Source organism: Prionailurus bengalensis, chromosome A1 (assembly GCF_016509475.1).
Source record: "Prionailurus bengalensis isolate Pbe53 chromosome A1, Fcat_Pben_1.1_paternal_pri, whole genome shotgun sequence".
In the NCBI taxonomy this organism is placed as follows: Eukaryota; Metazoa; Chordata; class Mammalia; order Carnivora; family Felidae; genus Prionailurus; species Prionailurus bengalensis.
The window spans coordinates 229,495,207-229,783,564 of NC_057343.1; the positions used below are offsets into that span (position 1 = coordinate 229,495,207).

The following is a 288,358-nucleotide window of genomic DNA, read 5'->3' on the forward strand; positions in this document are numbered from 1 at the left end:
GCTTACATTTCTTCAGTCACCTAGTCTCCAAAATATACTCTTTCTCCAGATCCCCCTGTTCCTGTTTGAATTATTATGGTTCTTCACTTTACCCAAGCTTGACAAAATGGAACCTATCTTTGACCCCTGGGTTTTCTTTCTTCCATCACGGATGGTCAAATTCCATCTGTGTTTTTTTCCCCATTCCTTCGTCAACCAGGATTTCTATAAAAAAAAAAAATAGCTTAGGGGTAGCAAAATGGAGGCTGGGAGAAGAGGATTTGCCTCTTTTTATTTAGCTCGTTTGTTTCCTTTTTAAAAAAATTTTAAGGGGCGCCTGGGTGGCTCAGTCGGTTGAGCGTCCGACTTCAGCTCAGGTCACGATCTCACGGTCCATGAGTTCGAGCCCCGCATCAGGCTCTGGGCTGATGGCTCAGAGCCTGGAGCCTGCTTCCGATTCTGTGTCTCCTTCTCTCTCTGCCCCTCCCCCATTCATGCTCTGTCTCTCTCTCTCTCAAAAATAAATAAAAATGTTAAAAAAAAATTAAAAAAAAATTAAAAAATATCTATTTATTTTTGGGAGAGGGAGACAGAGTGCAAGCACGGGCGGGGCAGAGAGAGAGGGAGACACAGAATCCGAAGCAGGCTCCAGGCTCTGGGCTGTCAGCACAGAGCCCGACACGGGGCTTGAACCCACGAAGCATGGGGTCATGATGCATTGAGGCACCATGATCGTATACATTGCTTTTCCAGAATTTTAATTTAATTGAAAAAAGCTTGTTGAGACTTACTTGACCACAGATCAAAAAAATCACCTGTCACCCTGGTGTATCCATACAAATGTAAGTGCGATGAATTGGCTAAGAAATTTCTAAAGCTTCTTCATGTCAGGGTGTGACCCTTCTGGGATTCTTTCCATCCACTGCCATTCATTCTGTAAGTTGTGATGCTGGTGTTTTCCTGATCTTCCCAGAAGGTGTCAGTGGAAGATTTTCAGAAAACAACCAGGACGCATCTTCCTTCTTCAAATGCATCTTCAGTGGTTTGTTAACTAACATCAGGTGCAGCTGTGGCCTTGTCATGCCACCTGGAGTGACTACTAAGTCTGCATAAACTCTGATAATGACAACCATGTCACGATGGTTGCCGAGCAACAGCCGTCATAAGGGTCCCTATCAGATACACCTAATTTCAATACAATAAAAAGCTCAAAAAAGATGCAACTCACAGTTGATGAAATATGGTACTTTCTCATCCCACTGAACTTGTTTGCCATTTTTATACGCTGCCCACTGTATCATTGTTTAGAAGGTCATTAAACTGATAAATGCATTTGATCCTGCTGGCCTCAGGAACGCGTTTCTTAGAGACGGAAATCTAGGATAAATGTGTAGATGGTAACTGATAAAACTTGGATCCAATACTTTTTGGGACATAGAAATCAAGACCAAAATTTCCAAATAGCTCTAGACTGGAGTTTGTGGGGCAGGCTAAATCCCTTGAGAATTTGCCCCCTACCTTGCTGTTGCCACTAATTGTAGTGATAACATTTTTGCCAAGAAAAAATACGGTCACATTTTTCATTTCTTACGTGCCTATGAGGATCCAGGAGTTTTACATACATTTCAATTATCACCTGTTTCTTAGGCAGGTGGATTTATTTCTAATGTACAATTTAGGAAACAAAAGCTCCCTCTGATGTCCTCTTGCTACAAGAGAACAGAGCTGGGATTTAAGTCCAGGTCTGTCTGACCTCAGTGGTTGTACTTTTCTATATTGCCACATGGCATAGGTTGCACACATAGGGCTGCGAGGCCCAAGGTAGGTGAGTCTCCATAATTCAGGGATGGAGAGTTCAGCAATGTAAGCCTGACATGGTAATTATTCAGAATACAGATCCAGGTGAAGCTTGCACCTTATTTTCTTTCTTAAGGGCACGTTTCACAATTTGTAATGACATCCTATTTATAATTATGTATTTATTACTATGTGGTTTATTTAATATCTTCCTCCAACGAAGGCAGGAATGACGGCTTGTCACCGGTTCTGAGATATACAGTTTTCACATTTTAACATCTGTGGATCCAGAATGCATCTTAACATTGAGGTTGTGTTCAGGTTTACTTGGCAGCATTTTATCTTTCTCTTTAAGTGTTCCATAAAATAATTACGCATATCACAGTTCAGTTTTTACTGTTTGATTAAGTGTGTTTTTTAATTAGCTGTTGTATGCTTCGTATGTAGCACAGTTGCCCGGCCCCATAAAAAGGCTCTCACAGACATTTGTTGAATGAATGAATGAATGAATGAATGAATGAATGGAAGTAGAACTTCAAACCTTGCCTGAAGGTACTTGGATTTCTGGATGAAGTCCTTTCCCTCCATGAGGCCCATTGTCCACCCTTGTTTCCTCATTAAGTCTGATGTAAGATTTGTTTATGGCCAGTACTCGTAGGCTGGAAGAGTGCGCTGTCCACACAGACAGGGCTGGGGTGTCCCTGGCATAACTGTTCCTGTAGGAGGAGTCTTGCCCACTGTCGCCTGGTGGAAACTACTCATATGAAAACCCTCCTGAGACTCCCTCCAAGTAATGATTGATAACTCCTCTCCAGCAACCAGAAATCAATTTTATTTCAGGCCGACAGTGAGGGGCGGATGGTCAGATGTAGATTCAGGCTTGTGCTTTGCCTTGGTTGTGCTGCTAACGACAATTCTCGGTTAGCTTCCTTCGTTTGAGGGGATCCCTGAAGGCACCTGCCTCTGCCTTGCCCAAAGGGGGTTGATTTCAGCGACAGGGGTTGGAAGACTTTGCAGTTTAACCGCGGAGCCTCGAGAGAGTCATGGTTATGCCTGCCAAACACAAAATGAATACCATCAGCCATCTGCGGGAATTTTTCCAGAAAGTAACTCTTCCCAAGAGATAATGTTGTAAATGGGCTGCTGGCACAAAGATAGTGCCTGACACACCATTAGGGAAGCGCCATCGAAGGTAACTAATGAAAGATAAGCACACATATAATGAAGCGTAACCTCTGTCCAGAGGTCATGCGTTGACGGAGGGTTCTTGGGACTGACACTAAGAGGCTGAACAAAGAGGATGAGAAAACGCTGCTATTTGCTGGTGACCTTTCAACCCCGCACAGAGGAGAATGACTTCTAGTCTAGACACCTTCTTCATTCACAATTAGAACAGGAAACAGCCGCTCACCAATACCCAGAGGTTGATTTAAAAAATGTTCCATAAACAAAGTCTAACTTTCTATGCTCCAGTTCTTTGCTTACCAAATAAGATTCAGGTCTAAGTGTTCTCTCTTGTATTAACCCTACATGTGGAGGCCACACCCTAGTAGCAGGTCAGACTTCCAAGTTCAGATACCAAATTAGCATCCAAATCAGCAGTAGGTGTTTCTTTTTTTTCTTTTTTCTTTTTTCTTTTTTTTCATGAGTTGGGGGAAGGAGCAGAGAGAGAGGGAGACACAGAATCGGAAGCAGGCTCCGGGCTCTGAGCTGTCAGCACAGAGCCCGACGTGGGGCTTGAACCCATGAACCGTGAGATCAGGCCCTGAGCCGATGTTGGATGTCGGACACTTAACCGACTGAGCCACCCAGGTGCCCCAGCAGTAGGTGTTTCAAACCAAATTAGCATCTTGGTTTTCCAGTCAGTCTTGTAAGGTTAGTTAGTAGAATATTAGTAAGATGAGTCCCCTATTTCCTGATTATCCTTGGGATTTGAGTTCCTGAGACTTGAACTCCAAGGACCAAATCCTGGATTTAACAATGACCTACCTCTGTTTTTTGTTTTTAATTTATTTTTGAAGGAGAGAGAGAGAGACAGAGCATGAGCAGGGGAGGAGCAGAGAGAGAGAGGGAGACATGGAATCCGAAGCAGGCTCCAGGCTCTGAGCTGTCAGCACAGAGCCCGATGTGGGGCTTGAACTCACAAACTGTGAGATCATGATCTGAGCCAAAGTCGGACGCTTAACTGACTGAGCCACGCAGGCGCCCCAACAATGGCCTACCTTAAATGTCCTGCTCTCTATTCGTCTTGACGAGAGAAATTGGATCTCTCAAATCACGTTGGCCATGGTTTCCCATTCATGTCTTCACAGTAAGGACGATCAAGATATTTAGTCACATAGAAAAATTATGTTGGTTTATTTGTATGTACAACTGGGTGAGCAAAAGTAATTTATGGACATCATTTTCCATTTGCATATGAAATAGGCTTCCCTTTATGGGAGGAAACGGCTCCTTTGGGGCACAATCAGCCCATCTGACAATTAGTCACAATTAGTCACAATGCTGGCAGTTAATCGTGCACATCAAGTTGTTCAGTCCAAGTAATACTGAATTTCTTGACTTGAGCAATTCATTCAGAGTGGCTTTCTCTGCTTTCTATTTTGATGTGGTTTAAAGTTTCTCACTGTTCAAGGAAATCAGTCAAATACCTCTGTTGACTCCAAGCGTACTGTTGGGCAGTGTATGGAATTCAACGAACATCAGAAGTGACGCAACCGAGCAGTTCAAATGCTTTGATTGGTTGATAAACACAAGTGAGGGACACAGTGCACTGTAGGGATGTAAACGGTATTGCCCTAACAACACAGGCTTTGGAGCAGAGGAGAGGCCGAGGGGGGAGACTCTAGAAGGAAAACTTGAATAGTACAGGTGCACTTTTAATTTTTATCCTGTGCATATGGTGAGTAATGCGTGCAGAGTGGACATGTGAAGGTGAAGTTCTGGTCCTCCAGAGCAGGGTTCACTTGAAAGCCTGTTGGATGAGGGGCAGGCCTCCAGGAGTTACAGGATCATTTAGGAAGACCTCTTGCCACTTGCTGACCAGACTGCTGTGATGTTTCGGATCGGTAGGAGACAGCTCTGGAAGCAGAGCGTCACCCGCATTCTAACGGTAAGGGGCTGTTGTCCGTAAACTTGCACGTGGGTCTTGGATTATCATCGTTCACACCATGTGGCAAAATACCTAAAAACATGTCAAAGTTATATCGTGATGAACTTGTGAGCAACATGTTTGCTTACTAATTTGGGGTCGTTCATAATGTTACGCGTTGATATTTCAAATACAAAAAAAAAGGGGAGGGAAGGGGACCGTATCTTTTGGCTTTTCTGCACGTTGCTGCCTGAACTATAACTACCTGTAGACATACATGCCTGCATTTTTGTGGGGGGGGGACAATGCTTGTCTGAGGGGGAAAAAGCACATTCAGGGTGCTTTGGTGACTTTGCATTCTTTCAGCCCTGGGTGCTTGTGTTGGTGATGGGAGAGAGTTAAGGCAGATTCTAGGGTGCAAGTTTTCTCTGCTCTTTGGAATCAATCCCCGGTTCTATAGGCCTGGAAATGAGGTCACACAAGGATGTGCCTTTGGAGTCACATTGAAGAATGAGCTTCCCTGGCATAGGGCTCAGCTCAGCAGTTTTTTATTATGCAAATGCAGAGAGGGATTTGGAACCTCTTCCGCTGCCAATTAATGTCAGAAGAAAATGGTGGTTGCTCTAGGACCCCATTCTCCACATTAACCCGTGCTTCCTCAGGGCTGGATCACTATCTGTCATGCATCCCCAGCAGCCCAGATGATTCTATCTAGCCTTGCAACCTGCCGTTTCACCACAAAACGGCAGGGATGCTGTCTCTGCATTTCTCAGCACTCTGCCACCAGTCACCTTCCCTTCCCCAGCCCCACAATTCCGATGCATCCGTTCCAAGGTCAACATCTTCCAGCCAAGCCCTGGGACTTATTTGCCTGTAAACACTCATTTTTAAAGACCAAATGCCAGCAGCGCCTCCTCTGAGAAGCCCTCCCAGCACTTTGCTTCTGCATCTGCTAGCACCCTTGTCACATCACTGCAGTGAAATGACATTTGTCTACCTATCCCCTTCCCTCACTAGATTGTGAGTCCCTGGAGGACAGGGATGATGGGCTCTCCACTTGTAGATAGATTTCTCCTAGCACGGAGCCTGGTGCTGATCCACCTTGATTTTGTGCTTGGTGAATAAAGTGAATGAATTAAACTTCTCACTGAATATCTTACTGCTGAGTCTTTAATGTTAAAATCAATGATAAAAATCTTGACTAATTGACTAAAAATCTTGATTAATTAATTATATTCTTCTTTGGCATGAGCTACCGTTTGGGGCTAAGCTTTTTGGGGGGTTCATTTATATATTTCGGGTGCTGGTTCTGTTTGCCCCTCTGAAGAATGAGATTAAGAGAATTACCTCAAGCTCTTTCTGCCACCTTGGAACCTGTGGAGGCCTGCTGGGAACAGGACTCCTAAAACAACAAATATGTCCGGAGGCTGTGGTCCAAAGCCATTTTTGCTGGCTGTTAAGTGGGGTCTCCCCAGAGGGAGCACATAGCTCTTCTTAAAATTGAAGATGTTTATGCTCAAGATGAAGCTGAATTCTATCTAGGTAAGAGATGTGCTTATGTGTACAAAGCAAAGGACAACACAGTGACTCCTGGTGGTGAACCGAATAAAACCAGAGCAACCTGGGGAAAAGTAACTCGTGCTCATGGGAACAGTGGCATGGTTCGAGTCAAATTCCAAAGCAACCTTTCTGCTAAAGACACGCAGAATCCGTGTGATGCTGTACCCCCCAAGGATTTAAACTAACTGCAAAGTAAGTAAATAAAGGTGTAGATTAAAAAAAAGAGAATTACCTCAATAATGTTGCAGTGTATTATGAAAATAATTACACATTTTCTCTATAGTGCACTGGTATGATGGTTTATTAAATTATAACTTTGTGACCTAAAATAATCAATGGCAAAGATTCCAAAGCTACGTGACATAAAAACTATAATTCTCTATGTCCATAACGTTGGTCTGGAAATATTACTACAATGATGCTGTATTTGAACTAGATTATTGTAATATAATAGTTGACTTTATCCGGCTTATACCTAAAATTAAAACCAAAAGTACCATAGCTCCTGGGTTTAGAAAGGTGAAGCCATACCTCCTTTCTGTTGTCTGATGAACATAAATGCTTTTCAGTGAAAAAACATGAAATAATTCTGTGTCTATTCACTCACTTATTTACAAAAATGTGGCCCAGATGTGTCTGCCTTCTCTCTGCTTTTGTCATGGATGAACACTGCTTAGCACCAACTTACAAGTATACAACAGACATGAGTTCCAGACTTAGAGATTCTGTTTTCCTTTCCGTCCCTCAAATTAAACTGAACTATATTTACTTACTAATTTAAGTAAATTAGGACTTAAATTTACCTAATTGCAAAGCTGATTTTCACACGGAGAACAGTTCTCTTCCTCGCCCCAGGGATATATATTGTTCGTGGTTTTCACTGTATGTACTTAAGTTGGGGAATATCATTGCTCGTTGCATTTCAGATGGCTAGGCTTCTCTCAACAGTGATTCTCGAGGGCATAGAGACTGTGGGGGAAGGGAGGGTGCAGGCTCCTCTGGGGATGCACTATGCCTTCCCCGCTGAGAAACTCTGCTGGGAGGCCGCCGTTGTTCCCTTGGGAGTGCGTGGGTAGAAACCGAGACAGAAAAGAACCTTTGCTCTCAGATATCTTTTGAAAGCTTTTATAAAGGGTGTGGGTTTCGTTATCCTCGGGCAAAACAGCCAAACAGGTTTTGGTGTCCTCTGTTCATCAGGCCCAGGCATGTTTGGCCAGTGAACACGTTTCATATATACAATACAGCAGACAAAATGAAAACAATTCCCTTGCAGATGGGGAGGTGAATGGCTCTAGGATTTAGCTGGTGGGGGAGGAAGGGACCAGTGCTGCTTGTTAATACCCAGGTGAGTGTTGCTGAGCTTGAGCAAGTGAATGCTCCAGATGCCCACATCATAATCACGCCCTAGCTAGACCCTGGGAGAGTGTGGCCAAGTGCAAAATGCATCCAGTCCACAAATAATCTGTTGAATGTCTACTTTGTGCCAGGCGCTGCTGTGCTCTGTGATCAGGCATGCAACAGCACTTCTGGGCCTCATGGAGTTGAGAGCTGAAACCTAGTGACAACTATCGGTTTTTGTACAACGCCAGTAACGAGATGGACAAAAGAGGTCTAGGGTTGGGAGGATCCCAGATTTATGCCCTTGGACTTCCTCTGTTAAGTTCCTGCCTCAAGTGAGAACCTGGTCCTACTCATCAGTCATGATCAATCCATAAAATCATTTCCTTTGGGGCAGTGTTCTGAGGCTGGGCTGCATGTTAGAATTGCCAAGGGAACTCTTGAGAAATACCAGTGCTCAGGCCTCCTTGGGAGAAGATAAGTTAGAGTGTTGGGGAAGGGGCAGGCATCAGTATTTTAAAACTCCCCATGATTTAAAAAAAATGTTTATTTGTTTTGAGAGAGAGAGAGACAGGGAGAGAACATGTGCACACGCAAGTAGGGGAAAGGCAGAGAGAGGGAGAGAGAGAGTCCCAAGCAGAGTCCATGCTGTCAGCATAGAGCCCGACAACATGGGACTCAATCTCATGAACCATGAGATCATGACCTGGGCCCAAACCAAGAGTAGGACATCTAACTGATAGAGTCATCCAGGCGCCCCGAAAGTCCCCATGATTCTAGTGAGCAGCCAGCTTTAAGTGTTCTAGTTTATTGTGATGAATAAGGGCATTTTTGAATTTCATCCCTGTGTCCTATGTAACGTGAATGGTGACATTATATATATCTTAGTTTGGGAGTGAAATTATATGACCCCTGCTGCCAGAGGTAACTCTTGGAATTCTGCAAGAGAGGTATTCCTGATTTGGAGAAAAACCGCTGTGGGGTGGGAAGGAAGATAGAATATGGAGTCATGTGAAGGTCCACTAAGGACCTTCAATCAGATCCCCAAATTTGGTGTGCAGAAAACTGACTGTAAGTCTGGATGGTTGAAATGTTTGGGGCAGAGAAGGCTGTGGCGATGAGGACATCCCTACAGCAGGTTTTGGGTCGATTTGGGTGACAAACCCACATGGAGTAAAAAGTCAAGAGGGTATCTTTTATTGGCTTGGGAAGAATGACAGACAAGAGAGCCAGTAAATGGGGAGATTTGAGGGTCCTAAGAACTCCATTGAAAAATAGACAAGGTTCCAGAGCTTACTGTTAGGACAAGAAGATTGATGGGAACTTCTCAGTTTAAGCGCTGTCTCTTTGCAATGGAGGGGAGTGTAGCTCCTGTTGAATAAAGGAGGACTTCACTGTAGCACCTGCTGTGAGTGGGATTAGCCATCGTGGAGTGTCTTTCCCTTCCAGAAAACCACTTTGCTGAAGTGCTCTTTATGTGGGAAGGAGTGCATCCTCTGCATCTGTGATGCTTCACTGGGAGACACGAAAGGGAAAAGGGGATAAGAAAGGGCAAGACGTGAAAAGTACAGTTAAAAGTGGGGAGTTGCTAGGTTGTGGGTCTCCCAGCCGGTTAAAGAGCAGGGTTGGATGCTCCAGGAAGCACCACAGAGTAGCCTGTCTCAGAGGAATGGGGGTCCTGTGGGGTAAAACGAAAATGCTGGAAGACAAAGGAGGAGGCTCTGCTTTGTTGGAAGACATGGAAAGGAAGTTGACTTTGTAGAGAGGGCTCTACATGGAAGTGAACAGGAGAACCGCTCCCCTCAGTTTTTGTGATTCAACACGTTTAAGTAGGATGTAGGCTAAGGGAGCTTAGTCATATTTGCTGTACAATGAGAGAGGGCTATAGTCCATACTAGTGGTAGAATTTTGTGCCATGGTTTATACTCGAGACACAACAGCATTGGAGACCCAGGAGCTTATTGACTGAATTCTGAGTCTGTGATCATGGACTCAGACTGAGCTAGAATACTTTGTTCCAGCCCTTTGTTATTTGAAAGTGACTTGTAAATGATTAATTTGGTTACTTTATACGCTCACTAGGTATCAGCTGAGGCTCTCTATGTCCCAGGTACTGTTCTAGGCCCTAGGGATATTGCAAAAATTAGAATAGAAAACTTCCCTTTGGGTGGAGCTGATTGTCTTGCAGGAATGATGAGACTCAGTTGATTTTTATTTTATTTTAACCTGCAAGAGATAAGAAGGATCAGGTTATACGTATGGCAGGTTACCAATGATGAGGCATTTCAGAAAGCTGGGCATACACTTTGAGTAATTTCTCCTTCTGCTCGTGGATTTGCCCTCATTCATCCGTGGTTGAGGAAGATGGTGAAAGTGAAGCCAACTGGCCTGAGATGATCAAATCCATGTCCTTGGCCTCGTTGGTACTGTGTTTCATCAGATGCTTAATTATGTGTGGACTTGAGATTGATATGGAGAGCCAAAGCAGAATCAGTCTTAGACAAATTTACTTTGGTGATCTAAGATAAGGAGTTTCACCCGTAATTCATAGACTCAGGATATTTCCAGTATCTCCAGTGGGATGTAAATCTAGATTATACTCTCCTCTACCACACTTGATACATTGTGCTATGCATCTCTATACATAAAAGAACAAAACACCCAAATGAAGAAAATAGAAAGATGTTCATCCAAACATATGCAACAGACCCTCATTAAAACAGATCTCTTCCTCTTTCTCACATTCAGACCTGCAACAAGGCTAATCATGTCACCTAGGAAAACTTTTTTTTTTTAAACAAAGAAATACATTTTTGGCTGCAGAACCCATTCCTTTCCCCATACACTTGGCCGTGCAAAGGCATCATATGAGGATGACATAGATGAAAGTGAAGTTGTTCAGGCAGAAGCAGCAACAGGTGGGGAAAGCATGGAGCCCAGCCTCCTGGCTGCCCAAGCAGGGAGGCCACCTTCTAGGCACTTTTAGGAGTTGAGGATGGCAGGTTACCTTTTGCTGAGACACAGGAGCGTCATGAGAGAGCTGGACACAAGGCATGCCAACTGGAAGCCAAGTGGGCACCAGTGCATCCTGGTACTAAAATGTCACTGGTGTAACTCAGAAAATGGTGCCAGTTAACCCCAGTTTCTACCCGCCGCTCCTTATATAACTCACGCAATGTACATGGGGACACCCTCCAAGAGGGCCCTAGATAATTCTTGGGTGGGAATGTAAAGAGACCATGTTTATGGAATACCAGTTTGAATAGGTGCAAAACTCTTAGTTGCCTGGGGCAACCGTGTCATGGCCTTGCAGCCCAGCTCTTAGCTTACTTACTTAGCTGTGTGCTCTTGGGAAATTATTAATGGTCCATAGTCTCAACTTCCTGGTGTGGAGGTAATACTGCTGCTTCATAAGGCTTTTGTGACAATTAAACGTAAGCACGGTAAGGAAATGATGACTATCAGAGCCATGGCTAACAATGCCACCAGGGCGAACAGAGCAAAGTGTCCTGTGACACCTTCAGAGAGTTGGGGGAAAGGGTGTCCCTGTGCACAAAGGGGCTCCTGGACCTGACATTCACTTCTGGCCGTCATGGCGTCTGTGGCATGGACCTGGGTCTGAGACAAACCTGCTAATGGGGCTGGGCTTTCTAAGGGTAGAGGGAATATAAACATTTGTAGAATTAAAAAAAATATATGATTGAAAAGTTTGGCTTCTCCTGAGTTTTGATGCCCAGGGTCAGTGCCTTGATCATGCCATTTTAATTCAAGTGCTGCTTGACGGTATTGTCTGAAGACTGCTCCCATTTTAATCTTCACAAATGCCCTTCAGGTTTGGACTTGTATTTTCATTTTTCAGATGAGAGTAAGGTCTCTCACATACTCAGGGATTACCAGTCCGGAGCCAAAAGGAAGTTGCACGGTCTCACGTGAACAAGCACGCAGACTCGCACTTAACCATAGTTAAAGGCAGAAGTTGGTATACTGTGTTAAAAAAAGTTGGACGGGTAGGCTCATCATGAGAAAACATCACAGAGCTTATTATGAAAGCTCATGCATTGGGTCTTTGTTGGGATTTGTATTTTAAAATCTCAAGTCTCTCGTCTGTGTTAACTTTTGAACCAGCAAGAAGCTCCGACCGCAGAGAAGGTAACGGTGCTTAGCTGTCATCTAGTCCAATGCTTTTATTTTAAATGTTTATTTTTGAGAGAGCGCGCGCGAGAGAGAGAGAGAGAGAGAGAGAGAGCAAGCACATGAGTGGAGGAGGGTCAGAGAGAGAGAGAGGGAGACAGAGCTCCTGAAGCAGGCTCTGCACTGTGAGCGGGACTCGAACTCACAAACCGTGAGATCATGACCTGAGCTGAAGTCAGCTGCTTAACCCACTGAGCCACCCAGGCATCCCTAGTCTAACACTTCGAGTCTGCAGTTCTGGAAACTGAAGCCTGGGCAGGTTGACTGACAGATGCAAGTGACAGAGCTGGGACAGGAACCTAAGATCGGGACCAGGGCTCATTTGTCCACGCAGAATTGTCCAGCCTTGAAAGCAGCACTTGTTTCTTGTGAGTTAGCACATTAGTGACTCTTCTCCAAGGATGGCAGCGACATAGCTTGCCACCACATTGCAGAAGTGTTTTACTACTTTCGAGATTTCTGTGGACGTTGAATAGGTTTCCCGGCCCCCTCCTCCCATCCCCCCCCCCGCCCCCTTCCCTCGGTGCTTGTTCATGCAACAGGAAACAATTTTAATGTGACTCCAAAAAAAGCCATTCCGTTGTCTGCCTGTTGCCATCTTAATCCCTCCCCAGTTGCCCTCCATGTTTCAAAGGCCAACAGGACAGCCACCTCCAGACAGCTTGTCACCTGACTGCTTGTTGCTGCCATTCCCTAGCAGCCAGAAAGCTCTGGGTTTAAGTTTATGGGCTGACAGTGCCCTGGTCTGGTCACTAAATGTTTGTTTGCTGTTACTGACTTCTTGTGGTAGTTAAAAAACAATTCCCTCGTTGTTCAGCAAAGATAGAACCAACGATCAGTTTATGCAAGAACACATTCGTTGCTTAACATGCTTTTTCCTGCAGCTCGGAAAACATTGACTTTAAAAACACATTGATAATTCGCTGTGTACACATGACGCTTCTTTGGAATTTTTCTTCCTCTGTGATATTTAAGTAAAAATAGAATCATTAGTGTTCTGTTTTAGGGACCAATCACTCCTTTCCTCCACTAGAACATATATATATATATATACACACACACACACACACACATACACACACACACACATACATATATATATTTTTTTCCCCTTTGGAGTCTCATAAAATCAGGTCATAGAGAATGTGTTGCCATGGCAGAGTCTTATTTAAGTTTCTCTATTCTTCGGAAGGCTTCAGTGGCTTTACATCCTGACTTTCCTGGTTTTCTAGTTCTTTTCTTTCTTTGTCACTCCCCAGCATTTGCCGCAAGATGGTTGTTTTTTTGTTTTTTGTTTTTTAATTTTTTTTAATGTTTATTTATTTTTGAGACAGAGACAGAGCATGAGCAGGGAAGGGTCAGAGAGAGAGGGAGACACAGAATGTGAAGCAGGCTCCAGGCTCTGAGCTGTCAGCACAGAGCCCGACGCGGGGCTCGAACTCACGGACTGTGAGATCATGACCTGAGCCGAAGTCGGATGCTTAACCGACTGAGCCACCTGGGCGCCCCAAGATGGTTGTTTTGATGCCTGATTTCTGGCTCCCCTGGTTGCCCACCATGTCCTCAGGCTGCTGAAGCCATTTAGTACAAACCCAGAGAGTTCGCTTTGAGAAGCACTTTACTCCTCCCTGCCAAGCAAGAAGAAAACAGTCTAAACAACAGGACATCATCCTTGTTGTAGCCACGTCTAAAAAGAGATGTAAATTTGCTTCGGTTTGATGTTTATGGAATGTATACTTTGTGTCAGGACCTGTGTTAGTTCCTATAGAGAGAAATGGCAAGAAAATAGGTATATTACAAATTTTAAAAATCCCTAATCCCTCCTCCTTCCACCTCCAATTCTTTCCAGCCAGGCACCTCAGGTTCTGGAAAACAAATGTTAATTGCATGGGTCCAGAGATGGCCTTTCAAGCCCTCTGAAATCCCCCACCTTTTCCTCTTCACTGTTTTTGAAGGTGTTTGTTTGTTTTGTGTGTGTGTGTGTGTGTGTGTGTCTTAAAAAATTCTTCCTTGACTGTAAGTTCCCCTCTATCTACTACTACCACACCTCTTTCCTTTATAGTCAAGTTTCTGGAAAGAATAGTTTATATTCAGTATCTTTCTATTTCTCTTTTCTCACTCCCCTTTTTCTCAAGCCTACATCCATTTGCTTTCTGTCCAACCAGTGAAATTATTCTACAAGGATTACCTTGTTATCTACTGCTGCATAACAGACCGCACGAGATCATAATGGCTTATAGCAGAGACAGCAGTCCCTTATTATCTGTCTTGAGTATATCGGCGATTGGGCTCAACTGGGTGGTTCTGCTTTGAGTGGCATTGGGCTGGGTTGCAATCCTCTGCAGGCTTGATTAGGTTGGAATGTCTGAGATAGCTTACTCACCTGGAGGGAAGTTGGTTCTGGGGTGTTGGCTGGGTTGGCTGGGGCTATTGACCAGAATGCCTTGGTTTTTCTTCCATGTGGTCTCCCCATGTGGCTTGGACTTGTCACAGCATGGTAGCTGGGTTCCCAGGGAGCATTTCCAAGGGCAAAGGCAGAAGCTGAAGCTCTCCTAAGGATTAGCTTAGGCAGGTTTACAGTCTTACTTTTCCCCACGTTCTTTTGGTGAAAACTGGTCACAGGGCCAGCCACCTTCAAGAGGAGGAGAGGTGAATGGCATGATCCTTTTGCCAAGGGGCTGTGGGATGCCATAGCCCCTTTTGTAAACACAATTAGTTACTAAGGAAACCCTAACTGACCCCACCGCTCCGCTATAGCATCAGCACTATTGGCTCTGTGGTGTGTTGGAGGTGCGGCCTGCTCGTTCCCTTTCTGTCTGTCTGCCCACTATCCTCACTTGTGTCCGTGGGCTATTCTTTCCCTCCTTGCTCCTGGCATATTGGTGCATCCCGAGGCTCTTCACCTCGCTTTTCATTCTCCATTTCTTTCTTAGAAAATCATATCTGCACTCATGGTTTAAAGTTCGATTTATTCATTTGACAAGTGTTTACTGAATATCTAGTATGCACATGCCCCCTACTGGATGAAAGGACTGATAACCTAATCGTGCAGGTTGTGCACTGCGTAACCCCAAAAGATACCGGCTTGACTGTCTCTGTGTCTATTGTATCAGTGATTCTCAGCAGGAAGTGATTTTGTCACACACGGGATGTTTGGCAGTCTGGAGACATTTTTCATTCTTACAGCTCAGTAGTAGGGAGTTCCTGGCATCCAGAAGGAAGAGACCAAGAACACCCTACAATGTGCAGGACTACCCTTCACAACAAGAAAGATCTGGCCTGTAATATCAATTGCGCTGCGTTGAGAACCCGTATCTACATCTGGATCTACAGTGCAGCTTCCCCTTGAGTTCCAGAGCCACATTCCCAATGGTCTGTGCATCCTGGGCTCTGGGAATGCCACCATAAGCCACTTGACTGGCTTTCCTGTCTCCAGGCTTGCGTCGCTCCAATCCACATTCCACACGCCTGACAGAATGACTAATTTTTAAAAATATAATTTATTGTCATATTGGTTTCCATACAGCACCCAGTGTTCATCCCAACAAGTGCCCTCTTCAATGCCCATCACCCACTTTCCCCTCCCCCCACCCCCATCAACCCTCAGTTTGTTCCCAGTATTTAAGAGTCTCTTATGGTTTGCCTCCCACCCTCTCTGTAACTTTTTTTTCCCCTTCACCTCCCCCATGGTCTTCTGTTAAGTCTCTCAAGATCCACATACGAGTGAAAACATATGGTATCTGTCTTTCTCTGCCTGACGTATTTCACTTAGCATAATACCCTTCAGTTCCATCCACGTTGCTGCAAATGGCATGATTTCATTCTTTCTCAATGCCAAGTACCATTCCATTGTATATATAAACCACATCTTCTTTATCCATTCGAGAATGACTGATTTTTTTGTTGCAGCATGGACAGCTAACATCTCCCCTGATCTGAAACCCATCAGTGATTCTCCATGGACTTCAGATAACGCTTAAACTCCCTAATGTGGCCCACAAGATATTTTATGATCGGACTGCTTTCTCATTTCCCATTATGTCTTTCTAGTCCTTTTTAGTTCAGTCAACCTGGCTACCTTGTGGTTTCCAAAGTGTGCTCTGCTTTCCTACGCCACTTGGCCTTTGCACGTGCAGAAATGCCTCCCTTCTGGGACTGTGGCCAACTGCCCTTCCACTCTAGGTTCAACCCACCTCTTCCCAAAATGTTCTCTGTCATCGCTACCTCAGCCCCAAGCTGGAGTGGGGGACCCTCCTTTTTGCAACTTCTCTGAAGACCCGTAAAGGTCCCTGCCTTGATCTGATGCCCTGGTGGCAACCATAATAGCATCCTGTCATACTTGTACTTTCCGCTCAGATCCTGCCAAACAGGCTATGAGATTTTTTGACGTCATTGGGTAGCATTTGCCTCTATAGCACAGGTACATAATTGGGGTTTAATAACTGTATGTTGGACAAAAGAGGGGCCACCTTTTCTCTTCCTAGTGTTGCTCATTGGCATTTCAGGCGATGTACTTAATTCAAGAAATGAATTGGAAGCTGAATATCCACCAGTGGCAGAATGGTTGAATCAATTACGGTACACCCACATTGTTGAATAGTTTGCAGCTATCACACAGGTAGGAATAGCCTGTATTAAAGTAGAAAAGGGTCTGTGGTGTATTGTTAAGGGGATATGTATGAAAATTTTATAGTATAATATACAGATGTGTGTATACATTTGCATACGTTTGTATGAGCATAGTGCATATGGAAGGATATGCTTCAAACTGCCCACATTGGTCACATGCCTTAGTATTGTAATTAACAATCAGTTTAAAGGTAAGCACTAGTATTCAGAAATCAATTTCAAGACAAGATATGAATCTGTAGACAAACAATACAGGTAGGAGATGATGTGGAACAATATTACTTTAAAGGCTTGGGGAATGTTTACAAAAATGGGGATCTCTTTTTTTGTGTGTCTTTTGAATGTTTATATATGCATAGAAATAAATCTAAAGGCTTAGAACAAAATAATTGCAGTAATAATTTCTGGATGGCAGATGATTTTTATTTTTTTTTCTTTTAGCTTATCTGTATTACACAATTTCAAAACGATGAGCACATCTTATTTTCATAACAGAATAACATTATTTCTAGAAATGGAAGATTAAAACTGGTACCATTAAGGTGTCTGTTATGTGAGTACTCAAGACCTGAAAAAAGCAACAGTCTCATGCAGTTATTACAAAATGAATACATCTGAGAACAGTAGTTGTCACATACCATTTTTGTTCCTTTCTTACAGCAAAGACTGAAGGAAGAGAAGGAAGCCAAACGGGCACGCTTGGATGGCAGACATGACTACTTATTTGCAATCGTAGCTTCCTGCGTGGACCTGGACAAAACTGAAGTGGAAGATGCCATTCTTGAGGGGAATCAGGTGAGATGCACTTGAGTGTTCCCAGACTTGATTATGGAGGGCACAGAGAACCTATTGACCTCCGTCCTATGGCAGGATCTGTGCTGGGCTGCAGAGGAGGGTGTCTGTTCTAACATGGACAGGATTCCATTCTGACCATACAGGTGGTGGCAGATTGACATTAGGGCTCTCCAGCTCTTCATGTTGAATGGGGGTACTTATAACTGTCACTTAAGTTCCATGGTTCTGACAGCAATGTCTGCATGTTTCTGAATCCAGTGAAGCTGGGTTCGGGTGCCATCTTGGAACTTGAGGTCGGAGAATAGAATCTTCTCTCAGCTTCTGATATATCTTGTCTTGCGTTTATCCTATTCTAACCTGGGAGATTGAATTTTGGCAGCTGAATCTGGTTTCTGTTGTTCCTGAGCTTGACTTCCATTTCCTGCCGTGATTTCTTTCCAAAATCTGGGGTGTGATTAGAGAGGGAAGATCAAAATATGGGAGCATATAATTTCATGAGCATTGAGGAAGGCGTATCAGGAGCCCTATGATGGTTCCTGAAGGTTTTTTTGTTTTTGTTTGCTTGTTTGTTTTGGTTTATTAGCATAAAAAAAGAGAAAGAGAGGGAGAGGGAGAGAGAATTCTTTCTGTTGATGGGGGTGGCACACTCTTGATAATGCTTTTTAGTGGTATACCTGTAAATGTTTAACAACCAGCTTTGAGCAAGAGGGTAGAGGGGGGCGCTATTTTGAGTGTTGATTTCTGTGGTGTTAATACTGCCACAATGGCTGATTCCAGACTATGAACATGATGCTACTGAAGGCTTAGTTGGAAAGGGTTGTGATCAATTGGCTGTCATGAACCAGTATGAGTTGGCTCCAGTTCTCCGGTGGCTTTGTTCCTGCCTGCCATGTCAGTCTGGTGGGATCAGTAGGAGTCAGTGGAACAGTGAGGGGTGGACAACACTAAAATGGCTAGACTGCAGGATGAGTTAATTAGAGGTTGAGGAAATGCCCTTCTCCTTTTCCTTCCAGCTAACATTTGTTGAATATTTACCAGGTGTCAGTCTCATCTAAGTGGTTTTCATCTGTTATCTCATTTAATTTTCATGATGCCAGGAGGTAGATAATATTGTTCCTCCAAAACGGAGGCACAGAATGAGACAGTCACTTAACTGATTCAGTCTTGGAGAGGTGAAATGCTTAACTCTACCCCTCTTCCTAATTCAGACATCTGGATTTGGGATCATGCGAGGGGAATAAACAAGTACAAGTTCTGCACTATAAGAAGCCCAGGTCAAACTGTTGTGTCGTATTCAGGACCAGGAATGTCAAAACCTGGAGGCTGAAAGAAAACGTCCTGGCTCAGTCTTCCAAGCAAAGTAGAGGGGCAGGAGTTTCAGTACTGGCCTTTTGGAAGTATCTCCTTCAGATTCTTGGCCTGGAAGTTAATCTTAACGAGGGCGTCCCACTCAGCCCGACAGCATTCTCAATCAAAGAAGAGTCATGAAGGAACCAGGGCAACTTGCTTTCCCTTATATATAATAGTTTTATCTATAATATGGTGGAAATTGGAGGGGGCTTATTTTTTTCACACTTAAAATTTCAGGCTAGGTTTTGTTGTTTGAAAACATTTTATTAAAAAAATTTTTTTTTAACGTTTATTCATTTTTGAGAGACAGAGAGAGACAGAGCATGAGTGGGGAAGAGGCAGAGAGGGAGACACAGAATGTGAAACAGGCTCCAGGCTCTGAGCGGTCAGCACAGAGCCCGACGCGGGGCTCGAACTCACAAACTGCGAGATCCTGACCTGAGCCGAAGTCGGACGCTCAACCGACTGAGCCACCCAGGCACCCCGCAAATGTTTTATTTTAAATTGTGGTAGTAACGTAGAATGTAAAGTTTATCATCTTAATCGTTTTTAAGTGAACAGTTCAGTAGTGTGAAGTTTATTCACGCTGTTGTGTAACCCATCTTGAGATCTCTTCATCTTGTAAGACTGAAAATCGATACCATTAAACAACAACCCCCCCCTGCCTCTCCCAGCCCCTGGAATCCACCATCCCACATTCTGTCTCTAAGAACTTGACTACTTTAGATGCCTTATATAAGTGGAATCCTACAGTATTTGTCTTTTTGTGGCTGGCTTATTTTATTTAGCAAAATGTCCTTAAGGTTCACCCGTGTTGTAGCCTGTGTCACAGTTTCCCTTTTTAAGACTGAATGATATTACATCGTATGTCTGTGCCACATCTTGTTTATGCGTTCATCTGTTAATGAACAGTTGCGTTGTGTCCATCTTTTCACTACTGTGGTTAATGCTGCTGTGAGGAGAGGTGTGCAAATATCTTTGCACGACCCTCCTTTCAATTCTTTTGGGTATATACCTGGAGTGGAATTTCTGGATCATGGAGGAATATATTAATATTATGAGAAATTCCCATACTGTTTTCATAGGGGCTGCACCATTTTACATTCTCACCAAGGGTATACAAGTGTTTCAATTTCACCGCATCCTTGACATTTATCTTTTTCTTTCTTTTTTTTTTTTTTTTGTTTTTTGACAGTAGCCATGCTAATGGGCATGTAGATTTTATCCTTTTTTCCTCCAATATGGATTTAAAACAGTGCTAGTGACTCTAAGAAAATTGCTTCTGGGGCTCTTGGGTGGCTCAGTCGGTTAAGCATCTGACTCTTGGTTTCGGTTCAGGTCACGATCTCGCGGTTCATGAGTTCGAGTCCTATGTTGGGCTCTACACGGGCATGGAGCCTGCTTGGGGTTCTCTCTCTCCCTCTCTATCAGCCCTTACCCAGCTCGCATGCACACACTTTCTCTCAAAATAAATAAATAAATAAACATTTAAAAAGATTTTAAAAAGTGCTTCCACTGGTAGTAGGCCGGTTGGCAGACCTCTGGTTGTGTAGTGAACCTCATGGATGGGACTGAGTTCTGGACTACTGTTGGATGGAATGTTCCATGATCATATGTGTTCTCATGGCATTTTCCAGTGATTACTCCAATTTACTATTAATTACCTCTAGTGTGTTAGATTAGGTTTTGAAAGGTTTGTTCTCCCTTCTGATCTGCAATTGAGTGAAAATGAAACACTGTATTTATATCTGCTTTCAACAGCTCAACACTTTAGGAAATTAGCAAAAATGGAAGAACAGTCTTTTCAAACATGTATGTAGCAAATATTTTGATGACTGATTGGATTCCTTCTTTGAACTACATTTTTATTATGGTGAGGCATTTACTCTCTCGTGGTTTTATTGCTTGAAAAATACATGACGCCTTCTGTATGCTTTGCATTAGATGCAGTTTTATATGAAGAAGAAAGCTGATAGTAAATGCTGACTGAAATATGGTTTCTAATTCAGAACGGAGTTGTGACCTTGCCTTTTCTTTTTTCACAGATTGAAAGAATAGATCAGCTTTTTGTTGCTGGAGGTTTTCGTCACCTTATATTCTATTATCAGGACGTGGAGGTAGCAGATACAGGTATCCGAATTTGATGCGACGTAAGCCAGAAACGTGTTGCCAGATTCATCTGAGGACGGCTTGAAGCCGAAAGCCACTCTCAGAGCTGACCAGGCCCCTTACATCCACGCTGGGAGATGGGACAAATGGGCAGCGGTGAGGTGTGGTGGGTGAGGCCAAGGTGCCGTTTTGTTCTCAAGGAAAAGGGACGGATGATGATGGCTGTCTAGCCTGGTTGTTCTAACTTCATTTGAGATATTTTGCTTTCCTTTTCAGGCTGTGCTGGTAATTGAGGAATAATAAAGTAGTTTACATTTTGAGACTTCTTTTCCTTACATCCTAGTTCATTCTATGCAGTGATGTTCTAGAACTTTTTATGGGCATCTGTTTCTTTTCTATATAGGCACCATTTATTTTTAACAGAGGAATTGTTGCCAATAAGCATAATGAGTTGTCTAGTTAAATATCACATTATGTTTATTTTCTACCGACTATGATTCAAACGAGTAATGTGGAATGACAAGTTTAGTTATTTTCACTTAAGAAAATTTGCAAATCTTTGTGTGGATTCCACTGGCATCTCCCATTCTACGTTTATGTGGATTCATATAATTTTAAAGCCAAGCTAGGGGCACAAACAAATATATTATGATTATATTAAAATATTACATTCATCTTTTATAACCTTTTTGAAGGGAAAATAGTTATTGCTGTTGGCATATAGTATGACTATGCTCTTTTGTTTAAAAACTGGGAAAATTATGCATGCATACTCTAAGTGATTGGGATTTTCCTAGAATTATTCTTCTGATATTTTGTGGTCAGAAAGTCCATTACACTTTAAAAAAAATTTGTTTTAGTGTTTATTTATGTTTGAGAGCGAGCGAGCGAGAGAGAGACAGAGTGTGAGCGGGGCAGGGGCTGAAAAAGAGGGAGATACAGAATCCAAAGCAGGCTCCAGGCTCTGAGCTGTCAGCACAGAACCCAACACGGGGCTTGAACCCACAAACCGTGAGATAGATCATTAGCTGAGCCAAAGTCAGATGCTTCACCAACTGAGCCACTGAGGCACCCAGAAAGTCCATTATACTTTGAACGAAAAATCAAAATAATACAGAAATTCCTAATTCTATCCCAGTCTGACAAACATAAAGTCAAATGGGATGTTGAGTTATCTACAAAATGTGCACTGGGTGCAGTTCAGGGTTCGTGTGTAAATGTGACCGTGAACGAGGAAGGTTCACGGGATGTCAACATAATTTAATTTCGCTCCCCGCTCTCCCTTTAGACCTTTACCGTGGGACTGGCTTTAACCTTTTGACCTTGGATCAACACTGAGACCATTCCATGACTTTCCTGGATAGTCTTAGATAGGAAATGTTCCTATGGTTGCTTCACATTACAAATACTATCTCAGTGCAGAAACTAAAACTATCCAGTTGATCAAAATGAATTGATCTCAAGTTAAATCTTCTTCACTGCTGGCTCGCCCACTTCCTTCCACCATCCCCCAAGGTTCCAAGCAGGGACCGCTGAGGGTCAGTATTCACAGGAGGAGAGAAGCATATGGTCCTCCTCTGCTCCTTCAAGTTAACCTTCTGCTCCTGTCCACGTTGTGTAAACCACGGCTCTGGCTTGAGGTAGGGCAGGCACAAGAGGGACGAGGTGGCAGGAAAGCTTTTACTCGAGCAGCACTGGCACTGTCACAAGTTGGTGGACCTTGATTCCCCAGGCCCTTGCTCTTGTGGGCACTGGGTGGGCACTGGGAGCGTTCGCTGCACATCCCGCAGTGACGTGTTGTCCTCCCAGTGAGGAGTATCTGCTGGTTATCTTTATTGGGCGGGTTTGCTGCCAAAGCCCCAGCATCAGTCTCTAGCCCGGCACCGTGGGGGCAGAACTTGGTTGCATGGGGGGAGGTTCCTCCAAGAGGTTCTAATTGCAGGGTTTCAGGATTCAGCTTGCAGTCCACGTTCTTCCCCAGGTCCTTCCCTTGGCACTGTGCTCCCGCCCCTGATAACCTTGCTTGAGCTACCGATCTGCTTGGAGAGCTCCAACTTCCGTGGGCGGACAAGGGCACTGGCTCCCTCTGTGTGTGTAAATGGTCCACTCAATGAGCTACATGCTTCGACGACCGAAAATACAATTTTCAAATAATAATAATGGTAATGCTTAGTGGCCTAGTGTTTTTATGTGCTTTCCTAAGGGCTTCACATGTATTAACTCATTTAATCCTCACAACAATTGCAGATGCTAGCTTCTAGGGATATTATTCAAATTTTTCAGATGAGAAGACTGAGGCACAGAAAGACTAGGTATCTTTCCCAAGGTCACATGGCCATGAAGTGCAGCGGAGGAGACTCGCGCCTTGGGGGTCTGACTCTAGAGCCCACGCCCTTCATCCCGTTGCTCTCCTGGCTCTACAGTGTCCTGACTCTAGCACGATACTGAGGGGGCTGCAGGGGTCTGGAGTTCTATAGTCAAAGCTAGTTTTTTGATCTCAACTCTTACCACCTGTTGGCTGTGACATGGGACAGGCCACCGCTGCCTTTAAGGTTGTAGTGACTTTAATAATGTAGACAAGGTACCAAGCAGAGGAGCTGACACCCAGCACATGCAATAGGTACTGTCTCCCTCTTTGCCCCTCCCCCTTGCCTCTATTGTGGCCTGTTGTGGATGAAAATGACTATTGTAGCTTCAGCAAGAATCTGCTTTGGACCAAACTCTCTCATTCCTGTGCCTCTCATTCGTGTGTGTGTGTGTGTGTGTGTGTGTGTGTGTGTGCGTTTAATGTTTATTTATTTTTGAGAGAGAGAGAGAGAGAGAGAGAGAGACAGAGTGTGAGCAGGGAAGGGGCAGAGAGAGACACACACAGAATCCGAAGCAGGCTCCAGGCTCCAAGCTATAAGCACACAGCCCGACACGGGGCTCAAACTCACAAACTGGGAGATCTTGACCTGAGTTGAAGTCTGAGACTTAACTGACTGAGCTCCCCAGCCACCCCTCATTCCTGTTTTTTGCTGGAGCAACACTTTTTTGAAATGCACCTGTGATCTGGAAACAGTCACCTCCTTTTAGATCCATTCAGGGCTCAGGCTAGAGATTGTCCAGGCAGCAGACCTTCCAGGGCACATGGATGAGTCAATGCGACACTATTTTAACAAGGAAACTCATTCCAAGAGACAACCATATGGACCGTAAGTAGCATTTGTGAAACTAAAATTCTTTTGCATTTGTAGGACAACTTGGCTCTCCAGGGGGAGTGACTTCTCTTTCTGAAAAGATTAAAAAACCTAAGGTGTTTGTGACCGAGGGAAAAGATGTGGCTCTTACTGGAGTATGTGTGTTCTTCATCAGGACTGACCCTTCCAGAGCCATCACCCCTGAGAACATCCATAGGGTAAGGGGCCGGAGTAATCCTTTACCCCAAATGACCCAAAATCATGTAAATTCTACAAAAAAAAAATCCTTCCCTATAGAGGTAACCACTGTTTTCATTAACTATCTAAAACTACTTTCAAAGAAGTATTTCTAAAAGCATTCATAGCAAACAAGACATTTCCTTTAAATCTGTTGAGTTATAGGACTTAATATTCAGTTTGTTAACAAAAATTGATATAACATTATGTATATGTATTTGCGTGCATGTGTGTGTGTGTGTGTGTGTGTGTGTGTGTGTGATACAGTGAAGTCTTTCCTTTAAAAAATAATGGCCCGTACATTATTTACTTAATGGCAAATTTCATACATTTAAAATAAGGTTTGTAATAATGGATATATAATTTTTTTGTGTATGTGCAAAATAAAGTGCATGTCTCCTCTGCCCTCGATGGGGGCATTATCTGCTTGGAGCAAATAAACCGGTAGATGTGTCGTGTTCTGTTTATTTCAGGTCTTTATTTTGATGATTGCGATTTGGAATAGTATAAAGCTTAGGTCTTAACCAGGGCATCAAAAAATAATTTACTGGATTGAGAGACTGAACATACAAACAAAGGCCAGACCGCACGTAAAGCAGAATTTTGACCTGTAACTGGCAGCAACCTGTCCAGGGAGCCAACCCCCTTATCTAGGAAACAATCCAGGGAGCCAGCCTGCACTGTCAGAGTCGCAGGAAGCCTGCAGGGCAGCCACACAAGAGTTGTTGTGACAAATTGGCCAGTAGTGACAGCATTTGGTTCGTGACTGTCGGCCTCCCTAATTTTTGTCCGTACCCCCAGCCTATTTCCCTGGGGCTGGAGAAAGCCAAATATGCACCCCTCGCGGATCACACAGGATGCCCCACTTCTAGGGGCCGCCTCCAGGCCCCCCACACCAGCAGCCTCCAATCAGGACATGCCTGAAAGCTTCTCTTTCCTCCACTAGAAGGCTTTCCCGCTCCCCTGCCTGCTTTTAAGTGTCTTCCGAAATGCGGGTGATGGTGGCCGACTTGCTATAGCAAGTTCCGAGTAAGCAGTTTTGCTTTTCTCATTTGGTTGGTCTTCATTGACCGACGCGGGATATTTGGTTAATGAGCAGCATTCAGAAATGACTTAGTAGCTATGTTGCAATTGCAGATAATTTTTAAACAGCAGGGGATCTCCTGTGTTCCAGGAGGTGAGCTTTAATATGTTAGATACCGCGGATGGGGGCCTGCTCAACAGCGTGAGGCATTTGCTGTCGGACATCTTCATTCCCGCTCTCAGGGCCACGAGCCATGGCTGGGGCGAGCTCGAGGGTCTTCAGGAAGCATCCAGCATTCGGCAGGAGTTCTTGAGCTCTCTGGAAGGCTTTGTGGGCGTCCTGTCAGGCGCACAGGAGAGTTTGAAGGAGAAGGTAAGAATGAATAAGTTCTTCCTTCAAAAGTTATCAGATGGTGAACAAATCAACATGTAAGTGTGTAATGCTTCTGTTGGATGGTCTTAATTCCTCTGCCTGGCAAATCTTGAAAAAATTTTATGGGCATTTTTATTGCCCCTCCCAGAGGTGGTGGTGGCAGCTAGATGTAGATTCTTACGGTTTGGAGTGATTAATGCATCGGAAGTGTCGGCCACGATGGAGGGTTTATTCAGTCACATCGCATGCTTGACTGCAAAGAGAAGTGAATGAAATGCTTGTGGCATCACTGTTTGTCCTAGAAGGAAAGGAATCTGGACCCAGAGAGTGTGGAGAGTGTGTGCCCATGCGTGTGTGTGTGTGGGGGGGGCGGGGCTGGGTGGTGGGTGGTGGGTGATGGGTAGGGATGGAGGAAATCCTGAAGATGAGAGAGAGGGAGAGAGCAGTTGACGTATCTGGAGGGAGTGGGTTGGGTCCTGCGGTTAAGCCTGTGACCAAAAGGGCCTTTAAGAATAAGTTTGGCAAATGTGAGATTTAGCTTCCTTAAAATGTGTGCAATCTACTGGAAGCCCGTGTTACACATTACTTGGGGCAGACGGTGGTGGATGCAAGACCGTGATGGCGATAGCCCCGATCAGGCACGAATGGGAGACAGAAATGTAGCCTGTGATACCAATGACGGTGTGTTACTCACTCCTCTCCAGAGGAGATGGAGAAGCATTGGGACCTATTGGGATATTGGGAGAGAGACATCAGGCTTTCTAGAGGATATGGAATAGGGGAGTGGAGTAAATTTCATCCAGATGGGAGCGGGTTGATTCCGCCTAATATCTGAGTTCTATGTGTAGTGAACTCTGATGTAGGCCTATACACTAAACCGCAAGCTGAAGCAAGTTAGATTGTTGTTCTACTTGAAAAAGCAGTGCTTTCGTATGGTCCCACGTCATATTGTGGTCTAGGTATTAAAAAAAAAGTGGATGGATCTCCACACAGAAGGGAGGTAGTGCCGCTTCATGGAGAGCAGAGACCTCCCCTGTAAAACCAAAGATGGCTCCAGAAGTGGCAGGTGGAAGATGCAGTGTGGCGGGGGGAGGGGTGGCGGCATGCTGGGAGGTTCCTCCAGGCTGGGGGCAGCGTGAGCAAGGGCACACGGGAGCAGAGGCACGTGCCTGCCCTGGTGGGTTTTCAGAGCCCCGTCGGAGGGCAGCAAAGTGAAAAACAGAGTGGGGAGGCTAGGTTCTTGGAGGACGGAGAGGTGTCTCTGAGCTCCATGTAGATGGGACATAGCCCCATAGAGCAGCGGTGGACATGGGAGCCATCAGGTAAGGTTAGAGGCCATCAGGGCCAGAGGCCATCAGGTAAGGTTAGAGCTGGCAGGGCTTTATTAGGAAGCCAAGTGAAGGAAACGAGAAGCCTTGAGGGGGCCATCCAGGGGTTACAGGGTCCCCTTGCAGCAGGCCCTCGTAGCAGGTGCTCTGACTCGCCCTATAGGCTTCTCTCTGCTGGTCTGAACTCAGCATCTGGTGCCCTTCGCTCCCAGCCTGTACCATTCACCTGCCACATCTCCTAGTGAACTCTTTGGTTTTATCTCAGTTACCAAGAAGCCCTTAGGGCCTGGGCCTTGTGTTGTGGCTCCTTGACCGTATGGGCATTTGAGGATGACAAATAACCATGCCCCTTCCTGCTGGTTCTGAACCAGTTGAGAGAAACGTACTAGCTCTGTTGTTGCTAAAGTGGGATTGGCCTGAAACCTGAATTTAGGCATTCACAATGCCGGGTGCACTTTCCCAGGAGAAAATGTCCTGAGCAAATATTGAGGTCCATTTATCTGTGTGCAAAAATGTGCTGAGTTTCTTTGTCAAGTCAAAATCCAACACGTCTCCTTCTCTATCCTCTTCCTCCTTCCTCCCCTGAAATGAATCCATGTGTTTGCCATTAAACTTGCAAACTATATGGATGCTATTGGTTAAGGACAGGAGAATCTTTTCATCTGGTTAGTTTCAAAAAAGAATGTAATGCATTAGAAATTACCCTTCCCCCAATCAATTACCTTGAAGCTCCCCCATGTTCTTTGGTTTCGTGAGTTGACTCTTTAATATCTAAATTCCCTATTAATTCCCCAAATTTGTGATATTATGACTCTCTCTCTTTAGTTCACTCTTTCTGTTTTATGACCCCAAATCTTCCCTCAGTCATCTCTAGATCACAGGGAGGACTAAGCATTATGTATCACACTGCTTTCAGAGATCTTTCTTCAGGGAACAGGGTAGTTTAGAGAAAATTTTAAGATCCTTCTGACCCCGGGGATGAACCAGAAGTGCGTGTTTACGTGTGTGTGTGTGTGTGTGTGTGTGTTTTAAAATTATCATCATGGGATGCCTGGGTGGCTCAGTTGGTTAAGCATCCAACTCTTGATTTCAGCTCAGGTCATGATCTCACAGTTCATGGGTTGGAGCCCTGTGTTGGGCTCTATGCTGGCAGTGCGGAGCCTGCTTGGGATTCTCTCTCCCTCTCTCTCTGTCCCTTCCTCTCTCTCTCTTTCAAAATAAATAAATCAACATTAAAAAATAAAATTAGCATCATCTTAATTGTTTAACTTGCATTTTAATTAGGTGAGCCTTCAAAAGTGTGACGTATTTGAACTGAAAACCCTGAAGGAGCCGATAGACTACTTGAGTCTAGCTCATAACCCTGAGACTGTGGAGAAAATAGAAGCTTGTATGAGAGTATGGATCAAACAGACAGAACAGGTAATTTTCAGAAAGCAAACATCAGCTTCAGATGCTACGTTACTGAACTAGTCAATGGAAGACGGTATATCTTTTGCCATTCCCATTTGCCTAAGTATTTGACGAGTCCCTAAAAAGGTGAGGAGTTCAGTGTGGTTTTCATTTATCGTCATTAGTTAAGAAGAGATAGTAAAAAATTTGAAGAGAGGAAAGCAAGTAACTTTGAATACTTAATGTAACAAGAAGACTGCACTTTGTCAATTTTTTTTTTCTCAAGGTGTATTTTACAGAGAATCTCTGTAGAAGTACAAGGAGTTTTCTAGTCAGTGTGCCTTCTAAAAGGGAGCTCGAATTCTGTGTCTCCCTCTCTCTCTGCCCCTCCCCCGTTCATGCTCTGTCTCTCTCTGTCCCAAAAATAAATGTTGAAAAAAAAAAAAAAAAAAAAAAAGGGAGCTCGAGACTTTAAAAAAAAAAAAGTTTAAAAAAACATTTTCAGAAAAATCCAAAGTGTCGGCAGACATTTAATCAAAAAGTAATGAAAATTAACCAACAGTTAATGAAAGTTAACCAACTTAAGGCATGCAGACTTTCCAAGGTTATATTGCTCTAAGGGTATACGGTAAGTGAAGAGTCAAGGAAATGTTCTGAGGTCAGGTCCTCCAAAAGTTCATTAGAACTTTCTAAATAAGTAGTTTTCAATTTGAGCATGTTCACTAAATTTTTGTTGAAGTTTTAAAAATGGATGCAAGTAAAAGGCTGTCCCTTGAAGCATGCAAATGAATACAAATATATCATGATTCAGAAAGCTTAATTGATTTATTTCCCAGTGTATAACTTTCATACCGCCAGCCCTATTCAGAGGTTCACAGTTCTGCCGTGCATTATCAGGTCCTTGCTGAAAACAACCAGCTGCGTAAGGAAGCGGATGACCTCGGGCCCCGAGCAGAGTTGGAGCACTGGAAGAAAAGACTGTCCAAATTTAACTACCTTTTGGATCAATTAAAAGGCCCGGATGTGAAGGCTGTCTTGGCAATGCTTGCTGCTGCTAGGTCTAAACTTCTGAAGGTTGTCAGCCATCTCTTTCTGCTTTATGAAACGGGAATGGAAATTCTCTGTGTGTATTTTCATGTCATAGAGTAACTAGGAACAGAAAAATGTTGTTATACCTTTATGAAAAAACTTGAAGGCTGGATAATCTTGCCCTTTTATAATTCTGGGTACTGTGGACATTGCCTTTGAATTAAGAGTATTTGTTGGCTGGTGTGCATGTATGTATATGTATTATTAGAGAGCATTGTATGTAATTAAGATATAGCTTCGCATCACGATTATGTATATATTTTGAATTCAGACTAACCAGGAGTTGTAATAACAAAAACTTACTTTGATATATATATATAAACTTACTTATATATAAACATATATATATATATATATATATATTAGCCCTAGTATATTCGTTTTATATCCCCCTGTAACAAATTACCCTAACACTTAGCAACGTAACACAGCAAACATATATTACATCCCAGTCTGTGTGCTGTGTGTCAGGAATTTAGGGGCAACTCACCTGGGTGCCTCTGACTCAGGATCTCTCCTGAGGTCACAGTCAGGGTGTTGGTTCATCTGAGGCTCACCTGGGGGGAGGATCTGCCTCCAGGTTGCTCATGAGGTCATTGCAGGATTCAGTTTCTTGCTCGCTGTGGGCTGGAGGCTTCCTTCGGTTCTTACCATACAAAGTATGGGAGTGAGGTGCACGATGGATCCAGGAGCCAGTGGAGGAGAGAAAGTGTGGGTTCAAATGGAGGTGCTGCCCTCTTGATGCTCTGTCCTAGTTAGCGAGTAGATTTTATAAGGGAAGGCCTTAAAGAGATACCTTTAACCATTCGGCCCCAAAATTTAAATTGCTCCCCAACGTGGCCATACCCCTCACTCCTGTGGATTCAGTTTTCTGTGAGATGCACAGGATAAACTGGAAGTCTGACACAACGGACCTGTGGTGGCTGTTAGGAGCTGTTATATTGGAAGTTCCTTTATAATAATTGCATAAAAATTGCTTTCCTGTCTTGTGCTTAGACTTGGCGGGAGCTGGATATTCGAATCACTGATGCAGCTAATGAAGCGAAGGACAATGTCAAATATTTGTACACACTTGAAAAATGCTGTGACCCCTTGTACAGTAGTGACCCTGTGAGTTGAAGAAACCTACTTGCTTAGTCTGCTGGTAAACCTTTTGCACTGGCGGAATCGAGCATGGAGTTTGGTTCATTAATATTAAAGTTTGTTGGAAAAGTCTTAGAAACCTCCTTTTAGTCTCAAGAAAATTTTATATGTATACAGTTGGCCCTTGAGCAACATGGGTTTGGACGGCGTACGTCCACTTACACATGAGGTTTTTTTTCCAAAAAATACAGTATATTGCTGAAAGTATATTTTATCTTTCTTACCATTTTTTTTCCCTAGCTTACTTTATTGTAAAAACATAGTATATAATACATAAAACATACAAAATATGTATTAATCAACTGTTTATATTATCGGTAAGACTTCCAGTCAACAGTAGGCTATTAGTAGTTAAGTTTTGGGGGGCAGTCAAAAGTTGTGCATGAATTTTCAACTACATGGGGATTGGTGTGCCTGACCCCTCATTGTTCAAGGGTCAACTGTACATATGTATATATCTATCTGTATCTATCTGTCTGTCTGTCTATCTCTCTGAGATGGATATGCAATATTATATTTTAGAATCTTTTTTGAGTATTCCGGTTTCCATTGAGTATTGTAATTGACATTCTGGATGATACTCAAAGAGGTGTTGGAAAAGTTATCGATTGGTGTTTTATCTTTTAACTTTAGGGAGTGCCTGCTTTTATTGATTACAAAATTAATGTTAACCTTGTCATTAACAGTTAATGTTTCTTGCATTGAAACAAATTTGATTAACTGCATATGACTAATAAAAATGAAATTACCTTTAAATACATCTATGTGGAGTGTTAGATAATATTTTAAAAATTTAACTAAAAATCTCTTGGCTAATTTTATTCTAATGAAGATTGAATGGTTATACTATCAGGATTTTGCTGAATTTGGTATTTGTTTCTCTGAAAACTTTTGTGGTGTCTTCTAGATATCCATGGTTGATGCTATCCCTACACTTATAAATGCAATTAAAATGATCTATAGTATTTCCCATTACTATAACACCTCTGAGAAGATCACGTCTCTGTTTGTAAAGGTAAGTTCGTAGCATAGATCCCATGGTCACTTGTATTTTTGTGCAATGTTGATTTTTTGATAATTAGAAATTACCATATGGGCACAATTCAATGTCTGTGTATCCTACAATTAAAAAAAATTTTAATCTGTAAAATAGATATAGAATTAAGTGTATTCGTGAGGCTGATTCTTGCAAATCATAAAGCATTATTTCCCAAAATAATTATTATAATAAATAATTGGGCTATTTTTTTAATTAAAAAATTTTTAAAAATGTTTATTCATTTTTGAGAGACGGGAGAGACAGAGCATGAGTGGGGGAGGGGCAGAGAGAGAGGGACACACAGAATCTGAAGCAGGCTCCAGGCTCTGAGCGGTCAGCCGAGAGCCCGACGCGGGGCTCGAACTCATGGACCGCGAGATCGTGACCTGAGCCGAAGTTGGACGCTTACCCGATTGAGCCACCCAGGCACCCCAATAATTGTGTTATTTATATAATAAAATTTTAACAAAGAGTCTTTTTGGGATTTCTTTCCCTATGTTATTTAGCACATTATTTATTCCTTTTGGGTAAATTTTAATTAAGAAAAACTATATTTAACTGGCTTTCTCCTGTTTTATATTTTATGTGCCACTTTTCCAAATTTATTTGATGCCACAGTTGTTTACTTGGTGTTATTAGAACAGTTATCATGGTCATAAAAGCCACTTGCAACATTTCAGCAATCCTAAAGCAATTATAATGATTCTGCCAAAAAACGTAACGATGTTTAAACCGTATGTCCTAACTCATAAGCGTTTATGGTGAGCACCGTTGCTTTTCCCATTTTGAACAGTCTCTAAGAAGTAAATGCCTTTCATCACCAAGGTGAAAATTTTCAGTGTTGTGCTAAAATAGAGGCATTTCTGCCTCATCAGGACTTGTGTTGTGAATGCTCGCATAGTAGGAGGCATGGTTCTTCTTGGGAAGGGGTACGTCCAGCCTGAGAACTGGACAGGAGGCTCCCTTTTCTCTGCTCTCAGTCAGGCAGTTCAGGTAGAGAAAGGAGGGAAATCCATGAGATTCTTGCTCCACTTCTTCCCATGTTAAAAGGACATGTGAGGGTCGCGAGGGATATTCCCTGAGAAGGAGCCTCCAAAGCCAATTTGTATCACCGCTCCAGACTTCATGCATATTATCCGCAAGGCTTGTTTTTGCACAAAATTGTGAAACCATCATTTATCTAATTTTGGAGAAGCTTTCATTATGGAAATTTTGAGATGGGTACAAAGGACAGAGAATTATACACCAGACCCCCAAGTCCCTGTCGCCCAGGTTCTGTCTGCACGACACCCATCTTGTTCCACACTCCCCTCCAGCCTTTGCACTGCCCGTCCCAGACATCTTGCCATTCCATGCGTGCATAGTCATCTGATTTTCCTTTTACATTATAAAAAAGTCATAAGAAAATTCTGAAGTTTTTTTTTGCAGTTTGGAGGAATGGATAAAATATTAGTGGTTACGGATGTCAGCTTGACTCTATTCTCTTCTTCTCCTTTTTGACATTTCTGCTACAGCTCCTGGTGTCATGAAATGGTCAGGTGGACAGTCCTTTCCATGGCACTTGGAGACTGTGAGTTGCATGTTGGAGCAGCCTACCGAAGGAGACTGGGGGGACTCTCAACAGCTTTCAGACAGGGAAGTGAATTCTCTCCTGGTTGGTCGAGATGTTGATCCTGCATAAACCAGGGGGCCTGAATTGTTGATTGGCCACAGCGCTTCCAACTCTGTGATTTCACAAATGGTTTTGACAGTACATATTAGAATCGAAAAAAGACGAACAAATGGGAGTAGAGAGTAGAGGGGTGGTTGCCAGAGGCTGGGGAGGGTGGGCAGCAGGGAGATGCTACAACTCTCAGTTATAAGATGAATAAATTCTGGGGAATCTAACGCACAGCATAGCTACCATAGTTAATAATACTTGTATTGTGTACTCAAAAGTTGGTGAGAGAGCAGATCTGACGTCTTTTCAACACACACACACGCACACACCCCACACACACACAGTGGTAAACTGTGAGGTGGTACGTGTGTTTATCATGGTGATCATTTCACTCTGCATATGAATATAAAGGATCGTGTTGTACACCTGAAACAGAAATAATTTTTGTTTGTCTTTTGTATAAACGAGCTGGGGCAAAAAAAGAGCTGGGGCAAAAAAAAGCGTTAGTGCTGGATCATGGCTGTGATGGAAAAAAAGAAACCTAGTGTCAAGGTCACAGATTGCACACCCTGAGAGGTAGAGGAGTCAGGGACCCTCCAGTTCAGTTTATGAGTGATGGCTGTTTTATGTACTTAGCACCATTTTATTGGGAAATTCCAGGTGACGAATCAGATGATATCTGCATGTAAAGCCTACATTACCAACAATGGAACTGCGTCCATCTGGAGCCAGCCGCAAGATGTTGTTGTGGAAAAGATATTGTCTGCAATTAAACTCAAGCAGGTAACGGTCAGCTTAATAACACGTTTAGATAATATTTTATTATTTTTATGTGGTTTTTGCTGATGCATCTTTAATCATTTAGCAATTATCGTTGTTGATTGCTGAAAATTAATTCTTTTTGTAAAAGAGTAATCCTTTATTGTGAAGAAAATTGAATGTTAATAAATCTCCTCTCAAAATTTATGCACTTATTCTGCTGTTTTGGGGCCCTGTGATGTCCTGATGCCACACTCAGTCCCAGAAATGCAAAGATGAGGTAGTTTCTTTAGTTTCTTGAGGATGAATTGGGAGTTAGACACCGAGTTAGGCTAATGCTAACACAGTGGGATCAAGTGGAAAGGCTGTGCCTTTGAGTTGCCTCGTGAATAATTAGTAATTTGCTAGATTGGGAGTTAGGAGATGATGACATTGCCAGCTGAAGAATGGGCACGTGCAAAGGCATGACACTGGCAGGGTTTGAAGTTCCACCCTGACTTTACAGCTTCTTCCACGTGAGAGAATAAGGTTGATAACCTGGGTTATGTTCCCTTTCTAATATTTTGGTTTTTAATTTTAAGGAATACCAGCGCTGCTTTCACAAGACAAAACAAAAGCTTAAACAAGATCCAAATGGGAAACAATTTGAATTTAGTGAGATGTATATTTTTGGAAAATTTGAAACTTTCCACCGACGTCTTGCCAAGATAATAGACATCTTTACAACCTTCAGGACATACTCAGTCCTGCAAGATTCTAAAATTGAGGGGCTGGAAGACATGGTCACTAAATACCAGGTCTGTACTTTATTTTTGTTTAAAGATTTTATTTTTTTTTAAGTAACGTCTATACCCAACGTGGGACTTGAACTCATAACCCCAAGATCAAGAGTTGCACGCTCCACTGACTGAGCCAGCTAGGCGCCCCCGAGGTTCTGCCCTTTAAAACTAAATTTCCTACCTTTTCTGTAACTAAAACTTTAATATCTCGTACAAGTATTTATATTTAGAATGATTCAAATAATCTGTAATGTTAGATGTAAGCTCATGACCCTTGAACAATAAAGAAATTAAATCTATTTGACAATTGTGTAAGGGTGCTAATATGTTCTTCTCAGGTATGTGATTATGAGAATGACTTACCAATAGTCTAAAATTAATCATCATTAGTAAGAGCATTTTCATTAGCACAAGAAAAATGTTTAAATATAACTTATTATTTCATTTATTTGTGCAAAAAATATTTAATGAAACATATACTATGCTTCAGGCACTAACTGATGCTGAGTTCTGGGTGCATCTGATTATGGCTGCATTTAATCTTTTTATTTGGACCTATGTTAGCAAAATAAAAGGGACGTATTTTAGCGAAATAAAAGATTTTAATTTAGCCCAACAGTTTTTTTTAAATTTTTTTTAATGTTTATTTATTTTTGAGACAGAGAGAGACAGAGCATGAATGGGGGAGGGTCAGAGAGAGGGAGACACAGAATCCGAAACAGGCTCCAGGCTCTGAGCAGTCAGCACAGAGCCCGACGCGGGGCTCGAACTCACGGACCGCGAGATCATGACCTGAGCTGAAGTCGGACGCTTAACCGACTGAGCCACCCAGGCGCCCCTAGCCCAACAGTTTCTAATTATTTTGATTTTTAACTGCTTTATCTTGTAAGGATAGGTGTGTAACTAATCTTAGTTTTTAAAGCAGGCACAATGATCTAATAATGTTTTGAAGAGTTTTGAAAAACAATTTCCGAACAAAATGGGTTTTGAATTCTTAGTCTTGATATACTTAAGTTTTTCTTGTTTGGGGACAGTGATATTAAAAGCTAATTTTTTTTTTTTTGCACTCGAATTTGAAAAGAATCGCAAAATCTACTGCCACACGTTAGTTTTTGTACTCCAACAGTTTAGTCTAATATAAGGAATCTTTTTCATTTCCTGAGTAGACCAGATTTTAGGAGAGTAAGAGAAAAGACCTTTTTTATATAGCAGGAAACATTTTAGGTGGGTTGGGTGTTATCTGCAGGGTGGATAATCTATATCTGAAACCGACAGTTTTGCAAGACAAAGACCGAATATATTCATTTACTTTTCAGCTTGGAATTTATTTATTTTCTATTCCTAATGAAAAAATAACTTTGGAGCATATGTCAAAGTTTATTTTTGAAGGAGAAGTTGAGCTATACATCTAAATGCAGATAAAGACTGTTCTAACCTGATAAAAATACTGGGAAGAGAAATAGTTCTGAAAATCTAACGTGAAATACTGATTAAAATGGACGTACCAGAGGACAGTGAGATAAAATGTAGACGGTGCGTGAAAGCATCTAGTGAGGTTTTCGTGTGTTAGTACCAGTGTTAGAAGCTCAAAATGGTGACCATGGAAGTGACACTGAGGTTCCTTGTGTAGCTATCAAGGTCCCGTCCACCCCTCCTGTCTCCTCATCTGCTTCTCTTCTCCTTTGATGTTCTCTGGACACAGGTCATTTCAGTTCAGTCCACCTTGGGGCTTCTAGAGCTTTTTTTCCTGGAAAGTTCTGCCTCTGGACCATCACATGGCTACTCTTTCTTGGCCTGTAGGTCTTCATTTAAATGACCCTTTTGGTTAGGTTTTCCTTGATCTCTGTTCTTCTCAAGCACTCAATGTCACATTACTCATTTTATCACTGTGTGAAATTATCCTGTCCATTTACTTGTGCTTTACATAGATTCTGACCCTGTCCCGCACCGAGGCTGGACGTTCTTTGAGGGCAGGGACATTTGTTTTTTCAGCTCCTTCCTGTGTTTTCAGAGTTCACTAGCATGTAATAGGTGCACAATAAATACCTATCAAGTAAATGGTTTACTAGGTTGAGTTGGATTAGTTGGTTGAAGGTCATGATTAATGTTTGTGAGCTTAATACTCTTAAGTGACCATTGAATCCAAACATAGAAAAGAATTTTCTAAGGACCCCAAATCTTTGTTTCTTTCTTTGTTTCTTTCTTTTTTCTTTCCCTTTCTTTCTTTCTTTCTTGCCACATTAAAATGTAGTAATGCAGCTTTTCAATGCTCATAACATGATGGATGGCACCATATGTATATAGTGTCTACATAGAGCTAATTTTGTAGTTATACAGCATGAAAGAGTAGGTTGTTTTAGTTAGTAAACTTGATTCAAGGAGTTCTGCATTTTATACACTTGTCTATTGAGAGATGTGAATTGATGTTTAAATGGAAATGACTTTGAAGAGGAGGTGATGGAAGGAGGCCCAACTTTCTTCATAAAAATTATATGCCTGTGTCAACAATGTGGGCACCTGAGTTTGAGAATGGCTTAGTACCTGGTTAAGAATGATCATAGAGCATTATAGCTCATTATTCTGAGCAAACAAAACTTAGGATAATAGTATTCTCAAGGAGACGAGTTGCTTGATTTGTACTTTCATAGTCACAGACTGTAGCTTTGCAGGGTAGGAGGAAGCAGTTAATTCTGGAGATTCTTGAGACGGCAGATTGCGGTTTGATGTTTTATTTAAGACATGTGAGGCTTAGAAGGTAGTTTTTCATCTGTAAATGCTACAACTATTTTCTTCCTAGGTTGGTTATGTTCTGTTATTGCTATTTATTTTCTGAGAAGACTTGAACTTTTCAGTGAAAAATGTTTTAATAATTCTACTCTGGACTTTTTAAAAAAATTCAGATATCATTAGTAAGAAATTAAAAAGGAATTTTCTTTAATGTTTTTACTGATTTTTGAGAGAGAGAGAGAGAGAGAGCGAGCGCACAAGCGGGGGAGGGGCAGAGAGAGAGAGAGAGAGAGACAGAATTTAAAGCAGGCTCCAGGCTCTGAGCTCTCAGCACAGAGCCAGACATGGGGCTCGAACTTACAAGCCATGAGATCATGACCTGAACTGAAGTCAGACGCTCAACTGACTGAGCCACCCAGGCACCCCAGAGAAATTTTTAGAGAAAACACCTCTCCTGCTTTTCAGCTATGGTTTTATTTTATATTTTTCTTCAGGAATATGTAAAATCTCATGAAAATGCTTTCTAAATGATTTCTCTGAATGCACCTGGCAAGATTCTATTGCCCCTGATAAGCATTAAGCCATGTGAATAATTAAAGAAATAAGGCTCCTTTTAAGTTGATTTTTGAAAGATGATTATATAGGTTCTACATTTAAAGGTCCTATTTAATTGAGTGTTGCGAGAATGTTGAGACAATGTCTTATTTCTTTCATAACATTTCAGAGTATTGTTGCTACCATAAAGAAAAAGGAATATAATTTCTTAGACCAGAGGAAAATGGATTTTGACCAGGATTATGAAGAGTTTTGCAAGCAGACTAATGACCTTCATGTAAGTTGTATAATAAAATTCCTGTTGACAGCCGTGTGTTTATTTTTTCCCTTCTGTATGATGCTGTTGCTAATCATTAACCATTCAGAAGGGAGAGGCGGCTTCATCATAGAGGTGACCGATGGCAACCTCAGCCTGTATTTTGTGATTTCACATTAATAATTGAAGGCTCTTTTTCATGGATTAAAGGGTCATAAATATAGCTTTGGATAATGATCTGTAATCATACTTTTTCATGCCTTCCATCTTAGTTCTTAGAGAATTAACTTTCATCTCCTGTTGAAATGTGGAGTTATTAGAATATAGAAATTTGTTTCTGTTTGTTTGTTACTTTATAGCAATGATTACGACCGACTGTCTGCCAGATTGCAAAGCCAGGGTTGCAGCTGGCTTTAGAAACAGTGGTGCCAGGACCCACTCAGCACCTGGACCCCTCTTGGTCTGCAGCCCACTTCTCTCTTCCTTTCCCCTCCCCCCCCCCCCCCGCACTGACCAGCCATCTTGACTTCCAGCCCATATGGGGGGGGGGTCTGGGTCTCTTGGAGGGGGGGAGCGGGCTGTGAGTGTTATCAGAGAAGAATCAAGGAGGGTGAGGGGGAGATGACCCCATCGGTGTCTACTGAAGTTCCATATTCAGACTTCTTTTCATCCTAGTGAAGTCCGAAGTGTATGCCTTTCTGATTTGAAAAGGAAAATGACCATTCTGTTACTTCTTTCCCACAAGTTCTGTTTTGAAGTCAATTCGTACATTTCAAGGAAAAAGAGCTCTGAAGGGTGGGTCCAATGGTAAAAAGGAATCATAACAAAATGAGCTAATTCTATATGTTAGGTACTGTCCTGAGCACTTTATGGGTGTTAATCGTCTGATCATCACAGAGATAACAACTGGGAGAGTCGGGATTAAATCCAGGCATTCTGGCTCCAGCATTCAAGTTTTTAACTATTATGCTAGAATAAATGTTTCGGTTGATGGGAAGATATAGTGCCTATGGTAATTTATGCAATGACCTTGTTTGGGGGCCAATTAGACATGAGGACGATGGGAAGCTATGGGCAGTGGTGATGCTGATTCTCTGCTCCAGCTTCCCTTCCCAGCAGTTTCAGATCACACGGCACTTTAGTAGCTTGTGTGGGGGTGGATAGAAGTGGACGGTGAACACCCTGAGGGCAGGGCTTGTGTTCATTCCTCTTTGTGTCTCCAGGGTGCCTTACCTAACTGGAAAGAGCGGAAGGAATGTTTGCCAAATTAGTGTGTGAGTAAGGAATTTGATTTATTGCAATTAAACAAGCATCTACTGTACATCAATTAACAACTATGCTTCTTTGCTGTGGGTTATAAAAACAGAAGTAAATCAAGTAGATTTGCCCTCAGAGCTCACAGCCAGAGGCAGACATGCGATATGGTTAAAATATAAGCACATAGGGGTGCCTGGGTGGCGCAGTTGGTTAAGCGTCCGACTTCAGCCAGGTCACGATCTCGCGGTCCGTGAGTTCGAGCCCCGCGTCAGGCTCTGGGCTGATGGCTCAGAGCCTGGAGCCTGTTGCCGATTCTGTGTCTCCCTCTCTCTCATGCTCTGCCTCTCTCTGTCCCAAAAATAAATAAACGTCAAAAATTAAAAAAAAAATATAAGCACATATATGTTAGAATAATGAGTACCTTATTTAAGGAAGGGCAAATAGTGGCTAAAATGACCAACTCTAAAAGTGTAATATTCTGATACCATGCCCAGAAGTGAGGATTCAAAGATAAAAAGACATATTCTAAAGAAGTCCCAGGGCAACTTACAGGACAGGCCTGGAACACAGGTAGGATTTGATAGTTGCGGCGACCCGTGAGGGTGGGACGTGAGCCTAGGAGAATAACCCTGTCTTCTGCTTGGCTGGGACTGGTGGAGCTTCAGAGAGGAGGCTTTGGAGAGGAGGCTGATGCTAGAACAGACATGGGTGGGGGACACCCGAGGAGTGGGGAAACCTTTTCAAGACTGCGCTTACTTTATGTAATACCAAGAAGATAATTTTATAAATGCCCTACAGCCTGGCTTTAAAGCATTAGTTGTAGATTACTAGTGCCTATTCTCATAATTTTTTTTTAATTCAACACTATTGTTTATCTTATCTTACGCCTCAGACGTGGTCTACTTGTTTCTTTGGTTGAATGACCAATGTTTCCTTTGACTTGTCTCTTTCTATTGTTTTAAAAGATTTATTTATTTATTATTTATTTTTATAATTGCTCGTGTATTTGCCTTTATTGAGATCTTTATTTCTCCATATGGTTTCAAGGTACATATATTTTTTTAACGTGCCAAGATTAAGATTTTTTAAAAAAATATAATTTATTGTCAAGTTAGCTAACATACAGTATATACAGTGTGTTCTTGGCTTCGGGAATAGATTCCTATGATTCGCCACTTACAACACCCAGTGCTCATCCCAACAAGTTCCCTCCTCAGTGCCCATCACCCATTTCCACTCCCCACCCCCACCATCAACCCTCAGTTTGTTCTCTTATGGTTTGCCAAGATTTTTATTTTTAAGTAATCTCTACACCCAATGTGGGGCTCGAACTCACAGCTCTGAGATCAAGAGTCACATGCTCTACTGACTGAGCCAGCCAGGTGCCCCTCCATTCTCTTTTTCTTAACCAGCCCCTTTCTTCTTAATTTATTATTATTATTTTTTAATTTTAATTTTTTTATTTGAGAGAGAGAGAGAGAGAGAGAGAATGTGAGCAGGGGAGAGGGGCAGAGGGAGAGAGAGAGAATCTCAAGCAGACTCCATGCTCAGTGTGGAGCCTGATGAGGGGCTTGATCCCATGATCCTGGGATCATGACTGGAGCCAAAATCAAGAGTCAGACACTCAACTGACTGAAGCACTCAGGAGACCCCTGCCTTTCTCCTTTAAATTACTCACCCACTCTCACTGAATTCAGCTCTTGTCTCTATAAAATCAGGATGAAAATACTGACTTTCCTACAGCTCTGGTTAGAGTTGGGGACAGAGGTGATGAGCCTTGGAGATAAGAGATAGAGAGGACCAGTAACTGGTATCTCCAAGATAAAGACTGGAGGGCATGGGTGGTGGGGGGGGGGGGTGGCAGTACATGAGTGATTTTGATCAGGGTTGTGTCCAGGGGATCAGAGCCTGGAATCCTGGGTTCATGCTGGTGCTAACAGGTCAGAGAGCAAATGCCTTGGAACCAGGTGAGCCATTAGAAGTCTGGCAGGCAGAGCCTAGCAGGCAGAGGAAGGCAGTATTTAGCAAAGGACCAGCTGTTGAGATGTTAAGCTGAGGCAAGAGAAGACTGAGAAGGACCTGAGAGCCCAGAACTTGTAAGAGGACTAGTGTGAAGATTCCATGGCCAGATTCCATAAGACTCTCAGAATGGACCTAAGGAAGAGGGAAAAGAAGACTAATTCAAGGTCTTAAATATTCATACAGAGCTTAGCATAGGCCTTTGTGAAGCCACAGGGTAGGAAAGCAAGGAAAACCAGGTGCAAATGTTAGGGCTCAGTAAAGCTGCTGTCTGTAGTTCTAGGGAGGTAATGGAGGCATTGCAAATATTCTAGTCGTGCATGGTTTATACACAGTTGTTCTTTTTTTTTTTTTAATGTAGTGACAACATTTGAATGTTTATTTAGTAGGCTAACTGTACTATTTAGTGCAGGACAGTTTCTCAATCCTAAGATGTGGTTTTTGCAGAAGAAATAGCGTCATTTAATATATGTATAATATATAACATATGTAAAATGGTATATGTGTGTGTGTATATATATATATATGTATATATAGTTTTAGCAGGAGTAGTGAAAAGTATTGAGAGCAAGAATATATTGTGATAGGTGTAGTGATCCTTCAGCTTTGGGGCTTTGCTGAATGGGGCCGGGAGTCCCCAGGTAGCAATGTTTCTTCAAGTGTTAAGTGTTTCCAGTGGTGTCCTGGATATTTCCAACTGGTCTTGCCAAATGATTTGTGTACAATCAAGCTCATCTTGGCACTAATTCTCACTGCATATGCAACTGGCTTCCCAGTTGTGTGTAATTTAATGATCCCTTTAGAATTATAGAGGCTCAAAATTTTCGTCTGGTAAAATTGAGAAGAATTGGTTGTACCTTTACCTTGAAGCATGAGATAGAAAATAATGAAATATTTTTTTTTGTCTTTAATGAATTAATTTAGATTTTAATGACAACTGTACTAAATCTTAGAATGACCAAGAATAAATCACGTACTTCATTTTTTGGTGCGATTTTTTTTTTTTTTTTTTTTTTTTTACATAAAATTGTACGATAGTGTAAGATATGTGAGGTTCTCAGGACAACTCATAATGAAAATCATTTTGGAAAATCGATCTGAGGGCTTAATGAAAGAGGTATTTCTTAAAAGTTTGGTATTTAAGTCATTCCTTTTGAAATTCTTAGGAATTACTTACTAATCTCTTTTTCTGTAGTGGTTTTATGTTCCTGGGCTCTGGAAGTGTTTCTACAGAGTAGTTTTGCATTTCTTCTGCTGGGGCCCCAGTGGTTTCGCTATTCTAGACTAGCTGTTATATTAATTTCTTGGGTTAGACACTGCCCCTCCCCCACCCCCCATCTCGTGTGTAGTTTAAACTCAGACCCCTCTTTTAGGTGTGGTGCAGACATAGGATTTCATTTGCTCTAGGGCAGGGATCAGCAAACTATGCCCAGGGGTCAAACCCTCCATGCATCTTTGCTTATGGATTGTCTATGGCTGCCTCTGCATATGGTGATAGGTGAGTGGTTGTGAAAGGGACCTATGCCCCACAAAGCTGAAAATAGTTACTGTCTGGCCCTTTACAGAGGAGGTGCGGGATCCCGATTCAGGGGGCCTGGTTCATCCATTCATGACTCTGGGCAGATGGCAAGCCCCCATGCTGCTTTCCCTACCTTGTGGACAGAATTATTGCTTGGGCCGGGCTGCATTTCAAGGGCTGTGGCTTTCTACAGCGATCTGTTGAGAGTGTTAGGACCCCACCGCTTCTCTACCCACATTGAGATAAAACCCCACTTCCTGCCCCCCAGGCCCTGTATCTGACCCAAGCCCATGGAGCCTGACTTCGTGCCAGGTCCTGTGATTGCCCTGGCTTTCAAGACCCTCTCTGTTATGGCTTCTGGGCATTTATCTTTCAAGCTCAGGGGAGGACTAAATTTTCTGTTATGCTTTTTCCTATATTATATGTGCTCATAGAGAATGGGGAACTCTTCTGTCTTGTTGCTAAATAGGACTTTTTAAAATCAATAATATTGTAATAACTTATGGTGACAGCCGGTGGCCCACACCTATGTGGTGAGTGCTGGTTCAATCAACATGTTGTACATCTGAAACTAAAGAATGTGTACTCTAAAAAAATTAAAGGAAAGAGGACTTTTCCAATGAGAATTCACTGTTTACAATCAGACCTTATTCTATTTCAGAACGACTTGCAGAAGTTCATGGATGTTACGTTTGAAAAGATTCAGAACACAAATCAAGCTCTAAGTATGTTAAAGAAATTTGAAAGGTAAAAATTTGAAACAGATTCTATTCTGTCTTCTAAAACTGGGGCCATATGAACACAGTTTAGCTTATTTTGTTATTATTAATTAAAATCCTTTCTCGACAATCTGCATAACAAGGTCAGAGTTTTTAAGTTCTTCAGATGTTAAGAGTTTGTTTTATTTCCTGTTAGCTTTGAACTACTGTGTGATTGTCTATCATAATATTACTTAATGTTTAAGTAATTAAAAAAAAATTCTTACCAGGTTAATGGTTTTGCTTAGATTTTAAGGATTTATACTATTTTTTTTTTCAAGCCCAATGTGGGGCTTGAACTCGTGACCCTGAGATCAAGAGTCACATGCTCTACTGAGCCAGCCAGGCATCCCAATACTATTATTTAAAGCCACTTTATTGAGATAATGGATGGATTGATACCATTCTGATTTTTTAAATATGCCAACCAAATATCTCATTTTTTTTCCATTACTGTATGTTTTAAAAAAATGTTTATTTATTTATTTTGAGAGAGAGCGAGAGAGAGAGAGAGAGAGAAATGAGTGAGCAGGGGAGGGGCAGAGAGAGAGAGAGATAGAGAATCCCAAGCAGGCTCTGCAGTATCATTACAGAGCCTGATGTGGGGCTCGATCCCATGACCCTGGGATCATGGCCTGAGCTAAAATCAAGAATCAGATGCTCAACTGACTGAGTCAGCTAGGGACCCCTCCATTGCCATAGGTTTTAAAATGAATCTTTTTTTTTTTTTAAAGTTTATTTATTTATTTTGAGGGAGAGAGACAGAGAGAGTGTGCAAGTGGGGGAAGGGCCGAGAGAGCAAGAATCCCAAGCAGGCTCTGCACTGTCAATGCAGACAGAGCCTGATGTGGGGGGTCAAACTCATGAACCATGAGATCATGACCTGAGCTGAGTTCCAGAGATGCTCAACTGACTGAGCCACCCAGGTGCCCCTAAAATAAATCTTAATAAAGGAGATTGCTAGGTATCTTCCCATTCATTCAAACCATTCACTTTTTGTTTTTTTTCAGGTTGAATATACCTAATCTCGGTATTGATGACAAATATCGGCGTATTCTTGAAAACTATGGGGCTGACGTCGATATGATCTCCAAGCTGTATACGAAGCAGAAATGCGATCCTCCTTTGGGTCGAGATCAGCCTCCCATTGCTGGGAAGATTTTGTGGGCCCGACAGCTCTTCCAGAGGATTCAGCAACCAATGCAGCTTTTCCAGGAGCACCCGGCTGTGCTACAGACAGCTGAAGCCAAGCCTGTGATTCGCAGTTACAACAGGGTGGCCAAAGTCCTCCTGGAGTTTGAAGTTCTCTACCACAGGGCATGGCTTCAACAAGTGAGTCTCTACATGTGTGCCCTTCAAAGACGTCTTCATTGCCAGGTCAAGAGGAAACCCTCTGCTAGCATTTTATTCCTGTAGAAAGTTGGATTTGTGGGTATTTCATAAGACAGGTTTGGTTGAATGTAGGTAATCAGTCAAAGAGTATAATATGTCCATGAAGAAAAATAATGATTGATTTTGAAAAAAATTATAAGGCAGGTAACAGAAACTCATTTTTATTTAATTTACAAACTCCTAAGAGAGAAAGAAGATCCTGTTTATTGGTTCTTTTACCTAGTGGATTGGGATTTCTGACTTTTTTCTAATCCATTAACTTCCTTGATGTGTTGCTAAACATTAGTGTGTCTCTGTAAAGCGAAATCTTAAATTTTCTTTGGTTATCCTAGGTTCATCAGATTATATTTCATACCCTACCCACTCTTGTATGTCTTTGTAGATTGATGGGAAGTATCTCAGAGGATGAAATTCAGCCTTACAGGCCCCCTAAAATGCTATCCCATTTTCCTGGTTTAGCTCTTGGGGCCTGAGCCAATAACAGAGAGGTCTCCATGGTGGTATTCATTGTTTCTCTCGATAACTAAAACCAAATTTAGTGGGTTGAATAAAACTTTTATTAGGAAGAATAATGAGTTGGGCACGATGGTATCAGGGAGCTAAACGGGTTTTGAGAAGCCTCTGCAGTGTTCACTTACCTGTTGGGTGTGAGAGGGTCATGACCCAGGCATTTTGTCAGACTGACTGCATAGCATCACTACCAAGAGCTCGAAGGCACTTTTCTGAAAGTGACCTTGGAAGAAGAGTGTCGTCTTTAGTTTGAGAAGCTCAAATCCAAGGAAGAACACTTACTGGTCATCATTCCCAGAAATGACTGAGCTAGACCCCCTGTGGAGGTGCTGAACTTTCTAATAGTAAAAATGTTGATCTCTTGACACAGATTGAAGAAATTCACATAGGACTTGAGGCATCTTTATTGGTGAAGGCTCCAGGCACGGGGGAATTGTTTGTAAACTTTGACCCACAGATATTAACCTTATTTAGAGAGACAGAGTGCATGTCACAGATGGGTCTGGAAGTGTCACCATTTGCAGCTGCCCTGTTCCAGAAACGGGATGTATACAAAAAGAACTTCAGTAACATGAAGGTATGGTACTTTAATTTTTTCCTCTTTCTGGCTAGGCCCAGTTTGCATTAAAAAAAAAATCTGGTGGTATGTCACTACTGAGGGATAGCAAGTGCTCAGGATGACTGAGGTGGAGATTGAGAGGGAATGTGACTATAGGGAAGGTGGAGGCCAGCTCATCACCGATCATGTAAACCCAGGTTATAAGTTTGAATGCACCAGGAAGACATTGCAAGAATTCAAGTGGGAGCAAAAGGCATGATAGTTTTTACGATAAAACTATCATAAAAACTAACTACAGGAGGAAATCAATAATGTCCATCTGAAGTAGAAGATGATTTTGAGAGATCTAAGTGGAAATATTATCCATGCAGATAGATATGTAAGTCTGGAGTAGAGTGGAGGAGTCAAAGTGGAAGGCATAGTTTTGAGAGTTTTATTTTTATTAAATTTATTAAAAATTTTTTTTTCTTTTTGAGAATTTTAAGAATATAGTTGGCATTTAGGGGCACCTGGCTGGCTCAGTGGGAAGAGCACGCAACTCTTGATCTTGGGGTCATGAGTTCAAGCCCCACACTTGGTGTAGAGATTAATAAAAAAAATAGATAAACTTAAAATATAGTTGGTATTTAATGTTATTGTCTTGGATGAGATCTCCAAGGAAGAGAATGTAGATAAAGTGGAGTAGAAGGCTACGGGTTGCCCCAATGTCAATGGGTCTGACAGAAGAGGACAAGTGTGCAACATGAGTAACTGGTAAGAGCAGATATTTTGGTAGGTTGGAGGACCATCTCAGATGTTGCAGAGTTATTGTGCTGAATATTTCACAGAGCTCCCAGGTTCCCACAGTTATGCTGAGAACTTGTTTTCTTCATCTGTTCCTTGGAGTGTAGTTCAAACAGGAAAGAAATGAGCCCACATAGACTAATAGTTATGAGAATGGATTCTAAAACCAGTTTGATCTGGATACAAATCATTATCTTTGGGCAAATTGTTTTACCCTTTGAAGCCTCAGTTTGTCATCATAAAATGAATAATATCTCATGGGGTTAAAGGATTAAGGTGAGAGGTAGAAGGTCTGCTGATTTGCTTTCCAGGTAGAATAAGTGATGGGCATTGAAAATAGATAAGCCGTGGATAATTGATTGAGGAAATGTAGAAGTAGCTGCTAATAGAACCATCCAACATAGGCTTTTTCAAAGTGGTTTTCATGGAAATTGAAAGGATATAGAGAAATTGCAGAAAAGTATTGTATGAAGAAAGGATTATGTGGTCCATTCGGAAAATGTTGGGTTTAACAAAATTCACAAAGTCCGTTGGGTTTCTTCTTTCTTGTGGTTTTTGCAGAATTATTAATTTTAATTGCGACTTTCCAAGAAGGAGGATCATGTATACAGTGGTTTCCAAGCTTATTCATCCAGGGACCACACTTTTCCTTATAGAATCTCTTAGGGCTAGTGGTTCAGGGAAAACATTTGGGTAAACGTTGATCTAATGACAAACTAATGTCAACATGCACATTACAAATAAGAACTTAAAAACAATTGTATTTAAGAAGTACATTAAATTTACTTTCTTATAATTAATTATTATTAATACTAACATTATGAAAAAAGGTAGGCTGCAAGTACTTTTAGTCTTATTTAAAATGGTAATGTATGGGGCACCTGGGGGGCTTACTCAGGTAAGTGTCCAACTTCGGCTCAGGTCATGATCTTACGGACTGGTCCGTGAGTTCAAGCCAAACATTGGGGTCTGTGCTGACAGCTCAGAGCCTGGAGCCTGCCTCAAGTTCTGTGTCTCCCTCTCTCTCTGTCCCTCCCCTGCACTCTCTCTCTCTCTCAAAAATAAAAGATAAACATTAAAAAAATTTTATCAAATGGTAATATATGAACAGAATACTGACACAGTTCAATATTATACAACAGGTAAATTTCATTGTAGGACAGAATTCATGAGTTTGTAATCACAAGCACTCCTTCTGATAACAACTAATTAATAAATTAGGGAAATATTGATGGATCACCTCCTATATGCACCTCTTTAAGGTGCATTGGACAAAGCAGACAAAATTCTTGAAGAGAATTTTCTATAGAAACTCTTGTCCTTATATTCTAGTTGGGTAAGACTGAAAATAAGCAATGAACATTCTAAATAGATAAATTACATAGTTTATTAGAATGTGATAGGCACTATGGGAAAAAATGGAGCAGGACACAGGATAAAATGTTTGGGTGGTTTTTGGTGATGGTTTACAATATGAAGTAGGTATTCAGGACAGGCCTAATTGAGAAGATGGCATTCGAGTAATTATGTGAAGGGGATACAAAGGACCTGAGGCTAGGGACCAGCAAGGATGACAGTAGGGCAAGAGTAGGGAAGGGATGAGAAGAATGATTAGAGATGAGATCAAAGAAGTAATGGGGACCAGATTGGGTAGATCTTTGTAGACCAACATAAGAACTTGTGTCCCTGAATGAGATGGGAAGGCATGTGGCTATGTAAGCAGAGGTATTACCCAGGCTGATTTACATTTTGAAAGGGTCATTCTTGTGGCTAAATTGAGCACAGACTGTACGGGGCATTAGTGGAAGCAGGGGGACAACGGTAGACCGTTACAGTAATTTAGAGGAGAGTCAGCGATAGTGGTAGCACTGTATATGGTAAACAGGTCAGATATAGGATCTCTTGAATATGGAACAAACAAGATATCCTGATGGATTGCCTGTGGGCAGGAGAGACAGACAGAAGCCACCGTCAGCTGAGATGGAGAATGCTGTGGGCAGAGAAGGTTTTGGGGAAGAACAAACTTCCAGTTTTGGACATGTTAAATCGAAATGTCTTTTATATATTCAATTGGAGATACTGAATAGGCTTAGGCCTTGTTTGCTTCTGGATTTGAGGAGTGAGATCTGGGCTGAGATGTGAATTTAGTTGTCTTTGGCATACAGATGATACCTAAAGCCATGACATTTGTTGGCATCAATGCTGGTTCCTGACTCCTTATATGCTTTGGGTCTTACATCAAGACTTGGCGTGGGGCTCCTGGGTGGCTTAGTTGGTTACGTGTCTGACTCTTGGTTTCAGCCCAGGTCACAGTCTCATGGTTTTGTGAGTTTGAGCCCTGCATCAGGCTCTGCGCTGAGCGTGGAACCTGCTTGGGATTCTGTCTCCTCCCTCTTTCTCTGCCCTCCCCCTCTTACACTGTCTCTGTCTCTCTCAAAAATATATAGATACCTTAAAACAAAAAAAAAGATTTGGCTTACAATTCCAGCAATGGGCTGAGGCAGATTTCTTTTCTTTTTTCTTTTTTTCTTTTTTAGAGTTTACATCCAAGTTAGTTAGCATATGGCGCAATAATGATTTCAGAAGTAGAAGCCAGTGATTCATCCCCTACATATAACTCCCAAGTGCTCATTCCAACAAGTGTCTTCTTAATGCCCCTTAACTTACCCATTTAGCCCATCCCCCCCACCCACAACCCCGCCAGCAACCCTCAGTTTGTTCTCTATATTTAGGAGTCTCTTATGGTTTGTCCCCTTCCCTGTTTTTATATTATTTTTGCCTCCCTTCCCTTATGTTGATCTGTTTTGTATCTTAAATTTCACATGAGGGAAGTCGTATGATATTTGTCTTTCTCTGATTGACTAATTTCGCTTAGCATAATATATTCTAGTTCCATCCATGTTGTTGCAAATGGCAAGATTTCACTCTTTTTGGTTGCCAAGTAATATTCCATTGTATATATATACCACATCTTCTTTATCCATTCATCTGTCGATGGACATTTGGGCTCTTTCCATACTTCCACTATTGTCGATAATGCTGCTATGAACATTGGGGTGCCTCTGCCCCTTCGAAACAGCACACCTGTATCCTTTGGATAAATACCTAGTAGTGCAACTGCTGGGTCGTAGGGTAGTTCTATTTTTAACTTTTTGAGGAACCTTCATACTGTTTTCCAGAGTGGCTGTACCAGTTTGCATTCCCCCCAGCAGGGCAAAAGAGATCCTCTTTCCACATCCTCATCGACATCTATTGTTATCTGAGTTGTTAATTAAGCCATTCTGATTGGCGTGAGGTGGTATCTCATTGTGGTTTTGATTTGTATTTCCCTGATGATGAGTGATGTTGAGCATTTTTTCATGTGTCTGTTAGCCATCTGGATGCCTTCTTTGGAAAAGTGTCTCTTCATGTCTTTTGCCCATTTCTTCACTGGATTATTTGTTTTTTGGGTGTTGAGTTTGATAAGTTCTTTATAGCTTTTGGATACTAACTCTTTATCTGATATGTCATTTGCAAGTATCTTTTCCCATCCTGTTGTTTGCCTTTTAGTTTTGCTGATTGTTTCCTTCACTGTGCAGAAACTTCTTATTTTGATGAGGTCCCAATAGTTCATTTTTGCTTTTGTTTCCTTTGGGCTGAGGCAGATTTCTGGTGACCCCAGCATTTTGGGTGATGAGTATGGTCCACAGGAATTGCCCAGAGGAGCAGGAAGCGTGTGGTGCCAGCATACAAAGTTGAATGAATGAGCTTAGTGATGCACAGACTAAGTCATTGGTAACCTGGTCTAGAAAGTCACTTGACCTTAGAACTTTTCTCCCCTTTTTGGACAGGGGAAGGGGTGAGAAACTCCTACTCTTAATTTCTCTCAGCTGTATTTTATTGGATTAGGAATTTGTATTTAGGGAGAGATTTTGCCTCTCCCATTCTTGTGTTGTTTTGGCCACTCTACCTGCCGGGCTACTGTTGGAGCCCTACAGCTGGACTTTAACTAAAAGCCATCCTTTTGGATAAGAAAAAAAATGAGATAGTAGAAGTGTGGTATTCATTGATCATTTAACCTCCATTTCATTGCAGATGATGCTGGCCGAATACCAGAGAGTGAAGTCAAAAATGCCTCCCACCATAGAGCAACTGATGGTCCCTCATTTGGCTAAAGTGGACGAAGCTCTCCAGCCTGGCTTGGCTGCACTGACCTGGACATCACTGAACATTGAGACGTACTTAAAAAACACTTTTGCGAAGATCAGTAAGTCTGTCTGAATAGTTATTATTTCTCATTTTTGAAAGGCTGCGTTCTTAACGTCTATTGTATAATTTCTTCTAGATACTGGGATATAAATAATGAAATGAGACCGTTATTCTTAAGCTGTTCCTTAGGGAATTTTACCAAAATACACGAACTCATTAATTTCCTGGAAACTATACGTATTCACTATTTAATTTTATCTCCCAGAGATTAACTGCATTTAAAAATCATACTTACTATTGGACATTCGACTTTCAATAAGATGGTCAATTTAAAGTTGGAAAACTGTGATCCAGAGATGCTGGGTGACTGCTAATGTGATATAGATGTAAGCAGTAAGGGTGAGTTTAGAACCCAGTTTCCTTGCCTCCAAAACAGTATTCTTTCCAAAATACAGCTCCCTGGGAACTAAAACAGGAGGAAATAGGCTAACATTCTAGAAGGAGATATTTAATAAAAGGTATAAAAACTTCATAATAAGAGTTATCACAACCAAGTTAGAACAGGCTCTACAAGCTATACTTTAGTACTCTTCTCCCTAGAGAATATTAGGATTAGAATGTTTGCATTTGGATGTCTTATTATTATGTTACCTGGGACAGGAGCTAGCTTCTAAAGAAGCTCTCCTTAGTTCTCGTATTCTGTTTTCTTTTTGCGATTTACATGAAGGATCTGAGATGGATGTCAGAAGTCCAAGATGACTCTTAGGGAGTTAAAAATCAAGGTATCAGCACAGATAGTTCCTTCTGGAGGCTTTGGGGGAGAGAATCCTTTCCAGTTTCCAGAGGTCACCTACATCCTTTGGCTCATGGTCACTCCATCTTCAAAGCCAGTAACATAGTATTCTTAAATCTCCTTCTCTCTGTTTCTCTGTTTCCATGGACTTTGACTCTCCTTCTTTCCTCTTATAAGGACTCTTAGGGCTACACTGCTCCCACCTAGAGTCGATAATTCCCACCTAGATAATTTAGGGCAGTTTCTACATCTCAAGATACTTAACTTGATCACATCTGCAAAGTCCCCTTTGCCATATCAGGTAGCATTTGAAGGGGATTAGGATGTGGACATCTTGGGGGATGGGGTGGGTCACAGATGTCCTCGAAGCAGCTTTATAGAATCAGAAACAGTAAAGAATTTTATTGAGCATTCATGCTTACCTAAAAGTGTTAGCTCTCTTCTAGTTGGAAATAAGCTTACCAGGCAAAACTTTTTGGTATCTTGATATTAACTTAGAAATGGCTGAAAACTTTTAAGGCCTTATTCTATAGGAAGTAAAGGTATTTATTTAAGGGAACATTTTACATCTTTGATACCTCATGAGTATATAACATGGACTTTCCTGTATTCAATTTTAACTTCATTTCCTAGATGAAAACCGTATCAGAAGAAAAGAGAATTGACTCTGTGGTATCCGTTGAAAACCATATTATCCCTTAGATAGAGCTTTATTAACCATCGTTCCTACTTTTGATGTAAAAGTGTTAATTTCCTCTGGAATTGACCTTTCTGTCTATGGAACTTAGTGTTCAATATTACTTCAGCACAACTTAAAAAAAGTGAACCTTATGATACTAACAGTAAAAGAAAAACCGAGGGAATTGTTTCACTTCAGTAATATCTGTTGGGGCGCCTGGCTGGCTCAGTTGGTGGAGCATGTGACTCTTGATCTTGGGGTTGTGAGTTCAAGCCCTATGTTGGGTGTAGAGATTACTTAAAAACAAAATCTTCACAGAGAATTATCTGTTGAATACCTCCTGAGGAATAGGTACAGAGCTGTGTTGAACAAGCAAGGATGACAAAGAGGAATTCTAGAAGAAGAAAAGACACATGAGTAGATGAGTAGGCAATATGGCGCACGTAGAGCTAGAAGGATGCTCAGGGGTCAGTGCCAGCGCAGGAGGAGGGGGCAATTCGAATATGTGGAGAGTCACAGGAAGCCTCCTGAGGGAGACGCATTCGAGCCAGTCCTTGACGTCTTGAGTCAGAGAGAGGCAGGTGGAGAGAGCCAGAGCCGGGAAACCAGTTAGAGGAAGGACAGTGTGAGAAAACCAAGCGAGACACAGCGGTCCCCAGCGACCATAATCCTGATTTCACCACTGCGGTTTGGCCGTGTACATTTTAATTTTTTTATTTTTTTTTGAAAAAAGAAAAGTGCTTCATCCCTTGTATTCACTTCTATTTTTTCCAAAGAGGACCTGGAATTGCTGCTTGACAGAGTCAACGATCTGATGGAGTTTCGCATTGATGCCATTCTGGAAGAAATGAGCAGCACGCCGCTTTGCCGGCTTCCCCAGGAGGAGCCACTGACCTGCGCCGAGTTCCTCCAGATGACAAAGGTTATTAGGAGATTGATGTTTTTATTAAAAATTTTAAAATAAAGGGCATGTTCCGAAGCATAAGTTACATATTTTTCTTCTGTCTGTAATTGGTCTGTGATAGGTGCGATCAAACGCAGAGCTTTCTGGCAGTAATTTGAAAACGAAGAGGAACGTATCTAAGGAGTCACTTAGACACGAAGAGCAGATCATTTCTTTTCAGACCAGTAGGAGGGGAAATTGCCATGGGACGCATTTCTCGTTTTTTCCATATTTTTTGAAAAATAGAGCTATTGTGTTGAAGAGCTTCCAGTATGCTAGTGCTAATTAATAAGGCGATTGTTTTAAATATCTTCAGGGCAGAATTTCTTCCTTAAACATTTCTGTGGAGCACTGCTCCCCAAACAGGTGTCCAGTGGTACACAGTTCCAGAGTCACTGCCAGGAAACCGGGAAAGCTGGGTCTGGGTGCAGATTGCTCAGGGTAAGGACCGTTCCCCCAGTTACCCTGGCAGCTTCTTCACTCATTAACATATTCAAATAACAGCTTTCAGAAGGTCTCCTGGGAGAGCCTTTGTAACTTGCTTTGCCCCATTATTTCTTACACTTTTTTTTTTTTTTTTCCCAAATGGAACACTTTCTTCCTTATACCAGGATTAAGATCCTACAAACAGTGTTCCATGAATTGGCCCTTTGGAAATGAGACTTTGGCATCACTGCAGTGTTCTCTATGGGCATCCTGATTATGAGAATTCATCAGTGATGATTTTGATATGGTATGTCAGTAGTCCTCAAGACCACCTCCACTAGAAGGATGATTTATAAGAATGGCCGATTAAGGGATGTCTGAATGGTTCAGTCGGTTGAGTGTCAGACTTCGGCTCGGGTCACGATCTCACAGTTCTTGGGTTTGAGCCCTCCATTGGGCTCGCTGCTGTCAGCACGGAGCACACTTCAGATCCTCTGTCCCCTGCTCTTTCTCTCTGCCCCTCCCCCCCCCGTCTCTCTCAAAATAAATAAACTTAAAAAAACAAAAAAGAATGGAAGATTGGTAAGAAAGACTCCTGGGAGTCAGCACCTACTTGCACTAAAGACTGAGACTTACTAGAGTGATATAGTAAAGACACCCAGGCCATAGGGAAACGAGGTGGTGGGGGGTTGGAGGAATGCATGTGTGCATTCCTTATGCTCTCTCACTCTCATGAGGGGCCACACAGAGCTTACTCTCTCTCTAGCAACAAAAATGCAGCAACCTCTTTGCAACATTTCTGCTCAGGGAAGTCCATGAGAAACTCAGTGCCCAAGCTTTTTATTGGGTGTGGTCACATAGGCACCGTCTGCCTAGCATGGACCAAAATCCCAGGTATCTAGAAGGAAAACAGGTATGCAGCATAAACCACACTGTTTGCACAGGCTGTGTAGGCACAGTGAGGCAGTCTTACCAGCTGGGGAGCCGTGGGAACTTTCCCCAAATCCAGGCCCCCAGACACCAGCCAAAGACCAACGTCCCAAGCAGAATAGTAGTCTCAGTCCCGTCCCGGTAACACGTTACCTTTTCTGCATATGTGGTAATCTTCAGTTTACATTAAATTACTACTAGATAACCAAAATTAAATGTCAGCATTTTAGAAATTCCTATTTCTTCCTTCTCTCAGACTCACCAGCTGTGTCTAGACCCCAAACTCCCCCTGCCCGTGCGCCCCTGCTCATTTGTCTGCTCTTGCCCTCTGAGAAATCACTTAGCTTCATGGTTTTAATGTTACCCCCTATTCTTAGGATTATTCTATAAAAATACATTTCTTTTAAATTTAAGCACAGGCTTTTAAAAATGGGAAAAATACTATTTATTATTATTATTTTTTTTATCATTTAGACCGTGCTTGTTACAGTTTGGGGTACGGGCTATTTTATATGCCTCTCAGTAAAGTTGTGATCCCCTGCCACACGTGCAGCAGATTTTGATTTGTTTTTTATTATCTATTTATTTATTTTTTAAAAATTTATTTAGACAGAGAGAGCACACAAGCAGGGGAGAGGCAGAAAGAGAATCCCAAGCAGACTCCACATTGTTAGTGCAGAGCCTGACACAGGGCTCGAACTCGCAAAGTGTGATTCATTTTCTGAGCTGAAATCAAGGGTCAGACACTTAACCAACTGAGCCACCCAGGTGCCTCATATTTTGATTAAAAAAAATAGTTTTTTAAAGTAATCTTTATACCCAACATGGGGCTCGAACTCACAACCCTGAGATCAAGAGTCGCATGACTGAGCCAGCCAGGTGCCCCTCCGGCAGATTTTGAATAGTGTTTTTCTCTCCCACTTAACATTTTTTCAAGAACTATTTTTCATGTTGCTATGTGGCTTTTATAGCCACCTTTTTAATGATGCCTTCAAAATATTCTATTGAGTTCCTGTACCTGAATTTACTTACTCATTCCCTGTTGCTGGACATTTGGGTGGTTTCCAAAGTTTTGCTATTTTGCCAAGAGCTGCAATGAATATATTTATATGTATCATGTTTTCCCCTTTAGGACTATTTCTTTCTTCAAAGCAAAATTATTGCATCAAAGAATGTGGCTTCATTTAACAGCTCTTAATATTTGTAGCCAACTTGCTTTTCAAAAGGATGGCATCAGCTTCCAATGCCATCGGCAATGTAATGGTACCAATTTCACTATCTTTCAACAGATACTGTTTTATAATAATAGTAATAAATTATAACAGAGATTTTATTATAAGTTATATAATAAAACAACACATTTATTATAAATAAAATATAATAAATTTATTGAAATAAATAATTTGAAGTTATTATAACTTATTCATTTCAGTTTAAGTAGCAAAATCATAGAACCTAATCTTAATTTGCATTTTGCTTACCAAAATGAGTGATTACCGATGAAGTGAATGCTTTCTCTTGAATTTGTTTGCTTTTTTAAAAAAGTTTATTTATTTTGAGAGAGAGTGAGAGAGAGAGAATGCGTGCATGCTCACGAGTGAGGGAGGGACAGAGAGACGGGGAGAGAGAGAATCCCAAGCAGGCTCCATGCTGTCAGCGCAGAGCCCAACACACGGCTCGATTCCAAAAACTGTAAGATCATGACCTGAGCCGAAACCAAGAGTCGGAGGCTTAACCAGCTGAACCACCCAGACGCCCCAGAATTTATTTACTTGGGGATACAGTAATGAGCAAGACAGATGAAATCCCTGCCTTCATGGAGCCCGTTTTCTTTTTTTTTTTTTTTTTTTAATTTTTTTTTTCAACGTTTATTTATTTTTGGGACAGAGAGAGACAGAGCATGAACGGGGGAGGGGCAGAGAGAGAGGGAGACACAGAATGGAAACAGGCTCCAGGCTCTGAGCCATCAGCCCAGAGCCCGACGCGGGGCTCGAACCCACGGACTGCGAGATCGTGACCTGGCTGAAGTCGGACGCTTAACCGACTGCGCCACCCAGGCGCCCCAATGGAGCCCGTTTTCAAGTTCAGGATTCAGAAGAGCAAATAAACAAAAAAGCCAGTAACCCAACAAGTTAGGAGGTGATAAGCTCAGTGGAAAAAAACTAAAAGGGTAATGAAGAAAAGGAGTATCTGATAGACAGTTGTGATTTATGTTGATGGACAGGGATGACTTCTGCTATTACATTTGAGCAGAGGAAATGAGGGAGAAAGCCTTGGGAATAACTTTGGGGAAGACAATTCCAGGCACAGGGAACAATAAGTGCCCTGAGGCAGAAACTTGTTATGGTAGCTGGAGGAAGATGTTGCGTTAAAGTTCACCGAGTATGTTCTTATGCTGAGGGGGAAGGAGGAAGGGAACGGCTAGTAAGTATGGTGTCTGGGAAGCAGGGGAGTCTGTGATTTAGAACTCACGTTGTGTGATTATTCTTAAACAGAAGGGGACATACCGCATTCACTGAAAAAGGATAAGGGGTTAATGATAGAGGCCAGTTTATCTTCTGGGTGAGGGCATGGGGTCAGGGATTTGGGTCAGTCCCCACCTCTTGGCCTTTATTTGCTTTGTGCTGTAAAAATCAAGGTCACTGGCTGAGTATATGGAAGAGGACAGTGTAAAGATTTGAGGATACAGCTATTATGGGGCCTGGTAGAAGAATGTGACTGTAGTCCTGTAGAATGATTCTGGGTGGCATTAGGGGCCTGACTGAATTTGGGGACCACATTCCCAGTGCCAAGTACGTGCGTTGCCTTGACTTGTCTATGCAAGTGGAAAGGGTTGGTTACCTGGTTCATGTGGGCTGGGCTTCTCCGGGCTGCGGCAGTGGAAGGCTGAGGGAGTGATGGAGGTAAGGATATTGCTGAAAGAATGGTTGAAGTGAGAAAGCAAGTCATTAGGAAAGGGTGTGTACAGTGAAAGGATTTAGGATACAGACTCTAAAAAATATTAGTGCTCTCAGAAAATAAGGAGCTCATTTATATGGAATGAGATTAGCAAGTTTGGCAAATGTAGGTCCTGTGGTTATGTGTGCTTTGCTGACCAGTAATAAAAACAAACACTTCCTGAGTACTTACTTTGTGCCAGGCACTATTCTAGTATTTTACATACATTAGCTTATGGAATATTCCCAATAACATAAGGTAGGTTCTATGATAATCACCACTTAATTTTCAGATTGGGAGTCAAAGATTTCCCAGAACTAGGATCTGAACCCAGGAATTTTGGTGCTGGAGTCTCTACTTGTTACTAGATGGTACTAACTCTATCTCATCCCTTACCCAATCTCCGACCTGCCTCTTTTTCATAATTGTCTCAAGGCTAGGGATAGAGATTGGTAGTTGGGTGAAGTTATGAGTTGGGAGTGAAGTTCTTATTTTATGCTTTATTTGGTGATAAAGAAGTTTAATAGTTTATTTCAGGACACATCAGAATGTTCCTATGTAAATGGTATCAAAATGCCATGTGCCCTGCAGCAGCAGAGTGGAGGTGAAGGTCATTGGTGATGAGGAGGTAAATGAGCCGTGAAGCTGACGTTTGGAGTAGATGGTCCATGAGCACATTAGAAGAGTTTCAAGATGAGTAATGGTGGGCCTTGGAAAGGAACCAGAGACTGTGACCAACTAACAGGGTCTATTATTGCATGGACTTATTGTCCAACTAGGTGGTAAATTGCTGACTGTCTACATCATCTGTCTCTATCTATCTATCTATCTATCTATCTATCTATCTATCTATCTATCAATCATCTATCTATCTGTATCTATCACCCTACAGAACTGATCATAGTGCCCCAATCATTATTAGTTTACATTTGTTAAATCTCATTCTTGAGAAACATGGAATCTCACGAGAGGGGAGTGGAATATCTGAAATTAATTAGGAGCTGACTATGGCTTATTGTCAAAGGTGAGGAGAGAAAGAAGGCTGACTAGAGCAGACTGATGTGAAATAAAGGAAGCTTCATGGACAGAGAGGCTGATGATAAGCATTTGGAGGTGTTTTCTTTACTGTTGGAGAAGTAAGTATAATTTTGGTCTACCTGAGCTGATCAAGTTGGCTTCTTATCTTTAATGCATTCTTTTACATGCCTGCCGGGATTAATGTGAGGGGTGTGGCCCTGCATTATTGGAGGCCAAAATCCAATCTAGAGGCTAAATCTATGGCATTACTACTGGTACTGATATGGTCTTAAGAGTTAGATAAACAGGGGTGCCTGGGTGGCTCAGTTGGTTTAGTGTCCAACTTCAGCTCAGATCATGATCTCATGGTTTGTGAGTTTGAGCCCCGTGTTGGGCTCTGTGCTGACAGCTCAGAACCTGGAGCCTACTTTGGAGTCTGTCTCTGCTCGTCTCCTGCTCACACTCTGTCTCTCTTTCTCAAAAAACAAAAAATAAATAAACATTAGAAGAAAAAGAACTAGATAAACAAATATGACACTGTTTTTCTTCTTCTTCTTTTTTTTTTTTTTTTTTGGTAGGACCTTTGTGTAAATGGTGCTCAGGTACTAAATTTTAAAAGCTCATTAGTGGAGGAAGCAGTGAATGAACTAATAAATATGTTGCTGGATGTGGAAGTTCTGTCCAAAGAAGAAAGTGACAAAGTATCTAATGTAAATAGCGCTGATTCAAAAAACGAAAGTTCAGGTAAGAGATGGGGTAATGGAAGGGTCTTACTTGTCCAAGGGCATTACTGAAAACTAAAATTTCATTTGCTATATGTCAGTTACTTTCACACTTCTGTAAACGCTCTCCCAATTTTATAAGGACATTTATAAATCTGAAGTTATGATTCTGAGCCTATTGTCATTAGTCCCATTATTTTTTTTGTGAAATTCTACAAGCATGTACCTTGTCAGTAGAGTAGGATGGATGACGGATTGGAATTCCCATTAGAGGATCTCTGTCTATCCTAAAGCAAACCTTTCGTGGGGATGAGGACACTGACAGGCAGAGAAGGAAAGTGATTCCTCCGAGGCTTTATGGCTGTTGATAGAGAGCATCAGAACCCAGGTCCCTGAGGCCCCGTCTTGCTTTTTCAGCCATAGCTCAGGCCTCTCCTCCTGTTTCCTCACACTGTGGAGCAGAGAGGCCTCCAATAACCCATGTGGTGCCCCAGTTTCCTCTTCCTCACTTTCTAGGAAATCTGACGTCTAAGTATGATTAAACTTGCACGTAATTTATCTTATCTCTTCAATTGCGATAGATGGTTCTCTTTCTTTCCATCTCCCTCCATCTTCTCATCTTGTAACAGCAAAGAGAGAAGGAAATTCCGACACCTTGACGTCATCCCTCAAGGCCCCGGCAGGCCTCTTGCCTTTGGCGACAATCCTGAGAAAGAAGAAGGAGACTGAGATATTAGAAGAGGAAGCCTGCGGGTTACTCTCCCATTTTAACCATCTAAACACGGATGCGCTTCTGAAAGTTACAAGAAACGCACTGGAGGCCATCCGCAAGCGCATTCATTCCTGCAACATGGTGAACTTCCGGGGTAATAATTCTGCACAGCTTGCCTACTGGCGGGTCAGGCATGGTTGCTGCTTGTGTGTGTGTATATTCCTGCTATTTGTAAATAATTTAAAAAAATCCACCATTTACTAACAGCCTCCGTGTAAGTTTATACTTTATGAACTTTGATTATGCCAATAATTCTGTGAAGTAGGTCTTATTAATCCATACTTTCCAAAACAGAAAATGTTTTTACTATTTGTGGGTCAATTTGCTACTTTCCAGCTAGTTTGCTCATTCTTAATACAATCATCCTGTCCTCAGCACAGTTCAGAAACACATGTTGTATTCCCAGATGAGCCACAAAAATCCATCAAATCTAGAGACATTCTGCAATTACATTTTAAATTAAAAATTAAAATAAAATATTAATTAGAATAGAAAAATAATAGGGCAATAAACCCTTTTTTTTTTTTTTAAATTTTTTTTTTTCAACGTTTATTTATTTTTGGGACAGAGAGAGACAGAGCATGAACGGGGGAGGGGCAGAGAGAGAGGGAGACACAGAATCGGAAACAGGCTCCAGGCTCTGAGCCATCAGCCCAGAGCCCGATGCGGGGCTCGAACTCCCGGACCGCGAGATCGTGACCTGGCTGAAGTCGGACGCTTAACCGACTGCGCCACCCAGGCGCCCCATAAACCCTTTTTATTTATTTTGAATATTGGCGTTTAAGGGGAAGCGTCTTTAATAATTAAAAGTAGATGAGTAACAGTGGATACATTGAAGGGATTTTTTGATTGGTAGCATGGTTTATTATGCTTTATTTCACTTTGGAAGGGAAGATAATCCTTTTATTTAACACCAGGGTATTATTAGAACTTATCAAGCGTTGGTTGATATGCTGAATATTAAATCACATGTGTTTCCAACTGTATACATTGCAGGTATTTCCAACTGTATAAGGTTACAGACACATATGCACACACACCCCCCCACATTTATATATCTATGCTATACTGATACTTATACCTACATGCAACTTTAAAAGCCCCTTAGTTATAAATGGTGAGTTACACCTTATTTCTTCTCCACTCCTTCACTGCTCCCAGTTTGGATTATACACACTGTGGTAGAAAGGTGTTTTATTTGAAATTTTCCCAACTGGTTATGTGCTCTGACTTTGCCTTATTCTGATAGTTATTCTTGTTCTTCATGCCTTGCTTCCTTATTCTCCATTTAACATTTAATTTGGTGGCATGGTGGTATGTGAACAGCATCCTTCTCAGTATTTTGGCTAACAGTTTACATATTTAAGCCTGATCCCACATAGTGGGTGTCCGTTATGGAGGGGGCACCAGTGGCTTGCATCAGTAGAAAATGCGTCGGTCCCACTGAACTGTTGTTATGTTGGATAAAACGAGTTAGTTTTCATTCATCTACCAAATATTTGTCTGATTATATATATCAATTATGTATTGTTCCAGGTGCTTTAATTTTTCCAGCTTAAAATGAAATAAAACCCATTTTAAATAAAAAATAGTAAGGCTTCCCTCTTTTGTGTTAACTCAGACAGTAACAGTACATCGAAGAGGAAGCAGAACAGTCTGCCCATTTTCCGGGCGGACATCACTCTGGCCATTCCCAACATTGCCATGGCCCCTGCCCTGGAAGACATACAGCAGACGCTGAACAAAGCTGTGGAGTGCATCGTCAATGTCACCAAGGGCATTAGACAGTGGAGCAGCGAGCTGTTGTCTAAGGTGGGTGTGGGTGAAGGAATCATTTCATATGGAAGATTCTTCTGTTATGGATGGGGCTGAGCTGAAGAATATCCTTTCACTTTGTAGAAAAAGATGCAGGAAAGAACGATGGCTGCTTTGCAGAATAATGAAGACAGTGATTCTGATGCTGAAATTGGAGAAAATGAACCTCAAGGTAAATGTTCCTTTAGTCCTTTTTAACCAGTCATTGAAAACCAACATTGATGGAGCTAAAATGTATTTTCCCTCCGTGCAATTCTTAAATCAGTGTTGATTGGAATATAAATCTATGAGCCAGTTTTAAGTTAATATAATATGAAGGTCCACGTATTTTAATATCGCCATTATAAATGGTATATATTTAGTGTATACATCACAGATATGGCTGCCTCACTGATTTCTGGTCCCTGGTAATGAAAAGAACAGGGGGACAAGGAAGACTTTAGTCTCACAGTTTAAAGAGAAACTTGTCATCATTGCGATGAATATTTTCTGACATTTAAGAGATAGTTTGTATTTTAACCCAGTATGTGTCCTGTTGTGCTAATGTGTTGTGATTTTTGCCGTATGTCTCATGGTTTTCATTTATAGTCTGTAAAATTAGAGAACATATGATATCCAGTTGCTAACGATATTAAATGTTGTCTTTAGTCCTGCAAACTCTTTCTACAGCAACCCTGCAAAAGGGAGATGCCATGTAATTTTCAATTATTATTTATATTCCTGCATGGTAAATCAGCTAACCATCACAAGAAACCGAAACAGGTACCTCTTTGGGATAGTCTGTCACTGAGAAAGAGAAAGATAGCTCAGAACAGTGTTGCCCACAACTTACAATAGTATTTATTGAAGCTAAAAAAAAGCGTATGTTATTGTGTTAACTTCAATTTTTATATTATTTGGAAACACTGCTTTACTTCCTAAAATAGTCTAAAATGCAGAATTTTCTAAACTCAGAATATGCTCAGTCATGAATTATGTCTAAAATGGAGAAGAAAAAATGTTTAATGAAAAGTTGCCTGTATGTGTTTGTCATGACAAATGAATTAAAAAAATAAGCTGCATTAGAAAAAAATAACAGTTTTGAGATATAACTTACATAAAATGTGTCCTTTATTTAAGAATTTATCCTTTTAACGTGTACAATTTGGTGGTTTTAGTATATTCACAGAGTTGTATGCCCATCACCCACTATTTAATTTTAGACCATTTTTATCACTCCCCATCCCCCTCCCCCCAGCCCCTGGGAACCACCGACCTACTTTGTCTTTATGGATTTGCTTGCTCTGGACATTTGATATAAATGGAATCATACTGTACATGGTCTTTTGTGACTTCCTTTATTTAGCATAACACTTTCTTTTTCTTAAAATTTTTTTTTAATGTTTATTTATTATTTTGAGAGAGAGAAAGACAGAGCAAAAGCAGGGGGGATGAACAGAGAGAGAGGGTCAGACACAGAATCCGAAGCAGGCTCCAGGCTCTGAGCTGTCAGCATAGAGCCCGACGCGGGGCTCGAACCCACAAACCTTGAGATCATGACCTGAGCCGAAGTCAGACACTTAACTGACTGAGCCACCCCGGCACCCCTCGCATGGTATTTTCAAGGTTCATGTGGTAGCAAAATGTTAGTACTTCATTTCTTTTTATTGCTGAGTCATATTCCATTGTATGGACATGCCACATTTTCCTGATGCATCCGTTAGTTGAGCATTTGCGTTATTTCTGCTTTTGGACACTTATGCATAATACTGCTGTGAACATCTGCGTAGAGTTTTTGTACAGACATGTTTTGTTTTCCTTTCCGTTGGGTCTGTACCGAGGAGTGGCATGGCTGAGTCCGCAGGGTAACTTTATGCGTAACATTCTGAGGACGTGCCAAACTGTTTTCCAGAGCAGTCGTGCCATTTTCCACCCCCACCAGCGGTGTGTCAGGCTTCCGCAAAAGCCCCCTGCACCCTCACCAGCCCTTGTCTGCTTTGGTTGTAGCCATTCTCGCAGGGGTAAAGTGGCACCTCAGTGGGGGTTAGATTTGCCCTCCCCTAATGACTAATGATGTTGAGCATCTTACGTGGTTTTTGGCCATTTGTATATCTTGTTTGGAGAAATGTCTATTCAGATTTTTTGCCCATGTTTTAAAATATTGGATTATTTGTCTTTTCATTGGTGAGCTGTAACAGTTATTTACCTCAATACAAGATCAGATAATTTGCAAATATTTTCTCCATTCTGTGGGTTGTCTTTCACTTTCTTAATGGTATTTTGAAAGTATAGATGTTTTAATTTTGATTAAGTCCAATTTAGCTGCTTTTTTTTTTTTTGTGGTGCTTTTGATTTTATATTTAAAAAAGGGTTGTGGGGGGTGGGGTGCCTGGGTGGCTCAGTCTGTTAAGCATCCAATGCCCTGTTTTGGGCTCCCCGCTGACAGAGGTTGGGATTCTCTCTCTCCTTCTCTCTCTCTGCCCCTCCCTCACTCGTACTCTCTCTCTCTCTCTCAAAATAAATAAACTTAAGAGAAAAAAAGAAACAGGGGCGCCTAGTTGGCTCAGTCAGTGAAGCCTCCTACTTTAGCTCAGGTCATGATCTTGCAGTCTGTGGGTTCGAGCCCCACGTTGGGCTCTGTGCTGACAGCTCAAAGCCTGGAGCCTGCTTCAGATTCTATGTCTCCCTCTCTCTCTGCGCCTCCTCTGCTTACACTCTCACTCTCTCTCAAAAATAAATAAAAACATTAAAAAAAAAAAAAGAAGAAGCAGTTGTGGGGCACCTGCCTGGTTCAGTTGGCGGAGCATGTGATTCTTGATCTCTGGGGTAATGAGTTCGAGCCCCATGTTGGGTACAGAGATTGGTTAAAAATAAAATCTTAAAAAAAAAGAAAAAAAAAAAAAGAAAAAAAGAAACTGTTGCTTCACCTAAGGTCATGAAGGTTTACTGCTATGTTTTTTATTTTTTTAACATATTTTATAGTTTTAACTGTTATATTTTGGCCTGTGATCCATTTTGAGTGAAATAGGATTTCAAATTCATTTTTTGCCTGTGGATATTCACTTGTGACAGTACCATTTATTGCAAAGACTGTTTTTTCCCAGCTGCATTTTCTTGGGATCTTTGTTAAGAATCAATTGACCATAAATGTAAAAGTAAGCATTTATTTTTGCACCCTTGGTTTTATTTCATTGATCTTCTGCACCACCCTGTCTTGGTTACCGTAGCTTTGAAGTAAGTTTTGAAGTTGGAAAATGAATCTTCCAACATTTTCCTTTTTCAAGGTTGTTGATGACTATTCTGGGTCCCTAGTATTTCCATATGAATTTTAGAATCAGCTTGTGAATTTCTACAGAAAAAGGCAGCTGTGATTTTTATAGGCATTGTGCTGAATTACAGAGTATTGAAATGAAATTTGAAAGGATTCAAATAATGCAAAGTACATTCTCCCACCGTATTGTAAAAATCAGTTACAGGAGATTTGGGAAATTCCCAAATACATAAAAATTAAATAACACACTCTGAAATAACCAATGAGCCAAAGAAGAAATCACAAAGGAAATTGGGAAGTACTTTTAGGACGAAAGCAAAGGAAAACACAAAATACCAGAACTTATGAAATGTAGTTATAAGTTCCAAGTTATAAGCACTTGGAAGGAAATTTATAATCTTAAACATGGACATTAAAAAAGAAGAAATACCTTAAATCCATAACCTAGTCTTCTGTCTTAAGAAAACTCTTTTCAAGGTCACTATTTTTTTCTTCTAGAGACTGTAATCTGTTGAGCCCCTCTTGTGAATTCTCATTTCATATATGTTCTCCTCGATCTCAGAATTTGCATTCAACTCTTTTGTATTTCTATTTCATTATTGCTATTCTTTATTTTGTGAGACATGATTCTCACACTTTCTTTTTTTTTTTTAAAGTTTATTTATTTTGAGAGAGAGAGAAGCAGAGAGAGAGAGAGAGAGAGAGAGAGAGAGAGAGAGAGAGAGAGAATTCCAAGCAGGCTCCACCCTGTCAATGCAGAGCCCAATATGGGACTCAAACTCAGGAACCTTTTGTAAGATCATGACCTGAGTCGAGATCAAGAACTGAAGGCTTAACTGACTGAGCCACCCAGGTGCCCCTTCTTTAATTCTTTAGTTAGGGTTTTCTATCATTCCCTGAACACATTTATAACAGCTGATATACACATTTTTGTCTAGTAATTCCAATAGTTGGGTTTTCTCATGTAGAGTTTCTATTCACTGCTGTTGTTCCTGTGTGTGGGGACTGCTATTTTGTATCTTTGCATGGCTGACCATTCTTATTTTTGTTAAAAACTTGATATTTTAAAGAATAGAATGTGGCACCTTTGAAAATCTGGCTGTCTTGTCCCCAGTCTGTTGTTGTTGTCACTGTTTGTCTTTTATTGACTTTATGGACTCTCCTGGACTAATTCTGTAGAATTTGCCTTTCCTGTGGTGTGCACAGCTGGAGTTTCTGGTTAGTTTCATGGTCAGCTAACGATTGCCTAGAGATTTCCTTAATCCTCTGAACCAGTAAGTCTTACACCCTTCGCCTAGGGGATGGTATGTTGGCTGGAGCACCTGACGGCTCAGGAAGTTTTCAGGACTGCCTTAGCCTTTGTTTACTGATTGTGCGAGGCCCTGAGTTCAGACAAAGTAAAAGATCAGGGCATTTTAGGTCTTTCCTGGGCATGTGCACAGCTCTGTACATATGCATGACTTTTAGAGCCCCAGGGGATCACGACTTTACAACACCCTCTGTGGATATCTATCTCATTCCTCAGATCTTTAATTTTTTTGGCCAACCTCTTATCTCAACGAGTACCATTGTCTCAGGCGTCTGTGAAGTTAATTGTTACTGCTCATTTTTTTCTTTTTTTTTTTTTAAATTTTTTTTTTCAACGTTTATTTATTTTTGGGACAGAGAGAGAACATGAACGGGGGAGGGTTAGAGAGAGAGGGAGACACAGAATCAGAAACAGGCTCCGAGCCATCAGCCCAGAGCCCGACACGGGGCTCGAACTCACGGGCTGTGAGATCGTGACCTGGCTGAAGTCGGACGCTTAACCGACTGCGCCACCCAGGCGCCCCACTGCTCATTTTTTTCTAATAAATGCTTTGGTGATAGGGTTTTTGTTTGTTTGTTTGTTTTTTTGTTTTTTTACTCAGTGAATTCTGAGTCAAGTCAAATAAAGACAAACTCTGGATGGGGCTTTTCTAGAGAACATCACGATGAATCAAATAGTCACAATTCTCTGGGGCTTCTTGAGGGGCTCCAAAGCCAGTCTGGCTCCTGGGTGATGCTAAGCTGTGGCTGTGTTTCTCAAGGCAAACACATTGCCAAGGAGGGGGCAATGGACCTAGGGAAGTTAAAACACCTCGAAATTCACTATGGTTGCCAAGATTTTAGCATTTTTTCTTTTTTTATAATTAAAAATTTTTTAAATATTTATTTTTGAGAGAGAGGCAGAGCATCGTGGGGAAGGGGCAGAGAGAGAGGGAGACACAGTATGCGAAGCAGGCTCCAGGCTCTGAGCTGTCAGCACAGAGCCCAACATGGGGCTTGAACTCACGGACTGCGAGATCATGACCTGAGCTGAAGTTGGATGCTCAACTGACTGAGCCACTCAGACGCCCCTTAGCATTTCTTCTTAAATAAAGAAACACTATTTGGATTCTTGCAAGCTTTGGGTAATGTCCAGAGTCCTGAAAAATTGATATTGACAAGTTTTCAATTGCTTTTTACAAAGAAGCAGATTGTCAGAGGTCCTTACTTTATAGAAATTTCTTCCTTATAGAAATCCCTTCGTCTTTTTATTTTATTTATTTTCAAAAATTTTTTAATTAAAAAATTTTTTTATTTAATTTTTTTAATTTAATTTTTTATTTTTTTAAATTTACATCCAAATTAGTTAGCATATAGTGCAACAATGATTTCAGGAGTAGATTCCTTAGTGCCCCTTACGCATTTAGCCCATCCCCCCTCCCCCAAACTCTCCAGCAACCCTCAGTTTGTTCTCCATATTTATGAGTCTCTTCTGTTTTGTCCCCCTCCCTGTTTTCATATTCTTTTTGTTTCCCTTCCCTTATGTTCATCTGTTTTGTCTCTTAAAGTCCTCATGTGAGTGAAGTCATATGATTTTTGTCTTTCTCTGACTAATTTCACTTAGCATAATACCCTCCAGTTCCATCCACATAGTTGCAAATGGCAAGATTTCATTCTTTTTGATTGCTGAGTAATACTCCATTGTGTGTGTGTGTGTGTGTGTGTGTGTGTGTGTGCATATATATATATATATATATATATATATATACCACATCTTCTTTATCCATTCATCCATCGATGGACATTTGGGCTCTTTCCATACTTTGGCTGTTGTTGACAGTGCGGCTATAAACATGGGGGTGCATGTGTCCCTTCGAAACAGCACACCTGTATCCCGTGGATAAATGCCTAGTAGTGCAATTGCTGGGTCGTAGGGTAGTTCTATTTTTAGTTTTGTGAGGAACCTCCATACTGTCTTCCAGAGTGGCTGCACCAGCTTGCATTTCTATCCCTTCATCTTTTTAAAGCATGTTCCCTATGCTGTTGATATAAATTTCTCTCTCTCTCTCTCTCTTTTTGGTTTTAGATACCTTTGAAATAGCATCTGTAAACTTACCCATTCCTGTGCAAACCAGGAACTATTATAAGAATGTGTCTGATAACAAAGAGATTGTGAAATTAGTCTCTGTGCTTAGCACAATCATCAACTCCACCAAAAAGGTATGTCAAAAGGATTTGCCACCAGAACCCTTTGCTTTACAATATGTACTTGTGTGAATGTCACAAGCTTGTGTCCTACACGTAGCCTGGGTCTCACCCACGGTGCCTTTGGTGAGGAGCTGTGGAATCTTGGATGTGCTCAGCAAATGTTTATTTACCTAAAACTTTTTCTTTCTAGGTTGCGAGGTGAAAAAGGACCATTATTCCTATGTTTTATGTTGTGTTCTGTTTAATGCTTTAAGTCTATGTATTTACTGATTTAGTACAAATAAACCTGTTAAAAAATTTTAAGGGGTGCCGGGTGGCTCAGTCAGTTAAGTGTCTGATTCTTGGTTTCGGCTCAGGTCATGATCTCACAGTTCGTGGCTTCGAGCCCCACATCGGGCTCTGCAGCCGACAGCGTGGAGGCTGCTTGGCATTCTCTTTCTCTCCCTCTCTCTCTGGCCCTCCCGCACTTTCACTGTCTCTCTCAAAATAAGTATATAAACCTAAAAAATTCAAAGCACAAGTGAGTACTAGTCAGTACTGACTAGTATCATCTGAAGCAGAATAAGGCTTATACTTAATTTTTCCTATTTGTGTAGTGAGGTAAATCTCATAAGCTATCAGATGAAAACGTATGTGTATTACCACACGGAGACGAGGTCATAGGGAAAATAAAGCAAATAGGTGTTATCAATTCAAACTTGTACTCGAAAGGGGTGTACATTAGGATTAAGTTGTCTTCCAACCTGTTCCTCTCTCAGCTCCCCCCTTTCTGTTCAGGCAAGCCTGTTTTTGTCAAAAGGATTCAGAACCCTGAAGTCAGCTTCTACTTACACACAATTTATATTCACACTGCCGCCAATACCTGTTGACTCTTTAAAAATGTCTCTTTGTGTTGAGGGAATAGTTGTCACTCAGCAAATATATCTTTTCTATTACTCGGTTCTGATAGAATGAGCTTCATTTGTTTGAAAACATTTTGAGAGCTGCCGTTGCTGTAACCATGTGAAGAAATATTATTAAGTTTAATTTTAATGTGTTCCTGAGGGAACTGGAAGCTTTTGCATTTATGCATTTTCAATATTCCTTTCTTAAGATATTGAAGGTCCTGTATTTAATTTTGCCTTAGGGACAGTGTTCACATAATTCAATTTAACAAATATTTATCTAGTGCTTAGTTTATCAAGCTCTGTAGGCATGATAAAGGTAAGTATTTTATGGCGATGATAAACATTCAGATATATTTCCAAATGTTGCAGTAATCATGGAACATACAATGAAATAAATCAATAATGAAGCTCATTACTTTCTCTGAATATAAGCAGCCACTATTATGAAAATCTAAGGGTAAGCATAGTCGTTGAAATTAGCATACTGCTGACAACAAAATGCTTATCTCCGTGTTATTTCTGTCGCATTTGCTTTTATATTACACGAAGGAAGGGTGCAAATCTTAGGCACTTAGAATAACTTGGACTTTTTCCAGACTGACGAGATGGACATAGTGTTTCTGGAAGAATAACTACACACTTCGTCATCATACTAGACATGATCAGCTCTCTATAGCCAAAGACCCTTCTGGGTGATTCTGGCTCAACTATGGAAAATCCTCTGATCCCAGCCCTTTTCTTCTTGCCATCGCTGACTGGATCAGATTGTAAACCTGACCTACATTCAGCAGATCCGTAGGCTAGCCACCAACTTCCAACACTGCCTGGCTTGGAAAGATGAGCTGGACCAAACAATTTAAATAACCTTGGCAATAAAAATAGCTTCAGCTCTACACCCGCAGTTCGTGCAATTTTTCCTTTAAGCCCTAGGTTACCTCCACTTTAAAAATTTCCAACTTGATAAAGAGTGACACCGTCAGAAAAGATAAATGAGAGTCTCAACGTATTTAGGTAGGGTATGTTCTTAATATTATAAAGTCTAGGATGTTTAAAGAGCTCAGGATTCTGGAATTTCTACCCATATTTTGGCATCTTTGGTAATCTGTAATTCATTCTCCACGTCATCCTACACTTGTGAATGTCTACATACTGTTGCAATTCATTCTGGGTGTGCATGTCAACATCTCAGTCCATGCAAGGGGGTCACTTTGGCTGGGATAAGTCGTGGCGGGCTTAGCTTTCCAATTTTAATTGAAGTCTGGGATGTCTCAACGGCTATTACACCCGAGGCATGTGGGACACTTTCGGTGCATTTGGGGATTGGAGTGAAGCCATTTGGTTTAGTGCAGGTTGGTAAGCTTTACTTAAGTGACTGGGCCATTTAGAATGCTGTTGGTATGCTATATTTTTTCAAATAATGGCATTTTAAATTCTATCCCAGTTAAAACATTTTTTTCTCACGCAGATGTATCTCTGAAATTATAATATAAGCCAATAGAAAAAGTTGATTCCCAAGAGGTAGACGCATAAGAAATGAGGAGCCAAATCTTTAATTATTTATAGGTGATATGATTATCTATTATATAAATCCAAGAGGCTGATCTAAAAAAAAATATGGCCCAATGAGAGGTTAGAGTTCGTTGAAAGGTAATTATAGGCATTTCTGCTGTCATACAATAAACATTCCTGAAAACACTGTTTTGCAAAGTTGCACATCAAATACAATACGGATTATGAGAAAAACAGAATTGAGGCAGAAACACAAAACCTAGGAAAGTTTGTAACCGAGTAGTTACAAAAACAAGGGCAATCATAGTAAAATTTTAACCCATTTAAAAATGGTATCGTAAATAAAGAGCTTTACTATTAAAAGGTGACAGAACTTGGTAGAAGGTGGTGTGAGAAACAGTTGAAACAAGGATTAGATGTCCAAAGATCGGGCTGAACTGTGCAGAGAACAGCCTCAAAACAAAGCAGGACCAAACTGGCCCCAAAGGAAAAAGTGCTGGAAGGGGCGTGCACACACAATTGCGCCCCTCCGCGGCCGGCTGCTTTAGCTGGTACAGAACAGCATGCTGGGAAAAATAGCATTTGATAATGTCACCTCCCCATTATGTTGACATCATTCTCTCGTTACCAAACATGAATGAGCCAGTTCATCTTACAGAAGCACACTTTGTAGCAAACAGGACTGTTGATTAAAAAATCAATTTTTAAAACTTATATGCCGTCCATAGCCAGTTGTAAAAATAGTGGAAAAGAGATCCTGTTTACAATAATCACATCGCTGAAAAATACCTAGGAATATGCGTGATAAAGAGTGTCTGGAGTCTCTATGAAGATTCCCATAACACTTAACATGTAATTAAAAAAAAAAATTGGAAGATTTGGAAACACATACTGTGTTCCTGGATGGGAAGATTTAATATTGCACAGGCGTCACTTCTAATCCAGTGAGTTTATACATTTTACGTGGTTTCATGCAATCTGCCAGGTGGGGTTTGATACAGGATGTATTCTGTTTGCCCCTCCAGATCTTATCTCCACCCTCTGACCTTATGGAACAAATTAATAGTTTGCCATTGAGGCTTCCAATAGATTTTACCAACGACAGAGTCGTGGCAGAGGTCTGGGGCTGGGGGTGGGGGGTGTGGGACAGGGGAAAGAGAGTGACCTTAGCATAATTTTTTCCATAGCACCCCTGTTGTGGCATGATTTTGAACTGTGGGTTTTTAAAAAATTTTTGAAATTTAGTTTTGAAAGAGAGAGAGAGAACATGAGCAGGGGTAGGGCAGAGAGAGAAGGAGACACAGAATCTGAAGCAGGCTCCAGGCTCTGAGCTGTCAGCACAGAGCCCCACACAAGGCTCTCTAACTTACGAACCGTGAGATCATGACCTGAGCCAAAGTCGGACACTTAACCGACTGAGCCACCCAGGCACCCCTGAACTGTGGTTTTTGAATGAAGACCCAACTCCAATCAAGAGGGTCTTGTCCACAAAAGTCTTCATGGACTCTCTTTTTCTAGTTTCTAGAAATTGTCCCCTTCTCCTTTTGGCTAGGAAGGCTAACAATTTCATTGTTACTACTCCTGAGTTACTATGCCCATATTGTATCTAGTACCAATCCTATGGCATTTTTAAATAATTAAACAGCTCACTAATTAAACATTTTATTATTTTATTTTATTTTATTTTATTTTATTTTATTTTATTTTATTTTATTTTATATTTACTTTGAGAGAGAGGGGAAGAGTGAGCAGGGAGGTGCAGAGAGAGAGGTAGAGAGAATCTCAAGCAGGCTCTGCACTGCCATCACAGAGCCCAATGCAGGACTTGAACTCATGAACCGTGAGATCATGACCTGAGCTGAAATCAAGAGGCGGACGCTTAACTAACTGAGCCACCCAGGTGCCTCACTAATTAAACATTTAATAAATCCATGGGAACCACCAGCAGTTGAGCAACATTCACTTATACCGTGATGCCATTTCCACATCTTCCCTCTGAACACAAATCTGTTATTTGTATTCTAGGAAGTTATTACATCTATGGATTGCTTCAAGCGCTACAATCATATTTGGCAAAAAGAGAAAGAAGAAACAATTATGATGGTTGTTACAAAAAACCCCTTGCTTTCTGAATTTGAATCTCAGATTGTCTATTTTCAAAAGCTGGAGCAGGAAATTAACGCCGAGCCGGAGTACATCTGTGTGGGCGCCATTGCTCTGTACACAGGTTGGTTCGTTTTCTTTCATACAGTCATCAGAATTCAACTGTATTGTTCTGTCTCTTTACGTAGATTAGTATGCCAGAGAGTTCTAGCTGTCTTAAAGTTTTTATGGGCTTCAAGTTTTCAGACCAAGTTGTAGATTTGTTTTTAATTCCCTTCTGCATAATTCTATATTCTGGACTATTTTGAACACTTTGCTGCTAAACCTTGAAAATAAATGCTATTTCAGAGAAAGAGAATGAGTGTGTTGTATTTGCAATTAAAATGTACCCTTCCTTTAATAAATAATTGTAAACATTTGAGGCTAATCTTCAATGGTTTTGATATGTACTTTTTTTTTTTAATTTTTTTTTCAACGTTTTTTATTTATTTTTGGGACAGAGAGAGACAGAGCATGAACGGGGGAGGGGCAGAGAGAGAGGGAGACACAGAATCGGAAACAGGCTCCAGGCTCCGAGCCATCAGCCCAGAGCCCGACGCGGGGCTCGAACTCATGGACCGCGAGATCGTGACCTGGCTGAAGTCGGACGCTTAACCGACTGCGCCACCCAGGCGCCCCTGATATGTACTTTTTAAAGCATTTTTGAAATATGTTTCGCGTTGTTTTAAGACCAGCTTTATAAAATAAATGAATAAAAGATGAGTAGGAAATCTAACTTTTTCCAGTTTAATTTTTTTTATGCACCACAAAGCTGTAAGTTGCAAAGTGTTTATTATTGGTGAACAGCAGTGCTCTGTTTTTTCATACTGGTTCAAGTTTTTCAAACTGAACTGTGGACATTTGGGTTTTACAGCTGACTTGAAGTTCACTCTGGCTGCTGAGACAAAGGCCTGGATGGTCGTCATCGGTCGTCACTGTAACAAAAAGTACAGGAGTGAGATGGAAAACATTTTTACACTTGTTGAAGAATTCAATAAAAAACTGAATCGTCAGATTAAAGACCTAGATGATATTCGGATTGCTATGGCAGCACTGAAAGAAATCCGGGAGCAGCAAATCTCCATTGACTTTCAAGTAGGACCTATTGAGGTAACTGATAATCATTGGTTCATTATGGGAATAGCTCATCATGTTGAGTGATATTAGCTGAACTATTGACTAGCTGTGGACTGTAGGGATGGTGGTTACAGATGGAAGCTTAACCTAAGAATAATTTCAGTAATGATGATACCTTAATGATGGTACCTTCTATGGGCCAGTTCTAGACCTTTGCATGGCATCTAAAGTCCCTAACTGCAGAACCTGAGATGAGGATTTCTGTACAAGTGATCTACTGATAAGTGCTCATAGGAGAAGGGAGTGTGAGGGAAATAGGAATGATGAGGTCAGATCGGGGGTGGGGGAGCTAAGGGAGAGTGTGAGCTTAGCTGTAGACAGATTTCCCACAGGGTGCTCTGGAGCATGAATTCCACACAGTTGCTTCCACTTTGAGGGAAGGGAGACTGCCCTTTGTACCCCTGAGACAGTTGGTTATTGACCATCGTCTCCCCAAGAGGAGACTCCCATTTAGCTGAGGATAGTTTTCCAGGGAAAGAGGCAGCTGCCATTACCCCAGACAGTACTCCTAGCAGTCAGGATGGGAATACCAGCTGGAAAACAGAACCTGGATGCAACTGTAGGGGAGGAAAAATTCTTCCTCTACCCTTCAAGATTCTCCAGCTGGTTTAAAACTTAAATTGACATGAGACCTACTAATAGGAGTAAAACCAAAGTTTTACTATGTGTGCACAGAGGCCCAATAATGAAATTGAGACCTAAAGAAATGACCAAGGCAGGCCATTTTTATGCTTTTCAGACAAAGAGACAATAAATCCGTGAGGAATTGACAGGATAAAGAAAACTGAACTTTGGGAGCTTCAATTAGTAAGGAATTCTGAATAAGTTTTGGGCTGTGGTAGTAAATTAGTAAAAAGAAACAAGGGTTGTTATATAGCTTTCTCAGCTCTAAATGTCCTATCCCTGGTGATAAGGATGTTTCTTTACCTCCTGGTTCTGAGAGGCTGCCTTTCACACAGGAGATTTGTTTCCTGGTTTCTGGAGAAAAAGTCGGGCAGCATGTCAGAGAGTTCTTTTTGGATTGGCTATTTCTTAAGTGACTTTTATTCAAAATAATGTGGCAAAGTGGCACATTTTGGTCCCTATAGGTACTAACAGTGTCCATTCATGTATTAATTCTGTATTAACACATTTAATCCTTACTCAACACCTCATTTAACATAAGGAAACCAAGGGTCAAAGAAATTATTCAGCTTGATTAGTGTTACACATTTCTTTTATAATTACACTGTATCATATTTTCTCTCCTGTATGAAATTGTTTGCACAGGAATGGATCACTGTATTATTCTTTTGAATGAAACCAGTATGATTATAGCATTAAAATGATTCTGGAAAAAAAAAATGCCATTTTAGCACTTCATAACTTAAATGTCTGGACTTAAATTCTTAAAAATTTTTTTTTTATTAAGTTTATTTATTTATTTTGAGAGAAAGACAGAGAGAGTGAGCAGGAGAAGGGCAAAGAGAGGGAGAGAGAGAGAATTCCAAGCAGGCTCCATGCTGTCAGCGTGGAGCCCCATGCAGGGGTCAAACTCACGAACCGTGAGATCATGACCTGAGCCGAAACCAAGAGTTGGACGCCTAACTGACTGAACCACCCAGGTACCCCTGGACTTAAATTCTGATGGTGAGGATTGTACACCAGTCTCACATTTTCTGTGCCCCTCTTTGAATTTTGGAAAGTTTCAAATAACCATGAAAATGGTTCAGATAATTAAATGCTTGCACCTTTGCCGTATTGGGTCAGGAAAATCACGTGGCCCACCGTGCCCTTCTTGGGAATTGAAACATAAAGAGTCCCTGCTTTGTGTAGAACCAGGAGCGTCCCTGGGCATTTGAAGGGAAGGCCCAGTAACCGACACCCCTGTTTCCCCCTGTCTGAGCATTCAGACAAAACTGTAGTCAAATAGTCAAGGTAAAAATACAACCTTTTGTTCCCGATAGAACTTATTTGGAAGACATGGCTTAGTGTACAACTCCCATATTCCCATTACCACCCAAATCCATGCACACACACTACTTGCGACGACTACATCCCAGAATTGTTGAACTTATTCGTGCGTCAGAGGCAGAATTGAAAAGCTGCAAGGCCCCTCTATTACCCTGCTTCACTCCATTTAAAAAAAAAAAATTAATGCTTTATTTTTGAGAGAGAGAGACAGAGAGAGAGCGAGCATGCATGAGTGGTAGAGGGGCAGAGAGAGAGGGACACACAGAATGGAAGCAGGCGCCGGGCTCTGAGCTGTCAGCACAGAGCCCGACATGGGGCTTGAACTCACGAGCCGTGAGATCGTGATATGAGCCGAAGTCGGACGCTTCACTGAGCCATACAGGCATCCCACCCTGCTTCACTCTTTTGACACTTGGAGGGCAGACCAGTGGGTTGCCTTCAAGGAGGAAGAAGAAAGAGGGAGAAAGGCACTGGGCTAGGCTTGCCCACATCAAGTCTTTTACCCAAATTAATGATCAGGTATTCGTTCCACTTGTATGTAGAGAACTAATGCCGGGAGAGGAGGGCAGAGATATTTAGGGAAAATCCTTTCTCATGAAAACTAAACTCTTTTAGCCAAGAGAGTAGTCGAGGATTTTGCATCTTGAGGTCAATGACTGGGCTCAGGCTTTGATGCAGCAGTACCCTTGTGTGTCTTACTATTGGAACCTCTTACCAACAAAATGAAATGGGATAGAGTTAAAACCCTGATTTATTTTATTATGCTAATATTAGCAGTTAGATTATCTTATGTTTTTCATCTCGAAGTCTTGAAATACAACTTAGGGGCCTAAATAAAAATACCTTTTATTTGCATAATGGTTTATAGTTTTTGAAATTCATTTAAAATGATATTTGTGGATATTCACAAAAATCCTGTGAAGCAGCCAGGAATTTTCTCATTTTATCGTAGAGGAAACTGAAGCTTAGGGGCCCGGTTGCTCATTTAAGCTTTTATGGTTTGCAAGAAGGAAAGAACTCTTGGGGTAGTTTCCCTATCATACTGATCTTTTCCATTCTATCACTTTAATAAGTGAGTGAGTAGATTTACGCATCTGACCAGCAGAAATTACATTTTCCTTCTTTTGTGTAGGAATCCTATGCCCTGCTTAACAAATACGGTCTTCTCATAACGAAGGAAGAGATGGACAAAGTTGATACTCTGCGCTATTCTTGGGAGAAGCTTCTGACACGTGCCAGTGAAGTTCAGAACGAATTAGTCTCACTGCAGCCGCGTTTCAGGAAGGAGCTAATTAGTACCGTGGAGGTCTTCCTCCGAGACTGTCACCACTTCTACTTGGACTATGATTTGGTACAACTCTGGTTTTTCCTGTTTGTATTTTTGGGAAGAGTCAATAGAGCCGGCAAAGTGCATAAAGATTCTATGCCAAGTTTCATGACTCTCCCTAGAGAGTTTCATGAATGAAATGGGAGTTTCATTTTCATGAGAGCAATCCAGGAAATGAGGAATCTAAAAGTGCAATCCTAATTATATCATTGGTCTGTTCCTGAAGTTGTTTGGTAGCTTTGTAACTTTGTGTGGCCAAATCCTGTTCACATGTGGTTAAATGTCATCCTTCTGCAGCTTTCCCTAGTTCCACAAACACTGTAGAGCACCCAGCGTGTGGCAGGCACTGCCCTTGGTGCGGAACACACCAACGTGGACGAGACAGATGCCGTTCCTGTTTTAGTCCTTCATTTATGAGTTTTAGTGCAGACTCTTCTGCACTAGGAGTATGTGCACTAAGACCCACTTCTAACCGATCCTAATACACTAGAGAAAGGAAATATGCGAAGGGTACAGTTTGTACCTGTTAAGTAGGAACACACAAGACCACAAAGTTAACGAAGTTATGAGGTTGGATCCATGCACTAACATGGATGAAGCAGCACAGAAGTCCACGTATTGAAGGCGTTCTAATGTAGGAAAGCCCGACTGGAATGTTAAGATTCTATGTCACTCTGCAAATAAATATTAGAATGCTAAAAGCTGTGAGTTCCGTGGCATTGGTGTTTTAGTTCAAAACCAGGCATGATACATGCTTCCTATAGACTGCTTACGGACCCTTCCTCGCCTGGTCGCCTAAGAAATGAGAAGTACTCATTTTTAATTTTAAGAATTTCCTGAAATTAGAAGGTGTGGTATTAACTGGGCTTTTTTTACTTGAAAATATTTCCAAATGAGTCACTTTCCTGAGTCCTTTTCTACAATCAAAGAACGACGTTTCCTAACATTGATGTGACGTGAATGAAAACTAGCTTTGATGTGCATATACTTTGAGCTCATGAAATTTGAATACAACACTTTCTTTTATTTTGTGTTTAACTTTTTGTTTCAGAATGGTCCAATGGCTAGTGGCTTAAAACCCCAGGAAGCCAGTGATAGGCTTATCATATTTCAGGTAATCTTTTTGGTTTCTATGACCTTCTACACAACCAAAACCTTAACATGTTTTAGACACATACATTTTTTCCCCTTAATATAGAAAAGCCTATTGTGGAATATTTTTAAAAATTGTGATTTGGGATAATTATATTTGGAGATGGTGTCTATTTAATCAACTATAGTTATTTACTATTCTTATTTACATGTGCTCTGAAATCATACGTTTGCTTATTTGCCAGTTTTTAAGTTTACCTGTTTATTCATGTGCAAATCATCTCGCTGAGTTTTCACTGGTGTTTTCTTTAGAATCAATTTGATAATATCTATCGGAAATACATCACCTATACTGGAGGAGAGGCGCTCTTTGGACTGCCAGTTACTCCGTATCCTCAGCTTCTTGAAATAAAGAAGCAATTAAATCTTCTACAGAAAATATACTCTCTATACAACAGCGTCATAGAAACTGTAAATAGCTATCATGAGATGCTTTGGTCGGAAGTGAATATTGAAAAAATCAACAATGAACTTTCAGAGTTCCAGAACAGGTGAGAAATTAAATGTTTAGCATGCCCCGAGCTATTGAATCTTAAATGCTTTCTTCTTTGATAGACTGTCAAGTTCTCTTTTCACTCCCAGATGTTTTGAAAGCACATCAGGCTGCATTGCTGTTGTCCGTTGACGTCACCCTTGTCAGACGCTATTTATTAATTACCCCTGTGTGTACGTGGTAAGACAAATGCGTCCTTTAAACCTGGATGAATTTTGTCAGGGGTTCTTCTGCATCCTGGAGGGAGCTGATCTCTCTTTATATTACACTTATCAAACATTTGAAGTTTATGTGAGATGACTTCCTGTAATAAAAGCAAGAGCCCTATGATTTAAGTGTTGAACCCAAAGAAAATACAGGGTCATTTGTTGTGTTTTTTGGTTGTCAGCCTGATACACTCCGCTGTGCTTTGTACTTAGGAGGATCTCAATACATGTTTGTAGAATTGAATTGAATTGGGAGGCACCTCCGTCATTTAAAATAATGCCTTTTTACCTAGCTAAGTGTTACGAGGGAATTGAAAAAACAAAACAAAACACCAAACTTTCCCAATTGGGAGGAGCAGTTTTCTCTAATGTAAAAATATGTTAGATTAACAGATATCATTTGAATCATGAGATATGAAAGTGTGGTAGGTATTTGAAATGACTGTTTTTTGAGAGACTGCTAGTAGACAAGCTTGGAGTGGAGACACTCAGGCTCCTCTTTGAATGACCATTCACGGTGACTCCCTTTGCAGGTGTCGGAAGCTGCCCCGGGCCTTGAAGGACTGGCAGGCTTTCTTGGATCTGAAGAAGACCATTGATGATTTCAGTGAGTGTTGCCCACTCCTGGAGCACATGGCCAGTAAGGCCATGATGGACAGGCACTGGGAAAGGATAGCTGCTCTCACTGGCCATAATCTGGATGTGGGGAATGAAACTTTTAAGTTAAGAAATATCATGGAGGCACCTCTTCTGAAATACAAAGAAGAAATAGAGGTACAGTTCATAGGATTACCCGATGTGGTGGGAGATTGGAAGGTCTCATGGGGTTTATTTTGACAGTATTCCTACATTATGGAATGTTGGACCAGTAAACCATACCAGGACAATTAAAACTCTTCTGGGCATCCAGCTATTCATTCCTTCCACACATGTTTACGTGACAGGTTCTGTGTTGAGTGCTGGGGACATACTGATGCTTTCCTTCATTCATAGATCATTACATAACTTGCATAGTTAAATAATTACACAAATAAGGGTATAGTTACACAATGTGGTAAATACCATTGAAGTAAAAAGCATCTGTTCTATGACAGCCCATAGTAATGGGCTTGACCTGTTTGGGGTGATGGGGTGGTAAAGGTAGGGAAGTTGGGACACATGCCCATGACTGCTGGGGAGGGAATGTGCACGTGTGGTGAGGCTGAGGGACTTGGAAAGGGCAAAGAAGACAATGTCAGGCATGTGGAACAGCATGTGTGAAGGGTCTGAAGTGTGTTTGGGAACCAGAGGGAACACCAGGGTGGAGAGACCAATGGGGAGTCGTCTGGGAGATATATTTTGAGCAGAGATGACATGGTTAGATTTGCATTTTCTAAAGATCACTGTGGTAACTGTGTGGAGAAAGGATTGGGGGAGGGCAAGTGAGAATGATGGGAAAACCAACTAGGGGATTATAAGAATATCCCAGACAAGAGACAATGAATGGTGTGTTGGATGAGGGGGCAGGTAGTGAAGCTGGAGAAGGGGGAAAAGATCAACGAGATCATTAGAAGGTAGAGCCGGGTAGAATCTGGCAAGAGAGGGAACATGGTAGGAGAAACGATCTAGGGTAAACCTTAGATTTCCTGCTGAGAGATCAAGGTGGATGATGGTGCTCATCACGGAGATAGGGAATTATTGGAAGGGAATCAGTTGAGCGACAAATGCAAAGAGCTTAATTTGGGGCATGAGTTTGATATTTCACAGAATGTGTTTAGGATTCCCTTGGTTAGATCCAAACACAGAGGCCCAATAGGCAAATGGATGGGGGTCTTACCGGGAGATACAAGAGGTTACAGACTGGGTGGGCATAGATGAGCTCATGCAGAGAGGGAGTGCAGCATGAGACGAGAAGAGGCAAGGATGGGGCTTGACTAATGGTCCAGGAAAAAGTGTGGCTGCAGAGGAGACTGGGAAAGTGGAGGGAGACCTGGGAGAAGTCAGGTTTCTCTTCATTTTCTCCTCTCATACCGCATTGATTTGGCTCTAGAGTTAAATCAGAGACACATTAAATTTTGGGTCTTTGATTAGAGTTTCAAAATTTACAAGGTTATCACACATGTGTGTGTTTTTTAATCCAAATGGAGATATAATTGACATATAACATTGTGTAAGTTGAAGGTATATAACATATTGGTTTGACACATTTATATTGTGGCATGATTGCCATTGGAGTGTTAGCTAACACCTGGGTTATGTCACATACTGATCATTTCTTCTAGTGGTGGTAGCAATTAAGCTCTAGTCTATTAGGAAGTTTAATATTTATGATACAGTTTTGTTGTCTATTATCACTGTACTGTGTGTTAGATTTCCAACATCTCATCTCTTCCCCCATCCCTGGCCTCTGGTAACTATCACTCTACCCTCTGTGTTTTTGAGGGTTCCACATATAAGGGATTCCACATACAAGGGATAGCATATGGTATTTTTACTTGTCTGACTTATCTCAGCCTAATGCCCTCAAGGTCTACCCACGTTGTCACAAATGTCAGGATGTCCTTTCTCACGGTGTTCCGTTGTTGCGTACCTTTTCTGTCATCTTTCTCTCTGGAAGAGTTTGGTGGGGAATTTTACAAACTAAGGTTCTGTTATTTAGTAATACATCTTCATCTCTCTCCCTAAATCTCGATCTATATGCATATACACCATTTGTCATATTGCATTTTAGAGCTGGGCGGGAAAAGTATTTTTAGATACGTATGAAGCAAATAGGGAGGCTAGGACCTCTGCTGAATCTGGACTGTTCACGAAGGACGTGTGACTTTCATGTGGTAAAGCTAGAGCTTGCAATTTTAATAGGACATCTGTATCAGTGCGGTGAAAGAGAGAGACATCGAGCACAAGCTGAAGCAAGTGATGAACGAGTGGGACAGCAAAACATTCACATTTGGCAGCTTTAAAGCCCGTGGAGAGCTCCTCTTGCGGGGAGACAGCACCTCAGAAATCATCACCAGCATGGAGGACAGCTTGATGTTGCTAGGCTCTCTGCTGAGCAACAGGTAGGAAGTCCGTCCATCTTTCCCCTGAGATGTGGGAACCACCGCAACAAACGTTTTAAGGGAAATTAAAATTAAACAATGCAGCAATGGCCCCCATACAATTTATTTAACATTAAAAGTCCGTGTTTTAATTTTAGCCCTTGGCACAGCATGTGTAATGCTGTTTTTGTTTCATTATCCTCTACTGTGCGATGTGTCTGAGACCATCAACTGGACAAAATAATGCAACATGTAATTAGCCACTTGGATCTTGCGGAACATTTCAACTTTGCAGCTGACAAGCCTCACCGCACAGCTGACAGCTTGACAGGCTCCGGAGTCCAGGGGAAATTAGGCTGAGCTTCAGAATAATCGTTCTACTTGGGAAATCGTTGTGCCAACATCTGTGGACTAGAAACTCTTAGTTGTGTACATACTTTAATGAGATGACAGATTAAGATAGAGAGTGAATTTAATTCATAAAGAGAAATAAAACAGCACAGACCGATACGAGTCTAACACTTCTGTTTGACAGTTAACTGCAAAACCATCATGCTTTGGATGCACATGCCTTAGACTCATGAGCTTAACATTTCCTTGGTTCCTTGCTTCCCTTTGCTCCTCCTGAAATAATTTTTTGTTCACCAGGATCTTCTCAGATATATAATAATTGTGTAGCATGTGGGTATCATTGAGATACGAGTTTACTGCATTCTGTCTTTCGAACGTCAGTCTCTTCTGTGTGTATATGTATATGAATAAGTTTAATGTAGGGATTAATAACCACTTAATACTGTTTGATAAAAATTTCTCTTCTTCACTTTTGCTTGGTACACCCAAATGTTTGAAGTGAGTAATATGGGATATAAAATTCGGTCTTAGAGATTTAGACCATTGGTGACCTTGACTCTGAAGTACTTAGGATTTGGTGAGTTTGAATGAATTTGGTTGCTATTCATACCCAAATAAATGAAGGACAGATGGAAAATAACACATCCTAGGGAGGTAGAAAATGAACACATACAAATTAAGTAAAAATTACTATGTTAGGGATGGGGAAACTGTCCTTACCGATGGCAGTGAATCCACAGATGAGAGTTGTGTGAGGAACACGTATTCAGTACAAATGTATTGAACACCTACTATGTGCCATACACTTTTCTAGGTGCTATGGACAGAAGAGCAAATCAAACAGTGTTCTCTGTTGCTATGGAACCGCATTGTAGTGAAAATCATAAATTAAAAAAAAAAAAACCCAGAAAGATGTGGAATATTAAAACAGTCTGTTTCACAATTAGGACTGTGGGAATGAAAATTTTATTAATGAACATGACTAATATTTGAGAAAGATTTAAGTCCATAGTCTTTTGGAATGGAGGGATCCCTAAGGGCAAAGAAAAAGGAAAAACAGTGACAGGGAGTACAATTACTAGAATTTTGTCTGCAAATAATAGAAGCACCTCGTGAAACATTGCCTGCACAAAACTGAAGTTTATGCGGCTCCCACGTAAAAGAAGCTCCAAGGTTGATGGTTCAGGGTAGAGAACAGGCTCCACCTCATCATCAGGGACCTAAGCTTTATCAGGCTCACCCTTCTGTCTTTTCCAGGGGTGGCCCTTCCCCTTACTTCCCCTTCCATACAATGCTGCCACCCACTTCTTACCCAAGAGAGTGGTCCTCACTTGGCTGTTTACTGGACGCCTGGGGAACTTAAATCCCAGTGCCTGGGCCACATCTCACACTGATTCAATTGGAGTCTCTTGGGGGTGGGACCCAGGCAGTCCTGAGTAGGGTTTTTTTTTTTTTTTTAATGTTTATTTATTTTGGACAGAGAGAGTGACAGAGCATGAGTGGGGGAGGGTCAGAGAGAGAGGGAGACACAGAATCGGAAGCAGGCTCCAGGCTCCGAGCTGTCAGCACAGAGCTCCGCGTGGGGCTCGATCTCATAAACCGCGAGATCATGACCCGAGCCGAAGTCGGATGCTCAACCGACGGAGCCACCCCGGTGCCCAGGCCCAAGTAGTTTTTAATGTCTGCTGGATGTCCCCAAAGTACAGCCAAGGTTGGGAGCTACTGATGTGGAACTTAGTCCCGGCCCTGCCCGTTGCTGCAGAGGAGGCTGGGAAATTCAGTATTTTAACTGGGCACTTACGTTTCTAGGTAGAAATGGGGTCCTATATCTAAAGAGAAAAGGAAAAAAACACTGGAAGGCCATGATCCGTTTCTCTCTCAAGAATGAAAAAGGGAAGATAGATCAACTATAGGAGAGACTAAAGAGTGACTATCAGAGTATTACACGTAGACATGCATGATCCCTAACACATACACACACACAAGCACACGCACACGCGCGCGAGTGGGTGGTTTTGAGTGGCTGGGAAGTTGGAAAGAGACCCAGAAAGGGGGAGGCTAGAGAGAGATTGCAGGTATTAACATGTTTGAAAATTGAATTGGTTGTTTGATCCCCACCAGTGTCTCTGTAATTGCCCCATAGTATGTGAGAAACCAGAGAGAGTCCCTGGAGTAGACACCAAAGGTCAGCAGAGAGGCTATTACTCGCTTGGCTGTAGCAACAATGACCCCAATTTTATTACTCTAGCAGTTGTGTGGAATCAAGTCTAATGCCTGATCTGCTTCTCAGATGACCCATCTCCCTCCCACCTGTTTATGCTCTGGATCAAAACAGGAAAAGTCGAACAATGTCCAGTAAATGATGATGATTTAGTCACTTGGTAGCATCACTAAAAAAAATAAGTTTATTTATTTGAGAGAGAGAGAGAGAGAGAGAGAGAGAGAATGTGTGAGAAAGAATCGTGGAGGGGCAGAGAGAATCCCAAGCAGGCTCTGCACTGTTAGCCCAGAGCCCGACGCAGGGCTCGATCCCATGAACCGTGAGGTCATGACCTGAGCTAAAATTAAGGGCTAGATGCTGACCTGACTGAGCCTCCCGGGTGCCCCAAGTAGCATCATTTTCAAAACCAGCACAACATAATCCCAGTTGTAAAGAAACAGGTAAAAATTAGGATTAAATAAAATCTTTTAGTTTGAAAACAACAATAAAAAAGAAAACACCAAAAAAGCCTCCCAAATGCTGACTGTATTTTTCATTTTAGGTACAATATGCCGTTCAAGGCCCAGATCCAAAAATGGGTGCAGTACCTTTCCAACTCAACAGACATCATTGAGAGCTGGATGATGGTGCAGAACTTGTGGATTTACTTAGAAGCTGTCTTTGTGGGAGGAGATATTGCCAAGCAGCTTCCCAAGGTTTCAGAATTTTCCTTATGGTTTCATCAGGGTTTTAACTCAGAGAATTCTCTAATAACCAATAATTCCTTCAAAAATGCAATAATACTTCAATTTCTCTGGAGCCACACCCTCCCCAACGTTTTTGTTGTTGTTGTTGAACTGTTTTATAAGGAGAGAGCGATTGTGGAAAAGTAAGGGTGTGAAGTCTACAAAACCGTGTGGTTTTGTGGGAAACAGAGGGTTAAAAAAGAAAAGGAATGTCTGCATAATTGATACACTTTAGGTAATTTGAAGGTAGAATTTGGGAGGAGTGCGGAATTATGGCGTAGTTATCTCGACAATGGCAGGATAATTTGTTCTGTTACTACTGACAGTTTAAAACAACTCACGCTATATAATTCACCCAATTATATCTGTACTGGAAAACTGGGGGGGGGGGGGGGGTGGAAACAGGCAGAAAAAAGAAACTCCAGAACAAAAAGGCCCTCTTCTCAAGACTGTGGAACATGTTTTTATCTCATCAAATTTAATCATCTTATGGGGAATATGGAGTGTAGTATTTTGAAATTTTTATCAAAAACATTTTTCTTACCAAATCTCAAGGATTCTTATTCAACTACCTTACATCGTTTGCAGAATTATAATGTTTTAATGATATATTTGAGTTTCAGAAACACGGTTGTGTTGAGTGTTTTTTTTGCTCAGTCTTCCTAGCTGTCCCTGTGGTGAGTTTTCAGTTTCATTACAGAGGATGGGTCTGTTAGCCGATGTATTTTTCACCTACCGGTGGAATGTATCCACACACTGAAACTTTAAGTATTTATTTACTTATTTCTTTATTTCTGCTTTTACATTTGGGCATGTTTTTCTTCTTGCTGGGTGGTGGGGAATCTCAAATTGGATGTAATACTGGCAACTTTCACATTCAATATTCAAGGAACTCGGTGGGGTCTCTTGCTCTCATATTTGATAGTACATGCTTATTGGTAAACTACAGAAAGTTTTAGGGAAGAAGGAAAACCTTATTTCTATTCTCTCAAAGTCCTCTGCGCATTTTCAATTTTTTTTCTGAAAAAAAAAAATCTATGTTTAAAAATTTCACAGTATTAGGGTTATACCGTAATTAGTTTTGTATCTTATTTTTAAATGTTTTCATTTCTAAATATACAAACAATTCAGTGCTCAGTGTAGAAAACTTGAAAAACATAAAATTCACTTCATTTAGGGATAACTGGCAAAAACACTTGGGAGTGCTTTTCTCTTCCAAGCTGTCTCATATTGTATTTTCATTTCTGTGTCTGTCTTCTGCTTTCAGTTAACATAATGGGGGGACCTTATTTAAGAAAGGGGGTGGGATGGTGCAAAAGGAGAATCGAAATAGAACATGTGTGACATTTTAGGCATGTAAAGTTGGGATATCCAGACTGGGGAGAAATCTGGCCTCAGCAGAAGGTATGTGAGATGCGCTTTCCTTGAGATCACAGATGTGTCCAAGTGGGCTTTGTTACCTCGCTCTTGTAGGAAGCCAAGCGCTTTTCCAACATCGATAAATCTTGGGTGAAGATTATGACTCGGGCTCATGAAATGCCAAATGTGGTTCAGTGTTGTGTTGGAGATGAGACCATGGGGCAGCTGTTACCGCACTTGCTGGACCAGTTGGAAATGTGCCAGAAATCCCTCACTGGGTAAGTTTACTGGCTCTGTGAAGGCCCCCTTAGCGTCCTAGAGATGAAAGGGATCAGAGGGACTAGACAGCATTAGCCATATTGATTTTCTTTTGCTAAAACGTAATTCGTGTCTGATGTTGTTGCATAGATAAAACCGGTAGCTTGGAGTCTCATATTATCTCCAAGCCCTTGCTGGATTTGTTCTGATGTTGGAATAATAGGACTCAGGGCTTCTTCCATCCACTGGGACAAAGTCTTGCAAATTCTCATATAGTCCTTGCCTTTTAAAACGGATACAGCTACTTCCCTGATTTTCTTCTTGGATAAGCATCTGAAGAGTCAAAATATTTCATGAGGTGCAACCAAGAACAACATGAACAGTGTAATGGACACAAGTAGTCAAGATTATACAGAAACAAGAGCCTCATGTATCTATACACACACACACACACACACACACACACACACTTACGTGCACACACTCACGTGTATAGGAGGCGGGGTGAATTCCAAGAGTAACATATATTTTTCTTTTCTTTCCCTTTGGCTAATCAAGATAAATCATGTAAGCAGAAATATGTTGAATAGTAGTGAATATCCCAAAAAAAGTTAACTACACATGATTTTATGTATTTTTTATTTTTATTGAGATATAATTGACATACAGCATTACATTAGTTTCAGGTATGCAACATAGTGGTTTGAGATTTGTATATATTGCAAAATGATGACCACCATAAGTCTAGTTAACGTCCATCGTAACGTGCATAGTTACAAACTATTTTTCTTGTAATGAGAACTTTCAAGATCTACTTTCTTAGCAGCTTTCAAATATGAAATAGAGTATTTTCAACTATAGTCACCATGCTGTAAAATATATCCCCATGACTTATTTATATTATAGCTGGAATATACATGCTTTTAAATATCTCCTCTTTCTCTTTCACTCTTATGTGGATCCTGAGAAACTTAACAGAAGACCATGGGGAAGAGGAAGGGGGAAAAAAGTTACAGAGAGGGAAGGAGGCAAACCATAAGAGACTCTTAAAAACTGAGAATAAACTGAGGGTTGATGGGGGGTGGGGGGGAGGGGAAAGTGGGTGATGGGCATTGAGGGCACCTGTTGGGATGAGCACTGGGTGTTGTATGGAAGCCAATGTGACAATAAATTTCATATTAAAAAAATAATTATCTCCCCTTTAACCATTTTTTAAATTATTTTTTACTTTAGGGAAAGAGAGAGAGAGAGAGAGAGAGCGAGCGAGCACGAGCAGGGGAGAGGGGCAGAGGGGGGTGAGTGGGAATTCCAGCAAGCTCCACATTCAGCACAGATCCTGGCACAGGGCTCGATACCCTGACCCCGGGATCATGACCTGTGCTACAATCAAGAGTTGGACACTTAATTGGCTGAGCTACCCAGGTGTCCCTAAATATCCCCCCTTCAATCTTAGAATAGTCAGTATGTATGGAGAAATTTAGGATAAACTGTTGGTTATGTACTGGTAAGAGTTCTCCAGAGAAACAGAATCAGTAGGGTGTGTACACACATGGTTGGGGGTGGAGAGAGAGAGAGAGAGAGAGAGAGAGAGAGAGAGAGAAGAAGAAGAAGAAGAAGAAGAAGAAGAAGAAGAAGAAGAAGAAGAAGAGAGACTGAGGGAGAGAGATGTGATGGAGGAGACTGGCAAGTTCAAATCTACAGGGAAGGCTGGCAGCCTGGAGACACAGGGATGACCTGCTTCAGTTAAAGCCCAAAGGCAGTCTGCTGGCAGAATTCCTTCTTCTAGGGGCTGTCAGTCTTTTTTTCTTTAGTCTTTTGCCTGATTGGTTGAGGCCCACCCACATTATGAAGGATAATCTGCTTTATTCAAAGTCTTCTGATTAAGTGTTAATCTTAGCTAAAAATACCTTTACACTGGGGTGCCTGGTGGCTCAGTTGGTTAAGCATCTGACTCTTGGTTTCGGCTCAGGTCATGATCTCATGGTTTGTGGGTTCGAGCCTTGTGTCAGGCTCTGCAGCTGGCAGCATGGAGCCTGCTTGGACTTCTCTCTCTTCCTCTCTCTTTCTGCCCCTCCCCTGCTCACTCTCTCTCTGTCTCTCTCAAAATAAGTAAATAAACTTTAAAATGAAAACCTTCACAGAAACATCTGGAACCAAGTTTGACCAGATACGTGGGTACCGTGGCCCAGCCAAGTTGACCCATAAAAGTCCCTGTCACGATCATCTGTAGTCACGAGTGGGAGCAGCATCAGGGATGCTAATTGTGCTGAGATGTACATTGACACTGACATGCCACATATTCTGAGCTTTTAACTCCAACTAAGTGATGATGTCTCCTTGGCTAACTCTGGGAGATGGATGCCCCCTCCCCATACCAACGCCCCCATGTTCTCACGACCTACAACAGTACCTATAACACCACCTGTGACTAGGCAGCTGTCTTGTGCACTGAGCAACCCAGGGCACCTAAGCCAGGCTGTGCTCAGAGTCATGGGTGGTGGTTAAAATTCTGAGCCTCAAATGGCACTTTGGAAGGATCTCTGTGAAGTAAGTAGAGGTGTTGCTTAAACTTGAACCAAAAACGTGACTGAGCTGAAAATAGAAGAAACACCTGTATGGTAACATGTAAGGGAGGGGGCTTACTTACTTATGCTTGGCTGGTTAAGTGGCTTTTGAGGTGGCTGCTAGAAAAGAACAAAGTAATGAGAAAATTAAGGTGAAAGGAAAGGATAAAAACCAAAGATGGTAAACTTGTCTCAAAAAGAAGCTATAAATGGACCTCAGATTCAGAGGCCAAAGGCTTTTTTCCCAGGGACAAAGGAAAGAGTGATGTACGATTAGGTATAGCATTCATACGATGCATAAAATGAAAGGTTCCCGTTGCTCGGGAAAACAACATTTTTTTTGTTTGTTTGTTTTAAATTGACACCTTGGACGATACTCTATTGTGCATTCTCTATAATGGGAACACTCAGCACAATCCTCACCTACTTGCTTTACCCCAGGGTGAGTCAAGTGGGAGGCATTATGATCGAATGGCTTGATCCAGGGAAGTCGCGATGGGATGCCTGCACACTCTTCAGGAACTCCGTCATGAATATCACTGGTATATCCAAGTTAACAGAGGATCTGGGGCAGTGTGAAATGTGAGGGATGTTAAGCCCTGGCAAGAATCTAGGTGATAGACCACTGGCACTGCTGGTTAAAGACAAATCCATAGACTTTGGTGTTCAGCTGGGAGGGTGATGAAGTTGGCATGCTTTTAGGAAAGTTGAAGAGCCTAAACAAGACCATGCCTAGAGGGATGTCTCCCCCACTACGTGTGGAGGCAGGTTCAGTAGGAGGTGGAACTAGGGCCGAGATTTTCCTTGGCAAATATTTGCAAGTTTACTCTAATCTAGGTGATGGGCATCCCGACAGCTTATGCCATGGGCCTATGCTAATACTTTTCCTTTAGAAAATTGTCCTGTGAAGACATTATTAATCACGAAGATCATAGGCAATTAAAGCGTCGGTAAAGCACCCTTTAAATGTTAACTTAAAAATTTTTTTTTCAACGTTTATTTATCTTTGGGACAGAGAGAGACAGAGCATGAACGGGGGAGGGGCAGAGAGAGAGGGAGACACAGCATCGGAAGCAGGCTCCAGGCTTCGAGCCATCAGCCCAGAGCCCGACGCGGGGCTCGAACTCCCGGACCGCGAGATCGTGACCTGGCTGAAGTCGGACGCTCAACCGACTGCGCCACCCAGGCGCCCCTAAATGTTAACTTGAAAGCAAAACCATTTGCAAGCAAATCCTTCAAAATAACTTTTTAGAAAAATAGGTTTTCAGGTATCAATGATTTGATATGTTTCATAAAATTATTGAATCAAGTCAAGTAACTGTTGAAGGACATTTGACAAAAGAAGAATTTTTATAAAAAAGAAAGAAGAGAGAGGGAAATAAACCGTAAGAGATTCTTAAAGGTAGAGAACAAACTGAGGGTTGATGGAGGGAGGTGGATGGGGGATGGGCTAGATGGGTGATGGGTCCTGAGGAGGGCACTTGTTATAATGAGCCCTGGGTGTTGTATGTAAGTGATGAATCACTGAATTCTACTCCTGAAACCAATATTGCACTGCATGTTAGCTAACTAGAATTTAAAGAAAAATGTGAGGGGCGCCTGGGTGTCTCATTCGGTTAGGCGTCCAAATCTTGATTTCAAGTCAGGTCGTGATCTCACGGTTTGTGAGATCGAACCCTGTGTGCGGCTCTGTGCTGACACTTTGGAGCCTGCTTGGTGTTTTCTCTCTCCCTCTCTCTCTGCCCCTCCCCCGCTTGTGTTATCTCTTCTCAAAATAAATACATAAGCATTTCAAAAATTTGATCAGTCGATTAAGCGTTTGACTTCAGCTCAGCTTATGACCTTGTGGTTGGTGAGTTCAAGCCCTGTGTTGGGCTCTGTGCTGACAGCTCAGAGCCTGGAGCCTGCTTCAGATTCTGTGTGTCCCTCTCTCTGCCTCTCCCCTGATCACACCCTCTTTCTCTCTCAAAATAAATAAATACACATTAAAAAAAAGAACAAGGAATAAGGAATTCTTTTCTCAATAAAGAATAAAGATCAAGCTTCTACAAATAAGATGGATTGGGATATTTAAAATAAAACTAGCCTATTTAAAGTAAGGAAAATAAAAAGCTAAAAACAAACAACATAAAACACTATGAGCACAGGGGTGCATGGGCGGCTCAGTCGGTTAAGCATCCGACTTCGGCTCAGGTCGTGATCTCAAGGTGTGTGAGTTCGAGCCCTGCATCAGGCTCTGTGCTGACAGCTCGGAGCCCAGAGCCTGCTTCGGATTCTGTCTCCGTGTCTCTCTGCCCCTTTCCCAGTCATGCTGTGTCTCTCCCTCTCTCAAAAGTAAATAAATGTTCAAAAAACCCAAACAAACACGAGCATAAAAGCAAGAGTTTGAGAAAATGAGGGGGATGTAAACAGAGACTCTTCGGGCAGCGTCGTCCTGCCCCCTCTTTGAGGCCAGATTTTGTGCCTTTTCACGTGCCCAAAGTGAATAAACCCGAATTGCCAAAAGCAGTAGTTTGTAGTGTGTATTTTACTGATTGTTCCACGAGAGCTCAGGAGGAAGATTACACCACATACAGAAAGCTCGTCCGTCACCCGGAGCACCTCTTGTAGCATAGTCTGTCCTTCTGTTTCCTTCCTTTCTTTGCCTCTTTCAGCCTCTGAAAAAAGTCCTGTCTTCTGTCTCAAGGAATTTAGCTCTTGTCCTCATGCTGGGCATACCATTCACCAAAACAGAAGTCCAGCAGTTGACCAAGTATGGGCAGCCAAGTGTCCCCCTTGCATGCCCTCAAGGGCACCAGCTGGCTCCAGCTTCTGGTCCACAGTGTCCTTGGTCAAAATCCTACCTTCCTATGAAGAGAATCTGCTTCTGTGGACTAAGAATATTTCCCTCATGATTTTACACAGGAAACAAATAATAATACACATGGCGGGGAAGGAATAGAAATTTTTCAGACAGACCACACTTGAAAAGGATTTCTGGTAAGGTTTCAAAAACAAATTACAATGAAAACTACAGTAAGTATATCGAAGGATGCAAGAAAATGAAGGTACAGAGGTATTAATATGAAAATAACAGGGGTGCCTGGGTGACTCGGTTAAGCGTCCGACTTGGGCTCAGGTCATGCTCTCATAGTTCGTGAGTTCGAGCCCCGCATCGGGCGCTGTGCTGACAGCTCGGAGCCCGGAGCCTGCTTCGGATTCTGTGTCTCCTCCTCTCTCTGCCCCTCCCCTGTTCTCACTCTGTCTCTGTCTCTCTCAAAATTAAACGTTAAAAAAATAACAGGAAAAATATATCCGTCACACAAAGAAACACCATAAAGTAAAGCAAATATAGAAACAAAATATAGAAACAAAAGCACAGTTGAAAATTCTCTGGGTTTCAGTAATTCCTGGAGGCAGAGAATTGTGCCAGGGCCCCTTCACGCAGTTTATTCAGAGCTAGATTTTGCCTTCTGCTTCGGTAATGGAGTCATTGCATTCTTTAAGATACAATTCCAAGAATGAGGTGCACCCTTCAGCTGACACAGCACTGTGCTTGCAACAAGACCACCCCCCCCCCAACCCCCTCCAAAACTCCCTGAGTGTGATCGCTCCCGTCCTCCACCAAGAAAGTACAAGCTTTTCCAGATTACCTCAAGGGTATGCATTACACTCGTGAAAGATGAAGAAACTCTCCTATCAGTTCTGGAAAAAATATTTGTTTTTCATCCAAATACGGAATGCTACTAGGCAAGATTAGTAAGAACCACAGAACGAAAACATCGAACAGTGTGTGGGAAAATTTGGTTGTCTCACAATCCTTCCCCCTTCTCGCCGTCCCGATGAGTTTATTTCTAGAAAGGCCTGCTTTGTGTGTTTATGAAGCCTCTCTTTTCCTCTCCACTTAGGTACTTGGAGAAAAAACGTCTTTGCTTTCCTCGCTTCTTCTTTGTCTCGGACCCCGCCCTTCTGGAGATCCTGGGGCAGGCATCAGACACACACACGATACAAGCCCATTTGCTGAATGTGTTTGACAACATCAAAACTGTCAAGTTCCATGAAAAGGTTTGCCTAATTCTAACTGCTGGCCGGCAATTGCCATATCTTAAACTTCCCTTGTCTTTGTACAATCGCTCTCTGATGCTGTGTTTGCATAGGGTTACTCCCAGCTAGTGATTAAAAACAAACTTTTGGGCCCAACGTGCCTTCAGAATTGTGTGATTTCTTGCTATCCAAAGTGTAAATTTGAAGAACAGTGTAAACATGATTAGGGATGCGTCGTATGTAGCATTCATGGTTTTACATGCCAAGTTAGCTGTTGCGAAATTCAACGAAACAAAGAAACCAATCGCTCAGAAAATAGTCCCTTGACGAAGCAGAATTGCCACAGTGATTTGATTGTTTTAATCAGGTTTCAGAAGTATTTGGCATGATCGTCTTCCCTGGTGCTCGTCATGCTTGATTGAAGCCTTTTTTTTTTTTTGAAACACTCCTTACAAGTTTCTAGGGTCATGGAGTTGTGGGGGACCCAAGAGAAGGCGTTCAACGTAAGGGAGGTTGCGTTTCTCGGCTGGGAGAAGATACTGCCTGATCCATCGCTTCACCCCAAATTCCCTGGGAAAGAGGCCCTTCCAGTTTGACAGTGTGTTCGGTCGTCCTCCGGGGCTCCCCGGAAACCCTCACTGCCATTCCCTTATTCATCCTGGCGTGCTCTTGGGGAGAGACTTCCATGTGCCAGATGTTGTGCTGAACTCGAGAATCAGAGACCTCCGGGATCCGCACTTGGGTGGGGTGTTTCTAGAGTGCAGCTGGTGCCGTGGTGGAGTGATTACATTGGACGCGATCAAAAGCCATTCGTTTAAGTTCATGCCCGGGGCTGTGTGTCAGGCATGGTGCTAGTCCTGGGGCTCCAAGGAAGAATTTATCAGTACACCGAAGTTGTTTTTATGCCGTGCAACATTCATGAGAAATCTGGCCATTTAACGGTTGGTAATTCTTGACTTGCTGTGCTAGTGTTATGCACAAATAACGTGGGGATGCTGTCAGGGAGCCTTAGCCTGGTATAAGGGGTGTCAGGGAAGGCTCCCTGCGGGGCAGTATGGTACTTGAACTGATAATTTGAAGGCAAGTGCAATCTACCCAGGCAGGTGGAGAAAGGGGTGCATGATCCAGTCAGAAGCAAGGGCAGGTGCAAGGGTCTGAAAAGCGTGGGCAGCCTCGGGTGTCGGGAGTGTGGCTACGTGAGGGGTTGGGTCGGTTTCCTACGGCTGCTCTGGATTGACAGCAGAAATTTCCTCTCTCACCTTTCTGGAGGCTAGAAGTCTGAACTACGATGCCAGCAGACTTGGTTCCTGCTGGAGGCTCTGAAGGAGAGTTCGTTCTGTGCCTTTCTCTTAGTTTCTGGTGGCAGTTGGCAACCCTGGATGTTCCTTGGCTTATACCCATGTCACGTGGATATCTGCTTTTATCTTCACATGATATTTGCTCTGTGTGTCTGTGTCTCTCTGTCTAGATTTGCTTCTTATAAAAACACCAGTTATTGGATTAGGGTCCACCTTCATCGTAACTTGATGACGTCTACAAAGACCCGATTTCCAAATAAGGTTCCATTCACAGGTTCTGGGCTTAGGACTTCAACATCTATTTTAAATTAAAAAAATTAACATTTATTTATTTTGAGACAGCGAGACAGAGCATGAATGGGCAAGGAGCAGAGACAGAGAGGGACACAGAATCTGAAGCAGGCTCCAAGCTCTGAGCTGTCAGCACAGAGCCTGAAGCAGGGCTTCAACTCATGAGCCTCGAGATCGTGACCTGAGCTGAAGTCACACGCTTAACTGACTGAGCCACCCAGGCACCCCGGGGATACACATTTTAACCCTGATGGGCAGCGATGAGCAAAGGGAGAAGGGGAAGAAGGAGACATGGGATCAGATTCCAAACGGCCAAGTGTATCACACTACAGAATTCTACTTCATCCTGAACATGACAGAAGGTGCAGGAGGGTTTTACGCAGGGCGGTGACCCAGTTGTGTTTCAGAAAGATTCTCTGGCTCAGTGTAGGAGGTGAAATAGAAGGAGGCATGGAACCCAGTCAGGATGGAAAAGGCTGAGGTGCTACAACAAAGCCTTGATGAAGGCGAATGGGGAGAGAGGAAGGGAAGGCAGTATGGATTCAGTGGGTCAAGACCATTGTTTCTTGTAGACCTACTGGATGTGTGGGTTGAAAGAGGCACTGAATTACACAGGAAGTTCTTCCCGATGCTTTTCTTACGTCCTTCTGCACTAGGACTGGACGGTTCTAGAGTGCAGCTCCTCACGGTCTCATTGCACAGTGGGAATCAATTAAACATCCTCATTTTTAGCCGCTATTCATAGCAATTACTTCTTAAAATAAATAGCATCGCTTTTTTGCTGTTTTCTCTTGCTATAACATTTCTACAACCAGGGGCAGATCTGGTTTTTATAGGTCCTCACTCCTGTGAAATTATAAATCTACAACTCTAGTCAGGACTTGGAAAGGGCCCATGGAAGTGACAGGCTGTGGAACTTCTGTCTCATTAGCTTCTTGGTAGACCACTTCTGTCTACGACACAGGAGGATTCATTGATACAGTACTACATTGGAGCCCAAGGAAACAGTATCCCACTTATTAAAGAACAAGAATGCAACAAATTTGTACTTGATCATTTGCCTTATTTTATTGTATGCTATGAATAGCCTGTGAAGTGAGTAGGGAAGCAGCACAGGCGTAGGTTTTAATGACTAGTTATGAGCCAGAAATTTAGTCTCAGAGATGTGTCCTCCACCATCGCATGGTCAATGAATGGCAGAGCACCATTTGAACCCGTATTTTAGCAAATAGCATGCTATCCTCATGATGCCATGCTGCATGGAAACTGAGGTGAGAAGACCAGACTAGGAGCTGGATTTGAATTAGAAAACATCGGGGCACCTGGGTGGCTCAGTTGGTGAAGCGTCCAACTTCAGCTGAGGTCATGATCTCATGGTTCGTGAGTTCAAACCCCTGCACTGAGTTCCATGCTGTCAGCGCAGAGCCCACCCTCAGATCATCTGTTTCCCCCTCTCTCTGCCTCTCTCTTCCTCTCTCTGTCTCTCAAAACAAAAACAAAAACATTAAAAAAAATAAAAGAAAAAGAAAACATTATGTGCCACCAGGAGCTCCTGTAAAGAGGACAATTAGTACAGACTTGGAATTACCTGGAAAGGTGTTTGCATTGATCATATTGGCCTGGTCGTTGCTAATGTTGACTCGATAAGCTTGTGTGGATGACAGGCTCTTACAGGGTCCCATTTCATTGGCGGAAACTAGACTTGTTTCGATCATCCCATTTATGTTGAGTATTTCTGTTAGGAAGTAAGTTTTTGCCTTTCAGGTGTAGACTATTTGGAATTGATTTATCTCAGTTCGAAAGTATTCCCTTTTCGATTTCATGGGTGACTTTTTTTTGGCTTGAAATTGATTTTGAATCATATTTTGCCTCTTATTTTATAATCTACAGCTTACCTTCCTTCAGGAAGGATAACACTGACAAGAGGGCAGTGGAGGAATTCATTCTTTATGTGAATATAGCTTTTTTTTTTCTTTTCTGTTTTGGCTTCTATTGTAGATCTATGATCGAATTCTGTCAATCTCCTCTCGAGAGGGTGAGACGGTTGACTTGGATAAACCTGTGATGGCAGAGGGCAGTGTGGAAGTTTGGCTTAATTCTCTCTTGGAGGAATCTCAGTCCTCATTACATCTTGTGATTCGCCAGGCAGCTGCAAATATTCAAGAAACAGGTTTCCAGCTGATTGAATTTCTTTCTTCCTTCCCTGCTCAGGTCAGTGTATTAAATTGGAAAACATTTTTTACAGAATAGTCATACTAGATCTCGTACACTGCCTATTGTAAACTACACGACTGACTATAATTTAACTCTGGACCAGTATTAAGATTTTCTTAAGGATTTCTTAATATAGATAAGCTTGAAGGTTTCAGCTACAGATTATTTGGTTATATACATATGTATAAATATAAATAACATCTTACACGTTTTATAGATACATTTTCTTTATATTTTCTTTAACCTAAAAGGTTTTTCTTTTTCCTGCTGAATCTTTTTAGTAAATAAATCATAACAAAGTACTGAGCGTATGCTTAGCCAGAAAGATGAGAAATGTATCTTAGTGTTAAAATGTAAAAACCGATGTTCTCTTAACCATTATGATCAATAAAGATTTTGTGGGTACCTACCACATGTAAACCCTGCTAGCTTGAGAAAAACAGGTTTAAGCCATGTTCTTTCCCTTCCAGTAATTTAAAATCTATCTAGGGAGAAATATGACTTAAACAATAAATGGTTTAAAATTTCAAGGAAAAAATTGTGGACACATCATGAGGCTGTATATGTGTAACTGCCAGGGAACATTATGAATAGAGTTTCCATCGGTTTCCAAACAATGAATCAAGTTGAAATAATCAAGGATGTCCTTACATTTGCATAATAATCACCATCATTCACTATATTATAATTTCTATTTAAATATATTAATAGGTCACACACACTCATAAAGCCTTTTTTTTGTTTCCGTAAGGTTGGATTATTAGGAATTCAAATGATATGGACACGGGATTCAGAAGAAGCCCTCAGAAATGCCAAGTTTGATAAAAAAATCATGCAGAAAACCAATCAGTCTTTTCTGGAGCTGTTGAATACATTGATAGGCATCACGACGAAGGATCTGAGTTCCATGGAACGAGTTAAATATGAGACTTTGATTACTATCCATGTGCACCAAAGGGATATCTTTGATGACCTGGTAAATGCTTTATAAATACTACGGCATCTATAGAAAAGCAAACACTGGGCACTATCCGTGTTTACCCACTGGGATTGAATGAATCCAAAGGAATTGAATGAATTCAAAGGAAAGGTTAGATTCAGGCAAAGGGTCATCTTCCTGATGAGAACTTGTTTGTCAGATTTTTTTTTTTCAGTCTTTAAACCAAAATTTCAGTCATATTTTGATGATCTCTTGTTAAGATGTTATTGATCAATTAGACTTTATTTTAGATTCTTTACGTGACCAGTTTGGAAGCTAAACTGCCATGGAACATCCTGAAAAAAGCTTTCATTGGTCTTGTGTTCCTGTTAGTTATTAAAGATTACCAGTCTCTTGCTATGGAAATGACAAGGAACACTGCTAGAAGAATTGGTTCATGCTTCCTTGGAGGCTTTTGGATAAGTCACATCTTTAACAAGTTTCGCTACATTTTATGTCATTGATTGCAAATGGCCTTTCCTAATATGGCTGGTGACAGTCAGAGGTCATGCAGATTCTTGCCTTTCAAGAGAAAACAGAGTAGCAAAGGCAGTTTAGTAGTTATAGAAAATAGGAAATGTGAAAAGAAATGAAATTTGTCCTCTGCTACAAAATAGAACATTAGATAAGAGGCAAAAAGCCCTTATTTTCATAATAACTTTCTGGATCGTGTCTCACCCCATTATGTGAAAAAGATTATAAACGATCGGTTGTGACGTAACGGAGAGAAGGACAGCTTATTGAAGCTCTTGTGGTCTAATCTCTCTTAATAGTGAAGCACACTGTTTGCCTCTCTGAGAAATAAAGGGCCCGGGGTAATTTTAGATTTATTATTTGTCCAAGAAAAATGATGAAAATGGCTTAACATTTTGGTTACAAAATTCAGACAAAAGCGTTACTGGTCAATAACCTGCCATTTGGATGTTAGAAATTTTGGCCCGCCGCAAATCCTAGGAAGGATAACGAATGGATTAAAAAACCCCAACATTGTACTTTGTCATAATCACAAGAGATGCCTTTTTCCTAATGAGATTGTTTGATTGTCTTTGTATGCCAAAACATTTTTCATGGGTTGTACTTTATGGTTAGGGCTGTGGTTTGGGGCCTTTAAGGGTGCAATTTGAGAAGTGAATATCTATTAAAATGTGTCATGCTGTTTACATTGGTGGGCACAACTAGGGGTTCCTCTTGAATTTTCCTATTCCTGTATCTTCTCAAGTGTCCTTTTTGCCGATCAGTCAATGAATGGGTTGGATGGTGTGTAGTTGATACCTCCAAACCAGCTGGGTTGTCTTACATCCCATTATGATCTACGTGAATGCTAATGTGCATATTTCATAGGTGGTTCTCATCTCAGCTCTAACATCTCCCTTTTGCGTTTCAGTGCCACATGCATATCAAGAGCCCTACAGACTTCGAGTGGCTGAAACAGTGCAGATTTTATTTTAACGAAGATTCCGACAAGATGATGATCCACATCACGGATGTGGCTTTCATATACCAGAATGAATTTTTAGGCTGCACTGACAGGCTTGTTATAACTCCACTCACAGACAGGTGATGGAAGGGTTCTGTGATCCCAACCTCTTTCCCTCCACCCCCTCCCCTACATTTTTATCCTCCTGAGTCACTCAGGAGATTTCTGCCTCATGTCTCTTTAGGGTTTATAGGCTCTTTTACACCAAAGTCTTTGAAATACGGTATCTTTAGCTTTACCCATGGGTCTTTGCATGGGATTTGGGTTTTTGTGACCGAAACGCTTTGCTTCCTTTGCCTTCAGTCTTAGGGAGGCTAAGTTTAAATGACCTCAGTGGACATCAGTGGGGCAAGAAAAGGAATTAACTACCGTGTCAATAGGTGCAAATCACAGTTGGCCTTGAGGGTTGCACTGGGGACGGTGGCACCTGCTGTTATTAGAGATGATTAAGATGGTTTCCTAGCAGGAAAGAAATTGAGTATCAATACAGGTGAAAAGTGATGGGGAGGACATTGGCCAGGACGTCTGGAGTTCTCTGTTGTCCTCTGCCTGTTGCATAGCAACTCTGTTAGCCAGAGGCGCCTTGCACTTTCCCTAGACTCAGTTTCCTCATCTGTAAGATGAGCCAGTCTGTCTCCAAGAGTCGTTGCGCAGCTCATATTCTGTGATTCACTTAGTCCACTTTGAACTTTGTGGCATCAACTACTTGCATATGTGCTCTGTTCAGGGATGCACTGCTTACTTATTTTGGACAAAATGGCTGAGTGTTAAAAGCAGAATTTGGCCTCAGTAGAAGCTGATGGTGAATATCATTTATTTTCATGGAATGAACTTCTGGGCTATTAGATGACAAATACTGTCACACCAGGGGCCCCTGGGTGGCTCAGTCAGTTAAGCGTCCAACTTTGGCCCAGGTCATGATCTCATGGTTTGTAAATTCGAGACTGGTGTCGGGCTCTGTGCTGACAGCTCGGAGCCTGGAGCCCGATTCAGATTCTGTCTCCGATTCTCTGTGCCCTTCCCCCCACTTGCACTCTCTCTCTCTTTCTCTCTCTCTCTCTCCCAAAAATAAATAAATATTAAAAAAAAAAAAGAAGGGGCGCCTGAGTGGCTCAGTCGGTTAAGCGTCCGACTTCAGCTCAGGTCATGATCTTGCGCTCCGTGAGTTCGAGCCCCGTGTGGGGCTCTGTGCTGACAGCTTAGAGCCTGGAGCCTGTTTCCGATTCTGTGTCTCTCTCTCTCTCTGACCCTCCCCCGTTCATGCTCTGTCTCTCTCTGTCTCAAAAATAAATAAACATTTAAAAAAGATATTTTAAAATTAAAAAAAAATATCGTCACGCAAAACATAGAAGTTTGACACAAGCATGTTACTCACATGCTGCTTGATTGTTCTCTCTGCTCATTCCGGATGCTAAATGAAATGCTGATCTTCAACAGAGAGACTTTATTGTCACTCTCCTCCTCTTCATTGTCTTTCAATTCCTTCTTGTGCCTGGATTGGAGGTGACTTATACTGGATGCTCTTGGATGTCCTTTTGGAGTGTTTCTCTTTGTTTTGAAGCACAGAGGCAGATAATCACAAAACGTGACCAGTTCCTTGAGACGCTTGTGGCTCAGGCAGTGATTTCACACCTACTGTCTTCTTAGGCTCCCAGCACCCCCCTCCCTCCCTAGCGAAGACCGCCTCTCCTGTCCTGTGGGGAAGATGCTGTCACAGGAGGGGCCGCGCCCTCGATCCCCACCCACGCCTCGGCTACCCAGGGCACCTGCTCTTGTGCAGTCGGTTCTCTGGATGGATGGTCTGTGCGGCCATCCAAAGCCAACATCCCCACCGCCAGTGATTTCGTCTCTGGGACAGCATCAGTTTTCACTTCCGGCTGGATCCTTCTCATCAACTTGCAAATATGCTGTAATTGCTACCGGAGAGAAAATCCTCCTGTGGCACCTCGGCGTTTCTTCCCACGCCTGAGCTCTCATCACAACTCCTTGGAAGCACCCATTTGTCTTTCACCCCTTTTATGTGGAATTCACTCCAGTTGGGCTCTCTGCGTTAGTTTCTTACTGATCCCGTGACAGGTCACCACAGACTTAGAAGGTTAAACAACCCAAATTAATGATTTTACAGTCTGTGTGTCAGAAGTCTGACACTCGTCAGCGTGGCTGACTCCCTCCTGGAGCCTGTAAGGGCGAACCCCCTTCCCGTGCTTGCAGGCTGTTGGCAGAACTCGTTTCTTGGCCGTGGAGGACGCGAGGCCGGGTTTTCTTGCTGACTGTCAGCTGAAGGCCGTTCCCCGCTTTGGGAGGCTGTACTTTTTCTTGGTTCATCTTCACAGCCGGCAGCGGTGGGTTGAGACCCTTTCAGGCATCGACTCTCCTCTGTCTTCAGTCCCACGTCTGACCCGGTCTTCTGCCTCCCTTCTCTCCTCGGAAGGACTCGTGAGATTAGATTGGTCCCGACAGGTGATCCCGGATCATCGCAAGACCTTTGACATCATAGCTGCAAGGTCCCGTTAGTCACTCGAGGCAACCTGTTCACAGGTTCCGGGGATTCGAACGTAGATCTCTTTGGGGTGTAGCTGCCCCTTATACTCTCTGCCTTCTCTGGAAGCTACCATGCAGACGTTTTCTGTTGCTCCGTGCGCTAGTCATTTCTTGTTCTTGTCTTTCCTGACCCGTGAGGGAGCGCCGGTGTGCACAGCTGAGCACTCTGTCCTTTGTGACCCACTGTCGTCACACGGCTTCCAAGACACCACACTGTCCTGGCTCTGTACTGTTCCAGTTGGTCCTTCATACCCTTGTTCTGCTTCCCCTTTACCTTCCCAGTTTAAGCCCAGAATGTGCGGGGAGTCTTGTCCGTCTACGCTCGCTGCTCAGGTGATCTCCTGTGGCTGCGAGTGTCATCCAGATGTGGACTCCCCAGTCTGCACCCGGCCCGGGCTTCTCCCCTGAGCTCCAGACACATCTATCCACGTACCTGCCCAACGTGTCCACTCGGATGCTTGCCCGGAATTCACAGTTAACAGCTTTGATCGTCCCCCACAGACGCACCCTCCTTAGTCTTCCTCATCTTAGCAAATGGCGGTTCCGTCCTTGGGTCGCTCAAGCCAAAATGCCTGGAGCATCTCTGATACCTTCCTTTTTCTCTTGCTTTATTATCCCCCCCTCTGTCATCAAGTTTGCTCAGCACCATTCCCAGAATTCACCTGGGATGTGACCACTTTTCACCCATTTGCTGTTACCATGCTGCTCCAAACCACCATAATCTCTAGCGTGGATTCTCGCAACGGTATTTTGACTGGTCTCCCTGCTCCTGCCATTGCCCTGCCCCCCCTGCCCCCCGCTGTGGTCTATTCTCAATTCAGACACTGGAAGTCCTATTCTGTCATCTCTGCCTCAGTCCCTGCACTGTCTTTCTATCTCACCCAAAATAAAGTGACCTTATGTGGCATGGCATGATGTGGCCCCAGCTATTCTTCTGTTTCTTCTTCCTCATTCAGCTCCGGCCACTTGCTCCTTAGCCGTTCTAGAACAGCACACTCTTGCTTCGGGGCCCTTGCCCTTCCTGTCCCCTTGACCTGGAACTCTTTTTCCCTTCAGTACTGGCATGGCTTGCTCCCTCACCTTCAGGGCTCTGTTCGAATGTCACCTCAGAGGGCACTTCAGACCCACCACAAGAAGCAGAGACCCCCACACTCCCCCTAGCCCTCCTGACCAACTTTATTGTTTCTGTTTCCTATTTTGGAATAACTTGTTACCTTCCTTTAACATGTCAGCTAAAGAGCTGGCATGGACTTCCTGTGACTTGCTTACTGCCCCTACAAGAGTGCTGTCACATTATAGGTGCTAAATAAGCATTTCCAGAATGAATGAACGAAATGTTTATTTTCAGAGGCACATCTTTGTGATGAAAAGTTTAAATAGTACAAAAGGACAGAAAGTTGAAAGTGTGAGAGTAAATTTTTTCTTCTTCTTCTTTTTTTTTAACACTTAACAGTTTATTTCCTCTTCTAGAAATTTCAAATGCTAGTAGGTCAAAATTCTTTTTAATTTTTACATATAGGTATTGGATTCTACAAACTTCTCTGCATCTTAATTCTTTCACTATATTCATTGTCTTGTACATCTTTCTGTATCAAAAAAACTTGAGAACTTTAAATTTTTTTAAATGTTTATTTTTGAGAGAGAGAGAGAGAGAGAGAGAGAGAGAGAGGACCCTTGCGAGCAGGGGAGGGGCAGACACACACACACACACACACACACACACACACACACACACACACAATCCAAAGCAGGCTCCAGGCTCTGAGCTGTTAGCACAGAGCCTGACATGGGGCTCGAACTCACAAATGGTGAGATCATGACATGAGCCAAAGTTGGATGTTTAACCGACTCAGCCACCCACGCACCCCAGAGAACTTGAGAACTTTAGAAACACAGCAGGTGTCTGTTAAATATAGAAGTGGAAGTGATTCCAGGGTTTCAGCCTGTGTCCCCCTCAATGTTCATTTGCTTATTTTTCTTTAACTCTCTTGATTATGGGAGAAGTGAGTTACCTATTTTTTTTTTTTTTTTTTTGCCGGTCACTGGGATTCCACTGTAAGCATTCCTGCCCTTTTCCCGAAGAATTCCTCACTAAAGTTAATCCTTACAAAAATCAAAGGGCAGAGGCATTGATATCTCATCAGTCTTTTGCTGACTGCCCCGTGGAAAGTCAACAACGTTGGTGGCTGTAGTCTCTGGGAAGCTCAACATCACATGGATGGAGTTGCCATTGTTCAAGATGATAAAATAGTTATTCTAATTCACTAAAAACATATAGTGCCTTTCTCTGAAAGCTCGTGGTGTTTTTTCATGGCCGTTCCCTCCTTCCACTCTGGGCACAAGCAGAGAAGACAGGAATCATTCTTACTACACTGTCACTCAGGCAGAGGGCAGCAGGAATCAAAGGCTTATAGAAGTTTCTCATCTGCTTGATAAGAAATGTACACGGGTCTAAACAGAAAAACATGTGCCTTTCTCTGAAGTATTCTCACAGCTTCTGTGAATCATACTTGTGTCTTGACCACTGGACTCTGCCCTTAATAGCTGCATCGTCTTGGCCCAGACACCTAAACTCTCTGATTCCCTCCTTTTGGAATCACTGTGTGGACTAGAGGTGACAGATGTAGGTAATGAGGGCCTGGCACTCAGTAAATGTTACTCATTATTATTGTTGCTATGACTATGGTTATTCGCAATCATCAATAACACATTCTTTATCAATGTTTCCTTTTTTTTGAGAGAGAGAGAGAGAGCATGAGAGTGAGAGAGTACCAGTGGGGTGAGCAGAGGGGGAGAAAAGAGAGAATCTTAAGTAGGCTCCATGCCCAGTGCAGAGCCCTATGCAAGGCTCAAGCTCATGACCATGAGATCATGATCTGAGCTGAAATCAAGAGTCAGATGCTTAACTGACTGAGCCACCCAGGTGCCTCTCAATGTTTCCTTCTGTTTCTCCTTAAGTACGTCCTATAATCAGAGTCTATAACTAAACCCCCCAAGAAAAGAAACAAAGAAAAATATGTTCTTGATGTGTGTACCATAATTGCATTGGGAAATTTCCCAGCATTTTGCAATCAATACTGTTTAAGAATAGGAACCAAAAGCACTACTGGCTTATATGTGATGAAATGCATGTAGGGTGCTATGAATGTTGGTGACAGATTTGCTTAAATTGCATACCATAATGAGACCCAGGTCATGAGGTTGGTCATTGCTGGTTTAGCATGGTGGTCACATTCTGCATCTCTCTCTCTCTCTCTCAAACTCTTGGTGTGATAGAAAGGAATCATATTTTATTTTTATTTTATTATTTCTTAAGTAGGCTACATGCCCAACTTGGGGCTTGAACTCATGACTGAGATTAAGAGTCTCATGCTCTGCCTCCTGAGCCAGCCAGACACCCCACATTCTGCATCTTTAACTCCAGTAGCTGTTGGGATAGGAGGAACCAGATAGGAGCGTATGGCTGGACGGGCCCAAGCCATTTGTTTAGCAAATGTTCATAGAGTACTAGGTGCCAGGGTTTAGGCAAGTATTTGGAAGTACAAATGTGAACTAGACCCAGCTCCTGAGAACAGAGATTTTACGGCAGCCTAGTGGAGAGAGAGAAAACTGTGGAGCAGGCCCCTAGATCACATCAGAGTCCAAGTTGTGTTCCTGAATGATGACACTTTTGAAATCAGCAAAGAGACTGGAAAGGAAAGCAGGAAAGGGAGGGAGAGAGGTACACATGCATGTAGAATACTCGGGATGGTCAAGTAAACAAGGACATGAAGATTTTCTGGCAGATGCACGCTTGTCTCTGAAAGGCAGGTCCTTGAAGAGCCCGGGTGCCAGCCTAGCAGATGGACAGAAGCCCCCCCCCCCCCCCCCCCCCCCGCCCCGAGGAAGTAAGGGATAAAGCGCCTGGCTTGCCTGCTCATTTTCCGCACGAATAGGATGACTTCTTTTAGGCAACCTAACAACTTACTACTGCTTCAGTTCAAATATAAACCCAAATGGTCCCAGTTATAAAGAGGGTTTGCAAGACAGAGTAGCTGGGGGTCAGAGCTCTCGGAGATTTATTTCTTACCCTGGCGGGGTGGACGTGTTCTCGAGCCGGGCAGCTGAGGGCTTGCCGCCAGACAGGTAGGCTCGGATCTCGGCTCTGCTACCACGATCTCGAGAGAAGTAATTCCATCTCTGTGAGCCTTTCTCCTGATCTGTAAGGTGGGAAAAACAACAGTAGCTTCCCTGCAGGCTTCTCTGGGCTTAAGCGAGATAATGTAGGTGGAGCACGACGTGTTAACTATTTTTAGAGACTGCTCCGCAAGGGATGACGAAAGTGCAAGGCGAGAAATAAAACTTTGAATTAAAAGGCAAAATCAGAGTGAGCTTGGGCGTCCTCCTGTATTGTCTTCTCCATTTCCAGGCTCCATATACATTCAGGGCTAAGTCATTTCCTTGCCTTTTTAGGAACCCACTTCCAATGAAATACAGACTCCGGAGGACCTCTGGTTGGTGTGCTTGCTGTTTATTCCCACCTTTCACATTGGACTATCACTTTATTTCCTTTGAAGTTTTTTTCAAGTCCAGGTGAATTCTTTATAGAGTTCGCTGTAGGAAAGCCCTCAACTTCATCACTTTGTAGATTCATCACTTTGACAGCACTGGGTGATGCTGGAGAATTGAGTGATTCATCAGTGAGTTATCAGGGTAGTTTTTTCCTTCCCAGGCACTCTTGTATTTCCTCATCAGAGTCTTTTATTTGTTAATATCATGTGATAAGAGATAATAGAAGGTATGTGCAAGGTACAGTAGGCACTCCCAGAAATAGATTGAAGATATGATTATTTAGCAATGTGTGATTTGTCTCATGTGATCATTTGTACCCAAGTACATCAAATTATTGACTCTTAGATTCCCAGAAGGGAATTGATCTAATGGTTCCCAATCTGTTTCATAGAACACTATTCTCTAGATGTTGGTAGATTTCTGTGAAAAACGTTGCCAAGTAAGTTTTGGAAATGCTGTGTACTATTTTTTCACACTTGGAGAATCTCACGCTGTACGTTGTCATGAGAAAGCCTGTTGAAACTTTTTAAGAGTTTTCAAACTGAGTTAACCATAGGCCAGCCCCTCCTTTTTCCTTAACAAATATCCATAAGGAAAGTGTATATTAGGGTGCAGTTTTGGAAATGCTATGTAGGGACAGTGGCTTAAATTTTCCATTTTTAAGTCTTGTGCGCAGTTCATTTTACTGTGATGTCCCAGAAGTGTCATCTAGGTGCCAGGGGGCATGGTTCTAGTGATGTCTCTATTCCTCCAGGTGTTATATCACGTTGGCTCAAGCTCTGGGAATGAGCATGGGAGGAGCTCCCACTGGACCTGCAGGAACAGGAAAAACAGAAACTACGAAAGATATGGGTCGTTGTCTTGGGAAGTACGTCGTGGTTTTCAATTGTTCCGACCAGATGGATTTCCGAGGACTTGGACGGATTTTTAAAGGTGAGGGTTATATTTTTTATTTGATGAGAAATTTAAAGCTAAGGTAGACTATCTGGTTAAGATTTATTTTGGGGGGCATCCGCGTGGCTCAGTCGGTAAAGCATCCAACTTCGGCTCAGGTCATGATCTCGCGGTCTGTGAGTTCGAGCCCCACATTGGGCTCTGTGCTGACAGCTCAGAGCCTGGAACCCACTTCGGATGCTGTGTCCCCCCCTCTCTCTGCCCCTCCCCTGCTCATGCTTTGTGTCTGTCTTTCAATAATAAATAAACGTTAAAAAAAAAGATTTATTTTTCAACAACTGGCTGTATTTCAGTGTCATTTTTCAACTTTGTACAACTTTTTGGAAAATCCAAATCTTAACCACTCTTGTGTGGATCAAATGTCAACATCACTTGCCATTGTAATGTTCCTTTATCCCCGCAGGTTGGCTGTTTACAGATAGAGCGCCATATTGTGAGTTATTTCGGGGGCACTTTATGCATAATCTATTTGTTCAAGTTTATTTTTGAACAGACTTATCTCTGGCTTGTCTTGGCAGCTGCAAAATGCTCTTTTCCTTGGCTTCCCGAAATTATATACTAATTGGATTTTCTATTTAATTTCCCTTCGAAGGATTAGCACAGTCTGGATCCTGGGGTTGTTTTGATGAATTTAACCGTATCGATTTACCAGTTCTGTCAGTGGCAGCCCAGCAAATTTCCATTATTCTGACATGTAAAAAGGAGCGCAAAAAGTCTTTTATTTTTACCGATGGAGATAATGTGACTATGAACCCTGAATTTGGACTTTTCCTGACCATGGTAAGGAACCACAAGAAGAGCTGCTGAATTTCAGCCTTCATCTCACAGCTTTCATGCATTTCCCTCGTCTTAGGTCACTTATTTTTCATGAATGGAAATTGCGACAGTAATTTTAACTCCTGTGTGAAGGCCTTTGGTGTTAAACAAAGCTCATGTTAATAACTTGTGATGTAGTCTCTCCAGTTAAAAGGAGAGTGAGATATGTAAATGAGTTCTTCGGTCGTCAGTCCAGATTTGTTGTGTGGACATAATGAATCTTTTAGTGCCGTGCTAATGTGTGTGTGTTGCCCCATGACTGTGTCATTCATCCGTGGGTCTTATTTTCTGTACAGAATCCTGGCTATGCTGGACGGCAGGAGCTTCCTGAAAACTTGAAGATTAACTTCCGCTCCGTGGCCATGATGGTGCCCGACCGACAGATTATCATCAGGGTGAAGTTGGCTAGTTGCGGCTTCATTGACAACGTCGTTTTGGCCAGGAAGTTTTATACTCTCTACAAGCTGTGTGAGGAGCAGCTTTCTAAGCAGGTGTGATGTTCTGAAAGTCTCTCTGGACTTATGCATACTTAGTTTTTCTATTCAGTGAGATTTGCTCATTTCGAAAAATTGTAGACTGGGGTTGTTGACAGATTACCTTACGGATACAAAGTACAAAGTTGTATCGTTATGAAATCAATTTTATATGCGTAGTTTCCTGAAGTACATTTAAGTAAATTAATATTTACAGCATAAAAATGAGATGAGTACTATCTGAACTGATTTAAGAGCCAAAGAATTATAAATATTAATACTTGCTCTTTATCCCACCTGTACATTAATCATAATATGTGTTGTGCGTCCTCATGGTTTTCAGGAACCTCTCAATCATTTACTCCTCTTATTTCCAATATCTTCCACATATTGGGCCAAGCTTTGCCAATTGTCTATTTTATCTATGGTAACTTCTTTGCTAAGTTTTCTGTACTGTTTAGCGTAGCAGGTTCTGACATCATGCAGCTTTGCAGTTAAGAGGCATGAGATTAATCATGTATTACTTTTGTGTTAGTTATCTGTTGCTGTGTGACAACGGCTCCACAAATTTACTGGTTTATTTTATTTATTTATTTAAAAAGAATTTTTTTTTTCAACATTTATTTATTTTTTGGGACAGAGAGAGACAGAGCATGAACGGGGGAGGGGCAGAGAGAGAGAGGGAACAAATTTACTGGTTTAAAACAATACACAATTTATTATTTCATGGTTTCTGTAGGTCAGGAGTCCTGGTACATCTTGGCTGGATCCTCTACTTAGAGGGTAACAAGGCGTCAGTCAAGTCTTGGCTCCCTGTTTGGAGAAGGATTTACTTCTAAGCTCACTCAGGTTGTTGGCAGAATTCTGTTACTTGAGGTTGAAAGACTGAGGGATTCTGTTTCTTGTTGGCTGTCAGCTGGAGAAGGCCACCTCAGTTCCTGCAGGCTGAATGCCATTCTTTGCCACATGGGATCCCCCAACACGGCCACTTGCCTTCTCAAAGTCAGCAAGGGAAAAAGGTTCTGGCAAGATGAGTGCTATGGTGTTGTATTAGGATTCTCTAGAGAAACACAACCAATAGGATATATGTGTATATACCTGTAAGGAAATTTATTATAAGGTATTGGCTCACAGTTATGGAGGTAGAGAAGTTCCATGATCTGTTGTCTGTAAGCTGGAGACCAGCTGATGGTGTAGTTTGAAGGGTTGATGGTATAGATTCTAGTCCAAGTCTGAAGGCCAGACAACTAGGAGCATTGAGGACAGCAGTGGTTGATATCCCAGCCTAGCAGTAGGGCAGAGTGAGCAAATCCATCCATTCTTTCCACCTTTTTGTTCTACTGGGGTCCTCAGCACTTGAATGGTGCACTCTTACATGGGGGAGGGCCATCTTCTTTACTCAGTCCACCAGTTCAAATGCTAATCTCTTCCAGAAACTTCTTTGGAGACACACCCACAAATAACGTTAATCAGCTCTCTGGGCGTCTTGTGACCCAGTCAAACTGACACATAAAATTAACCATCACACATCTTATGTAATGTGACCACATGAACACATACACAGAAATCACATATGGCCAGTCATCGTTGCTGTATTATATTGGTTAAAACAAGCCTAGCTCCTACCACACTCAAAGGGAAAAGATTATGCAAGGACACAGACACCAGGAGGTGGGGATCATCCCACAAATTTCTGGGACATATAAAAATTACTGAAAGAATACACTAAATAATAATACACTGCAATAAACATAAAACTGTAACACAAATAAAATATCTTTTTTTTTTTTAATTTTTTTTTTCAACGTTTTTTATTTAATTTTGGGACAGAGAGAGACAGAGCACGAGTGGGGGAGGGGCAGAGAGAGAGGCAGACACGGAATCGGAAACAGGCTCCAGGCTCCGAGCCATCAGCCCAGAGCCTGACGCGGGGCTCGAACTCACGGACCGCGAGATCGTGACCTGGCTGAAGTCGGACGCTTAACCGACTGCGCCACCCAGGCGCCCCAACAAATAAAATATCTTAACATATACAATACTTTGGTTCCTCTCTACTCTAGTCTCCATTCCAAACTTCTTTGACTCTAGATTATTTTTTTATACCCCCAAGCTCAATTAAATTACTTTCCCACTGAAAATGCTCTTTGTTTCTTCTGCTTATTGAAGCCTTTACTCACCCATTCTCCTTTTTTCTTCTGTCAAAGAAATATTTTTCCATGCTGTTTCTTGCATGTGGAAAACTCCCACATCACTGACTCCTGTCTCCTTCTCTACTATTTCGTTTCTACTTTTCTTCATGCCCACAGCCCTGCTCACAGGTCGTTGTCATGAAATGAGCCAACGTGCCCAAAACAGTTGGCCCCGTGCTGATCTCTGGGTGAACATTCTATGAATCTCACTTCATGCCCACAGATTTAACTGAGTCCAGCTCTGAGAAATTTTCCTTAATTCCACACATCAGCACTTTCAAGTCATGGTTACTTTTTAGCGAGTTTCCTCACATTTTTACCTTTTTACCTCTATTAGAATTTAAACTCCTTGAAGGCGGGAACTCGGTCCCAATATTTTTATGTGCTCCATCCTCCAAATGATTTGTCTGAAGTGAGGCGTACTGCTTCCAGTTACCTTAGCCCCTAATTGTTTTTTTTTTCTATGTGGTAAAGCATATATAACATTAAATTTGCCATCTTCACCGTTCGTAAATGTACAGTTCAGTAGTATTCAGGATACTTACAATGCTATGAAACTGATCTCCATAACGTTTTCATCTTGCAAAACTCTGTACCCATTAAATAGAAATTCTTCTCTTGCTGCTCTCTCAGCCCCTGGTGACCAACAGCCTACTTGTTTCCATGCATCTTCCTACTTTAGATACCTCATGTAAATGGGATTGTAAGCATTTGTCTTTTTTGACTGGGTTATTTTGCTTAGCATAATGTCCTCTTGGTTTACCTGTGGTGTAGGATATGGCAGGATTTGCTTTCTTTTTATGACTGAAGAAAGGATGCCGCATTTTCCTTTTCCTGTTCATCTGAAGGTGGGCATTTGGGTTGCTTCTGTCTCTTGGCTGTTGTGAATACTGTTGCTGTCATTATGGGTGTGCAACTGCCTCTTTGAGATCCTGCTTTCAATTATTTGGATATATACTCAGAAGAGGGATTTCTGGATCCTATGGTGGTTCTATTTTCAATTTTTTGAGCGACTGGCATACTGTTTTCCATAGTGGTGAGATAATCAGTTTTTAATTATTCACTTTATAGGTGATAAAATTTGTTATGATTTGAGCTTTTACAGGTATATACCAAGGGAATAACAAAGTTGGGGCTTGGCTTTCTGGTTTGTTCTTATTTTTCCCCGCTCTAGGTAATCCTAGAATAGGACTGCTTTTCTTCCTTTTAAAAACCTGTCATTTTGCCTATCAGTGTGTGTGTGTATGTATATATACACACATTCCTGGTTCAGAGTTTTAGCTTTAGAGATATGAGGACATTTTCCTATGGATGACTGATTAAGAAGAGGCTCAGGGAGATGTGTATACTCTAAGAGGAAATTTATTCCTTTCTCCCTGTCAAGATATATTTATTAGCTCTGATCTAAGGGCTTAAATTAGTGATTGTCCATGAGAGGACTCTTTTGGATATTCTCAATTTGCTCTAAAAATACATACTGATAAAAATTTATTGCTTCACTAACTACAATTTTTTTCTAAAGGATAATTAGCATTTATTCGTTATTGTGAAGAGGTCTTTTGTCAAGTTTGTATCGTTTTCATGCGCAAGTTAATATTGAAAATAAGCCCGCTGTACCTCACATTCTTCAGGTACATTATGATTTTGGTCTGCGGAACATTCTGTCAGTTCTGCGAACGCTGGGAGCCGCAAAAAGAGCCAACCCCACAGATACGGAATCAACAATCGTCATGCGTGTTCTGCGAGACATGAATCTTTCTAAACTAGTAAGACTCACAGATGGAAATGTTCCACCAACTTAGATATCAGTTCAGCTAACTAAGCACAAATGAGATTTAGAAATATTTATTTAAAATACTCATTTAAAATGCTTAATAATCAGCCAAAGTGCTGGAGAGCCTAACTTTAGACTTTTTCAGACGTTGCTTTTGTGGTAACTCATATCTAGTCTAACATATGCCTATTTCGATAGAATTCAAATGGATTTTTAAAAATCCACATGTTAAGTTTCCAAATACCTTGAAATACTTTTGGGTTTTAGAGTTAAATCTCACCTTCTTTAAAGTCTGTAGAACCCAGCAGGAAGTTACATGTAAATTTAACAAGTGTGGAATTTCACACTCTCTCATTTCATAGGTGAGACTGAAAATCAATTGTTCAGTGTCAGTGAATCTATGTACAGGGTGACAGATGGTATATTTTATTTCAAAATAAAAGGGTGGAGCAAATTCCAATTCATGAATTTGTTACTATCTCTTATTTCAATTATTATTTTTAAAATTTCAATTAGAAATTGTAGGTTATATGGTAATTCCCTGAACTGATTATTATTTTATGGAGAGGTTGTCATATGGGCAATATTTTCTTTTCTTTCATCTCCTTCCTTCATTTTCTTCTCTTCTTCCTCCCTTTTCCTCCCCCTTTCTTTTCTAAAATAATTTTTAATTTATGGGAAACATGAGGAACATATTCTTCAACTTCAATGAAGGTGACATTTTACTTATTATCATAAAATAATTTGGTATGTTCAGCATTTTCAGTTTGTGCATTGTTATGATTGTGCCAAAATAGTTGGTCCAGTTTCTCTTTCTTTTCTCTCTTAGATTGATGAAGATGAACCCTTATTTTTGAGTTTGATTGAAGATCTCTTCCCAAATATTCTTCTGGACAAAGCAGGTTACCCTGAACTGGAAATGGCGATTAGTAGGCAGGTAATGTATCTCTAAGGACATCCAGCTCTGTCCGTGTCTCTTTCATCTGAATTTCATGGGTGTCAGGTGCAGCTGATGTATTGCAGATCTGTGGGTTTCAAGAACAACACCCAAGATGATGGCTACTGTTTTAGGGGAGGCTGTTACACGCCACTGACAGAGCTTCTCCAGCCAGACAGTCTCCTGCTGTCCCACAAGCACATCTGGTTGGCCACATGTTAGTGGGCCCACGATGGGTGGAAACCATTCCACACCAGATTCTGAAATGAAGTATGATGAGCGAGCGGGGCGGGTGGGGCTCAGCTGGCTGGCGAGCCTTCCTCGACTTGGCTTTGTCTGTGGCCCTGGTGCTTCCACATGGCTTTGATCTCTGGACTCCCGCCCTGAAGTGTCACTCGCAGTGACCTCACGTGGCTCCTCAACTGTCATTCTTTTCCCCCAGGCCTAGGATCACCTGTGATTTCTTCCTCAGGCTCTGGGGATCTGCCATGTTATGTGAGGCATTAGGTGTCTGGATTTCCTATGAGACTTGGTGCAGCTGTACGTTTTTCTAGTTTTCGTAGGAATGAAGATGAGTCATGTAAACCTTGTGCCACAGGTTACTTTCCTGCAAAGAAGAGTTTGGGGGAAGAAAAGTTTTATAGAAATAGTGATTGGCTCACATTTATAAAGTACATTTCAGTTTGTTTAAGATATTTGTTAACAAAAATCAAATACGGTAGTACTTAATGCATATTTTCCTTTTAAAAATCAAGATACAAAAATCTTAATCTGATCAGGTAAGAGTGATAATTCATTTTGGAAATGAATTATCATCCTATGGCTGAATTGTCTAAAAATCTTAGTATAAAGTAATGTATAAGGTGACTAACAGCGTAATTTGTAGCATATGAAAAATCTGAAGAGCATACACATAGCATGAAATGACATGTGATTATTATCCAACAATTATTTAAATAAAAATAAAAACATCGTTTATAGTGGGGTTAAGCGTAGCATGATGGTTAAGAGCATGGACCATGGAGCTTAGTTTCTTGGGTTCGGATTCCCACTCTGTAACTTTACAAGTAATAATCTTGGGTAAATTGCTTGGCTTCTCTGTGCCTCAGTTTCCTTCTCTGTAAAAGAAAGATAGTGACAGTACTAATCTTGTAGTGTTATTATGAATATTGAACTTAGACTAGTGTTTGGCAGAATAACTTTCATGTGTGTGTTTGACAGATAAAAACTCAGTAGATTTATAGACAGTTTGAGTTTTAGATGGAATTTCAGTCAACTTGGTTGACTTGGAAATAACTTGGTTTTCCAGTTATTAAATATCACCTTTTAAATTAAACATTTAAAATACATTTTGATACATGAGTCTTTATTCTTAAGTTGCTCCTAAGACATATATTCAAGGATGTATTAATATAAATGTATTCAATTCCCAAAGGCAAATGCAGAGGTTTCTTGTTGCCTTGGGATAACATTTTGAATATTCAACCTATGGTCTTTGCATATATATATATATTTATGCCACATATATATAAATTTTTTATTTTAAGTAAACTCCACACCACACATGGGGCTTAAACTTATAACCCTGAGATAAAAAGTCACATGCTCCACTGACTGGGCCTGCCAGGCACCCCAGCAATATATTGTTCATTGTGGCAAAATATATAATTTAAAATTTAGCATTTTAATCATTTTTAAGTATACTGTTAAGTGAAATTAAGTACATTTCACATTATTGTGCAAAACATCGTCACCACCCGTGTTCAGCACTTTTTTCACTTCCCCGAACTGAATCTCCATACCCATTAAAGAGTAACTATTTTTCCTCTATCCCCCTCCTCAATGTCTGTGCTTAGTTTGAGCACAGTGGAAGGTCCAGATTGCTGTCGATGTGGCCCAATGTGGGGCTTCGTTTATGTTTTCAGGTTGAAGAAGCTGGTTTAATTAACCATCCTCCTTGGAAACTGAAAGTTATCCAGCTGTTTGAGACACAGAGAGTGCGACACGGAATGATGACCCTGGGGCCCAGTGGAGCGGGGAAGACCACTTGTATCCACACCTTGATGAAAGCCATGACAGGTAAGGGGGCGGTCATGCTATGTTGCTCTGGGCAACACATTTAAATCACTGACACATTTGGATGCTCCAAGAGGGACATGCTCTACTGATTATTGGGCACATTTTAGAGATAGTGTATTATAATAATGAACTGGAGGGGAAAACTTCTTTGCAGCTTTATTGAGATATAACTGACATATAGTATTGTATAAGTTTCATGTGTACAGTGTATTGATTTGAAGCAATTGTATGTTGCAGAATGATTACCACCATTAGCTTTGACCCCCATCTCGTCACACAGTTACTTTCCATTTCTTTTTTGTGGTGAGAACATTTAAGATCCACTCATCTAGCAACTTGTTCAATTATATGATACAGTGTAATTAGCTATGATCATGATGCTATATGTACGTTATGCTATAATGTATGTCAGATCCTCGTCCTTGTGAATCTTTTAACTGGAAGTTTGTACTCTCTGTCCAGTATCTCTCCCATTTCCCTACACCTTGACCCCTGGTGACCACCATTCTACAATCTGTTTTCCAGGGTTTGCTTTTTTTTTTTTAGATTCCATACATAAATGAAACCATACAGGATTTATCTTTCCCTGTGTGACTGACTTCATTTAGCATGACATTCTCGAGGTTCATCCGTGTCGTCATGTCATTGCAAATGGCAGGATGTCCTTCTTGCGTGTGGTTGAATTATATATATATATGTCACATTTCCTGAATTCTTTCTCTAATTAATGGGCATTTACATCGTTTCCGTATCTTAGCTTCTATGAATAATGCTGCATGAAAACGAATGTTAAACAGTGACTTTATGTACTGTGTTATGTGTTTTACTTATGTTATGTCATTTAATTTTCACCATGATCTTGAGATGTGGCTCTGACCATCCCCATTTTGTTCAAAAATGTCGAGCTTCAAGTTCAGAAATGCTACAGGTTGTGAAGACAGTAAGGTCAGGGCCCACTAATGAAAAAACCCGGACGTTTCCCATTATAACATGGTACTTCCCAATGAGTTAATACGATGTGCTACCTCTCAGTAAATTAAAAAAAATAATTTCAATTTCAACTCCCAAATCATCCTAATCGTGAACTAATTTCCCACCAAGAATCAGATATTTTTCTGGTGAAGTTCAAGAGATGCCTTTAATTCCTACATCTCCCTTAGCCTTATATCTAAGTCCCTACGTAGCCCAAGGTCATCCAAAGATTATGGGCATTGCCACTATGTGACTATGTGACTATCCCTGTATTTTCTGATTAGACATTGACGTTTCCCATTCTAAAAGTACTGTGTAGGCAGCTCTGAGCCATGGCAGATTTGAGTCCCAAAATTTCACAGAACTTCACCCGTTGGATTGCGTCACACATGGTCCCATGGGGAAAAGGTGCCTGGCTGGGTTTCCAGTCCGCTCATGAAACTCCAGTGCACTGATGCTGAGTTGTGGCAGTGGAGACTGCTCTGTGTTTGCTCTAGGGACCTGCACGTGTTGGGTTTAGTCTCGGTGCCCTCAGCTAGGGGGCAAAGTGAGTTCTGTACGTTAAGACTCCAGCACGGGGTGTTCACACTGAGACAGAATTGTGCTCTCAGCTCTCACTTACCTTTGCCAAAACTGAGAGCACACACCTGCAAGACTTACCGTGCGGTTTTCATGTGCTGTTGAGACTCTGTTTGGGGATTTTTATATAGCTTTAAAATGATGTGTTCTCTCAAATTATGCTTAATAATACTTTTGTTGTTGTCGTGTAGCTGCCTTCTGTTAACAATAAACTACAAATGCACCTGGTAAAGTGAGTTGAACAAAATGAGTACTAAATATTAAACAATAGTGATACATTATGTATAATATGTCTAAATTATGTAATCCATATGGCATCGCTGGTTTTGGAGAAGTTCTTTGCAAAGATGAATTAATCATTAGACTACTTGCTGTCGATTAACCTGTTCTTGGTTTTCATACGTAGGGCAAACATTCGTTATCTTAAGCAAAACATTGTCTAATGCCGAAAACACTAATTATCCCAAAGATTGAGAAGGTAATTGCACTGAACTTGTACCAGACCCGTGTATATCTGTTTCCTTATTCATCATGTATTTATTTATCACATATCTTTAATGTTCTGTACGTGAGGTTCTGCTAGGTTCTGTAGCAGAAGTGGGGAAGCAGGCGTGAAAACCAAAGGCCATGCCTTCAAGGAGCCGGATAACCCAGACAGTTATTAGTCAACATGGAATCGCTATGCAAAGATTTGGACAGTTATGCTGTGAGCAGGCAAAGGAGATCAGAAACCTTTCTAAGGAATTCTAGGAAGGCTTACAGAACAGGTGCCACTTCAGCTGAAGATTGAGGGTTGAGTAGCAGATGGATGCAAGGCATTCTTAGCAGAACAAAGAGCCTGTGCAGATAGGAGAGACTCCAGAGAGCATGGCATGCCCAGAAAGTGCACTGGTGTGGATAAAAGGTAGTCTGTGTGTGGGGGTGGGAGTGGGGAAGGTGAGAAGGTATATATAGTACGTGCTCCTGGTGCCCACCACCACACCCCTTTGACCCTGTCCTGGTACAGGTGCAGCTGTTGGTCAGTTTCTCCCACAAATGCCAGGGGTGTCTCCCAGTTTTTCAGCATTATGACTTTCCTAGAATCTAGGGAACTGGTTCAGCCTGGAAGAGAGTGGGCATTAATGCCCCTGAGGCAGCCATACCCTCAAACAGTGGCAGAAGTTGGGTTGAAGGCAAGTGTCCTACCTCCTCATGTCCATTAGAGGGACACTACATCTGTGGCCACCTCCCAAATGAGCCCATTCTTGGATTTCTCTCATTTTCTGTTTCATTCTCTCTTTCCCCTGACTTCAAACTCCCCATACCCGTATCCTTGTTTGAGGCTTTCCTTTTAGGGGGCATTCAAATTAGTGCAATAGAGCTTTGTAAGTTATGCTAAGTACTTAGATTTTATTTTGCAGGTGATGGGAAGCCATTGGGCTGGGGAGTGGTATGATCAATGCTGTGTGTAGAAGACCATCCTGTGGCCATGTGGAGAATGGGCCACGGGACAGGAGGGATGGTCTGGAGTCCATAAAGAGGCAGCAGCAAGAAAGTGTACCTACTCTAGGGGCAGAATCCATGAAGGTGGAGTGATCAGGACAGTCAAGAAATGCCTAGGAAGAGAATTAAGAGGATTCGGTTTAAGTCAGCAAAACTAAAAAGCAACCGATGGAATGGGAGAAGATATTTGCAAATGACATTTCAGATAAAGGGTTATAAAGAACTTATCAAACTCAACACATAAAAAGTAAGTAATCCAGTGAAAAATGGACAAAAGACATGAATAGACACTTTTCCAAAGAAGAGATCCAGATGGCGAACAGACACATGAAAAGATGCTCAACATCACTCATCAGGGAAATACAAATCAAAACCACAACAAGATACACTCTCACACCAGTCAGAATGGCTAAAATGAACAACTCAGGCAACAATAGATGTTGGCGAGGATGTAGAGAAGAGGAACCCTTTTGCATTGCTGGTGGGAATGGAAAACAGTATGGAGGTTCCTCAAAAAATTAAAAACAGAGCTACCCTATGACCCAGCAATTGCACTACTAGGTCTTTATCCAAAGGATGCAGGTGTGCTGTTTTGAAGGGGCACATTCACCCCAATGTTTATAGCAGCACTATTGACAATAGCAAAAGTATGGAAAGATCCGAAACGTCCGTTGACTGACAAATGGATAAAGAGGACGTGGTATATAGACACAATAGAATATTTACTTGGCGATGAAAAAGAATGAAATCTTGCCACTTGTGATAATGTGAATGGAACTCGAGTGTATTATGCTAGGCAAAATAAGTCAGTCAGAGAAAGACATATATGATTTCACTCATATGTGGCAATAAGAAACAAAACAGATTAACATAAGGAAAGGGAAGCAAAAATAAGATAAAAACAGAGAGGGAGACACACCATAAGAGACTCTTAAATATAGAGTACAAACTGAGGGTTGCTGGCGGGTGTTGGGTGGGGGGATGGGCTAGATGGGTGATGGGCATTAAGGAGGACACTTGTTGGGATGAGCACTGGGTGTTGTATGTAAGTGATGAATCCCTAAATTCTATTCCTGAAATCATTATTATACGATAAGTTAACTAACATGGATTTCATTAAAAAATAATAATAAAAGGAGGAATTAGTTTAACCAACCTTTTGAAAGTAAAGCATTTTTTTCTTGTAGTCATCTTATAAACATGTTTGGTATTTCATTTTTTTGGTCATAAATTAAAAAAATATTATGCAAGTGTAGTTGACATACAATGTTATATTGGTTTCAGGCATATAACATAGTGACTCAATAATTCTGTACCAAAATGTTATGGTATTTAAAATTGAAATGATACAATTCTACGTACTACCATAATGAAATAATTAAAAAAAATTTTTTTAATGTTTATTTATTTTTGAGAGAGAGAGAGCACACACATGAGCCAGGGAGGGGCAGAGATAGAGGGAGACATACAATCCGAAACAGACTCCAGGCTCTGAGCTGTCAGCACAGAGCCCGACGTGAGGCTTGAACCATGAGATCATGACCTGAGCCGAAGTCTGACGTTTAACCCACTCAGCCACCCAGGCGCCCCCATAATGAAATCATTTTTGATAGTTTTTCTTATATGGGCAGCAGATCAAGTCATTTTTACTTATGATACTATCATAGTCTTTTAAAAAATGTTTATTTATTTATTTTGAGAAAGAGAGAAAGAGTGAGCAGGGAAGGGGGCAGAGAGAAAGGGAGACAGAGAATCCCGATCAGTCTGCAGCACAGAGCCCGTCGCAGGGCTCGAAACCACAAACCGCAAGATCATGACCTGAGCTGAATCCAAGAGTTGGACACTTAACTGACTGAGCCACCTAGACACCCTAATACTGTCATACTCTTTAAGAGTTTGCTGGCCTTTAGGTAAAAGATATAGTTTTGCTAGTCTTATGGATATCATTTATTGAAGAAACTGAGTGGTGATGCAGTTTCCCTTCAGCGTTGTAAAATACTGCAAATAATTACCCCGAGTCTTTTTGTGATTTAAAAAAAGAGAACTATGGTCTAATTTTCTAAATGGGTTTTAGTGGGTTTTAACACCTTTTTCAATGTGCATAGTTATTATGTATGTTTGCCTGTGCTTGTCAACCATTCGCACAGTATGTAATGTTTCAGCATCGATTTTTATCAGTTTATACTTTCAACCTTATTCTTCACTTTTCTGCTTATTAACCACAGTCCCTTATGTACAGAATCTAGCTTATTTAGGAGTAGTTTTAGGGTGTGAAAGAGTCAAAGACCTTTTTTGAATTTGGCTGTAAAAGAAAAGTCCTTGATTCCTGAAACATTAGTTTCGCTTAGTTTGTTTTTTTTTTTTCCAAACAAGTAAGAACACATCTCAGCAAATTGAAGTCGGGAATGCAGAGAATGCAGCATCTTCTGGGTGGTATTTCAGAGACCAGGCTTAATCCAATATATCATAAATCAAAAGATTTTTGAGCTGTGAAATTGGAAGAACTTCCAGATTACATTAATTCCTTCATCCATGCCAACGTGGTATCCTTCCCCCACCCCCATTATGGTTCCTGCAGCTTGCTTTTACAGAAGATAGAAACAAAAGTATGCTAGTCCATAAGATGTAACGATGTTAATTATGATACCTTGGAATGCAGGAAGACATAATGTTTTCGTGTAATTTTGTATTTTTCCTATTTTGAACACCTGCTGACAGTACATTGCAGTTAGTACAGCGTTACCTAATGATGGCTTGCTCTACATCTGCGTTGTTTAAAATTTGGATTTACTTGGTACAGATTGTGGAAAACCACACCGGGAAATGAGGATGAATCCCAAAGCGATTACAGCCCCACAGATGTTTGGTCGACTTGATGTGGCCACAAATGATTGGACTGATGGGATATTTTCAACTCTTTGGAGGAAAACGTTGAGAGCTAAGAAAGGTAGAAAATGAAGTGTTATTTTTGACCTGTACTTCTAGATAAAATCTTAGGGTGCCTATTTAGAATTAGTAGAACAACTGTATTCTCCATACGAGGAGACCAGCAAGTCCTGAATCAGTATATTTGTCAACGTTGAAATACTGAAACTATTGATTAGTATATTTAAAACCCCCCTCTCCCACCTTTTTTTCTTTGTTGTTATTACAGAGGGAATGATTTTCCTTTTCAATAAATGTTTTTGTATCCCTGTGATATCTTAGAATAAAATAGAAAGAAAAAGCTGTTAAGGAAAATTGATAGTGTTGAATAAAGTAACTCTACCATAACCATTTCCCTGAGTCTTTTAAAAATGTTATTTTTATTTAAGCATAGCCTATTTTTAGAATACTGATCCCCCTATAAAATCGCAGGGGGAAATGGGCTTCTTTGGGAAGAAAATTGCATATATCGAAAACAAAGTCTCTATTGAACTAACAAATATTGCTGTTTAGACGCACACTGATGTTTGGTTATCCTGTGAAGAAACTCGTTAAGGGCTAGTGGTTCACTCTGAATGCTCTCTTACTTTTGGAGTCTCTAAATTGAACCCAATGTTCCTGGGGTACAGGCTCAGATGGAAGAGGTGATATCAACTCTCCTCTCCTCGTGTTTTCTCACTCTCCAGTAAGTGGGAGAAAGGCATAGTGAATGCACTTGCGGGGAGAAGGAAGGATGCAGGAGAAGGAAAAGATACTGGGGACATTTCTTAAAAAAATTTTTTTTTTCAACATTTATTTATTTTGGGGACAGAGAGAGACAGAGCATGAATGGGGGAGGGGCAGAGAGAGAGGGAGACACAGAATCGGAAACAGGCTCCAGGCTCTGAGCCATCAGCCCAGAGCCTGACGCGGGGCTCGAACCCACGGGCCGCGAGATCGTGACCTGGCTGAAGTCGGACGCTTAACCGACTGCGCCACCCAGGCGCGAGACTGGGGACATTTCTTCATGAGTCTTGTCTTTGGAACACTGTCTACTGAGAAATGTTTAAGGTGGCGCCACTCATTTAGGGAAACGGAGCTCAGCAACCTAACATCAGTTGTCAAAAGAGGCATGAACATGTATAATTTCTAAAGTGTGCTCATATTAGCCATTGTTGTTTTACTGGAAATAAATGAAAGTTTGTCTCTGTCTTGTTCCAGTAATCCTATGTAAACACATATGCAGTGCCCAGTGCTACCTCAAAGAATGGGAGCTCAAAGCAGTGTTTTTTTTCCCTCTTTAAAGAAGGCAACATACCTTTTCTAAGTGACTCGGGTGTTTAGATCATCATTTTACTTAAATTCAGTCGACTGAGCCTAATTAAGATTTTTAAAAGCATTTTATTTGACACATAATATTTTACAGCTGTGGCACAGTCAATAAAGATTAGAGTTCCAAACTTGGTCATGGTGTCAGTAAGAGAAACTAGAGATTAAGAAATTAGGAGGAATCATTAAACCAGGTGCCGAAATTTGCGATGGCATTCCGTTGACCATTCTGCTGATGCTTGGCACTTTTTTTTTTTTTTACTTCCAAATATCTCCCTAAGTGATTCCCATCAGTTTTGTCCCCAGGAGCCCCTCCAGGGGGTTCATGGCCTCCAGCTTGTCAGATCCAAATTGTCGGTTCTCAGGCTAGTCCGGCTTGCACAGAACCTGGCATGGTTGATCGCTCCCCTTCTTGGAGCTCTTCTGTCACTTGACATCAGGGAAACTTAACCCGCTTGCTGTCCTTCTACTTCTGCCTCATGAGGGGTCTGTCAGAGGGAGGAGTCTGCAAAGGAGACTGTACCACAAGTCTGAACTTTGAAGTGGCTCTGTGCTCAGACCTCCTGCCTCCGTCTCCTTGTACTCCCTGGAAGAAACATACCCAGTCCATGGTTTTAAGTGCCGTCTCTAAGCCAATGGCTTCTACATTCTGATCTTCAGCCCTGACCTCTCCCTTGAATCCCCAGCTCAACAACGTTGTGGGACGTGTGTGGGACATCTCAAGTGTGACGTGTACCAGCCAGAATCAGTTCCGTGGTTCTGCCTGTCCTTGTGATGGCACTCACATTCCCTTTTCTCTTCTCCAACTCTTGCTTTCTAGAACAGCCTCAATTTGTACTCACTTTGAGACCTTTGCACTTGGTATTCTTACTGCCTGGAAAATTCTGCCTCTAGATCCCTACGTCACTTCATTCTCCTGAAATATTTTATTGACTACCTTATCAAAAGCAATGCCCCACCCTCTTTTCTTCCTGATTGTTCTTATCGTACATATTATTTGCTTATTGGTTTCATTATCATCTCTACCCCTTAGAATGTAAGCTCTGTGAAGATAGGACAGTGTCTTATTTTTTTTTTTAATTTTTTTTTCAACGTTTTTTATTTATTTTTGGGACAGAGAGAGACAGAGCATGAATGGGGGAGGGGCAGAGAGAGAGGGAGACACAGAATCGGAAACAGGCTCCAGGCTCTGAGCCATCAGCCCAGAGCCCGATGCGGGGCTCGAACTCACAGACCGCGAGATCGTGACCTGGCTGAAGTCGGACGCTTAACCGACTGCGCCACCCAGGCGCCCCGACAGTGTCTTATTTTTACCGTAATGTCCCCAGACCTTAGAATAGTGCTGATACATAGAAGGTGCTCAATGAATATTTGTTCAACGAACAACTGACTTTTTTCCTTTGGTTATGTGCTTTAAACAATGGCTATAGATAGAACTGGAAAAAGTCCTATGTGACAAAATAAGGTAATCATTTCTATCAAAGTTTTATTTAAATATTAATGAAAATTACATCAAATTATAGTACTACTTCAAGTATACTAGTTACGTGTATATGTATATATGTGTGTGTGTATTTTTCCCCCCCCCCGCCTTTCGTGGGCTATTCTAGGGGAGCATATCTGGATAGTTCTTGATGGTCCAGTAGATGCCATCTGGATTGAAAATCTGAATTCTGTTTTGGATGATAACAAAACTCTAACCCTTGCCAATGGTGATCGGATTCCCATGGCTCCAAACTGTAAGATCATTTTTGAACCTCATAACATTGACAACGCTTCACCTGCTACTGTCTCAAGAAATGGAATGGTTTTCATGAGTTCTTCTGTCCTCGATTGGAGTCCTATTCTTGAGGTATAGTGGAGTCTTCATTTTTTTAATTTAATTTAATTTAATTTAATTTAATTTAATTTAATTTTTTTTCATGTCCAGCTTTTTTTTTTCTTTTAATATAATTTATTGTCAAATTAGCTAGCATACAGTGTGTAAAGTGTGCTCTTGGTTTTTGGGGTAGATTCTCATGGTTCATTGCTTACATACAACACCCAGTGCTCATCCAAGAAGTGCCCTCCTCAATGCCCATCACCCATTTTCCCCTCTCCCCCACCACTCCCCATCCACCCTCAGTTTGTTCTGTTTATTTCATAGTGTCTTATGGTTTGCCTCCCTCCCTCTCTGTTTGTAACTATTTTTCTCCCCATCTCTTCCCCCATGGTCTTCTGTTAACTTTCTCAAGATCCACATATGAGCGAAAACATACGGTATCTGTCTCTCTCCGACTGACTTATTTCACTTGGCATAATACATTCTAGCTCCGTCTACGTTGTTATGAATGGTAAGGTTTCATTCTTTTTGACTGCCAGGTAGTACTCCATTGTATATATATATAAACCACATCTTCTTTATCCATTCATCAGTTGATGGACTTTTAGCCTCTTTCCATCATTTGGCTATCGTTGAAAGTGCTGCTATAAACACTGGGGTGCACGTGCCCCTTTGAATCAGCACGGAGTCTTTCTTTTGTGGACCCAAAGAGGAAAATGGATCTTTTCGTGTTCTGGTACAGTGCATGCTGATTTTTCTGCAGACCTGCGGTGTGATTGCATTTCGTTGCTACTGTTTCTGGCAGATCTTGTATCCTTCGGGACATCGAAACCCTGATTGTCCCTTCCAGGTGCCCTCGGTGTTCTGATTGATTTCTTCTGGGCTCTTTGCATCTCCTTAGACCCGTGATGTCCACTGTGGGTTGTGGAGTAATCGCAAGGCCTAGCTGAATCAGTAATCCCGCCAAACTGTGAATAAGTGAGATTTAATTTTATCACTTTGGGAATTCATGACATTTTTAAAAGGTACTCATGCCTGTAAATTTTGGGAGTGCCCATCTTAGAAACATTAGCTTGAAGAAAACAATTTATTAAAATTGTATATAAGGAATTTTGATGAGATTCAATAGCCATAATATTCGTTTTAAGTTTGCTCTTGGAAATAATATTTCAGACAATGTCTCTTCAATTCATGAAAAGCTATATTATTTTCTTATCACCGGTACATTCTAGAATGTATTGATTATAATTAGATTATAATTAAATGCCTTGTATACTTAGATATTTTACTAAATAAATACTATAATGTAGGGCAGAATGCTTATTAATTTTTTTAATGTTTCTTTTTGAGAGCGAGAGAGAGAGAGAGAGGGAGAGAGAGACAGATAGAGTATGAGTGGGGGAGGGGCAGAGAGAGAAGCAGGCTTCAGGCTCTGAGCTGTCAGCACAGAGCCTGACGTGGGGCTTGAACTCATGAACTGTGAGACCATGACCTAAGCCAAAGTTGGACACTTAACTGACAGAGCCACCCAGGCGCCCTGGGCAGAATGCTTATTAGAGTAGCCACGTGTGAAACCTCTTTTTGACATTGTTAGTTAAATTTATTATTTTATTTACCTAATTTTTTAGAAATGATTTTGATTGAAAACTTATAAAATCATAATTTAAATTAAGTAGGTGTTTATTTTACATCATCATTAAATTTTTGTACTTGTCTTTCTGTATCAATATGTCTTAGCTTTTAATAACATCATCTCGGGGCGCCTGGGTGGCGCAGTCGGTTAAGCGTCCGACTTCAGCCAGGTCACGATCTCGCGGTCCGTGAGTTCAAGCCCCGCGTCGGGCTCTGGGCTGATGGCTCAGAGCCTGGAGCCTGTTTCCGATTCTGTGTCTCCCTCTCTCTCTGCCCCTCCCCCGTTCATGCTCTGTCTCTCTCTGTCCCAAAAAATAAAATAAACGTTGAAAAAAAATAATATCATCTCAGGATTTACAGAACTCTGGCTTGCACAAGGGTGTAGGTTTGGTGAAGTGTCAAGATGTGAAAAAGGGGGGGATTATATAGCAAAATGTTGCTTACGTATAACTGGATGTGTCACTAAACATGCTTCTAAAGATTTCAGATTTCGCAATCAAATTATCCATCCATTAAGGAGAATACAGAGCAAGGGTTCTGAACCCTGGCTTTGCAAAAATAGTCATCAATGACAGTTCTTTAAAATACAGGTGATTGGGTCATACCCCAATCCTACCAGATTAGAATCTCTGGGGACAGAGGTCCAGGAGTTGGTGTTTGTTTTTGTTTTTGTTTTTAAAAGCACTGCAGTAGCGTCAGATTTGGCAACCACAGATATGGCAGCAAGCTCCAAGTGAAAAAAAGTATTTGTGTGATTTTCCCCCAATACTTGGCATCCACGAGGGCTTTTAAAAAATACTTTTACACCACTAGCTAATGAATATTTAGACTTTGCTTTTTATGAAATAAGCTTCTATTATGTTCTATGTTGAGGCTGAATAAGGTCTTAATGCTGCACTTACCTAATTTTTTATAATGCTTTTCAATAATGCAGTTTCTTCTCACAAATGATTAGCAAGAAGCAAGACTCACAAAGAATCAGACTGAAAGTGTTTAGAACAGTATCCGGCAGCCCTAGGGAGTTATTAGAGGCAGGCAGGTGGAGAAGTTTTGTTCATAGGAATCTGTCAGCTCCTGGGAGCCAAGCTGATTTCTTGGCCTTGTGTATGACCTTTCTGCTTCCATCACTTGAAAGTGCTATGTTCTGTTTTTGTTGCTGTGGAACCCTGGTAAATTCATGAATTGATGAATAATTTGGAATCAACATCTTATTGCTTCTGTTCAGTGTCTAAGAATGAGCCGATCTCTTGAGGCCAAGGGAACTTGTCTCAGCTTCAGAGAATATTGTGTGTTACATGGTATTTTGTTAGGGATCACAGGCACTTTTCTGCAGTGGGCTCTCCAAGTGACTCAATTCTCCATTTTCCTGAGTATTCTGTGATATTTTTCCACACTGGTTATTAGTTACATCAGAAGAAATAAAAGGAAACAGCTCATTTGATAAATCTTTGTTTCCCATTTAAGAAAATGTGGGTATGGATTTGCTGTGTTCATCTTTTAGTCCTTTTTCTTTTCCTGAATTATTTCTCTTCTGAATGCCTCCTCATTGTCTTCTAGTGTATTTTAATCAAGAGCTGAAGACTTTTTGTCCATCTTGGTTTCAAGACCTGAGCACATATGTAGGGTGGTAACGGAACATGTGGGTTTGAATTCTGGACTTGGCTACCCACCGGCTGTGGGAACCTGGGCACATCACTTAAACTCTTTGGGCTTCAGTTTTCTTTCTTTCTTTCTTTCTTTTAATATTTTTTAAATGTTTATTCATTTTTGAGAGACAGAGAGAGACAGAGCACGAGTGGGGGAGGGGCAGAGAGAGAGGGAGACACAGAACCCGAAGCAGGCTCAACGCGGGGTTCGAACTCACGAGCCGTGAGATCGTGACCTGAGCCGAAGTTGGACGCTCAACCGACTGAGCCACCCAGAGGCCCCTGGACTTTGGTTTTCTCACCTGTAAGAGGAGGACAATAATAGCTCCTACCTCATAGCATTATTTTGAGCATTAAATGAGTTAACGCATGAAAGAATGTATAGCAAGGCCTGCCACATCCCATCTGCACTATTATCATTAGATGTTGTTATAGTCCATTGATATTTAAAAAATTTGTGTCCCGGAGCGCCTGGGTGGCACAGTCGGTTAAGCGTCCGACTTCAGCCAGGTCACGATCTTGCGGTCTGTGAGTTCGAGCCCCGCGTCGGGCTCTGGGCCGATGGCTCGGAGCCTGGAGCCTGTTTCCGATTCTGTGTCTCCCTCTCTCTCTGCCCCTCCCCCGTTCATGCTCTGTCTCTCTCTGTCCCAAAAATAAATAAACGTTGAAAAAAAAATTTAAAAAATTTGTGTCCCCAAACGGCCATTCTCCTGGCATGCTAATACATTTATTAGTGCATTAATATGTAAATTAACAGGGTTTCCTTAAGAAGCGCTCACCCCAAGAAGCTGAAATTCTTCGTCAGCTGTACATCAAGTCTTTTCCCGACCTGTATCGCTTCAGTATTCAGAACTTAGAACACAAGATGGAGATACCTGAGGCCTTTGTGATCATGCAGAGCATTGACATGCTTCAAGGGCTGATCCCTCCAAAGGTAAATTGCTCAACTTTCTAGAAATTTCTCTCTTATTAACTGAGCCATGTTGTGCAGAGAGTATAGTATTTGAAACTGGCTCTCTTAGAGCTATGGATGGGGGAATGTTTCAAATGTCGCCCTGCATCTTTTTTATTTTTCTCATTACTTTTCTCCCCAAGTAAGTCACGGGTTTGTAATTTAGTGGCAAGTTCACAGTCATCTAATAAACATCCAGATTTATTTTGGGCACTGACTTGTATTGAGATAAATTCTGTATGTTTCCAGTTTTACTCATCTTTTCCTTGTTCTTGTCTTGGGAAAAGGTATTGTCCCTTTGACATTTTTTATTATTTTTATTGAAACCTCAAAGCAAAATTTAGGCTTGAGAATTGAGTGACTAAAACAAAAAGTTTCTTCCGTGCCCAGGAGCAAGGTGCAGAGGTCACCCCAGAGCACCTAGGGAGACTGTATGTCTTCTCCCTCATGTGGAGCGTCGGGGCCGTGCTGGAATTGGAGGGCCGACGTCGGGTGGAGCACTGGCTACGTTCTCAGGAAGCGCTGACCTTGGATTTGCCGCCTCTAGCGGGGACCGATGACACCATGTTTGACTATCATGTCTCGTCCAGTGGTGAGGACACCCTAACACACGGGAGCAGGTTTTCCCACTGGCTAATGTTTACGTAGCTTTTATTTTTCTAAATGGTAATTAAAACACACGCTGTGAAATTAAAAGGGAAATCTTTATGTGTGATGAAACCTGATCGTTTCTTTTTCAAAACTTTATTTCATTTGTGTCCCAGATGCATATCTTCCCCTTGTTAGGTATATTATTTGCTAAACTTTTAATGAATTAAAAACAAATTAGAGGGGCTCCTGGATGGCTCAGTCGGTTGAGTGTACGACTTTGGCTCAGGTAGTGATCTTGCAGTCTGTGAGTTCGAGCCCTGCGTCGGGCTCCGTGCTGACAGCTCAGAACCTGGAGCCTGTGTCAGATTCTGTGTCCCCTCTCTCTGACCCTCCCCCATTCATGCTTTGTCTCTCTCTGTCTCAAAAATAAATGTTAAGAAAAAATTTAAAAAAATTAGAAAAGAAAAATCTCCAAATCAGATCTATTTCAGTCATTTGTATAATATAATCAGAAATTTACATGAAGATTACAAAGTGTGAAGTATATTTTTACTAAATGTGTTTATCTATGTCTATAGATCTATCCAGATATACCTTAAGTTTATTTATATGTGCATATATAAAGTACATCTATATAAAACATGTATATATATATATACACAATATTTATGTATCTTTTATTTTTGGTTCTATAATTAAAGGAAGTACGTAATGAAAAGCTTATGAGATTAGATATTTTAAGTGGTTTTAGGTACATACTACTATCACTGTATTCTTTTTTCTTTTTTCTTTTTATTTAAAATTTTTTTTAACGTTTATTTTTGAGAGAGAGAAAGAGACTGAACGTCAGTGGGGGAGGGGCTGTCAGAGGGGACAAAGGGGACAGAGAGGGGAGACAGAATCTGAAGTGGGCTCCAGGCTCTGAGCTGTCAGCCCAGAGTCCAATGCGGGGCTCGAACTCACGGACCGTGAGATCAGGACCTGAGCCGAAGTCAGACGCTTAACCACCTGAGCCACCTAGGCATCCCAACTGTGTTCTTTTTGAATGTTTATTTATTTTTGAGAGAGAGAATGAGAGTGAGCGTGGGAGGGACAGAGAGAGAGGAGAGAGCGAGAATCCCGAGCAGGCTCTTGCCGTCAGCACCAAACCCCATGTAGGGCTCGAACCCATGAACTGTGAGATCATGAGCTGAAACCTAGAGTCTGATGCTTAACCGACTGAGCCACCCAGTCCCTTATCACTGTATTTTTAATTTTTATTCAGACATTATTGAAAACTGACATATTTAAAGAGAAAATTCCAAGACACTTCTTAATATTTCCTAATATTACCACTTTGGAATTGTTCCTTGGGAAATTCTGACTTGGCCAACACATACTTAAATACTACGTAGAGCTACCATTGTAATGATCTTATTTTACGGGGAGATTTTGAAAGATGCTTCATGAGATGTCCAGGACATCTGCTCGTGACAGTTAGGAATTAAATCATTAATAGGTGTATGAATATGTGAATGTTCTGTGTGCACCTCAGGTCAGTGGCTTCACTGGAACACGTGTACCGAGGAATATGTGTATCCACCTGACGTCACTCCAGAATACGGCTCCATCCTGGTACCAAATGTTGACAACGTGAGGACCGACTTCCTAATCAAAACCATCGCTAAACAGGGCAAGGTACGGCTCTTTAACTTAATTGTTAACAATAGCACGTTTTCAAACGTCCCTCGAAAACACAAGGCATCTTGCATTTATCTTAGAATGCTTTAGGTTGCTGTCTAGAGGAAATGAAAATATGACCCAAATGGATATACTACTTTTCTTATTCTCCACTGACAGCCGTAGAGTTGCCTGGTTCCAATTCATGAGCAAGTAATTTTTTCTCACATGTTAGTTGAGAGACAGTGAATTTTGACTCGTTTGTCCAAAGAGACATTCTTCTCTTCTGATAATTGTGTTAGTTTGCCAGGGCTGCCCAAATAAATCACCACAGGCTGGGTGGCTTAAACAACAGACCTTTCTTTCCTCCTAGTTCTGGAGGCTTGGAGTCCAAGGTTAAGGTGCTGGCGGGTTTAGTTTCCCCGGGGGCCTCTCTCCTTGGCTCGCAGCTGGCTGCCTTCTCTGTGGTCTTTATCTGTGCTCATCCCTCCTGTTACCTGTGTATCCAGACTTCCTCCTCTTCTACAGAGGCTGGTTAGATTGAACTAAGGCCCACATTAATGGCCTCATTTTAACCTCATCATCTCTTTAAAGGCCCTCTCTGCAAATACAGTCACATTCTGAGGCCCTGGGTATTAGGGCTTCGACGTGCGAATTTGGAGAGGGGGAGCACGAGGTAGCCCATAATCATTTTATTGCATTCCTTGGGTTTCTTTCTCAACTTCTCTTTTAGGCCGTGCTGTTAATTGGGGAGCAAGGAACAGCCAAAACAGTCATTATCAAAGGATTTATGTCAAAATACGATTCTGAAAGTCACATAACCAAGAGTCTGAATTTTTCTTCTGCAACCACCCCACTGATGTTTCAGGTACTGGCTCTTTGGTATTGCTCATTAAGACCAAGTTTGTGATAAAGTTTGGAGGCTCCACTCTCTTCCCTGGGAAGCCTGTGCCCATTGACTTCATCTGCACTTTTTCCCAGCCGTGATAAGTCCCCTACATATGCCTTCCATTATCTGTATTATTTACCTGCAATAGAATCTCCCCCTAGTTGAGTTATACTGTATAATCTTAAATTGTGGAGAAATAAAAAGCTTATATAGGGTGTTAAATGCCTCAATACTGTTTAAAATATGTAAAGAAAGCCTGTGAACATGTAAAACCCAAAACTGAAAGGAATATCATTCATTCCTCCATCCAAACCTGCTTCCTCTCCCTAGTGTCTGCTCTTCTGTCGTTGTTACTATTATTCTAGCCTCTAGGCTAGATACACCGGTCGTCTTTGATGGGTCTCTCTTGAATCCAGGTCTGAAAATGTAGCTATGGAAATACTTTTCACATCTCCTTCTTTCTCTTCATTCTCCCTGCCCACCTCTCCATAATTCACATCCTCAGGGTCCACACTGGGGTATTAGTGTGGAAAGATCTCCGACTGGTGCAAGTCTAATTCTCTTCCAGTCTTGCTTTCGTTCCTTGTCTGATCTCCAGTCCCGACATTGCTGATTTATTCTGTTGTATCCTGACTTAACATTACACCATGGCTCCCATTATCAATTGCAGGAATAAATCGTAGAGTTAGCACATTCAAGATTTTACCCTACTGTATTATTGAGGAGTAATAGAAAAAAAAATCCCTCAAATTTGCTTTGCTTCTGTGAACAACACTGCCAAGAATGACTGGGATCGCAGTGGTGGCCTGGTGGTTTTGCTCTGGTCCTAAGTTGTTTAAGACCCTGTGGACACTGGGGAGAGAATCCTATGTGTCAACTCATGCTTGCGTTGTTTTCAAATCATCCCTCATATCTGTTAGAACATTAATACATAAATAAAAAGGATACATTTCATAACTTGAAGATGGAAGGGGAATTTTTAGAATTCCAACCCGAAGAACTTTGGTCTTGATTAACTTTGTGGTGCTGTAGTTGTTGGAATTAAAATATCAAAGAGCAATGGAAATTGTCGACAGCCTGGCTACATCCTGACCTTTTATCCCTTCATGTAATTGGTGACTGGAGAGTGCCAATAAACTAAGACCACTGATTAAGTTTCTAAATAAGACTGTCAACTGTTTTCTGCTCCCGTTAGAGATGGAATTTCCAATACCTGCTAGCCCTCTGTCAGATGAATACCGTTTACCGTGTCGTGATGGGAAGGAATGTTTGCGTGGAAGGTCAGCCTGAAACTGCAGAGACTGAGCTGTGATCTTTTTGTGTTTGGGGAATAGCACGTGAAATTACCCTAGGCTGGCAAGATGCTAATGTTATACATATTCCTTTGTTACTGACATTATGCACATTCCCTTGGTATTATCTCACATTTGAAGAACTTTTGTTAGTTTTACTTTAGGAGAGCATCCCCTTAAAGGTTTTAATTATAACTTCTTTGCGGATGCAGGTTTTCAAACATTAAATGAACGTGTGATTCTTTCCCCCTATTATGTTGGGTAATTATCAGTTCACGTTTCTTGAGACTGGAGTAAATCTTTAGGGCTGTAATGTAATTCTGACAGTAACTACCTGGAGTTACTGAGGCTTTACAGGCAAAGGGCTCAGTCCCCCCCAGACCTTCCCTCACTTCGGGTATCAGCCACCTGCCTCAGTTTCCGGGCCACCAGCATTTCCGAAACCTGGCTCAAAGTTCAGCGGTTCCTATGACTCTCTCTCCGTAATTCACCAGAATGCCTCTCAGAATTTGGGAAAGTGCTGTGCTAATGATTACAGTTTTATTATAAAAGATATGAATCAGGATCAGCCACAAGAAGAGATGCATTGAGGCAATGGTTGGGAGGGTCCCGGCCGAAACCTTCTTGTGTCCTCAGCATGTGTTGTCCTCCAGGCACATCCAAGTGCGTCCCCAACTGGTAAGCTCACCTGAACGACACTGTCCAGAGCTCTGTCGGGCTTCATGACGTAGGCGTGACTGATGGAATCATTGGCCATGTGATTGAACTCAGTCTCCAAGCCCCCTCCCCTCCCAAAATATCCACTGATGTCACGTGGTCCAAATCACCAACCCTCAAATCACACAGTTGGCCTTTCGGGCAAGAGTAGACTGAGGGGACCCACCATGAACAACAAATTCTTATTACTCAGGGAATTGCAGGTGTTTAAAGGCTCCCTCCTAGGAACCAGGGACAAAGGCCAGCCAAATCATTTAGTATGTAACAAGACCCTGTCACTGTATTTTTATTAGTAACTCTTGGTGTTATTTACTCCTTCAGGGTGATAAAGATCTGTAGGCTACGTCTCTTTAACATGGGACATTTATTAATTCCCTGGAAAAAAGGCATATGTTATCTAGAAAGCAGCCTGTTTGTTGATATCAAAATTCATAAACGATATAATAGATTTCTAGAAGTTGCACCACATTGGAATGTAATAATTAGGACGATAATAGGCAGGCTTTTAGAACAGAAACATGTGTATTCTTTCAGGTCCCGTTAGCTGATTCCCAGCTACGTTAGCCCAATTCCCTCCGACCCCGGTGTCAAGCTGTCATCGATAGTTCACTGTTTCTTTTCCTGCTCAGAACCATCATAGGATCATGTAGTCTGTTCAGTGCCTGTTGACTGCTGAGTATCCAAGCTTTCTACTAAGCTAGACTCATTAATTTTAGAAAGTTTCAATTACCTAGCCTGCTATAATTAACTTTCCCACTGTAATTTTCCACCGTTCATGCTAAAGTGAGTTTTGAGGGAGATGAGCATCTTTCTCGGTATCTTCTGCTTACCTGGGTCCAAATGCAACTGAAATTGTAGACGAGAAAACAGATACTGTGCATCCCTCCTGTGTTACCACAATAGCACACGGTCCAATCGAGGCCACACGTCTGTTGCTTGACAGGTTGTCTTCATTTATGGTTTCTTTTATTTTCCCCAAGGTGTCACATGCACAGCTTTTGTCAGTATTTGACTATATGTCCGTCTTCATCTAGAACAGTCTAATTTACTTCCATTGGCTTGGATTAATAAGTAATGGCATCCCTGTAACTATCGAAAGTGGGTAGTTTGGGCAAAAGTTGTACGATGCCCTGATCTTTTTGGCGAAGGCAATTCAGTTAGTCTTTTAAGAGAGAGATCTCAATTTTTTCCCCAACAAATATTATTTTAAGTGTTTTCTTTCTGTTTTAGAGGTAATCGACACGTACCTTTAAAAAGTTAAACAACACAGGAAGTTAAGAAGAAAGTTTCTTTAGAGAATTTCTGAAAAAGTTGATCTTTTCTAAAAATAATCTTAAAATGTTTTGAATATAATTGTCTTATAAATAGTTGTATGGCACTAGGTTTTCTTTTTAAAAAATGAGACTCATAGAGCCTAGAAAGAAATTCCACATTTTTTTAAAAGACTCAGAACCACTTTTCCAAGTGAAATCATATGCAGAAGACTAAGCTATGAAACAGGTGACCATAGATTTGGTCTGGTGGAATTGGAGCTGAACTCCTGAAACCCTTCCCGACTTCATCCTTGCTTCCTGCAGAGGCCCCTGTGGTTGCGGAAAATCCTTCCGATTCTTCAGAGCATAGTTTTAAGATGAGTTTCTGGAGTAGAATCATAAGAGATAATATGTGAAAGTATTTTTCCACGGTGAAGGTCTCTAAAAATGTCAGGTTTTACTGTTAACTATGAATGTACTCAGTTCGAGGGAGACTGAGGTACTTGTCTGTGTTCACACAGCCGGTAGCAGAAACTGCTGAGAAACCAGGTCCCCATATGTTCTGTGCTTTTCCAGTTCACCCGTATGCCTCCTTCCAATTGGCTTTTCTTTATCCACATTAATATTCAAATGACTGATTTATCACTTAGTGATCTTGTTTTATTTTTAGCTTCTACTTACCTTGTTATTGTATTTTCACATTGTTTTAGATATTTTACTTTTCTTTATAATATGCTATTGAGCATTTTACACTTTACTAATGTAAGATTTTTCATTTGCTTTTGGTGACTTATAGTAAAAGGGGGAAGATCTTATTCAAGCAATAGATGTCTTAAAAAAATTTTTCTTAATGTTTATTTATTTTTGAGAGAGAGACCACAAGCAGGGGAGAGGCAGAGAGAGAAGGAGACAAAGAATCTGAAGCAGGATCCAGGCTCTGAGCTATGAGCACGGAACCCAACATGGGACTCGAACTCACAAACCGTGAGACCATGACCTGAGCCGAAGTCGGATGCTTAACCAACTGAGCCACCCAGGCGCCCCTCAATAGATGTCTTAATAAGAACCTAAGCTCTCCATTTTTATCTTTTAGCTAAACAGCAGATATGTAGGCCTAAAATTAAGCATATTTAAAATTTTTTTAATGTTTATTTATTTTTGAGAGAGAGAGAGAGAAAGAGACAGAGCATGAGTGGGGAAGGGGCAGAGAGAGAGGGAGACAGAGAATCTGAAGCAGGCTCCAGGCTCTGAGATGTCAGCACAGAGCCCAACGCAGGGCTTGAACTCACAAGCCATGAGATCATGACTTGAGCTGAAGTCAGATGCTCAACCGACTGAGCCACTCAGGCGCCCCAAGCGTATTTTATATTTCAATTCAATTGGATGTAATATATATGAAAATGACTTAAATGCTGATATATAGAGTTACCTGGAAGTGATAATAAAATATCTTTCATCTTTATAATGCATTAAGCTCACCCTGTACTTTGACATATATCATTTATGGATAATACTGTGTTGTGTATATACACACATACACGTGTATCTGTAATTTAAATATCTTTATATACACTTCCACTTGTGACTATGCAGGTTATGCAGATTTGTGCTATGTCCTATTACAGAGACAATTGTGTGAATGATAAACCCAAGAATTGGGCAGTGCACAACCTTCTCAACTGTACATTACCCTGCCAATATCTCTTCCAATGCAGTGTTCCCCCCTCTATCTGGTTGGGGAAATAGATATGTATACAATCAAGTATAACTGATGTGATAAGTGCTACTTATGGTGTAATCTAAAAGTGTTGTGGAGACCAGAGGAGGAAGGAAGTAGTTTCTTCAGAAGATTACAGAAATCAATGTAATGAAAAAGCTGACTTTACTTAAGGAAATTCCATACTTATGTCATATTAGTATTATATATTTTAGGAATTATAGAGGCCGAACTATTAAGAAATTAATTCAAAAAATTGAATTACCCAAGTTGTAGGGCTCCTCGCTTAGCATGGACACGGGCAGCCTTCTTCACCTGCATTCCCAAGTCTGTCTGGATTTCTAGCCTTCTGGTTGTTATTTCTTAAAATGCTGTTGTCGTAACTTGGGCCAGCCCTCGCATGCCATGTGTGAGATAGGCAGACAACAAGAACAGAATCTTTCTAAGATTCCATAGAGTGCTTAAGATGATATCATGCTCACTACCATCCTCTGATTTCAGAGTAAAGTTTTTGTTTGTTCTCAGACAACAGCATAAACTGCCCTTAGTCCAAGTTCTTGCTAGCGATCTAAATTTTTTTTTTTTATCAATAACTGTGTTGAGAGAAGTGACATTGATGGAAGATCATTCATCTAAATCAATTTTTGACAAATTGTGTTTAGCTGATGCTAATGCTGAGAGATTTTTTGGCTCAGAAATGGCTACTCTAGGAATATGTAAATAAGGACCCCTTAACGAACACTAGCCTGTCAGCTGAGCATCACTGTGTGGTATGTGTTTTATTGTTAACTGAATACGAATGAATTACGATGGTGAGGGCCCAGAACAAAGAGACTAAGGGGTCTTTAGAGGTGAGACTGGAGATGTACGTGGGAACATCATGGCACTCCTTGTAAATCACTCCTGGAGAACCGGTGGAGTATTTTACAGGGTGACGCTGCCCCTTTAGAAGTCTCATGCTGTCTGCAGAGGGGAGGACAAGATGAAGAGATATGGGTGTTTTCAGAGAGAACTGGGAGGTGAGGGCTGGACCAAGTAGCAAAAGTTAGAATGGAAGCACACTTGTTGTTGTCTGAGTAGGTGTTGTTAGAAGAGAAGGGTAGGGGCGCCTGGGTGGCTTAGTCGGTTGGGTGTCCAACTTTGGCCCAGGTCATGATCTTGCGGTCCGTGAGTTCGAGCCCTGCATCGGGCTCCGTGCTGACAGCTCGGAGCCTGGAGCCTGCTTTGGATTCTGTGTCTCCCTCTCTCTGCCCCTCCCCCACTCACTCTCTGTCTCTCTCTATCAAAAAATGAATAAACAGGGGCGCCTGGGTGGCGCAGTCGGTTAAGCATCCGACTTCGGCCAGGTCACGATCTCGCGGTCCGTGAGTTCGAGCCCCGCGTCAGGCTCTGGGCCGATGGCTCAGAGCCTGGAGCCTGTTTCCGATTCTGTGTCTCCCTCTCTCTCTGCCCCTCCCCCGTTCATGCTCTGTCTCTCTCTGTCCCAAAAATAAATAAACGTTGAAAAAAAAAATAAAAAAAAAATGAATAAACATTAAAAAAAATTTAAAAAAAAAAGAAGAGAGGGGGAGAAGAGAGAGAAGAAAGTTACGGATGACTCCCAGGTTTCTTTTCCTCATTTATCTGTATATCAAATACTTACAAATAAGGACACTGTGCCATATACCTTTCTGGACCCTGAGGTTGTAGTGATGAACAAGATAAACAAAATGTCTTTCCTCTTTACATTCCAGTGGGAGACACAGTACTCAGATAAACAAATATACCAATTTTTGTTAACTACACCGGGGTTCATCTCACCAAAACAGTGGTTGAAGTGGGAACCCAGGTGAAGGAAATCAGAGAGTGTGTGGGTGGCGAAACACAACAAAGATTATCTGTAGTTCTTTAGACTGATTTTTTGGGGGAGACAGAAAATTCTAGATAAAATTGTAAATCACACAACATAGTATATATGACTTATTAAGAAGTTATCAGGACTGGCTGGAGGAGGCAGAATGGGGGCAGTTTAAGAGTTTGTGACATGAATCCCCCTGAGAAAGACAAATAACTGACCTTGGGAATATCATTGTCCAGGGAGGAGGAGATACATCAAATAGGAGTATGGAAATTAGAAGAGAGAGAATGTACTGATGTTGGATGGGGAAATGTTTGGACGGGACAGTCGGGTCATCGGTGTAGATCCCTGAAATGGGTGCCCAGCAGGGGGTGCAGACTTTGGGGTAAGAGGCATTTATGTTGGATATGTTGACTTTGTGATGCCAAGTATGGATCATCCAAGAGCGGAAGTCCAGCTGGAGATACTAGTCCACATATATGGTTTTCCCAAACATTTCCAAATAGTTATGTGATGGAGTAGAACCTACAGTTCTTGTGCTTCCGAACTCTAGGAGGTCTCCTCAAACTCCAGATGCATTAGGTAATGATTTAATGGGTAGCAGTTCTAAAAACAGAAAGGTCTCAACTCCAGGGTCAGAAGCTGCTTCATTTTACTCCCTCTTGTTTTTTGTTTTTTTGTCAGCTTAGCCTTTTTATGACATATATAGCTTACTAACGATTTCCTGTTATTTTGAAAAAAAAATAGGGTCACCGTCAAGGGGAAGAAAGTGCAGGTGTGGGACTATTACTCCATATCACTTCACCTATTCCACCTGTGGCTTTTTACCTCTTAGATGGCGCCCAAGACATAAAATCTTTTTTTTTTTAATGTTTATTTTTGAGAGAGAGAGAAAGAGAGAGAGAGCGAACGAGCTTGAGTGGGGGAGGGGCAGAGAGAGAGGGAGACACAGAATCTGAAGCAGGCTCCAGGCTCTGAGCTGTCAGCACAGAGCCCGATGTGGGGCTCAAACTCACAAACCGCGAGATCATGACCTGAGTCCGACACTTAACTGAGAGCCACTCAGGCGCCCCAAGACATAAAATCTTCATGTGTTTATGAGGTCTCATTAATAGACAAGGGAATATCTGGAAGGCTCTAGCTTGCCATAGGAAGGTGTCTGGAGATTATGAATCACCTTACACATTTAAATTCATTGAAAAGCAGAGCTAAATTTAGCCAGTTCATTACTTTAAACAGCTTGCTTTTATTTCAGGGAAATAGGAAATTCTTTTTGCCATTGTACTGTTGTCGTGAGAGATTTACTTTGTAATTGAATGAGTTGTGATATATTTATATATCTTTATATTTGGAAATGGTGAAAAAATGTCGTATCTCTTGCCCTTATTCATTAAAATGGTGATGGGAAATTATAATTTGAAATGACCAAACTGCAAAGATTTCCGAGGACAAATATATGACTTTTTGCTTCTATGTTGGCCTTATTTTGTGGTTGTGTCTTCGATTACTGAAGTCATTTTTAACTAGTTTGCTCTTCATCATGAAATAAGTAAGCTTTTTTGGATAGGAGGAGGATGCATTTTGGGTCAATGTATCTCCACTTTTCCTACATTTATACACTATCTTTTTAAAATGTTTATTCATTTATTTTGAGAGAGAGAAAGAGAGTGAGAGAGCATGCACACCATCTGGGGTGGGGCAGAGAGAGAGGGAGAGAGAATTCCAAGGAGGCTCCACACTGTCAGCCCAGAGCCCATTGCAGGGCTTGATCTCACGAGCCAGGAGATCGTGACCTGAGCTGAGTCAAGATCTGAATCAAGAGTCAGATGCTTAACCGACTGAGCCACCCAGGTGCCCCTACATTATCTTTAACACAACTTAAAATCTTGGATCAGTAAATTGCTACAGTGGTAGGTATGGAACGAGGTCTTTAAGACTGAGGTTCTAGAGCATGAGGACCATGAAGCCTTTCCTGTTTTATTTGTGTGCTAGCTCTGGTTACTCAGGGCATACATTTTGAATGACTGGTTGATTTCCAAACCACACGGTACTACCCTTGAAATGATCGATAGTCTGGGTCCCTCCCCAGGTTTCCCTTACTTCTCCCAATACTTCTTTTTTCACATTGCTAGGAAAAGTGTGGTTTTTAAAATTTTTTTGTTTTTGTTTGTTTGTTTGTTTGTCTTTTAAATAGAGCCCAGTATAGTTAGTCTTCTTTACCACCTAAACTCAGAATGGAGAAATGAGAGAGACCCAGCGGGGCGTGGTTTGCTATTTTGTATCAGGGGGTGAGAGGTGATTCACTGTACTTGCAGCTGTCCCAAAGCGTTGGATCTGGATTGTGTCCACTACAGAAGCCCGTGGGTGGCCTTCTCAATGGAGACAGAGCAGTCTTCACGTTGGGACGGGCTGTGTGGCTCAGAGCACCGACCTAGCAAGCTTCTTGGACGGTTGCCCTGTTTAATTTTGTCCCTGATTTACAGGGAAACTTTTAGAAGGGCTAAATTCTTCGAATAATGGGGCTGGGGAATGCAGTGTCATCCGTATAAGAACAATGAGACAAAATCTTTAGGAATAGACTAAGGAGTCTCATCCCACTCAAAATTTACAGTAATTAGAATTTCATGTACTCCAAAATTAAAGCAGATTTTCGAAGGTGAACATTATGCAAGACAGTTTAGGCACTTCATGCCCTGGTTTCCAGAATTAAGGAGAGTTTTGGGGGGTGTCTGTGAGTAATTCCTGTCAATTCAAATGTTCCTACATTTTAAAAATCATTCACCGTGTCTTAGGGTATATTTTCACAAATCTTTCTGTTGGTTTTCTTGTTTTGCAGAGGACAATAGAGAGCTATGTGGATAAACGCATGGGTACAACGTATGGCCCTCCTGCAGGAAAGAAGATGACTGTTTTTATTGATGATGTGAATATGCCAGTAATCAATGAGTGGGGCGATCAGGTATATTGATTCCATTGCACACTTTATGTCAACTCAACATTGATGAGTAAATATTTTTCTACTTTTTCAATATGCTGTTACTGAATTCCAAGAAATTCCATTATTTGGCAACATCAAGGCATTAGCTTCTGGGATGTAAAGGAGTGACCTTTAAATTCTGAACGTTGTCTTTCTTAGGTTACTAATGAGATAGTACGACAGCTGATGGAACAGAATGGGTTTTATAACCTGGAGAAGCCTGGGGAGTTTACCAGCATTGTGGACATCCAATTTTTGGCAGCCATGATCCATCCTGGGGGTGGACGCAATGATATTCCCCAAAGACTCAAAAGACAGTTCTCTATATTCAACTGCACGTTGCCTTCTGATGCTTCCATGGACAAGATCTTTGGTAAAATGGTGTCAGTGGGGCACGGGGAGGGAGTAATACCAACTTGCATTCCAATGAGAAGATATCTACCCAGAGGTCAACACAGAAGGGGCATTGGGTGGCTCTTCAGTCCTTTTTACCATGTACTCTCAAGTAGTGTTTATATCAGGATTTTGTTTCTATAAGGAATTTTTATATATATGTAGTGAGTTGGGTGCCTAGGTAGATCCTTTCTACCTTTGTTTTTCTTAAAGTGACTGTTGCCAGCTTCTTAACCAAGGAGGCTAAACATTAAATGAACGTGAAGATGATGAGATTGTTTCCTCATGGATATACCTATTTCAGGTCCGATTGATAGACTGCCATGCCAAAAGTTTATGTGGCTGAGACTTTAACCAAGCCACATAATGATTTTGGCCAAAGCAATAATTTTGCCCATAGCAGAGATTAGCCAGAGTCTGATCATCAGAGTAATTTACAGGATTGTAATAAGTTACTGATTGATTAAATATGTAGTATTTCAGAAATAATATCTAGCCCAGGAGATAAACACTATATATCTATATAGATAAACACTATATATCTACATATCTACATATCTATATCTATATCGACACTAGCCCAGGAGATAACTATGATTGTCAAACTGAATAATGGAAAGAGTTTATAGTTGATTTTGTAGTTTCTCTTTGCAGAAAAAGAGTGTAAAGTTATGTACGCATTGTGTTAGGTGTTAACTTACCATTTCTGAAACTACTACTGAGAGAAAATGCGTTAGGATACCCTAATTAATTTCTGGCAGACTAGAATGTCATCTCAGCACCCTCGGCTAGTGGGGTTTGGCCATATCTGCCTTCAATTTTCTTTAATTATTCTTTTTTTGCCTAGAAAGTTTTACACACAAAGTAAATTAAAATATTTTGTAATGCTTGGAAAGGCAACAGTAGAATGGAGAAATCTTAAGGGTTCCCGGCACCTCCCTTTTCCTTATGTCTTTCGAAAGCACCTTTATATATTTAATGTCACCCACTTAATAATACTGAATTCATTTACCTAGAGTTTTCAGTAGTGTTTCTTATCCAAATTTTCAGTATTTGGATGCTAACTTCCTTGAGCCTATATCTATTTTTTAGATTAAAAAAATAAGAGAACACGAATGTAAATTTCTTTGATATGTGGTCATCGATTATACTGTATATAATAATTGTGCAAACTCTATAGTATAATGTTTTCCATTTTAATTTCACTGACTTGAACCATCACTCAGAATGTTACGACTTTTTTCCCCTTTCAGGTGTGATTGGGGTAGGCCACTATTGCAGTCAGAGGGGCTTCTCAGATGGCGTGAAAGATTCAGTAAAGAAATTGGTCCCCCTGACACGTCGACTGTGGCAGATGACCAAGATGAAAATGCTCCCTACCCCTGCAAAATTCCATTATGTGTTTAACCTTCGAGATCTTTCTAGGATCTGGCAGGGAATGCTGAACACCACCTCAGAGGTTATCAAGGAACCAGATGTAAGTGAAATATAAGAGGAGAAAATAAATGGCATCGTTATTTATTCTATTCCCTAAACTGTTATTCGTCATGTAATGTTTAGTGGGATGATGAAATATTTTGGGATGTTTTAGCATGCATTTTTTTTCTGCCTTTCAACTAACATAAATAAGGGAAAAATACATCAGGAAGTTTCTTTTAAAAAATTCCAATTAAATTTATATTTAAGGAAATAGTATACATAGTTATTTTCTAATGAATGGAATAAGGTAAATAATTGATCTTATTTTCCCATTATATTTTTCTTATACGAAATAATGGAAAGAATCAGTATTGATTTTATTATGTAATAGTCTCCATATTTTAAACTTGACATCTTAGCTTTAAAAAAGTAATTATCTTTATAAACACTCAAAATTGAAGAGACCATTTTGTTGTTAATCATCCACGATCTTTCTTTTCCGTGTAACTAGATGAACTAAAACAATTATGTATATTGGCATAATTAAGAAGAGGCAGAAAAGTAGAAAGTCCATTTGGCTGAGAAATGAGCATTTGTACACACACTTGAATATAACAGTTCCTAGCATTAAAAGAATTCTCTTCAAACTAGAAACATTATGGAAAAATTCCAAAGCATGGCCTGTGTGCTCAGGCTAAGGTAATATTGGCTTCCCTTTTAGCCTTTTATGGAATGGAGAAGGTAATTAAGCAAATTGGCTTTAGGGATTTGTCCACATCAATACACAGGAACAGTTGAGATATCAAACAAACCATCACTAGGCATATTGAGTAGTGACTATAAAAAAAAAACAAAACCAGCTTTGCCCCAGATGCTCACAAAGTAGGTAACCACATGGCTGACTCCAAAGAAAGACGTTTTGGGGAAAACTCACTTTCCTTGTTACAGAGAACGGAAAATAATTTTAGCAGCAGGGAACATTTTATCTTGGTTTTTTTCCCCTCAAAGTCATTGACACATTAGTGGCCATGCAGAATGCAGTTCCCCAATATTATTTTTTGAGTAGCCAGATTTTGATGCTTACTTGAAATCATCATAAATATTTCCAGCAATTGATGTTGTCATGAACTTCTGTCTTAATTAACTGAATCATTGAATATATTTTACTAAATTCCTTTTAAATTTTGGTAACCAAATATAACCAATAGCATTTTATCATTAGTAGTATAATAGCTTAAAAACCCCCTAACCTGCAAAATGTTAGCAAGCTCAGAAATTTCCACCAGTCTTTCATATCAGATGAACTTGCTATAGAAACAAGTGTATCGAGCAATTAATATCCTCAACTTCCAATGAACTTTGCACCTTGGATTACATAGACTAAGTGATTGTTTTGTTCAGATAATCCAGACTTTTGCTGCAAATTTCCTTCACATCGTGTTAAGTAAACATGCCCTTCTAATACTCAGTTATATATGTGAAAATTGTTTATACACTACATTTTATTTTCTGCTCTGGCCACATGAATGTAGGTGTCTTATCCAAACAGACTAATTTATCACAGGTTTAAGACTTTTATGTAGCATATTACCTTGTTGGTTAATCAGAGTCATTTTAGTGATTTGTCTAGGTTTGTTTTCATTTTAATGTAAAGACTGAACATGAATAGACACTACTCTATTTGATATACTTGATTAGACCAACTTGAAATAAAATATTTTTTTTAAGTTTATTTTTTGAGAGAAAGAGAAAGAGTGAGAGTGTGTGTGCGGGTTGGGGAGGTGCAGAAAGAGAGGGGGACAGAGGATCCAAAGAGGGCTGTACTCTGACAGCAGAGAGCCTGATGTGGGGCTCAAACTCACCAGCCACAAGATAGAGATCATGACCTGAGTCGAAGTTCGATGTTTAACCAACTGTGCCAACCAGGCACCCAGAAATGAAGTATGTTTTAACCTTAAGTTTTAATTTTTTAAAAAATGTTTTTAATGTTTATTTCTGAGAGAGAGAGCGAGAGAGAGAGAGCGAGAGAGAGAGAGAAAGAGAGAGAGAGAGCCTGAGCGGGGGAGGGGCAGAGAGAGAGGGAGACACAGAATCCAAAACAGGCTCCGGGCTCTGAGCTATCAAGTCCCACGTGGGGCTCGAACTCATGGACCTCGAGATCATGACTTGAACCGAAGTTGGAGGCTTAACCAACTGAGCCACCCAGGTGCCCCTAACCTTCAGTTTTTAAAATGTAGCATCTTAGATCAGGAAGGATGGTGCTCTATAATTTTGTCAATTTGATTCCCAACTATGGCAAATAGGAACGAATAACACATTTTAATTCTGTTTTCAACAGGATCTGTTAAGGCTGTGGAAGCATGAGTGTAAACGTGTTGTAGCTGATCGTTTCACGGTTTCCGGTGATGTGACCTGGTTTGATAAGGCTTTAGTACGTTTGGTGGAGGAGGAGTTTGGTGAAGAGAAAAAACCCTTGGTGGACTGTGGATCTGATGCTTATTTTGTGGATTTCCTGAGGGATGCACCTGAAGTGACAGGTAAAGAAGTGAAGCAGAATTTGAAATTCCCCAAAAGGATACTTGAAGACAGAAAGTTCAGGTTAGGGATGTTGAGTTTCTGGCTAGGAAAGTTTACTGAAACAAGCCTGGGACATAGTAGTTGCTCAATAAATAAAGAATGCGTGGCTACTGATGAGCTCAAAGATTAACTGTTTTTTATACCTCTCAATCCTGCATATAAAGTAGATTTAGGAGGCAGGATAGGGTAGAAGAAAGTGCCCAGGATTTGTAGCTGTCACACAGTGGTAAGTTTGTGGAAGGGATCTACCACACGTTAGCTGGATGACTCTCTGGACTTGAACCTCATTCTCCTCTCTTAGGAAAATGGAAATAGTAATATATGCGTCATGGGGCACTGCGGGAAATAAATGAAATATTATCTGCAGAGTGGCTTGGCAGTCTGCCGAAAGGAAGGTAGCAAAAACCTTGGTTTACGAACATAATACGTGCTTGTAATCCAAAGCACTCGTATGTCAAAGAGAATTTCAAGAACCATTGGCTCAGTTGAGATCATGTGATATTCGGCGACGCGTACTGCTCATATTGCAAGACATCGCTTGTTTATCAAGATAAAATTCATTAGAAATGTTTGCTCATCTCGCGGAACACTCACAGAACAGGGTACTCGCAGTCCGTGGTTTTCCTGTAATTGTTATTTGGGTCATCCCGAGTGTTGAAATTAGAAAAGCCTCAAATACCTGAGAAAGCCATTGAATCTAATGGGAAAGAGGTGGGTGATGTGGCCATAAGCTTTCGTGGTTATGGTTCTATGAAAAATTGAGAGATATATTGCTTCTCTTCTTATGCAAAGAGGTAGTGCTCCAATTACTTTTTTCCTTCAGAAATAACTGAGTGTAAGTAGACTATTTCTCTTTCATTTAATTACCTTTTTTTAAAAATACTGGAAGTGAATTTTAAGTTAATTTCCATATTTAAACACATGCTATTTATATCTTCTAAACGGTTGAAAGTGACCAGGCAGCCCCTTTCCAGATTTGATAAGGATGGGTGTGATCTATCAGAAGTTCCCGAGTGACAATTGCAAAAGGCAGTTTACTGCTAGCTATGCAGTTGGAAGGATCCTTCCACAGAAAGAAGCTGACACATTTTACTTGAAATCAGGTCACCTACGTACAAAAATCCTGTAGGTGTAAGAGCATTTAAAATTAGAATTTATGTATCTCATTTGCTCTAATTCAGAAGGGTAAATAATAAAAATTTATGTCTTTTATTTCCTCTAATTCAGAAGGCTAGATAATTAGATTATGGTTTCCAAGCAGCAAAGCACAACTGGGGCACTTTTGCTGGGCGGGTGTGTGGGAGGCAAACACATGACCTTTGTTGATTCAAAGCGCTTTGTTTCTCAAAGCTTGAGTTGAACATTTATAAAAAAAAAAAAAAAGGTGACGTGACTATTGAAATTTAATTAGTGAGGGCTTTGCAAAGAAGCCAATCTTCATGGCTATGTTAAATCAATTTTCTCGCTTTGTTATAAAAAGGTTAATATACTATTATATTAGGACAAGGTCAATTGACAATAATTATGTACTATTAGATTTGGAAGATCCACTCACTCTTCTAGTACCCAGTGAATTTCTAAGTTGTTTCTGGCATATTCAACTCAGATGTCACTCTTTTTCCTGTTACTAATGTGAACCAATAGTAAACTTCCAGAGACCTCATTTAGCTTTCCTTTGGCATTATGCCTTATAGTCAAAGATGGAAAAGTGTTAAGCTGGTATATTATGTGTTTCTAATTTTTAAAAAAGCATATTGATTTCAATAATCTTTTCCCAGTGACCCAATTCAATATGTTTATTTAGGAAATCATTATTCTGTTTTCTCTCAACCCTCTACCTCTGTTCCCTAAAATTCACTCTATCTTTGCAGCTAACCTGAAACTCCTGAATCATAAGAATTTCCTGAGCAAATGCAATGACCTTTTTCTTTTCCTCTTATTAAAAAATTCTTTTAAGTCTTCATCTCTTTTGCTGATTTTTTACACTAAATCCCTGTTTTTCTGACCCTCATTTTGTCCATGAAGCGAATATTCCCGGAAGGTTCATTGAAATGCCAATATTCAATTATGGATTCAAATTAAATTCAATATATATATTACATTATTTGAAATTGGCCTTTTCTAGGCAGAAAGGAACTAAGATTGCATATGACCACAAAAATTCCAATGCTTTTACTATTGTTTGCTTTTTTTCTTTTCTAAAAATATATATACTATGGCATTTGGGTGAAAATCAGTATTGTTCAGTGTTAAATTGTAGAGTTATGAGTGTATTAATTTAGGTTGAAGGAAGTGGTAAAGTCTGGCAGTTTGAGGCAACAACTGAATTGTTCCCCCAACTCCCTAGGTGAAACATCTGACGAGGCTGATGCTGAAATGCCCAAAATTTATGAGCCAATTGAATCTTTTGATCACCTAAAGAAGCGTTTGACTATGTTCCTGCAGCTATATAACGAGAGCATCCGTGGCACCGGCATGGACTTGGTGTTCTTCGACGATGCCATGGTTCACTTAGTCAAGGTCAGTGGCCACGCCCAGTAACACCTCCGCAAAGTGACTGACGCGGGGCTTCAAACCAGAATTTTTCCCCCTCTTTTGTTTTCATCTCCTAAGAGAATATTCAGTGTAAAAAATCAACTCAATGTTGGAGTCCAGTTTAATTTCGAAACGGCAACATGTGACACCTATAGGCGGAAAATCAGCCTGAAAATCAGAGCATGTAGACTTCCAACGTGTGATATAATTTTATTCAGTGTTGCTACACAGCTTCCAGCTCAGTGTTTTCACTACGTAGGATGAATGTGGTTGACATCTGAGTTCAAAGCGCAGGCAGAAAGTCTGCTTATTTTTTGTATTATGCAAAGGAGAGCTGTAAAAAGTAGTGCGTAAGCTTTGAAGACATTATGCTTAGTGACATAAGCTAGTCACAGAAGGGCAAACACTGGATGATTCCAGTTGTCTGAGGTACCTAGGATAGTCGAATTCATAGAGACAAGAAAGTAGAATGGTGATTGCCAGGGGTGTAGGGATAGGGAGAGTGGGGAGTGTTTAGTGGTACAGAGTTTCACTTTTGCAGGATGGAGAGTTTTTGTGGTGGTTGCACCACAATGCCATTGACCGATATGCCTGATGGTCAAGATGGGAAGTTTTAGGTCACATGTATTTTACCACAGTTAGAAATGATAATAAGAAAATACTGCATGAACAATTGACTTTGAGCTGGGTGAAAATTTTGCTAGAATGAAATTTACCAGGAAAGTACATTTTCCTTTCTGCTTTGTCATAGGGGTCATTCAGTATCTCTTCCTAAGATAGTTGATTTTCAAAGACTGGAAACAAAATATATTATTTACTTGATAACTTATATGATCTAATTTATTTGTGGTGGTAGATAATCCCATTTTATTTATTTATTTATTTATTTATTTATTTATTTATTTATTTATTTATTTAGAGTGCGGGCAAGTGTGTGAGTGGGGGAAGGGCAGAGGGAGAGGGCTTGAGAATCTTAAGCAGGCTTCATGCTCAGCAAGGAGCCCCATGGAGGGCTTGATCTCACGACCCTGAGATCGTGACCTGAGCCCAAATCAAGAGCTGGATGCTTAACCGACTGAGCCACCCAGGTGCCCCAAGAGAATGCCATTTTAAATCTGTTGCTGATATTCTCACTTTGTTGATGTCAACTTCTTTCTCAGACTACATCCTTTCAGTTAGAAAAAGGACAGCTTGAGGCTGAATTCCATTGCTTAGGTTTAATCATGAGGAGCAACCTTATAATTGCAAATTGTCTCCTCTCATAATTACTGAATCTAGAGTTCATCGGGGTGGGGAAGGCTCCAGGACATCAGGAAGAGGGAGGAAGACGGAGAGGCTGGTCTGGGCTGGGTACCCCCCCCCCCCCCACTGCTGCCCCCATCGCCCCCTGCATGAAGGCATTTAGCTTGGACACTTAGAATACTCAGAATCTGAGACATCTGTGCTGAATTATGAGCACAGATATCCTTCCAAATATAAATAATGATAGTCTGTCATATTTAATGATTAAAAGGAAGAAGAAAAAAAAAGAAAATGATACCAAAAGCAACTTCATAACTAACGTCTCTTGGGGACAAAATCTGACTGGCCTAGGATTTCATAATGGCTCAGATTGAAATGAGGCTATTGTTGGGGCCCCTGGGTGGCTCAGTCGGTTGATCGTCCGGCTTCGGCTCAGGTCATGATCTCACAGTCTGTGAGTTCGAACCCCGTGTCGGGCTCTATACTGACAGCTCAGGGCCTGAAGCCTGCTTCAGATTCTGTGTCCCCCTCTCTCTCTGCCCCTCCCCCACTCATGCTCTGTCTCTCTCTGTCTCAGAAATAAACATTAAAAAATATTTAAAAAAAAGAAATGAGGCTATTGTTAGTCTCGTGCTTGAATAAGTTCTCTAGAACTGTCTCATTTCTGCGTTTCAAACACAGAGTATGAGCGATGAGCATTTCTTCACTTCAGAATTGTGGGCACATGACATTTGAGGCACAGGTGACTCAGCACAGGGTCTTTGACCGTTTGCCTCAGTTTCTCTCTCAGGCTCTTGTGTCTGCTCTTGAATTGGCTGAAGAATTCCTGACTGGAGTTTTTGAGCTAAGATGCTCCATTCCTCACAGTCTCCTAGGCTGACCCTCTCTTCTATTTGCTTGTTTCCTGTGGACAATACATCCAAAGTGTCACATGGATGTGAGCCTTGAAATGTGTGACCTAGTTATAAGATGTGATAGAAGCTACAGGATAGAATTAAGATGAAAATTATGGCAAAACAAGACGTGATATGAGACCAGGCATATTTCTTAGTTCCTTTCTTCAGTAAACTAATGATTTCTTCTGAGCTCCTGGGTAGCTCAGTTGGTTAAGCATCTGACTCTTGATTTTGGCTCAGGTCATGATCTCAGGGTTGGGAGATTGAGCCCTGCATCAGGCTCCGTGCTTAAGATTCTCTCTCTCCCCTCCCCGTTCTCTCTTTCTCTCAAAATAAAATAAAATAAAATAAATAAAATAAAAATAAAATAAAAATAAAATAAAATAAAATAAAATAAAATAAATAAAATAAAAATAAAAATAAAATAAAATAAAATAAAATAAAATAAAATAAAATAAAATAAAATAAAATGATTTTCTTTCAAAACAGAGAATATCTCTGTGACCGCTCTTTTGCCTCTTTGGTTAAGATTTGAACCATGACGTGTGTGGTTTTTTGTGGTCTCGCCCCTGCCTAGCACTCTAGCCTGAGGCTTATGCTCAGCTTAGCATGTAATCAAGAAAAATCAGCTACCCATGATGAAACACACCCTTCTTCCAGACAACTTCACCCACGTGCATTCCCAACAAGTGCCGCGTCGTGTGGAATTTATCTGTGTTGTGTGTTTGTCTTCCCTGCTGGGCAGCAAGCTTGTGAGTGTGGGGCACCCAGTTTATTCACTTCAGTATTCACAGGACGGAGAATAGGCACGCTTGAGATGCTTGATAAATGGGATTGGAATTTAACCAAGTCCCCACTGAGGCTCTAGCCAACCCTTTGCTGCCTCATCTCCTGATGTTTCTGGACCTAGTACTGAAGTTCCCACCTCCTAGGGATACCCCAGGCCTTTTGTCGACTCTGAGACTTTGTGCCCCCCAGCCCCTCTTCTTAAAACGTAGCCCAACTCCTGCCTGGCCTGCCCACTTCTTTGTAGGAGACTCGTAGTTATCTTTCAAGATCCAGATCACGCTCCAGCTCCACACCTGAGAGTTGCCTTTGCCCAGCAGCACTGTTTCGTTTGCCGCCATTTTTACCTGTTTCCACATTCAGCGTGGTACATCCCCACGTTTCTGTTAGCAGGTCTCTCTCCTCTGCTAGCACATGAGCACCTGCGGGGCAGGCTGGGCATTGCTAATTTTTAAAATATTTGCTAAAGGAATTGAAAAATGAATAGTTTTATCTCACAATCTATAGAGTAGGAGAAAGATAGTACCATTTGAAGGTCCTATTTGACTGCGTTTTCTCCTTTATTTCTTTTTGTATTCTAGGGTATGAGTTTTTGAATCTCTTTTAAACCCTTCTACTTATTTATTCATGTATATGTTCATTTGTCGTATGCGGTTTGAGTGTTTAACGTGTGCTAGAAACTGGGAATGGTATGTTGTAATGTAAGATCTAGGCTGGTTTCAGGAAAAGATATCGGGTGGAGGTTCCCAGTACCTAATTATCAACAATTATTTCAACCCTTAATATATTCACCAACACCAACGGAAGGAAATGGTTAGGACAAAAGACATATTTTTGAAAAATATTAACCAAGGAAAGACACAGAAGATTCCAGTGTGGCTTTCAGTAGCCCCTTACCTGCCTTATCTGTGCCTCTTGAAGTAGTGCCACGGAAAGAATATGAATAGACAGCAGCAAAATCATTCTTGCCAGTACTGTTCCTTACCTGCCTCCAACAACTCCCCTGCCTACAACTGAGTAGGAGCCTGGAAGGACCAGTGTGCCACCCACCCATGTCACAGGCTCTCAGGTCCACAACAGAGACGTGAACATGATCTTCCTTTCCAGGGGCTCACACTACACTGGGAGAAATAATCCAACAGCCACGAGTAGTCCCAGAATTTTATTATATCTGAATAAAAAGAAAAGAAGAGTAGTCCCAACAGGAATAAAGTGTAGCCCCTGCCGCAGGAGGTAATCCGGAGAAAGGATGTTTACCAGTATGTTCGTCAACATCTTGCTAATTCCAGGTTACCCCAGCCACATAGAGGTGATCTGTCTCAGCTCCATTCTCATTCTCATTAGTCTCTAGAAAAGTGGGTATCACACCAATACCCCAGGCTCAGACTGCAGTTAGGTCGGAAAGAGAAGTAGTTATCATGTAAAGAGAAAAAAGCATCCAGGAGAATCCTACACTGAATCCCCTCTGTGGGGGTGTTGGAAGCCTGATGGTGTAAGCAATTCATCAGTAACAATAAAGCTAAAGAAACATGGGCTTCTGAACACCTGGGTGGCTCAGCTGGTTAAGCGTCTGACTTTGGCACAGGTCACCATGTCTCACGGTTCGTGAGTTCCAGCCCCGTGTGAGGCTCCATGCTGACAGCTCAGAGCCTGGAGCCTGATTTGGATTCTGTGTTGCCCTCTCTCTCTGCCCCTACCCCACTCGCTCTCTCTCTCTCTCTCTCTCTCTCCTCCTTCTCTCCCCTCCTTCTCTCCCCTCCTTCCTCCTCTTTCTCCTCCTCCTCTTCTTCTTCTTCTTCCTCCTCCTCCTCCTCGTCATCTTCCTCTTCAAAATTCCATCACCGATGCCACATTTTGGAAATTTTCTTCCCTTCGATTTAAATGCTCTGCCATTGTTCAAATGTGGAAGATATTCTAATCAACTCTTCTGTATTCCAAGGATATACATTGTCTTGAAATTTCAGTCTCTTTCCTGTCCCACTGCGTTAGGTTGGGAGACTGAAAGGAAACATCCAAGCCTCCTCTACTTCTTTTCTTTAAAACCCAGAGCAGGCCAAAGAGAGACTTCAGCTGACTTCTCTGTACTCATCTCCTCTTGTTTCCCAAAGGCGCCCCCAACATATGCCCTGTCTGGTACTCTTCAAACACCATTCTATTTCAGAAATGCTGTCCTTCATCCAGCCAGCGTCTTTCTCCATTCCGATCCTGAGACACATATGGCTTCCCAAATGCTTCTTTTGCGTAAAGAGGAAAAAATGGAATATTTACATGTTGAACAATGATCTGTGTCTTTTCTATTCCGCATTCTAGATCTCACGTGTCATTGGCACGCCCCGGGGAAATGCCCTCCTGGTGGGGGTGGGCGGATCAGGAAAGCAGAGCCTGACGAGGTTGGCTTCATTCATTGCTGGCTATACTTCCTTCCAGATCACTCTGACAAGGTAACAAGCTTTCACTTTAATTAACCTGAAATGGATTTTGATAGCAGGTTCTCAGAGGCCACTTGAATTTAGAATGCATTTTTCTTAAACATAAGGAATCATAATCATTTTCCTTCTTAAATGTTGAGTTATCATTGTCCCCTTTCAACCTTTGTTGTAGATATGAAATTTTCACATTAATAATTTGCTTTTGAGATATTTCAGCCTCTCGTTGTAAATAGCTGCCCCCCTGCACTTATGCGTGCCATGAGTGTTACCTGTATTCCTTTTGGTGTATTTCGGAAGAAACTTCTCCCTACTAGATGTTAATTCAGGTTTCAAGAATGTTAACAAACTAGAAAAATAACTGAAAAATTTGTATTTATTCATTTATTCGTACATTTAAAAATATTTGTTGAACACCAGCTATGCACCAGGCACTGGCTAGGTGCTAGGGAGCACATGGCAAGTCTGGCTCGTGTCATGACAGAGCTTACAGTAGTCAAGGGGTCAGGCACCTGAGCAGTTCATTCAGTAAGGTGTCGTATGTAGGGGGCGCCTGGGTGGCTCAGTCGGTTAAGCGTCCGACTTCAGCTCAGGTCATGATCTCATAGCTCGTCAGCTCGAGCCCCGTGTCGGGCTCTGTGCTGATAGCTCTGAGCCTGGAGCCTGCTTTGGATTCTGTGTCTCCTTCACTCTCTTCCCCTTTCCCATTTGCTTGCACACACTCTCTCTCTCTCTCTCTCTCAAGAATAAATAAACTTTAAAAAAAATTTAAAAAAATGAGGTGTCGTATGTAGGTGCTATCTACATAAGATAGCACTAAGAAATAAATGCAGACCAGCTCCTTTTGAAACATGAGGGAGGGACTCCTGACCTAGTGTAGGGGATGGTTAGAAAAAGCTTTCTGGAGGAAAAGATGGAAACCTGAATAAGAATAGGAGTTATCTCAGAGAAGAGGAACGATAAAGAACGTTCCAGGCCAAAAAGATCAGTACAGGTGAAGTCACATTGAGGCCCTGGAAGAAGTAAAATATGGGTGGGTATGCAGCATAAGATACTACGTGGGGAAGGAATAGAAAAGGAGGCCTCTGAAGATATGATAAGGAATTTAGACTTTATCCTAATGCAACAGAAAACCATTAATGAGTTACCCCTAGGAAGGGCCTATGGGTTTGTATGTACAGAAAATGGATGGAAGGGGCTAAACAGGAATAGTTATAAGGCGTCCTAGGGATCTAAGCAAGAGATAATGGGACTTGAGTGGTAGCAGTAAGAATGGAGAAAAAAGGACAGACTTGAGATCGTTGGGAAGTTGAACTATTGGACTTGATCCATCCTAGTTCTGGCTTGGAAAGATGATGCATACACTCATGCAAACACTCCTCAAGATAGGGAACCCCAGGACGGTTGTTCTCGGACAACCCTGTGTGGGGTGAGCGGAACCAGGAAGTGAAGAGTCAGCATGAAGAGAAAAGCAGGGGTGATTCAAAGGGGCTGAATTTCAGGATTAACCAAGATGAGAAACAGGAGGCCAGTTTGCGAAGTTTAGTTGGGCTGAAAATTATAAGACGGTAACCTGTAGGTGTGGGACTAGGAAGTCTTGCCTTTTGGGCATTGATCTAGAGTTTTGGTTTGGCCCAGTAGGGCAAAGTGTACCCATCTGTCTTACTGATGGAGGCCTATAGATATCTACTAGGGCAAAGATCGAAAATGATTAAACACTGGGTTTAAGGCCCAGATATTCATGTGTTGTTGTTACACTTTCCATTTGGTTCAGATTATAGGCTTCTGCTTGGAGAATAAATCTAAAAGATTGCTGGGTTTTGTTTTTTTTTTTTGGTTTTTGTTTTTTGTTTTTGTTTTGTTTTCAAGTACTAGGACAGAGATAAATAATTCTAATTGCCTTGTGTATAATTGTTCTAGTTTGGATAGAAGCAGAATTTGATAAATGATATCCTATACAGGAAAGAGACTGGGCTCTGAGATTTTTTTTTTAATGTTGTTTATTTATTTATCTTGAGAGACAGAGAGAGAGAATGTGAGGGGAGGGGCAGAGACAGAAGGAGAGAGAGAATCCTAAGCAGGCTCCACTCTGTCAGCACAGAGCTCTATGCAGGGCTCAATCTCACAAATCTTGAGATCATGAACTGAGCCAAAGTCAAGAGTCAGATATTTAACCGACTGAGCCACCCAGGTACCCCTGGACTCTGAGATTTTTGTTCCCAACATTTATTTAAAACTGTACAGTTTTCAAAGCACTTTTATATGCCTAGGCTAATTTGGTCTTTAAAAGAGCTTTATGGGTTAGCAGGGCATATAATATTAGCCTATCTTACAGTGGAGACTCTATCACTTGTGGGAAATCCCAGATCTACCTGGGAATTAACCAACAGTATTTTTGGTTTCTGGTCTGGCTGGGCTTTGTGCCGCAATGCCTCAGGAAAAATATCTTGCACCTCCTCTCTCTGTGATAAATTAGTTCCTCTGCATGTCATAGTGGGAACGCTCTGTTACTAATGGAAAGGAGGGCCAAGGCCTGCTAGCCTTCCCATTGCCTTCAAGAGGCCATCTTACTGCCTACACTTCTGCATAGCTATGTGGCCAAGAATCAGGAAGCAAGAGCCTCACATTCTGGAAACACAGACGTTTGTAAGAAGGCTTAGGTCATTATTTGAGGCAGCGGGCCCTTGATCCAGGGGACTAGACTGGAAGTTTTTCCAAGTCAGGAGAAGCTGGGATGAGGTATTTTTTTTTTTCCTCTCTGTCTCCCTCTCTAATGGGGAACTGCATCTTTGAAATTCTTTTCTAATCTCTCAGATCTCACTTCTCTAGACATTTTCTTAAAATATTGATGCCTGGTAGTGGGATTTCTGGTTCTAGGATTTAGGTTTAGATGATCAAAAAGCACAGAGTATAGAAGTTAAATATTTAGTAGCTTTAAAAAAAATCAGAAGGCCATTTGCTCTTGTGCTTTGAACTCTGAGTTTATTTAATGACAAAAAATTTCAAATAATAATTCAGTAAGTCTGAATCTCTAGGATTGGAAGATCTTTATTTTTACTTTTGGTGGTAATGGGCTGCCCTGTATTGGGACCTCTCTAATATTTCATGATTGCAGGCTGACTTCCACTAAAGGATTGCTTTTCATCGTGAAAGAAGATTTGGATTGTGATATTCCATGTTTCGAGCTAGTCTCCTACCGTGTACTGATTGCTCAGAAAACTCTTTTATGTGGGCCCCAAAGATGTGTTGGAGGATGAGAGGGCAACATTCTTTTTTTAATATTTTACTATTTAAGTAATTTCTCTACACCCAATGCAGGGCTCGAATTTATAACCCCGAGGTCAAGAGTCACCCACTCTTCCGATGGAGCCAGCCAGGCGCCTCAAGAGGGCACCATTTGTAATGAGGCATGTCCCTCACCCGAAAGAATAAGACTTGAAATTGCTTCATTTAGATTAATTTGTGAGGTGTCATTACAATTCCAATGGCAGATAGGTCCTTAGTAAACATCCCAATTTAACCTTTGTTTCAGCGTTACCAACAAGTATTTTCAAAATGAAACATATATGGCTTCAGATGACACTTCGTTGTGGTAAAAACAGTATTTTGGTTTCAGGTTGACTTTTTACTCTAGGTTTTTATTTTGTGTCCCAGAAAATTATACTGTTTCATGATATGTGGAGTTTAAAAATCAGTTTCATATTTTCAGGTAAATATACTGTGATTTGACTTGATGTTGACTTATTGTGGTGATCTTTTTACAATATATGCAAGTATGGAAATACTATGTTGTGCACCTGAAACTAACATAATGTTATATGTCAATTATGCCTCAAGAAAAAAAAATAGTTCTTAACTTTAGCGAATAAGGAAGCACTCAAAATTTTCACAAAATGGTTCACCTCTATTACTCCCAAAGGAGTAGGTATTCAGCACTGAAAGAAAGTTTTAAAAATCAATTTCATCCTTGTAAGTAAATACAATGAACCAGTAACATTCCCATACAATAAAATTCTTATCTGATGGAACAATATCAGCACTTCTTTTTATTAACTAAATGGCATAAAGCATTGTTATAACGATCTTTTCCTTCCCATCAAAATAATTTAGCTAACGACACAATGACAATATTTCTTTAGGTCCTACAACACATCAAATCTAGTGGAAGACCTGAAGATTTTGTATAGAACAGCTGGACAGCAAGGCAGAGGAATCACTTTCATCTTCACGGACAATGAGATTAAGGATGAGTCAGTTTTGGAATACGTGAACAATGTTTTATCATCAGGGGAGGTAGGAGTTCATATATCTTCATGCATTTTGACTCTTCAGATGGCCTCCAGCTTGAGAGCTCTCTGTGTCCTTCCATCACAGTTGTTGAATGAGTGCTATTATGGGGGATTAGGAGATCCCTATGAGGAAGAATTGCTTTTTCTGTTGGGTTTGGAGAATAAAAGTGAGCTGATTGGATATTCGGTATGTCCATTTACCCCGTCTAAGGGCTATGACTTTGCAGTTAATAATAGAATCGTTTGTGTATTTTAAAATGTGGGGTATCTTATCTTGAGGACTTGGCTAATTTTTTTAAAAAAGGATGTGTAAAGCTTTTTATTTTGCTGTAGTCCTAATAGTTTATTTTTGCTTTTGTTTCCCTTGCCTGAGAAGACACATCTAGAAAAAATGTTGCTAAGGCTAATGCCACAGACCACTGCCTATGTTTTCTTCTAGGAGTTTTATGGTTTCAGGTCTTATATTTAGGTCTTTAAGCCATTTTCATTTCATTTCATTTCATTTCATTTCATTTTGTTTATGTTTGGAGAGCAGAGAAAGAGACAGAATGTGGGTAGAGAGGGAGAAAGAGAATCCCAAGTAGGCTCCATGCTCTCAGCACAGAGGGCTTGATGTCACAAACTGAGATTATGACCTGAGCTGAAATCAAGAGCTGGACACTCAACTGATCGAGCTACCCAGACTCCCCATTACCACACTGTTTTGATTATTATGGGTTTGCAGTTCATTTTGAAATCTGGAATTGTGATACATTCATCTTTGTTCTTCCTTTTCAAAGTTGCTTTGGCTATTGGGGGTCTTTTGTGGTTCCATACAAATATTAGGATTATTCTAGTTTTGCAGAAAATACTATTGGTATATTGATAGGGATTGCATTGAATCTGTAGATTGCTTTGGGAAATATGGACATTTAATAACATTAATTCTTTTAATCTATTAGTATGGGGGTGTGCTCAATCGGTTGAGCATCTGACTCTTGATTTTGGCTCATGTTATGATCTCATGGTTTCATGGGATTGAGCCCCGTGTCAGGCTCTGTGCTGACAGTGTGGAGCCTGCTTGGGATTCTCTCTCTCCTTCTTGCCTGGCCCCTGCTCACATGCATGTATGCTCTCTCTCATTCAAAATAAATAAGTAAACATTTAAAACAATCTACAAGCATGGAATGTCTTTCCATTTGTTTGTGTCATGAGGACTTTTGTTAATTTTTAAAGGTGAGTTTTAGGACACAAATGGAGGAAAGATATCATATGTATTGACCTATATATTTTGATCTGTTTGCATATGCCTGTACTGAATTTGAATGTTTGCACTTCTTTTGAAGGTCTCCAACCTATTTGCTCGTGATGAAATTGATGAAATTAATAGTGATCTCCTATCAGTCATGAAAAAAGAATACCCCAGGCGCCCTCCTACCAATGAGAACCTGTATGACTACTTCATGAGTCGGGTCCGGCAGAACCTTCACATTGTGCTCTGCTTTTCACCTGTGGGGGAGAAATTTCGAAATCGAGCTTTGAAGTTCCCTGCCCTTATTTCAGGATGCACCATTGACTGGTTCAGCCGATGGCCTAAAGATGCCTTAGTTGCTGGTTAGTGTGGTGGACATTTTTGTCAGTTTTTGGTTAACATTGTGTGTGTGTGTGTGTGTGTGTGTGTGTGTGTGTGTGCGCACGCATGTTTATTTATATTCTGTGCTGTTTGTTCTCTCTGTACTGGATTGAGTCAAAAGTCACTTTGTCCAGCAGTTTAGGATATTTACAAGATGCTGCTCTTTCATATTAGGTAGCTAATTTTTCCCAGAGTGTGGTTATCAGATAGTGATCTTCAGTCTGTACTCCTGTGGATTAATTTCCAGTGATTTTAGTCTTCTCAGGGATGCTTAAAGGCTTTGTCTCTGTTGGATCCCCAGACACGTTCCAGGATGTCCCAGGAAGGCACTGAGGTTTTAACTGCTTTGATAGCATTTGTGTTCTTTTCAAAGTGGATTGGCCAATCTCAGAGTAGTTGAAGCCAAATGTCTCTTGGACGTTTTGTTCTCGTGGCTGCAGTGCTGGAAATCAAAGAAGAAGACATTATCCAGCAGTCCTCTGATGGTTCCTATCCTTGAAAGGAATGTTAGCTAGAGTGTTCTGGGACTTGGATCCTTGCTGCTTCCACTTCTGTGGAAGAGATGTTAGTAGAGGAGATGTTAGAAATCATTGAGTTTATGTTTTTTCAGCTTTGGGGGAGAAATTGTTTGTGGATATTTTAAGTGATCGGGATGTTTAGGCCTCACTCACCCTTGACCTGTTGTATCAGAATCTCAGGGGTGCCCTGTCTCATGGCAGTGGTTTTTCAAACTTTTTGTCTGGTTATGTTTTAATAATAATTCAGAAGAGTCCTATTTCCCAGTAATACGTTGCTGGTAGCCTTGGTAGATAAAAGTGAGGTGAAGGAGGTGAGGAAGGGGCTGGAGCCTGCCCTCCCAGCCCCAGCCCACGTCTGTGTCACACCCACATCTGGCGCTCCAGTTCTATGGTGCCCAGTGTGAGAACGACCGATTAGCCCATCTCCTACAGATGGAGACACGGGGGACGCTGAAGCCGAGGGACTTGTCAGAGATTTAAGAAGCACTAGGATCTGTACTGGGGGAGGAACCCAGGTTTTATAGATTTATATATACTTTTAACAAATTCTTATCCACTGGGGACATTGTATTCTCTGCAAACTGCTGTTGACAGTAATGTTTTTCCAATCTGTGGCTTTTGAACACAGAAGGTTTTTACATATTCAAAGTACACATGTACATTTTCCTCTTTTGTCTTCTAAGGTTTGAGAAAAGGCCAGTGATTTAAAATTTTAAGTCCTCTTAAAATGTAAACACAACTAAGGGTAAAGCTTTAAAATTCCTTGAAGTAGGATATAAATGCAGAGCACACAATGACAGAATTTAAGAGCTATATTAAAGTTAACTATGAAACATGGTAATTAGTATGCAAGTACTTTGTAGGGTGGCATGTAAGGTATTATTATGAACAATAAAATAACAATTTCAGGTGACAAACATTGTAATATACCATAATTAAGATGATTTAATTTAAATATGGAGCCCTTCCTGCTAGGTCTGTATTTCAGTCATCTCTTTTATTACAAGACAAGGGCCTCACTGATCTTTCCTTTGTTAATTTCTCACAAATCTGCCCCTTTCTTTTAAATCTCATCGTATCAACCCAGGCCAGGATTACATGGAGGTCAGGGAAGTTTTCATTTCCGTGTAGTTGTTTCCTAGCTGCTGTCCTGACTTTCAACGGATGAGACTCCTTGTTTGTTTATTGTGAATGTATTTATTGAACTCCATGCTGTTTATAGAGCCAGGCATAGTAGGGAGTAATGTGGGCTTGTGTCTTCAGTCCGGATCCTCTTCCCAGGCAAGCTCATTGTCATCCTTCTGGGTGATGTGCCCCATCAACTTTTCTCTCTAGTCTCGTCGGTCCTCTGGCTGCCTGCTTGATACATTCTGTGCACTTGGCTGCCTGCTTGATACATCCTCATGGGGGCTTTACAGACCACTACTCCACGTGTCTGCAGCTGAACTGCCTCTCCTCTGGTCCCTTCCCCAGGAAGTCCCACCATCGTCCACAAAACCATGCAATCAGAGAGCTTTGTCTTTGTCTTGAACATCCCAGCTTCCTCTGTCCTCTGAATGTGCTTTAATCATACTTATTCTCCATACATTGTCCCCCTTAGATCAAGAATATTCTCTTCAGTCTCCTCTGTTTATCTAAGTTCCAGAGCTTAGTCAGAACTCATCACGTCCTTCACTCTTTTTTTGTTCTCTAAGGAATATTTAGTTTCCCGCCCTCCCATCTTGGACCTCCTATATCTTAGCACGTAGACTTTATATCATGTACCTGGTATTGAAATCTTCTTAAACTATTGATAACCTGTAATTTTTTGTGGTATGTCTTCAGTCTAGTCTGGTAAGTGTTTACTGTGCTAGTCACAGTAGTGGATAAAATAATTATAAGATATAAGACATAGCTCCTTTATTTAGTAAATACAAAATCTTGTTGGGAAAACCAACATCTATGCACCTAATATTAACCTTGCTTCTGTTAATTGGAAACAATACCATGTGTGGGTATTGCAAATACTTAATATACTTAGGAACTTAAGTGTTGTTTATTCTTTTTGGAAAATTAGCCATGAGGTTTCTAGAAACAACCTTATTCAAGTTGTCTTCAGGATTCTGATTCTAAGTTAAATTATTATCTCCGGCCACATCAGAAAGGAAATACATGATTTCATTTGTGTTAGTATATATCATTTAGATTATACTATTTCCCATAAAATATTAAATTGTATATATATATATTTTTTTTAATTTTTTTTTCAACGTTTATTTATTTTTGGGACAGAGAGAGACAGAGCATGAACGGGGGAGGGGCAGAGAGAGAGGGAGACACAGAATCGGAAACAGGCTCCAGGCTCTGAGCCATCAGCCCAGAGCCCGACGCGGGGTTCGAACTCACAGACCGCGAGATTGTGACCTGGCTGAAGTCAGACGCTTAACCGACTGCGCCACCCAGGTGCCCCAAATTGTACATTTTTATAATTAGTATTTTATTGATATTTTATTCTTTAACAAAAAATTTTTTAATGTTTATTTTTGAGACAGAAAGAGAGCATGAATGGGGGAGGGGCAGAGAGAGAGGGAGACACAGAATCTGAAGCAGGCTTCAGGCTCTGAACTGTCAGCACAGAGCCCGATGCGGGGCTAGAACTCACGAATGGTGAGATCATGACCTGAGCTGAAGTCAGACGCTCAACTGACTGAACCACCCAGGCGCCCCGATTAATATTTTATTCTTTAAGATGCATTTTTTGTTTCTTAAGCCTGTTTATTGAGGTATGAATGATATACAAAGAGCTGAGCATATTTAAAATATACAACTTGATGTATTTCAAGGTAAATACACACCCATGGGACTATCATCGTAATCTGTACCATAGACAATCCATCACCTCCAGAAGTTTCCTTCTGACTTCTTAAGTGTAAGAAGTTCTTAAGTTATTTCTTAATAATAATAATTATTATTATTATTTTGTGATAAGAACACGACGTAAGATCGCTTGTAGTAATTTTAAGTATACAAATAGCATTGTTAGCTACAGGCATCATGATACAGAGTAGACTTCTAGGACTTATTCATGAATAGCTAAAACTGTGTACTTTTTGTTACTTTCTGACTGGGAGGAGGGGGAAATGGGACCCCCTCTTCCTAGTCCCTGGCAATCACAGTTCTCTCTGCTTCTATGAGTCTGACACTTCAGAGTCCTCCTATAAGTGGTATCATGGAGTATTTGTCCTTCTGTGTCTGGCTTATTTCACTTAGCATAATGCCCTCCACGTTCATCCATGTTGTTGCAAATGGTAGGTGTCTTTTTTTTTTTTTTTGGGGCAGGCTGTCTTTTTTAAGGCCGAATAATATTCTATTGCATGTATATCCATTTAACCATCAACAGACATTTAAATTGTTTCCAGGCCTTGGCTACTGTAAATAACGTTGTTATGAGCACAGGGGCACAGGTATCTCTGGGACAGTGATATTACTTCCTTTGGCAATGTGCCTGGAGTGTGATTGTTGTATCATATGGTAGCTCTATTTTTAATTTTTTGAGGACCCTCCACACTGTGAGGACCCTCCTTTTTTTGAACACCCTTGCCAACATTTGTTATCTTTTGTTTTTTTTGATAATGGTCATCCTAACCGATGTGAAGTGATATCTCATTGTTATTTTGATTCGCATTTCCCTGGTGATTGGTGATGTTGAACACTTTTTCATATATCTGTTGGCCATTTGTATGTCTTCTTTAAAGAAATCTCTTTTCAGTTAATTTATCTATTTTTTTTAGAAAAATTTTTCAAGTTTATTTATTTTCAGGAGACAGAGACAGCGTGAGCAGGGGAGGGGCAGAGAGAGAGAATCCCAAGCAGGCTCCACGCTGTCAGTACAGAGCCTGATGTGGGGCTTGAACTCATGAAGCATGAGAACATGACCTGAACCGAAATTGTGTCAGACGCCTCCCTGACTGAGTCACCCAGGCACCTCCCCACTTTGTCCATTTTAATCAAGTTACTTGTTTTTTTGCTGTTGAGTTGTAGGAGTTATTTATTTCACCTGTTGTCTCTTATCAGAGGTACAGTTCGCAAATATTTTCTCCCCCATTCCATAAGTTACGCGTTCACTTGTTAATTGATTTCTTTGCAGTGCAGGAGATTTTTGCGTTTGGTGTAGCCCCATGTTGTTTTTGCTTTTGTTGCCTGTGCTTTTGGTGTCATGTGCAAAAATTATGGCCAAGAGCATTGTCAAGGAGCTTACCCATTATGCTTCCTCCTGAGAGTTTTATGGTTTCAGGTCTTATGGTTAAGTCTTTAATTTACTTAATCTATTTTAATCTCAAAATAGATTAAACAATGCATAGAGTGTTGTGTATGGTGTAAGACAGTAGTCCGATTTCATTCTTTTGCATGTAGATATCCACTTTTTCCAACACCACTTATTGAAGAGACTATCCTTTCCTCGTTGTGTATTCTTGGCACCCTTGTTGAAAATCAATATGGGTTTATTTCTGAACTTTCTTCTGTTCCGTTGGTCTATATGTCTATTTTTAAGGCCAATACCACACTGTTTTAATTACTGTAACCTTGTAATATATTTTGAAATCAGGAAGTGTGACGCCTCCAGTTTTGTTCTTGCTCAGAATTGCTTTGGTTTTTTGGGGGGTTTTCTGTTGTTCCATATGAATTTTAGGATTGTTTTCTCTATTTCTGTAAAAAAAAGCCATTGGAATTTTGATCAGGACTCTATTGAATCTGTAGATGGCTTTGGGTAGTATGGACATTTGAAAATAATAATTCTTCCAAATCATAAACATGTGATGTCTTTTCATATATTTGTGTTTATTTTAATTTCTTTCATTAGTAGTTTATGGTTTTTAGCGTACAAGTCTTTCATTTCCTTTGGTGGAGTTTATTCCTACATATTTTATTCTTTTGGATGCTATCATTATAAATTAGTTCTTCTTAATTTCTTTTTTGGATTGATGTTATTGCACAGAGTATTTTTCTAATTTAAAGATGCTTACTTAGAAGGTTAATACTAGATTTTGTAGTATTTTCATAACTAAAGTGCTTTTGGGAAAAATGTGAGTTTTTTCATATGTGAATTTGAATTGACTAAGTCTCTTGAAAAAGCATTTAAAGAAAAATGTGCCTTGTTTTATGTTGTAAAGTCTTGTCTTTTCCACCATTTAATAACCTCCATTTTGGCAAACCTTTGTTTTTAGCTTTATATGGCGTTGTCTTGAATGAATTGTTTCTTTAAATGTCTGTATTCTCTTCATTCTGGTGGTCTTGTCTGTATTTTTTTTTCTCTTTTTTGTCCCTTCCTTGGCTACCTTTAGTTTAGTCTTCATTTCCAAGATGGTTTTGTCTTTTTCTTCTTATTTCCTGAGCTCAGTCAATTCCTGTTTTCATTTCTTCCTGATACATTATTTGGTCAGTTTCTTTTTAACTTTTGAATTTATGATTCAAAGTAGTTTATGACTCATTCAAAGGCTTCTTTGGGGATACTGACATCAATTTGTGGTGTGTTACAGTTTTAATTTGTTTTTGTTTTTTTTTGGGAGAATGAGGGGCAGAGGTTTCCATCAGCTGAGGCATTTTGATTTTCCTTTCCTATTTCATTTTTTATTAGGTTTTTTCGTTTAATTCCAGTATTATTAAGATAGTAGTCTTGCATTTCTTAATGATACTCTGTGGTACTAATGTCACTCCTAAACCCATGAACTTCATTTAGATTTCTCCATGGTAAAGGTAACTTTTAATGTTCTTCTAGATTACATTTTCAATAAGCACATTGTTATAAAAATAGGCCATCTTCACTTGAAAATGAAGTCTCAAGCAAAATCAATAGCATATATATGGTGTATTTTTTTTCAGAGAAGGCCATTTTAATTATGTGAATAAAATGGCCCTCTTTGAGAATTATTACTTGATTTATAATATACAAGACATGGTCTTATGGGCTAGCCACCCTGCTTCTGCAGCCGCTCACAGCTGGTGATACATCATCAAGAAGGCAGCTTCACGTGCTAACCCCTCAGAAAGTAATGCCAACCACAACAGTATCCACATTTTTTTCTGGGAAAATTAGCCTATTTTGCTTATGAAGCACATTAGTCAATAAATATTTTTGGACTTGGTGCTGCAGTTGAATGTGTTTGCTTAGCACTCTAAAAGACTACAGAGTTCAGTTCTCTTTGGATTTCTAAATCAAGGTGACATGGGCTTTGGAGTCCATCACCCTTGGATCGAATCGCCAATCTGCCATCTGCAAGGAAACTCTCTAAGCCTCATTATTCTTCTGTACAAAAGGTACATATTAAAATTCATCACTTAGGGATGTTGTAAGGATTAACTGATAAGGTTTTGTGAAGATTAGACATGCTTGCCCTCTGAAGGTATCGGTTAAGAATGTGTTTGGCTCTAAGAGAAAACCAGAGAAGTGCTTGCTCAAGCAAGTACTTTTTTCTCCCCCCTTCTCCTGCTGCCAAGGAAATACAGAGCTGTGCAGTCCAGGATGATGCCATTTGGGGGGTCCTACTCCTTCTATCTTGCTGTTGTCCTCAGGGTGTGGCTTTTACTCTTACAGGCACAAGGTGGCTGTTGCATCTCCAGACATTATGTTTGTTGATGCCTTGTGAAATTTGCCTTTTAGTTCAGGGCAACGTTCTTCCCCAAGAACTTTTGTCTGCACGTCATTGGCCTCAACTGGGTCACCCCTACTTGTAAGAAAAGTCTGGACAATCGACGAATTTTAGTTGGGCACATTGTTACCTTGAGCAAAATAGAGATTCTTTTAGTAACAAAGAGAGAGGATGGTTGCCGGATAGGCAACTCATGTCCCTCTTTCACTTTGTTACTTCAATTCTTTTCATCTCGATGAAGTGGAAATTGAAGGGCACCAAAATTCAGGCAGTGATCCGAACATTCTCCTCTCTATCCCACACATACCTCACCTCATTCCCATCAAGTGCTGTGAGCATACAACACCAAAATATAACCCATACCAACCTCAGGCTTCAGTCTGAAGATGGGCCCCCAAACTGGCATTGCTGCTTTGGTGATTAGATAATAGAGATGACCTTGGAAGGGTTTTCCATGGCCTCTTGCTTGAGCTTAGCAGGCTTTGGTCACGCTAAGTTAAAGTGATCTGATTGTTTTCATAACCTTTCCTGCACCAGAGATTGTGGGTCCTTGGAAAAATATCCTTTGAATCTACTCTATTTTTATTCTCTTTGACTTTTAGAGAGATAAAAACAGCACTTGCTACATAAAAAAAGAATTCCCCATATTGATATTCTCTGTTCACATAAGAAGGGAAAAAATCATTACATAGTAAATACAAGGAGGTTTTTAGAAAGTGGGAACCTCCCCGAGGATACCCTGTAATGCCAAGTAAAGCACTTAGTATCATGCCTGGCGCATGGTGAATATTGCAGCTGTAGGAGTTAATACCTACAAAAACTTTATCCTAGGCAAAGATTGTTCCTGTGTTCCTGGTGCCTAGACTTAAACTTCCTAGAAGTTAAACTGTTCTTTGTAGAGATTGCTTAACTCATATCAGAAAATATGACTTCTGAGTCTTAATTTATGGCCTTTCAATGTATATGGTAAACTTTGTTTATAACCAAGCCGAGAAATGGTACCTATTATTTACATAGATGTAAACACTACCCCACAATTGCTTTAAGAACTTAATTTAGTGATCAGTTGCTAATCATTTTTTATTTCTTTGCCAACTATCACCAGATAGGTTTGTTTACGTGATTCCTTCTCTTTCCTTCCCTTTTTATTGGCCATATTTCTATTTGCAACTCTTATGTACATTATTCAATGCTTTAAGTACTTTTCAAGCAAATCCGTACGCAGTTTTGTATCCCCCAAGATACATAAAGTTGGTTATGATAACTTCTAACTGCATTGTGCATGACCTTTGTAAATTCCTTGGCATTGAGACCAAATTTCATACTAGTCTTTAGCTCCACGGTGCCATCACAGGGCTCGGTGTGCCGCAGACACTCAGCGTGTTTGTGGTGATTGATTAGGTCTGGCTTTATGGCCTCTTCCTACAATAGGAAATGCTGCCTTAGAATGGGTCCCATGATTGGCGGTATCGGGAAGACAAAGGTCTTCAACAGGAGGTTTTTACCCAAACATTTTTAAAGGACACTGTAAATTAGAATTGACTGCAAATGGCCACCCACCCCTTTTAAGAACTGGATGACCCAGGCATAAAAAAATATAGTGGCAAACATTCCACATACCAAATGCAGTCAGAGCCTGGGGGAATTAAGGGTATGACAGGTTCTGCCTTTAAAAATAAATGAGAATGTTAAATTTGAGTACCAGGTGGGCACTGATTTCTGAGTTATTTGTACCACTTTTGCCCTTATGTGAAGCATAAAACAGGCTGGCAGTTGACCAGAACCCGCAGCCATGCAGAAGAGACTTCTTTGCATAAGTAACAGAAAACAAAGGCTGATGATAGTCTTGAGGTCTGTTACAGCTTTATAAATGAAAGGGAAAATAAAATTGTTGAAATCATAGGCCTGGGGCCAAAAATGCTGACAGATATTTACCAAGTTTGGGTATAAAAATGGTATGCAGTCCTAAAAAATGTTCAAAATCAGCCAGTTAACTTTTCAGATGGTCATTCGTGTGTATATTTCACACACTGCCGTCCTTATTCCTTCTAGTGTCTGAACACTTCCTGTCCCCCTGTGATATTGACTGCAGTTTGGAAACCAAGAAGGAAGTGGTCCAATGCATGGGCTCTTTCCAGGACGGGGTAGCTGAGAAGTGTGTTGATTATTTCCAGAGATTCCGACGGCCTGCTCATGTGACTCCCAAGTCGTACCTCTCCTTTATTCAAGGCTATATGCTCACATATGGAGAAAAGCGTGCAGAAGTGCAAACCCTGGCCAACAGGTAAGTGTGAAGTTCGGATATAAAGTTGTTTTAAAGCATTGGCTCTCAACGGGGAGCAAATTTGCTCCTAGGGAGCATTTTGCAATGACTAGAAACATTCTTGTTTGTTACAACTCAGGTGGTCGGGAAGGGGTGCTGTTGGCAGCAAATGAGTAGAGGTCAGGGATGCTGCTAACATCTCACAGTGCACGGGATAGCCCTCTGCAGCAAAGAATCAGCCCCAAATGCCAATAGTGCTGAGGCTGAGGCACCCTCCTCTCAAGCCTATTCCAAGGATTAGTCCATGATTGCTAGGAGCTTTGTTTTTGCCCAGCAGAATAAAGTGTTGCCAAGTGTTCATGTGACCTACTACTTGCTATAATACTGAATGACATAATGGCGGAAATAGAGAATTCAGACTGCCCGCCTCCCTCCACTCATCCTTCTCTGGAATGCTGACGTTCACTGCCTGGAGAATACCCTGCTTCACTGAACTCTGTTCCAGATTTCACTGCTCTGCCCAGCTCTCTTCTGAACACCTATAGCTTCCACTTGGATATGGCCAGAACCAGCCAGGGATGCTTCATAAGGGACCCTGGGTGGGACACTGGACTGACTGACTCTGAGGGCCCTGGTCTTTGAGGTTACATTATCTCAGGCCCAGACAGGCAGCATCCCTTCGCGGGGTGGTTCTGATGGCTTCATTCCTTGATTTGTTTCATTCCTTAACCCCAAATCTTTCTTCTTTTAACTTAATTGGTTTTTTTTAATAAAACAAAACAGAAGTTATTTATTTTCCTTCCTCCAGATTCGGGTTTCAAGCATTTGAAGTCTCATGTCATTTAACTAAACTTCATCAGGCCTGTTTCCTTCATGATACAGATTCTAGACCCACGATTGTTCTTCATGTTGTGCAGTGTTGTGACGGGTTCACTGTCCCACATGCGGTGTGTGAAAACATATGGACGTGTTTAGTTAGGCATCAACCCTGGATGCATATTCTTTTCCTCAAGCCCTCTTGGATTTGCTAGTTGCACAGACCCTCATTCTTCAAATACGACCATTGCTGTCTGTGTTAATGAGCCGGTGCTTGGAAAACCACAAATTTTAACCATGGCTTGCTTGGATTTTCAATCCTAGAATGAATACTGGATTGGAAAAGCTAAAAGAAGCCTCAGAATCTGTTGCAGCCCTGAGCACAGAACTAGCAGTGAAGGAAAAGGAGCTCCAAGTGGCCAATGATAAAGCCGACACGGTGCGTGGGCACTCACACGTGTGCCACATTTGTTTTAAATTCCTGGTAATAAGTGTTAACGACGTATGCGTATTCACTGAGTTGTCACCGTGAAAGTACAAATTATTTCCAATAGAATCTAATACTCTTAATCTTACTGGGAAACGGTACCGGACCAACTCAACAAATCAAGGCAAAAATGTGCATTTTCAGCCTGCCAAGGTTTGTTCTGTGAGCTTTTTTCCCCTTCTATATTGAATTAGGTCTTAAAAGAAGTGACAATGAAAGCGCAGGCCGCCGAGAAGGTCAAGGCTGAGGTACAGAAGGTGAAGGACAAAGCCCAAGCCATTGTAGACAGCATCTCTAAGGACAAAGCCATCGCTGAAGAAAAACTGGAAACCGCAAAACCAGCTTTAGAAGAGGCAGAAGCAGCCCTGCAGGTAAATCTGTGTGGTATGGCAGGTGTCAAGTTTAGCGCGTGGGAGGAGGGCGAAGGAAAATGGATAACAGCAAGGAAACGCTCTACTGCTCTAGACCAAAGGTCTTCCCTGGAACTATTTCAAGGAATAGTTTCTGCAGGGTGATGTTATTAGCTCCGTATAGATATTGCTTTTGCTACTTCGCATCTCATTTTCTTCACTCCTGAATGATGGGCAGTGTCACAGATTGGCCGTCAGGAGTCCTGGGTTCTCATTTCCACTCTGTCACCAATAAGCTATGTGACATTGGGAAAGTCACATAAAATTTCTAAAATAACATTTCTCTCCCCATTCATTGAGGACCCTGGCATGGGTCTGTAAGAGACAACGTTCTCTGACTGTATCTGTGGATTTTACCCAAATACAGAGCTGCTGACCTAATGTGGCCCGTAAACGGCAGGTTCTGAACAGGTCCCAACTTGCGTGGCAATAGCAGAAATGGCAAAATTAGGAAGGAGGTTGGATTCTGAGAAAATATGATGAGTTTAGGGACATAGGCCCCACCTTAAAGAGCTGGTCCAGTTTCGAAGGCCCAATTGAAGATTTCTGGGGACTCGATTGAAGATTGCCTTTACTTCGGTCTTACTCAGCTACTGCCTTATGTTATTGATTCCTGGTCTAGGAAATGGCTGGAGAAATGAAGCCCTGATGATCTGCCCACAGCTAATTCAAGTTCTAGAACCCCCACTAAGCATGCCTTGTTGCTTGACAATGCAAACTTTTTTAATCGCTTCTTTGGCTCGCTGCCTTGAACACTTCTAAATCTTTTTTGATCCAAGTTGAGTCTTTTAGTTTCCTGAGCAATATATAAATATGAGTTTCTACTCTTTTGAAGCAATTAAGATATGGCCACCTCCTTTGTCCCTCCAACTTTTCACACTACTCTTACTGTGATGTGTCTTCACTTACTGTTTCTGTCTTCCTCCTTTCACTGGCTAGAGTGTGCTTCTTCATCCTCAAAGCCCCGTGGGGTCTTCAGTCTCTTAGACTGGTGGACTCCTCATCTCCCCCCTGCCTGTTTTTAAAAAATCAACTTACTGTGGTATGACTGACATGTAAAAACCAGGACGTGTATACTGTATACAACTCGGAAAGTTTGGGAATAAATATATACCTTGAAACCATCCGTAACTTCAAGCCCATTGACATGTCCACTACCTCCCAAAGTTTCCCCGCCGCTCCCTTTAATGCCATTGTTGTTGTTATTGTTTTTCATGTCATAAAAACATTTAACATAGGATCTAAAATCTACCCTCTTATCAAATTTGAAGTATATAATGCAGTATTGTTAACGATAGGCACTGTGCTCTGTAGTAACTCTCCAGAATTTATTTAGCATAATTGAAAACCATCAGCTCCCTATTTTCTCTTCCTGACAGACCCTGACAACCACCATTCCACTCTCTGCTTCAATGAATCTGCCTGTTTTAGATTCCACGTGTAAATGGGATCATATTGTTTTTCTATATTTAGTTTATTTTACTTGGCATAATAGCCCCTAGGTCCATCCATGTTATCTCACATGGCAGTATTTCCTTTATTTTTTTTAAGGCTGAATAATATTCCATTGAACACAGGCACGCCACACACACATATGCACACACACACACACACACACTCCCTCTCTCTACGCATGTGTATCTCACATTTCTTTATCCACTCATCCACTGATGACCACTTAGATTGCTTCCATATATTGGCTACTGTAAATAGTGCTGCAGTGAACGTGGGGGTTAGATATCTCTTCGAGATCCTGGTCTCCACCCAACCCCCTTTTTGGGGCATCTTGGCTTCCGACGGTGGGTCTCTGATCAATAGAAAGAAGACGTTGATAGTGTAAAGAATCTTTTAAATCTTTACTTAACTCATGATACCCCATGGCATCATAGAAAAAGAGCCTATGGCATCTTAGATCATGCTTAAAGGTATAAATTTTCCCAAGATTTAAAAGGTTTAGCATCTTTTCTGTATTATAAAATATTTTTCTTTATCCTCCTAATTTCATGGTCTCTACCACTAAGATATTCCACATAAACATCAATGCAGAGATGTCTGGAAACAGGGGTGACATGATGGGGTGTATTGGAGAGATTTTCAATAATTTCCTTCATTGGTTCTGCCTCCGTTTTATTGCTTCCTTGTGGGCTTTTGAAATCTTGAAATATGGTACTACCAATTTATTCTAAGAAGCTCTAGATCCCCTCAAACTAACCTTTTGGCATCAGGCCACATAAATCTATACGAGAAATAAGGTAATCACAAAGAATATTTCTCTTCCTATCTCAAAACTAATCTGACTCCAGACAAACAAACAAAATACCTCCAGATGTTAAATAACTATTATATTGCAAGCATGTCTAGGAAATTATGTGGCAGTCACACTGCTTTGTCTTCAGAGAAAAGAGGAATCCAATACTTAGCTGAAATAGGTTGAGCTTTAGACATACCTCTCCCCCCAACTCCTTTTGCCTGGGCACCCAACATAATTGAGCCCAATTCTGTTAGACAATTTTCTTTCTTTTTTTTTTTTTTTAAAGTTTATTTATTTTTGAGACAGAGAGAGACAGAACATGAACGGGGGAGGAGCAGAGAGAGAGGGAGGCACAGAATCGGAAGCAGGCTCCAGGCTCCGGGCCATCAGCCCAGAGCCCGACGCGGGGCTCGAACTCACGGACCGTGACATCGTGACCTGAGCTGAAGTCGGACGTTTAACCGACTGAGCCACCCAGGCGCCCCAACAATTTTCTTTTTTAAAGCTAAAGTAAAATCAGCGTGTCCGGCTCCTTACATCCTTTACTTAACATTTATTTACATTTATTTGACCCTACTTTCCCCACTGGCTGCTATTATATTTCTCTCCTTTCTTTTATAGCCACATGTCTCATATAAAGATCGGTCAGCTGTTTCTAGCCCTTGAACACAAATTCTCCTTCACTTCCGGTTGTCTTGCGTCACAAATACCCATCGACTGAAACAAACATTTCCAAAGTATGTAGTGACAATCCGAAATTCAGTGGGTTTTTTTTTTTCTTCATTTTTTTCCCCCAATCCTCAGAGAAAAGGTTATTAGCTTTGACACCAAGGTCTCTGGTCACCTTCCTTTGATGCAAATGCAATTAAGACAGAAGGTTTTCAACATCTGGAAGGAATGAGAAAACACAATTTGTCCCAGAAATAGGACCGTATCAGATTCTTAGCTTTAGAATTTTTTCCCATACTTATCCCATAAAGTGTTTAAGAGACAGAACAGTTATTAGCAACCACAGTGGGTCTATCTGACTATTAAATAATTTACTCTATCAGAATCTCCATGATAGAAATGGAACAGGACTTCTCTGAGTTAGTGAAATTCGTATTGCTTAAGTTCCATCATTTAAAGGTCACTTCCACTCAGAAACCTCTAATTATTCAGTCTGTCAGCCCTGGGGCTACCTGCTTGTGTCGGTCCACTGTGACAAGTCTGGGTTGCTAAAGAGAGAGGCAGATTCTTGCCCTCCATCACTAATGAGTAAAAAGCACTGCACGTTCTGGAGTTTTCCTGGGTTAGAATTCCTCATATCTCCTTGAGTGCTGAGTTTTCTTTTTCTTTCAGATCACACCCCCCTTTTCTTTTTCTGACACAAAGTGGTCTGTACAATTTTGGAGAAGTCACAGCTCCTTATCTGCTCACCAATATTTCCCTCACTGTCTCTCCTCTTGCTGTCAGTTTGAATTGTAGAAGTTTGAACTTTCTGGGACATGCGTTTCTTTGGGATTAAATATGCATCTGAACCTTATGACTGCATCTAGCTCAAATACGCTTCCTTTCCTCTGTCAAGATAGCATTGAGAGATTACAGGTTTGTCCACACTTTCTCATCTGAGATTGCACGATGACCTCTTCTCCTCTCACAGACTATCAAGCCTTCGGACATCGCCACTGTCCGCACATTGGGCCGACCACCACACCTCATCATGAGGATCATGGATTGTGTGCTGCTCCTGTTTCAAAGGAAAGTCAATGCGGTGAAAATTGACCTGGAAAGAAGCTGTACAATTCCTTCCTGGCAGGAGTCTTTAAAACTCATGACCGCAGGAAACTTTTTACAGAACTTGCAGGTTGGTAGTTCAGTAACATTGGGATGACAGGGGACTCAGACTTTGTTAGAGTATCTGAGTCCTTTAATAGAATAAGTTTCTGAAAAGATTTTGCTGTACGTACACATTTTTCCTTATTAATTTTTTTTGCCATATTTATTGAGGTAGAATGACATAAAATTCTATATATTAAGGTGTACAACTTGATGTTTAGAGATCTGTATACACTATGAAATCATTGCCACAGTCAAGCTAAAGTAGCCATGACCTCACAGTTACCATTTTCTTTTCCTTTCTTTTTTTTTTTTTCTTGTTTTGTGGCGAGAACACTTAGAAAATTTCAACTATACAATGTTGTTGACTCTATTCTTCTTGCTCTACCTTAGGTCTCCAGAACTTTTTCTTCTTGTATCTTGATACTCTGTATGCCTTGACCAACATCTCTCCTTTCTCCTCCCCCATCCCTGGCAACCAGCATTCTACTCTGCTTCTGTGAGTTTGACTATTTTAGATTCTATGTATAAGTGAGACAGGCAGGGTTTGTCTTTCTGTGTCTGGATTATTTCATTTAGCACAATGTCCTCCACAAATGGCAAGAGTTTCTTATTTTTAAAGCCTTAATAATATTCTACTTACATATATTGAACATATATTTAAGTATTTTTTCAGAGCAGAATTTTCTTTTCCAAATATAAGACATTAGAGCTTTAAAAATAAGCATTAGATGGGGTGCCTGCATGGCTCAGTCAGTTAAGTGTCTGACTGCGACTCAGGTAATCATCTCACAGTTCATGGGTTCAAGCCCCACGTCAGGCTCTGTGCTGACAGCTCAGAGCCTGGAGCCTGCTTCAGATTCTATGTCTCTCTCTCTCTCTCTCTCTCTCTCTCTCTCTCTCTGCCTCTCCCCTGCTTTCTCTCTTTCTCAAAAATGAACAAATGTTAAAAAATTTAAAAAAAAGCATTAGAACCTCTCCTGATAGATTGTAGGCATACATCCTAAAACATCATCAGTGACCTATTTCAATAGAAGTTTAAAAAATCATTTTAAGAAAGCAAGACATATGTGCATGTATTGTATACATATGAATACAAGTATATGTGTATTTATATTTTGCAAGTCTCAGTAGTAATTTTTTGAGTAGTAATTTGCATGTTTTTAATTTTGAGGTAGAACTTACATATGATAAAATGTACAAGTTTTAAGTATACAGATTAATGAATATTTACACATATGTATACCTGTTAATGAACACTGAGATCAGGATTTGTATTTCCAGACCCCGGAAATCTGTCTTGTGTCCCTACCTCGTCAATAGCCTCCCCTAGGGTAACTATTATTCTCATCTTTATCCTGATAATTAATTTTGTCGGTTTTGAAACTTACATATGCGAATTGATATCACGTGACCTCCTGTGTTAAATTCTTTTATTCAACAATTTGAGATTCATTCTTATTGTTGCAAGGACAGTATTTCATTCTTTTTTTCATTGCTATATAGCAGTTCAGTAGATGAAGCAGTGGTGTGTGCTAAATATTTAAAAACAACTGGTTCTCTGGGGAGAAAAAAAGGAAAAAAAGAAAAAGAAAAAGTCTGATTTGTAGTGTTCACCAATTTCCATGGCATAAGTATCCCTACAATGGCCAATTGCAAGCTACCGAAATGATCTTGCTGAATGCAGCTGGGGGAGAGTTGTGTAAGCAGTATCGTTTCCCACTACGTAGGTACAATGGATATAAATGCCCTCAGAAACATAGATAGTAAAATGTAGTAATATAAGAGAATGTGATTACTTTTATTGTATATTCTTTTTGTTGTAAATAACATTTGTCTAATTATAAGTTTCTATAATTTAACTTTTAAGAACAGTTCTATTTCACAACCTATTTGCAAAACTCCTAAACATTTAGTAATGGTTTCCTATGAGCTTGTATGAGCCAGCACAGTGTGAAATGCTGTAATATGTTTCAATTTATTTGTCCACTGTACTGTTGATGGGCTTGGGGGTTGTTACTAGTTTTTGGCTATTATAAATAAAGCTACTGTGAATATTGGTCTACGGGCCATTTGGTGGGTGTATTTGAATTTCTGTTGGCTCTGTACTCCAGGAATGGAATTTCTGGGTCTTACGTTATCCTTTTTAAAAACAGATGGAAATATTTTTGATAGAAGTATAGTTGACTTACACTATTACATTGATTTCAGGGTACAACACTGTGATTGGACAACTGTATACGTTATGCTATGCTCACTACAAGGGTAGCTACCATCTGTATACATTTGAACAGCTTTATAGATAGTGCCAAAGAGCTTTCAAAAATAGCTGTGTCCTTTTACACACCCACCAGCAGTGTGTAAGTTGTTCTACATCTTAACTATTTTCTACTTTTCACTATTCTGATGGGTTTGCAGTAGTGTTTTATTAATGTGGGTTTAGTTTGCATTAGACCTGGTAAGTAATGATGCTGAGAATCTTTTCAACAGTTTATGAACCTCTTGGGGATCCCTTTGTTAAGTACCTGTTAAGGTCTCTTGTCTGTTTAAATTTTTGATTGATGTGTAGTATTTCCTTACAAGAAACATGAGTAATTTGTCATTTATATGTTTGCAAATATCTTCTCCCACATTCTGCCTTGGTTGTTCATTCCGTTAAGGGTGTCCTCTGATAAACAGACATTCCTCAGTTTGATGTAGCCCAATTTATCAATATTTTCCTACGAGTGCTTTCTGTGTTCTGTTCAGGAAATCTTTGCCCTCCCTCTAAGGCAGAATAAGTGTTTCTATGTTTTATTCAAGAAGTTTTATTGTTTTATCTTTCATATTTGGACCGTGACACAACTAATGGGGAATACCAAAGTCACATCTGTTTCCAAAGCAATAACCTTCATGCTGTCTTTCATTCAGTTTTCAATTCCACATGCCCAAGTGTTGTGAGGCTAGAGCGTCTTGTGAGGCACCTTACAGCAGCTGTAACAGTGAGCAGCTTATGAAACTGGTGGCCATACAGACTTGTCCCAGATAATTAAAACGTGGCACTCTATGACATAAGTTGTCACCAAGAAGGAGTCACAGGTGGTGATGAACTCTGAGCATATGTGAAATGACAATGGTGACCGAGGAGATCAGGGAGTTTTCACAGAAAAGTGCAACAGTGGCATTGGACTTCTCATGGGATCTTGGCAGGTGACTCCAGGCTCCTGCCCAATGTCCCTGGTGGCAGGGCCACTGCTCTTGGAAGCTTCCTCACCATTTGCCTTTTGTCACCATTGCCCTTCTGCTGCTCCCAAATATTCTTCTGAGTTTTCTTCTGCCTTCGTCATTTCTCCAGGCTCATAGAAGAAACTTGCATTGGAGGTTGTCTGAATGAGAGTGTGTGTGCTCCGCCCTGTACCGTGCATGTTCTGTGGAAGCTTTGATTTATAGGTGCCACATTCCTTTCTACTTGGAGAAATCGAATCATCTTCTTAAATTTTTTTTAACGCTTTATTTATTTTTGAGACAGAGAGACAGAGCATGAGTAGGGGATGGGCAGAGAGAGGGGGAGACACAGAATCCAAAGCAGGCTCCAGGCTCTGAGCTGTCAGCCCAGAGCCTGACGTGGGGCTTGATCTCATGAACCGTGAGATCATGACCTGAGCTGAAGTCAGACCCTTAACTGACTGAGCCACCAAGGTGCCCCTACTCAGCTTCTTTTAGATGATCAAACACCACTCGAGGAAGGTCCAGTTTCATTGTTTGGCCAGTCTTCTCTTGATGCAGGAAGGCATTCTTAATCCACTTATGCTACTATTTTTGAATCTTATCCCTTCAGAAGCTAACAGTTCTTTCATATTCTGGATAATCCTATGATTAAAAATTAATTCGTTGCCCTCAAGACCGAATGTCCAAGTAGTTACCTTCGTATTTCAGATGAGTTTAATAGAGCCTCTGTTTGAATGTATTAAGCATTTAGTTGCTGCTAAATGCTAAACATATTTTGTCTGCAGGCTGAAAATACCAGAGTGTATTTGTTTTCCATTATTGATTTTATGGGCTTACAATCCACCTATTTAGGATTAATGACATGAACATGTTATTGCTTTGGAAATTTTAATAACCGTGTTAGTATTCATCGCCTAAATAATTTACTCCTTCCCTGGATCCTGGAACATTTACTTAGGGTTGGTATCTCTTGTTCACAGAAGATAAAGAATGCTCCGACTTCTTCGCTGTCACTGCTTATTCTGTTTTCACTTTCAGGACTTTTGTCCAATATCCTGAAATAGCAACAAAATATGATGTCGTTCATTCATTCCTTAGTTCAACAATTTCAATGGCATTGTGAGCACAATGTGAATGTGGCCTCATGGAAAGAAGCATTTTGACTTAATTTTACTCTTTTCTTTCATAGCAATTCCCAAAAGACACAATCAATGAAGAAGTGATAGAATTTTTGAATCCTTACTTTGAAATGGCTGACTACAACATCGAAACTGCTAAACGCGTATGTGGGAATGTAGCTGGTCTTTGTTCCTGGACCAAAGCCATGGCTTCCTTCTTTTCTATAAACAGAGAAGTGTTGCCTCTAAAGGTGAGCCCCCTAGCTGGAACTGCATGATGTGCGCCTGCAAGGGCGCTCAAGGCCAACTGGCCTTGTCTTCTCAGAGTGTACAGTAACCTTTGGCCTCTGGTGTTATTGTACTCAAGTCCACAGGGAGGGCAAGGGACAGAACTGCCGAGCACAGGACATTTCTCTTCTCTGTAATAGCACTCCAGTTCAGAATTGTACACGTCGAAGCATGGACTTTCTACAAGGGCGCCACGTTGACTGTGGGCTGCTGGATGTTTTTCCTCCACAATGTTAACTTGGAAAAAAGAAACACAGAAAACCATAGCGTAGAATACCCTGATAAATGTCCTGCCGGGAATGTTACAACCGAGGCAGGGTTGGCACACCATTGGTGGCCGGTGTTGGTTGCAAGGTATGATGTGGTATTCCCTCTCCTCTCCTTTACCTCGGGAAGGAAACTGAATGTTCTCTGTTCTTTAATGTGATTTGAGAATATGCCTGTTTTCCTTCGAGTAATTGCATTTTTAAGCTTCATATGTGCACGCTCCCCCACCACCACTGACAGTCTCTGGCAGATGCAGAGGCAAATGCATGTTTTGAAAATAGACTACCGACGGCTCAAAGATCACACGTGTGGCCTGGTGGATTATTTCACTTTTGTGTAACTTTGATCTCTCTCAACCATCGACTGAAATCCACTTATGTTTATAAACTACCCAAGGAGCTTAATAATCATGATAAAAATAATTGAGAGTGGAAAGAAGATAGGGATAGAGTTACAAATCTGATTTTATTTTCTAACTGTTACCATACCAGGGTCATTTACTCAGTGGCTGAGGCCCCTTGGGGTCCTAGGGCAACTTAAAAGAACAAAGATTTACTTGGCTCAGAGAACTTCAGAGGATGTAAATGATGCCATTTTGTCAACATTATGAATTTGGGAACCATTTGAAGACTCCAGCATAGCTTAAAAGTGGACATTCTGATATTGACGAATTAGAAGCACCCTATCAAGCGCAAAATACAGAGCATCCTTTGCAGATGTTTCGAGTGAATGAGCATACAGTGTCTTTAAGGGAATTACTGTTGAATGCACGATGGGTAGCTTTTGTTGTCATTGTTTTTTTAAACAAAGTGAACTGAAGTCAGTAGCAAATAATGGCCATTCTGAACAAGGCTTGCATGAGAACAATGAAATCCCCTCTTCAATTCCAGTACATTTCAGCCTCCACCCGGTCCCAGGACAACCCAGATCATGCAGTAGGAAGTGAAGACCGTCGCGAGGGGGAGCCTTTCGCTCGCTCCTAGAAACCCTGCGTTTCTTTCTGAGCAGTCGGTCCTGGAAGTGACCTCCTGAAGTGCAATGAGCACCCAGCCTCTGGGAGCCTCGAGTGTATCAGGTCCCCGCTAATGTTCAGTCCTGAAAATAACTGCAGTTACAGAGAGCCTCTGTCTGCACCGCTTAGGGAGACGGGGAAGATAGAGGGAGGGAGTGCTGGTTGTCATCCGGGTGAATATGTGAAGCAACACAGACTGCCGCCTCTGACTTCATGTGTCCCTGGAGGGGCTTCACCCGTGAGCCCCTGCTTCCTGAATGAGGACAGACTAGGGACACTTTCCTTCATTGCCAGCTGGAACCTCCTCAACATTGAGCCATGATGGAGACCCTGGGGGGCTGCTTTCCTTTATCCCGCAATCCCTGTAGACGGGCCAAGTGACCTCTCGGAGAGGAAAACTTCAATACCGGCTACAACGACGGCGATTTAGACTCTACTCAATTTAACGATAATGACATTTCTCCTTGAAAACCATGAAAACCATGGATATCAGTCCATATAAACAGAATGTTTAAAAACAGTAGAGCCTTAAATATTAAACTTGGACAAAAATATCTATTTTTTTAAAAGTTTATTAATTTTTGAGAGAGAGAGTGGGGGAGGAGCAGAGCAAACGGAGGACAGAGGATCTGAAGCGGGCTCTGCACTGACAGCAGAGAGCCTGAGGTGGGGCTCAAACTCACGAACCATGAGATCGTGACCTGAGCCAAAGTCGGAACTTAACCGACTGAGCCATCCACGCGCCCCTCTTTTAAGCCACCGCAACAGGTGCAGTTTAGAGCTGACCTGAGAAAAAAAATGTCCCAAGAGTGAGCTCCTTTCTAAACTGTAGTTGTTAAGCCTGTCCTTGGTTCTAGTAAGTAATGGAACTTTGAATTTCTCTTAAAGAATTATTCTGCCAAAGTTTGGGAGCCTGAGGTTTCCAGATAGGAAAATGATTTTACTTCCAAAAAAACTTTTTCAAGGTAATCTTTTCTTCTGAAACACCCCAGAAAGAATGTGGCCCTTATAGCGGATTACCCCATTAAAGTCAAGTTTAACATTTTGGAGACTTAAAAAGGAAAAAAAATTTGATTTCAAAAAATTAGTTAAAACGTCTAGATTCCTGTATGCATGGGCTATTTTCTACATCTCTTTTGCTCAAATTGCTTTTGAATATGTCTTTTTTTTTTTTTTAATTTTTTTTCAACGTTTTTTATTTATTTTTGGGACAGAGAGAGACAGAGCATGAACGGGGGAGGGGCAGAGAGAGAGGGAGACACAGAATCGGAAACAGGCTCCAGGCTCCGAGCCATCAGCCCAGAGCCTGACGCGGGGCTCGAACTCCCGGACCGCGAGATCGTGACCTGGCTGAAGTCGGACGCTTAACCGACTGCGCCACCCAGGCGCCCCTTGAATATGTCTTTTGAGTCAAATTTATTAGCTTCCTTAAAACATATACTTTTGATTAGTCACAGCTCAAGGCACCAATCGTTTTAAGGAAGGCGAACGATATAGGAAAACTACAGCAACCACATCAAGATCATCACGACTCACAACATTTATTTTTAGTGAATAATCATGTTCCATCCTTTATCTCGGTTTAACATTCTCATCAACAGTGAGGAGTCCTACTACGCAGATGCTTCTTAATATTCTGGTTTTTCTTTCTCTACAGTTCTTAATATTACAGTGTGCTATAAGGTACCTACATGCATTAAATATTGCAATGCTCTCACCTCAGGACTGGCAAACTCTGGCCCACAGGCCAAATCTAGCCTAAACCTGTATTTGTATGGCTTGTGAAATAAGGAGAATTTTTACTTTTTTTCTTTTTTTTTTTTTAAGTTTCTCTATTTTGAGACAGAGATAGCATTAGTGGGGGAAGGGCAGAGAGAGAGAGAGAGAGAGAGAGATTCCGAAGCAGGCTCTGCGCTGCCAGCACAGAGCCCAACGCACGACTCAAACTCACGAAGCCATGAGATCATGACCTGAGCCAAAACCAAGAGGTGGACGCTTCACTGAGCCACACAGATGTCCAGAATTTTTGCATTTTTACATGGCTTTGCAATAAGTGCCTGAACAATAGCCTTGATTTTGCCTCTTACCCAAAATGTCTAAAATATTTACTATCTGACACTTTAAAATTCTCTGACTTCTAGTGAATTATAATTTTCTGCTTAGAAACATTTATATCAAGTCCACATTAAGGTTTGATCTTGACTGAATGCACCTTGAGAAGACTCTAGGGGTAGAACAGAGAAGAGATAAGAGCACCGCCAAGTTCTCCGACTCTGAGATGCTGGCGGCTTGGTTTGCTGCGCATCCTTCACCTTGATGTGTCCTGTGCAGGCCAACTTGGTGGTGCAGGAGAATCGCTACGTCTTGGCCATGCAGGATCTGCAGAAGGCCCAGGCCGAGCTGGACGACAAGCAAGCAGAGCTCGACGTGGTGCAGGCCGAGTATGAGCAGGCCATGACTGAAAAGCAGGTAACTGTCCTGTGGCCTGGGAGGGACCTTCGTACACCAACGTGGCTCTTGCAAACCCTGTGTTCCTTTGCTGCCTTCTCTCTCCAAGGGTTTGGTTCCCAGAAGGGATTGATTTTGCATAGACACGACACATATACAACATATAATCCCTCACTAAGCCCTGGAGTTTGTTCCTAACACACGCCAGGGACCTTGGTGAGAGGTCAGGATGGTCAGCCAAGATAGGAGGAGGTTCTGGAACATAAACATTCTGAGTCTCCTTACTGATGGCAATGGCACAGCACCTCATCAGGCACTTTCTGTTATGGTTTTCAAATCCTGACCTCCCACTTCATCTCATTTAACCTTTGAAACAATTTTGCAAGGGATGCAAGGTGGATATTTTAATTCTCACTTTGGAGATAGGAACTGAGGTCCAGAGGGTGGCTCCGGGTCTTGGGCTGGACAGTCTGGACTAGACCTTGGCCTTCTGGTGTCCACTCCAGGCCTCTCTGCTGGACCTACGTGGCTGACCACATGGCTGCATCCTGATGGCCATCTACCGTCTTCTCAGCCCGTGCATACTTTACAGCTGGAGGACCTTTCAGAATCTGGGTTCATACATTTCTGAGCCACTAGGCAACAACAACTTCTTTATCTTACTTATACTAATTCCAGTTCTACTGGGGACTCTTTGCGGCTGGAAATGCAGGCAGCGTTAATGCAGACCTACTGTAGCTTATGCCACAGAGCTCCTCACTTGTCTAGGCTTCTAGGAGCTGGGTTCCTGGGATTTGTAGTGTTTTAGGGGAAGGGAAACTGGGTTATGACTGACAAGCATTTGTGTATAAGCATAGAGAAAATGCCTAGAAATTTCAGAGGAAAGGCACCAGAGTTTCTAAGTCACCAGGACTTTATAGTGATTTTTTTCCCTCTCAGTCTAAATACATGTTCACTTGGGTGTTTTGTATTTGTAAAAAAATCTCTAATTGTCTTCTTTTTAAAAAAAATTTTAAGTTTATTTGTTTGAGACAGAGATAGAGCAAGCAGGGGAGGGGCAGAGAGAGAGGGGGACAAATATTCCCAGGCAGGCTCCATGCTGTCGGCAAAGGGCCTGATGTGGGGCCTGGACACACCATCTGTGAGATCATGACCTGAACCCAAACCAAGAGTTGGATACTTAGTCCACTGAGCCACCCAGGTGTCCCTCTAATAATTTTGTTAAAGTGGACCGCCCCCCCCCGCCCCCCAGATCATATAAGCTTCTGGCCCCATAAAATCTGTATCTGCCTCTGATAAATCCTGTATTTGTTAAATAAGAGGGTAGATTCGCTCTGTTCTTTCCTTGATGATTTTCTGGAGTTTCCTCCTGCCCCTTCTCAGTCCTCTCTTGTCAGGATTGAGATTCCTGCTCTGGTAATCCATTCTCTTATGGGAGTCCCAGCAAGGGAACTTCGATAAACACTTCAGTTTCACTATATGCAGAACGAGTGATCCTTTTGCTTAAAGATAAATCGCCGGAAAGCAAAATAAGAGCTTTTTAGAAATTTTAGAGAAGTAATTATGTAACCTATTTGGGTTTGTTAATTATGCTCTGTGAGATTCACTTATCATAATATAAGGAGACAATTAGCATATAATTTGAAAGCGCCTACTTCAGAAACTATGGGGAAGGCATACTTGTTTCTACCATGTTGGACCCTCACCTATGCTGGGAGATGCTACTGAATACACTAAAAATATTTTACGCCTCATTTTATTATGTTTCAGTTGTAACATTTTTGCATTAATTCATTCAATATGCTCTTTTGGTTTTGAGCATCTGCTGTTAGGACCCTACAAGACCTGCTCCCGTAGAGGTATGGCTCTGACTTGAAAACTTGTTTCAACAAATGTCAAGCTTTTAAATTAAAAAAAACACAAAATCTGGCTGTGAGTGTATCTACCTCCCACATGCTGGAGTGAATCTGACCGTTAGTCATTCTGTGGCTCCTTCCTCCTGCATAGGGCTCCTTGAGAGTCCAGGAGGCTCACAGGCTTATGGAAGGCAGGGAGGGGCAGGGCACCCAAGCCCACAGTTCATCATGGTCAGATGGATAAGCTCACGACTCAGGCCTGTGTGTCCCCTGAAGAAGTGTGTGCCCTGCTCCTCTCTGCACAGGGCAGTGCCTTTTGGGGGACCCATTTCCCTAGGCCCTCTGGACAGCTAGTCACTCTCTGGGAGTACTAACAGACAGTGGGCTGGGACACTGCCCAAAGAACCCAGGGGATTCTGCTCCCTGCCCCCGCCAAGCTCGGGGTGGGAGGGGGGAGCTGCTTTAACGCTCCTGAATCTGCTCCTGTCTCTTCCCTGTACCCTCATCCCCTAAAGGAGTGTGGGGTCCCAGGAAAAAAAAAGCCAGAGAGGAGGGCCCTGGCCATTTTCTTATTTGGCCAATCGGGAGTTGGGATGATGAAATTCAGGAAGACAACCTGATCTTTTTTTTTTTTTAAGTTTATTTATTTTGAGACAGACAGAGAGAGTGCAAGCAGGGAAGGGGCAGAGAGGGAAGAGAAAGAGAATCTCAGGCAGGATCTGCACTGTTAGCACAGAGCCCAGCCTGGGACTTGAACTCTCGAACCGCGAGATCATGACCTGAGCCAAAATCAAGAGTCTGACGCTTAACCAACTGAGCCACCCAGGTGCCCCAACACAACCTAATCTTAAAAATAGCTTTTACATGAAAAGTTTGTTTCAAAGGGAGGCAGAAATAAGTGATGCAATGTCATACTTCCCAGCTGATATCTTTCTTCTTGGGGAGAAACAAACAAATATGGGCCATATAGACGTGGGGGTGCACCCAGCTGGGTTTTAGGTTTTCTGCATTAACTCTAGGGGGAAAGGACTAGAGCAGACTAGAATCCCAGAGAACAAACTAGAATAAATATCTTGCTTTTGGAAAACACTGTATTGGGTTGTTATTACAAAAGCAACTGGTGTTCCTTGCGGAAAATACACATAGGTAATCCTGGAAATGAACTCTAAAAGTTCATTTTAGATAAAGAGCAAAGTATTTGCTCTCTGAACATATTCCTTGATTTACATATGTTTTAAAAATATATGTAAAATATAACATTTAAAAATATAATTCAACACATAACTGCTTTATAAGTTGAATTTTTAACTTAGTCATATATCATGAATATCTTTTCTTAGTTATAAAAATTTTCACAAGATAATTTTTAATGGCTTCAGAGTATTTTTATTCACTGGCACACCAAAATTTATTTAAATAATTCTCTATTTTATTAGACATTTAGCATATATAACATATAAATATATACTATATTATGTGTAACGTATACATATGTTTTAAATGAACTTCGGTGACTGGTCCTGTAGCTAAATCTTTAACTCTTCCACTATTACTTCATACATATAAGTTTTTATAAGTAGAATTAGCAGTTGTCTCAGAGAGAGGCCCATTTGTTTCTAAGAACTGAGCACTGAGTGGCCACAGCATGTGGAAGTCTGGTTCAAGTCTTTTATTGCCATGCAGAGCGCCAGGGAGGGACTGGCTGAGCCAGGTGTCACTGGGATTTGTAAGAGAGCCTCAAAACACCACAGTCTGGGGATAATCTAAAGTTTCACCTAAAGAAAAAGGAGATGTGGAGTTAGATAAGGCAATAATGGTGCTAGAATTTTAACATGAGAAGTATTCCTGATTTTCAAGCAAAGGTATATATTTTTTTACTTTTCTTTGTGCTTTATTATATTAGTAAGTATGCTTGTATTTTATTTCTATTCTTATAGGGAAGTCATAAATGATGCAGATCTCTATTATCTCTTAGTTATTAACACGTGGGGAGAGTCTGACCCGTTGGCTTGGGACCCTACATGAAGGTTTATAAGAGACAGTCTCTGGCTGACACAGGCACAAAGGCACTGAATCTTATGTTTCCTAGGAAATAAATGGCTCCCGGGTCTCAGAAGGGCAGATAATATATAATGGTTTAAAATCATATTTTTGAGCCAGAGGCTGTATTTTTCTGAACATAAATTTCCTTCTGATTATGGCCCTTTTTAGACCTTGCTCGAAGATGCCGAGAGGTGCAGACATAAGATGCAGACCGCCTCCACGCTGATTGGTGGCTTGGCAGGAGAAAAGGAAAGGTGGACGGAACAAAGTAAAGAGTTTGCTGCACAAACAAAAAGACTTGTAGGTATGTATGCAAGCTCCTTTGCTGATCAGATTATATGTTGACCACGGTAGGGAGTTAGCAAAGTGGAACTTTTATCAGAATACAAACCAACATTCTAGTACTTCAAATTCCTGTGTGTGTGTGTGTCTGTATGTATGTGTGTGTGTGTGTGTGTGTGTGTGTGTGTGTGTTTGTGTCCAGATATTTCAGAAGGATGAATATTGGTCTGGCATCTATGCAACCCTGAGTAGATGTATTAATGACCTTCAACATCTTATCAGGTCGTTTTTCAATTCCCTTATGAGCAAATGGTCATACTGATCAAGGTCACTTTGAATGGAGGCTCTGTCTTCTGAAGTTGTGTATCTCTTAGACTCCAAAGTCATACTCTTACATCCAACAAGAGTCGAAATAATCTAGGGCTTGACACTAGCAGGTATCACTTGACGGACCATTTGGACCCTGTTTAACAAGAAACCAACCTACTTCTTATTCACCAAGGCACAGCAACATGGTTACAGTTTGGTTTCTGAAAGTTAGTTTATTTTATTTTTTTTATTTTTATTTTTTTTTTTTTGGGACAGAGAGAGACAGAGCATGAACGGGGGAGGGGCAGAGAGAGAGGAGAGACACAGAATCGGAAACGGGCTCCAGGCTCCGAGCCATCAGCCCAGAGCCTGACGCGGGGCTCGAACTCACGGACCGCGAGATCGTGACCTGGCTGAAGTCGGAGGCTTAACCGACTGCGCCACCCAGGCGCCCCTGGAAGTTAGTTTAAAAGAATGTTTGCCTTTGGAGTGCCTGGGTGGCTCAGTCGGTTAAGCGTCCAACTTTGGCTCAAGTCTTGATCTTGCGGTCGGTCGTGAGGTTTAGCCCCTGGTCAGGCTCTGTGCTGACAGCTTGGAGACTGGAGCCTGCCTCGGGTTCTGTGACTCCTCCCTCTGCCCCTCCCCCACTGGTGTGCACCTTCTCTCTCTCTCTCTCTCTCTCTCTCTCTCTCTCTCTCTCTCTCAAAAATAAATGTTAATATTCTGCACAATTACAAGGCTGATTATAAAATACTTCAGTGGTGTTTTGTTTTCCGTTTTAGGGGATGTATTGTTGGCTACAGCTTTTCTATCTTATTCTGGTCCATTTAACCAAGAGTTTCGCAATCTGCTGCTAAATGACTGGCAGAAGGAAATGAAAGTCCGGGAAATCCCATTTGGAGACAGTCTAAATCTCAATGAGATGTTGATTGATGCCCCAACTATTAGTGAATGGAACCTCCAAGGTCTGCCAAATGATGACCTATCCATTCAAAATGGAATTATTGTCACAAAGGCATCTCGCTATCCTTTGTTAATTGATCCACAGACTCAAGGGAAGATCTGGATTAAAAATAAAGAAAGCCGGAATGAACTCCAGGTAATTTGAGTTCAAGTATATTTATGTTACTGGTCAAGTTTTATTGTCTCTGATGAGCAGGAGTCTGAGAATAAAGAAATATTTGAAAATAGTAGAGTTGTAATCCTAATAGAGCAATAACAGTTGCAAGCCTAAAATCTGATATTAAGATCTTTTCTAAAAATTGTATTTACATTTGTGTTGATCTCTACTAATGCCATCTTTCAAAGGTTGCAGACTCTCTTCTATTAGAGCCTAAAACTCTCCGTGATGAACAGAGCAGGGTGGAGTTCCATCACACTGAGTATACAGCACTTTACAAGGACACGTCATGATTATTCCATTATTATTTATCACAAAATTGGTGGTGGTAGTGAGAAGACAGGTTGCACGGGGGAAGAACAGTTTGCTAAGGAAAAGGATGGAAACGGTTTAAGCTTTCTGTATAATTTCACCAAGAATGGGTTTCCAGATAAGGATTTCCAAAAATCTCTGCGATAGACTGCTGGAGCACCATTTAGTATTTGTCATCTCTGTACCTTGCATCATGATACTGTGAAAGCAACTCTTGGATCCTGTTCCTAGGTCACATCTCTAAATCACAAGTACTTCAGAAACCACCTGGAGGACAGTCTTTCTCTTGGAAGACCCTTGCTTATTGAAGATGTTGGAGAGGAACTAGACCCAGCACTGGATAATGTTTTGGAGAGAAACTTCATTAAGACTGGGTCTACCTTTAAGGTCAGTTAGACCTATTGATAATGATGTGTAGAGCCATAACCATGAGGGCAGGTAAATGTGACATAGATGGAATTTTCTCAATAGGCAGGAATTCAAATTTGAGTCAGTGCAAGAGGCATTTGCTTTTCTCCTCTCCACTTCCTGAGTTGGGATTAAAGTGTTCAAAAGCAGTCCTTTTAGAGATATCTACTTCACTCGTGTGACAGAATCTGACTCCATTTTGATGGTTGACTGTGGACATGTTTCAAAACCCACCATGCCCCTCACCCTTTCTGTCCCAAATCTGGGCAAGCTGATGAGAAAACCTGGGGCTCTCTCCTTTGGCAGTGGTGGGACATTCAAGCCATGCGGTCCTCTGTTCATGCCCTGTGTGGGGACTCTCATCCTACCCCTACGCCCTAGCCACCAGCTGTTTTTTCCTACTCTCTCAATCAATTTTTGGGACCTGTTTGGGAGCCTACCTTAATCTTCCCCCAAATCTCCATACGTGAGCAATAAACCTTTTCATTCCCTTTTGGTGCATGTGTGATGTCATCAGTCTTGACCTCTGAACCAAATTTTGGGTAAAGAATCCATCTCACTTCTGTGGTACGATCACACCACTTTTGGTGCAAAATTCTACATTTATGATATATACTGGTGCACATTGAACTCCCTCCCTCCTCCTTCCCTCCTCCTTCCCTTCCTCCTTCTTCCCTCCTTCTTCCCTTTCATCCTAGTGGTTTGAAGCCCTGTGAATGCCCAATGACCTCTTCTTTTTCGGTTTACAAATACCTCTAGTTACATAATTGTTTAAAGCAATGCTTGATCCTGTGCAAAAAAAGGACACGGTAAGGTGCATTTGTTTTACTACTTTTATTTATTTATTTATTTATTTATTTATTTATTTATTTATTATCTTTTCAAGTTTATTTATTATTTTTTAAGTTTATTTCTTTATTTATTTTGAGAGAAAGAGAGAGAGAGAGAGTGAGTGATCAGGGGAGGAGCAGAGAGAGAAGGAGAGAGAGAATTCCAAACAGGCCTGGCAATGTCAGCACAGAGCCCGATGCGGGCGGGGCTTGAACTCACAAACTGGGAGTTCGTGACCGGGTCTGAAAGCAAGAGTCGAATGCTTAGCCAGATGAGCCACCCAGGTGTCCCGAACTTTATTTTTATAATAAAGGTGAAAGTTGGTGACAAGGAGGTAGATGTGATGGACGGCTTCAGACTCTACATTACCACCAAACTGCCCAATCCAGCCTACACCCCTGAAATAAGTGCTCGGACCTCTATCATCGACTTCACTGTCACCATGAAAGGTCTGGAAGATCAGTTACTGGGGAGAGTCATCCTCACAGAGAAACAGGTGAGTGAAGCGTGACCATCTCCTTTTCTGCATTGTGTTGTGATTCTTTCATTGGTGAAAATAACATGATAAGAGTTGTAGTAGGATTGAGTCCCCCCTTTTTATTCCTATGTTCTTCCCTTTATTAATTTCCAAGTATCTTAGGTAATTACTAATCGATTAGCCCATATGTTTTATCTGTCTCATAAATCACATTAATCAATTGATTTTGTGTAGACTAATAATGTAACTATGAGGCTGTCAGCCTCAGACTGGGCATCATTATTCTGGTCTTATTTTGCTTTATTTTCCTGAAGTTCGCTCTATTGTGAGTTCTGCTCACCTGTTCACTTTTAGTTTCCAGGATACAGTGAGGTTTTGCTTTCATTTGATTCATGATCATGCTTTTGGAATCTGAAATTAAACCTTTGTACCAGATCACACACCACACTCTCAAGTCTCATTTGTTACCTAAGAGAGCTCTGCGTGTGATCTGACATGACAGACATTTGGGGCCTCAGAGCTTCACGGAGTGCCTTTTGGAGGCTGCTGGCTTAGTTATGCTCTGCTAGTATAACTCCATATCTGTTTTCTCTACCTGTGTTTTGCGGAATAACTTCACGAGGAACAAAAAATGGCCACTAATTGGTAAACTTCTTTGTTTTGAGTCAGTATTTTCTCTAGGGAGCATGTGAGTCTTAAAAGAATCTAGAGGGTTTCAATAGGACTGCTTTAGTAAAACCGTATGAACTCTCAAAGTTGCTGTTGATTTTCTCCTGGGTTCATTAGCAATGAGGAGTCTAGTTTACTTTATAGCGCCTTCTACACCGACCTAATGGCTTATTTAGGTTAAAATTATTGGCAAAATCTTTGGAATCTGTCCTTCACATTATTTTGATTATTATTATTATTCTTTTTTGTATGTTTCATGCTTGGTCTTCTGAGTCCTGTATGTTGATCTCTTTCTTTTTTATGTCCATCCTCCCACCCTTTTCTTTTCTTTTTTCTTTCCTTTTCTTTTCTTTTCTTTTCTTTTCTTTTCTTTTCTTTTCTTTTTCTTTTTCTTTTAAAAATACTTTCTTTTTATTTGTTAGTGCGTAGTGCATAAATCATAGAGTCATATGGTTGGAAGTTGCATAGAGTCATATGGTTGGAAGGTTCAATCTGACTTTGTAGATTCGTATGGTTAGTAACCTCTGTATGGCAGGAACTGATGCCAGAGTTCCGACCACAGACTTGAAGTCTCTCGAAGTAATGACAGCCTTTAGACCAAGTGCTTGCTTATTTTTGGAGCCTCAGTAGAGGTGGTTGGGAAGCTTAGTGCTGCCATACCGTTACTTGAGGAAGGACTGGGATTCCTGATCAACAGCTTGTGGTGTTGAGCAGGGAACCCCGACAGTCTCTGGGGCAGCATCCGTTCACCATATCTTAGGCTGCTCTCACCTGTGGCATTGGCTTCAAGGAGATAAGGGGCCCTGATGGCAGTTTGAATAATGTACTCGTCTTTGGTTTTCTCACATTCAGCTGAGATGAATATAGTCTCCTTGGAAGAAATAATTTGGCCTGACAGATTTTGTTTGCAACAAAACAGCTCTGGAGCCATAATTGTTACAATAGAAGTTTGAGATGAAGTGAGGAACACTTTAAACTCCTTTGAAGACTTTGCTTTTAAAAGTTTTATTTAAATGTTTTTATTTATTTTTGAGAGAGAGAGAGAGAGGGAGAGAGAGAGAGAGAGAGATAGCATAAATGGGGGAGGGGCAGAGAATCCCGAGGGGAGCGGGCTCTCTGTTGTGCAGAGCCTGACACAGGACTCGAACTCACAAACCTTGAGATCATGATGTGAGCTGAAGCCAGACGCTTAACCGAGCCACCCAGCCACCCTAACTCCTTGAAGATGTGAACAGCCTTGAAAATCCAGTATGGATCCCAAGCTGGGCTTTTTCTTACTTCCTGGAAAGGTATCTTGAGTATCTTGAGAAAATTACTCCTTTACTGTTGTCTCCTGATGAGAATCCATTCCAGCCTCACAGTAGATAATTCTTAGAAAAAGTATGACCATAGGAACGTTGACTCTTACTCTTATAATATTAGAGGGTCCCTTATGCTGAACCACATTATTATAGAACATGTAACCTATTTTTTTTTTTTTTTTGAGAGAGAGAGCTCAAGTGAATGAGGGGCAGAGAGAGAAAGGGAGGGAGGGAGAGAGAGAGAGAGAGAGAGAGAGCAGCAGAACTCACCCAAAGCAGGGCTCGTGTTTACCTAAGGTCGAGCTCATGCTCACCCAAAGCCAAGCTCAAGCTTACCTGATACAGGACTCGAACTTACGAACTGTGAGATCATGACCTGAACCGAAGTCAGATGCTTAAGACGGAGCCACCCAGGCACCCTAACTTGTACTTTCTTTCCTCTAATGCAAGGTCTCATGCAAGAAGTGAGCTGGTGGGCTTAATTTTGATGAATTTTAATTCATTTAATTTTTGATGAATTTTGATGAATTTTGATGAATTGCACTTCTTGCAAGCAGCCATTTCTTTTGTAGCATCTAGTCCTCTCTCTGCATTCCTGCGTCAGCTCACATCGCCGAATCTTCTCAGCCTGGGTGGTGGCAAGTGGGTCTGAGTTGATATCTGGATCCTTCGGGGCATTTCTTGAAATTGCGTAACTCATTTGAAAAGAGCCAACAGATACAAAAAGTGTTTTTAAGTCTGAATTGTTCATTTGACCTCAGTCTTTCTAAAGATGATCACCTTTTAGGTAATTATTATATACACGATACCAATATAAAATGTTATAGAGCCAAGGGGGGCTATCAGAAGCCAGGAAGACCCCAGCAGTAAGAAGTTGGTGTTGGCCAGGGTGGGGAGGGGGCGCTGGGGTGGCTCAGTCAGTTAAATGTCGGGGTCTCGATTTTTGGCTCAGGTTCACGAGCTGAAGCCCCGCGTTGGGCTCTGCGCTGGCTGTGCAAAGCCTGCTTGTGATTCTCTCTCTCCCCCTCTCCCCTGTGTGCTCTCTCTCTCCCTAAATAATAAATAGACATTAAAGAAAAAGAAGTTGGTGTTAGAAAGCATCTTCCTTTACGCATGGAGCTGAAATGAAGGGTGATTCTCTACAGTCACAGTAACTTAAACCTTCACTGGTCTGTCGATTCTTCTTGTGGAAGGTGGCTTGGGACAGTACCTTATGATACCAGGGATTCTTTGAATCCATAAACCCACCAGCTGTCCAGTGTCTTGGAGATACAGGTAGTGGGATCTGGTCTTGTGAGTGCTTGGCCGGACAGCCTGCTGGAGCCTCGGGTTTGTTTGCTTCAGAAATGAAGGGAGGGGTGCCTGGGTGGCTTAGTCGGTTAAGCGTCTGACTTCAGCGCCAGGTCATGATCTCATAGTTCGTGGGTTCAAGCCCCGCGTCAGGCTCTGTGCTGACAGCTCGGAGCCTGGAACCTGCTTCAGATTCTGTGTCTCCCTCTCTCTCTGCCCCCTGCCCTGCTCACACTCTGTCTCTGTCTCTCAAAAAGTGAATAAACGTTAAAATAATGATGACGATGATGATGATGATAATAAACCAGCAGCAACAACAACTTCCTTGGATTCACTCTCACCTTGCCCCCAGAGAACAAGACAGAAACTCAAAGAGAACTGTATACTATTAGGAGAAAAATACTAACATAGATTAACAGCATTTACTGGCCACACAACACAGGGCTTCAGGGCTCACCTTGTTCAGAATCCTAGGTGAGCAAGCAGGTCCAGCACTTGATTTCCTTCGGAGGTGGAAGAATCACTCAAACTCAGTGGAACCTAGAGGAGAAATAATGTAACGAAGCCCTAAACAGACGTCGTTATCATCAGCTCACTGGTATGGAGAACAATAAGTCTGAGTTCTCTTGCTTAATCTTTCTACTGTAACCCCCAGTGTAAGGTGCAGAAGAGATGGAACCTTTGGGAATGAAAGCCTGGGTGATCCATTAGAAAGGAGGGCTCTCGAGGGCCATCGTCTGTTTCCTTTCACTGATTTCAAAACCGTGGTTACAGATGCAGTTGATGTACACAAATAATTTTAGTTTTCATTTGCATCTTTGTTGAGCCACTTAATTTTTGATCATTTAATTAATAGATAGTATGTTTCATGAAATCATCCTGAATCACTACTGTACTTTCTTACTCACTTTGTGGATGCTTTTCTTATTATCACAGGTTAATTAAAAAAAAAATACATCCTGTATTAATTGTTCAAAAAAATTTTTTTAATGTTTATTTATTTTTGAGAGAGACAGAGACAGGATGTGAGTGGGTTAGGGGCAGGGAGAGAGAGGGAGACACAGAATCCAAAGCAGGCTCCAGGCTCCTAGCCGTCAGCACAGAACCCGACGCGGGGCTCAAACTAACAAAGCTGTGAGATCATGACCTGGGCTGAAGTCGGACGCTCAACCGAATGAGCCACCCAGGCGCCCCACTGGTTAATTTCTTTTAATGTTTATTTATTTTAGAGAGAGAGAGAGCACACACATGAGCAGGGGCAGGGCAGAGAGAGGAAGACAGAGGATCTGAAACAGGCTCCACACTGACAGCAGAGAGCCTGATGCAGGGTTTGAACTCAGCTATGACCTGAGCTGAATTCAGACACTTAACCTACTGAGCCACCTAGGTGCCCCTTATTATCACAGTTTATATAAAACATTTACACGACAGCCTTAGTATATAGAATACATAGCACAAATGTCTACCTCTGTGTGTGTGTGTATGTGTGTATGTGTTGAAATAATCCTTTTGCTGGGAAAAATGCTTATAGACAAAATGATTTTGATTAATTTTGCTCCTTATTATTATATTTGTTATCTTTATATTTTGCTTCTTATTATTATATATTATATCTTCTTATATATTGGGGGACCTAAGTTATGGTTCAACAGAACTATGTCTAAATCAGCCATACAAATGAAACTATACCTAAACCCTTATCCCCAAAGAGGTTTTCCATTTTAAAAGTTCGAATGAGGGATGCCTGGGTGGTTCAGTCCATTAGGTTAAGTATCCGACCTCGGCTCAGGTCATGACCTCACAGTTCATGAGTTCAAGCCCCACATTGGGCTCTGTACTGACAGGTCGGAGCCTGGAGCCTGCTTCAGATTCTGTGTCTCCTTCTCTCTCTGTCCTTCCCCAACTCACGCTCTGTCTCTCTCTTAAAAACAAATAAACATTAAAAAAATTTTAAAAGTAAATGAAAAATAAAATCTTGAATAAATTGTTCTACTTTCCTTCAGAGGTAACTTTATCTTTTCCATAACTGTTGTCCCATTGTTTGGTCATTTACCTACTATTTGGTACGTGACAGGTTGCTTTCATAATTCCAAATTGCATTGAGAAAGAATGAAATCGTGCCATTTGCAGCAACGTGGATGGAACTGGAAGGTATTATGCTAAGTGAAATAAGTCAGAGAAAGATATCATGTGTGGATCTTGAGAAAGTTGACAGAAGACCATGGGGGAAGGAAAGGGGGAAAAAATAGTTACAAACAGAAAAGGAGGGAGGCAAACCATAAGAGAGTCTTAAATACAGAGAACAAACTGAGGGTGGATGGGGGAGTGGGGGAGAGGGGAAAGTGGGTGATGGGCATTAAGAGGGGCACCTGTTGGGATGAGCCCTGGGTGTTGTATGGAAGTGATGAACCATGGGAATCTACCCCCAAAACCAAGAGTACACTTTACACTGTATGTTAGCCAGTTTGACAATAAATCATATTAAAAAAAAAAAAGAAACAGAAAACAACAACAAAAAATCCAAATTGCTTTAAATTGTACTATTTACTTTAGGGTATATTATTTTGTCAGTTTTAATCTTTGGGGGGAAATGTACTTCTTAGCCTCATTTTAATTCTTTGAGAATGTAGGTGGTTACTTTAAATGACAAAGTGATTGGTGTTAACAATGATATTGAATTGACCACAACCATCTCAATAATGTTCGAGCTTTAACTTGCTATTTTTTAAAATCAGGAATTGAATAATTTGCCCCTTTGTCCACATTATAGTAACTGTTGCTCTTGTGAATAATGGCTTTCATAAGCAACATGGGGGCTTTTAGTACTGATTCCATAGCTCTCAAGTGGCGATGGGAGTGGAAATGTAGGTTGTAATAAGTCTTGCAAACTGTGTTGAGAATTTTGGACCTTTCAAAACAGCTGAGGGAAATCCCAGAATGGCTAGGAGCAGGAAAGGGGGTGATGGCAGAGAAGAGGGTGAGCAAGGAGACCAATTATGGAGAGTAGTCCATGAGGAATAATTAAAGCCTAAACCAGGGCAGTGGCTATGCAAATGGAAGGAATGGATGGAGGAAGAAAACATATTATGTTGGAAGCACTGATAAGACAGGGTGCGGTTTATGGATTTGACAGCCCCATGCTCTGCCTGTTCCCAGCAGACATGAAAACATGCATCCTTAGCATAAGTACAAGATTAGAAAGTTTTTATCCCTTTTATCCCTTTTTCAGCCACTTTATTATGCTTTAGTAACGATGTGTGAAATTCTAAAGTATGATTTATTTTGTGCCACCCTATAATTTTATTTTTCAAACTGCTTATTTCCCAAATAAGTATTATAACGCTTCCAAAAATCCACGCTTGGAATGAATCAAGGGAGGGGATAAGAGAGGAGACACATCTTCTGAGCAGCTACCATGATTCAGTTACTGTTGTAGCTGCTTTCCTACTTACATCCTCATACTCACTCTCTGAGCTGTTTTTACATCCATCTCACAGATGAGGAAACTGAGGCTCATAGCGTTACATAACATGGCCAGTGTCAGGCAGCTGTTAGATCCTGGGAGCTGTGATTCAAACCTATGTCTTCCTGTTGCCAAACCATCGTTCTTCCCATGGCTTTACATTCCCCCCTTATCTGCCTTCTTCAGGTGAGGAGGTTTTCTTTTTTTAATGTCCAGATTTATTTCAGCTTAATGCTAGATAAAAGCTAGCATGTGTACAGGTATTATGTCAAATTAAGTGGCTGTTATTTTTTATTTTATTTTTAATTTTTATTTTATTTCATTTATTTTATATATGTATGTGTATATATATATATACACATGTGTATATGTGTATATATATATATACATATATATATATATATGGCTTCCATATAACATATATATATGTTTTCCCATTCCCATCCCCCATGGTCTTCTGTTAAGTTTCTCAAGATCCACATATGAGTGAAAACATACGATATCTGTCTTTCTCTGACTGACTTATTTCACTCGACATAATACCCTCCAGTTCCATCCACGTTGTTGCAAATGGCAAGATTTCATTCTTTCTCATTGCCAAGTAGTATTCCATTGTATATAGAAACCACATCTTGTTTATTTCAGGTGAGGATTTTTATAACGCTCGCCTTTAGGAACTCAGGAATGATCATGATAGTGTGCAAAATGTGGGAATAAAAAATATTTGAATTTTTCCCTTTAGCTACCTTTCCTTCCTTCCTTCCTTCCTTCCTTCCTTCCTTCCTTCCTTCCCTCCCTCTCTCCCTCCTTTCTTCTTTCTTTCTCTCTTTCTCTCTTTCTCTCTTTCTCTCTTTCTCTCTTTCTCTCTCTCTCTCTTTCTTTCTTTCTTTCTTTCTTTCTTTCTTTCTTTCTTTCTTTCTAGAGGGAGAGAGAGTGCGAGATGGGGAGAGGAGCAGAGGGAGAGAGAGAATCTCAAGCAGGCTCCATTCTCAGCACGGAGCCCAACACAGGGCTTGATCCCATGACCCTGGGATCATGACCTGAGCTGAAATCCAGAATGGAATGCTGAACCAACCCAGCCCCCCAGGTGCCCCTACTTTCTTTCTTAGTGTAATGGTAGTGTGAGTTCTTTTGTTATAGCTGCTTATGGAAAGGAATTTTGTAGGTGCCATGAAATGTCACTTTCTGTACTAATTTTTACATTTTTTCAAATTTGAGATTCTTATGTAGTGAATCAGTGAATTGAAATAACCACTAAGGAAGCTTTTTTAAAAAACGTAACCGAACAAAAGGAAACAAAAGTGATAAAGGCAGGTTTTGCTGGAATTGCTACATCCCCCCCCCCCCCAAATTAAGAAAGTGATACAGGTTCCGAGCTTTTGTCTTGCTTAGCGAGGGAATTTTCCTTTGCTGGAATGTCCCTGGACCCGACTCGCTGTGCTCAGGGCCTGGTACAGTTCTACATGCCATAGCTGCTCAATCAGTGGTGATGGACTGGCCAGAACATGAAGCAGTGGCCGGTGGCCTTTGCCCTTTGTCTTCATGCAGTTTAGTTACTAGAGCCTTTGTTTTAAATCTGTGGTTTTCAGTCACAGGGTGAGAACTTCCACATTTCTATTTCTGGCACCAAGATATGCCTGGATTTTCTTGTTCACTCTTTGTTTCAGTCTGAAACAGGGTATAGAATTTAGTCATTCGTTCCAAAATATTGAGAGCCTACTGTGTACCAGGCATCGTTCCAAGAGTTGAGGGAACGTATTAATGAACCAAAAAAATCCTTGGAGACTAACTAATGAGTAATTTATATGTTATGTTAGAAAGTGGTAAATGCTATTTAAAAACACAGAGTGGGGTAAGAGGGAGAGCTAGGGAATCAGATAGTGGGCTATGATTTTAAACAGGGTGGTCAAAGTAGGTTCCACTGAGAAGGTGACATTTAAGGAGAAGTTGAAGGGGAGGAGGGAGTAAGTTACCTGGTAGGATGGGCCTGATACAGCAACAGCCAGTGCAAAGGCCCTGAGGTAGGAGAGTGCATTATGTGTTTAAGGCAGTTGGTCTCCAAGTGTGGTGCCCTGAACAGACAGGAATAGCAGCCCTGCATCACCTGGAGGTAGGTTAGATTCCCGGGCTCTGCTCTGGCTTATTGCTGATTTAGGGCTTATTGGATGTGGCTGGCGCAAAATGAAGACGGAGCCTCACAGGCTGTGGTAAGGTCTTAGCTTTTACTCTGAGAGACATGGTTAGTCCTTAGAGGGTTTGGGGAGAGGAGGTATGTTTCAGAGCAGTGTTCTGACTGGTAGGCTGGGAATAGACAACGGGCGGTAGGGATGAGCCAGGGAGACCTATTTGGGTCCTGTCATTTAAAGGAGAAACGACAGAGACATGCACCAGAGTGTCAGCAGTGGAGTTGGTGAGGAACGATTAGCCTCCGGGTCTGTTTCTGAAGTAGAGGTGATAGGATTTGTTGATGACCAGGATGTGGAGTTTGAGGAAAGGGACGTAGTGACAGAGGCCTCCAAAATTTTAGCTGCTGGGAGAATGGGACTGCCGTCTGCTGGGATGGGGAAGGCTGGGGGGCAGCAGGTATGCAGGAAAGAGCCCTGACTTCCCTTTTGCTAGTGTTGCTGGGGTGGTGGGGGACATCTCTTCGACATTCACGTGGAGACATCGAGACCACGTATGGTGAAGAGCTGGGAAGAAGCTCTCAGTTACCAGCGTATCGATGGTGTTTAACACAAGACAAGAGTTTGTGGAATTGTTACGCCATGTTTCTCGTAGTCAAAAAGAAAATCCTAAAAATGATTACATAAATTAAGCACTAAAGGAAAAGGACTTGCACTAGAGTTTCACAATGGCAGTTTGGGCTACGTGTTGGTTCTCCCTCCCCATGATGTTCGTGTGGGCACTGGACCAGAGCGAAGGGAAGTCACCCAATTAATCATGGAATTAATGAGTAGTCCCATTATATTTTGTATGATTTCATATGATTCATTGCTGCACATAACTTTATTATTTTTTTACTTTTTAAAAGTGTATTGATTTTGAAAGAGAGAGTGTGTGAAAGAGTTGGGGAGGGGCAGAGAAAGAGGGAGAGAGAGAATCCCAAGCAGCCTGCATACTGCCTGCACAGAGCCCAGTGGGGGGCTTAAACCCATGAACCGCAAGATCATGACTTGAGCCTAAATCAAGAGTTGGATGCTTAACCAACTGAGCCATTCAGCCACCCCAATCACTATTTTTAACTTTAGATTTCTAGTTCTCTCAGCAGGGAGTAGAATCTACAATAACTGCTGAGCCATATCCGGAGTACCCAATCGAATATTTACCCTGCTGAAGCTGCTGTGGAAATCTGAGCTTCGTAGCACGTGCCCAGGTAGCTCCACTGAGCACAACTGGAACTCCCAACCATGCCTTTTAACCATGCGTTGAACCCTGGTTTCCCCATATTGTGTCACATGTAAATTCATATTACTTCATTAATGCATCTAAGCATCGGTCAGTGGGCACTATATTTAGAAAGCTTTTCAAGTAAACTGACTAATGCATATCTTTCTGTCCAAATTTTTAAATACTATTTACCCACTGTCCTTTTTCCTTTAATGTAATTTACTGTCAAATTGGCTTCCATACAACACTCAGTGCTCATCCCAACAAGTGCCCTCCTCAATGCCCATCACCCACTTTCCCCTCTCCCCCACCCCCCCTCCCATCAACCCTCAGTTTGTTCTCTGCATTTAAGAGTCTCTTATGCTTTGCCTCCCTCCCTCTCTGTTTGTGACTATTTTTTCCCCCTTCCCTTTCCCCATGGTCTTCTGTTAAGTTTCTCAGGATCCACATGTGAGTGAAAGCATATGGTATCTGTCTTTCTCTGACTGACTAATTTCACTTAGCATAATACCTTCCAGTTCCATCCATTTTGCTGTAAAAGGCAGGATTTCATTCTTTCTCATTGACAAGTAGTATTCCATTCTATATATTAACCTCATCTTCTTTACCCATTCATCAGTTGATGGACATTTAGGCTCTTTCCATAATTTGTCTATTGTTGAAAGTGCTGCTATAAACATTGGGGTACAAGTGCCCCTATGCATCAGCACTCCTGTATCCCTTGGGTAAATTCCTAGCAGTGCTATTGCTGGGTCCTAGGGTAGATCTATTTTTAATTTCTTGAGGAACCTCCACACTATATTCCAGAGCGGCTGCACCAGTTTGCATTCCCACCAACAGTGCAAGAAGGTTCCCATTTCTCCACATCCTTGCCAGCATCTGTAGTCTCCTGATTTGTTCATTTTAGCCACTCTGACCGGCGTGAGGTGGCATCTCAGTGTGGCTTTGATTTGTGTTTCCCTGATGACGAGTGCTGTTGAACATCTTTTCATGTGTCTGTTGGCCATGTGGATGCCTTCTTTGGAAAAGTGTCTATTCGTGTCTTCTGCCCCTCACTGTCCTTTCCATTTTTGATTCTTTTACTAGCTTCAGAATTAGAGCCTCTCATTAAATGACTTTGACTTTCGTGTACAGTTTGACTTGGTGCCAGAGGCTCATCCTCTCTGTTGTCTTCCTGCCTCTGGGCTTCCTGCTGCCTTTGGCTGGTTCTTTTTTTTTTTTTTTAAATTAAAAAAAATTACATTTATGTATTTTTGAGAGACAGAGTGAGACAGAATGCGAGCGGGAGAGGGGCAGAAAGGGAAGGAAACGCAGAATCTGAAGCAGGCTCCAGGCTCTGAGCAAGAGTTCAGCACAGACCCCAACGCGGGGCTTGAACCCACAAAATGTGACATCGTGAACTGAGCCGAAGTCGGACACTTAACCGACTGAGCCACCCAGGTGCCCCTGCCTTTGGCTGGTTCTGTGTCACAGCTGTTCCCTGCTTCCCCATCCTCACTGGTCCCATCTTTTTTCTCCTTCTGTTCCACGGACTCTCCCTCTCCAAACCACCAAGAAGAAGAAGTAACCAATATGGACAATAATCTTTCTAAACCATTCTCTCCCCAGCTATCTATAAAGATCCTTCAGGAAAGATGTAAAACTTTACTTGTCATGGAGACAGTAGCACCCGTTCAGGCCCAGAACATTTTTCAATTTAAATGTACCTCCAGCACCTGTACCTGGTACAGGTTGTTTGCCTGTCATTTGGACCCTTGCTTTTCAGAGAACTGGATACTATTTCAACTAGCAGGTTGAACATAATCACATTCAAACAACAGAGCTGTTATCAGTAAGAGACTAAGGGAAGACAGTGAATCTATTCGGAGAGATCTGTGTGTGTCTTTTCAAATATATGTCAATGTATTTTCAATATATTTCACTTTTCAAACAAGCTTCAATATAATCACAGAAGTCACCTAACGTGATTTGACTTTAGGAAATAAATAGACGGTACGGTGGATATTGATGGTATTTTTAGTAAGTTTCACATTGTTTGCTACCAATTCTTTCCTCCATTAGCTCCCCTCTTATTTTCATGAAGTTCCTGCAGCCACATATGATAACTGCATTACAGGAGCTTGAGAACAGTCCTCTAGGTGAACTTTGTCAGGGATGGCCAAACAATAGTTGTTAATTAAGGAAGAGAATATATTTATGCAAATTAACAGGAATTGGAGAAAGAGAGAACTCATCTCCTAGAAGATGTAACTGCAAACAAAAGAAGGGTGAAGGAGCTAGAAGATAATTTGCTTTACCGGCTGACGAGTACCCAGGGGTCCCTGGTGGAAGACGAGAGTCTCATTGTCGTGCTGAGCAACACAAAACAGACCGCGGAAGAGGTGACACAGAAGCTGGAGATCGCGGCAGAGACAGAAATTCAGATTAACTCAGCCCGGGAGGAATACAGACCTGGTGAGTTTGGTAATGAAAGACAAATGTCACAGGAGAATGAAGTGAGAAACAAACCAAAATCAGAGAAACTGAAGGAAGTAAGGGCTGTGTGAAGTGGGGTGGCCGTTCCTGTTTTGTGACGTTGCGTTGGGACATATACAGTAAGACTGGTAGAAAACATTTTTTAATGGTGTAAATTCTCTAGGTGCTGATAATCCATGTTAGTTAGCAAATTCTTTCAGGTCCCTGTGAACTTACTTTTAAATTAGAAGGTAAAAAGGGAGACCTTTTAAAGAACGTCTGACTACAGTTTTGAAATTTAAGGAATTAGTGCAGCGTTTGTGGGCTGCTCATTAGTTCTTTATCATTTGGTCACAATGAGCCGGTGTTTTGTTTGCAGTCTTTGTATTAGGAAGGTAGTTCCTTGGTTTCCTGGGAGTGCTTTAGTCTTACTCAGCAATTTGCAAAGCAGTGTTGTTCATTGGTTACAAGAGGGGCCTGCTAAAAGAACTCAATTCCCTTTAGAAAATTATCATTCTTTCTGAAAAAAATAATCAAAACAGCATCATCTGCTGCTGGAGAGTCAGGAGCATCATCTTTGCGATGATGCCTTGTTTTGCCAACCTGACCCCAAGCTTAGTCAAGGCTTCCTCATGGAGCTTAAGAATGAGGTCCATAAAATGCGTACACACTTTGCTGCGTGTTAGAGTGTTTGCGATCCCATCAGTTACCTTTTCTACCTATGAAAAAATACAGTGAAATTCATAAGGGTTCTAAATCCATAAGAGGTTCTAAAACGGAAAAATGCTGTGTGATAAACACAAATAGCAGAGTGCTTACACAGAGCTTATAAATAAGAGTTCAATATATATAATGAGCATTGCTCTAGACCCTCAGAGCTGGTAGATAGTCATTGATAAAAATAAAACTTGTTGTTTTCATTTAGAGTTTAGGCTGGTCTGGGCACAGATCATTTATTTTCCACCCTCGTAGCACAAGCAACCTTGCTCTCTGTCTTTCAGTGGCAACACGGGGCAGCATCCTGTACTTCCTCATCACTGAGATGCGCTTGGTTAATGAAATGTATCAGACTTCGCTCCGCCAGTTTCTTGGCTTGTTTGACCTTTCCTTAGCCCGGTACGTCTGCACTCAGGAAGCCAAGCTGAATTCTATATCTGTGGGCTAGAATGATGACATTACATTTGTAACTTCTTTTCCTCTTGCTACTGAGTCTTTTTTTCTTTTTTTAATCTAAGTGTAGTGTAATTACCAGGGTGTTAACAAATCATTCTCATTTGTCATTTTATGCTCAGAGACAGGCCCATCAACTCTTCATCCATTGATTGATCCCTTTGGTTTTGTGTGTTTCTGTTACACAAGAAAATTCCCAAGACTTTTTTTTTTTTTTTTTGTGAGTGACAGTACCCTGCGGGTAAAATCGATGTAGGCAACATTGAGGATTCTGTTATGTTATTTTATGTTGAGAGAATGCTTGTTATTTTCACTTGAGGATGCTGATTCTTGTGTACAAAGGAACTGGCTCGCCAAAGTCATGTATTTGCCGTTAAAGAGGTTGTTTTTATGGACAATGGGAAAGGGCGGTGGGGTAAGCTGGGTTTAAGTGTTCTCTCCTCCAGGTCGGCCAAGAGCCCAATTACAAGCAAGAGGATTGCTAATATCATTGAGCATATGACTTATGAGGTTTACAAGTATGCAGCCCGGGGATTGTATGAGGAGCACAAGTTCTTATTCACCTTGCTGCTTACCCTGAAGATCGACATCCAGAGGAACCGAGTGAAGCATGAAGAGTTTCTCACCCTTATCAAAGGTCAGTATAACAATAGAAAGCGTTGTACACGGGTCCAGATGTAGGAATTCTTTGAAGGTCTTGTGCGGTATTATTTTTTTTTTCTGGCTACAGTAGTTTCCTTGCACATCATTGGAGATTGCGTATACGTGGAATACTTTATTTGTTCATTTATTGCATGAATATTTATTGAGAACCTACTACTGTATGCCGAGGCACAGACTAGGCACTTGGGGCACATCATAAAACAACAAGTAAATTGTGTAGTATGGGAGAAGCTAGTAGGCACTATAGAAAAAGCAAAGCAGGGAAAGGGGGATGGGGAGTTATAGGGTATGTGGACTGGGAATTAACATTCTAAATGGGATATTTAGTGGGGTATCTAATGGGTAGGCCTCCCTGAGAGATGGACAAGTGAGTAAAGGTCTGGAGGAGCAGGGGTCGCTGGCCTTGGGGACTTGAAGAGGAAGAGTATCAAAGGAAGACAGCATCAATGCTCTGGTGGGAGTCAAGCCTCCCATGACTGAGGCTGGAGCCATGGTGTGTGTGTGAAGGGGGCAGGGGTGATTGTGGAGCTCATCCTGCAGATACTGATTCTGTATCTGTTGAGGCATTGCTCGCAGGCAGGTCCCCTGTGCCACTGCACAATACAGCCCAGTGGAAGGCTAGGAAACAAATTTGCTGTCGTGTTCTTGAATGTCTGGACAAAAAATATTTAAAGTAACTGTGGAAATGATGCTCGGGTCGAAATGGCTTTATCTACTACACCTTTCTAAGCCATCTCTTTATCGATGAGACACAATTTTATCTACAGTAGGTGGGGGGGAGATTTTCATGTTTACCTGGAGAGTAGATTTGCAGAGGAACTTGAAAAGGACCCTGAAGGAGCAGTAGGGAAGGGGTGTGGGCAGGCACATGCTGTGCCCTGGGGGTGTGTGTGGGTCCACAGCCATATGTGAATAAATGCATATTCGTGTTTGTATAAATATGTGTTTGCATATGTATCTTATAGAAACAACAAAGACTCATTTGGTTACACTTGAACTTAGAAATGTATGATTTATGGGGCGTCTGGTTAGCTCAGTCCGTGAAGCATCCGACTCTTGGTTTTGGCTCAGGTCATGATCTCAGTGTCCCAGGGTCGTGAGATCAAGGTCTGTGTTGGGCTTTGTACTTATAGCCCAGAGCCTACTTACAATTCTCTCTCTCTCTCCCTCTCTCTCTGTGCCTCCCCTGCTCTTGGTTTCTCTCTCTCTCTCTGAAAATAAATAAAGAAACTTAAAAAGAAAAAAAGAAATGTATGATTTATGGACAATCTCTCTCTCTCTCTGTTTTTAATTCTTTGTCTCTAACCCTCGAACTCTTGCTCCTTAGGTTTCTTTATTTTTCAGTTTTCCTAAATCGGAGCACGTGGATGAACTGGGGAGACATCCCTTAGATGTTTGGTGTCGGGGTTGACTTTTTCGCCGAGCCCTTCCAATAATACTGTCTCATTGACTGGTCCTCCAGCTGATGGGCATTTACTGTGGCAAGTTGTTCCCGACAGCCTCAACTCAGGCACGAAATGCATTTCCTCATGAAATGCATCCAGGTCTGGTTGAAATACCGTAAAGTGTGTTACAGTTTGGCATGATGATAGCAGATGTGGGATTAGGTTTAGCAAGACTAAGTGAAAATAGTGACTTTGCTGATTTCTTGATGAGTGTCTCAAGCAGATTCTTTAACTTTTTTTCAGGCTTCAGCCTCCTCAGCTGTAAGACAAGGATAGTCAAATCTACATCATCAGATTCTTGAGAAGTCATACAATTTCTGTAAATCTCGGCACATGGAACGTGTTCAGCAAATGATAGGCATTGTGATATTTTCTTTAGTATTTTAGTTTGTTTTGATTAGTCCCCGGCTGGCGTAGGCTGGACAGCTTTTGTGGGTCTTTGGCATTCAACAGTTTTAGAATGCTGCTTTATGAAACGGAGTGTCAGAATAAACTTCGGAATGCAGTTACGTTGTAAGATTGCTCTTTGCTGGTTATGTTTGGTGACAGTTACCCAGTGAGTGAACTCCCCTGCAGAGGGAGTTCACTTGTTTGCAAATGTTATTTAAAGATTTTTTAAAAACGTTTTTGATTTTTTTTTAACATTTATTTATTTCTGAGACAGAGAGAGAGCATGAACAGGGGAGGGTCAGAGAAAGAGGGAGACACAGAATCCGAAACAGGCTCCAGGCTCTGAGCTGTCAGCACAGAGCCCGACGCGGGGCTCGAACCCACAGACCGTGAGATCATGACCTGAGCCAAAGTCGGACGCTTAACTGACTGAGCCACCCAGGCGCCCCCGTTTTTGATTTTTTTGAGAAAGAGAGAGAGAGAGTGAGGGAGGAGGGGAGCAGCAGAAAGAGAGGGAGAGAGAAAATCCCAAGCAGGCTCTGTGCTGTCAGTGCAAAGCCCGACTCGGGGCTTGAACTCCTGAACCGTGAGATCATGACCTGAGCCAAGATCAAGAGTGGGATGCTTAACCAACTTAGCCACCAAGCACCCTGAAAATGTTATTCAGATAGCAGTACTTTGATACTGGTCTTTTAATTTGCTCATCTCCAAGGTGGGAAAGGATCAGTCCAGATGGCGTGCTAAATCTGCTTTGGCTATACCACTTTATAACTGTGTGGTGTAACTTGTATACATTTTTTTGTTATAAGAACACATCATTTTTACCAAGTATTACCTTAAAAATTGGAACTTACTTTTTCCCAAAGTAAGGGTTTCCAGAATGAAAGCAACGGTGTAAGTCTCAATCATCTTGAGAAGTTATTTTGAATTATTCCTATTCCAACCATTTATTCATCAGAAGTACATTTAATCTGGTGCCATATTATCCAGGAATACATCTGTCCCCAACCCATTACAATCATTCTCTGTGGCCCATTGTACACTGTTAAAGCAGATAAGATATTCATGACACAGTTACTCTCTACTAAACAATGAATAATGCTTTGGTTGCAAGAAACACCCTTTCCTTCCCATAAATAGCTTCTCCCTAACTCTCTAGTGAATATCTTATTCTTTTGAGTTTGTTGGAAAATGGACGGTTTCCATAGAAATTGGTATGACATTTTTCAACACAATGCCACTGTCCTTAGGTCTTTAACTACTCCCTGCCATTAAAGCAATCTGTTTTGATTTTGTGAGTTAATAATCTTATCAAAATTGCTTCAAGGCCACACTTACCTTCTTGGAAATATACTCAGATGGATTTGGCAAAAGATAGTAATTTAGTGGGGTCCATGGGGTACCTGGAAAAAGTAGAGATTGGCTCAATAAATATCTCGAGTATTGTTATTTGTTCATCACCTGCTCTGTTCAGAAAAGGATTTTAAAGGTAACCAAATGCATTGGTTATATTCTTTTAAGAATTATGCTTGGAACATATTTTCCCTGAAACATTTTAATAGATGGTGTTTATTGAACAGTATATTATATCCTATAAAGACTTTCTAACTCTTCCTCTGACTTAAAATATGACTGTTTACACATTTAGTTTTTCTGAGGTGAGCAACAACATTTTAAGGTGTCATTTATTTTATGGTACTGTGAGAGTTACATGAATCGCATGAGCTTAGGTAAATCAGCAGCAAGATAAGAGTCACTACCCAATGGAAATTTTTGCTGTGGTGAGACTGACCAAAAATAAGTGATACAACACAGGATCCTTCAATGTGCTCAAAATGGATATAGATAATATACTGATTTATAGATGAGAACTCTTTAAACACATGTAGTGCTGCTGACATTTCCAGATAAATTCTCTCCTTGAAAGAGCTTGTGTGAACATCATGCACTTCTTAACATTGACAGTAGCTACTCATTTAGTGACCCTCTGCTCTGGTCTTGATCCCATTTCGTGTGCTTTACACATGTGTTTTCTGTCATTCTGTCATTATCACAACATCCAGGCTTCATTATTCCCAGCGTACATATATTTGGAAACAGAGACACAGACAGATGAGCTACGTTGTCCCAGACCTTGGCCAGATGGGGCTAGGACAGAATTCAGCATCCTCCTGGGCCACACTTATATTGCTGATTCTCAAGTGTGTTTTTCTAAAATCATCTATTCCTTTATTAAATTTTAAAGCTTGTCCATTATGATGACACATTTCTGAGTTAAAAAAATGTCAAGGTTGTAAAATAGTTAAAATGAAAAGTGTAAGCAAAAGCTTTTATAAGCAGACTGTTTTAGAGTAAAGAAAGAAAAGTCTAGTAACTTTATATGTTTAATTTTAAAGGAGGTGCCTCATTGGACCTTAAAGCTTGTCCTCCTAAACCATCCAAATGGATCCTGGACATGACCTGGCTGAATTTAGTGGCACTCAGCAAACTTAGACAGTTTTCTGATGTCCTTGATCAGGTAACTTGTGCTTTGAATAAACTTATGGCCGTGTCACGGGGAGCAGCTTCCTGATTTATCACCAGCTATAGTATTTGCAGAAGAGAGATTTTTTCACTTTGTCACTCATACAATGATATTACCTGTGTTTGACCTTGCTCATGCCCACTCAACTTTCTGATAAAGCGAACTCCACCCAAGTTTAACTACTATTGTCCTGTACCATATGTCAGTATCACCAACTGGAGATCCACAAGTGGGGAAACTGATAGATTTAATTAGATCATTAGATACAGTTAAGAGGAGATTGAATGGAAAAAAAAAATACAAAGAGCCTGTATCGAAATGCCTGCCCATTTGTCCTTGTCTCTCTTCTTCTTCCTCTCCTTGTCCTTCCACCATTATATTGCTTTAGCCAGGCATCTGGACTTACATCTAATGCCAGTGCTTGGCCCCTTATCTTTACAAGTTATCGTCCTTTCCCAACCAGCCAGTTCCCTATGAATTGTGTATGTACTGGGATCATGGAAGTTGGGTCTGGAGAGTTCAGTTGAGACAAACCAGGAAACGGATTCTTAAACATCAGAAGACCAGAGAGGTCACACTGACAGCAAGGTGGCTTTATTCAGCCATGAGTTGTAGGCTTTTTTATGGCCAGAACCTGTGCTAAGGTTGGTTCTTCATGTTCCTCCCAGTTTAAGTTGACCAGAAGCTTAATGTTCAGCTTTTTAAAAATGCTTTGTACGTTTTTATGTATTTTTATGTTTTGGCCTGTGTCTGGTGATCTGCGTTATTTCTACCATGCAGGGAAATAACTTTCATTTGGGAGGTTTTAATGTACTCTAGCTTATTCCCCTCGAAGGTGACTGCTAGTGACCTTTCCTCGACCGATATCTGTTCAGTAACAGTTGCTGTCGTCTGGAGATTATCTTGTGCTGAAATCCCTCCATGTCATATAGTCTTTCATGACTGAGGGAAGTTATTGTTTTTTACTCTTATATGATACTTTCTAAATACAGATCTGGAATGCCTTTTCCTTTGATTAGGCCTCCCAGAAATATACCAGGGGCTTTAATCGAAGGGAATATACCAGAGAACATAGGATTACATTTATCTTCAGATGTTGTTTGTTTGTTCTATGTTTTTGAGATGATTACCCACAGAATGCTTGTCTCTCTTTGAGTTTTTTAAGCTCTAAAGGATAATGGACTGTATTCTTTTCCTCTTTCTCAATTACCTATAGGAAACATGTGTATCATTATTCATTCGATGATGATATGAAATGGTATATTTCAAATTACTCTAGATTAATAGAATATTGACCAAAAAGCTTTTTGTTCAATAATAAACATGCATTAAATGTCTTCTTTTGTGCCAGGAGTGGTCCTGGGAAATGAGGAAGCATATGTGAATAACTAAATGAATTTGTTCTTGATCATGAGAGGATTTCATGGAGCAAATCAGATTTCCTTAAAGTAATGAAAATGAGTTTTCATTGATTTCTTTATTCCTTACAAAATTGTTACCACAAAGGCATTAGGAGATATTAAACAAATCAAGACTCTCCCTACTTCAAAAACTAGCTGTGAGCTGGCATTCATACGGAGTGACTTTAGCGTAAATCACATTTGATTTTAGACTTCCACACTTTTTGCTACTAGAATATAAAATAATGAAAAGGTCAAAGAATATCTTTCACACATGTCTGGAATGGTCAGAAGGTTTGATGAAAAATATCTGTGAACTATTACTAAAAGATTTTCTTGTGCTGTGATGCAATTCTTATCCCCTGATATTTCAGATATCAAGAAATGAGAAAATGTGGAAAACTTGGTTTGATAAGGAAAACCCTGAGGAAGAACCCCTTCCAAATGCCTATGATAAATCTCTTGACTGCTTTAGACGTCTTCTCCTTATTAGATCCTGGTGTCCTGACAGAACCATTGCCCAGGTAAAAAGTACATATTAGAAAAAATAGGAGAATATATATTTTTTAAGATTTTTATTATTATTATTTTTAAGTAATCTCTGCACCTAGTGTGGGGCTTGAACCTACAACTCTGAGATTAAGAGTCACATGCTCCACTGACTGAGCCAGCCAGGCACACCTGGGAGAATGAATATATATATATATATATATATATATATATATATATATATATATATTTTTTTTTTTTTTAATTTAAATTTTAGTTAACATACAGTGCAGTATTGGTTTCTGGAGTAGAATTCAGTGATTCATCGCTTACATATAATACCCAGTGCTCATCCCAACAACTACCCTCCTTAATGCCCATCACCCGTCTAGCCCATCGCCCACCCATCTCCTTCCGTCAACCCTCCATTTGTTCTCTAGAGTTAAGAGTCTCTTAAGGTTTGCATCCCTCTCTCCTTTTTTTTCTTTTCCCCTTCCCATATGTTCATCTATTATCTTTCTTAAATTCCACATATGACTGAGATCGTGGTATTTGTCTTTCTCTGATTGACTTATTTCACTTAGCATATACACTCTAATTCCGTCCACATCATTGCAAATGGCAAGATTTCATTTTTTATGGCTGGGTAATATTATATTCTATTGTATATATGTACCACATCTCCTTTATCCATTCGGCAATTGATAGACATTTGGGCTCTTTCCACAGCTTGACCGTTGTTGATAATGCTGCTATAAATATTGGGGTGCATGTGTCCCTTTGAATCAGTATTTTTGTATCCTTTGGGTAAATACCTAGCAGTGCAACTGCTGGATCGTAGGGTAGTTCTGTGTTTAACTTTTTGAGGAACCTCTAAACTGTTCTCCAGAGTGGCTGCATTCCCACCAACAGTGCAAGAGGGTCCTCCTTTCCCTAGGAGAATATTTTTAAGGAGAGTTTCCTTTGAAATATAAAGAAATGTTGAAAATTTTAATCCCAATGTGAATTTTCTTGGAGGCTTCTTTGGAATTTTCTAGCAGTACCTATGTGCAAAATGAAAAAATAAACAAGTATAGCGAGGTGTACGTTTGGGCTAAATGATTTACTAATCTTCTTTGTTCTAAATAGTACAAGAATGAATGAGAATGCCATGTTTTTAAGTTGTCACATAGGTATAACATAAAGGTGATGTATTGCTCTTCCATACCATTTTTATATTAACTTAGACATGATATGGCTGCTCCATTTTGTTAGTAGTAAAAGAACGTTTCTTTAAATAGGAATGATGAGAAGGCACTAGGAGGAGAGGCAGATGAGAGGGTAGCACAGTATTCCCAAATCTATAGTTGTGATCCCAGAAAGCCTCACCACCCCTGAGGCAGGAGTTGGCTTAAGATTCCTTGAATTTTACCTATGGTTTAAATGTGAATCCTGCCTCCAAAAGATCCATCTTTTCAAAGACCGTTAATTTGCTGGCCCACCATCATGGAAATGTCACTGCTAACAAGACCTGCGGTGTCCTGCCTTCACATGAAAAACTCAGCTTGAATATTCAGCTCAGGTTGATTCCTTAGGTGCTTCTCCCAAGAAGCCATATAGTAAAAATAGGCTGGGTTTATAATGGGATGTAGGAAGTTCAGCGCTTCACTCTCCAGAGGGAGCATTAAAACCGTATGGAGTAACCATCTCCAAAATCCATGTAGGTACCAAGGAATCATGAAAACAACTAGATTCAATGATTTATTGAGAAAAGAAAAATGAGTTTTGCAATGCAGGGCAACTGAGATCACCCTTCCTTCAGTTTTTCTTCTCAGCTTCATTACTTTTATCTTGCCCAAAAGAATTGTCAAACTGTTGCCTTAAGGACAATGTAGAAAGTTCAAGTCGTTCGTTTCTTTCTCTTTCTTTCTTCCTTCCTTTCTTCCTTCCTTCCTTCCTTCCTTCCTTCCTTCCTTCCTTCCTTCCTTCCTTCTTTTCTTTCTTTCTTTCTTTCTTTCTTTCTTTCTTTCCTTCTTTTTTTCTTTTTTTTCTTTCTTTCTTTCTTCCTCCTTCCCTCCCTTTCTTCCCCTCTTTCTCACTTCCTTCCTCTCCTCTTTCCCTCCTCCCTCCCTCCTTCTCTTTCTTTATTACTTCCTCTACTTTCTCCCTCCCTCTCCTTTCATTCTCTCCCTCCCTTTCTCTCTTCCTTCCTTTTTACCCCCTCATGTAACATTCTATTGGTTCAGTGCTAAAATTTAAGTCTACAAGCTCCTTTGTAACTTTGTCATCTTCATCCTGGTGTCTGTCATCTATAGGCTGGGTACAGCCATGGCTTCCTAACTGGGGTCTCCTCTTGCTCCTTCTTGCCCACCCTAGTCAATCCTGTATGTTCTAGAAGAAATGGAAATAAGATATTCTATTCCTTGGCTTTTAAAGTCTTTCAGTGCCTTCCCATGGCCCCTATGATAACACCCAAGTCTTAAGATCTAGAAGTCCTCTCTGGAAAAATGTTTTCTCCTCTGAAATTCTTATGCTCACATTATATTCCTTTTGTGATTTTCAACCAGACACCTTCTTGGGAAGCATATTAGAAGGTCTACAGTGTGGGTACATTCAGTCCCCATTTCCCATAAGCAGCATCAGGCTTGTTCTTGGTATTTCAGCTGAGTATGACTGCCCATGTCAGGGGACATTTGAGGGCCTGGTTGCAAAACCATTGCACTCTTGGAGGGTGTCATATGGTACATACACATTTATGTCTCAAAAGCACCCAGAAAAGAACGGGTGCAGTGGTGTGATTGACCATTTTTAAGCTCAGAGACGTAGGGTGTGGCAATCACTTTGAGAATGGATAGAGCATAGCTAGATATTCAAAATGGAGGAAGAGCCTGTATTACTGACTGAAATCAAACTTTGGATGTTTTTAAGTCAAAAACAATGGTTTAACCAGTACCACCCTTACTTTGGCTATCTGAAGCCTCTCTGATTTAAGGGAAACTCTACCTACAACTGTTTTATGTTTCTCTTGGAATGAAAGTGGGGTCCTACTAAGGTCCACCTCACCAAGACTCACTTTGCCCTGCACCTGGAAAAGTTACAGTTCATGTTGTACCCACACCTGGGCTCTGCTTATTATGTGAGAGCAGTTCTTCTGGGGAATCCCACTGGGGATAAAAACGTGGGTCTTACTCTAATGGGGTGGGAGAAGATAACAGAATGGAAGGAAGTTTTTCTTTGAGGGCACCCAATTTTTACCAGAGGGAGAATATAGACTAAAGGTCATACTCACAATAGTATTTTATCGAACATAATTATTTTACCTTATTTGAAAAGAGACTGTGTTGTTAGTCAAAATATTTATATATGGTTGATAAGTTGACATAGCCTGTGATACTGCAAGCATGTATTTCAGTCAAACCAAAATTAACGGTAAGGGAGATAAGCCAAAAATGGAAAGATATAACAATGATTAGGAGAACAATTATGGACTAAATCTTTAAAACATTAATTCATTCATTCAGGAAGTGTCTAATGTATTTCATTCAATAAGAAGTCATTCAGTAATTATCTATTGATAAGTATCCATTAAACCCCAGGCATTGTGCTGCTTACTTGATTATTGGAATGCATATGCATTTCTCTTAAAGCATCCTAAAGAATACAGTTGCCTAATATTTTACATTTTTTTATGTACCAGGCAGTAGCCAGTGTATTGAACCAGGTTCCAGACAAGGAGTCCACCAACTTGGGTTCTGGTCTTTGAACTGTGCAATGTGTGTTGGCAAATAACACAGCCCCTCCACCTATGGAGTGGAGATAGAACAAGAAAAATGTCTATGTCCTATTTCCGTGAGCAGAATTTCTCTGGGCATCAAGATAATCTATAAAAATCAACTTTGGAAGCCACAGTGCATCAGACACATGAAGGGGATAGAGCCACTTTTTGTGACTCCTGTACTGTCTTTGACAGGCCCGCAAGTACATCATGGACTCCATGGGAGAGAAGTATGCGGAAGGTGTTATCCTGGACTTGGAAAAGACGTGGGAGGAATCTGATCCGCGGACACCACTCATCTGTCTCCTGTCTATGGGCTCAGATCCCACGGATTCCATCATTGCCCTGGGGAAGAGATTAAAAATAGACACCCGTTATGTGTCCATGGGCCAGGGCCAGGAGGTCCATGCCCGCAGGCTCTTACAACAGACCATGGCGAATGTGAGGCCAAATGTCTACTCTTATGTTGTTGATATTGCAGATTGTAGAATAGCAATGCAGAAAAGAACTTGAGCATCAATAAGAATTTAAATTTATGCACTGTGTGTTATTCACTAAAGAGGGAAAAGTATATCTATTAGGAAATTTTCATGGAAAAATTAGATATAATTTAAGACTTTTTCTGCTGAACCTTGACTTATGGAAAACTTAGCCAACCAGAACATGTTATTTCCCAACCAGTTTGCATAATGCTAAGCCCCACTCCAGATCTCAAACCCTCAGTGGGGTCTATAGCCCCCAACTCTGCCTCCACCATATGCTCCGGCCCTTCCAGCTCTGCTCTTGGAATCCCCACATTCCAGAATCCACCATAACATGCCTTTCTTGAGTTCCAGAATGCATAATCTATGCCCTGGAACCCCCCATGCCTGGCCCAGGTTTCAGAGGCCAGGAATCTGCCATTACCCTGCCGTGGTACCAGAGGTTTTAGGAAACCTGGCTTGTCACCTTCCAGGCAGGGCTCCTAGAACCCTCTGAGGCTTGCAAATTCTGTAGCATGCAGAGCATGCCATACTCAGGCCTCACGTGGGGGCCACCATATGGTAATCTTGCAAATGGGATAGCCACACCCAGAGCTGGGGCACTTCCAGGGACTTAAATTAACTGAATGCTGAAGGTCCTTCTTCCATTTCGTCTCTAGAATTCCATCTCCAGGACAGGGCACTCATGTGTTTACTCGGTCTGGCATGTCCAGCTCTGCCTGTAGGATCCCTCACCCCTGCTCCCCTCTTCTTCCACGCTTTGACCAAGCAGGGAGGGCAGAAGCACTTGGCTTCTCATTCCTACTGGAGAACGTGCAGTTTTGGTCTAGATGCCTTTCTGGCTTTTTTTTTAGACCAGACCTACTCCTTCTTCTCTGAGTCTGAGCTCTTCCCCATATCTCAAAACTCTTTCAGTACCCTCCAGGGAATTCCCCTGCTGACAACATAACTGGCTGTCTTCACGCCATCCCAAACCCCCATCGCCAGGCCAACCACAAAACCACTGAGTTCTAGGTCCTGGCCGCTCAATCTAGACCCTTATTGCTGTGCTGCATCCTGGTCCATTTCCTCCGGTCTAGACCTGAACCTACTAGGTTTTGGAACCCCCACACATTTACCTTGTACCTCTTCTATTCCCAAATTGTGCCCGGCCCCTGCTTTGGTGAAGGTTCGGGATGGGAAGTGGGTGCTCACATGCTGTGCTACGTCTGAGCATTTGATCTGCAATTGGGAGGGCACAGTATGCCCAGAGATGAAAACAAGCATCTACATTTAAGAATGCCTGGCCTCTCCCTCCTCTTGGCCTCCTCTCCTCTCTTCCCTCCCTTCTTTTCACTTCCTCTGTTCCTCCCTCCGCATATTACTATGCTTAGAACAAAAACACCGACATTATTTAACTCTAATTTAAAATAAATAGGTGTTTAATAAATACAGTTTCAGGAAACTAAATTAGAGTATAAATGGAATAATTCAGTTTATCCATGTTTTCTGTTTAGTAGTTTAGTTTGAAGTAGAAGAAAAAAAATCTTTATTATTATTATTAGTGTGATTATAAATTGTCAGAGGTTATAGTTTTTTTAAAAGTTTTGTAAGAAAGGCTTGAGGTGGAGCCCCTGGCTGGCTCAGTCAGTAGAGCGTGTTGACTCTTGATCTTGGGGTTGTGGGTTCGAGCCCTATGTTGGATGTAGAGATTAGTTAAAACATAAAATATATATTTTTTTAATTTTTAACGTTTATTTTGGAGAGACAGAGAGACAGAGTGTAAGCAGAGAAGGGGCAGAGGGAGAGGAAGACGCAGAATTGGAAGCAGGCTCCAGGCTCAGAGCTGTCAGCACAGAGCCGGATGCAAGTCTCGAACCCACAAACCGTGAGACCATGACCTGAGCCGAAGTCAGACACTCAACTGACTGAGCCACCCACGTGCTCCAAAACATAAAAATAACATAAAATAAATAACATGTTAATAAACAAAGAGAAAGGAAGGTTTGAGGCAATATGACAGGCAACATGGATGATCCACTCCGTAAGAAGAACACAAAACACTTAATACAGAATGTGGCAATTCCCAAGAAACAGACTCAGCTAACAGAGTCCATGGGGAGGGTTGAAACAGCAAAGTTCTCAGATTCCCCTACACGCTGGCTGACAGAAAGCAGCTCGACCCTTTCTGTGGTTGTTATGTTTTACGTTTAATTTTTTAAAAATTGTGAACAGTGCCAATTAACATTTTTCAAGGGACCAACAATAGTTTCCTAATTCAGCAGCACTCTGTATTCGTCAAGAAAATATAAGGGGATATGTGAAATTTCAGAGCAATCAGTTTTATACTAAGATTTTAGATTTGGTGCTTGGTTTATTTCTTGGAAAGAGAAATAACTCAGGCTGCACTAGTCAAACCTAAATGATCTGAAGTTACAGTCAAGAAAACAACTCCAGATTATGATCTGAATATTATAGATCATTTTAGCCAAACCGTTCTATAGATTAGATATTGAATAAATTATTACTACGTGAACTAAATTATTGCCTCTGTTGCTTTATGCAAGGAATATTCTTTTTTTTATTTAAAAATTTTTAAATGTTTGTTCATTTTTTGAGAGACAGAGAGAGACAGAGCATGAGTGTGTGTGTGTGTGTGGGGGGGGGTTGGTGGCAGGCAGAGAGAGAGAGAGACACAGAACCTGAAGCAGGCTCTAGGCTCTGAGCTGCCAGCACAGAGCCCAACGCAGGGCTTGAACTCATGGACTGTGAGATCATGACCTGAGCCGAAGTCGGACGCCCAACTGACTGAGTCACCCAGACGCTCCTATACAAGGAATATTCTTATGCTCATAAAATGCGTTATACAAAAGTAGGGCTTTTTGTGTTCTAAGGCTCTTGTCCTTAGAGTGGTCAGATTCCCCAGAGAAGGTTTTCCCACTGTTTAGAGGGTATATGCCCTACTGCCAGTATTCTGGGAACTCCACGGGAGAAGGGAGGTAATAGGCCTCAAAATTGAGTAGGTAAGTGTTCTTTCACCTGTCTTCATTGAAGTTCCTAGACCCTTCATGTGCGGATGTCCTCCAGTCTGGACCCTGTCTATTTTGCCCCCTAAAAAAATCAGCTTTCTCTTTTTCTTTAGCAGAGGCTCTTGTGTGAGCCCGTCTTCTCCATTTCCAGAGGAACATCTTAGCACCTACTCTTGAGTGTTTGATGTTATGTGGCGTAAATCAGGTTACGTCTCAGGTTTCCTTGAATGCTACTTGAGGATTCAGCTTTCTTGAGTCTGCTTTAAATGTTACTGATATTGTCTCCACCCTCACTGTCCTTGTACTTAAGAGTTCATGCCTTTAAAAATGTCCGTTTGAAGGGGTGCCTGGGTGGCGCAGTCGGTTAAGCGTCCGACTTCAGCTCAGGTCATGATCTCACAGTTTGTGAGTTCGAGCTCTGCATCGGGCTCTGTGCTCACAGCTCAGAGCCTGGAGCCTCTCTTGGATTCTGTGTCTCCGTCTCTCTCTGCCCCTCCCCAACTTGTGCTCTGTCTCTCTCTGTCTCTCAAAAATAAATAAAAATGTAAAACAAAAATGTTCATTTGTTGTACTTCTCACGGAACGTGGGAGGAGGCTGAGCTAAATGGATGCTTTCATCCAACCATCTGTACATGGCAGTGCTGTTACCTCTTTTGAGGCCTCACTGTGTTTTTTTTTCACAGCTCCTACCATACATTATCACTGCAGTTGGCATGCTGGTATGTTGAGGGACAGGAAGAAATACGCTTATCTCAACTAAACGTAATTGTATCCATAGATTTTTATCTGGCTTAATTTAGTGCTTCTCTGTTAAATTTTAATTACTCAATTTCTAAAGGATGTCTTAGTTTGAATCTCTGGGTGAAGCATGAAATAGCCTAATTTCCATTTATTCTTGTTGACTTAGGGGGGATGGGCACTTCTGCAGAACTGCCATCTGGGGCTCGATTTCATGGATGAGCTAATGGACATAATTATAGAAACCGAGATCGTACATGATGCTTTCCGCCTATGGATGACCACCGAAGTTCATAAGCACTTTCCCATTACGCTCCTTCAGATGTCCATTAAATTTGCCAACGAGCCTCCACAGGGCCTGCGGGCAGGATTGAAAAGAACATACGGTGGTGAGTTGAGGAATACTTCCAAGTTTACGGGGGTTTTTGTGCTTCAGCTGTTTGCTTAAAGAAACGATAAAAACAATTAGCGACGATAGAGTTATAGCAGATTGTGCTGTTACTTAACCTGATGAGGAGAGAACAGCACTCTTTGTCCTGCGCCATGTGGAACATGCTCTCGTGGCATGAGGGAGTCAGCTCGTGCTTAGCCCTTTTCTATTTTTTCTGTTTTTCCACGTTACTCTGCTTTGGCCGGTGCCGTTCTCCAGCTGGACACCTGCCTTTTTATGGCAACAGAATTTTGTCACTTATGGTCTTCATGCTCCATATGTAAAGTTGGCCAGTAGCCTCTTCCAGGAGGAGAGGCTGGATTAAAGTTATGACCTGCCTCCATCGCATGAAGCCGTCTGAACAATGTACAGTTTTTTTTTTTGGAGTTGCTAACAAGGCTCAAATTTCTGTCAGCCTATAAGATAATGTGGGGATAAAATAGATGTGGAAGGATGCGGGCAGTAAAACAACAAAATTCTAAATAAAAAGTGTACAAATATATGTATATATATAAAATAATTGTAGTTATTTGGGGAATATACTCAGCGTGTAGTAGGCTTCTATATACACTATTTTAATTAATAGTAAATTGTTAGTAGTGTATACAGAAGCCCCTTGCAACCTGAGTACCTGCTCCTAATAATAATAAAAATAGGGGCACCTGGGTGGCTCAGTCGGTTAAGTGTCCGACTTCAACTCAGGTCATGATCTCACAGTCCATGAATTAGAGCCTCGCGTCGGGCTCTGTGCTGACGGCTCGGAGCCTGGAGCCTGCTTCGGATTCTGTGTCCCCCTCTCTCTCTCTGCCCCTCCCCTGCTCATGCTCTCTCTCTGTCTCAAATATAAATAAAAACATTGAAAATTTTTTTTAAATAAAAAAATAATAAAATTAGTAGTAGTAGCAATTTAAATAATAGTAGTAGTATTTATCTTACTGCCTTCATTCTTCCACCTCTAGTTTACCCCCACATTATCTTGTCAGATTGGCAGGCACGTGATCCATGTTAGCAAGCCCCCGGCCACCTCCCCCAATCTCTTTGCAGGTATTTCAGAGAAAGATACCATCTGGACACCCAAAGGTTAATTATAATTGTTGTTGTATGAATGCGATAAAAACAATTCAAGATAAGCGAAGTTTATGATCAGAAATGTACAAAAATGATTAATAACGTATAAATGTAATAAAAAAAGAAAGACGTGCGAGTGATGGTACATTTTTTCACCCCACCGACCATGACAGGTGTGAGTCAAGACCTGCTGGATGTGAGCACTGTGGCCCAGTGGAAGCCCATGCTGTATGCCGTGGCTTTCCTGCACTCCACAGTCCAGGAGAGAAGGAAGTTTGGTCCCCTAGGGTGGAACATCCCCTATGAATTTAATCAAGCCGACTTTAATGCCACTGTGCAGTTCATCCAAAACCACTTAGATGACATGGAAGTCAAAAAGGTACTCTGTGCCCTCTATCTCATGCCACTGGCGATCGTGAGCGTCGGTGCCCGTGCCTGCCCAGCTTTGGGATTGATCCTGTAAGAGTGATGATCTTGTGTGGTTGCAGACATATCTCTAAGTCATGGCAACTGGATCACACTTGCCTCTTGATTTCAGATGAAAAAAAAATGAACCAATTTTGATTATATTATTATTTCTCAAAACCAAGTTGAAATTACATGTAAGACAACTTGAAAAGCTCTACTGAGGGGGGAAATGGCTGAGAAAAGTTGTTTTCTAAAATCCTAAAAAATGAAAATTAAAGCCTAGATAATTTTTGAAGCATGTGCCTTTTAAAGAGCTCCCTCAATCTTCTCAAAAGCTATCTTCTTTTTTTCTGTTGAACTTAAAGTATGAAAGCATATAGATGCACCGAAGGAGTCTATTTTAAATCACGAGCATGAGATTTGAGTAATGCTCAGGTTTGTCTGTGTAGATTTCTTCCTGTACATCTAACATTGCTAATAAAGAAGGAACAACTGGCATCGATGACCACAAATACGTAGACGTTCCTTGGTGGGGAAAACCAGGATGAGACCATAGTTGTACACAGCTTTTCTGTAAATTCCCCCAGGGCGTCTCCTGGACCACCGTCCGCTACATGATAGGAGAGATCCAATATGGGGGCAGAGTCACTGATAACTACGATAAGAGATTGCTGACCACGTTTGCTAAGGTCTGGTTCAGTGAAAATATGTTTGGATCAGATTTCAGCTTTTACCAAGGATATAATATTCCCAAATGCAACACCGTGGACAGCTATCTTCAATATATCCAGGTTTGTCAACTTCAGAATTTTATGCATAGAGCAAATATCTGCAGCCTTTTGACCATTTGGATATTTATTTACACTGCAAATACTGCTTTTGAAATAATTTTTAATGGTGATACATACTCTCACTGTAGGTGCTTCCTTCCTATGTTTCTATTCACCTAACGGTTAAAATGTTTATATTTGTTCTGAGTGTGTATTTTGTGTGAATGCCCTCCCTCGCTTCTCATTTATTCCTCAGTGAGGAAGATTCTTTGGGGATAAGATAGGCCGGGCAGATTTTGAACTAGGGAAACCACACAAATCCCCTGGAGCTCTCCACCGTGAGATGTGAGACTTCAGGCAGCTGTAATGACTCATTCTGAGACCTCTGTGCCTTAATCCTGGCCCAGTGGAGGGCCTATGAGTATGTTCAGGAACCTGCTTTCCATAAGCACTTCCTGTCTCAACCTGGGCACCGGTGACGTTCAGGGTGGGATTCTTCTTTGCGGTGGGGTATAACCATATAGAGTGGTTAGCAGCATTCCTGGCCTCCCCCCACTAGCTGTCAGTAGCACCCCCACCCAGTTGTGACAATCAAAAATGTCTCCAGACATTGTCCCCTGGGGGTGGCATCTCCCCAGGCTGAAGAGTACTGCTCTCAGAAGGAATAAGGTAGATTGTGACTGGAAATTTAGGGGAAAAGATCTGATTTGTGTTTCAAGGTGACTACATTTTCTGTCTCTATGCCTTGAATGCTTTAGATCATTATGTAGAATTCTCTTTTGCATCTATCTGCGATTTATCTCCAACTGAACAAACTGGAACACGACAGCCCCAAAGGGCTAAATTTATCAGTACATTTAGAGGTTCTGTGATTTATGTATGTAATGAGTTTATCATATATTATCACCTCTACACTTTTACTAATTCACATCAGAAAATATATTTGTTTTAACTGTACTATATATGTCTTTAAATCATCAGCACTGAATAGGAAAGTGCCTATGAAGATATAAATTTAGATATGCCTGTACATATCTTTATTTACATATACCTCATTGCCCAGTGAACTTGAGGCTGTTCATAAAAGACATTATGTAAAAAGGAATAAAATAATGGAGGAGAGTGCAGGAACAATATGAAGAAGACAATAATAAAGTTTAGGATAATATTCACATGTAGAAACAAATATCAAATTGTAGGTACATTTTCTTTCTTTCAAATAGCTGAGTTCTTTGCCCGCTTTTTCTGCTTCTGATTGTCTCTTGCTGTCTCTGCATTTTTAAAAAATGTTTATTTTTGATACAGAGAGAGAGAGAGAGCGTGAGTGGAGGAGGGGCAGAGAGAGAGAGGGAGACACAGAATCTGAAACAGGCTCTAGGCTCTGAGCTGTCAGCACAGAGCCCGATGCGGGGCTCGAACCTACAAACTGTGAGATCATGACCTGAGCCGAAATCGGTCGCTCAACCGACTGCGCCACCCAGGCGCACCCCCTGCACCAACTTTTTTTTTTTTTTTTTTAAACTGTTTATCTATGTCTCTGCTTTTCCCTCGGACTTGGTTGCTCTCAGTATTCCTCTTTGTTCCTACTCCTCGTCTTTCTCCCTGGGACAGTACAGTTCCTGCTGTCAGCCTTCTTTGGGCCATAATTGCTAAAACTGTCATTGTCTGGCATCTCAAAAAGCATAGTAACTGTTAGTTATACCACATTTATTTAAATGATTGGTTCGAATTAAATCAGACCTTCAGAAAACAAAGTACTAATCCGTAGCTCCCTTTTGTTATTTCACATATTCTAAAATAAGACAGTGTCTCTTTGATTACATTTGCCTGAGGTACAGCATTGGAGAACCATCAGCTTACTATGTTTCTCATCGTTCATCTTCTTTTGAGGCAACTTTTGATTCTTTTCTGGAGAAAGTATTGAGATTGTAGCCTGACACAAATACAAGATCATGTAACTACTCGGCTTTTTGGGGAGGAGATTACTTTATGTTCTTTCTTTATTTTAAAATTCAAATATAGTTGACACGCAATGTTACATTACCTACCTTAATCAAACCTACCTACCTTAATAAAAACATTGGTTTCTTGAGACGGTATAATTTAGCTGGTGTTCATGTCGGCCGTCTGAGCTTCCCTGGGGTCTTTGTTGCTCAGAGCCTGCCTTCCTGCGACAGCCCCGAGGTGTTCGGGCTGCATCCCAATGCCGACATTACCTACCAGAGCAAGCTGGCCAAGGACGTGCTGGACACCATCCTCAGCATCCAACCCAAGGACAGCTCTGGTGGAGGGGATGAGACCCGGGAGGCCGTGGTGGCCCGGCTCGCTGACGATATGCTCGACAAGCTACCCCCAGACTATGGCCCATTTGAGGTGAGTTGATGACATCCTGGCAAGATGTCAATGGTGGACGTGTCTGTCTTATTGGGGGAGTGAGGAATAAGGAAGGAGGGCAAAGAGTGATTTTTCTGAAAGTGAAAGAATATTTAAAAACTCACTTCCTGAAGAACCAGCAAAAGAAGTTTTTATTTTTTATTTTTACTTATTTTGTTAAAGAAGTCTTTACTTTTTTTTTAACATTTATTCATTTTTGAGAGACAGAGAGAAACAGAGTGTGAGTCGGGAAGGGGCAGAGAGAGAGGGAGACACAGAATCAGAAGCAGGCTCCAGGCTCCGAGCTGTCAGCACAGAGCCCGATGTGGGGCTTGAACACACGGACTGCGAGATCCTGACCTGAGCTGAAGTCAGACGCTTAACTGACTGAGCCACCCGGGTGCCCCAAAGTTTTTAAATCTATAAATGTAATCACTTCAAAGTATAAATGATAAACCTGACAAGAATGTTGATGTTCATAACTAGGTTTTAAGTATGTACCAATGGTTTAGGATTGTTTTTCTAGAACTTTCCCTTGAGGTGCTTCACATTATCATTTGTTCAAAGGAAAGTAATGTATTTTTAGAGTAAAGCACCTGATCATTTATTTTTTTATTAGAGAGGGGGGGAGGAGAGGGAGAGAGAGCATGAGTGGGGAAAAGGGGCTGAGGGAGAAAGAGAGAGAATATCAAGCAGGCTCCATGCTCAGTGTGGAGCCTGATGCAGGGCTCAATCCCATGACCCTGGCATCTTGACCTGAGCCCAGAGCAAGAGTCAGATGCTCAACCAACTGAGCCACCCAGGCACCCCAAGCACCTGATCATTAAAAAAAATGTTGTATAACATAATGCACACCTTAAAATTCCGGGCTTCTTAATTTCAGGGAGCCTGTATTTATATCATTAATGCATTGCAGCTTCACAGGTTTTGAAAATTAATTTGTCTTTTTAAGATGTAAGTAACTTTTGTAAGCAAAATTTATGAGTAGGAAAGTTAATTTTTTAGGCAGTTTAGCAAATGTTACTGGAAAGATTTACCCTGAAGACATTCTTAAATCTTGGATAAGAACACAGGTGACTCACTCACTTTCCACATAGTCGTGATAGATGACCCAGACTAACCGTGTGACTCTTTTGTCACAGGACCATCATGTTCCTTTATATATTGACCTTTTCTACCTGGTTTTCTGACAGGAATCTGCAGCATTTTGTTTCTTTAGCATCCTATTCTTTTCCACAAAGCATGTCCTTTTGGTTGCTGGTGCTATAGACTGAACTCAAGGACTTATTGCCAAGGGAATAATTTCCCCTGGAAAAAACTGATCACTGGCTTGGAGAAAATCAATACTCTTATCAGCTCTCATAAGCACCTCTCATTGTAGTATCAGGAAAGAGGTCATTCATATCTAACAGTGGTTGAAATATTTATGAAGCAATAAAAGTATCTAAAAATATCATAACAGTAACATAAATAACTGCGGTAACTAATGGGGTTTAGGAGAGTCCGCTCCCTTTGGCTGACTTTGTCGATGCTGCCTGAGGATAAAGCAACGCGGCCCAGCAGGGCAGCTGATCGATCCATAGGAGAGTCTCAGTAAATACTTGTAAGATGGGAATGGATGGCTGGGTGGGTGGGTTGGAGGAAGAACGGATGAATGCTCTGATGGAAAGCACAGAAAGCTTTTAGAACAGAAGCCTAGTCTTTTGAAGCAGCCAGCAGAATGGTTGTGCATGTGTACCTGTCTGCTCGCGTGTGTCTGTGTGTGTGTTTGCAAGTCTTAGGCAGGCAGGTAAGTGAATGTTTCCCAGTGAGTGCAATTGCCATTTGCAAGGCTGTGTGGTTATGGTCATGTGTTTCTCTTCTACTGCGAATGAATGGCTGCCTGTCCTCTCCCACATGGGATGAACAATTGGCCGGTCATCTAACAGATGTTTCCTTTTATATTTCTTCTTTGTTTTCTGGCAGTGAGAAAAAAAAATCTTAACCATTGATGGGATTGTAAGATTTGGGGTCTTTTCGGCAGCCCCAGGGTACCAGTTACATACACGTTTGTAGCTGTCACATTTTTAACACATGTTCAATGTCTCCACGGCAGGTGAAAGAGAGGCTGCTAAAGATGGGGCTGTTCCAGCCCATGAACATCTTCCTCAGGCAGGAGATAGACAGAATGCAGAGGCTGCTGACTCTGGTCCGCACCACCCTGACGGAGTTGAAACTTGCCATCGACGGCACTATCATCATGAGCGAAAATCTACGAGATGCACTGAATTGCATGTTTGATGCCAGAATTCCTGCTCAGTGGAAGAAAGTATGTTTTAGTCCCCTCTTATTCCACCTAATCACTTTATTGTTGTAAATAGCTGTGATTGGCAGGTGGAAAGCTTTTGGAGCGTAATTTACTTAAAAGGGTTCTTTTGTTTAGGGACTAATCCCCTTACTGGCTTGTATTTTGGGAGCGTAGGTAGGGAAGGAGACTATTTAGCATCTCCCACGTATCAGGCACCCTGCTAGGCCATTGCATGTGTTATTTCATTTACATTTTGCATTTATTGCCCTCATTTTGCGGGTAAAGAATGTGAAATTGAGAGATGCTAAGTCTTTTCCCAGATCACACACCTAAGAAGTCCAAGAACCAGAATTTAAACCCCAGCTCCGTTGGACTTCAAAGCCCATGATGTTAGATTTATAGAAAGAAGTGTTCCTACACACACACATGCACACACACACACACACACACACACGCACCAAAGAGAAACCTTTTCCCCTGCTCTGCCTGGAGGTAGTGAGCAAGTATATCTCCAGGTAACAAGAAAATGATTTAACAATATGCTTACCGATCACATGCTGGTGCTTGTGCTAAATGACAAGATGTGCTTTTGGTAAATACTTGTCTACTTGGAGCAGTAAAAGGAGTACCTGAGTATCTTTACCAAGCATTTCATGCATTGTGGGAGGTTATAAAGATTTGGGGGTGTGGCAGGAGGACTTGAGAGGGCAGGAGGCAGGGGCCAGTTGTCGGGGAATATACGGGAGGGCAACATCTAGAAAAGGGATTGGGTCATGCAGTGACTGGACCTTTGGCCTTTTGGAAGCTGCTCGGGTACATGGGAAGGTGAGACGTGACAGGGTTAGGACTGGCAGCCTCTCTCAGAAGAGACTCACTTAGCACTGGCACTCAGACATCTCACCCAGGGCTTTAGAAACATAGGATCAGCTTTGCCCAGACTCCATCATATCCTCACCTCTAATGACTTCGTTCCCAAAGGCGGAGAGTTTTCTATCTGGACTGACTTTCCTCATTGGCCGGTGACAGAGGGAGAACCTTCCTGGTCACTGGCCATTGCGGGTTCATTCCTCACCGAACCAGCCCTCTCCACGTGGTCAGCACCTAGAAGGCTCTGGAACAGGGATCCTTGCCACGAGGCACCTTCACATAAACAGTTCCCTGTGCCTCACGTCAAATGTCGTATAAACACATCCCTTTCAGTTAACATGTCTATAAAGATAGGATAGAATGAGTTACCTAATTTTAAAGTGTGGTCTTTTTGGGGCGCCTGGGTGGCTCAGTCGGTTAAGCGTCCGACTTCGGCTCAGGTCATGATCTCACAGTCTGTGAGTTCGAGCCCCGCGTCAGGCTCTGTGCTGACAGCTCAGAGCCTGGAGCCTGCTTCGGATTCTGTGTCTCCCTCTCGCTCTGACCCTCCCCTATTCATGCTCTGTCTCTCTCTGTCTCAAAAATAAATAAACGTTAAAAAAAAAAATAAAAAAAAAATTAAGTGTGGTCTTTTTATGCAGGTTTGTATTCTATTCAACTTATTATCAGTCTTTGGAATCTCATTATCTCTTGAAAAAGAGGCAAATTAAGTCTTAAGAATTTGAAATTCGAGTGGTATATATCTACATAGGATGATCACTACATTTATTCATACATAAAGTATTCTAATTATAATAAAATGATATAAAACATGATTTGGAGATACCTACCAGGACAGCTGCTGATAACACTAAGGCCATATCCATCCCACTGTAATAATAGAAGTTCCACATGTGAATTCAGGCAGCATGTCACGGGCAGTGAATGCAATTAATTTGTTGGTGGTAAGGGACCCGTGTTTCCGTTTCTGCTCCTTCATCAGAGGAAATAAAAGTTCATTCTAAGGGACAAGAACTTCAGAAAATAACTGTTGTTTGCCTCATTAAAAATGAGAAGTGGAGAAAGGTACGATTTATCATCCACAGAATATATTTTAAAGGGGCCACAAGCACATTTATGGAAATAGAAATCCTGTTTTGCAGTGTATCTATTAAAAATATAACCTGACGGGGAAAGAAAAAATGTAACGTGAGGAAAAAATAGTGGAAACCTATTTAATTCAATTAATTGTTTTCATTACTTTATAGCAGAATTGACAGTGAATATATTTGTACGTGGAAGGTGATTCTGTTGACATCAGAACCTTGAACAGCATACTGAGCGCTGAATGAATTGATTTGGTATTCATGGGATCATTAGCTGATTCTGTTGTATCTTAATATCAGTAAGGAGGAAGAATAATTTGAAAACTTAAATGTCAAAACCCAAGGGAAAATTCCTGTCTTAGGGACTTCTAAATTCTAAAAGTGAAATTGATATTTCATAATTTTTTTTTTCTGTGAACATAGCTAGTTACACAGCAGAATTTGATTATTTCAACATATGCATTTCAGGCATCCTGGGTTTCAAGTACCTTGGGTTTCTGGTTTACTGAGCTTATAGAAAGAAACTGCCAGTTCACCGCCTGGGTTTTCAATGGCCGACCCCACTGCTTCTGGATGACAGGCTTTTTTAACCCCCAAGGATTTTTAACTGCAATGCGTCAGGTAAGAGCTCCCATGTGCACCTGTTGTGTTATTATGATTTTCTTCTACAAGGTTTTCTTCTGCCAGTATAGTTTTAAAGACTATAATGACACAGAGAATGGCTGTCTCTCTTTGGCCCCAGCAATGACATTGTCCTGAAAGTAAATACAGCAACTTGTTCTCAGGCTGCTAGGTTGAGTTTCAATTTATTTGGTATTTTTATATTTGATATGATTTGATATTTCTTTTTTAAAGTATAAGTGCTTAAATTAGGACACGGGTACTGTTTATGACACAATCTTTTTAAGTACAATTCTACTTCCTTTGAATTAGGGTAATCCGGGGTTCCGCTTTGATCCCTGTGATGCTCTTTATGTTAAGATAAACCTCTAATTGTTCCCTTCGTCCTTTGCTCTTGTTCTTGTCCTGAGCAGGAAATAACTCGGGCCAACAAAGGCTGGGCCTTGGACAATATGGTGCTTTGCAACGAAGTCACCAAGTGGATGAAGGATGACATTTCTGCCCCTCCCACAGAGGGTGTCTACGTCTACGGCTTGTATCTTGAAGGTGCAGGCTGGGACAAGAGGAACATGAAACTCATCGAATCCAAACCAAAAGTGCTCTTTGAATTGATGCCCGTCATAAGGATTTACGCAGAAAACAACAGTAAGTTGTCTTACACATTCAGGGATGGTGGGCATTATCAGATTGGATAATGTTATAAACACAAGATCTCATTATTCTTGCTATCATGTCATGAGGACTTTATTATTTTATCAACTAGCTTCACATTCGCCCCATGTTTAATGAGTACTTACTGGCTGCTAGGCACTATTTTGAGTGTTATAGGGGAGACGATGGTTCTAGATAGTTCTTTCCTATCTATTAAAGCAGGTGAAATATGCATGGATGCTCATGAGACATTAGCTTATGAGATAAGGAGCAAGTGTTTGGAGGAGTTAACAGATGGTAGGAAAGGAAGGTGGGTAGGAGGGGGAAGAAGGGGTCAGGGGCGGGGTCTCAGGAGCAGGGTCTGGACAGGGGGTGGAAGGATGGATAGGATGAGGTGGGACAAGTGGTGGAAGGAAGGCTTTCCCGGCAGGACTGCTCAGGGCCCACCGGAGGTGCCAGCTCTACCAGCTTGGAGAGTTAAGGCAGGTTGGAAAAGCCAGATTGAATTCAGGGACGTGTCGCTTCACCCAGTAGCTGGCGGTAAAATGCTGGATTCGTATTTCAGCCTGTGAACATAGCACGTCTATGAAACACACGTTTTTCCACTTTGGCAAAGTTCTGTTTGACAAGTCTAAAAATACCTAAACTGGTTTCCACCATTGGCCTGATGTGTCCTGGAGGCTTTCGTTACATTTTACTCAGCTAATATCTCCTCGGTGATAACCACCTTTCAGCCCATGTGACCATTGCTTGTTTATTTCATTTTTTTAAGTTTATTTTATTTCTCTAATAAAAATTGCATATACTTAAGGTGTGGAACATGATGTTCTGATATACATATATGGTGAAATATATGGTGATATACATATATGGTGAAATGATCGCTAGAAGCCATACACTCTGGAGGTGGCCATGGCAGTGGAAGCCAAGGAAGTACTGATTTTGTGACCAAAACACAAAAGATTTGTCTTTCAACAAGGGAGGAGAAGACAGTTTCTCCTGGAAAGATAGCTTCTAGTATCCCATCCCTTAGATAAATACCACATTTGGAAACATGGGTCAAGGGAAGAGAGTTTATAAACTATGAATATTTCTTTTTTAAGCAAATATTTGCTGGGTGCCTAATATATGCCAGCCACAATCTTAGGTGCAAAGGTCACAAAGATAACGATGAACCAGATCCTGCCTAGAATGGATTCCGTCTAGTGAGGGAGACTTACAAGGAAATCAATAATTAAAATAGAACTTGACACATGTTAAGATCGAGATACGGTCAGGATGCTCAGGGAACCTAGAAGGAGTACATGATGATGCCTGAGAGGTCAGCGGAGACTGCTTTTGAGAAGTGCTTTGAGGCTAAGAATGAGTGTAAGAGAAGTTGGCGATAGACTTTTTTTGGCCAAGGCAAATAGCGTTAGCTCGCTTGGTCATTCAGTGAGTATTTATCTGGTATTGGCCATCTGCCATGCTCGACTCAGGTGCTGGGGGTGCGACAGTGAAAAAAGACCAGGCACAGTCCACGTTCTTTTTTTTTTTTTCCAATATATGAAATTTATTGTCAAATTGGTTTCCATACAACACCCAGTGCTCATCCCAAAAGGTGCCCTCCTCAATACACAATCCACGTTCTTAAGGAACTCCATGTCAAGGAGGGAAGGGCAGCCAAAAAGAGGCAAATACAGTTGATCCTTGTTACTCATGGATTCTGTGCTTATGAATTCACCTCTACTTGAAAATTTGTTCGCGATGCTTGTGGCTTGGTCATTTGCAGGCATGCACAAAGCAGCAAAAAAATGTGAGTCGCCCCACAAGCATGTTCCCACCTGAGGTTGAATAAGGTGACACTCTGCCTCCTTGGTCCACTCATGCTGTAAACAAGTGTCCTTTTTGTGGTCTATGTAGTATCACATTTTCCACACTTCTGTACTTTGCACTGTTTAAGGTGGCCCAAGCACAGTGCTGAACACCAGGGCTATCTGCTGTTCCTCAGCACAAGCAGGCTGTGATGTGCCTTATGGAGAAAATACGTGTTAGGTGAGCTTTCCTGAGGTGAGAGTTCAAGTGCCGTGAGTCCAAAGCCAGTGAATCAATAATATATGTTGGAAAGATATCTTTAAACAAACACACGCCTAAAATAAGGCTATGTATTGATGGGTTGGCGAAGCTGTCGTGACCAGAGGCCGGCAAGAACCTGCCCTGCATGTATTTCCTCTTGGAGCAGTGGTTCAGTAGAAGTCCCATGATAATGGCAGTTGACTATAAATGGACATACTGGCTTTAGACAGCTCTTTTTTATGAAGAAAATACACACACGCTAGGCCAGGGAGCTGCTGATTTAGGGGCCGGGGGAGAGACTTGTGAGGAAAGAACACTGAGCCGAGATTCAGCTGACAGAGGGCAGCATGCTGATGTCCAGGACCAAAGAGGGGGGGGTGCAAATGCGTGAGGTAGCAATGGATGTGCTGTGTGTGAGGAGGAGAAAGATGGCACGTGAAGGAAGAGGGAGCCCGTGAAGAAAGCGGGGCATCAGAAAAGAAGGAAGGTGCTCGGCAGGGTCCTTGATGCACGGTGTTGCTCCACGTACCCCGAGTGCATCCGACAGGATAAACGTGTCTGGTTGAGCCCGGGCAAGCGCGCTGCCTGCGGCTTCGTATTTATTGGGTTGTGTCAAGACCTGGGGCCATGGTTAGTTTAGAGAAATAATCAGTACGTATTCTTTTACCCAAAATTAATATTTTAGAAAATTTGCTTTATCGCATCACTGGATCTAGTCAACCAGTTGCAAAAACATTTCCCGTAGAAAGTAAAAGAAAAATCTTCCTCAGGTTCAGTCAGGTGTTACTTTTGTATATCTTGTGACTAAGTGGTGAAAGCCCATTGCAACATGACTTTGAACATCTCAGCAGGGTATTAATAAAATAATTTTATAATACAGGCACTTCTTTATTATTTAAGAACACATTTTTATAGAAGGATTGTACTCACCCTGCTGGGAATTAGTCAGCGGTGAGGTTCATTAGCAGCAGGTTAAGACAGAAAATAAAAAGCAAGGAAAAAGTGACTAACTTAAAAGTGCTAAAAAAAAAAAAAAGAGACAAACTTTCATTCTTGTTTCTTTTTTTTTTTTTGGTTTCAATAGGAGTTGGTGCAGACTTGTTTTGCCAAATAGCTTTGTTGCCAGAGAAGTGTTTTTTAGCGATGAAAAGCTAAAATTCCATTGCTATTTTCATATTATAAATCTAATTTTCGGGGCGCCTGGGTGGCGCAGTCAGCTAAGCGTCCGACTTCAGCCAGGTCACGATCTCACGGTCCGTGAGTTCGAGCCCCGCGTCGGGCTCTGGGCTGATGGCTCGGAGCCTGGAGCCTGTTTCCAATTCTGTGTCTCCCTCTCTCTCTGCCCCTCCCCCGTTCATGCTCTGTCTCTGTCCCAAAAATAAAAACGTTAAAAAAAAAAATTAAAAAAAAATTTAAAGTTAAAATTCTTATAATAACTTGTTTCCATGTTAACATGGAGGGCAATTTTCAGTTTAAATAATTCATCATTGAATTTTCCATACAAGACTGGTTTGTTTTAGAAAGAAGTCTAGGTATTTATTTTGACTTTAGAAATTGAGCAATGTGTCCCCAAATGTTTATTTTATTCATGGTTCTTATTAGGACATCATGAGAAAGTCACCCAAAAAGTGTGAAATTCACCAGAAGGGCAAAGCTTCCCACATCCGCTCAGGCTCCTTTGCCCTCAAAGGAAGTTGAAAAGAGGCAGACATGGGGAAAGAAATGTACCTTTGGCCAGTAGGGTGAGAAGGATCTCACCCTAGGTGAGGACACCCTAGGTGTCCGCAGATAATGAGGAAAAAAGTGAAAAGTGTTTCTAAGAATATCTTTTGACCCATCCTGATCCAACAGTGTGCAGATTTGGGGCTGGGGGTGGGAATAGCCCCAGGGGGTGACCGGGAGGTGGAGATGTCCTGACTCTTGAACCCCATGCATTTGATCCACCTTCTGTGTGTAAACTTGGGACTCGGTTAACGTCATGAGGAAGATGAGTCTGGGAAATTTGTTTCAGTGAAAAGATAAGAATACACGTATATGTGTGCATGAGTGTGTGTGCGCATGCATGTGTGTGTGTGTGTGTGGAAAGAGAGGAGAAACCTAACACCTCTTGGGTGCCTACTGCATTCCGGGCATCATACTATGCCAGTTGTTCTCATATATTAACTAACTTAATCTTTACAAGTCTGTAAGGTATATCATGCCTAATCTGCAGATGGGGAAATTAAGGTGTAGAGATGTATGTAATTTGCCTATGATTCCCAGCTACCAAAGCTGATGTCAGAATCATGTTTGTTTGTTGTGGGATGAATGCAATCCTCTGGCAATTTCTGTGGTTGATGTTCTACTTCAGACTATGCATTTAGGGAGTCTCTGTGTTGTCAGGGATGAAGCTTCAAAATGAAGGCTAAATTAAAGGGTGCCTGGGTGGCTCAGTCGGTTAAGTGTCCCAACTCTTAATTCCGGCTCAGGTCATAATCTCATGGTTTGTGAGATTGAGTCCCTTGTTCATGCTGTCAGCATGGAGCCTGCTTGGAATTCTCTCTCTCTCTCTCTCTCTCTCTCTCTCTCTCTCTCTCTCTTTCAATAAAGAAACATTAAACGAGGACAGCTTCTTTACATTTTGAAGTCATGCGTTTATTTTTCTCAGGTACATGGTGAAGTAGACAGAGAAAAAGTCACTGCCCATTTGGGTGGGAGCTCTCACTCCCTGTGGCTCCCTCCCTGCATGCTGCAGGCTAAAGGTGGTCACCTCCCCTGCCAGAGGGATGGGCACAGGTTCTCAGATAAAAGACAGCCTGCATATTTGCATTGCATTTCTGGTTTTATTACCCTGGTAATTAGTCATGTGGCTTTGGAGGAGTCTCAAAGATACCGTATATTGAAGTCATGTATCTAGTTATCTCTGATTCATTTTCACACCTTCCTGCAAAGACATAGAGGTAGACACACACACACATTAATCCCAACTATTGCTGAGATTAAGGGCCTAGGCTCTTGAGCCATTCGGGCCAGGTTTGATTCTTACCCTATCACCTACAGCTTCGTAACCTTAGATGGATGGCTCACCTAGCTATGTTCCAGTTTTCTCACCTGCAAAATGGATTTAATAATGCTACCTGTCCCATAAGTTTGTTAAGAGCATTAAACCAACAATGTCTAGCACACAGTTATCATACAATAAATAATTTTGCTGTGACTACCGTTATTAATATGTTAACTCACATGTTTGTCGTGGGATGAAAAGAAATACATCAAGAGTGCACTATTTAATCACTTAAATGTTATTTGCGAAGAGGAGTTGAATAAAGGAATGATTTAAAGGTGGTCTAGGGAACCTCTATGTGACTTGGTTGTTTTAGATATTAGAAGAAACATGGTATAATGGTATACTAGCATTTGGATGAAAAATGTAGGCTAGAGAAGGAAGTGACATAGTCAGAAAATAACACTCCCTCAAGGTGTCTTTTTAAAACCCTTTGGATCTTAAAGCATAGAGCTCACCAATTTAGACAGCCTCTTTTCTTTACTCCTCGTTCGGGAACCCTGAGGCTTCAAACCCATTTAGCTGATTTGTTCTGCCTACCTAGCATGTGTTTTTTTTGTCTTCTAAGTTATTTGTCTAACTAGGGCTAATGGTTTTGAATCCTCCGTTTATGTGGTTATGTAGTGTCTGTCAGCACTTTGACTATGAAATTATATTTTTGGTGGTTTCTCATCCTGCTGAAGAAGTTTGCTACATACTGTGACTAGGCATGGGCACCATCGGTTCTGCAGCAATTAAAAATAAATAAGATTGGATAAATAGATCAGAAAATTGTTTTTCACCTTATTGAAAAGAATGCTATTTTTTCCCAATCTTTCTTTTCTTTTGGGACTAAAATCCAAGTAGTCAAACACTTCCCAAGGTGTAAGTATTATAATTATCATTTGGTACAAATGCGAGACTTCAATGGGTTAGTTACTTCAGGATTTATGATGTTAGTCAAATTTGCATCAAGAAGAATGATATTTAACATTTATTCCACATTTACAGATCCCAGGATTAAAGGATTTAAATCTCTCCATCGGTATTATTGGTATTAACTACACTCCATGACTTCACTGTCATTCACTTATTTCATCAGAATTTTTCATATATTTGCCTCCTAATTATATATATTAGTTCTACTAATCATTATATACTAATGATATTCTCATGATAATTTAAAAAATAATGCCATTACATTAATGTAGATTGTTTCTAATGATAAATTTCGTGGGATGAAGCAAACACATAGTTTTAAATTACTGTCAAATATCTATGAGTTTGTTTTAGAACAGGGTTCCTCGGCCTTGGCATTATTGACATTTCTGGTCAAGATGCCCTTTGTCGGGAGGGGTGCTCCCGCGCATTATAGGGTGCTGGCAGCATCTCTGGTCTCTACCACTAGATGCCAGTATCAGCCCCACAATTGTGATAACCAAAAGTGTCTCCAGATGTTCACAAATGTCCCCCGAGAGTAAAATAATCCTTGGTTAAGAATCACTGCTTTAGAATGCCTACTTTATATTGAAACTTATGTGTAATACTATCATATTCAAGTGTTTAACTTCTCCCAATAAAATTAATTATAGTGGAGGTATCAAAACACATGATAGAGGCGCCTGGGTGGCTCAGTCAGTTAAGCATCCAGCTTCAGCTCAGGTCATGATCTTGCAGTGAGTTCAAGCCCCGTGCAGGGCTCTGTGCTGACAGCTTGGAGCCTGGAGCCTGCTTCGGATCCTGTGTCTCCCTCTGTCTCTGCCCCTACCCCACTCATGCTCTGTCTCTCTTTCCCTGTCTCAAAAATGAATAAACATTAAAAAAAAAATTAAAACACACACACACACACACACACACACACACACATGGCATAACAGGTTGAATATTTTATTGGGTCAAAAAATAAGATCTTAATTTCAGATAGTGGCTTGCTTTTGTAATTTGTTAGAAAAAGATAAATTATTGAGCAAGTTAGTTTTGGGAAATAAATTCAGTGACTTCGGTACGTTAACATTGCATGCAGAGAGTTACTTTTGCCATGTTTCAGTGCCCACGTGTGTCACACGAATTCACCAAAGCAAAGTTGTCCTCTTAGTTAAATGTGTTTTCATCTCAATGCTTCTATGAGGGTCATTTATAATACTGGCCTTCCAGAAGAGTACAAGCATGGGTGCAGACAAAGTGTTTGTGCTGAAACAATTTATAATCTAGAAAAGAAGAGGAAATGATGTACTGCTTCCTGAGATGGATGTTTTGAGATGTGCAGATAAACTACGCGAGCAGTGTAGATTTAACAAGGAGCTGATGCACTTGAATTTCAAGGCTACTCAATGCAGAGGCTTCTTCCAAAGCCTAATTTAGTATTTTTATGGTACTCTTTCTTAAAGCCCTGTGCCTCTCCCCCTCCACTGTGTAAGTATAAGGACCCACAAGACCGGGATCTGTCCTTGATCAGGGGATGTCCAAGACCGGAGAGAGTGAGCCTTTGCTTAGGGATGAATGCATTAGAAAGGATCTTTGCAAGGTGGACATACGTAGGTTGCCTTTCCTTGCATGTGTAGTTTTGAAAACTCCATGTGTTCATCTACCCCAAAAGGATAGATTGCATCTCACGGAGCTGAACTGTATCACAGCTCTGCTTCTCAGCCACTTCTGTTCCTCTGCACCCGTGGATAATCCCCAGCCCGTGATAGGGGTGGGGAACATCCTCTGTCCTGTGATTTCACGTGTAGTTTAGACTGTGGCACAGAGCGTTGAAGGCAGGATTTTGAAATAATAATCATAACATAGTGAACCCCTAGTGAGCATTGGTGCTGGACATCGATTAAAGGTGGCAGGTGCCTCGTGCCAAAGGCAAGCCATGAAGGGAAAATGGAGAGAGTGTGCACGCACAAGATTTGGTGGGGAAGTAAAGGAGAAAGGGTGGAGGGGGCGTGGTGAATTGACAGGTGGGAAGGAAGCAATTGAAGGTTCATGGCCATAGCGAGCAGGCAGGTGTTACTTTCAAGGACATGGGACAAAGGGCCAGCAGGGTACCTGAAGACGCCTGGGTGTTTGTCATACCTGCGGGAGACCCGCAGTTGTGTCTGCTTCACATCTAGGGGTTGACTGACCTCGGAAAGAATTTCTCTCATTCTATCAACCTTTGGAATGATCTGTAGAATGCACAAATTTGGCTCTGTGCTGTTTGGGCTCCTTAAATTAAAAATTCACCAAGTTTTGTTTTTGTTTTTGTGAAATTTTTTGTAGCTTTAAGAGATCCTCGGTTTTATTCCTGTCCCATTTACAAGAAGCCAGTCCGAACGGACTTGAACTACATTGCCGCTGTGGACCTCAGGACGGCCCAGGTCCCTGAACACTGGGTGCTCCGTGGGGTTGCCCTGCTCTGTGATGTCAAGTAACGTGGGGTGTGCCCCCCACCAATACTTCAGAAAATGCAGGATCCGAATTATCCTAACCTCTACTTTTCTGTGAGTGCTGGACAGTTTTTAAATCAGGTTGATCATGTAGTTCATGAGCTGGTTAGGTTTGCCCTGCTCATTAGTTGGATGCTGAATTACGTGTTACCTGCTTCATCCTTAATGACCAATCGCTGTGTTTGTTGAAGAGTTATTTGGTGATTGAAAAGCAAAATTTACAACTTCCCAATGACGTGCGGCCCTCAAATCCACAGTAATACATTCAGCTCTAAAGCCTCAGTAGGTCAAGTAGACATTTCCTTGAAATGAAGGGATTCTTCTTCTGCTAATGTGGTTCCAAGGTAACACTAGGTTTGTGCTGACTTTGCTTCCAGGGCCTTTCGCTTTTGCATCAGGTTAAGAGATTTGTTTTCATGGCTCCAAGAGCCAATTGGAAAGACCTTTTTAAAAATGGAAGGAAATAGAAGGATGGATTAAGAATGTGAATAGAGGGGTGCCTGGGTGGCTCAGTCGGTAATGCATCTGACTTCTGCTCAGGTTGTGATATCACAGTCTGTGAGTACGAGCCCCACATCAGGCTCTGTGCTGACAGCCTGGAGCCTGGAGCCTGCTTCGCATTCTGTGTCTTCCTCTCTCTGCCCTTCCCCCGCTTGTACTCTCTCTCTTTCTCTCTCTCTCTCTCTCTCTCTCTCTCTCTCTCAAAAATAAACATTAAAAAATTAAAAAAAAAGAATGTGAATAGAGTAGACAATTCATGTAATCCTATTGAATGAATGTATAATGTTCAACTCCGCTGATAATTAATCATGAGATACTAACTGGTATTTGTTATAATAAAAAAATTAAAGCTGAAAGTGAATCGTGGTGGGGTCTTTGTAAACGTGATGCACTCAGAGATTCCTAGAGTGATGTAAACCAACTCATCCTTTTTGTAAAACAATTAAATAACCAAGCACAGAAAGAACCATAAAAATGTTCACAGGCTTTGATCCGTATTTTCTCTCCTGGAAACCTATACCAAGAAAACAATTTAAAAGACTGAAATAAATTACATATCAAAATGTCTTTAGTAACAGAAAACAGTGGAAACGCCCTACATGTTCAATAATAAGCCTATGCTTAAGGAAGTTAGGGGGTGTGAGGCCGCTGTGAAAAACAGGATAGAAGGTTTCTTAGCAGGCAAATGGTAAACATGTACTCTGAAGTGGAAGATACAGCTAGGAAAATATCAGGTTGACTTGAAAAGGTATAATGATTGGAGAAAGAAACAGACAAAAGACAGAAGTCAGGTGGTGTGTGTGGATGCCCCATGGGCTTTTATTAATGAAGAAAATGCTACCTGAGGAATTGTTCATATATTTCTATTTTTAAATCCTGGTTATAAAGGAGGAACTGCCTCATCTATAACTTATTGACTAGAAAACTTGGTCAGTATTAAATTAGAACTGTGGTCTACAAACGCTTGGTTGACTTCAGGTCTGCCTAACTTCACGTTTCTGGTGGTAAAGAGCTGCGAGGAGACCGGTGTGTGTCCCTCTCACAAGGCCTGGCTCTGTGACAAGAATCATTTTATGCTAATTATGATCAGAGCTGGGCCCGAGGGGTTCAGGTGACACCCACCCATCCTGGACGATACCGTTTTCATTTGAACAGCGTCTTTTGGTCTGAATTAATATGTACGAGTTGATTGTGCGAATTGTGGTAAACAATCATTGTATTTTGAAGAACACATAATGGAAATGTAGAAATGATGTGAGTTAAGAGAAAGCTGTTAATGGGTGTCTGAATTGTAATGGCTGTTTCTTACAAGGGGGCAAGAGCCACCGAGTATCCAGAAATAAGCTTTCAAAACCAGCTTTCTTACCAAGTGACTTGAAAATGCGTAATTCATCTAATTTCGTGATACAGCCTGTAGGTGTGTGCGTACAAGCCTTTGAGACCCAGAGTAGAAAAGGACACTGTGAACACAACTAGAAATTTCTAGGGACTGATTCGACAAGGTATGTCGCCAAAGCAGTTGAAGAGCAATGAAGCCCCTTTCTGGTCCACCTCCATCATCTCCCACCCACTGAAGGGTTCTCGGCGTCTGCTGAATCTGGGTGAAGGGAGGACCACCCCACCGGGTCTTCCGGGTGATGGAGAGAGTCGCCGACTTCTTGCATGAGCAGAAAGCACAGCGAGTGTCTTGCTGCCATTGCAGAGTGGTAGAGTAGTCGTTTTCATCATCTCAATATTGATTTATTTACAGAATTTCTTGGGGAGCCGGGGTGGCTCAGTTGGTAGAGAATCCAACTTCGGCTCAGGTCATGATCTCATGGTTCGTGAGTTCGAGCTCCACATCAGACTCTCTGCTGTCAGTGCAGAGCCCGCTTCAGATCCTCTGTCTCCCCTCTCTCTGCCCCTCCCCCACTTGAACACACACACACACACACACACACACACACACACACTCTCTCTCTCTCTCTCTCTCTCTCTCTCAAAAATAAAAAAAATTAAACTTTAAAAAGTATAAAAAATTAGAAAATATTTTCTTAAGTGTGTCTGATAACTAGGTTGTCAGGCACTCTGGTGCACGCAGTGGGGGGATGATGGTGGGGAAAAAACGGTCACATTCCCTGATTTCGTGGACTTCACGCAAGAAGACCAGACACAGAAAATAGGTGATTATTCAGGTCCGTAACTTCATATGATCTCAGTGTATGATTGTATAATATGACACGTGTGTGAGGGACAGAGAAGAAGGTATGAAGATTGGGAGTTTAACACTATGAAAGGAAATGCCGGATGTTATGAGTGAGAGGAGCGGGAGGGACCGCGGCTCTTCAGGTGTCGTGGATTAGCAGGCAGAAGCCGCACTGCAGCGTCCCCATTTATTTTTGACCGAGGACACAAAATGTAACAGCAGCAAGGAGCTCCCCTGAGCCGAAGTAGCCACTGTCTGGCGTTTCCTGGTCCTCTGGTTCTCCTGTGTGGTTTGCAGCTGCCGGTGACTCCCTCTGTGCAAGTAAGGTCCTTCCAGGATGGAGCAAAAGAGAACACTTTGCCACATTGGAACTGTCCTGTTACGCGTGCTGCTTACGTCACCATCCCCCTTACCTCTGGCTTCTCTGAGCTTCTCTTTAAGGAAATGTTGGCAAGCGTGGAACCAATTCAGCATCAACGAGGCCACGTCCCCATCAGGGGACACGGCAAAGCCACAGCCCGGGCATTCTTGAGCCGCCTCTCTACCACGGATGCTCTTTCCCTGCAGAGACCTAATTTGATGGGTCACGAGAAAGGGCAGCTCTGGGGAGGTGACATCTAAACTTAGATCTGCAGAAGGGGGAGAACATCTCAGACCTGCAAGTGCTGGGGACTCCTCTCTTGCTCCCTAACGAGAGGAGATGAGCACAGTGCCGGAAGGGAGGATGACCGAAAACCCAGCCTGGAGTGGAGAGCTGAGGAGGGCCGCTCTCTAAATGAAATTTCAAGCCTTGTTTGACTGCTGCCAGCCACAGAGTAGTGACTGATGGAAATCGTGTTTCTAAGTCACTGGAGTGCAAAGGACTTCTTGGTGTTAAATGCTATTTGTGATGGAAAAGTCTTGTAAAGAATTCAACATTAGGAGACAGGACGAGAAAACCACAAATGTTATAGTTAAGTAGCTTGCAGGATTCCCCAGTGTAGACAAAATGCACAGTGTCAGCAATATCTTTTCCAGTGCTAACTTCTGTTCCAGAGTGTAGAATTATAAAAATTTAGATACGTTAATGTATACTGATAATGTAGTTTACAGATTTGTTGCAGCGAAAGAATCTCTAGTAGCGATAAAAAAATAAAATATATATACATGAGCAGTTTTCTCTTGAAGACATTATTTCCCCTCCCCACCCCTAAATCTGCAACATTTTTTTTCCCCATGTCTGGCCCCAGTGAGGTCCATAACTACTTTCACATTTTAAATACATTTCTCAAGCAAGTACTCAGGGTGATTTTTAAAAATTATATGGTGCAGCTGATGACTGTTGGTGAGTAGCCCCCGGCAACACATCAAAATAATGCCTCTTACGGGTAAACGAATGGTACCCTTATATTCACAATATGGTCCTCCAGATCGGGCAAATGCTTTGGAAGACCAATAAACAAATCGGTAGGTGATGAAAACATGAGGAAATGTTGTAGTTCTGGCTTGTAATTTTTGTAGTGTTTCATTGTAGTAATTTTCAAAGTTTATGCATTCTGCTCCATTGACTGACCTCTGTGGTATCCAACATGAGATGTTGAGCATCCACACATAAGTCCACAACGAAACAGGAGAGAATTCAAGGTCAGCTTTAGAATCAGAGATGAGCTTGGCTCAGACCCCGAATCCACGAACATGTTCTTACGTATCTTAAAATGGTGAGTCTAATTCTGTGTTACATTTGAGACAATGAACCTGATCGATGCGAGAGCGGAACATGTTGCCGGGCCAGTCTGCGCCCCAGGGGCTTTTCTGGTTCTGTTCTTCTGCCTGGAAAAGCTGTACCACAGAGCAGCCAGCCAGACGGCACTTGTGGGTTGGATCCTACTCTTTCATTTGGATGAGAAGAAATTAAAATGTAGAGATTCGGTGGGAGGGCAGGAAGCTGAGGGTGGGAAGAAGTATCCTGAGTGGGGTGGGATGGTGGATAAGAAGGAGGGTCAGGTTTCTTTTCCTAGGACATTGTTACAATGTGATTGTTAGCAGTCATTCTGGAGATCAAGACAATGAATTAGTAAATGAGCCTTTAAAAAATAGCTTTTTGGGGGCACCTGGGAGGCCCAGTCAGTTGAGTGTATGACTCTTGATTTTGGCTCAGGTTGTGATCTCAGGGTCGTGGGATAGAGCCCCTCATCAGGCTCTGCACTGAGCGTGGAGCCTGCTTAGGATTCTCTCTCTGTCTCCCTCTGCCCCTCCCCCCACCTCCTGCTCTCTCTTTCTCTCTAAAATAATAATAATAATAAAAAAAGCTTTTTTATCCCCTGGATTCAAGTTTTTATTACAAAATGCCAACAGTGTTACAATCTAATAATTTCAGTGCCTTACGCTTGTACCCCAATGTTTATAGAAGCGCTTTCAACAATAGCCAAGTTATGGAAAGAGCCTAAATGTTCATCAACTGATGAATGGATAAAGTGGATGCAGTTTATATATACAATGGAATACTACTTGCAATGAGAAAGAATGAAATCCTGTCCTTTGCAGCAATGTGGATGGAACTGGAAGGTATTGTGCTAAGTGAAATAAGTCAGTCAGAGAAAGACAGATATCATATGTTCTCACTCATATGTGGAACTTGAGAAATTGAACAGAAGACCATGGGGTAAGGGAAGGGGAAAAAATAGTTACAGAGAGGGAGGGAGCCAAACCATAAGAGACTCTTAAAAACTGAGAAAAAACTGAGGGTTGATGGGGGGTAGGAGGGAGGGGAGGGTGGGTGATGGGCATTGAGGAGGGCACCTTTTGGGATGAGCACTGGGTGTTGTATGGAAACCAATTTGACAATAAACTTCATATATTGAAAAAATAATAAATAATAAATAAAAAAAGAACTAAGAACAAACGAGGGTTGATGGGGGGGGTGGGAGGGAGGAGAGGGTGGGTGAGAGGTATTGAGGAAGGCACCTGTTGGGATGAGCACTGGGTATTGTATGTGAGCTATGAGTCATAGGAGTCATAGGAGCTATGAGTCACGGGAATCTACCCCCAAAACCAAGAGTATAGTGTATACACTGTTAGCCAACTTGTGTGGCTTCCATAGGACTCCGTTTAGTTTCACAGGGCTCTGGATTTGTAGGCAAGCTGAGTTGTTTCCAGGTTTGAGTGTATATTGGGCGCGTACAGGGCCAAGATTGGGTGCCTTGTTCCTTCTTTGATTTGAACGCCGAATACCGCGTTTCATTGTGCTATTACGTTGTATTTCTCGTTGCTGTGCGTCACGTGGACGAAGCCAAGACATGCTATGTGGCACAATGCTCTGCCCCTGCTCTGGTAGGGTTTTATGGTTCCTGTTAGTATCTCTCTTCATGTATCTTCTTCCCTCAGGCTACCAGGCATAACATTCGTGTCAAGCGTAGTCACAGAGTTGCCTGGCTTGCCAGTTGAGCTTTCCCCACTACTTTGTGCAGGAGTCAGTTTTAAGAAGGTCACCTACAGTGTTCACGAGTCCTTGAGAAGGGAGACAGATTAAACGTGCTGAAGGACATGCAAGAGACGACCTGGAAAGTCACCGAATGGGGAGACTTGTTCAGGATTATGAAGCAACACCTGTACTCTCGCTGACGGTGAGCACTGCCCTTTACAGTGGGTGCAGTTTAAGATGCGCTCTGTGGAGGCTGTCCTTGCTCCACTCAGCCCACTCTGATGTATCCATTTATAAGTTATTTATGCAAATACTTAAAGCAAATCCCTGGGGACCTGTAGAAAAAGAGCTTATAAAACATTTTAGTGTTTTATCATTTGAAAAGTGATCATTTGCATGGTCCCAGTGAAACTTTTTTGCTATTCTAGTGAATAGGGAAAATGTTTTCAGTGTCTCAGGAACATAATAAATTGCTGTTGTTCATGTCTTATATCCCCTGATGCATTATACCTCTGATCTCGAAGATTTATTAGGAGTACAAATGAGGAATTTTATAAAAGATGGTCATTGTAAGCTGAATCATATTCTTGGAAAACAAAAATCTTTTTCTAGTTTTTTTTTAATGTTTTTATTTCTTTTTGAGAGAGAGCTCTCACGAGTGGTGGAGGGGCAGAGAGAGAGGGGGACACGGGTTCTGAAGTGGGCTCCATGCTGACAGCAGAGAGCCCGATGCAGAGCTCGAACTCACATACCATGAGATCATGACCTGAACCGAAGTCGGACGCTTAACCGACTGAACCACCCAGGTGCCCCTTCTTCTGGGTATTTTGATTGTGCTAGAAAACAGGAAATTGTACATATTTGGAGCTATCAGTAATGAGAATGTCCAGTTTGCTTTCACCTACTTAATTTATTTTTATGTGTTTGTTGTTTGTTTTCCTAATCTGTTTTCCCCAGGCTAAACGTCTACTAACGGTCTTCAGTGGAAAAAACAGAGCACATTATTTGACCCCATATTGATACCAGGTAAGGAAGGGAAATTTATAGATAAATCTGGGATTTAAAATAAATCTATTTTATAGATAAAATAGTGAGACAACTCTTCTTGAAGTTGATGTTGGAGGTATAGAATCATTGCACATTTAATTATTTTGAACACTGCTAACACTATCACGTTTGCTTTTAGATGGGAGTATACTATTACTTATATAAATGTGTATTATGTAGAGCACATAGAACAAATATGAAATGTTCTAAAATCAACGTCTTGTCCCTGAATGAAAATCAACTAGCTGATTTCAGGAAAGTTGATATCCCTCTTTTATATCATATGAGTGGGTCTTTAGATGAACCGTAAAAGGGAATGAGGAATCATCTGGGAGTTAAGTAGATCTTTAGCAATACAATTTCCTGCCAGCCTCTTCCTAATTTATAATGAGTTATAATGATCTTCCGGGGAAAGATGACACCAGACAGAGCCTTGTTACACTGTCGCCGATGGTGTGGGTCTGTGTTTTGTGGCAGTGACGTCCTCATGATTCTACTGGGATAGGGTCCCTGGCACACAGTCTCTGCTTCAGGGAAGCCCTTGTGGGGAATCTTGGTCTAACAGGATCTGCAGCCTCTAATGTAAATCCCAAGATGGTTTACAGTCTTCCGTAGACTGGGACAAACCTTTGCCAAGTTGTGAAACCCTCAGATTGTGTCTCTGCATAAAGACTCTTTCCTCCACCTTGTTGTCACCTTTAGTTATAGCCTTGGCTCTCAGCAGCTTGAACTGCTGATGACAAGATGAGATGCCCTCGGAGGAACACTTGCATTTAGATAGAGATCTAAAGAGACCTTTGCATGCAATGCTTCACTGGCCTGGACTATTCTCCTGCCCTTCCAGAAACACAGCCAAAGTTTTTACGGAAGCATCTTTATAATGTGGGGTCCATTGATATTACAGGTTGTCTTTCAAATTCAACCCCATGTTAAAAGGATAACTCTGCATCTCACCCATGAGACCACCCATGACAGAAGCTGGAGGTTCAAACCTATCCTGGCCTATTTCAATAGAATTATTATTACTATTATTTTGTTCTAAAATGAGAAGTTCAGGAATGTCCAAACCAAATGGCACCCCAGGACGATAGTTGTAAACCTGGAATCTCTGGCCTCATTAATCACTCCATTTGGTCATATTATTTGGGCTCTGATCAGCTCACTAAAGGCTCTGTTAACCATGAGCATCTTTATGCATAATCATGACACTAGTCACGGGGGCCTACTCTGAGCCTACTCTGTAACAAAACATTCATGGGAAGGAGTCAGAGATTCTAAGTGAGGATGCTGATACCCAGCCCCCCCGCCAACTCATGCTCCCATACCAAGCCCTTACTTCCAGCCCCACTCAGTGGAAGGTTCTAGTTTTCCCACCTTTACCGTCTATTTGTCCAGCTCAAATCACCTGGTGGTGGCTATCATCATCTGGGGAACCGTAGGAATAGGAGTGTGACTAACTCTCGTCTCTGGAGGTCCTGCCTGGAAAACTCCTTCCTCTCTGAGATAGCTGGCTGCCTGGGCACACTCTTTCTGGACCACTGTGGATGCCTGCGAGATCCAGGGTGACCAGAGAAAGAGGAGCGTTTGGAGCCCACAGATGGGTTCAACCCCTGAATCTGCTACTTACTAGCCGGACACATTTGGCAGAGTCGATTAGCATTTCTGAGGCGTTGTTTCCTCATCTGCAAAATGGATACAGAATCTTCCACGTGAGGCTATTGTGAAGGACAATATTGACAGAGAGTGCCTAGGACAGGACTGCTCAGCCAAGGGGAGTTGCTCTCCCTTACCCGTTACAGGTCAAGTCATGGAAGGAGCAGAGGGGTGGGCTGCCGTCAGCCGGCCTGAGGGCATTGTGAGGAGGTGACCCTGAGGGTCAGCAGGTGCCATCTTCCACTGTAAACCATTAAGCCCCGCTTTAGCTCCATCGGTGCCATTTCCTGCTTGTTTTCAATTTAAAAGACAACTGATTTCTTGGGGTTTCTTTCATCTTGATTGTTTTGCTGTGTGTTTGTAAGTCACTTCCAAAGTAGAGCTTTGGAACCTCTGCAGTCTCTCTCTGCATAGCGTGTCCTAAATGTACTAAGTAGGTATACTAAGATGCCATTTAATGCTGCTGTCTGAGGCTGCTTCTCACACCGTGGATGTCAGACGACGCTGCTCTTTCTTCGTGCTTGTCCGGACTAATGAGACAGATGATTTATTTCATTCAGCAACCAGTGACCATCTATATGAAATGACAAAAGGGAGAAGAGAAACAAACAACAGATATTGGATCGCAATCAAAGTTGCTACTTTTGTGTATTTTTATTTTGCTTTATTTTTTAAAAGTTTTGCTTATTTATTTTGAGAGAGACGGGGACAGCGCAAGCATGGGAAGGGCAGAGAGAGAGGGAGAGAGAGAGAATCCCAAACAGCCTCTGTGCTGCCAGTACAGAGCCCGATAGGGGGCTTGAACTCATGAAACCATGAGATCATGACCTGAGCCAAAACCAAGAGTCTGATGCTCAACTGATTGAGCTACCCAGGTGCTCCTGTGTATTTTTTTTTTTTAAAAACCTTAATTTGTTAAAGGTTCTTTACCCTGGCTGTACAGTAGAGTCATTTGGGGACCTTCAAAGAAATATTGCTGTCAGAGCCTCACTAGGATCTAATAAAGTCAGAGTATGTGGGGGAGGGGCTGGGCCTCTCCTTAAAGCAGCTGGGAGCCAGAACCCATATTTGAAAGTATAAAGGAGTTCAGACTATTAACTCTCATCAAGAAGGTAATTGGGAACCTTCTATTTGTGGTTCAAACAGCTTAGAGCAATTACATAACTAAAGATAATTGAGATGGAAAAACTACCTTTAAAAACTGGTATTAGAATATTTTTCATATCAATACTCTCTTTTATTCTCTACCTTTCAAACGTTTATTATAAACTACATTGCTGAATTCTGTTTCCTCTGTGAACCCAGGAAGCCAAGATTCTTTAATAAACAATGAAAAGGATTGTAATGATGGGACTGAGTTGCTTATGGGTTTATTGAATTCTCTTATCTTATTTATATTTACATGGGAGGGTTTGTGGCAGAATATCTATTTTTATTGACTTTTTTCAGCTTTGTTGGGGAGTAATTGAAAATTAAAAGTTGTATATATTCATGGTGGGAAACCTAATGATTATTTGTACACGTTGTGACACCCGAGTGTTTATTCTTCATTAGACATGTGGTATAATGCCCTCTATCCGTGTTCTTAGATTTTAATCTGCCCTCGGATCACATAGGGATCTTGTTATAAAGGCAGATTACAATCAGTAGGGCCCAGATGGGGCCTGAGTTTTAGCAAGCTCCCATATGGTACCAGTGCTGCAAATATGACACCATATATCTCTGTGGATTTTGAAACTCTGTTTTTAGATACTCCTTCATTATTATGTAATAATTTTCTTTATTATGGGAATATTCCTTGTTCTGATGTTTCTTTGTTTGATATTAATATTTCCACTCCAGATTTCTATTGATTATACTTTCCCATCCTTCTATTTTCTTTCTTTCTAACCTATCTCTGCCTTTACTTTTGATTAAAAAAATTTTTTTTTAAGTTTATTTATTTTCGAGAGAGACAGAAACAGAGTGTGAGCAGGGGAGGGGCAGAGAGACATTGAGACCCAGAATCCCAAGCAGTCTGCAGGCTCTGAGCTGTCAGCACAGAGCCCCATGCGGGGCTCAAACCCACAAAGTGTGAGATCATGACCTGAGCCGAAGTCGGACGCTTAACCGACTGAGCCACCCAGGCACCTCTGTGTCTTTATTTTTAAAGTGGGCTTCTTTGATTCAGTCTTCGTTTTCATAGAATTGGATTACGTCTGTGTTTTAGTTGGGGTGTACTGACCACTTATTTTTCATGTGATGATTGCTATGGTTTGATTTAAACCTATCATCTTACTACTTGTTTTCTATTTATTCCATCTCTTCTTTTTTCCTTTTTTTCTGCCTGTTTTTGGATGGAGTGTTGCTTATGATCCCATTTGATCTCCAGTATCGCCTTATTAGTTAAAGGTCATTCATTTTTCTCTCTTGCTTTGAAGGATTTCTAGGGTAACCAATTTCCAGCTGGCCTTACCATTTCCTTCAGCTTGGTTAAACATGAAACAGGTTTCTTCCTGGTTCTGGGCATCTGGACCTCCCTTTTGTTAAGAGCATTTCCTTTACAAAACTTGTAATTATAAATCTTTTCTCTGCCCCTTTGAGATACCCATCTTTTTCAAGGACCTGGGAGCCATCCCTTTGAAATGTAACCCTTGAGATGGGTAGAGAGTCTCTGTCTCCCAGTCTCTGTGGGAGGGGAGGAGCCGAACCTCAACAAGCAACAACTGGCAAACACACATATCCCAAGCTCACTGACAGACCTCTCTCAGTGTCCTCGGGTACTTTTCCCTGAGCTCAGCCCCATATTCAAAGATCTGCCCTTTGTTCCAATGGAGTCGAGTTCAGTCTCTTTCACCTACTGCTGTAGTCTCGAATAAAGTCTTCCTTGCTGTTTTTGACAGGCGTATACTGCAGTTTTCCTTTTAGAAGGGTTTAGAAAATATATTTTTACTTATCACAGCCTACTTTTAAATTATATTATTTGTGGGTCAGGACCTTACAATCAATCCCTCCCTTCCATCCTTTCTGCCATATTGTTACCCATTTTACCTTTACACCTGTTAGAAGCCCCACGATAATTGTAGCTATTTTTGTCTCAGATGTCTTCTAGAATGATTAAAAATGGAAGTGTCTTGGGGTGACTGGGTGGCTCAGTTGGTTAAGCATCCTACTCTTGGTTTCAGCTCAGGTCATGATCTCATGCTTTGTGAGTTCAAGCCCCTCATGTGGCTCTGTGCTGACAGCATGGAGCCTGCTTGGAATTCTCTCTTTCCCTCTCTCTCTCTCTGCCCCTCCCTTGGCACGTGCTCTCTCTCAAAATAAATAAATATAACATTAAAAAATATATAAAAATACAAATAGGAATATTTTTTATATTTACCTTTTTCCATTATCTCCAGTTTTCTCTGTGTAGATCTAAGTTTGCATCTGCTACCATACTGATTTTGCTTGATGAAATTCTTTGAGGACTTTCTGAAGAACACTTCTGCTGGCATTTTTTACCTTTGGTCCAGAAAAAAAAAAAATCTCTATTTCGCGTAATTTTTTTCATTGTGTATAGAATCCTGGGTTGCCAGCTTTTTCTTTTAAACTACTTTTTACGTATGGTTAAACTTGAAAAACAAAGTTTGGTCTGTGAAGACCAAATAGCCCATTTCTCTTTTCCAGTTCTGGCAGGGATGGGAGGCGGGGTGCTTTAAGATGTGAACGGCTGAGCACAGGTGAGTCCTGCCTCTTCCAGGGCCTGGAGGGCATTGAGGGCATCAGATGCCCTTGGAATCAACCACCCCCTGCACTACAAAAATGCTCCACTGAAAATTCTGGAAGGCTTTCTGGGAAGGTGAAAGAATAGTATGAAGTAAAACAAATGTCTCTTCAATTTCGGGTCTCTATCTCATAAACGCGATAATTTTAGTTTATCTGCCATTTTCTCATGGTTATAATAAGGATAACTTTCTTTGAAACTCTGTATTTTACATAAAAGCAGGATAGTGGGAGGCGCCTAGGTGGCTCAATTAGCTCAGTGTCTGACTCTTGATTTTGGCTCAGGTCATGATCTCACAGTTGTGGGAATGAGCCCCACATTGGGCTCCTCACTGAGCATGGATCTGCTTGGGATTCTCTCCTCTCTCTGCCCTTGCCTCTGCTCTATCTCTCTCTTCTCAGCATAGATAAATAAACATTAAAAAGAAAGTGCAGAATATAGGGTTTTTCCAATTCCCTAAAATAAAATCTCATTGCTAATATGCCGTTAGTCTCTTTATGCTTTTCGTGATGGTCAGGACCTTTCTTTAAGCAAAGAGAAAATAATTTACTCTGTCAAATGCTTAGCTTTTGAAATATTCACAACTTCGCTTGTATCTTCAACCAATTGCATCCATTTCCTACCAGTGCTGTAACAAAATTATTATAAACTCGGAGGCTTAAAACAAAAGGAATCTCTTCTCTCACAGTTCTGGAGGCAGGGGTCCAAAGTCCAGGTGTCAGCAGGGCTGTGCCCTGTGGGAGCTCTAGGGGAGGATCCTTTGCTTCTTCCAGCTTCTGGAGGCCGCCAGCTTCTCTGTGGCTTCTGACCACCTCACTCCAATCTCTGCCTCTTTCTTCACATCGCCTTCTCCTCTGTATGTGCATCTAATCTATCCGCCCCCCCCACCCTAGCCCCCCCCCAATCTCTTTATGAGGACACTTGTAATGGCATTTAGGGCTCACCCAGATAATCCAGGATAATCTCATTTCAGAATTCTAAATTTACTCACATCTGCAAAGACCCTTTTCCTTATAAAGTAACCTTTACGGGTTCCCAGGATTAGGACTCGATCTCTTTGGGTGAGAATATGCAGCCTACTACCCCGATGTGATTTTACTTTCACTGTATGCGAACTTTTCTTGAACGTTGCTGCTCCTGAGGGTTAGTAGAGAGTTCCAGAGGCATTCCATAGCTGAAAGGAAGGCCAACACGCAGAGTTTTTTGATTTGGAATTTTTAATGGATAAAAATCATTATAATAAAGCTAACATTTACTGAATATTTACAATGTGCCAAGCCTGAGACAACATCTGTAAAGATTGACTACTAAAAAGATTGTTCTAGCACCAGCAGCCCTAAAATACCTACGATGCATAATCATATCTTCTCAGTCAGAATCTGCATTACTAAGATTCCTACTGATTTGCCTGAACATTAAGCTTTGAGAAAGTTCTTTTCCATATTAATTTACTTAACACTCATCAATATTCTGTCATGTACGCATTATCGTCAGCACCTACTTTACAGATGAGGAACACAAGACTTAAAAAGTTTGGGTAACTGGCTTAAAGCCACTTAATTAGCAGGGGTGGATCCTATAATCCAGGCCGGATCTGCCTTTTCCATGTGGCACCATTAACCCTCTCTGATGTACCACCAATGCCAACGATGGCTGTTGAAGAAAGCTGTCCCTGTTCTAACCATGAGAAAATGCCAGATAAACTATAAAATTATCACTTTTATGAGATAGAGACTCGAAATTGAAGAGACATTTGTTTGTTTTACTTCACACTATTCTTTCACCTTCCCAGAAAGCCTTCCGGAATTTTCAGTGGAGCATTTTTGTAGTGCAGGAGGTGGTTGACTCCGTGGATGTCTGATGCCCTCGTTCGAAACCCAGGGAAACCTAATTCCCTGCAGCTCTCGTGAGTCCCAAGAGTTTCTAGTGTACTCCAGGCTTCTCCAAACTAGTCAGGTACTCAGTACGGCCCTACGGGGCTCTCTGGAAACAGCATTTCTGTATAGTATCATCCTAGATAAATTCTGTAGACTTGCTGAAAGGAGCACTTAGTCAATTGCTTGAGCAATTGACTTTTTGCTTGAAATTGACAATTGCTGGAAATGACTTTTATTTTGCAGAAAATGAAAGTGCCAATTAGAATCAGAAGGGGATAACCCCTGCCCTCTGCCTCCCACTCATTTGTGTAGATGAAAACACTGACAAGCAGACACCGCACCACAAGAGGGTGGGGACCTGCTTGTGGTCTACGGCTCTGTGGCATTTTCTGTCTCTCAACAGCTTTGGTTTGCTGGTTTAAATTAATAACTTCTCTGGAAGTGATATTAGGTGTGATGCTTCTAGGTGACAGGCGTGTTCCCCTCCGTGTCCTTTATCGGAGCATCAGAAATGGTTTTCACTGCAAATCTCCTTCCATCATAAATTGTGCTCGTGAATTCTCCACATCATGTTTGGTATGACAAACACACTGTTCTTAAAACAGATATTCACGAGGAATTATCAATCCTTATTTGTAAAGATTTTATTTTAGACTTATTTTATTAGTTGGCGATGACAATGGGAAAAAAAAACACTCTCTCTGCCAAGTTAGCTTACAGGTGTTTTACCCACAGCGTCTCATTTATCCCCAGAACAACCTTATGAAGTTAAAAAGTATTATCTTCCTTTTACATAAGAGAAAATGGAAGTGCACAGAAGTTAACCTTGCCACTGGCCAAGGTTACACAGGCAGTAAATGGTGTGCTCCTGGCACTCCTGTTCATTCCTCTGGGTGCTCAGGATTCAGTCCCATTTCACCTGTATTAATCCGAACTAGTCCTTATCAGCTCACCCTGAAATTCAGCTTGGACACAAATGTTTTCTCCATCAGATACTCCTTGACCTTGAGGTTCACTCAAGGTCAAAGAGCCTACATGGCTCATTTCTCAGATGTGCTTTGGCCTCACTGAGTCTCAGCTACAGGTTGCTTATTAACTCTAGGAAAGATAATTTTCTCTTCTGGGAAAAAGGGTGATGTTACAGTTAGGATCTCCCATTCAAGAAAAAGGCCGTCCTTCCATTATTATAGAGGAAAGAAAGACAGCTGCAATGGTACATGACATTAAAAATACAAAATCTCCGATGCTGAAATTCCCTTCAATCAAAGACGTCCCTGTGCATTCAGCTCCCTCTTCTCTTCACTCACATGCACTTGTTTACCGTTCACGGATTGTCTCAGATCTAAGATGTACAGAATCCTTATTAAAGAGTGCTTATCTTTTATACAAAAGAGTTCGCATTGAACAAAATGAGTACACAAGTTTTGAAGACATTGGAGATGATGAGAATGACAGGTCCCTTCTGGAATGGCTCGCTGCTGGGATACGGCTGAGGCTTTGATGTATTATGAAGTGAGCCCGCAGCCAAGCAGTTTGGAATCCTTTCCCACTGGTGAGAGGATTCATATTGAAAGATGGGGAAATGATCTTACGGCAGACATCACGGTTGTAAGTTCAACTTACTCCTATTCCCCTAGGTATGCAAAAATGTGATGTGAATCAAATCACCCTGAAAGGAAAAAGAACACGCGCATTTATCTGAGGCAAGCAATATGAACCTATATGCTCTGCAACTCATTGTTTAGATGTGTTTTGAAGCCATGTAGTAAGTTAAGAAAACACGACTGAGACCAAGTTCTTTTTCCATTAAGCTTTCAGTACAATTTGGGCAGTAACTGTATTATCCATTGTTGAAATTATAGTAAGAATTGCAATCTGTCTGGTTTTTCCTTGTCCCTGAAGATCCAGTCAAAACTGGCTTAAATCCCACCTTAAGTGCAGCGTGAAGCCCAACATTTCTTGCAGTTTATCAGACGATCCTCGACTGCTCATGGCTCAGTCAACTCTGGCTTTGACTTCTTGGTCTTTCTTCTGTTTAGTACCTGTGCCCAGTGCTTTCTTCTCCATCTCCATGGTTCTTTTCCTTAATTTTCCCAACACTCATCGCATATGTTGTTGTGTAAAGTAGATTTTTGCTGAAGAGTTGGGTTATATGGTAGTAGAATAACAAGGTACACAGCATGTAACAGAAATTAAAGTCGATCAGATGTTGCTGCTATAAAACATGTTTTAGCCACTTTTCTACCCCACCTCCTTTCCTGGCTTCCACCTGTTTTCTCACTCTCCACCCCAACCCGCTAATTCCAATCCATTTCTGATCAATTGCAGTAAGAATTCCAATTATTTCTTTGAATATATTTCTCCTCTCCTTCTGGTGCTTCCATTATGCAAATGTTGGCCTGATTGCTGATACATTTCTCTGAGGCTCTGTTCATTTTTCCTCGTTCTTTTTTCTCTTTGTTCTTCAGATTTCACAATCTCTGTTGATCTGCTTTCAAGTTTGTGGATTCATCCATCAGACCAAATTTACTTTTGCATTCTGTTGAATTGGATGTATAAAGTCCTAAACCTCTGGCACCACAGAATGTGACTTTATTTGGAAATAGACTTGTTTTTCAGATGGCATTAGCTAAGTTAAGATGAGGTCATGGTGGAATAGGGTGAGCCCGTAGCCAATGTGAATGGTGTCCTTATAAACAGGAGACATTCGAACACAGACACACACACACACAGGGAGAAAACCACGCAAAAGTGAAGCCAAGGATGGGGGTGATGGAGAAGTCAAGGAACACCAAAGAAAGCCAGACAACCACCAGAATCTAGAAAAGAAGCATGGAACAGAGTTCTCCCTTATGACCCTCAGAAGGAAACAACTCTGTTGATACATTGATCTCAGACTCCCAGTCTCCAGAACTGTGGGGCAACAACTTTATGTTGTTTAAGCTTCTCAGTTTGTGATGTCTTGTTATAGAAGCCCTAGCAAACTAATACATACTCCTTTGAAGACTTTTCCCCTCATTTTAGCATTGTGCTTTTCAACTCCAGAATTTCTGTTTGATTCTTTTAATAATTTCTTTTTTATTAATCTTCTCTACATGATCAATCATCCTGTTTTTATACCTTCCTTTAATTGTTTAAATAAATAGGGCTTTCTTTATTGATTGGAACATATTTATAATAGCTGCTTTGAAGGCTTTGCTTGAGAAGTCCAACATCTGGATCCCCTCAAAGGCAATTTCTATTGCTTGCTTTTTTCTTCTGGGTGTGGGATAATTTCCTGTTTCTTTGTATGTCTTATAATTTTTCTCTTGAAAACTGGACAATTTTAGATAATGAGTTGTAGTGAACCTGGATACTGACTCTATTCCTCCCCCTCAGGGCTTGCTTTTGTTTTGTTTCATCAATTATGTGTTTAGAGACTTGGCTGAACACAATCTGTGAAGTCTATTTGCTCAGTGGTATGTAGGCTCTGAAGTCTCTGCTTAGATTTTTTTCCCCTTGTTTTTGTCTTTCAGTGTAGCTGCCTAAGGTAGTTCCTGAGTCAGCTCCTGAGTCACTGGACAAAGGCCGTGCTTGAGCTCTCCAGCCAGTTAGAATTTCCTGATTATATGTAAGGCTTTATCGCTGTATATGTGTATGACTTGGAGACTGCTTTCACAGTTCAGGGATTTTATGGTTTTGTTCCACATTCAGCCATGGTCTAGATATCTGAAACTTCCTTTTCTAGTAACCTCTGAGAGGGTGCAGTCTTGAGCGTGCACACAGTTTTCCAGACTGGGGATGACTGTCATTTAATTTTAATTTAAGCTTCCTAGAAGTCATCTCTGTGTTGAAATTACTTTTTCAATCAGTATTTGGCCAGGTGTAGAGCCAAGTAAGCCTCTTGAGCCAGTAAGGCTTCTGTCCTTTGCTAATGCTTCTCAATGTGGCTTAGGAAATACTTTCAAGTTTACCCCACAAACTGTTCCGGTTGTTCCTGAGTGGTTGCAGTCTGTTGCTTGCACACAGTCCTTACCATGGCGAGGGCTGAAATCCTTGGGTTCTCCTTGGCTGTCGCTTTCCTTGGCTTTCTTTGTTAAACTTCTGTGCTCTTCCATTTTATTTATTGCATTATGATGGAACTACCAGGTCTTCTAATTACTTACTACCAATATCCACATTGTTTTTTACACTTAGGTATGCAATTCTTCATGCCCTGTTCAAAATAATATAGCTTAATACATATATATGCGTCATACGCATATATATATGCATATGTATAATAGGCATATTAATTTATTTAATCCTTCAGCAACCACATGATATTGATATTTTAGCTTTTCCATTTTCTATATGGGTCACATGGATGGCAAATGAAATACCACGAGTCTGGTTGCCATACTGTCTCTCATGATGGGTGACTGGGCTGAAGCCATCTTGAAAGAGCCCACTCGAGACAGCTGCTTACTAGGGTGAGGGAACTGTGGGCTGTGAGAAAGGAGAGCTGAGTAAGGCTATTACAGAGATCAGGAAGGAGGGCATTGCATAGTGAATAGAGGAGAGGACAAGAGTGAAAGAATGAACCATATTCCTTTCCCCACTGGAGGTGTGCACATAATGGGTCAGACCTGAGTGAAGGAAGAGGAGAAGTTTTGAATTAAATATAGTATGAGACCCTAACTCTAATGACTGAAAAATCCATCCCAATTGTCTTTGGGATTCAAGAAGCCAACACTTACTATTCCTCCTCCTTGTTTGGTTTCCTGTCTGAAATAACTGATTGATTGATTCAGAAGTTGGGCAGAGGGAGATTTAAAATATATCACTATTTCAACATTTTACAAATAAAGCTGGTTGTAGAATAAGTCTTCTGTTGTGTCCCATATAGCTTTCCTAAAACATTATCTCAGAATTAACTCATCCACTGAGTCAAAGGCAATATTGGGCAACTGCTATTCAAGAAGTACTGAGGGAGGTAGCAGAGACAGGCAAGGGCTTCCTTCAATGGACGTTCTTTTCCCTGGACATGTGAAGAGTGCAGAATAAGTGCGCTTAATAGTTTCCTGAATGAAGTTGTTAAAACTGAAAACGACCAGAAAATGATGGATTCTTCCACAAATACTGGAAAAAGGCAGGGACAAGAATGCGGGCAGAAAATGTTTGAAGACAGTTGTTGGCTGGTGTGAAATAAAGCCATTCCCAGGGTACCTGGGTAGCTTAGTCAGTTAAGCGTCTGACTTCACCTCAGGTCATGATCTCGTGGTTTGTGAGTTCAGGCCCCGTGTCGGGTTCTGGGCTGACAGCTCAGAGCCTGGAGCCTGCTTCGGATTCTGTGTCTCCCTCTCTCTCTGCCCCTAACCCACTCGCATTCTGTCTTTGTCTCTCTCAAAAATAAGCATTAAAATAATAAAAATAATAATAATAATAAATAAACATTAAAAAATTAAAAAAAAATAAAGCCATTCCCTGAAAGCCGGGAGCTCAGCCCATTCCACATTTCAGTGACATTGGCACATGAGATCCTTTGTACTCTTCTTTAATATGAAGGGAGAACACACAGCACTGACTTGTTTCTATAGTCTCCTTTCATTTATTTGTTTCACTTCATTATTTATTTATATTATTTATGCTTTCCCCCCATTCCAGTTCTCCTACTGATTGCAATGTTATTCAAGTTAATCTTCATAAATAAATTATTCCAACAATGGATTAAGTAAAAATTAGTTGACATAATTGTGCATCTGTTTTGGTAAATACAGAATGTAATGTTAAGTATTTTATGCTAACATAAGCTCTTGGTTTCTCTGATCATTAAAATTCTCTAAATAATAATAAATCACATCCTCCTCATTATCCTTAAGGTTCTTTTAAAGTCCATGAATTTCAATAAAGAGTGATGAAGGGAAATGACGAGGATTCTTAGGTAGACTTCTGTATAGGATAAAACAGAATGGAAAACACATACACTCAGCTTCCTTTCTTAATGAAAGTATTTTTCACTCCCATCAGTGGACCATTTTTCTGCCTTAATTTTGAGGGACTCCCCAACACAGCAAGGTTGGATATAGCAATATAGCTATTTAAAGCAATTCAACCCTTGGAAATTGGTAGCTCCCTTCTGTTCCATAATTGAAAATAATTTTTGGGTTCAAATACAATCCCAAAGTTAAAACAATCTATTTCAAAGATATGTTGCATAGGGAGGATTCTTGATCATTGCCTTTCCCTTTTTGTCCCTCATCTTTCATTTCCTTCTTTATCTTTTCTGTTGTCCTCCTTTCCCTCTTCAGTTCTTCTCCCCTCCCTCTCCTGCTTCATTCCATCAGCAGGTTCTGACTTACTAGATCTTTAGTATCCCAAGACCCTGAAAAGGGAGTCTTTTCCCCAAGAACTCCAACAAAGCCTTTGGAAGACTTTGCCTAGCTTGGCTCAGGTTATGTCTCCGTGAATGCGAAGTGGCTTGAAGAATGTGGCTCGGATGGGCCAGGTTTGGTTTTGATCTAGAGCTGGAGGGTAGGGATGGTGAGTCATGGGGACAGAGCAACAGGAAGGAATGGTTTCTAAAAGCATCAGAGGTTTTCTTTTACTAAAAAAAAGGAAGGAAAGAACGCCGACAAGAAAGAACAATAGAATGTGTCTACAGTGTGTGTGCACATGCCTGCATTTACCTACGTGACATGCTAAGAAAGTCTTTTCATCATACAAGTGTATAACATTTTTTTATGTTTTTACAGTTATATTTAATGTGATGAGAACTTGTTTTTGGTATGAAATAGAGCTATCTTTTGAATCTATTTCCCCAAAATTATTGAATAATTTATCCTTCCTTAACTGATTTTAATGGGTATTGTTTTTGAAGTCTAAACTTCCATCTATACAATGGATAGAGAAGATGTATATATATATATATATATATATATATATATATACACACACACACACACACACACACACACACACACACACAATGGAATACTACTTGGCAATCAAAAAGAATGAAATCTTGCCTTTTGCAACAACATGGATGGAACTAGAGTGTATTATGCTAAGTGAAATAAGTCAGAGAAAGACGAATATCATATGATTTCACTCATAGGTAGAATTTAAGACACGAAACAGATTGGACATAGGAAAGGGAAGGAAACAGAAGACAAAAACAGAGGGTGGCAAACCACAAAAGACTCTTAAATACAGAGAACAAACTGAGGGTTTCTGGAGGAGTGTTGGGTGCGGGATGGGCTAAATGGGTGATGGGCATTAGGTAGGGTACTTCTTGGGATGAGCACTGGGTGTTACGTGTAAGTGATGAATCACTGGGTTCTACTCCTGAAACCAATACGACACTGTGTGTTAACTAACTTGAATTTAAATAAATAAGTTTTTTAAAAGTTGCCATCTATACACACAGGGTTAATAGAGTAAATAGAGGACTATTTGCTGCCATGTACTTCATGTCATGAGAGCCCTACAGCTTCTTTAGGTGGCCCCTGGATTGGCTCTTACAACCCCAAGGAACTCGTGGACCCTCAGAGCCAAGATGTCAACTTGAGATCTCCTGTCCCAGCAGATCAGTGTCATGGCAACTTTTGGATAACCAAGGACATTTTCCTTTTCATACATTTATTTCTTCACCCATTGGTTATTTTTAAGAATATTTTTGTGAAGTGCTCACACTCTTTGACCTAAAAGAAACACATGTATACACTTTTTGGCTAATTCCGGCAAATCCTATCTGTTGGGAGCAATGATACTTCTTTTAGATATTTTAAAAGATAAATTAATTGAAAATGCAAATATTGGGTAGCTGTTCTATGAGAGAAATGGCACTAGTTAGAAACTCAGAACTCTCCACTCATTATCTGCTTGACCTTGGGCTGGCTACCTAGCTTCTAAGCACTGGTTTCCTCATCTATAAAGTAAGAGTAATACCGTGACTTAGAAGGTTATTTGGAGATTAAATGAGATTTATTGAATATCCATTATCAATCTGGCAGTTTGCTAACCTGGCTGAGTCAATGCTTAATTAGTTGTAACTCATCTTTAGAGCCTGCAAAATTGCTCTCGCATATTGCCATAGCCAAACTCTATCAATATAGGAGACAACTTCACTTTGCTTATATGCGTTAATAAAACATTCCCTGCATCTGTTCTAGTGCTATCTGTGGTGCTACTCAAATCTAAGTCCACGAATTCCAAGATTTAATGGAGGACAAATAAGTTGACAAAACTGTAACTGCCTGGTGCGTGGTAGAAGCTTCTCGAACGTATCAATCAAGAAAATTGAAATAGGTGTTAAAAAATGTGGTATACTATCAGCAATAAGTATTTGGCTGTACTTTCCATGGAATAATTAGTTTTAAAACTCAAAACAGTCATGTGTCTATACGGCTCATGCAAATGGATTTATTTTGTTCTTTTTTGTCTTTTGCCTATTTTTTAGCTGTTTTGAAATAAGCTTTCTTTTGCCACATCTGTTATCTCTCCCTGAAGAGCCATTCACACCCCCATTTGAGGGACAGGAATATTCCTGTGATTTTTGATGGTTACTGGCTACAGGTTCCATTACTCTAGGCCCCTTCACAGGAGCTGTTTCATTTGTGGAAGGATACCAGCAGCACTTAAGTATTGTTTTCTGTTAAATTAAGTATACACACACTCACATTTTCAAGAGAAAATTATACATGTGGGTGCTTTTCTATTTTTAAATGCAAGTTGGATCTGAATGTGAGTTTGGTATTTTTGTATCTCTTTTGTGGGGGAAAGATTCTAGGGTAGTCCCCAATATCCTTGCCTCCTGGTGTCCTCTCATGTGTGGGTAGGACTCATTACTTGATTCCAACCAATAGAATGTGGCAAAGGAGACAAGATGTTTGCAATTACATGTACATGATTCTGTGGTGGTGTTACATAAAACTGTAGCACTATCTTGCAGACTCTTGCTGGCTCTGAAGAAACAAGCTGCCATGGAGTCAGCTACTATGTTAGGGAAACCCACATGACAAGGAACTCCAGGAAGTCACCTGTAGTTGAGAGCAAGAGTCTGTCCTATAAAACAAGAAAATTAGGCCCTTGGTCCTTCAGCTACAAGGAAGTGAACTCCACTAATAGCCTGAGAGGGAGTAGAAGCAGATCCTTCCCCAGTTGAACCTCTGATGAGGCTACAGCCCCAGCCAACATCTTGATTTTAGCCTCGTGAGACCCTGAGTCAGAGGACCCAGCTAAGTCATGCTTTGACTCCTGACCTCAGAAATGATCTACAGAAACTATAGACAATAAGTAGGTGTTGTCTTAAGCTGCTAAATTTATGGTTATTGACTATGCCTCAATAAATACTAACACATTTTTCCCCAAATTTGTCACCAGATGATATGCTCCATTGTTAGCATCTAATAAACCAATGAGTTGAAGTAAGGAATGATGTTAATCCATAATATATTGCGAATCATCGCTGTCATAGGATAAACCGTAAGTTCACAATTAAGGTCCAGTGATACAGTAGACACTGTGCGATGCACTGGCCTGGGATTCAGGTTCTGAGTTCTAGGCACAACTCTGACATTTCTTGTCAATCTGGTTCCTGGACCCTCCCCCTACAGCTAAAAAATTAAATGTTTAAATTAAATACATTTTAAATTCCATTGTGGCTATGCATTTATCAAAGTCTTTAAAATTATAGCTTTAAGAAGTATAGCTTTATTACCTCTAGTTAACTGTTAAATAAAAGTCTTGTTTGGTTTGGAATTCCCAATGGTCATAAGTGCTTGTTTGGGATTAAAAGGGCCTTTTAAATGACTGAGGAGAGCACATTAACTTCTCATTGGAAACCAGCTGATTAATTTACAAAATATGTTTTCATCTCATCCATTTTTGTTAAGCTGGGAGATCTACCAGCAGGAATATGACAGTTTAGATACAGCTTGTTAAGTATAAAAAGATTTTCTCAATTCACTATTGTATTAAAGAAAAGTGGTACTTTTTTTTTTCCAAGCCACTGGAAATGTTTGACCTTTATATATTCTCTTCCCAAAGAAAGAAAGGAAAGAAAGAAAAAAGGAAAGAAAGGAATAAAAGAAAATTAATTTGGACTCACACAAAATGTTTAAAAATTAATTATCTCATCCATTTTATTCTTTGAAAAAAATAGTTCATGTATCACAATTAGAATAGGGAATCTTTGTTGCTTTACTTGTGTTGTGTGTTTGGTAAGAGATTCTGTCCAGTAGGTGTCAGCAGAGCAATCTTAAAAATAATCATGGGGGCTTCCCATACTAGCTTCATAACCACTTCTAGATAAGTTATAAGAACTTTCCTCTGTTCAGATCAAGATGTTATTTCAGGGTATGTACATTTAGGAAGGAAGGAAGGAAGGAAGGAAGGAAGGAAGGAAGGAAGGAAGGGAGGAAGGAAGGGAGGGAGGAAGGAAGGAAGGAAAGAAGGGAGGAAGTTAATTAGTTAGTTGGTTAGTTCTGGTTTAAAAAAGCTTTTTATTCTTTTCTCCCCCATGTAGTAAAAAGCCCATTCTGAAATATCATGTAGAAAAAAAAATGGAAAGTTTCTGAAATAAACAGTGCAACCTCATATTAGTATCATTTTGAAATGCAGAATGTGAGAGGAAAATGAACCCAATATGTAGACTGCCAATCTAAAATGAGCCACAGTAAGGGGTTGTGGGAAAGTCCCGCATAGCCAAAGGGGTTTCTCATGGGAAGGGGGAAGGTAGGTGTAGGAGAGGACAGGGGACCTGCTTTCTCAGGGGAGATGTGTAGACTCAGAGCAGCCACATTTTGGAGGAGGGCTTAAGTAGAAGCCAAGGTGTCCACCAGTTCACAGGGCTAAAAGGCAGAGCAATGCAGTGGGGAGAAATCAGGGAAGATGAAGAGAAGAGTGGCAGAGTAGGATTGAGAAATTCATGGCTTTTTATTTTTCACGAGTTTATATTGAAGTACGACATAGGTCAACAGAGTGCATGTGTCATAAGTGTAGAATTCAGTGAATATATATGCAAATATTAATACACAGCATAGGGGCACCTGGATGGCTCAGTTGGTTAAGTGTCTGACTTCGGCTCAGGTCATGATCTCTCGGTTCGTGAGTTTGAGCCCCACACCGGGCTCTGTGCTAACAGCTCAGAGCCTGGAGCCTGCTTCAGATTCTATGTCTCCCTCTTTCTCCGCCCCTCCCTTGCTCACACTCTCTTTCACAAATAAAAATAAACATTAAAAAATTCAAATTAATATATAGTGTATAGATATATAGCAATAAAGATAAAATGTGCCCTGCTGGCAGCTAGACTGTGAAGAGAATAATGAGAACCGAAACAGAAAAATCAGATTTTCAACAGGGCTTGCACTATACCTTGCAAATATAGATAAATCGGACCAAAGCAAACCAAGGCAAGTTATCAGCTCCACCATAGACCACATGCAAATTCCTTCAACTCCAGCTCATTCAGATCTTTGTGTTCCAAGATACAGCCTCAGGTAAACTGAAGAGTAACTCCATAGGGACTCCCGTGTTCTATGGATGAGACGCCTAGCTAATCCAGCAACTCCTGTTTTAGTGCTTCTTCCAGGGTTTGGAAGTCTCTGCTTGTGGATTTACTTTGCATTTGCCTGATGGTCAATGATGTTGAGCATCAGCACACACATTTATTACCTATTGGATGTTTTTTGGTTTTTTTTTGGTCAAGTGCCTCTTCAAGATCTTGCCCTTTGTTCCATGGGCTCTCCGTATCTTCCTAATAGGTTTGTGGGAGGGATGTGAGATCTAGTTTTCACGTTAGATCTAGACTTGAGTCCTAGCTCTGTTACTTGCAAGCTGTGTGGTATTTCAGCTGGGCTGGGAAAACATCAGTCTACCAGAGATGGTTACAGAGAGTCTACCAGAAGCTTAACCACCAGAGCTTATGAGAAACATCTTATGTACCATCTCAGTGATGATATAAAACGTCATTCTTAGTTATGAACAAAGCAAGTTTGTAAAAATATCTATCTGGCAGAGCTCTGTTAGATTTTTCTCGACTGAATCCTGAGAAACTTTGGTTCTGAATATCTGCTCCCTAACAACCTGTGGAAGGTTCTGATGTTCTGTGGGGTTGCTCTAACTCCTGTCTCCTCTCCCTCAGGCCTGTCTTCCCCCTGACTTGTGCTGATCAAGAATCTGAGGTTAAGATATGTAGAACAATGTGCCTGAGGCCCATCACTACTAATAAGTGGTCGAATAGCCCAGGCCTGCTGGGTCCAAAGGCAGCAGACTGGACATTAAACTAAACCATGCTGCCTCTTGAGAGGGTCTTAAGGTTTGAGTTAGAAAAGGATGTTATTGATCTACTGCTAAGTACGAGACACTTGGAGGCCTTGAAATAACATGCTATGGCCTCCAGCCCTTATGCCAAGTCTTCTCTCCTAAAATTTTCATTATAAAGATACTAAGAATCACCTGCTATATTTAACTACATGTGTACTGAGCAGCTACTATGGATGCGATGGATACAGTGCTGAGTAAGATAGACATAGTTCCTGCCTGCATGGAATTCACTATACACAGCTATCGCAAAGGAGGTTGAAAGGCCCACAGAGAGGCAATACGATAGATGTGTACCTGTGAATTGTGGGGGGGGGGGGAGGGGGAGGGAGGGGTACATGAATACAAAACCAACGACCAATGAGTTCAGGTTCCCATCCCTTCTTGTCTCTTCAGAGACCTTACTCAATGTATTGTTCCAGAAAATTCTTTTCTATCTACTGGCTCCTTCTCATCAGAATTTAAACACCCAAGTCTTTCCTCTCTTTAAATGAACATGGTAACAAGAGAAAACCTCCTTCCATGACCTGCATCTATCTCAGCCCCCAATCACCTCAGTCCCTTTGTTCATGGCCAGACCCTGAGAGCACATCTTCGTCCTGCTTCCTCATCTTTACCGCCCCCCCCACCCCAGCCCACTCACCTTGTGTTGCTCCTGGTTTCCGAAAACAGGAGTAGTGGTGCTGCATTTAAAGGATGCTTCTCAGGCTTCAGCTTTCTCGTTTCTTAGCATCACACAACATGATGGCTGCCTCTATTTACCTGGTTGATTTTCCTTTCCCCGTTCTTCCCATGACTTCTGAGTCTCCCCGGGGGTTCTTTGTCTCTGGTTGTCTCTCCAGGAATTACCCTAGAGGTCCTCTCTCAGTACCCTCTCCCTAAGCATCATCTCACCCCATGAGGGCATCAACTGAGACCATCTCCAGCATAGATGACTCACAACTGACACCCAGATCCACATATCCACTGGCCATTTGACATCATGTAGACAGCTGACCGGGCATCTCAGATCCCACGTATCTCAAGTTCAATTAATTGTCTTCACCCTGTTCTGTTTCTCTCTCCCCAACCAATGAGTGGCACCCACATCTAAGCGACTGTGAGTCATCCTGAACCCTCTTCTCCTTCATCTCCCATATGCCACCAGTCACACACTTTACCTCCTCCGTCTCTCACATCTCTCCACCCGTTGTTATTTCTTGCCTTCTCTACAGACACCAACTCTTCTGACCACCCGTATTGTTCCCAACCAAACCGATTTTCCTCATAGGGGTTCGAGTTATCTGTCTGAAGAGCAAATTGATCATGTCCCTGCTCTGTTTAGAACAGAGTTCTAAAGAGTTCAGTAGCTGCCTGTAATCCTCAGGAGCAATTGCAGCCCTGTAACTTGACTTGTGAAATCATTTGTCTGCCCCCGGCTCACCTCTCCCTCTCATCCCTCACCGCTCTGCCCCTTTGGACTCTGCGTTGCAACCACAGTAACCCGATTTCTGCTTCCCAGCCCTGTTCTTCTTTCTCTTGCCCTCGGGCTTTTCTGTGTTGTCATATTCTTCTCTTCCTCCCACGCTTTATCATCTTGCTGCCTCCTGCTCACTCCAGTTCTCGGCTCAGCTCCCGCTTCCCCCGGACGTACCCCACCTCTTCCCCAGCCAACTTGAGTTAAGTGACTCATGTCTTCACAGCTCCTGAACCATCTTGCTCCATAGCTACCTCGCTGTGAATTACAAGTGCATGATTAGCCATGAGGACAGGAGGAGACTCTTGTGTGTGGCCCATCATTTCCCTCCCAGCATCTAGCACAATGTAGAAAGTGTGCAGAGGAGTTGTAATTACATTACAACTGGTCAAATATTTCCATAAAAACGTTTCTTAAGTCAAATGGAAGTGTTCCTTAGCTGAGAGGAAGTGCTTCTGTACAGCGAAGCGGCCCCAACATGACGGCTTTCTGGCTACTGCCATCCCACCCCTTTGGGGGTCCTCTTTACCCTCTGTCTTCCCCAACTCTTTCGCAATTAGAAATGCATGTGACGAATTATAGCACAAACAAGCAAATCAAGATCTCTTTTTTACATTTTCTACCAGAAGCAAAACACGAGACGGAGTTCTCTGTCTCCACAATTTCACATGATTCCGCCGTCAGCAGATTTCTAGCCGCAGTTCACCTCTTTTCCATGCTGGGGATTTGGAGGCTCTTTGGCTTCTCCTTTGAGAAACACCATTCCATAAAAGATGACGCACCAAAACGTCACTCGGATGGTGACGCCAAGGTTTGTTTGTTTGGGGGGCAGGTTCTGTGTATGTGTGCACACGTGCCTGTGTACGTGGTCTCACATAACTGCGCTTTCACACTTAAATCTCCAAGAATTTGGTCGTCAACAGTCAGGAACAAGGTTACTCTCCTGAACTTTAACTTCCCTCTAATTGCTAGCTGTGACCGTTCACGAGTTTCCTCAGATCAGAACTTCCCAAAGATTTTGCTATGGAAACTGGTCCCTTAATGCCAGATTGGTAGATTAGATAAGTCCCTTCATCTAGACCCCATGTCTAGATGAAGGTCCTATATTTAATAAGCTTGGGAGTCACATGTTTTATTTCCTCTTGAATGGTTGCAACCCACATCCGCATAACACAGACTCTGATGCTCACCGGCATCTGTTTAACTCAGCATTTCCTATACATATTAACCACGGAAGCCTTCTTCTTTAAATTTATTAATTTTCTGCCGAGTGTAGTTTGAGAAATATTGATTAGACCCTTTTGGGCTTTTAATTTCTGCTTTGCAGTGCCTCTTGCACTAACGAGATCTCTATGTTTATTAGAAATTATATAAAATAATGATAATAATAATAGCTAACATTTACTGAATGTTACTGTGTCCTAGGCATTATTCTAAGTGCTTTGTAGATATTAGCTCATTAACACTTCCACCAATTTTATGAGATTGATATTATATAGTTCTCCACATTATATAGGTAGAACTCTGGCACAGAGAACTAAAGCATCTTGTCCAAAGTCACACGGCAGGTGAGTAGTGGCACTGGGATTTGAACCCAGGCAGTTAGGTTCTCAAGAGTCTGGGATCAGTACCATTCTTGGTGGCTTCCCTACTTTACCTTTGACTGAATCTCCTGAGCCTGGCCCGTGGACAGTGCCTGGCAAAGGATAGGCTTTTAGGAATGTTTGATGCCACACGAACTATCTAGCGTTCTGTATTTGATAGGCAAGCCAACTCTCGTCTCATCTATATCATTCTTAACAAGGTAGCCACCTAGAACGGGCTGAAACAGTGGCCCCTTCCCCTCCCCCTCCCCCCACTCTCTGCAAGGGCAAACTGTGCTGGCTTGTTAAAGAAACAGGGCAGGAATGATACTGCAGTGTGGAGCCAGCACATGGTGGGCATCTTCAGATAATGTGCCAGAACACAGCTTGAAAACATGCTATAGTCCTGGGTCACAAAACAAACACAGACATCACAAAACAGACTGCCAGAGGATGACAAACATTTGAATATAAATTAAAAGAAGCTTTGCAGACACAGCATAACAAAAAGCCCAATTAACAAAAGTAACCATATGCTACTACCAGAATGGTTGGACACAGTGGAAAACACACACGCACATTAAATGCAAAGAAATCTCGGATGAAACAGCTTCATCAGACAAACTGCAAACCAGCGCCAAACTGAGATGGCGTAGTGATAAAGGAGATTCTCCAGAGTCCCTCTAGATGTGCCCCAATAAAATAGCTATTGAAGGTATACACACCCTGGAGCACCGAACGAATAGTCATAGAAACTAAAGCAAAACAGTAGACTTTTGGATCTGTTTTATTTTTTCTTCCACCTTGAATTACTACAGAACTCGATTTATTTAGCAACATTTGCAAGGGTACTATAAAATCATGGTGAAAAGCGTGAACTTTAGAGTTAGACAGACTGGGTTTAAATCCTGGCTCGGTAAAAATGCTAAAGGTGTGAATTTTGCAGGATAGTTTAAGTATCAGTTACTGCATATGGAACTAGGGATAGGAATACCCACTCCTTTTGTCAGGATCAAAACTGATGATGTAGGTAAAAAAGTATAACACGGTGTTTGGCACAGAGTGAATATATACTCCATAAATAAGAGCCGTTGTTATAAGAGCTATTATCATTTGTCATTTAAAGTTACACGTTTCAAGCTGTAAAATCAGAATCTACAATTTAACTTGTGTCTTGTTGGCTTTAGCAAATAGCAAACAGTAGAGACTTCTGTATTGGACCATTCTGCCCTATGTGTTATGTTATTGCAATAATAGTGATAGTGATGGGCCATAAAACATGTATTTGTTCATTTGCTCGTTCGTTTGTTCATTTGTTTATTCCTTCATTCAACAGTTTCTGAGCATCCTTTAGGCTCAGGTGAACTGCGTTCAGTGCTGAAGGTGTAAACCTGATCGAGACACAACATCCACCTTTAAGGCACTCCTAGACTAGAGGGGGAGATGGCCAGAAAGGGAAATAATTGTAATAAATATGGGAGGTCCCAAAATAGATGCATCTTTTGAACATTATGAGAGAGCTATTGATTTTGTCTGGGAAGTTCACTAAAGAGTCATTTGCACTTAGATATTGAAGGATCGATAGTGATTTTAGGAGGAAATAGGGATTTGAAGATGTATTAATCTGCTTATTCTGCTTATTGAAACTATGTTGGGAGAATGACAGACAATTGTTCTGTAGGACTATTCACCTAACTTCTAATTGCCCCACACAGGAAGGAAGACATCTCCAATTTTCTGTAGCTTACTCCTCTCCTCCACCTCCCCTGTCCCCCCCCCCGCCCTCTACACAGAACACACTTTTTAAAATGTATATGTTTAAGAAAGAATGTGACCTTTGGGGTTTTCTAGAACTGAGTGTGAATTTTCCTGATCCTTTCTAGATGTAGGATGTAGAGAAGTCATTCAACCTCTTTGAGCTTCAATTTTCATCAGTAAATTTGGAAATTATGCATATCTCATTAGGTATTGGGCAGTATGTGGTAATGATTAGGTGAGCCTCAAAAAACTGGGAAACAAGGTGATAACATTGTCCTTGGATAGTTGTGAAATTAATATATAACATTTTGGAGCAGCATCCCATTTAAAAACCAAAGCAGGGGTTTTCGAGAGGGAGCAGTCCCACTGAGGAAACATTTCAGAATTATATGGTGGTAGTGGTGGTGAATTTTTATTTTCTTTTTTTGTGGTGGTGAAAATTTTTGAGTGATGGAAAGAATGTGTCCATTGGTAAGGGAGGTGGTCAGTCATGGATTCATAAAAAAAAAAAAAGAGTCATTGGATCAAAGATTAGCCTAAGACCTATTCAGGAGAAGTGTTCACTGTATTCAGATGAAAATCCAGTCTGCTTTACGGTGACATTTGCTACAGTGAATTAATATGTTCTTGTTATTATGTTCATCTCTTCTGAGTGAGAAGACCCAGGCTGATGAGCAGTGGAGCACTGACCCAATCACATTTCAGAACTATCAAGATGGAAGGCAAGGAAGCCACAACATGGGTAATTCACCCAGGCAGGTGCCACATGTTGGTTTCTGCCTGGACAATTATGCAGTCTCCCCGTGTCACCTGCAATTTGCACCTGCTTACTCTGACATCTCCACTGGGATGTCAAATAGACATATCAAATAAAAACACGTCTGAAAGCAAACTCTTGATTCTCCGCTCCCATGCCGAACCTTCAACCCTATCTTGCCTATTTTAGTAGATGGAAGCTTAATTCTGCCAGTTGCTTGGACAAAAAGGCTGAAGTCATCCAGGCCTGCTCTTTTTCTCTGACAGTTTCTGGGGGTCATATCCTAAGGTGGCCCCCGTGATTTTTGCACCCCTAGTGTGCATATCCCTGTGCGTTCTCCTCCCCTGTGTGTGAATGGTACCTCTGATGTGGTTGTATGCTATAGAATATGGCAGAGTGCATGGGATGTAATTTCTGTGATTATGTTATGTGATATGGTAAAAGTAAAAAGATAAGATCCCCAATAAGTTCACTTTAGGTTAGTCAAAGGGGAGATTATCCTGGGTGGCCCTGATCTTGTCAGATGGACCTGTTATATGAGGCCCTAGACATTTCCTGAAGTCAGAGAATTTAAATAGCAGAGACTCTGTGTCTCTTGCTGCCTTTGGAGAAGCAGTCTGCCGTGGATTCTGCAGTTGCAAGGGAAGTCATTCTGCCAACAACCCGGGGCGGCTTTAAAGTGGATCCTTCCTTTGTTGAACCTCTAGATGGGAACGCAGCCTACCTGATACCTTGATTTCCGTGTGTGCTGCCCTGAGGACAGGGCTCACGCGAGCCCTTCCCGGACTCCTGGTGCACGGAAACTGACACGGAAACTGAGACGACACACGGCCGTTGTTTCAAGCTGCTAATTTTGTGGTAATTTTTTGTGCAGCAACAGACAACGAATGCCCATGTCATGTCCCAATCCGTCAGCAAATCCTGATAGTCACCTCCGAAACATCCAGAATCTCATCCCTTCTTTTTTTTTCTTTTAAAAAATTTTTTCTAACGCTTATTTTTATTTTTGAGAGAGACAGAGTGTGAGCGGGGAAGGGGCAGAGAGAGAGGGAGACACAGAATCGGAAGCAGGCTCCAGGCTCCGAGCTGTCAGCACAGAGCCCAATGCGGGGCTTGAACTCACAAACCACGAGGTCATGACCCGAGCTGAAGTTGGACGGCCAACCAACAGAGCCATCCCGGTGCCTCTGGAATCTCATCCCTTCTTAACACTCTTACCCCCTTCCTCTCAAAATTGAAGCTGCCAACACTTATTGCTTGGATAATTCTCACAGACTGCTGGTTGCTCTGTCCTCTTTTACTGTCACTTCCCAAATGGTTTTTTGCTCTGTAAACGACTGCATGGGTTATCCTTTTAAAACACAAATCATGTTATGCCCTTCCTCTGTTCAAGTCCTGCAAATCATGCCATCCTATTGGCCTTACTAAGCTCCTCACCACACCCTACAAGGCTTTATATGATCTAGCCAGCAGCCCCCACTCTGACCTTACCTCCTCTTTCTCTCTTCTTGTTTTTGTCTGTAATGCCACACGGAACCCCTTTTCCTAAGCATATCAAGGTCGCTCGTATTGGGCCCAAGTGTGGTTCTTTATGAACCTCCATCAACAGATAATCTCTTTGTATTGATTCTGGCTTTCAAAGGAAAATATTTAAGGATATATGCATAGAAAATGTATTAATCAGGCATTTTTTAAAGGCTTCAAGAAACCAATAGACATGTTACATGTTATTTTAGCATATATGTTAAACCAGGTATTCAGATTTTATTGTGATGATATAGGGGGAAAGAAATCAAACATGAACAGCCATACCTACAAACTTCTGGGGAATTGATGTGGGACGAATTCTTTAGAATTGCTGTCCTTCAGGGGTGCCTGCGTGGCTCAGTTGGTTAAGCATCTGATTCTGAATTTTGGCTCAGGTCATGATCTCAAACCTTGATCTCAGGTTTGTTGAAGCCCCACCTTCATGATTTGTGGGATCAAGCCCCGCATCGGGCTCTGTGCTGACAATGCAGAACCTGCTTGGAATTCTCTCTCTCCCCCTCTCTCTCTGCCTTTGCTCCACTCATGCACTCACTCTCTCTCTGTCAAAAATAAATAAATACACATTAAAAAAAATAGAATTGCTGTCCTTCAGTTTCTTCATCTATAAATGGAAATTCTTACATTACCAACTGATGGAGTCATTGTAGGGAATATAATGATTTAATTCATGTAGAGTGCTCAGACCAGTGTCTGGTATAAGACATGCACTCAATCTCCCCCCCCCATTAGCTTATTAAATTATTATTAATTAGGGATGGTACTAGCATGGAAACGAGGTGCTTGCTTGGAACACACAAAGGGGTAGGAAAGCCCAGGAAGTGAGGGTCTGGAAGAGGGGAGTCAAATGTTGAGAGAGTCGGGTGAAAAGCCTGGTAGGAAGGGTTAACTTGAACATGTATTTTCTTTTTTTTTTTTTTTTTAAATTTTTTTTTCAACGTTTTTATTTATTTTTGGGACAGAGAGAGACAGAGCATGAACGGGGGAGGGGCAGAGAGAGAGGAAGACACAGAATCGGAAACAGGCTCCAGGCTCCGAGCCATCAGCCCAGAGCCCGACGCGGGGCTCGAACTCACAGACCGCGAGATCGTGACCTGGCTGAAGTCGGACGCTTAACCGACTGCGCCACCCAGGCGCCCCTGAACATGCATTTTCTAGGTAGTTTCTGGGGAGTGAAAAAGAGTAGCTTTTCCTGCTGACTCTGGCAAGGTCCACACGTGTCCTTGTGGCAAGGTCCACACGTGTCCAAGATGCATCGTGTCTGCTCTTCGGTGTTGCTGCCTGCGTGGAAACCCTGGGGACTGAGGACCAAGGGAAAAGTGGCTGCTCGCTGTCCTCGTGCCCTGTAGAGGGTGACCTCGTTTCTGAGGAATGTGGGCCCCCTGCTGCCAGAAATACCCTCTCTGCCCTCACCCATGCGCAGACAGGATGGACCCAGCTGGAGAGAATGGCACAGGCAGCCAGCTCCAGGGACCAGGGTATTTTGTGGCCTTGTCGGCAACATGCATGTATCTCGTCCTGTGCTCACCATGTGGACTCACGGTTTCACTGTCTGGGCCTCTCCCACCAGCTCCGCCGCTGCAGGCTGACCCTCCTCGCCTCTGGCTCCGGCTTGTTTGTGCATTGTCTTGCTTCAGGTCTCTTTACTGCGTTTTCCATGTATGTGTCACTTAGCTTTGGCCCCGAATATCACTGGATTCTGTTCATGTCTCTCATTCTTCTTGGCCGAGAGGAATTTTTTTCTTAGTTCAGTTAGTTACTGTCATATCTGCAGAGCAAAGATTTTGCACTAGGCTACCTTGTGGGTCTCTCATCAGCCTATAGATCAACTGTCCTTGGACTGGGCTCCCTGCTCTGGTCAAAGCCACCTTGGCCTGGGTTCAAATCATGTGACCTATGGGAAAGTGACCCTTTGGAAGGGGCCCGAGTGGGTGGTGGCTGTTAAGCTTCCCTTGGGACAGTGATGCGGTCTGCATTTTCTAGAGGGTCCCCACCTATAGAAAACAGGGGATGTGCCAGGCACTGTACAAAATACCCAATATGCACCATTTAATGTGATACTCAACCTTGTGATTAAGTTTTATTAAAATGTGCATTTTTTTTTTTTTTTTTTTTTTTTTTTTTTTAGTGGAGAGAACAGACACTTACCGAGGTTAGGGTCACATATGTGACCTTATCTGGTACATGCTGGAACCAGAATATGAACACTGGCAATTGACCTCTGTGCCACATACACTCTGCTAACCTGGGCATCTGTCTTAGAAACATGACTTGATTGTCTTTTAAATCTCACGTCATGAAATATCTGAGATGGCTGTGCTGTGTTGGAGCAGCTGAAAACAGACTCGGGGACATCACACCTTTAATAAAGTCCTTCACTGGGGCAAATAAAACACTCGGGGCTATCGATTATTCTAGCCTGCAATCCATGCACTTGAAAAAAGTACATTACAACTGAACCACAGCCCCCTTGCATGCCTAAGTAAATGTCTTTATTTCTTATTCTTAATTCTAATTTGAAAGTCCGAAAAAAAGGTAATGTGACCTCTCAGAAACCTCTTGCCTTAGGTAGTTTTAAAAACAGCTCCATTTCTCCTTTGCAGAGAAATGGCTATCGTATTATAAATTTGAAATGACTTTATGGAAATCGGGTTATGCTGGTCCCACCACATATCACCGTGCTCTCCTCCAGGGGGCAGCACAGCATGGCAGCTTTGATCTGTGCTGGGGACGCTATGGGGGTGTGGGGGGTTGCTACTGACAAAGAAGACAATGTTGTCGTGTTTACTGTAGATGTAACACCCATTTGTTTTCTTCTACCCCCCCCCTTTTTTATTATTATTTTTCTGGTCTTTCTTCCACTAGCTCCCAGTGCTCCAGGCTGTCTCATGTTATACATGACCTGAATCATTTTACTGAAGAGGGAAGTCTTTATTACTTTTGGAAAACCCATTGTTAGAAAAGACCTTCTTTCATTGCTATTTGGAGGTACTTATCATTCAATAATTAGCCACCCTTCCAGACAAGGAATTCGAAATGGGAGTTGTGATTTGCCTGGGCATCTCACAGTTCCAGCCATCAGTGTTCACCCAGCTGAAACTAGGAGACTAAAAATAATCCAATTAAATAACAACAGTGTATTTTGAGTCAGTGCTGAACAGATGGTAAAGTATCCTCCATTCATCATTAATTAATGTTCATTGAGGGCCCACAGAGAATGACTCGGGTTTACTGCTTCCTGAAGACAGAAACGAAACTTCCCCTGCACTGGAAGTTTGTACGGTCTTAGTGAAAAACATCTTATAGGATCTGGAATAGTTTTATAAAATAAATTAACCTGGAAATGGGAGCCCCAAGGGCTTCAGTGGATTTTATGATCTCAACAGAGGATTTCAGGAATAAAGAGCCTAAACACGAAGAGTTCTCTTGTTAAAGAAGAACTTAAACTTGCACATCTCTCTTTCTTTCCTCTACTCAACATGCCAGCAGAGATACTGAATAATTTTCTCTATTTTTAATATTGCCTCTACATTTTAATTTTGTGAATACTTAGTTCACCTCTTATATCTATTTTTCTCTCTTGGCCTCTCTATGATATCACCACGCAAATATGTAACATTTAAGCTGGCAAAATGACGTTCAAGCATAACAACCTTTCCTGAGGATTTTTGGACACGAAGTGTTTCAGTTTGGTCCACATTTTGTGGAATGGTTTCCCCATAATTGAACTATTTTTCTCTGCCATACTAAGCATAGAGTAGATCCATGCCTCTCTTGAGTGCCTTTGTGCTCATAATTATCTTTGAGAGTCATGTTTTCAACTGTATTCCCATACCAAAATAAAAGAGCTTTCCAAGTTTCCTTAATGTATTTCCACTGATGGAATGCTCTTTGAAATAGCTTCAAAAATTGGTTTACTTATTTATTTTAAATAATATTTTTGTTATGTACATTTATTTTGTGGATAAAGTGACTGCCAAATTCAGAATTCCCCATTTAAAAAACGTATGTAATGTCTTCATTTTCTGACTGAAAGCTATAAAAATGTTAACTATGTAGCTAGCTGTCCACTCGATCCCTTAATGAGCTCTCAATTTGGGGAGATGGCAAGGTATTTAGCTAAAATCAACATTTCCTAACCTGTATTATAAAGGAAGGGTGGCCAGTGATATGCCAGAACCATTCTTTGGGAGGTTTCTGAGAATGCCTTTTAAAAGAGCTTATGTAGTTGGCCCCTGCCTGGGATATAGGCATCGGCTGGAGGTCCAGCATTATTCTTCTGACTATGAGATAATCTTGAGGATGGGAGTCACAGGCTAATGAAGCCAGAACAGAGACACAAATGGAGCTTGGGAACCCTAGTCCTATGAAGCCAAATAGTCTTGGACTATTTGTCCCTGAACTGCATGTTTGTTAAACATGAGAAAACTAACCCCCAGTTTTGCAAAGGCACTCTTTTCTTGGTTCAGTTCTCCATTCTAACTGAAACAGATTTTCAGAGCCAGCTGGGTCCTTACAGTGACCTGCAAGGGCCCTATTTGATGTGGTTCCCACCTCTCCCTCCTGTGTCTTCTTGACCTTGTCTGCTACCACTCTCTTCTGGATACTCTGTATTCCAGCCCCATGGCTTCTTCATTAAGTACATCAGGTACATTCCCACCTCAAGAGTTTTGCACTTGCTTCTCCCCTATTTGGAGCACTACTGTCTTAAATGTTTGCCCAGCAAGTTCTTTTACATCCTCCCGGCTGTTACTCAAAGTCCTCTTTCCAGTGCTTCTTTCCTAGTCTCTCTGTCACTTGAACCTCCTATCCCCTCACATTTTATGTCTCCTTTTCCTGATTTAGTTTTCTTCCATGCATGCTCTAACATATGGCATATTTTACTTCTACATCCATTTTATTGGATGTACAATGTAAGCTTCAAGAGACAGGTATTTTTCCCTATTTTACTTGGTAGAATGGAGCTGGGTACTAGGAGTGCTCGTCCATATTTGTCGAATAAATCAACGTGATAAAGAATTGGTTGACTGAGAAAGATGTGTAGCAAAAGTACTAAGGCTCAAATACAGAAAGGCAGAAAGCTGGTAACCCTTTTTGGCCTAAATAGCAGGAAATGGTCAACTTCGAAAGCATAAGGAAAGACGGAGACAATACGTATTTCCAAGAGCAAAGGGATAAAGAATAAAGGAAATACAGAAAGATGAGGAGCAAAGAACTCAATTAGAGGTGACTGCTGCAGTCAAGGGGATGGATATGCTTTTCTCGGGGGCAGGAATGAAAATACCTAGAGATTGAATGCCAGACAGATTTTGCAATGGCTAGGATGGAAATGGAGGAAACCCCATTTGGACAGCCCCAACCTTCTAAGAACAGGACTCAGGCACTCTGCTGAGTGTGGGGAAGGAAGTAGAGGTGGAAGGATGGCGTGAGGGAAAACGTTTCCTGACACCTGCCACGGGGGATAAAAGGAAATAGTGAAGAACTAAATGAAAACTGGTAGTGAACATTTCTGAAAGCCCAATCTGGGGTAGATAGATAAGGAGAGTGAGACCAGTCAAGCCAACTGCCATGGATTTATTTTATTTTTCATATTTCCTGTCAACCTTGAAGGAGGAGTTGGAAATAACCAAGAACAGATGATTAGCTTTCCCCAGGGTTGGTATATGGTAAGGTGGGCATAGCAGAAATGTGGCGTGGTCATGGTGGCGTAGGTTGTAAAATGACTGAAAATTGGCATTTAAGTTGGAGATGGCAAGGGGAGCTACAAGGAGGGGGATAGTAGATGGGTTTTGAGGGCAGGATGTGCCCTAAAATCCCAAGGTGTTCCCTGTCCATGGATGGACTCTACCTTTTCATTCCAGTTCTATATCATATACAAAGTTTACGTTAAAGGACTCAGAGCATTCTTTAACCCATGTGCCATTTGGCCTGATGTATAACTATGACCCAGCAGAAAACCTCTAGGTCAAGGTTTATAGTGCCCACTCTCAAGGTACTCATGCCTGGAAAGATGGGCAGCTCATTAGTGTGAACTTTAGGATGCAGCTGCAGGAGAAACGTTGCTCATTTCTGCTTGGTTCTAAGTGTGTGACCTTCACGTTAGCTCTTGTTGCTCCCACGTCTCCTTTTTGTTCCCGTGTTTCACACAACAGCAGAACAGAGTTGGGGGTTGGGATCTGGAGTCTGTCATCTGGTACCCGATTCAGGTCCAGCACCACCTAGCTGTGTGACCTAGAAGAGATAGGTACATTACCTCTCCATTTTGATGTTCTCATCTGTGAAATGGGGCTGATGTTAGCGGACACCATGTAGGGTGGTTATGAAGATTGGGGAGTTATCTGTAAAGTACACACTTAATTAGCTCTGATGATGATGACGATGATGATGATGATGATGGTGTTGATGATTAATTCAATAACTGCAAGAAGTCCATGAAAGTTCGTGAGGACGCACATTGTTTTCTGGAGGTGGAGTGAGTGGGACTTGTGTCCCCTGAACAGGAACAGGGTACAGTTAATTATTAAAATTGTGAACTGTACAAGTCTTTAGTGAGTAATATATCAATTAATGTCTGGCTTAAGGCTTTCCACGTGGTACATTCAGATGAAACAAACACAAACTTCTCAGAGACACCTAAATTGTTCATTGGCCTTTAAAAATTTTCAGATAAAAAATCAATTCTCAATTTGAATCACCATCATTTTGCTGTAGAAAAAATGGGAAGTAAATAAAGCAAAAATGTGAAAATAAAAAGACCTGTAACCCCACTATCCACATGTAATCATGAATAGCTACAAATAACCAAGGATATCTTAATCCTTGTGAACTCTTTTCCATGTGTATACACCTCTCTCTTCCAATTTAAAGGAATTTGGTACAGATATTAAAATGCCTAGAAATCGAGGCCAGGGCAACTAAAGGGAAACAAATGCTGTTGCTTGTACTAAGAATTTGCATGTGGATGGAAAAACCGTATTGGAGAGATTCTTAAAATAATGCTGGATCCAGAATGAACAGGTAAAGGTGTTCAGCCTGCCCGTAAATTTTCTTTGTCATTCTTTTGTCCTTTGTCATGTCTAAGTATTTCTCGGCTTTCATGTGTAGTTTATATGGTTTAGGGCAGAATTTTAGGATGCATGGAAGCTAACCTGGTGTTCAAACAAAGAAACTATAAAGACTCTGGTTGCAGTGGGTTCTGGTTTTCTCTTCAGCCTATAATATCAATATCAACCATTCAACTTGAATGGATAAATATCATGACCTGTTAAATAGATGGAGATGAGGGAAATCTACTCGGAGTAGATTATTAATATTACATAGAAGTCACTATAACCAGAGCTGTTAAATTATGCATCTACAAGTGATTTGCTGGAGCATCTACCTAGTTTTCTAAATATGACATCATATGATTCTGATTTTGTGGGAGCTATGTTACAACATTGTAAGTTGCAGGTAACTGGAAGCGATGTGAAATCATTCTTGCCTGTACACATGTAAATGAATTCTGTACTTTTCGAATATTAACTCCTGGACATGGTTGTGACACCTTTCCAGCTCCCTCATGAATGAGTTAAATAAAGTCTGTAACATGTTCATTTTTACACCTGCATGAGAGCCACAATTTTATTTTTTTCCCTTCTTTGAAAAATTATCTTTTGACCAGGTTATTTTTCTCTGCAGGAACAATCCAGGGCAGGTGTCTGTCTTTGGTGGTGTCTCTTCCTGATGTGGCCAGTGGTGGCACTGGTGATACTATTCCTTACCCATAATTTCATTTTCACTGCATTATTTAAAAGTGAGAGCTCCTTGACATTTGGAATGAGCAGTTAAAATACCTCCTGACTTTCCCACTATGGTATACAGTTTTCTCCACCACTTTCTTTTGGTTGCTTTATTTCAGCAGAAAATAGGGTGGTTGAGTATCTTTAGCGTGGGCTACCACTGGTATGGTAACAAAATACCATAGCCTGGGTGGCTTAAATAACAAATATTTATTTCTCACAGTTGTGGAGGCTGAGAATGTATCATCTGGGTGGTAGTATGGTTATGTTCCGGTGAGGGCTCTCTTCTTGGCTTATAGATGGCCACCTTCTCACGGTATTCATATAAGACCAAGAGAGAGGGCTCTGGTCCCTTCATCTCTTATATGGGCATCAATTCCATCATGGGGCTCCATCCCCGTAACCTCATCCAAATTCAGTTATCTTCCATTGGCCCCACCTCCAAATCCTGCCACAATAGGGGGACACAATAGTATGGAAGTCAAATATATCCATTTGGTTATATATCTCATTCTCAAAGATCTCTAATTAGAGATGTAACTTTCCTCTTTGACATAGGAGGAGTTTAGGAGCTTTCTGGTTGTGTTATATTTATTTGCCTTTATTATTTTTGTTTTTTGAGTTTTCATATACATTTGTTCTTATATCACTAGTTAATGCATTGTGAGCTAGAAAAAGTTCTACTAATGGGAATGTATTGTGAATTTCTCTACAATCATAAATATGACCATTTTAAGCAAATATTTTTTTTAGCCAGGTGAAAATAAAGATGTCACCGATAGGTTATAAACTATATTGTTAACATTTACATATTTGTCAAATGCCCCATCTCTGCCATACTAAATAATTCAGAATTCTGCTCTTTCTTTCTTCTCTTTGAATATTGATTAATTGATTGATTGATATTTACTTTAAGGAATTGGCTTACATGATTGTGGAGTAGAGAAGACAGGCAGTCTGGAAATTCAGAGTATGTCGTAGTCTTAAATCCAAAATCTGCAGAACAGGTTGGGAGTTTGGGGATGCAAGCAGGGTTTCTATCTTACAGATTATTTTATTTTATTTTATTATTTATTTTGAGAGTGCTCACAAGCGTAAGTGGGGGAGGGGCAGAGAGGGAGGGAGGGAGAGAGAGAGAGAATCTGTGAGCACAGAGTCCAACATGGGGCTCAATCACACGAACCACGAGATTATGACCTAAGCCAAAATCAGGAGCTGACACTTAACCAGCCAAGCCACCGAGGACCCCGTTGATATTACAGTTTGAGTCAGAATTCCTTCTTAGGAAACTTCAGTTGTTCAGTTGATTCGATGGGGCTCACTGCTTTGCTTAAAATCAACTGACTGTAAATGAAAATCACAGCTACAAAATACGTTCACGGCAACATCTAGAAAGACTAATGTTTGACCAACTGCTGGGCACCATAGCATAGCCAAATTGATGCATAAAGTTACCCATCACATTCCCCAACTAGGATAGAATCCCTTGTGGAGTGCTTTCTGGCTACTGTCTCTCCCAACATTAAGAATAATGAATATGTTAAAACATAGTGAAAATTGCTTTAATTTTTAAAATATGTATCATACACGTCTCTGCCTCTCTGGCTGCTATTCTGTGATATTAGGAAGTGACCTGTGGCTCCCGCGGCGACTCTTCTATTTCTTCTCTTTCCTATGATTTTCTCTGCCCATCACTGGGGGCCCTGCAGCAATCCAGGCAAGGAGGAAAAGCTAGTCTTCTTTAAGCTTCAGCCTGAGCTATGCGGGCTCTTGTCCAGCTTCACCAGGAATTTTGCTTCAGAAGTCTATTAGGCAGTGGCTAATATTAATAAAGTGCCTTTCGTTTCCACTTTTCCTGTTAATCATCATTAGCCTTAGTGAAAAAGCCAAATAGGAACATTCTTAGCTTCCTGGAATAAAGTATCATCAAACATCATCAAATTGAACCCAGTTTCCTAATGACCTATCTCATTTCCTGACTCTACATAAGTCCCTTGTATGTGCAGCTGAATACATTTTCTTTATTTTTAACTGTCATGTGCATAAAGCCCTTAGTAAGTACCTAAATATAGTTACCACTTAGTCAATTTTTTATAATTATATCATCCTTAAATACAATTAATATCAGAATATCATTTAGCTCTGGAAACAATTATCATGTATTACAGCCCCTCAAATGATTACCGTAGTGTTGGAATTCGGGCTGTGCTGTTTCTTAGATGTTTCTGTTTACCTGAGGGTCATCCACGGATGAAGTGAAATTACTCAGACAAGAACCCCCCTGAAGAGGATTTAGGATTTTGCACCCTTAATGGATTTTTTCAATGTTGCCACACTGCATCGGTTGCCCCTTTGATTATACACCATTCGACATTCCACAATTTTGCCGCACAAACTTCTTGCTTGGGAAACTAATGCTCAACAAAGTTCAAGTTACTCTGATGTCTTGAAGCAGGTTACAGCAAAAGAAAAGAAAATGCATCTCTAAAATATGACACAGTGTAAAGGAATACAAAGATTCTGAAATCTATGAAGGCATGCTTCATGGATACCAAACTATTTACAAGTTTGAAAGTAATGGTAATGAAAACTATGATGTTTTGCATCAATATAGAGCAATTTCCATCATTTATTTTGTTTTGTGACCTTAATGACTACTTAACTGTGTATCACATGTTTGTATTTTTATAAATTGTATTCTGTGGTAATTTAGGTGGCTTTGGCTCACCTCTGCCACAATGACAAGTAAATGACGAAAAACAATGGGGAATACCTTTTAAAGTATTGAAGTTAGAACAGATAGTAATAAAAGCGTAACTTTGAAAGCTAGGTTTCTTTATTGATAGAATAAGCCTAAATTCAAGATTGAACAATTCATTTTGATCATGGCAGGACTACAGATTTTCAAATGAATTACAAAAAAATGATTTCGAAATTTCTCAGGAAATCACAGATAATATACTAAATGTAACTTGTACTAACCTAAAATATAAAGCAAGTTAAAATAAAAATTTTATAGCCTGAGCCAGCATGACCTCACTCACAAAATAAGTTCTAGTTTCCATGTATGATTTAATCGGAACACCAAAGCTGTAAGGTATCACATATTATCAAGGCTTTCATTTACTCATAGTGAGTCATAAGGTCAGTAATAATATTTTATAGTACTATGAAACATGCAAAGTCTGTCTCTACCCCCCACCCCCATTTGACATCTCAAATCAGGCAACTTTTGAGTCAAGGTCTTGGGGTAATGTCATTCATAATAGCCTTGAATGTTCCATTTCATCACTCACTTAAATAAAAATAACTTACTTTTGCATGGTCCCTGAAAAGGTAAGAAATACTTTATGTAATTTGTCTGGTTTGGTCTGCAGAAGAATCCTAGGAGGTTGGCTTGTTTATTATACCGTGCAGCATCGTGACCAGCGGCGCACCTGGTACTGAAGCCCCTGGACTTGAACCTTCGCTTTGCTGTCCCTCCTTCCCTATGTGACCATGAGCAAGCAGCCCAACTTCAGTTTCCTCACCTGTCGTGGGAGGATGGCCACTTCTCCGTGGTGAGGACCGAGTAGATAGGTGTGAGTTGCTTGGGGCGCCCCCTGGCTGTAGCGGGCACCACAGCGGCCCCTGCTGGCCCTGTTCTGCCCTGGAGGAGCTCCTGGCTCAGAGAAGTCATGTGCTTTTTCAAAGTGCTTTTTTCCTTTCCTTTCTGGAAGGTTAGCTCTTCATTGTGAAACAAAGAGAAAAAGGCTGATGGGTGCAACAAATAACAATGAATAATTAAGGAATTGTGCTGAAGATGAAGTCATTTTCAAGAGTCATTTGTATAAGAAAAGCCTTCTATTTGTGCTTACTTCTGGAATAACTTGACTTCTTACATAGCCTTGGGAGGCGTATGATTACAAAAGAGGTAATACTTAAATACGCTATGAAAAAAGAAAGCACATTTTCATTTTCTATCTCTGACATCAAAAGACTTTCCTTAATGATGGATTATTTCTGTGATGACAAAGGCATTTAATACACATAGATACATTTTTGATGTTTTATTCTTAATTTGGTGACTGGTAGTTGATGTTGATCATATAAAATACTCAGATACATTTTTTTTTTTCATTTCGATTCAGGTCTATACAGAGTGCTATGGACTGAATGATTGTGTTCTCCCCAAATTCGTACATTGAGATCCTAACCTCCAAGGTGATGGTATTGGGAGGCTGGGACTATGGGAGGTGATTAGGTCACGAGGGTGGAGCCCTCATGATGGGATTAGCTCCAGGTTCACAGAGCTCCCTGGCCCCTTCCACGTTTTGAGAACATAGGGGCCCTTGCATCGCACCAGGGATCAGGGTCTCAGCAGACATTGAATCTGCAGGTGCCGCGAGCTGGGAATTCCCGCCTCCAAAACAGTGAGAAATAAATGTTTGTTGTTCAAGCTGCCGAGTCTATGGTAGTGTTATAGCAGCCTGAATGGACTAATGCACACAATAATGAGACTTTCCCCTTCTTTTTGAGGATGACTTTAAAATGGAATAGTGGGTATTGGAAAATTTGCACTGCTAGTCAACTCTTCTAGAAGCCTTCAAACTGACTTGAGTTGTAGTCTGGGCAATTTATGGCCATAACAATATCTTCTTTGTGAAATATGACAACAGGTGGGGAAGGGTTTGAAGGCAGCAAGAGAGAGGGGTGGGTAGGGGGAGCTGTCTAGTTTTATTTAAACTCTTATCTGCTCAGTTTCTAAATTCTCTAAAGGTTGGTTCAACTTCTTACCTGTTCTCAGTCTATGAGTCTGCTCGTTTAAAATTTTTAGTATTTTTGCATCTTACATACTAATTAATAAATATTTGTATATTATATACATACACACATATACATGTGCATGTACCTGTATGCATATACTCATATACAGACCCACCCGCTGATGTGGGCTTCAGTCAATATCTTTACTGGCTCTCGGCGCTGAGTGACTTCACAACTACTCCGTTTCACAGCACCGCATACACACCAGGATCTTTCTTTCTTCTATTCCGGTATTTGCTTTGGTATACTGGTATCCTTGCTTTTTGAAAGTTTGCTTCCACCGCTTGGATTTTACAGAAGACCTGCATTCGTAGTCCCCCTCTTATCTGGGGGTTCGCTTTCTGTGGTTTTAGCTACCTGCTGTCAACCGTAACCCGGAAGCAGGAAGCAGATGTTCCTTCGCTGGGTCAGAAGGTCAATAGTCACCTAAGGCAACGTGTCGGTGCCTATGTCATCTACCTCACTTCATCTCATCACTGGGGCGTTTTATCATCTCACATGGTCAGAAGAAGGGTGAGTGCAGTGTGTTAATGTTTTAGCTGCTGTTAATCTTGTACTGTGACTGAGTTAGAGGTTAATCTGTATCATAGACATGTGTGTTTGGGAGAAAACATAGTATTTATAGGGTTCAGTCCTATCTGGGGTTTCAGGCATTAACTGGGGGTCTTTGAGTGTGTCCCCCCACAGATGGGGGGGCACCACCGTTCTTGCTTTTGCTAACTGAAAGAAATCTGGAGAGGCTTTTCACTTTCATGGTAAAAGCTGACGAGCTGAAAAACAGCAACGGGGGCCAGCCTTTGGGACTGGGAACCAAGCTCCGTCTCAGTGTCCAGCCCCCAGAGCTTTGAACTCTCTCTGTGAGCATCGGGGCTCCGTCTCCGTTTATTTTGTGCAGCCGTTAGCAAGATATGTCTGAAGGTATCAGGAAAACCTAAAGGAGGTTATTTTTGGTCTGGGGATGCTCAAAAACGAATCCATATAAATTAATGGTGACTGTGGCTTTCTTTGATGCCATTTTGGCTTAGGAGAGGTTTCGCAGGAATACAGGGGATCCTATAGCTGTTCCCTCACTAGAATACTTTTTCTTTCCATGTCCTCCCCCCCTCCTACGTAACCATTCCAAACATACCCTTCTTTCCCCTTCACTCGCACCAAAGCCCAGGTCAGTGCAGAGCACATATGAACTACCACTGTGCTACATCCTTAGTAATTATTGCTTGATGACAATGTAAAGGAAACAAGTTTTAATCAGGATAGTTTCAGTCTGTAATCTACCAACCACAACCTATCTTTTGACTCAAAAGCATCTAACCATTCGCCTCCCTAACTCTTCTCCTAGGTGTCTGAAAGGCACTGAAACCTCTCATTTGACAACCTGACTATGTAAAATCCATGGTCAGACGCTCTCACATTTCTAACTACTTTTTTGGCATAATTATTTGCTTAATATCTAATTTTCTCATTGGACTACAGCTCGGTGAAGGCAGAGATAATGAGTGTTTGTTCACTATCGCGTTCCTCATATCTGTCATGACAAAGGGAAGAAGGAAGGCAGGCAGGCAGGAAGGCAAGCAAGCAGAAAGAAAAGAATGAGAAATCTCCAGTCTACAGCTAAAGCTTCAAAGGCTGTTAGTCCCCGTAGCTGTATGATTTGATGTTTCTTTGTA

General features: G+C 41.4%; 1 protein-coding gene across 1 annotated transcript; it reads left to right on the forward strand.

The window, feature by feature from the left end:
• The first annotated feature begins 11,357 nt into the window (after positions 1 to 11,357).
• On the forward strand, positions 11,358 to 241,172 carry DNAH5 (dynein axonemal heavy chain 5). Its single transcript, XM_043574233.1, has 79 exons — positions 11,358 to 11,381; positions 17,246 to 17,380; positions 20,776 to 20,860; positions 24,076 to 24,236; positions 25,430 to 25,651; positions 28,264 to 28,401; positions 29,269 to 29,445; positions 30,457 to 30,570; positions 31,511 to 31,618; positions 33,963 to 34,085; positions 34,643 to 34,858; positions 38,292 to 38,399; positions 43,835 to 43,920; positions 44,942 to 45,263; positions 46,204 to 46,410; positions 51,250 to 51,421; positions 53,612 to 53,757; positions 59,667 to 59,832; positions 60,440 to 60,676; positions 62,204 to 62,394; positions 62,482 to 62,569; positions 69,021 to 69,154; positions 73,564 to 73,765; positions 74,555 to 74,790; positions 77,903 to 78,121; positions 79,149 to 79,211; positions 79,502 to 79,740; positions 80,482 to 80,722; positions 82,790 to 82,989; positions 86,082 to 86,235; positions 87,739 to 87,902; positions 94,334 to 94,490; positions 98,057 to 98,269; positions 99,024 to 99,248; positions 100,636 to 100,808; positions 108,575 to 108,753; positions 109,367 to 109,554; positions 109,887 to 110,081; positions 113,884 to 114,018; positions 114,856 to 114,963; positions 116,889 to 117,042; positions 122,876 to 123,022; positions 125,919 to 126,160; positions 130,166 to 130,342; positions 130,751 to 130,952; positions 132,486 to 132,628; positions 133,344 to 133,478; positions 143,152 to 143,274; positions 143,452 to 143,665; positions 144,939 to 145,162; positions 147,443 to 147,641; positions 150,029 to 150,201; positions 155,451 to 155,581; positions 159,706 to 159,859; positions 161,181 to 161,448; positions 170,664 to 170,895; positions 172,015 to 172,129; positions 172,372 to 172,548; positions 176,481 to 176,684; positions 181,053 to 181,232; positions 184,880 to 185,017; positions 189,064 to 189,199; positions 190,269 to 190,585; positions 191,150 to 191,305; positions 192,471 to 192,653; positions 204,956 to 205,199; positions 206,201 to 206,315; positions 206,816 to 207,006; positions 211,264 to 211,385; positions 213,166 to 213,315; positions 217,230 to 217,475; positions 221,432 to 221,651; positions 222,934 to 223,139; positions 223,756 to 223,959; positions 226,096 to 226,311; positions 228,407 to 228,619; positions 231,019 to 231,171; positions 231,585 to 231,816; positions 240,149 to 241,172. Exons 1-79 carry the CDS (start codon positions 11,358 to 11,360, stop codon positions 240,298 to 240,300), a joined length of 13,839 nt encoding a protein of 4,612 aa, XP_043430168.1. The 3' UTR covers positions 240,301 to 241,172.
• The last annotated feature ends 47,186 nt before the right edge of the window (positions 241,173 to 288,358 follow it).

Excerpts from the sequence above, each read along its gene's own strand:
- DNAH5 (XM_043574233.1), top strand. The coding sequence starts at position 11,358 with ATGGCGTCTGTGGCATGGACCTGG. Across the intron at positions 155,582-159,705 it reads TTCCAGATCACTCTGACAAG|GTCCTACAACACATCAAATC; the intron begins GTAACAAGCTTT and ends ATATTTCTTTAG. Across the intron at positions 181,233-184,879 it reads GAGAAGTGTTGCCTCTAAAG|GCCAACTTGGTGGTGCAGGA; the intron begins GTGAGCCCCCTA and ends TGTCCTGTGCAG.